General features: G+C 39.1%; 5 protein-coding genes across 9 annotated transcripts; 2 read left to right on the plus strand and 3 right to left on the minus strand.

Moving 5' to 3' along the window:
- Positions 1-223: 223 nt before the first annotated feature.
- LOC121185960 (zinc finger protein 516-like) lies at positions 224-51,625 on the minus strand. Of its 3 annotated transcripts, XR_005894395.1 has the most exons (7): positions 48,666-48,919; positions 22,305-24,656; positions 17,617-18,948; positions 14,019-14,123; positions 11,817-11,887; positions 8,631-9,123; positions 224-235 (listed from the first exon to the last, which is right to left on the minus strand). XR_005894395.1 is itself a non-coding variant. In XM_041044511.1 (6 exons), exons 2-6 carry the CDS (start codon positions 24,064-24,066, stop codon positions 9,064-9,066), a joined length of 3,330 nt encoding a protein of 1,109 aa, XP_040900445.1. In that variant the 5' UTR covers positions 24,067-24,656; positions 51,556-51,625; the 3' UTR covers positions 5,276-9,063. The 3 variants fall into 3 exon arrangements, 2 of the variants coding, with proteins under 2 accessions (XP_040900445.1, XP_040900444.1); XM_041044511.1 differs by lacking the exons at positions 224-235; positions 48,666-48,919 and adding an exon at positions 51,556-51,625 and having other exon boundaries at positions 5,276-9,123; XM_041044510.1 differs by lacking the exon at positions 224-235 and having other exon boundaries at positions 5,276-9,123.
- Positions 51,626-71,743: 20,118 nt separating this feature from the next.
- LOC121186029 (zinc finger protein 236-like) lies at positions 71,744-124,548 on the plus strand. 3 transcript variants are annotated; one of them, XM_041044610.1, is made up of 32 exons: positions 71,744-71,816; positions 73,433-73,572; positions 76,263-76,427; positions 76,538-76,716; positions 78,553-78,683; positions 80,119-80,291; positions 85,604-85,726; positions 87,738-87,911; positions 88,769-88,946; positions 89,421-89,693; positions 90,574-90,777; positions 90,997-91,129; positions 92,794-93,054; positions 93,257-93,489; positions 94,982-95,083; positions 97,368-97,510; positions 98,653-98,753; positions 101,199-101,350; positions 101,988-102,164; positions 102,459-102,759; positions 104,321-104,424; positions 104,775-105,218; positions 107,118-107,263; positions 110,327-110,558; positions 110,639-110,833; positions 111,757-111,915; positions 114,841-114,992; positions 115,178-115,306; positions 115,643-115,837; positions 118,839-118,968; positions 120,932-121,105; positions 123,423-124,548. In XM_041044610.1, the coding sequence occupies exons 1-32, from the start codon at positions 71,765-71,767 to the stop codon at positions 123,542-123,544; spliced, it is 5,577 nt and encodes a 1,858-aa protein (XP_040900544.1). In that variant the 5' UTR covers positions 71,744-71,764; the 3' UTR covers positions 123,545-124,548. The 3 variants fall into 3 exon arrangements, with proteins under 3 accessions (XP_040900544.1, XP_040900546.1, XP_040900545.1); XM_041044612.1 differs by having other exon boundaries at positions 115,724-115,837; XM_041044611.1 differs by having other exon boundaries at positions 110,642-110,833.
- A 975-nt stretch (positions 124,549-125,523) lies between these two features.
- Positions 125,524-214,910, minus strand: LOC121185741 (myelin basic protein-like). Its single transcript, XM_041044125.1, is given in 9 exon segments — positions 125,524-127,128; positions 130,880-130,960; positions 162,812-162,838; positions 163,033-163,137; positions 171,296-171,543; positions 171,546-171,845; positions 192,432-192,510; positions 202,931-202,989; positions 214,700-214,910. Coding segments are annotated over 9 exon segments (1,041 nt in total). The 5' UTR covers positions 214,809-214,910; the 3' UTR covers positions 125,524-127,095.
- A 9,725-nt stretch (positions 214,911-224,635) lies between these two features.
- Positions 224,636-235,221, plus strand: LOC121186569 (galanin receptor type 1-like). The gene is made up of 3 exons (XM_041045340.1): positions 224,636-225,301; positions 225,404-225,469; positions 234,901-235,221. Exons 1-3 carry the CDS (start codon positions 224,636-224,638, stop codon positions 235,219-235,221), a joined length of 1,053 nt encoding a protein of 350 aa, XP_040901274.1.
- An 8,803-nt stretch (positions 235,222-244,024) lies between these two features.
- depdc1b (DEP domain containing 1B) lies at positions 244,025-254,867 on the minus strand. Its single transcript, XM_041045339.1, has 11 exons — positions 254,713-254,867; positions 252,277-252,542; positions 252,006-252,150; positions 251,509-251,636; positions 251,285-251,415; positions 251,140-251,187; positions 250,442-250,582; positions 250,148-250,314; positions 248,491-248,667; positions 246,412-246,594; positions 244,025-245,893 (listed from the first exon to the last, which is right to left on the minus strand). Exons 1-11 carry the CDS (start codon positions 254,758-254,760, stop codon positions 245,729-245,731), a joined length of 1,599 nt encoding a protein of 532 aa, XP_040901273.1. The 5' UTR covers positions 254,761-254,867; the 3' UTR covers positions 244,025-245,728.
- Positions 254,868-288,358: the final 33,491 nt, after the last annotated feature.

Raw genomic sequence — 288,358 nt, forward strand, 5'->3', positions numbered from 1 at the left:
AATAGAGAAGAGAAATGATACTGATACTGAAATGAGTTGTAATGCAAGCTTCTTATTTGAAATGGATCATTTTTTTTATTGAATTAGTAAGTCAGTTTAATCTGATGAGTTTTACTATATTTTATCAAAATATCCCATGAATTTATAAATTAAAAATTATGTTGGCTTCCAAATGTAAGAATGATGTTACATGAGTTTATGATAATTAAACCCTACTGCATTCCTCTATCCCTACCTTTGTTCCATTTCCCTCTAAAAAGAGGTGTTTGCCATTACATTAGCATCATATTATGAAAAATGTGTAACTGGTGAGGCTGATGTTGGACCACCTTTGTCACATGCTTGCGGTAGGATTGGGTGACCTCCCTATAGCACATGGGAAATGCTCAGCGCCCTTGAACAAGGTTGGAGACCATCACTAATTACCAAAGAGGAGGGCGGAGTGACTGGTAGACTCTGTTGTTTGATAGAAACACATTGTTCATTTTTCACGCAATAATCATCTCCAAGTACAGATATAAGCCAAAACAAAAACAAAAAACTAGCATTTCTTCAGGCCATGTTATCCTCTGTGATTTGGCTTTACTGGAAGAAAACCATAGCGGAGTGAGGTTCAAGCCGCTGAAGGAGAAGAGGAAGAGAAGAGATGAAGGGTATCGGACAGCATTTGTTTCAACAAGAAGGGCTGAGGGTGATAGAACAGGCGCTGAGCCAGAAAAGAGATGATCCCCCTTTTTCTTAATCTGCTGTGATGTTCATGTCAATTGGTAAAGAGGGTGTGACCGATAGAATAGATTCCCAACTTAAAGGCTTTATAACACCACCCCTCCCTTTAATTCTCCTTCCTTGTTGTCTTCTTGCAAAGGAGCAGAAAAAAAGAAAAGTGTAAAAAAGGGCGACTGAAAGGTTTCTGCCGTGAGTGTAACGTGAAATTTAAGCCGCAAGAATCAGCCACCAGCATTAGCTGGTTAAGTATCAGCAGCAGAGAAGGGGCAATGAATGTAAAAGGGGAGACATATGAAATGTCATTAATGTTAATTCTAATCACTTTTTGGCTATTAAGCACAAATTAGTGAAGGCGATGTTAAATGTCATGGTCTGTCCTGGGATTCATATAAGAGAGGGTGGGGGCCACAGAATAGGTTCTCATTTACATACTTAAGATCCAACTTAATTCTCACAAGGGGTGATGGAAAATGAAGCCGAGCGGTAAACCGATGACGATGACACGCAGGCTCTGGAAAAACACAAACGTTTTCTGGCGGCCGATTCTTCATTGTTCGCGCTCAAGGTCATTTTCTTGAGCTTCTCGTCGGACGTCATTCCCTTGAATAATTCCGCTCAGGCTTTTCCTCCCTCTGGCTTTAAGGTTTGCGCTATTTAAGACCAATCATGTCAATGTGGAAAAGAATTAATCCTGCTTAAAAATATATTACATGACTAGAATGTATGTTAACATCCCCCCTGATTCTGTCTCTGGATATAGACTTTAGTTTGGTAGAGCAGGAGATAGTTGAAGTAAATAATCATGTGGGCTAGATATCAAGAGGAGTTCATTGTCAAGTTCACTTATATACTTACAAGGGCTTGTTTTCATGTAGGTACTCTGTATCTGTCAAGCACTCAAATCCTGGAAGGAAATCAAGGCAGTGAACAATGCAGCATTTTAAAAGCAAGTCAAGCTCAAGCCCCACAAAAACCATGTCATGTAATTCACTGCGATAGATAGATTAACCTCAGTGCACCGCAGAGGCCTCTGCATTCTTGTCCACATTGTTCTAATGGCAGCCCACGGTCTTTGGGAATATCCTGTGTTTTTTTTTTTTTTGTGCTCCTCTCTCTTTCTATCCTCTGTGGCTACAGTTGACTGTGGGAGAGTAAATAACATTTGATATGCATAAACAGCCCCTTCCTATTCATTACTGTCAGAGCATTGGAGTGCAGGAGGCGGAGGTCAGCATGTGAAGGTCCTCCTCAGGCAGGAGAAACGCCTGTGGTAGCTGTCACTCCTCTACTCCCCCGCCCTCCTTCACCACCACCACCCCCCCACCACCACCCTCCTCCACCACCACCTCCCCCCCACCCCCACGACCACAACTCAACCCACAGCTCTCCCTCCAACACCTCCCCTTCCTCCCCCTCCCTCGCTCCCCTATTAGCACAGGCTCCAGGTCATAACCTTTCCGTGGCATTTTGCGATTCCACCACCCTTTGATTAGTGCAATATTTACATATTTCACAGTGGAGAGGGCGTTCTTGTGTCGCAGACACTTGAAGTGTTGTAAATGCGTTTGGCCTTTTGCCTGGGAAATGCGGAGGAGTCGGACTCTCTGGTGGTAACTGTAGTCAAGGCTGCCATGCTGATTTACGCCGTAGTGTGTTTTAAGTATATTTACCCCTCCATTGCCCACACTGCCGCCGCTATTGTACATATACAAGAGCCATTTGGTCTGTGATGTGGCCCTTGCCTTCCTGAGGAAGACCGTTTAGCAGCCATTAGAGAGGGATAGTGCTCCCTGGTGGCAGATACAGATCGTGCCCTCTGACTCGGACTGTACACAGCAGAGCTACAAAGGGTTACATGCAAAGAGGAAGAGAAGAATCTGCTCCGGAGGGATGACTACAGTTCATTCTTACATGCAGCAAAAATGAGAGAGATACCAGACACACATGGATGAAATGCAAAGCTCAGAAACATGTAACAAAGGTTAGAGCCTGACTCTCAATTCAAGTTACCATGTGTAGGACTGGATGGCTTGAGTTTTTGTTTTAAGATAAATGAAGGAATCCTTGTAAACACAGTCTGTGCAGTATATGTGGTGGGTCTTCTGGTATAGTTGTAGTCGTAGTGTAGTCAATAATCTTACCCAAACATGCTTTAAACTGTTGTAGAATTTGAAAACGTTATACCCAATTATTAGTAATTTATTTGTTTATTAGAAAATGAGAAAGAGTAAAAATCATTTTAATTTTTGTAAAGCTCACCATGTCCTGACAAAACATCTATCTTAAGGCAATGATTTGACATTTTGCAAGATATCATCTTTCTTGCTGAGAGTTTGAGAAGATTGATACCATGCTCATTTATTTGCTGTGAATGAAAGGCTTAGATTAGCATAAAAACTGAGGAGAAAACTTCAAAAAGTAACTGCTCCCTGCCAAGAAATAGTCTCATAACCCACTGAACAACTGCAACTTGTGGTCTTTACACCTTGGTTCCTACAAGTCACGGAACAATCAAGATATATTGTGTTAATTAATGAGCTATAGAGGTGGCTAACCACCTAATGACTACCTTTTTTTTTAAACTGGACAGATATGATAATGATATTGATCTTTTCATCTAACTCTGAGCGAGAAAGCAAATAAGAATATTTCATAAAATGTCAAACAGTTCCAGTGTATGCTTGAAACAAACTAGTTTGAAGTGTTGTCCAACCATGTCTAAAGACAGATTTATAGCAGTTCTGATCTCTGTTTCTGTTCTGGCCAAACTCAAAGGCAGGATCAAAAGCCTGTCATAGAGAGGACCAAGACATGATAATCATTCAAAGGGGGATAACACATTTTTGTACAGTCTCCTTCTTGAAGTTCTTCTTAGTGCAACACTTGTTGTTTCACAACATGAAAAGTGGTGAAAATAGTAGTAAGGAATGAAAAAAGAGAGATAGAGAGTTGGAATTCTGCCATCTTTCTCACTTCACTACTGCATGACATGGGTTTGCTTGTCAGGTTTGGAAAGTTGCAAACATTGTCAGACGTAGCCCCCTGATTTCCAGTATTGAAAAAGTGTAGTTGAAGGGGGTTTCTTACACTCGTTGGGGGTCTAAATGTTGTTTTAGGCTTTCACATTCAGGTCAGAATGTGATTCTGAGTGAAATATGTCAGTTTAAAGTTCAGGGTATCTGAATGGTCACATAATACCAGTTAACGTGTGTCAGTCTAAAAATCCAATCTCTCACACACATTCTATGTGCAATGGGAAAAAGTAATCTGTTGATACCCCTGTGGTTACACCTCTGTAAAAGCAACAACTTCTAAAAAGAACAGTGGCAGCTACCTTTTACGGCACATAAAGATGTGGGGGGGGAAAAAGCACATTATACTCTGTTCTACAACACACCTATCCATCAAATTTGAGTCAGCTTGACATTCAGTGCATTTTCCTCCTCAGTCAGTCATTCAGTCAGTCAGTCTGCTTCTCTGTGCTGTGTGACAGAAAGAAGAGATGTCAGCGAACAGGTTTTTCAGGGAGCTCAGGGCCGTCACGTCTGCCTTCGCAGTGACTGATGAGGTTGGGAAGAGTGACGGGCAGCTGCAGTCTTTTCTCAGCCCGCAGGCCTGCCTGGCATTAACGTTATGTGCCATGTTCTCAGAGGGAACCCGTCATTCAGCCGTCACTCAAACCGACAGACAGATGGTGCACATAGACACCGAACATGAAAGAGACTGGCAAAGTAGCGATGAATCCCTAGGTGGTCCCTCGTAGTTGAAGGGTGAGGGTTTCTCATCACAGTTGCTTGGCAGCTCGACTTCAACCGCATGGCCACACATGGACATCAAGGTGCCAACGGGCACGGACGAACATCAAAGTCACTATCCATCAAATGTGTCACATGCTATGAAAGCGAACAGCTTGCAGGATGGCTCAGGTCTGATCTGTTTTCACCTCGTCCTCATGAATCATGGACAACTTTCACTTTCTTCTGAAAGCAGAGGAGATTATATGTGGAGCATTTTTTTTTACAGAAAGTTGCCCTGTTTGTCATAACAGTCAGGAAGGCAGAAAGTTGTACAGTATGTTAATTCAGTTTATTCTGGAAGAATATTCTATCTTTGTTAAAGTAATTTATGTTGTACTTCATTCGTGCTGGGTGCCAATGTTTTGTCATGATTGTATTGTAGTATTGTTGTATTGTAGCTGTCGTGAGGGAAGACTGACTTCTCTATTCGATATTTAGGGTTGCTATACCAGTATAGCTTGTGTGCACAGTGCTGACAGTAACATCTGATAACTATAGGTGACCCAGGCAAGAATAAGGTGTGTGAGAGAGACACACAGAAAAAAAACAAAATATGTTCAGTTTTTTTTTCCCTGTCAATATTCACAGACAGTTCACTGCATGGTTCTTTGTAAATTTCACACCAGTAGTGTGAGTAAAAGGGAAAAATAATCTCTGAAAACTGTGAATCTGTGAAGCTTTTTCATCTAAACTTGGACGTGTTCAGTCACAACGGCAAAACAAGCAAAACCAGATGAAACACTGCCAACAGGTGCCATTTTGTGTGTCTTTATTGTGGACATGACATTACATCTTTTTGAAATGATGTACAAAAGTGTAACAGAACTGAGAATGGCTCAGACGAGGTAGAGCTTTCACATCGGCTTGCTGGCTTGAAAACGACACGTTATAAAACAAAAACAACCCAGAAAAATCAAATTAAAACAAACGCTCCTGTCTGCCTCTGTCCTCTTATCGTTTTTGAAGTGATAATAAATACAGATATCAACCAAATACATTTGGAATAATAATGTCTTCTAAGGTAAATTAATCATGAAGTTCATAACAAATAAAAAAAGCAATAAGGACACAAATAATACAACTTAAGAGGCATGATAAAAACCCAACCAAAGAGAAAAGAACAACACCTGCCAGCCCCTCTGGGAGGGCAGCCATGACTAGCTACTGAACAAATCCTACAGTTTAGCAAAGAGAAAGACTAAAAACACACTCTTACATCTTTATGAAAAAATAAGCACTGCTGCACCTAGCATTATCAATTCCATGAGGAAACGTAGCTAAAAAGCTGCGCCACACAGCTGTCACACAACAAATCGTTTGTCATTAAAATCTATGGAATCATCCTAAAAAAAGAAAGAAAGAAAGAAAAACAAAAAGAAAAACATCCTCTAAAACAGAAATGACTTTGAAGTGTGTTAGCTGGCACCATTAAAAAGACATTCTCAAAGAAACCTTAGCTAGAATAGGACGAATTGAGAACGGTTAAAGCAGTAACCTAGTCTAAGTGCACTAGTAATGCCATTTGGTTTCTACTGCTGTTTATAAAGGGTTTGGTAAAAGTGGATTACAGATATACAGTTTATATTACATACACTCACTCCCGCTTCATAGTTTTTCTAAGTCACACTTCGGAGTACAAATTCATAACTGAGGAGTTAATCTTAAAGGGAATTCTGTACATTGGTATTAGTACTACACTACCTCGAAGGCTAGAGTATCCGTTTCAAGTATTTTCACTACCCACACCTTCAGTATACACATCTGTGTATTATTAGGCATATTCAAGCACACAATATTGTATGCATATCTAAACAACCCACTGGTATAGCAAACATTTCATCATCATGTAAAAACTACTGAGGTCTCACAATAGATGGGAAGTACAGTACTGTATGCTCCGTAATCTTTAACCGGTGTGAATTTTGATTTTATGCGTACAAAAATGTCTCCGCCAACCGACAGTTCTGCTCTTGCTCTTTAAGCTGGAGCTACTTTGAACTGCCTTTCTTTTCTTCTTCTTTTCCCCAGTGTGTCAAGGCATGGCTTTTTCAATCTCAGAGACCGCTGAGGGGAGAAAACTAAGCACAGGACACCAAAGAAAAAAAAAAAACATTTTGTCCTTGCAAAGAACAGTTCTACCTTTATACCAGCCAACAAACTTAAAACAGGCTTTCATTGCAGAGGAGGAAGGCTGGTATACAAGGCATCTAGAGGGAGGCTGGAGTACACAGAAGTAGGGAGTGGTGGAGAGGTTTGAAAAGAATCAACATACACATGCGTTAAAGCACACTCACACACACACCTGTGTTAAGGCTGTGATGGCTCTACTGTTCAGTATAGGCTTCAAAATGTCTCCCCTCATGTACTTATCCCTGAACTCTCTGGAAGCCTGACCTCCTGACCTCTGGCTGCTCTCGATCTCTCTCTCTCTCTCTCTCTCTCTCTCTGACCTCTTCACTCTGTCCTTCTGGAATGCAAATCTTCCCATCTCAGTTCGAGAAATTAAACTCACAGCATGGGAGTTTGGCTCATTAGTCTGCTTAAAATGTTAACGAAATTAGCTCTGAATCTCTGGTTGTTTGTTTTGAGGCATGTGCACATTAACATACAGTGTATATATGATTTAAACTGCCAAGTTTAAATTAATAGCTGCACATTTTGGGAAATATGCACATTTACTTTCTTGTCAAGACTCATGTCTGTTCGTTAAATATGAGGCTAGAGTTAGCAGCTAACGAGCTTAGCTTAATACAAAGACTGGAGACAGGGAGAAACAGCTCGCCTGGCTTTGATTTTCCCCCTCAAATTATTTAACTTTAAAAATTTTTAGATGATTTCCACTATTTTACAAGAGAAAATTCATTCATTCAATTCAGAGAAAACAGAAACAGTATGTTTCTGATTTTTTCCTATCCCAGTAACTATCCTGTGATCCTCTCAGATTACTTAGGGAACTTAGGGTGGGAGGTAATGTGTTAAGGTATCGTGGGCTGCTGACAGGCTTTCAGCAAAATCTAAGATGTACCAAAGATCCCATCACATTAATTTTAAGGAGATCAACAGGCAATTAGCAATTAGCAATGGGAAATATTAAGATGTATGTTTTCTGGCTAAAACTAGCAGTGCCATATTCTCCTTCGCATTTACATAAGTTTAAGTCCACCAACGTCTTCCCGCCACTCCCACTGTTTTGGAGTCTAATTCAAAGTCAGAAGTGTCGGTGTGGGAAACACTCCCTAATATGAAGGGAAAACTGCCTCCTCGCAGTCCTTTCCTCTTAAATGGACAATAATTGAATGACCATAAAAATGGTACGCTCATTTATATTGGCTATTAAAAACGCACACTCTTTTTAATGAGCACTAAAGCAGACACCCCCATTAGCGTTCTCTCTCTCTTTTTCTCTCCTCTCTCTTTCTCTCTCTCTCTCTTCAATCCTACCTCTCTTCAACACTCTCTCTCTCTCTCCTTCTAATCATCAGCTGTACAGCCTCAAGAGTGGTCACTGCACTCTGGAGTGCACACGGAGATGCAAGTCTTCGTATTCACGACTTAGCCCAGAGGAGACGAACTTGCAGTGTGTCAGCTGACTGCTGATGAAGGGCAGAGCATCTTCTCCTCTCTCATGTCATCTCTTAGATGATTGGTGTCCTGAGGAATGTACAAACTCATACAACAAAGCTAAAAAATAATGGGAGATGGGGGCAACTACAGCAGCCATGCAATGCCACAGTCCTTGATTAGACCGCAACTGCAGTCAAGTTCAGTTTTTCCTCTTCTTTTCATAAAAATTTTGCTTTTCTTGTAAAGCTGTGCCAAGCAACTTTACTTGCTGGTACCTCCAAAAGGGCAGCAAGAGGTAACTCTTTCAATTCTGTGGGGCCTCTAAATTCAGATATCCTTTAAGGTGATGTAAACTGTACACAGCTTGCTCCTTTTTGCCAACCTTCACAGAAAAAAAAGACAAGCAAAATATGAGTCCAGCTTTCGGGCTAAATCTTTATATTTCATTCTTCATTTCTTCTCTGTAGAGAAATATTTCTACTTCTGTGCAGACCTGAATTTCAAACTGCAGAATTTCATTGTGAATTCTTTCCTTTAGGAGACAAGACACTCTTCCTCTGTGGTCCCATTTTGTGATTTTACAATCGTCTACCACAGTTTTAACTAGCTTTTTTACAAGACAAAAACTTTCAAAAACTACAAGAACCTTCACTGAAGCAAATTCTTCTAAGGTCATTAAAGGATGATGGGTGGCGAGGAGAAGCTCAAAAAGTCAGTCGTGAGTCCTGGGTCCTACTTCCAGTCCTCTGATTTTTAGGAATGCTGACGGTGTTTTTGGGTTGTGTGAATCCCTGACTAGTCGTGTCCCAAGTCCAGATCCTGGTCTATCAGGTGGTTTACTGTTATTGTTTTTGTGGTGTTGGTGGGTGTTTGGCAGCCAGCGCTCCTTGCTCCTCCTGGCTCAGTAACAAGCTCCTTGTGTCTGGATACTGGCTGTTGTCAAAAGGCATATGGTGGACACTCTGGACATGCGTCTTTAGGTTCCCTTTCTGAGAGGCTCGGTATGGGCAGAGCTGGCAGCAGAATGGCCTCTCCCCTGAGGAACACACACACACAGTTAATAGGTCAGGTTCGAGGCCACAGGTGCCGTTATACATAGGTTTTGGAGAGGACAAGACTCTTTAGGGAATTGTGAATATACAGGGATTTAACAAGACACAACGATGTAAACCACAGATGAGACTCCCTGCAGTGGAAACAAAAAAAGGGAGAAAAACAAGCAAACACAGACAAACATAAACCAAGACACATGACGGCATTCAACTAGACGTAGGGAAGCATTAAGCAGGTCAAGAGCAGCATTCACATTTAATTTTTTATACCTAATTTCACTTAAAAAGTTAACTTTGCTTCTCTCTCCTGACCCAGATGGACTAACTCTTCCTTTCTGTTTCCTGCCATCTGGAGAGAAGCGCCACACATCTCCTGTCTGAGCAGTCCTACTTTTCTCTCTAAGCATTTCTCTCAATCACCTAAGTTGCCCCCCCGCCCCCACACAGACACAACCCCACACACCCCCCCTACCCAGCCCCATCCCCAACACACACACACATATTCAAACACAATCCACACACACCCTATACTCTCTCTTCTAATTAGACTGACCTACAATGGCACAGACACCTCTGCAAAAAAAAAAGAAATAATAATAGTAAAAAAAAAGCAACAAACACCTGAACAAAACAAATGAGATTGCCATTTAATTGCACCTAATTATCATTTTGATAAATGGAGGAATATCAAAGCGGGAAAACAAATGACTCCCCCTGCCCCTCCCGAACCCCTCTCCCTGAAGAAGAAACTGGGAAATATAGCTGTTATCATACATCATCAGAAACACAACAGAGAGAAAGAAAGAGAGAAAAAGGGGGGAGGGTGAGAAAGAGAGAGATAAAAACAAAAAAGATATAATTAATCACACAAAAATCAAAAAAAAAAAAAAAAGCAGCTGGAAAGACGGTGAGGGTGAGACGTGAAAGGAAAGCGAGAACCTCCACGACATCGTCCTGCGAGGAAACATCGCTGACGGGACCGGTGCACTACATTATACTAAAGGTTATCGTCACCGTAAAGCAGCGTCAACACTACATCTAATTGGACCCCTCTGCCTCGCCTGCTCCCATCATTCATAGTGTGCGGTAAATCTGAGTCCATGCGGGTGTGTGTGTGTGATTAATTAAGATGGAGGCGCAGCGTGTAGAACACAGCTCTCTCCGAATGTCAAAGCAGAACAGATTTACTCCTCTCTTCCCTCTGCCTCAATGCTCGTCTCCATCACTGACTCAAAAAACTCTGAAAGTCATTAAAGGAACTAAGGATTTTTGCAACTTGTTAAATTTCTTAACAGTTTGTGTTAAGTCTCATTTACAGATAATCCTCAAAATTCTTTTGAATTGTCTCCATTATCGTTCCATGTGGAGTCTTTCATTTGTCCAACCAACAATATAAAAACCCAAATATATTCAATTTACTGTCATACAAGACAAAAGAAAGAAACAAATCCTCTCAATTGATGAGCTGGAGCCAGTCGATTTTTGGCATTTCTGCTTGAAAAGCGACCTCACCTGTTACTTTATTATCAAAATAGCTGCCAATATCTCTCCATCTCTGATGCTCGGTGCTAAGAGTCACAATTTTTTTATTGATGAAGTTTGAGTTCTTCTAGGTAGAGCTCTTCTGTACGTCAAACCAAACATCTTTTTTCCCCACCTGTGTTTCCTTGCTGTGATGTGGTAGGAGAATCACAGCCAACACTGAAACAAACATAACTGTCACCAACTGATAAGTTTGCAGCCACCAGCGTCTGCACGTATGATCATTCCTCTTGCTAACTACCAACATGCAGTTCTTCTGATTGAACTGTACTGTTGGACACTGCATTGGAATCAGATCCCACCAGTTTAGCTGTGTGGTCATTAACATGAATTGATTGATTTGCTGATTAGCATTTCAAAGAGTTTTTATAAACTGCTTTGATGAAGGTTTTTATGAAATGAACTACTGTCCACTTGTACCACATTTTTAACATAGAGAAGGAAATATAATGATCAAATGTAACCAAAATGTACTATAGAGCCATTTACCCTAAATTACCTATGGACCTTTAGACATGATTACAGTGCTGATAAGTTGTTTTATAGATATTTAAAACAGTAAATTCAGTGCAGGCAAAGACTAAACACACTGAATTTATAACAGAAGAATCATATATTCCAAAATCAGAAATTTGGTGCAAATAAGAAAAATTTTCATTTCAGTTTTGTCAGTGTTAAGTGAAAAATTAGCAACTAAAGAACTACAAAAAACTGCAGTATGTGGTTCTAATTTTATCCAATAAGATTTGAGGGAAATTTACAAGTGTCGGGTTGCTTCTTCCCCGTTAATTAAAAAAAAAAATCCTTCAGGTGTAATTAAAACATAAAAGTCACCAGAATTGAAAGAAAACAGAATCTTTTCAGTTTTCAGTTGTGATATGTGCACTGGACACACATGCTGATGTCAGGTGTGATCCAGCAAAAAAAAAACTTCAGATGTGAGAATGCCAGGTGTTAATGCCAGGTGCAGACAGTGCCACGTGTGACTGTTACACATGAAAAAAAAAAAAACATTCACAACAAGATGGGGGGTGCAGGATTGACACAGACACGCACATGCGGAGGTGAGACAGTAATAATAAGAAACATGCAGAAGCGATGGGGGAGCCCAGTGATTAGCCATCGTGCCACATACTTGTTTGGGAGCTTCAGAAGCGGTGGTGTGAGCGTCAGTACCTCTGTGGAGTCCGTTAAAATCAAACCCAACTGTGGGGGGAGAAGGAGGGGGAGGGGTGGAGGAAGGGGAGGGGGAGGAGGGCATTTGGTTAAAAGCTCTACCAGATCCACACAAGCATTTTTTTTTGTTTGTTTTGTTTGTTTTTTTTTCTCTTCCACCACCATACGCACACGGTAGCATTTGCCACCAGCACCTTTGCTAATAGAGGGGAGCTGGCAGTGATGATGATGGTGATGATGGTGGTGATGATGGTGATGGAACCTGGTGGAGGCAAGTCAGTGATTTAATATGACGCATGTTAATGGAGGCCTCGGGGTGGCTGGCCTTTCCTGTGTGTGCACGTCCATGCTGAAGACAACCGCTGGTGACACCATTAATTACAGCCTCGGCAAGTGTTTACAGAGCCTATGAGCCTACGCATGGGCGAGTGTGTGTTTGTGTGTTAATGCAGTGTGTGTGTATTTACAGTAGGGCTCAGGGGGAAGCTGAGCACCGCATCACTTACCATTTGGCCTCTGTCACTTAGAATCACTGGCTGTGCCACATATCATTCACACTCTCTATAAAGAAGCTACTTAACTCACTGTCTACTGTCATCACTGCAGGCCCGGCTGATGGACATGACAGGACAGGAGAGGGGAGAGAAGAGGAGGAGGAAGGAAGAAGTGAGGAGGGAGGAAAGCAGGCAGCCAAGAACCGAAGAGGAGAGAGGAAAAGGTGAGAGGAGACGAGAGCAATGGGAAAAAGAGGTGAGGAGAAAATCAGAGAAGAAACTAGAGGAAAACAATGGAATAATTAGAGGAAATATTTAGATGAGATCAAACTGGAGGAAATGGAAGAGTAAGGAGTAAGAGAAAGTAATGAGGAGGAGAATATGGAAAAAGGTGACGTGAAGGAGAAGACAGAAGAGGAAAAGAGGAGAAAAGCTACAATGAGAGGGAAATATAAAGGTAGAAAGGAAAGGAAATTTAAACAAAAAAAGAAAAGCAGAGAAAGGAGGAAATGTAAAGAAAAGAAAAGGGGACAGAGGAAACGGAAAGTAGTGGGGGAAAAGGAGAAAGTAGAGGAAAAGGTAGGATGTCTGAATCAAGCTGTTTAGTGAATAGCATCAGGACGCATGCAAATGGATTCATAAGGCTGGCGTGGACAAATGCTGTTCTGCTTCATTAGAATGCGCAATTCCATCTCTCTAATTGACATGTGATTAATAATGTATACAATTTGTCACAGGTCAGTATCTGGAGCAAATCATGTTTCAGTTTAAAAAATAGAGACAGCTGCCCAGCCCAGGGCGGGGAAGGACTCACAGACTGGCTGTCACACTTAACTGAACAAAAAGATCTGTTTTGATTTATTTTGGAGAAAGCAGGAACACAGCCGACGTATGGAGAGTCAGGCGATGAAATATGGTGGAGAACGTGAATCCCCGTGCATATATTCTCTATATCTCATGCGAGTGTTTCTGCGTGGATAAATAGCTGCGAGGATGATGATGTGTGTGCACAGGTGGCACAGGAATGAGTGACTGTTGAAGGAGTGCCAAAAAAATGGGAAAGTCTAGTAATACATGAATAACAAGTGGCTAATCTGGTTGTTCTACAGGTTAAAGACCTCTCTTATGCACAGTACTGTAAAGTAAATTGTCATTGCTGTTGCTCTTTGCTGAGGTCATTAGTCTATGACTGTCATAGCTTTCCCTTTTTAAATAATTTTACACTCTCGGTGACTGATGGTCTTGCAGCTTGACTACCAACCATTTTTTTCTTTACAACTTCTTTTAGCTGTGGCAAATGGCTTTGAAAACTCCCATTAAAGGACTGGGTGTAAGGACTGGGATCCTTTAATACCTCAAAAACACACTTATTATTGCTGTTATCACCAAGGTTAATTTTCCAATTAGCTACTATTATTCTTTTACACATAGAGCAAGGAGGTCTGTGCAACCCCCAGCAATGAGCAAGTAAAACCAATTACAACAAAATTCAAGGCTTAAAAGCTTCAATACTGATTGTATTGAAAATTGTATTGATTTAAGAATAGTATTGATTTATAAATCAATAGTGGTTTGTCCATTATTTTGTCCAGTCACTAGATCTATGTGTACGTATGTAATCTGTATTCCTTTGAGTGTGTTTTAACGTCCATGTCGGCTGTACTTACCCGTATGGGATCTCATATGAGTGCGCAGGTGGCTAGGCTGACTGAAACTCTTCCCGCACTCGTGACAGAAATACTGCCCCTGTCGCATGAGGGACCTCAGCATCCCTGATCACACAAACACAAACAGAGAGAAAAAAAGAGGAACAATATTAAGCAAAGCACAAAATAGCAAAATCTACAAAGAATCATTGGTTCAACTGAGGTTTTTCATTTGGTCAAAACGTGTAAGAAGTATATCAAAGGTATGGGATAGTTCTACGACTTATTCCGTATAAGTGGACAAGTCTTTATTTAAACGAGGCTCAAAACTTGAACATAGGTTTGATTCTTCTGACCTGTAGGACACAGGTGAGATAAATATACCTTTGGAATATTAATCCATCTTGAACGATTCAAAGTATGTCTCCCTTGCTACACCTGTTTTTCTTTAAGTATGTGATGTTTTGCCAAATTTGGTCGTTATCAGGTGTTTTGTGCTGTTAACAGTTTTGACCTTTCAACAGTGCCAGTCCCTTGAAGACAGGTGAACTGAAAATTACAAAGCGCTTTTTGAAACATGCTTTGAGTTTAAACTTTAAACTTCAATTCGTGGATTGAAACGTCATGCTTAGATTTCACAAAGGAAATCACATGACAGACAATCCATAGGCCAATATGTCCTAAAATCACATATTGAATTTGAATTCCCATGTGGGATTGCACATGTGACTTCCTCTGTGAAGGGCGGTGGAAAAGGTGGACATCAGCATCAGTTTATTCCAAAGCAGAAGACGTTTTCACGTGGCAGTGTTTGCAGAGATTGAATATAGATGTAAAGGTCAGTAATGGGCAGAAAGCGAGTGGGTGTACATAAGCACAGAGCCTGGCTGGAGCGGTGGAGGTAGGTAGCGTCAGTAGTGGACTCGCACAAGCATCATTAGTATGTCTAATGTGTCATTATGAGCAGCTAGCTCCAGGGGCTGGACTGCAGCTGTCACACAGCATCATCTCAGAGGCTGACAGCCAGACACACACAGCACACACACACCGCATAAATTACAGGCAATTAAAACGCCCCGGCTGTGATGTGCCCGCTCCGCTGCCCGTGTGTCACATGTCAGGTGTGTGCGTCTGCATGTGCATGCATTTCAAGAGTTATATATATGTGTATGTGGTCCGAGTAAGGCATGGGCTGTGGCACATGCTGGCTACACACACACACACACACAGTGATGCAGCAACACTCACATTACACACACTAGTCGCCTTTACATACTTAAATACTAAAAAGAAGCAACTTGTTGAATTTTGATGACCCATAAATCCCACAACAGCTTGACTAAATGTAAAATCAGGATTGTTGCTTCTTAGTCATTTTCTTCATGGAGGTGGTGAAGAGTTTTAGTCATTGTTGATGAGTCTAACTTTCCGACTTCCTACTTGTCTGTTTTTACAAGAAACAGGGCAAACCCACGTTATATACATTTTTGTGTCACTTCACAGAAGTTATTCTGCATGAGAAGAACTGGATCATGACTAATATCCAGTCGGGTACTGTAATTCTAAAACCTCCTCGCTTTACCAGTACTTTTTCCAACCTGAGAACGTGCTTTGCACTTATTGTTCCAATGCTATTATAAATACCCTGTAAAGAGCCTAATAGGTTTACTTGCAGGTAAACAAAATTAAATGTAAACCTTTGTAAAGCCTAAAGAAAACACTGGCAAAATCAACCAATTTCCAACTGAACATAGCTAATGAGAATTTTGAAACTATAATGAGGCAGTATAAGAAAAATGCCACCAAGAAATTAATTGTTAGGGGAAGAGAAGCCCAACTGTGTTTGGTAAAGGAGATGGAATGCATACTGAGTGGCTGAAAGAGCAGCCATTCAGCATAAAGAAACCTGTTGTTTAGAAATGCAATGACTGCATTTCAGACGTTAACATTTTTATAATTTAGATAAGTATTTTAAAAAGACCCAGTATATATGTAAAAATACAGGAGCAGGAGCCATGGGGACGGCAGCAGGAAGAAAAAGTATTTAAAGATCGTTGGATCCGTTTGATGACACCGTGACCGCACACACTCACATTCTCATGCACACATACATATGCACTCCTGTGACCTCTCTTGCTGACAGATAACAGGCCCCAGGGTTTGGGGGTGCTTTTAGTGAGGGGCACGCGTACTGCTCAGACCCCTACTAGACACATCAACACCGCAAGCATTGAGGCTGGCATATACCTGGGCAGTGCCCACTAGTTGTGTGTATTTTTGTGTGTGTCTGTGTATGCGTGTGGAAAGTGCTGGGTGTTGGAGGGACACAGCAGGACAAGGAGGACAGGGAGGCGGAGGAGGTGACAGAGAGTGTGTCTGGCAGCCCAACTGCTGGCCTCTGGATACTCTACTTCTACTCTGGGCCGCCAGCCCTTCTCACTGATGCACTAATGAAAGACAAGACAGAGCTGGACGGAAAACACAAGTAGACACACACACACACACACACACACACACTGGTACACATATTACAGAGAGAAAAGGGAGAAAGACTCAGTTGCTCAAAAAAGGTCACTTTATAGCATGTGACTCAAAGGGCTAAGGCGGATCGTGACGATACGCGCCTGGACGGGTGACAGCGATGTCATGCGTCTGCTCTGGGGCTGTTGTCTTTGACCCCTGGCTCCATCCAGCCCCACTTGACCTCAGAGACACAACTGAAAATGGGCAAATAATACGGATGTTCAGTAATGACCATTTCCAAAGCAGCTGGTGGGGTAATTATTCTGTCTCATCTCTCTCTTTGCCTCTTATGTTCCCTCTCTCTCTCTGTTTTGCCTCCCTCCATTCGCATCTGTGCGAGTCTCTCGTCAGGCAGAGCCGTGACCTAAACAGTTTGTGACAGCTTTCTGGGAGAGTGGAGCTGGAGACTAGGCATGCCTCGCAGACCTGAGAGTAGCAAAGGTTCTCTCACGTCTTTCACAGTAAAAAAAAAAAAAAAAAAAGAAAGAAAGAAAAACACACACACACACACTCCTTTTGTATCTAAAAACCTGAGCACATATGGACACACATGCACAGACACACATGCTGCCCTAGATACGACCTTTTATAATACCAAGCAAACATGTGTGTGTTCATTTAATGGATTTCCCCTTCATTATTCAAAACCCTGTCAGAGTGGAGCAGTACATGTGTCTGTCAATCACCTTCTGCCAGATGGTGAGCTAGTGTGAGAGAGAGAGTCTGTGTGTGTTAGAGAGGATAAGTATGTATACCTGATTGAATATGGCTCATATATTAAGTGTGGATCTATGTGACTGTATGTGTTTTTTCCTGGTTTAACTTGTCAAGTCCAGTCAATTTTACTCATAGCAGCTGAAAAACAAGGTGCTCTGTCACTGGAAAACATTTCTCTTCAACTCTTGACATTTGGCATTTTCGCTGAGGCTAAGACTCTGGGAATTTTGAGTGAGAGATGATGATGAGGGGTTTCACAGGGCTCTCCCAGATTATAGTATAACAAAGAGTTAAACTAACAGAAAACACATTTTTTGCACTGAGTTAATGCAAATTTTCACAAATGCGTGTGCAAGACTGAACAAAAATGACTCCCTACCAGTAGGATCCAGCAGGGCATTGGCTGCACCCCAGCGGTGGTAGAGGGCAGCCAGATCATTGGGGCTGTAGTTTTTCAGGAAGCCGAGGATGTCGTTAGGCATCTCCAGTGTCTCTGTGATTGGCTCCTGCTTTACATCTCCACGAGCCTCTGAAGGCAAAGAAGAAGAGGAGGAGGAAAAGGTATTCTGCAGAGTGCCTCCGCGTGCCTGGGAGGCTCCATAATTGTGTCCTGCTGCGGAGCTATGGGTGATGGTGCTGGTCCTCGCAGCGTTAGCCCGGCCCTGGCTATGGGAGTTGGGAAGTGGTTGATGAGGGGAGCCCCTAGCACGGCTGTACTCTGCTAGGCCATGTTTGCTCGACAGCATGAAGCCGAGGCCCTCTTGAGGCATCAAGTAGCGGTCGGCCACCCTGGAAGATGTAGCAGAGCTGGGGCTTGGGCCTGAGGAACGTGAGAGGGCGCCAGTGCTCTTCTCTAAGGAGCTGGAGGATGACAGAGAGCTTTCCCGAGGGTAAATATCCACTTTGGGTCTGAAGCGTGACTGATGACTCTGGTCCTCTGTGTGTTTGACACTACTGCTGGTGCTGCTGCCTGACCGTACAGGGACTCTTCCAGCTTGGGTGCCTGAAGAGGATGAGGAACCCCTGGAGAATGAGGAGGAGGGGGTAGAGGATGATGATGATGATGATGGCGTGGTCGCTTGACTGGCTGATTTACTCTTCTTTAGAACTTCACTTGAGTAGGTTGGGGGGCGAGTACGTTGTGTGCGCATCAGTGGAGGCAGCGGTGGACACTCCTTTCCCTCCAGCACTGGTGGGGGGCCGGTACGTCTCCTGGAGGATAACAAGCTGTCCCTGGAGCCCTTTGAGTTGTTTTTAAAGGCCCATTTAGGAGCCAGATTTGAGCTACTGCTGTTGATGCGGTGAGCCACAGTTTGGTGCATCCAGAGCACCTCAGGGTAGCGGGTGGAGTGAGAGCAGAAGGAGCACTTGTGACTAGGGAGGCTTTTCCTGTCCAAGGTAAAGGAGGCTATCCCCCTGATGCCTTCAGCCCTCACACATAGATCCACAGGAGTCATGTTGGGATCGAGCGGGGATGATCGAGCCGAAAGATAGGCGGGAGGGGATGTAGAGTTGTTCAGTCCTTGGAGAAGAGCTTTCTTCAGCTTGGGATAACCACTGGGGGTGCCTCTGTCTGAGCTGGAGCTGGGGCTGGGAATGGGGCTAGATCGATCTTCAAGGGCAGGTGGGTGTTGGACACGAACATGAGTCAGATAAGCCTGCGACTCCATGGTCACGAAGTCACACAGGCTGCAGATGTAAGGCTTCTCATCTGTAGGGGACAGATATGACAACATAAATGTCAATGACTGCAAAGGAAATTGTTTAGACTATACTCTTCTCTACTACCAGCCAGAAGTCAGAGCTCATTACCTCAGTTCACTGTGCCAGATTCATATTTTTGTAACCTCATGTAGTTTTGGTGAACAGCCACCAGGCTGCAGTATTTCCCATTGTTCCCATATCCTCTGTTTGCATTTTAGATGTGAAAGGAATCTATACAGCCATTACTAAAATTATTACTTCTGCTATTATAAGAAAACTGAACAAATCACTGTATTGAAGTTGTACTGGAATTGCATTGGATCGCACGTGTATTAACTATGTTCAGTGAATATTGATAACTCCTGACATGTACCTTTATAAACTCTCCACAAGGGGGCATCTATGTCCCATCTTTCTAAGGTGAAATATACTGCTGTCACTGGAAAACTTTAAATCTCCCACAATGTCCAGTTTCAAGAATTAGGGGGTGAAAAAGAACATGAGTATGAATTATAGTAATCAAAGTGGTAGTTGTTGTGTTTAGTGGTTTTCATTATGTCATTAAACATACAGTAATGTAAAACATGAAATCCTCAAACTGGAGGTTTTTATCATAAAACCATCATATCAGAGTCAGACCAGGTCATGAAACATATCATCTTACACACAAATACTGTACTAAAGTCTCCCATGGTCCAACGGATCAGATTCTGTAAGTAGCACATTATTGTACTCTCCACTACCCCTCCCCATTTTTACAACAACACCAGTAACCTGCCATCTGTTTTTCATTTGGCTTCCTGTTGGCAACACTGGCCAACACTCACAGCTCAGACTCTGCCAAGGTGAAACCCTAGGGCTGGGCAGTTAAGCAGGCAGGGTGGTGCCCTGTTTATAAGGCCGACACTGGTGTTATATTAATCAGTTACTGACCAGTCAGTGTTGCAGTAATTGAAATACATAATTGGATATTAGCCACAATATTCCCATTACCCTTCCAAAGTATCAGTACAATCCTGAATCAGTCTCACATATTCACATGTGCACAAAATCACAAGCCCACACTAGCACAAACCCTATCCAGCAGGAGTGAGTTAGGCCATTAAGACAAAGGATGCCATAGTGCTGACAGTCTGTTACTGCAGTAATACTTGACTTGTAAAAGGTGGAGAAAACAACATAAGTACATTAGAAGCACACAAAGAATCAATCTAAACGATCCATGAATCTGTGTCACTGAAACCAACAAAAATAACCTCAATTTCACACTTGCATAGGGCTGTTCAAAAGAACGCACAGATGTCAGCTCTCATCAAGAGAGAAACTGAACTGAAAAATGCCCATAGCTTCATAGCTGTGGAAGTGTATGGTGCAATTCTTCAGTAACAACAAAATGTGTATATATTTCTAATTCTATAATGTAAATAATCCACACAATGGCACAATGGCAATCATGGATTTCTCTAATTACCACAGAGGAGACTGTTATCAACCTATAATTTTTACAACTGGTTTGTGAAAAAGCCTATGTGTGTATGTCATTATCTGTGCGTATACACGGCCACTTCTCATTTGCATTTCCAAAAAGTAGCTGAATAGCTGTAAGGGACATCAGAGTACGGGACTGGAGTGTCCTCAGAGTGTCTTTTTCCCCCATTGCCTGCATCCCTCTCCATCAGGAGGTGACTCTATAAATAACCAATCCCTTAGACATCAGCCAGCCAGGCTGGCTCAATGGTAAGAAGAGTGGATGAGTGACAGTGGAAGTGTCACAGAAAGTAACCTTAGAGACTGGGAAAGAATGAGAGGGGACAGGGACAAAGGTAAGGAGAAAAAGGACAGATGCATCGACTAAGGCCATTGTATCTTTACAAGAATATTCTTTTGATAAATGCTGAATTCTTATGATTCTTTAGCTAAGATGGCTGTGTCATAAATATTACATTATTATTACAATTAATTGAATATCTGCAAAAATGCAGACACATTTTACCATGTCTCTAGATGTTGTAAGTGTTGAATCTGATATGAAACACATACAGTACATTTATCTACAGTTGAACTAATAAGAGATTGTAATGTACATTGTACCAATGCAGTTCCTGCAACCAGACAACAGGATGTCCATGGTTTTGAATAGATTGAATTCTCAGCAGTTCATTTACAATTACAAAAGAAACTAACCACACCTTTAACTGCTGCAGGACAGGACTCAAATAATTGTTTGTAATACAATAAACAACATCAGTGAAGAGTAAAAGGAAACATACGGAAAGATTTCCATGGCAAAGACAGAAAAAGGAGAGCAAAAAACATATTCACACACAGATAAGGGGGGTGAGGGGAGTTTCCTGAGACAGGAAGACCTGAAATAGCACACAGCTCGATCAGGCCTGAAGAAATGTTGCTGCTATTTTTGAATCTGTACTAACAGGGAGGAATGGAAACAATCACTACGATTCTTAGCTATCCACCATCCTAACCTGTATCAATAGCGATTTGGGTGTTAAAAGGTAAAAGCCAAAGATGTCAAGAGCTGCGTACACAGAATATTTCACCCATGATTATGGGTGTTTTGCCCTTGCTTGGATAGGTTTTCTTCTTTTTTTTTTTTGCTCTGCAGTGTTTATTGGTTGTGGAGGTGAAAAAATGATAGGCATTCCAAAAATGCCCTCTGCTCCACTGACATGCCACTTACAGGCACAAAGTTTGACTTAACTGTTAGCTTTATTGCTCTGCGATACAAAATCATTGCACTGTTGTAAACAGAATTTTCAGTGGCAGTTAAAGTTTATTGACCATATTTGATAGTATTTGTGTGTAGCACTCTATAAAAGATCTGAAGTCAGATGTAATTTTGACCTTTTGCCACACGGTGGCTCCAGTTCCCACTCCATAGAGAAGGATGAGATGAGGAGCTGCGCCTACACAAAGCACATTTCATCAACAGATGTTTACTACAGAGTGACAGAGCCAGAGGCCTTGAGTGGGAGGCTTGAAAAGGCCTACAGTCATTTCTGCCACTAAAAAACCCTGCAGAGTGTACTTATGCTCATGGCATTCATTTACTTGTACTTACTTGTATATTTTTCTATTGTTTAGTGCAAAGTTAAATCAGTATCTAAAAGACAAAGGTAGTAAAGATGTTCACATCAGTGACTAAAACAAAGCAATCCTCAGCACTATGACATCCAACTTTTATTGTTTAACAGTTAAAAAAACATGATTTAACCTTCATTCATCAGTTATACCGTGAGTGTGACAAAATGATTGAAGCAGTAAAAAAAAGCAAAAATAAACATTTAACAACCACCCATTTTAAAGTACATAAAGACAGAAAAAGACAGGGGTAGTTTAACTAACCTGAAAGCTGTCCAGACTTTGCGGTGCCCATCTCTGAGGCCTGATCTCCGAGGGTGGAGGCTGGTGGAGAGTCTCCATACCCCGGAGTGCAGGGTCGACTAGGGGAGCCTGACTCTGGATCACTGGTGGAGCCCCATCGCTCATCCCTTGCAGTTCTTTCCTTCTCTCCCACAGATGCCCTGCCTCCATCCTTCCTGTGGACTCGCTGGTGGACGATCATCTGATGACGACTACGAAACACCTTCCCACACTCAAAGCACTCATTAGACTTGGAGGACCCTTGTGACTGGGATGGCCGTCGTCGGTCTTGGCGAGATGAAGGCCGGTACTCTGAGTCACTAAGACTCTCTGGTGTCCGGTCCCCCGAAGAGGCATGGCTTCCCAACCCAGAGCTGCTGCGTCTGCCTGAGTTGCGTTTCTCTTGACCTTGCAAGACATAACGACTGCTCTCCTTCTCAAAAACCACAGAGGCTCCAGCAAGGGCCTCCTCCCCCATGCTTCCTCCCCCATTGGAAGCCTTGTAACTAGGCTCCACTGGCTCCACAACTCTTCCTTTAGTGGCTAATTGCCAGGCCTGGTAGCTGCAAACTGGATCTAACTCTGGTATTCTTTGACCCACAATCTTCTCTCTTTTCTCTTCCTTGTCCAGGGTATTTTCTTCAACAGGCTGGAGGTTTAAGTAGTCAAGAAAACATCTCTTAGCAGCTGGTGAGTCCTCATCATCACTGGGTCTGCACTGACTCTGGGATTTCCTGCCATAATTGAGACTATGGACCTTATCATGGGCTCTAAGGCTCTCTTTGCTGTGAAACAGGTTCCCACATTTAGAACACATTTGATAGATAGATGTAACAGACCCAGTAACAATATCAGGATCCTGAGCTACATCGTTGATCGTGGCTGGATGCTCAGCCAGATCTGATTTTGACCGTGACCTAGATTTGGTATTGTGTGTTTTCATGTGAGATTTGAGAAACCATGCTTCGCGGAACCGTCGTCCACAAATACGACAACAGTGGTCCAAGATCCCTGCATGTTTCTTCATGTGTGACTTCAGAAACCAGGCTTGGGTGAAGACCTGGCCACAGGTCTCACAGGGAAAGGTCCCATCATTCTGGGGTTGGATGACATCAGGCTCAGTCACGGCCTCTTCCCTAACAGTTGCCTCTTCCTCTGTGTCTGCTGTGATGTGGACCTTTTCAATGTGGCTGAGGAGCTGGTCTTCTCGCTGGGCCTCGTAGCCACAGAGACGGCAACAATAAGGGCGCTGGTCGGTAACAGACTTCTCTCTTTTCATGCTCCTTGCAGGCAATTTCCTCCGACTCTCCTCTCCACTATCCCCATTGATCATCCGGTTACAGGCAGAGCTACTCTTAGTTGGACTCGTACCTCCATCAAGGCCTTCTGAAACACTCATCTCCTCCTCCTCAGCCCCACCCTCTTCGTCCTCGTTGGAGTGATGGCTAGAGAGCGTGCCCAGTTTATGGCTGCGGATGTGAACTTTCAGGTTGCCCTTCTGAGAGGCCCTGTGGTCACAGTAGGGGCATTTATAAGGACGTGCACCCGTGTGGCGCCTCATATGCTGCGACAAAGAACTGAGGAACGGGAAGCTGCGTCCACAGACACTGCAGTCATAAGTCCCAGGGATTTTGTCATCCTCGCCCTCAATCTCATTTCCAGGTTTGGCCTTGTCTCCAACCAGCTTCTCCTTCTGACCTCCCGCCTGGGTCTCCATCACCTCCACACTGTCTCTAGGGTTCATGGTACAAACTAAACTACCCTGTCTATCCTGGCCTTTCACAAGTTAAAAAAAAAACTTGAAACTACTGCTATCTGCAGTTGCACATCTAGGGGTATCTAGTGTGCTTATGTTGGTCAGTTAAAATGCTATCTACCTTCAGTCATTAAGACATCTAGCTGCTAACACAGCAGCTCATTTAGCACTCTCCGGTTACTGGACACCACACTACCACACTATCCATCTTCATCTAGCACTGTCAGTGAATGAATGACTGAAACTATGCGTGCAACTGGCACCAGCTTTACCATTTGCCTAGACACATGTAGAAAAATCTAAAGTCTTTTTTGGGCTAATGAAGGCCTAGCATTTAATGTAAAACTAAGATTTCCTTCTCAGAATAAAGTGAACGTTCTCCCTCAATTTCAGGTCATCACTGTGTCTGTAGCAGGGAGATTTGAGAGGTTCCAGTGTCAGCGTAGCTAATCCATCAAACTTCTGTTCTTCATTTCACTGGCTTCTCTTTTACATCCTCCGTTTTTATGTGGATCTGCAGCTTTCAGGTCATGTAACAGTGAGCTCTCTATAGCACAGTGTGCATGTATATCATCCACCTGAGAATGAAAAAGATGGAGAGAGATGGAGGGAGAATGTGAGAAAAGAGACAAGGAACATGTTAGTGATACTACAATATTTTAAAAATGCTTGCATCACCATTTGCCATTTTTATGTATAGCCAAGCTAGCTTCAGTAGCCTATGTAGGTGGACTGTATGTCATAAGGCACACCTGTATATGTTTGTCTGGTAATGTAGCAGTGAATTAAAAGGTAGCTAAACCAAGATATCAGGTTGTCGAGCATCATGAGGCAAACCACTAACAGAAATAAAATCCATGACATAGTGAATTTGTGCTTTTCCGGTAAGACCACAAAGACTAACCCACAAGCAACTTATAAGTGAAGTGAAAAAGTGAAAATGTTCTTTTAGATTCCCTTCAAATAGATTGTTCACCCCTCTGTAAACTCCCAAATCCACTGTAATGTTCATGAGTTTGAATTCACCTTCACATATAAATGAATAAATTGAAGTAGGTAGGCTATTATCATGTTTTAAGTCCACTATGTATCTGAGGCTTGCACTGTCCACAACCACTATGCATGTGTATTTGTGTGTTGTGATTGTGCATGAGTTGTGCGGGGCTTGGGGGCTCTGACGCCACACTGGCTGAGTCGACACTTAACACAATCAGGGTGGCGGTGAGGGGGGAGTCATGTTCACATCAGCAAGATCAGCAGTGCCACCATATTCCCTCCCCATACAGGCCTCACACACCCGCCTCAACTGACACTATCACATGACAGGGATCTTAAGTACACAACAGGAAGTGGCTCTTCAGACAGTTTGCTTTGTTCTATTTCTCAAACGGGAGTTGAATGGGGTCGGGGAAAGAGTCAAACAGAAAGAGAAAGAGACAGGGCGATAAGAGAGAGACAAAGATTTTAAACGTGTTGACTAATTTCATACTGCATATATTTCCTCCAAAGGGTGGAATATTTCCATAATTTGCATATTTTCATGAACAGGTTTTGTGTGAGTTGTCAGTGACATCTGCTGTAATTATATACGTAAATTAAGTTGTGTTATGTTATACGTATGTCAAAATTGTCATATGTTTTCACCACATTTCTTTATCATGGCCTGTTGTTAATTCTTGCAAGAAAGTCAAAATATTCTCACAAAATCACTAGGTTAATCACATCTTTTTTTCCTTTCTCCCTGTCAGCTCAGTAAAACATCATTTAATAAAAGCTTTCTGTTGCATTAAACTGACACATTTTTATGTATAATATTAGAAGCAACTTCTAAATTCCTTTCAGATAAGGATCAAAACTTTGAAACATGAAAAGAAATTTCCATGGGAAGATGGAGAATTAATTTCAGCAGATGCTAGAGCCTGAAAGTGTGGACTATATGAAATGTAAGTGACAGCATTATTACAGGCTATTATATAAAGTGCCAGAGCCCATAAGCTGAGTTACTGCCAGGCTCTAATTATAAGTGGATAATTGATCATAATCATAAGAGGATAAGGTGGTGGAGGAGGGAAGTTAGCACAAGAACAATCATATGTCTTAAACTCCTGCACTGAAAATGACTACCCTGCGCTAGAGCCACCTATCTATCTAGAATGATTTATGCTATTGAAATCACTACGGCCTCAATGGTTCACCATGCCTCCTCTTGGAGTGCTAAGTAAGCTAAGGCTTCCTGTGAACAAGTACTCCTCTCGCCAGAAGTGCAGCTGTGGCTGAAACAAACTGATTTATCAGATCCAGATTTCTACCAGTCTACCTATAATCACTGTTAGGACAGAGGCTCACAATTTTTGCTTGCTTTTGAAAACTCTTAACCACTTACATTTTTAGCCATGCTGGGGGTATAGCTCTGTGGATGGCAGTGATGGTCAGGCCGGTCCACCATTTTGGTCCAGACTGAAATATACTTTTTACCCTGTTCCCACCACTTTCAAGTGGTCTCATTTTTGGACCTCACCATACTACAGGAAAATAAGGAAAACAAAGCCGTCCAATTCCATTCATCTATCCACAATAGTTTTTCCATCTGTTCCATCTGCTCTCTGTCTCCACATCCTAATGTTACTCATTATAACTTAGTAGTTTCTTCTAGTCCTGGCGCTAAAAACAGAGGATAATGATCTTATTTCCTATTAAATGGCCTTGCTGATTGGGGGTCAGGAGAGCTGAGGGGGGAGGTTGAGACTATTCAACAGTAAGCCTGTCATCCACCAGACAGTCACATGTGAAAACTGAAATGTAATGAGATTAGCCACCAGATGGGAAACAATGCAGGCTCCTCGCCATACAGGCCAAATAAATAAATAGACAAATTGGCTTAAGGAGGGCGAAACTGTCCAGGAGAGACGGACAAGATTACCAATCATCGAAGTCATCAAAAAAAAAGAAAAAACAAAAAACAAACAGAAGAGGCATCAAAGCTCTATTAAAAGCCAACATATTACAATAAATGAATATTGTGTCTTCCTGAGGCTAGTAGCAACAGTCCAATTTGTAAACCTTGACTGTCATTGACATCCTCCAGCTAATTAATCTCACACAGACACACAGACACACAGATTAATAAAACTGGAGATAGCGGGTAGCTGAAATTGGAACTGAAATTAGAGTTTTATTTCTGAATTTAGTGTGTCTAAATGCTGTATTTTGATGGAAACACTTGGAAACAGTTCTCTTTTTTTCTTGCAGGAAAATTCCTCCTTTTAAATACTGAGGCCCGTCTAACCCTACTTGGCAACGTCACTGCTCTGATATCAGACATGCCATTAATGGACACTTAAAGCTGCCCTTCCATGAGTCACTGGGAGTGAGTACACTCAGCTGATAATGACTGCTGTGTCAAACACTGAGAAAACTATTCTTTTTTTTTTCCTCCTTCCTTGAATGCTCAACGTCCTCTGTTCTGCTTTCTGAACGCTGAACCGTAGCGGTTGAGGTCCAGCAAGAGTAGGAAATCCGCTCTTATTTTCCCATCCAAACACAACCTTTGCAGAGTAGTGTAGCTATTTCTGTATTTCTGAGACTCCTGAGATTCACACCTGGAATGAATCCTGAAACAAACAGTGTCAATCTATGCATGCAGGCCAGCAGAGGACACAGGGCCAGGTTTTCTGTTTGCATCCATTTTCACACTTTAGTACTGTCACAAAGCCAGAAATTTGACTTTAAAGCTAAGTTTAATATAGAAAAATTTAGTACTACCATGATACCATCAGAAACACAAACATTATCGAGCAGTACATTGACTAGGCCAGCTCTGTATAAACTTTTGTTGTTCATTATACATTACTTTAGAGGTCTGTCTTTGCTCTCTAAGTGGAATAGCTCTATACCTCTTGACATGTTTTGGTGGACTACGATCAGCTTTTAAACTAGCTGGTCTCTTTGACTTTCTTCTGTGCCTTTATTGCAATCTGCTCAACTGCCCCCTCCAGAGGCCACAAATTCAGCTTGCAAAACACATTTGGTGCAATACTCTGAAAAAAGGTGTTAAGATTTGGTTATAAACTAGAGCCACTGCGGTTTACTATAAAAACGGCGTTGCAGGGGACAGAGGTTTAGCAGAAGGTGCAAAGCCTCACTCTTTTGCGCTTCTGTGATAGAAAACACTGTCATCCAGCCAGGAAGGGCCTTCATCATAGCAATCATCTCAGAGGCAGCCATGACACAAATCTCCTGCACCCAAGGGTGCGGAGATTGGCTTTCATAACACACTGACTCACTCACACTGTCACCTTATCACTGATAATAACTGTAGGTCGTTCTTATGTGGGACATCCTTCAGCCGTGATGGGATCTGTTTCACTCCCACACAGCAGCATAGAGAGGAGCATTTGAGGTTAAGAAAAAAATACACAGTGGGGAAAAATAAAGAGTGGACCTTCTGTTTAAATACACACACACACACACACACACACACACACACACACACACACACATACATGAAGGGGAACTGTGGAATCATGTAGCAAAACAGAAGGGGCTTTTAATGTTGTCCACACACATCTTTTGAAAGTCTACATGAGCACACTGTGGGCTTGTAACTCTGTTTCATACAGGCTGCATTGAAAGCTTAACGGCCCATACAGAGAGCTGCTCACACACATACGCACACTAACACGCACTAACACATACACTGCTTCACGGAGCATAACATACAAAGAGCACTTTACAAAAAAAAACTTTGCTGTCCACTGTACAGTTGCTCATAAAGTGGAGACATTCAGCACTCAGAGCGCGACAGAGGGGATAGTATGGAGTCTTAAACACACACACACACCCAAAACATACACACAAACACACACAGTGCAGAGCCAGTGTATTCTCAGACCAATCAATAATCCATTATGAACAAACTGCTCTTCACCTCCCACCCTGCTCTAAACTGGCAGACAAAGAGGTCTGCTGTAAGCTCCATGATGGAGAGAGAGAGAGAGGAGTAAGGCACAGCTGGATGCACACACACACACACACACACATACATACCTACAGGCTGTTCGTAAAACACACATGCTGGAGATGTGGGGCATTTTAGGGTGACAAATGTGTCAGCTGTACACCAACATTTAAAAAAAAGAGCTTCTTGCAAACTTTGTGGTTGACAGATGATGTATTTCAACTTCAATTCAGTTTCTCACACGCCGAAATATATACATATATACCTATGTGTGTATTATTATATATTACTCTACATTTTTATTACTTCACTGTAAAAATGTAGGTGTTCATTCTATGATTAACTTACATTACTTAATTACATTGTGGTGCAGCTGTGTGTTTAAGTCAGTTTTGATTCAGTTTTGTTCCGGTTGGTTGCTCTGACTCTGAAGTGACATTAGTTGGAGTAGCTGGGTAGCTCATTATCTTTGACAGGAGTTTTGCTCTTTTTTCACTTTGCTTTGACTCCATTTTTGTCCCAGTTTGTCTCATACAGCATGTGCTCATACAGCAGCCCAGTGCAGGTATCATAAGTCATAAAGAAATTTTGTATTGTTTAACTGTGGCTCGACAGGTTGGCTCTACTCTGACATGTCGAATTCCACTTTTGACTCCAGGTTGACTCCAATTTAGGTCTCATATAGGAGCTTTGGTCTTATCTACAACCAGTTGAAGTCCAGTTTGGGTTGTTATAGTTATGTTATATTTTTCCCTGTTGTCAGGGTCTGTCCCTGGTCTGTCAGAGCAGGTCATGCTCATAAGCAGGAAGAGCAGTGGGGGGCTTTGTGGCATTGTTGGGGTCTCCAATTCCCATCCTATCCCTAGATCCATCCCTGCCCCCCCATCCCTTAAACCCAGCCAGAACAATAGAGGGGGTCCACGCTGTCTGTCCCTTCTCAAACACCCCCCCAACACCCCGCCTGATAAATAGGCTGAGTGGGGATCCTGCCTACTCTATTTGCGTGAGAAGGGGCTTTGGACAGAAAAGAGTCCACTGGGTCTGTGTGTGTGTGTGTGTGTGTGTGTGTGTGTGTAGGAAGTGGCAGGTGTTTGGGTCAATACTGTCATGTTACATTTTGGTGACCAGTCCATGCTAGTGGGATTACTGGGCTGGTCCAGAAGGGAAGGGGACAGTTGTCTGCCCTACAAAGTATACTACAGAGTTCACTACACACCAGCACCAGCTGTTATAAATGATGGAAATATGGTGGAAACGTCCACCTGGTAAGACTGGTTTTCAATATGATTGGTATGCACCTGTAAGTTGCCGTCTGACTGTTGAACCATGTAGGTCTATAACGAAAAAGGAAACAAGGGTCAAAATGAAATTAATAATTTAATGTATTTTTTTCCAGTTTCACAACAGCTTGAGTCACATTTCTAAATTGTGCATTTATCTGCTGGTACCAAATTGTATGAAAATTTAGTTAATTTTCCCCTTTTGTTTTGCCACAAACAGTTTGTTTATTCTGGACAATAAAACTAAACTGATCAACATGGAAAGATACCTGCTGCTATGATTTATCTCAGTTTAAAGCCTACAAGAGCTGCCTGCTCTCAAAGGACCCAACCATCTTCAGCTTCCTATGGGACTCAGTGTGTGTTTGCGTATGTGTGTGTGTGCACGTATGCTTCCTTCCCCCCTCCCTCTCAAAGTCTGCCTGTTTTTCTCACACCGCTCGTTAACCCCTGGGTGCTCCTGCCCATAGAGCCCCTCCTCCTCCTGAACCACAGCAGCATTCCTCTCGCACACACACACACACACTGGGAACTACTGTCACTGTGCAACACAGACTAAACTATCATTACATGGATCTTAATTGCCTTAGAGTTCACAAACAATAGATATGCTCACTGCATAAACTCTTCTTGTACAGGATTGTAGGTTTTAATTGTTCACTCCACGCTTAAACCCAATGTCAACCCTGGCCTAGACCTTAATCTAACCCTAAACCTAAATCCAAATCTTAATCCTAAGCCACTGCAGTAAATGTAAGGATGATCAAAATGTGCTTATGTAACAGCATCTTGCCCATTTTGCTTTGAAAGAGACATTTAAGGACACTCAGACGTTGACGTTCTGTACAGAAATACACACATTACAATAAATACAAGTCATTTAGAGCGTTACATCTGCACTTGATCAAAGATGTTTCAATGTTTTCTGTTCAAATCCATGCAAATAGCTGCGGGATCATTTCCCTTCTATGCTTGCTTCCCTTTGCTGTTAAATAGGCTGAGTGGGGATCCTGCCTACTAGTATAAGCAGTATAAGCAGGAGCGGGCTGGAGCATAAACAGAGCAGGAGCAAAGGTAAAACTGCAAGTTGTTGGTGTAATAGCAGCAAAAGCAGAAGAGGCACTCGTATTACAGAGTTTGATTTAAATCTAAATTGAAACTCGCTCCATCTCTTTTCACTCCCTGCCCCGTCTGTCCACTCGTCTCACAACTCTCCCGGCCATCCCCCCCTCTGCCCCTTCCTTTGCGCTCTCCTCCATCCATCGGCAGAGCAGAACAACCTCTGCAACTGAACCTAAATCAGTCTCTCTGAAGTGTAATTAGACCAGTGACCTCAAAGCTGGCCACCAGTCTTTCACACTGTCACGCTTTCTGATATCACCGTTTTATTTTGCTGTTCAATGTGGCAAGATGGCTTAGCAGTTAGTTACACACACACACACACACACACACACACACACACACACACACACACACACACACACACACACAACATCAAGGAATGGGTTTGATCCAGTGGTGCGGTATTACTTGCCAAAGTGTTCTTCTAGCAACCCACAGCATATATCTCAATCTAATCATGCAGCTGTGTATAAATGTGCATCTTTGGTGTAGCGTAAGTGGCCTGAACAAATAGAGAACAAGACAACAGCCAAGACTTTTAGTTAGTAATTTGGCTGATGCATGGAATTAACATTAATTAGAGCTGATAAAAACTACCATAGACAGTTGTCATTTCACACAGTGAGATTCCTGTGTCCTATACTCACCACACCCGCTGGCTAAAACAAGAAAAAAAAGAGAATTTCAGCATTTGCTGCTTGTTAAAGCACATTGTTTTACAGGAAACTGGCTTATCACTAACCCTAAGAATGCTGATACCAAAATCACCAAGACAGCATTTTAAGAATTATCTGAAATGCAAGTTCCATTCTACTCAACGCAGTATTTAAAATGCGTTAGCATGGAGCTGTCAGGTCAATCTTCTACTGAAAAAATGGATGTTGGCATCCATTTTTTCAGTAGAAGATTGACCTTCATGCTTTAAGAAACATGCATTGAGGTGTTGCATTAGTGCTCTGATTTTCTGTGTATGAATACAGTACGTCTGTTTGAATTTTCAATGCCCACTCATTTACTTGGTTACTTGCTTTGTTACTTGTTGTGTGCCTTGTTTTCAAACCTGTCTCTACCTCGAGGCAAAATCTGAAGAACGCATCCTGTAAGAGTTGTCAAGAGGAGATATAAGAACATAACAGGGCAGCAGATCTGCTTTTGACTCTTCCTTGCCACCTGCACACACACACACACCCACACACACACACACACACACACGCACACACAAATACTGGCAGGCAGGATGGGAGGGTTTCCACAGAAATCTCCTGATGGCTCTACTACAGAACGAGTGTGTGGGCTCAAACAAGCAGTTGTTGTTGTTGCGAGGTGGTTCACACACGGCTCTAAAGTTACAAGCACACACAAACCAAAACAACGCACATACACATTATAAAGAAGCACAATCCAAACAAAGTAACCTGTGGGTAAAATCCAATTTCAACCCCTGGAAAAAGTTTTATTGAGAACAGTACACTGTATTATTGAACCTTCTCTGTATATGCATAGGCATGACTGTCTAAGAAAATAAAAAGCAGTGCCATATAGATTCACTATAAATTACTTTTTTGACACTCCAGAAACACAATAAGTCTCTATAGGATTATAAGAGAAACATTATACGAAACATGGAAAGTTATTGTGATTGTATACATAAGAAAATTAAAATCTACCGAACAAAACCACCAGTGGCATATTGTTAACATACAGTCAGAAATTATAATATAATATCCTAAAACTGGAAAAAAAATATGGTTTATAGACAAGAAGATGATCATTGATGACCTATTATTCTTGATGGAAACAAGACTAAAACTGAAACAGTCAACTGAAAACGAGAACTACAATGAAATGTTTTACGTTTTTCATCAACAAATAAAAAACAATAGGAAAGATGGATAAATGGTCACATTTTAATGGAAAGTCTTATTCAACATGCTGCATCTGTGGAGTCGCACACTGTACCTCCTGATTAGCAAAACAGTTTCCTGAGCTGCCCAAAAATATCTCCTGTTCAGAAGATGATTTAGCTGCTTGACCTGTTGCTCTGTTATTAACAAGAAACACCCTAAAACGTTATGTGATGTTAGTGTTCTTGGAAGAAAGAGATTTATGGACTAAATTCATTTATTCATTCATTCCACTGAGTATTACATTAACATTAATTACTTTCAGTCAGAATTTCAGTGAACAGGTGAGTGAATCTGCAGAGCTCCTGAATGACTCACTGCTCTGCAGTGAACACCGCAGGTGGCTGCAGTAATGCTAGGTTAGCAGGAACAACTGTACTACGTACTACTGCAGAGCACAGTGACATGGACACCTTGCAAGAGACACCTGTAACTATGGCAACTGTACACAAAGATGGCGACAGCTATAGTCTCAAAATGCACTAACAAGACTAAAACCTAATGCACATTTTTGTCCAAAGAGTGAGACTAAAGCTAAATCAAAACCAGCTGCCATTAAGCTTTGATAGGAGGATTTTGTCACCTTTCAACAGAGCTGTTTCCCTCTGTCACCAACCTTTGTGCTAAGCTAAGGTAACCAGTTGTTGGTGTTAGTGTCTGTACAGACATGACAGTGGTACTGATCTTCTCGTTTAATTCTCACCAACAAATCAAATAAGAATATTTCCCAAAATATTTCCTTCAAAAGAGATACAAAAACAGGGTTAGTGTAATGCGGTCCCAATTAATATACTATTTTGTCCTGCAGACATACTTTGAGTCCCTGTGGGCATTTTACAGGCATATGAGAGTGCATTAAGGTCAACATAAACTCATTATTGACCATCATAAGTCCCTAAAGCGATATTTTAGGAGTGTTTTTGTTTGTGTGTCTTTGTGTGCAATCCAGTGTGTGTGTCCTGAAACATCTGTCGGGGATTTTATGGCCAAAAACAATAAGAAAAGAAGCACCACACAGGAACTGAGGCTAGATGAGAATAACAAATGTTGTTAGTCTTTTGTACGGGACACAGAGTTTTTCTAGAGGACGCACTGAAGCTACATGACACATTTCTTTCATACACAGGCTGACAGGCATTACCGTGAGAGAAAGCTTAGGTGGGTACGTGGTCATGATGGATGGCTGTATAAAAAGAGCTGGAGATCCCATCTGGGTCACGTCTTATCAGGCTGACTGATTCACATTGATGAAATCATGCCGGCTTGTTAACCCGCCCAGTGGAAAAACTCTAAACTAATACTGAGGAAAACAAGGCAGCATCTGAAGAGAGATGCATGTCAAGGAGAGTAGAAAAGGCAGAGCAAATAATGAGAGGGAGGGCAACAGAGGGAAGATAAGTGGTAAATAGTGATGTAAAGTCACGGCAGGAGATGGATCGGGATAATAAGAGCTGACTGAGAGGGAGAGAGAGGGAGATGTGAGAGATCGAGGCAGACAGAGAGCAAGAAAGGGAGAGAAATGCAGGCTGTGGGCTGAACGCTGCAGAAAATGTCCATCATACAGGAGTACTCTGACTTCTAAGGAATTTGGACTATTGATCACCACTTTCTAATGAGAAGATTGGTACAAAAACAAATGTGTCTTTCTGGTTATTAGCTCTGTCTGGTGTTTTCTCTCTCAAACTTTCATTATGAAGGCATGACTGAAAGATTCAATTGCAGACTACACAATCTGTTATGACAGATATTCTTTGCAGTGTAACCACAGCACAGAAAACTGGCCAAGATCCACTCTCTCAACATTCATCCAATAGTCCTAGAGAGACAATCTGCTAGTATAGTTACACTATACAGTCAAACGCCCTAAACTAACAGTATGTATGTGTGTGTATTCACCAGGTTTGTGTGAGGGTGGGTGGCTGTGTGTGGGAAATGTTGAGTTCTCATGAAAATCTGCGTTACTTTTTCCTCTGTTTTGACAGATGTTTTAGTTTAAAAACACCAAAAATCAAAGAAATATCCTGTTAAAGAGTTAGTAATTCCAATCTCTGTGCCTAAATAATCTTGGGGGAAAACTAATTCCACCAGTGTCTATAATGCTGGAAAACATCTGTCTCCAGAGGTTTGACAAGAATAGACAATTTCATGAAAGCATCTACTAAAAATGACGTCAGCTGCGGTATGACAGGTTTCCTCGCAAAATGTGACAAAGAACGAAGATAGACAACACCTACATAGATGACATACATAAAGTTCATCATAGGAAAGAATAACTAGATGACTAAGTGAATCTCAGCCAAGGCATATGATAGAAAATCATGTACTGGAGGATATAAATGCAGCAAAACAAGGTGGGGGGGGGGGCTTCGACATGTAGCAGAATCAGCCATTCCTCTGGTTCATTTTCCCTTCAGATGCAGGTGGGCTCAAGAAAACCAGATCACAGCATCCTGTCGATAAACAAGCAGCATTCCTCAACCCGCCTGTTTGCAATAAAGCTCACTGGCACAACCTGATCTGCACCAGTTGCTGTGTTTAGACAGTAGTGGGTTTACCAGATCGACATCTGGAAGCGTGCAGCATCTACACTGGCGTGAATGTCAGGCTGACAACCTGTCTGGTAATGGGCTACATAATGTCAGTGGGATATTAATGGTAACAAATTGCTGTCAAGTAAACAGTGTACAAGTCCTGCTTCTCAGTTTTTATTCTAAATGAAGGAAACATAGGCTTGGAAACAGTGCATGGTAAGGTTTATAAAACTCTTTCACGTGTAGGCTATAGCAGGCCCACTCTTTTTGGTTTTACTTGCTGAAAACAATTTTGGAGACAGGTAAATAGCAATTACACAATAACACAGTATTAGAGTAAACTATAAATTTGGTCTAGTATGCTGACAATAAACTAACACGGTGAATATGATGAAGAGTATACCTGCTAAACACCATCATGTTATCTTTGTCACTGTGGGTATGTTAGCATGCTTACATTAGCACTTAGCTTAAAGTAATACTATGCCTAATTACAGCTTCACAGACACAGCGTATGTGAAGTTCTGTAGTTTCTTGTAGTTATTCTGTGTTTGTGACTATTACACACCAATAATCAATTACTGATGGTTGCTCTGGGACTCATATTAAGGTCAGGCCAAGCTGTATTGACCTTTGGCACTGAGACATCAGCTGGCAGTATCTGACTTTGAATACAGTTTGTATATATGATACGACAATGTTTGTATCTTTTCAAAAATACACTCTTAACATAGAAAGTAGTGTTGTGTGATATGTTTTTACTAATAAATCAGGCCACGATAAGAAATATGTGATACAAAGGTCAAGTAGTAGCACTTGCCATTGTAGTATAGCAGTAGTTGTACCAACAGTAGCATATGTAAGACAATTTTGCACGAAAAAAATGTCATGTCTATGGAGAGGTCTAACTAACTATACATTTTAGATCATTTTTGTAGGATGGGTAGCATTCATTTTCAAAATTGTGCAAAACAGAACAGAATATCAGATCCACTGTGCACTCCACATAATGTTGTGCTATTACTTCAGAGGAGCAAGAGGGAGGAGGTATTACAGGAGAATGCAAAGGTTGCATCAAGCAGTCATGTTTGCGCAGCTTTCCCCAGAGAGAGCAGGCACTTCCAAAGGGAGTTAGGCTACCTGCATCAGTCAGGCAGCAAAACAGCCTTTAAGGCAGCCAGCCAGACAGTCAGCCACCTCAAAAACCAACAGGCCTGTTACACAAGAAATAAGCGACAGAGGATTACGCATAGTGTCATTCTCTCCACATCGCACCAGTGGACAGCTTTACACAACACACTATGCCGAACACAGACTCAAAGACTTCTGGATGGGTTACTAAAAATGGAGACAACTCACTCCTTAAGAGACACGCACATAATGAGAGTGAGAAAGTCTGCTGGTAAACTTGTGTATTTGTATGAATCTGTAATCAGAAAATTACATTGAGCTGTGGCTACTGACTGCCAAACACAAAGATTTAGCTTTCAAAGAAAGAAGCGAGAGATGGTTTGAGATCTACAGACATTAGGATCAGGATCAGATGGTGTTCCACTGTAAATACTTTATCAACAGCAGCCATTAGGAGCTACACTTGTGTTGTGCATTTATATACGATAGATTGCATACATGATAATGACCTTTTATTACAGATGAGAAAAGGACTACTCACTGTTATGTATTACATAAATGCATCTTAACTGATTACATATTCACTGCAGAATTAATCAACACCACACTTGTTGAACTGATTCTAATAAGGTATTTTGAAATACTTGCTCACAATAAGTAGAAGCACTAGTCTTAATATTGTATGATTTAAATACTGTTTTAGGGCTTTTCCACAAGAACTATTTGGAATTCATCGAAAAGGTTTTAGCTTGAAAAATGTCAGTTTAAAAAATACTGAAATTTGGCACAAAATTATTTGATGCTTGAATTAAAGAGCTGGCAGTACCAGCCATCGAAAATTTTAATACATACAAGCATAGCGCACAAAATTCCACCTCAGATCTATCTGGGACAATTATGCCTGTGGAGCCTGCTGTCTAAGCATTTAGACCTAAGCATACCAACTGCTTGTGGGACTCCTGGCTCAAACCTAGTTGTGAAATCAGTATGCATTAATAAGGAGTCATATTAGAGTATGCACAACAGCCAGCTGCAACCTTAAATAACTACATCAGGAGATGGTACACCCATAGCACGTGTAAGCTGGGAGAAATGTACATTTCAGATAAAGAATTTCTCAATCTGGTCAAATGCAACATATCCCTTCTCCTCACATGAAAATGTAGATATGGTGTTTTTTGTCTAGATGAGGAGCCATGGCCATGGTTAGGCTGAACCCTGCATGCCCCCCTGTTGGAGACTAAGTATGAGATTTAGATTCCATAAATGGGTCAGATAAATCTATGTGATTTATTGGGGTTAGTTTTTTTTTGTTTTTTAAGGGAAGGCAGGGTTTTGTGGCCATCCTTAAGACTATTAATTGGGTGATTTTGTGGAGTTGGTCAGGTATAATCTGATGGGATTAACGGCTATGCTCTTTAAATAGAGTTCTGCGGCCAGGGATTAGATGATCACAGCCAGTCGGCCTCAGGAGCAACAGATTTTCATCTCTATGGTTTTAGCTTAAGGGAAAAAAGAAGCAGTGACTATGATGATACAGTGGGCCATGATGCTGTATGTAGATGTTTGTGCCTGTGTGCAAAACTCAAGACATCATGGAATATTCAGATGAAAGTGTAAAGTGTGAATAAAGCGGAATATTCACTGTGCAGGCCTCACTCATTTGTTTCTAGCTCTCAGCTGATTATCCTGGGGAAACTCGTCTTGGGATGGGAAGGTGTTTGGCTGGGATGGTGTGTTTGTGGCTGGGGGTTGGGGAGAGGGGGGTGTGAGGTGTGTGTGTGTGTTGGGGGGGGGGCACTACCAGGGGCCCCTACCTCCTTCTCCTTCCTCCCCTCAACTATCCTCCTCACATCTGGATACAATGTGGGAACAGGGCACTGAGGCCAGGGGGATAGCTTAAGGGAGGGCGTGAGTGTGTGCTGGGGGATTCTTTACAAAACATCAAGAGCCAATGGAAAAAGGTGGTAGTGGTGGTGCTGCTGCTGTTGCTGCTGCTGCTGCTGGTGCATGTGGGGCAGCGGGGTTGTATGTGTTGTGGTGGTGGTGGGAAGGTGGGGAGGTGGAGGAGTACTAAAAAGCTCCCTGTCTTTGGTCTCTTCTTCCCTGTGTAGTTGACTGCAAGGCCCCCGAGCAACAGACAGAGAGGCAGCTGGGAACTGAGCTAAGCAACAAACAACAGCCCAGGAAACACAATGAAAGAACACAAATCCAGACGAGGTAAAAAAAATCTGGTGTTTCTCTTTTTTAACTGGGTAAATACACTGGACACAGCATTCTAATCACTCCAGGTTTAGACTGAGCTCCACTCCTGATTTGAAACACAGCACTTCACCAACTGAGCATTACACTTCTGTAACATTGTCAGATTCACCAACGACACATAAAATGTCTAAAAACTGCAGCAGAACCAAAGATACTGACTTGTTTTTTCCACATATTATTCTTCCTTGGCACCTACATAACCCACAATGCAACCAAACAAACTGACAGTTTGGTTGGAGGTCTGGGCTTGTTATGCTAGAAGCTGCTAATGTAGCCTCAAGCCACCAGCCTCAGGCAGAGATAAGGAGAGGGCTACAGAAGCCTGGTATGCTCACTTTAGCCCCTTACACCGCTGACTCAAGTGACATCATTTGAGGCAATTCATCATCAAACTTTACGCAGACCCCTCTAGAGCCACAAAAGACTTCATACAACTTTTCCACATGGGCAACAGTGGTCCCCCATGACCTGTAAACGGTCAATGATGTGTAAAATCGGCACACTTTCCCTTTAATATTTTGTTCTACATCCATCTTGTCAAACAGAAAGCTGAAATTAATCTCTACAATCTGATTTGCCAACTTGAACAGAGAACAGGTTACAACAAGGTTCTGATGTTTTTCCCCACATACATGAAATGTAGATATAACAAGAAGAGAGGGCTGAAAGAAAAAGAGATGGTTTTTCCTTATTTTCACTTTTTTTTTGCTGAATAGAAACCTTCAGAATAGATGATGGATGCCATGCCTGCTCCTGCATCCAGCTTGCATGCTTGGTGTTCAGCTGCATCTCTGGATTTGGGGGGGGGGGGGGGGGGGGGGTGGCTCATTAGCCCCTGGGGCGACCCACCTTCTCCTCCTCCTCCTCCTCCTCCTCACCTCTGTCCTCAGTGACCCCAAAGCCTGCTTGACCTTGTCAGAGTTGCTCCTATTACTACTTCCTAAAAACTGTTTCCTCACGCCTCTTTATTCCCTTCACTACAAAAATGGAGAGATTCAGACTGGGATAGTGATGGTTCCCCAAGTTGGGTTAAATTTCACTGTACTTTAATTCACAAGGGTCGCAGACTCTCAGAAGCAAATGCCCAAATTTGGATTTTCCAGTGCTTCCATTTGGCCGGTAATAAGGCTTTTATGTTGCATTATTACTATTCCTCATTCTTTTGACTCATTTTGAGACAGCCAACAGTTTCTGGCAGAAAAGGATAAGTCAAACTGCCCTCTGTATTTCCATATGCGTGGGTCTGGCCTTCTAGGCTGGGATTTCTTTTCTTTTTTCCCACAGAAAAAGGACATAACAATAGTGACATGCAGGCAGATTAACAGCAGCATTTGAGCAAAGGTCCTGCTCATTTAAAAAGAAATGTATTCATAACTAATTGTATTTTTTTTCCCCTAATTGACAAGTCTTTGTCTTTTTCCTCTATAATGATCAGAAAAGAAAATATTTTTGACAGGACAATGTCCAAACTTCTATCCATCTGTAGCCCCTTCTCTCCCACACGCATACGTGCATGCACACAAACACACTCACTAAAACCCATCGCGGCAAGGTTAGTCTGACATCAGTGGCTAACGATCAGTTCCTCTGTGGGCTGAATGATTAGCTGCTGTAGCCTGGAGACATTTCCAGCTTGTTTCCCTAAGTTAGTCAGACATGCAACATCACTGGCTTTCAATCTGCGCTAACGACATCCACTCTCTTCCATTCTCTCTGACTCTGTGCAAAAAAGAGCAAAGACTTTTACAGACTGATAGATGATGCTAATAATGTAGTGAATGTGGGGCAGTTGAAATGGAGTGAAAACAGAAGAGAAGCATATACGTTTTCATATTTAACTCATCCATGAAGGTTATGTTTTTGCTTGTTTATGTTTATTTGTTTGTCAACAGGATTACTCAAAAAGTACTGAACCGATGTTCACGAGTTTGTACAGTTTGGAGCAGATCCTGATAGTAATCCAGATCTGGTGGAAGAAAATGCTGAATCCGCATTACACTTGTTGTACTTACTATCTTACATGACAATTCAATCATTTATGTTATCAGACTGCTTCCTTTTTCCTTTTCATTTCTCTATTGTAAAGGCTAGACAGAGATGTGTAGGATTGTTTGGCCTTGGCAGAGGTATGCACTCTGCTGCCATTCTAGTTTAAGTTGTTTTCATAATGGAGCGGCACAGCAACAACAGACGTTCCTTGAGGAAGATAAGACAACACTGTGTGTGTGTGTGGCGGGTGTGTGTGTGTGTGTGTGTGTGTGGGTGGAGTAGGTAGCAGTTTATTTGCATCAAAGTGAAACTAAAGTGAGAAAGAAAGTTTGCAAATATTTGCAAATATTTTTAATGTGATAATCCATGTTTATTATTATTGGGGGTTTTTTGGTTGTTTGTTTCCAACTGAAGTCTTCATGTCTTTCCTACTTCTTCTCCCTACTACCCAGAAATGTCAATCCAATCTTGGATTATTCTGTTTACTTATTCTAGTACTTATTCTCTTCATTCCCAAGAAAAAAGCAGCAAATAAAACAGTGCATTGCTCTTAAGAAAGAACCATAAGAATAACCTAGTTGTATAATTTAAGGCCTTTTTAATTCTTGTTTATTCTCATTTTTGAGTGTGTTTATTAAGTGGAACAGGATGGTGAATGCTAAAAAGGAGCCTCTCTGCTTAGGAAACAGCTTGCCCAACCCCCACCCTTACGGCCCTCTGGGCTGCTGTGAGTTTGGATTAAGTTTGGTTGCCATGTCCCCTCCCTAACATGCCCGACCGTCACCCTTGCAAAACACTCACACACAGACACCTACATGCTAAGTTTGCATATCATCTAGTGGCCTATCAAATTTGAGGAAGGCCTTTAGGAAGGACACAGTCTTGCAGAAAAGATAGACAAGATAGATGAGGCATAAAAAGAATGTAGAGGCAAGAAAAGCTGGTTTAACAAATGATTAGGAAAGAACACAATGTGATGTACTGTGTATGATATACAGAAATGTGCTTTAACTGATCTATTTTACATGTTCTCCATCAACCAGTATGCTTAGTGTAATCTTCAGTGCTAAAGGGTGTTTATGTAACAGAACTGACAGCACCCTTTCTTAAATCCCCATTTTAATGCTATCTAATTAAGATATGAGTGTATGTGTGTGTTTGTGGTGTGCAGGATGTGTGTGTGCAAAGCAGTGGATCAATAATGGTAGTCTACTACAGTGACATCTGGGCTGGACAAAGAGTGCTGTTCCTTCCCCCGCCAGCTCTCCCCTTCTCTCTCTCTCTCAATCCCTGATCACAGCCACGTGGTTCTCTGGGCTATTTCTCCCAGCTAAGCTTATTTCTCTTCTTTAATCCCACAGCAATCACAGCAACAATGCCAAGCGTAGGTTCATAGGCGCAGGCAGAAATCTATTAACTATGATCACTATGTCAGCTCAAACCTGATAAGAAGTGCTAATGAATCCAGCACATTCAGCTCAGTGCTATGTGCTCGTGATTGTTATTTCATTGGATCATCAATAATATGTAGGATGGGAAACCAACATGAGTGACGATGATGGATAATGTGGCTTGTAATGTGGTTAATGTGCTTCCATTTGAACTGAAGTGAGATTCTGTTTTCTGTAAAACTCCAACACATCCTATTCAGTCCAGCTGATGAAATCTATGCACTGACAAGGCGCTGGAAAGCTGCAGGACAATGGCACTGTGAGTGTCCTGAGTTAATACAGGCAGAGTTGCACTGATAAATGGGTTTGATATCCACCCCTGATTATGAGATTAACAGCCACTCAGTGTGGTCCACCTCGGATCTGGTTCTTGTCTTTGCACAGCTCCTGAAATTATTATTTATTAGCAAAACTAGTGGTATCAGGACAGATTGGGCAAATTCTCATTGGGGTTATTCACAGAATGGAAAGGCATTCAAACAGCAAATACTGCAGACTCACACCCACATGTGTGAGATGAAGATGACCAAGACCAAACACAAAAAGCCATGACACACTCGAATTGCTTCCCTATTATTGACTCATTTAGAACAGCTGCATACAGGCATTTCAATAATGGCCACAAATGATGTTTTATTGACTCCAACTTTTAAATAGTTTTACTACACAAACATACAGTTAAAAAAAATCCAATCAGAGGAAAAAAGTTTGTGAAACTACCTGCACTAATTACTACTCGCATTGAATCATAACTGGTTGTCACAACTGTTTTTTTTTCTAGCTGCACATTTCAGCATCTGTAATTACCTTTTTTTCATCACTAAAATATTTAGGAATAGGAATAGGAATTTCACTCATCACTGGGAGGGATATCTGCACTGAATGTTTTCCATAAACGTGTCATATGTCAACTCATTTAATTTAGTGTAGGCTCTATTTAATAATGTAGCTTCGAATTTTAATTGACGTGATTAATTGTTGTGCACTAAGCTGTCAATGTTACACAACTGTGGATGTGAACAATGTGGTGACACCATCTATAATGTAGCCTTTTTTAATATCTATTGCACATTAAAAAATGAATATATGTAACACTAATTTGTGTGGCTTGTTGCCACACCCACATTCAGCTATTGTTATTTTGGGTAATGACAACGTGTAAAAATAACACCGTCCTCTTTTTATTCGTGTGCCTCATGACGACATAATGTGAAAACATCAGTATGCAGTGAAAACATCAAACATTAGATAATTACAGTAAACAAAAATGTGAAAATGGCATTTTGGATTCTGCATCCTAATGAACCATCTTCGAGGTTTAAGATTTGGTTACAGCTTCTTTAAACTCAATGCCCCCTAAAAAGAATGGAGCGAACAGAGAAATAAATTTGCACAATGCGTTATGTTTAGCATATTTCCTATGTGATAAAAGTGTTACTTCTTTGCAAGTCTACATAGACCTCTAATGAAAAAAAATCTACGTGGCATAGCTTCTATTGAGTTCTTGATGGCGTACTGTTTCATTGGGGTTTTCCACCACAGCAACAATGAACTTCTGCAGAAAAACTGAGACCTTTCTCATAGTGATACAGTCTGAAGATAAAAACCTAAACACAAAATATCAGCCATGGGCCTCAACCCTTGAATGAAAAAAGTACCCGTATATGCAACAGTTGAGCCCTATGCAACACCACTGGCACGTTCCCCTCGCCCCTCCCCACCACCATGGGTGAAGGCTAAAATGGCCCTGTGCCTAAATCCCCCCGCCAGCACCTCTTCTACCCCCCACCAACTCTAACCCCTCTCCTATCTTAATCCTCTGATTACTACATCATTTTCTTTAGGTCTAATTTGGACAGCTATCAGGCTTCACAGTTTACTACCTGGATAGTGCTGCTTGGCTTGGCATAGACTCTATTGATCCATATGGGTGGGTAGGGTGCAGGTGTGACCCAAATAAAGATATTAACCACCCACCTGTTACCAAAGTTTTAAAAAAAATGCATCTAAGAATGTTTTAGTTATAAGGAATGGACATATTTATATACTGAGGATGTGTAGGGTGACAGTTGAAAGAAATCTAAATTCCCTCTGATTATCCAAGGCAGTAAGCAATACGTTTCCCATGGAGGGCTCATTTATAATTTAATCCAGAAGCTTGGTGTTTCTAGGCTAACACAGAGAGATTGCCCTTTCAGAGTGGAAACCCCCACCATGCAGCTGAGAATCAATGCCATCAACACAGAATAGACACTAGATCCTGTATTAAAATGATGTGACTGTCTGGACCACCAGCAAAGACACATGCAAATCTTAATCTAATTTTTTTTTCTTTTTTTTTCTTCATGACAAAAAAAAAGGAACAGCTGTTGAAACGGGTTTTGCACTTGCTGTTTGCTGCCTCTCGCCATAATCCAACCTCAATATGCCACAAAGTTATTTAAGCCTATGAAGGCTGATACATCTTTGCTTTCATGTAGAAAAGACTGATACAATCTAAAGCATAACAACGACGAGTTGAGAGGAAAAACAGAGAACAGGCTGCATAAGACTTCAGCATAACAGACTCAGTAGGAAAACATATCTGTCTTGTTAGTTGATGTCTTCACTTTTTTTCAGAGCCATTCTAGTTCAAAGCTGCACAACATTAACATGACCAGTTTGGGCAGAGATGAAGCAGCAGAGTCAAAGCAGGGTAGCAATTACACTCGAAAAAGAACTGAATGGATGCTGTTTATGACATAAGTGTGGACATGTAGAGATCAACTAGCTGGAACTCTTTCAGACATGGATTCAACAAGGTGCTGGAAACCACCCACAGAGACCTTGGTCCATGCTAACATTTGTCAGTGTTACAATAAAAAAAAATTTTCATCACGGAAAAGGTCTCCATGAAGAGATCTACACACTTATGCTACAGCCATTTTAAACAGTACAAAGATACACCTTTTAAAAAGAATGAACTTTGTTGTAAAAATGCCTTGAACTAAGAAATAAGGCTGAAAGATGATTTTCCCAACCAAGATCATGAACCCAGTATACTATTCTTAAATCAGCATTTTTTTTCTTCTTTTTTGGCCACTTGGAGGCGACAAAAACAAAACTGACATATTATCACAGTGTAAAGTTGATATGGCTAGCAGTTAGCAAACTATTGCCTATTTACACATCCAGCTGATACGGTGCAACATGTGAATGTAAGTGCAGTATTCACTGTTTTAGCTCTGTTATGTTCTCCACAAACTCCAAACGGACATTTCTCGCTCTTTAAGCGGCTAAATGCTCCGCTCTGTGGGCTCATCACTGCCAGCAACATCTTAAACATTACACAATTACCATTCTTAGTATCATTTTTGATTGTAGCAGCTTTAATATTAACTGTTGAGTGAGACAAAATTCAGCAGAACCAGTAACTTATCAATTAGCAAAGAAAAAAATAACAAAGGTTACAACTCTGTGATATTACCTCAAAAATCTACTATGACAGAGTCTTTGTGGCGCTGAACCCCCCCCCCCCCCCCCCCCGCATTGGTGAAGGTAAATGACTATGTCCATGGTGAAAAGGCACAAGGCAGTAATGAGTAATGAAAACAGCCGAGTTAGTGCTGCCATTCAGTAAAGGGCCTGCTGCTGTGGAATGTGAGGCGCCATTCATTCACATGGGTTAAAAATGCATTTCTGCCACCACAAAGCCCTGCCTTGTCCTCATTGTTTCTCACCACGCCAATAAAACACTTCCACACTCTGAAGGAAGAAGACAAAAAAAATGAAATTGCTAATTTTACTCCCACAGATACAGGAAAAAAAAGGGGGGGGGGGGGGGGGTGGTAATGGGTGGGGTGAACTTCGCCAAAAAGTCTTTGGAAGAGATAAAGAGTCATGGTAGGGTTGAAAGTTTGATCATGATAAGCACGGGGATGCAAAACCAAGCACACAAGCTGCCTAGAAAAGACAAACCGTCCTATTGACAAAAGCCAAATGCACGCAGCATTTATTCAGTGTATGAAAAGAACCACAATGGTGGAAGGCAATCAAATAGAAAAAGCTTCACTTGAGTCATGTGTGAGCTCTCGAGGGATCACTTTGTGAATATGAGGCATCTGCAAAAGGCTCTCTAAAAAAAATCACATTTTTCTCTGCAAGCTGTCATTTTGAGACTGTGGTAAGAGCTTGAATCAACATGAATCACATTTGTGTTACTCAACTGATAGCCACAACAAGTCACATTTAAACATAGGTCATGTTCCTCTTTCACCTTTCTTTATTATGCTCAACAAGTGACCTCAGAAATGTCAAGTGTTCGGACACTTGCGTATGAGATAACCCTCTAAGAAAAACACTCCCATGCTGAAATCTTCAGGTACAATTGAGCCTGTTTGTGGCTTTCCCTTAAACAGCTACGCAAAAAAAACAAGAATGACGTGCAGTCTGCCAGTAGTGCCATTACGCAGAAATTAATTAAATGTTCAGAATTTACACCTTCCCTAAAGCTTTACTGACTAAGTGTGTTTACCCTCAAATCTATTTCTGGTGTTATTCATGGGTTGGAGAACAGGTGGTGCTCTTAAAGACTATTCATTATCTAACAGTCAGTTTAGGGAAGTTAGATCATTTATTGTTGTTGTGGTGTTGCAGGGCGTCGTAGTCACTAGTACAACCAGAGAGTGAGATCTACAGGCTGTAGAAGAAATGCTTAACATAACATCTGAAATCTGACATGGGGGAGACAATGTAATCCTGTCTGCAAAACAACGCTCTGCCTCTCTTCCTCCCTCCCTCACTCCTCTCTGTCTCTTTTTGTGTGTGTGTGTGTGTGTGTGTGTGACCTTACACAGAAGAAAATGCTGTATCGTTCAACAAGTACAGAGGAAAACAGCACACCACAGAAAGTCAATATCAAAGGAGATGGAAAGAAATGCTGTCAAGCACAGAAACAAAAAAAAAAGACACTGAGGATCCAGTGCACAATGAGAGATTATAACCGGAATGCTTGTCACCAGGGGAAAAGTAAATAAGTTAAAAAAAAAAACATCATACAGTAAAACTCACTCTACTACACACAAGTGACAACAGGAATAATATAGAGATTTGTGTGTGTGTGTGTGTGTGTGTGTGTGTGTGTGTGTGTGTGGGTGTGTGTGTGTGTGTGTGCATGCGCAAACCAGTACAAAGTAAGCCCTATTTGGGCTACAGTTCCAGATAACACAATGCATAGTTTGGCTTTGTTTCGTTTTTCCTTTAATCATTTGCCTTCTTCAAACTACAAACAACATGGATGTGAGCATGTTTTGACACATGTGCGCACGAGCACGTGCACGTGCGCACACTGTCCTCTCTCTCTCTCTCTCTCTCTCTACTCTACAAACTATGCCTTTACATAACGATTTCCTCTGATAACTACTCCAGCCTGCCCCTGAGGGAGAATCACTATGACAGTCCTATATTATACCTATAATAGGTATCCTCAGTGTTTAATAGATTACACAGTGACCTTAACCTTAACTTTATGGATTTTTTTTTCTATTATCACTCATGCTATAGCTATAATTTTCACTTACTGACTCCTGCTGCTAGACAGAAGTTTATAGCTGTCTTGTGCTACTTTATAACATTGTTATATGGCCTGTAATATCACTATAAAATTTCTTTATGATGTCCATTTTTCCTGTTATTTCTACAGTATCTTTCCTCTAACTGTGGCTCTTTCTTTCTTTTTTTCCCCAGTCCCTTATCAGGCAAACATCCCTCAAAATGACCCTTCTGTCCATTGTAGCACATGTACTATTGCTGCCCGTTTCTCACTCAGTCCTCTCTCTACACTCTTCAAGGAAATGACTAGGTTAAACCAAAGAGTCTGTAATAGTCATAGATTGCAGTATGGCAGCAGCAGCAGCAGCCCCGACGAGCACACCCTCAAAATAACAAACAGTAATAATTATATACAGTCACTTCCTTACCAGTTAAAACACCGCTGAGCTCTTAACACTCTCTCACACACACAGAGAAAAAAAAACGGGGGACCGGTGCAGCTCTCCAAAAGCAAATATAAAGAGTCCAGATCCGGCACAGATAAGGAGGAGATACACTCTGCTTTCCAGAGCAGCGACTGACAACAGCGACCCGAGGCTCAACTTTGCTAAAATCGCGTACGATTATTATTATTATCTCTGGCGAATTCCTCTCTCCTTGTGTTGTAGAACAGTACAGGTTCCTCTCTCTCTGTCTCTCTCTCTCTCCCTCTCGCTCGCTCGCTCGCGTCTCTTGTCGTTTCACTGGTGCTGCCTTCAGGTGGTATCGGAAACTTTGTGACTTCAAACGCAGGAATCCCGGGGAATATTTAGTAAAGAGTTAACAGTGGGAACAGTGACAGTCAGTAACATCCAGAGGCCATTCATACACTTTCCTCAGAAAAAACTGGGGGCTTTCCACTACATCGGCCACTGTGCCTAAAAATCATTATGTATACCTAGAATATTTGTCTTTAAATAGGGCGCCAAGACTTGGCAACGTATTGTGGCACACTGAGTGGGTTATTTAAGAAACTTATTTTAAATAGTTGTAGGCCTCCATTATGTTGATGATAATGCAATGTTGATGAGCTGCAATGATGTTGATTAGTCGATTGATTGGCACAAATTGGCAATTATTTTGATGGTGGAATAACTTGAGAAAAAAAGGGAATTTGCTGGTTCCAGTTTCTCACATTGAGGACATGTCACTCAACATGTGACTCTATTTTCTGACATTTTAGAGACCAAAAAAAAAAAAAAAAACATTGCTTAATAGAGAAAATAACTGTTCGTTACAGACCTACTTATTAATATGTTTTATTGATGTAAATATTACAGTTTACAGGTAAATCAACAAGCGTTGCTTCATGAATAATTTGTTTACCAATCACCATATGACAGTGATTGGGACCTATGCCTGCTCAGTTTCGCTTAATTCCCTCATCTATAAAGGAAGTGTGTTGGGTAACCCCACAGTTGATTGATAGTTTCGTGATATCACCAAGCGTTCCCCATGTCACAGCAGAGTCGAGTCAACGTTTCCCCGTCTAATATAACAAAGCAAGTCTATTTCTGATCAAACTTATACGCTCCAATATGGAAATATCGGAGTTTGAGGGTGCACCTGAACGCAGCATAGATGGAAAGAAGCCCTGTCTGTTTGCGAAACACCGAGGACAAGATCGAGGCCGAAAAAAGGAGAAGCAGAAAAAGTTTGTCCCCTACGGTGCCTTTGTCACTAAACCTCAGTCCACAAAGGGGGCGCCCACATTTCTCTGAGTTTTTGTTTCATTCGTGTCTCCATCGCTATCAGGTGGATCAGCTGGTGTATTATTGCATGTGTGTGTGTTTAGTCTCAAGTGTCCAGGGGAGAGCAGAGGAGACGTTGAACAATTGCCCCCAGATCCCCAGCAATCCCACCACCATACATGCGTACATCGGTTCCGAGCGTAAAAAGACAAGTCGGTGCCACAGGCAGATAGCACTATCTGTGATCAGGTTGCATAGGCTACTTACTTTTGCACACAGACACACGCACGTACCCCCTCGTTGATACAGTCGCCTCTATGCGCACGTCAGATAATTGAGTTGGAGTAGAAAACTTCTTTAACACCCCCCCCCGCCCCCACCACCCCCATTCCAAATCAGTCCTTTTACCATAACAGCAGACAGGCTCACGTCCTGTAAGTGCATCATCACACAAAGTTAGATGCGCCCCCCGTACACACACACACACACACACACGAAACACCCGATCGACCCCCCCCCCCCCCCCACACACACACACACACACACACTCCTCCCTCGCCACATGTTTCCGCACCCCCCCACCACTCCAAAACACACACACACACACTGCATGCAGATGAGTTGTGAGAGCTAGAGCTGGCGCAGGGACTCAAAGAAGAAGAAATGCGACACAGCACAGAGCTTCCAGCGCTTTCAGATCCTCATATTAATGACAACAGAGAACCTCCGTTCCGGCCGCTGGCACCTGTGCCTTGCTCAGTGGCAGTCGTGCCATGTCTATTATGTAGGACACGACTTCCTAATATGGATAGCACCCCCCACCTCTTTTACCCCTCCCTAACGTCCACCTCCACCCTGTGTGTCTGTGTCTCCGTGTGAATAAATTGATCTTTAAGAAAAAAAGGAGAGAGAGAGAAAGAGAGAGAGAGGGGGGGGGACAAATTGATCTTCCCTCTCCTGAATGCTTTCTGCGCTGAATTCCTCCTTTTCTTTTCTTCCTACTTACAACTCAGCTGTTACCTCAAATCTGTCTGTTTGATGCTGCGGGGATAAAGTCTGTTGCACCCCCCCCCCCCCCCCCCCCCCCCCCCCAAAAAAAAAAACAATTACTCAAGGAAGAGATGAGTGTGTATGGTGTGCGGGTGGAAAGTTTGCTTAACCTCATGGATGTTGTTGTAGGATATGAGACCGGCCATGTTCACTTCATCCCCACATCTTTTTATTTACATTGGAAAAACTGACTTTAGGCAGCTTTTTAAAGCCTGTCACACGTATTATCACAAGTATCATCAAGATGGTACAAGTTAGGCTACACAGTGTCTATGACAAGTGAGAATCACAAATACTAAAATAAATGTTTTATGCGCTTCTGATTCTGTTGCCATGAGATGATCACCGACAGAAGGTCATACGTGATATATATATATTTTTTCTTTAAATCTTCCACTACACCCTTGTCTGCATGTAACCTATTTAGTAAATCAAGATCAGACAATCGCCTTCCACCTACCGTCCATCCTAAACACATGGAGTGATCCAGTTCACTGTGTGCGTATAAAAGAGAGGGAAAATCGTGAGATCTGCGTACCTGCTTTATCCAAAAGAATAATCCAGGGTGACTTCAAGAAGCACAGACAATCCTATAGGTGAAAGCATGCTCTTTGCAGTGTATGCTGAAGTGCATGATTGAGTAGGTCGAGTCCATTCTGTCCCGTGGGGGCGAGGGGGGGTGACTGGGGAAACCCTCTGCGCGATTACTCACGTGTTGTCCGTGTGTTTCTTTTTTAGAATAAATACCTAAACGAGTGAGTTCCGGCTTTAAGCAGAGCAACAACTGCTGCAAACAAATGACAGTTTGGTGCGTCGGAGGGTGTTTTGACCATTTCCTGACACCCCTATTCCGCGGACGAATGGTTCCTCCCGAATTAAATGGAACTATCTGCTATTGTCTCATCAGCGAAAAGTTGTTGATAGTATCCAGGACTTAAAAAATGCACAAAGACAGCGACAATGTCCACCTTAGCGACTTGCTCGGGGTAATATTGAGAGTTTAAATGATGTCATGTCTCAGCAAAGACACGAAATCATAGCCGGTGATGTAATTTAAATCTTTGCCAATCGAGTGTCATACATTGACAGCTGAGGAGTCCTCCTTGAGCCACCCTGTTGCAACACTCAGACAGCTGTTTCCGAGGAAATAATACTTTTATGTGGACGTGCAGTCAAACTTTGTCTTACTGTAATCCCTACTTGTTCAGAAAAATACGGATGATTAAAATCTAAATAACTTGATTCACTGGTTAAGGCTGGGAAAACCCACTTCCTCTTTTCTTCTCACAAAGATGTGCATTGAAAGACCTTTATTGTTACATTATTCGACAAACTTGTTGTCCCATTCTGTGCTGGCCAAAACTTTTTGTCATGTGGAAATCAAACTTCTGACTTACTCGAATTTCACCTGTTTTCTTTTTTTTTCTTTTGTAAGATTTCAAACTGTAATAATTGATATCAAAATGAATGTCTTCTTCAAAGACTATATTATTCACTTTTCCTTTTGTCTCTTTAATGGTGCTGGAATGCATGACTATAGCCTATTTTCAGTCAAGCAGGTTCTCAATCCTGTTTAACACACGGTCTTGAAAATGGCAAACAGAATAACACGGCACCAATCTAAGTTCAACCTATGCTCAAAAGTAAAATTGCATAATTAATACAAATGACAAAGCTGATAAGAGACACATGTAGCTGCTAGTTGTAGCTCTTATTACTACACTTGTCTGACATTTTTTAAAAATAAGCTCAAAAACACTGACATTAGTTGAGTAATTAGATCATTTTTGACACACCCAAGGGTGACAAAGACAAAAGGGGTTAAAACTGCCTCCCTTGCAGGACTGGAAAGGTGCAGAAACATTTGGACAAATGTGGGTATTCAATTACATATCCTTGTAGATAAGTGTATTTTATAATACCTGTGATACCTGTGTGCACACATTACACTCACCACCACCAAAATGTATATATGTTTTCCTGATGCTGTACAGATCTACTGACGCTGCTGTTAAAATGTTCTCCAGCTCATTGTACGCTGAAGTCATGTGTAATAACTGTCACTCCATGGTGTTGTTGTGGGTGCTGTGCAGAGGTCAGGCTTGTTTGCTCAGCATGCGCACAGTGAGAGGGAGCCATGTTGCTGACTGCTGATGTACCAGTGACTTAAGACACATAGACATCTTTTTAGAATTGGGCCCTTGAATTGTAACGGCAGGTGCAGTGCTTTGAATATGCAGCCAATGGAGCTCCACGGGGGTTCCCTGAGCACTTGCACACATATACTGATACACAAACATCCATACACATTGAGCAATGTGTATCACATAAGCGCTCAAATGCATCGCTTCTTCCTCAAAAATAATGGATAAATGTATCCATGTGTGTGTGTGGACAAGCACATAAAGGGGAACATGCACATCAAGAATAATATGTAAAGCATCATGTACTTCATGAAATATAAGCCACTCAGCTGTACACATGAGAAACACAAGCATGAAAACGCACCAGTAGCCCCTTCAACACAGAAACACACATTTACTAAAATGCAGCGCTGCATTCTTGAATTGTAATCTACGCGCACACATAGTACACATTCACGCCCACATGCATGCCTGAATTTTGGCTTCCTTACGCACACGGGTGATGTTAAACATACATGTAAAAATTACTACTAAAATACTACATAATTACTAAATATACAACCCCCCCCCCCCCCCCCCCCCCCCACACACACACACACACACACACATCACTACTCACATTCCTTATTCCATGCATGGACACAAATATGTATAACACACACATTAGTGATACATAGTTACAACACAATGAACAGAGCCTCCCTGCTCTCTCTCTCCCTGTAGTGTGTGAGTCACTGTTCAGATACTTCCTGTTATAAGACAGCCGTCTTTAAAACAGCCTCCCTCTCTCCATTCCTGCTTTCCAAGTCAGTGGGAATGTCAAGCCAAACACACACCAAGGTGTCCTCTCACCCCCTTCTCTCTCTCTCTCTCTCTCTCTCTCCTCTGTCTCTCTTTCTCTTTTTCTCTCTGAGCCAGTCAGCAGAGAAGTCTCTGTCGTTTGTTGAACGCCCTTCAGTCTGCAGGTCACCCACTCAGCATTTTAAAACATTGAACCTTCACCTTTTAAAAAAAGGGGGGGAGGATGGTTGAAAATCATCTGCTACTTACTGTACCAGCAGAACATGCAGCCAACAATGCAGGCGTGCATTTGCAACACTACTGCATGCATAGCTGCTTGTGCATGCATGGCAGACACAAATGCACACCTCAGGGCAGTTCTTATAATAGCAACCCGCGGTATCCAACACAGTGAGTTCCAGCCACCACTGATTTCCACTATTGTATATGCTCGAGATACCTGAGTTGCAAGAAAAATAAATAAATTATATGGAAATGCTAATTGTCAGCTGGCAAAGGAGTGGAAGGAGAACCCTCAAGGAGATACCTCAGGGACTGTTGGGAGGAGGGAGGGGGCGGGGGTGCATGGTGGCGTGCTTTGTTGCCTAACCAGCCCATGAGCACATACAGTATCTCCGTGGAGCAGGAGGAAGCTATACAACTTGAAATATTTAAGGGATATCACATTACCTCTTTTGAATAAGGCAAATAACACCCTTTTTGGACTTAGGTGCCACGCCTTATTCAGTTCAGCTGAACTGAAGAGTATAAAGCTCAAGTCAAATGTGCTTTGTATGTATGAAATAAACATCTCACTGACTTTTCTTCTTTGACTGCTTTACTTCTTCTTCACTCTTGATTGTGTGAAATAATGGAAGCTTTTTTTTTTGCTTTCTCCTCAGGTGATGTTTCAGTAGTGACAAAGGTTTCCAGAATGACTGTATGTGGTTTTTTAAAACAGGAGGATAGGGTTCGTTTTCTTCTTCATCGTTACAGCAGGAAGTGCTGCTCCCTCCACTCTCACTCTCTCGCTCTCTCTTTCTCTATCTTGTTGACTCGATCTGAAACAGCTTTTGGATCTCATTTATTTCCTGGTTACACTCCTCCCCTCCTCTCCTCTCCTTTTTTAAAAAAATGTCGCATCACCCCCTCTTCTCCTCCTCTCCTTCTCTTTTGACCACCTTTTCCTTTCCATCTTATCAAATTCCATAGGGTGGGGAGGGGAAGTGAGGGTGGATCCACCCACATGAGTGATCATTCATTGCTATTTTAGCAGTGTTGTTCTCAGCTGGCCCGCAACATCCACCTGCAAAAAAAGCTCCCAAAGCAATGCAATTCTTGTTGCGTCACTGGTTCAACATAAAGTCAGAAGACTAAAAAATAGCAATATATCACAGCTCAAACATCATTAAATCATGCTTATAATAGCTAATTCTCTAGCAGCAGCACGGAGGATAAAGATAAAGGTAAATGAGCTGACTCCTGCTGTTGTTAGTTCAGGGTGTGCACAGTGTGTGTCTGTGTGTAAGGCAGAGAGGGAGGGGTTGTTGAAAACTCCTCTCAGTATAAAGGGAAGGTGACTGATTGAGAAGTCCCAGGTTGTGTTCTGTTGCTAATATAGTTATGTGGTGTAATCGTGCAATAATAACATCATAATCCCATCTGGAATGAGAAACTGTGGACTGTGTGCTACAGTGATTGAGGCCATTTCCTGTGTGTGTGTGTGTGTGTGTGTGTGTGTGTGTGTCTCTGGCAGTGCATTTTAAGCAGCGGTGACTGCAGGAGGCAGCCTGATGGATACAGGATCATACTGCAGCGCTGACATTGTCTTCAGTCCTCCTCCTCTTCCTCCTCCTCCTCCTCCTCCTCCTCCTCTTCCTTCACCCTCCCCTACTGTCTGCCTGCCTCTCAGCAGAATTATCACTCTAAAACACACATACACATACACACTAGCCCTGAGCACACACAGATGCAGGAGCAAGAACAGCCACACATTCAATGCATGAACACATATGAAAAACATGACACGCACTAAAAAGGTGCACAGGCTGATCGCAGGATGGGCAAAAGTGCACACATGCAAACGTACACTCAGAAGGTAGCTACATATCCCCTACAGCAAAACTACTGCCTCCCCCCCCTCCCTTGCATACAGTACACACACTCCCCAGCTCATTCAAAGGCAGCCATGCATGTTCAGAGACAAGGTGCCGCGAGAGCAAACAATAAGACAAAAACAGCCATCAGGGATACGCCAAGAATATCACAGCATGGGATTTCATCATCAAATCTTATGTCATTCTGTGAGTGCGTTGCAGGGCTCACACAAAGATCCCATGTCTGACTTACACAAGGCAAACAGGAAGTCGGGCAGGCATCTGTTGTTCTACCTTGCCACTCACACACATGCATGGTTTAGTTTACTGGTGACAGTGACCCATGTGTTCCATGCAGCTTGTTACAGGGGAGGGGAAGTATCCACTCCTGTCATAGCCCTTTAATTCAAACACAGAGGCAGCTCTATCTTTCCCCAGGTTCAAAAGAGATAAAAAGGAGGGAGTGGGTGTTGGTAACATGTGTCTGTGTGTGTGTGTGAGGGTGTGTGTGTGTGTGTGTGTGTGCATAGTAGGGTGACAAGAAAAGGTGCCTAAAGCTTGTATATAAGCATGCATGTATGCTTGAATGTGTATCAGCCTTGTTCTATGCATCACACTGCAATTCGAAGCCACCACTCTTGTGCTGTACATTGTGCAGCTTGTACTCATGCACATGGTGTCCAATGGCAGTATTTAAAAAAAAAAAGGCACAAGTATAACATCCTTTTTACTGACTTCTCATAGTATCGCTTCCACTTTTCTCATTGGGTAAAAGAAGCCTGCCATCATTTCTGTGAAAGTTGTTGTTGCACACTTTCTCTTTTCTAAATATATATAGTGTGTCTTGGGATTAAGAAATGTCTAAATCAGGTGTGAGGTTAATCAGTGCTTTTCAGAATTCTTAAAATTTTATTCCTGTGAAACATCTTCATTTGTAATCCTGCCAGGTTGCTGTTCTAACATCCAAAATGATCTCTTGTGTTGAAAGCTGTCATATTACCACTGTGTTTATTCCTGTGATGATGTTGTAATTAACACGTTGCCCCGGACGTGTTGCCTATTTGACATTGTGTCTGACATTGAATCGGGCGGTAGACAACCGCTCAGAGGCATGTGGTGAGTATGCCGACGAGAGGCTGGTCTAGACTCCAGGCGACACACCATATGATATTGATTATCTTTTGTTTGGCTATCTCTGCAGCTCCTTGCCCTGAAGGACTTAACTCACATTATTGTCTGGCATGAGGCTCTATTACTCCAATTTAGCAAGCTCTCCAAGCAGGGGTAGATGCACTGCTGTTGAAATGTGTCCCATAACAAGGCAGTTAAACATATCACTCTGTTCACTCTAAGGTTTTAGTTCCACAAACTTTTTTTTAGGAGAATTAAACATCATTAGTTGAGTTAAACGTAAATGTGCCAGAGAACTTCAGTTCTCTGGCACATTTACAAGACAAAAGGAAATTTAAATAGCACAGGAGCTCTAACATAAATAATAAAAGTATAAGTGATAACTTTATAGTCTAAAGGGAAATCCATTCTTATTAGCAGTACATTAATCATCTTAGACGGTCAGCTGGCAGGGTAACCAACTTAACTAGAGTAGGTTTTAAAAAGCATGCTGTTTCTTGCTCTTTTGCTTTTCTTCAGTTAATTATGGATCTTTCAAACATGCACTGTTTGGTTTGGCACCTGCTATAAAGTGCAACATTTAAAAACATGTCGAGACAGAGCATAAAAATAGGCAATTTTCTGTAAAGCAGACACAAAAGCTGCATCTTAAACTTGCCGCCTGTCTAGGTTTTCTTTGTCGGACATCACATCATGTGGTGCAAAGGGTCAACTACGCTTGTGCGCAAGTTTGTTGACAACCCATAAATAAGAGCCAAATGAGAGCCAAACATTTGTGTGTATTTCTGTGTGTGTGTGTGTGTTATTGTGTGAGGTTAAAGCTATGAGTGAGACAGAAACATCTCTCAGGCCAGTGGTTTTCAATTTATATATTTATATATTTATATATTTATTTATTTATTTTTCGGGTGACCCAGATATGCTAGTGACCGCTTTTTTAGTGATAACATTAAAGCAGCATTTACAGATGCTATGACACAAGCTACTCATCTTTCCTCAAAAGAAACATTTTTTTCTATAATTACATTTTTTAAACTGAGAGTTAATATCCTCATAACAATGCTTTAAGGTTTTTAATTGCTGACAGCTCAAAATCTATGACCTACTTTAAATTAAAAAACAAACAAACAACCACTTAGACAGTTTTGTCATACTGACAGGCTATTTAAGTGGCTGCAGTTACAGTAAACCTACAGCTACAACATGCAGCTACCAACAGTCACATGTTACTGGGTTCCACAAATTACTATGAGGAACCATTTCCAATGCTAACAATGTATTTTAATGTACTGTATATATTGCATATTAATGTCCTTCTTTGCTGTCCCAGCTGGGTTTCAGTTATTTAGTTAACAGTGCACAGTAATGCCTAGTTTAAAACCTCCCTAAACCCCAAGGCGCAAAAGTCAAAATCACTTTAATTTTACGTTTTATTTACCTCTGGCAGGTCATATAAGGCGTCATTGAATAATCTGATGTCGTCACATATGCTAAACTATTAAACTAAATAACTAAAACTATTTTGTTGACAGCTTCCAAAAGTCTTTAAGCAAACACACAGACATAAGAAAATCTAGGTGACTCCTACTGTCGCCATGTTTCAGTGTATCTCCCAGCTCTACTGACAATGCATGAAACGTGATTTTAGCTGGAGGAGCTATGGAGTTCAGGTCCCAGCAGAGCACATACAAATACCGCTATAGCGAAAACCAGCTTACACAGTCACTCACCTAACCCTCCCGTCAACCACTCTCACTCACTCACAATCACACCTCCACCCACACACACCCTCCCACTGTCGATACTGAAACGTTAAAATCAGTATTAATATTACTATTACTTGTGATTTACAAATTAGTACCATTTTTGTAATGAGGCACCACTTATAAAGGATTTATAAACTAATGGCTTTGTTTATGGTTAGTGAATAATTTACTAATATTTTGTAGATCTGTTATAAGTCATTAATAAGAACGATTTTTAAGTTGGCAAGTTGTGAAAACTACATTTGACTGGATAGGATTTTCTTTCTTTTCTAGAAATGGGATACAGACGATTGAGACCAAAAATCACTGATAAACGTCTATAACTTCCATCTTCATCGATTACTTATTAAAAGCTGTTCTTGATGGCTTTATTTAAAGTCAGAAACTCATGAGCATTTATGAAAGGATATCAGCATCTGCATTATTACCGAATGGAAAGGACAGATACAAGCTAATAGGATTTTTCATACCTGGCAACCCAAATGTTGTTCTTATTAATGTACTATAACTGATCTATAAAGCCTTAGTCAATGATAAAGTTTATCGATAAGTTTATTACACCTCATGAACCCTATATTATAATAGCCTTATGAGAAAGTGGTACCACAAAATCTAAATGAATCAAAAAGAAAGGTGAAAATGACTCAAATCAAATCACCAACCACCACATTGTGAATCAAACTGAAGTGATTCACATGTCTATGAATACGGGAATTTTTTTTTTTTTTTTCCCAGAATACAGACAGTTTTTTTTGACTACTACTGTACAGTAGTGACTGATTAGAAACCTGCTTACGTGGCTTGACTGCCTTGATTTTTTTCATTCTTCATATATAATACATTCATCATCCTCAGGATGAACAGTGTTTACTAATATACAAAATAACTCAGCAGGGTGACAGAGCCTAATGCTACTGTAACTACAATGTTCCTCACTCACATCAACCAGTTGTGGAAAGTAAGTACTTTTACTCAAGTGCTGTATTCAAAAATTTTGTATGAGGTATGAAGTATTTGTATTTATTCTACAAATGTTATGCTGCTTTATACTTTTGCTCTCTTACATTTCAGAGTGGAATTTTGTATTTTATATGCCTTTACATTTATTTGTGTTCCCATTAAAAGAGTACGACACTAACTTAGAATTGCATGTCTATAACACTGACACCTGATGCTTAGAAATTAGAAAAAAAGAAAAGAAAAGAAATATACTGACTCAAGTGACATGACTCAAGGCGATTTATGAGATTTCATGTATACAACTTTTTTTTCACGTATGATTTAGCACTCCCAAAGACCTGTAAACACACTTTTAATATGTAAAATAGTTCACTCATTCAAATAAAAATAAAAAATAAAATATTGTAAAATACAATGTATTGTTGTAAATTATAGGGCCCTAAATGGGAGGCCCCTTGTCACATTTCAGATGTCTATGAGTCAGGAGCAAAGTTTAGAAAAAAATTACAACAAATTTATTTATCAAAACTTTTAATTCTTTTTCTTTCCCTGACATTAGTCATCTCATAACCCCTTTTTATACATGAAGTAAATATTTGCTGATAATACTAATGTACTTTTACTCATGTAAGCTTTTGATAGTAAAACGTTTAATTGTAACAAATTATTTTTACATTGCTAAATCACTACTTTTACTAAAGTAAATGATCTGAATGCTTCTTCCAACACTTCTTCCACACGTGCCAGACTGTCATTCGCCAGACAGCGTACACATTATCTGGGGTAAACACATACATTTGCCACAAAGTTGCAACGCACTTATCTTTAATTGCGCAACTTTACAAATAGTTGTTTTGCAGCACACAAACAACGCATATACAAATACACACACACACACACTGACGTCTTGTGTTGCCCTCCACTTATCTTAATCTAGCTAATTATATCCAAGGCGTGTGTGGGTCTGTGTTCGCAACCGTGTGTTTGTCTTTCCTACTTACGCCACAGACAGCTGTTGTTGGTATTGCCCCGAGTGCTGAAACCGGCTTTGTGATCAGTCCTATCTTTGCTTTACTTTACTGATGAGTATGTATGTGTGAGTGAGTTGGGGGGGGGGCTGACGCCCAATACTACCCCAAAACCACCAGCAACATCCCACTTCACAACTTCACAGCACCCTACCCACCCCCAATCCCTTCTACAAAGTAGAGCCTGGATCACACACACACACACACACACACACACACACACACACACACACACACACACACACACACACACACACACACCAGCCAGTAACAATAGCTCCAACACAGAAGCCATGTTAAAAACAGCTGACATTGAAATGTGTGAGTTTATGACCTCATTCCAAAAGAACTGAGGACATGTCGAGGTGCAGTGTATAAAACACACAGAAACCTGTTGCCTCAAGCAGCAAAGTTGGCAGTAAATTCAGAAACTCACATGTATCAGGATTAATTAGAGTGTTTCACGTTATCTTGAAGACTTAAATATGGAAAGTAAAAGTTATAAAAAACAAAGAAACACAGACCTAATATGGGAAGGTGAAGGAGGAAATCATGACAAGGCATGCATTTTTTTTTTTACCAAGAGGGGGGATGGGTGGCTTTTTAGACTGTCCCTCCTCCCTCTGTTTTTTTCCTCTTCCCTCTCATCTTTGTTCAGGGGCTGCTTGGCTGAGACAAGCCGCCCCTGCACACTGAACTAAAGACATAATACATGAGTCAAAAGTCAGTAAGAAATTGTCACTGACTGGGAGTTGGTGTGTTTACTTGAGATATTGCATTCTATTATTGTGTGGGGGTGGTGGCGGGTGTGTGTGAGAAAGTGAAAGAGTAGGTGTGCATCTGTGTGTATGTATGTGTGTGTGTGGGGGAATGAGTGGGCGGGGTGTCAGGGGAATAAATGAATGAATGAACAAACTTATTTCTCTTATATTACACACATTTTGAATATTAATGCATTTAAATAAATATCAAGATCCAAACTTGTATTGCTTTATTACAACACTTCATCATTTTTACTGTTTCTCTTACTTTCTCTGATGAATAATGAATTAAAAAAAAAAAGACTTTAAAACATTTATCATCTTCATCATGACCATCATCTCATTTTTTCCCTCTCCCCTTCATCACCATGCTGTAAGTGGCTCTGGTGTATCTCCCGGTTTTAATGATCACTGATGACGCACAAACACAATTTCCAGCTCCATCTATATGCTGTGGGCAGGCAGGGTCACACAAAGCTCCTCACTGAAAACTCCTCTCTCTCCGTCTCCCTCACAAAGCCCGCATGCCTCTCATTTGTAAATCACTTAAAAGCATGACAAATGTGCATTGGAAGTTTCAGAGCGTCCCTCTTGCAAGCGTTTGCAAGTCCCTCATTCACACCCCTTTCTCTGATACACAACCGCATTGTACTAACCAAGCATATAGCTTGGCTATAGACGCATAGTTATTGTCGCTTAATTGCTTTCAGCTTGAATATGTGGCAGAAATATTTACTGTAATGAAAAGGCAGTTTGTGCTGCACATTAGTCTTATCTTTGTTTTCTTTTTCGCGTCTAAGAGAACAATGAGATATGTTTAAAATTACAGAGGCAGGTCAGTGTGATTGGGCTGATTACATTCAGCGTTTCTAGTTGCTGAACAGAAAAGCGTTTTGTAGTTGTTAAATAATTTGAGAGCAGAAAGAATGTTAGACTCAAATCCAAAACAAAGGAGTCTTGTCCACAACACTAATCCCACAGGAACGTTTCTGCCGTAGACCAGGAATTACTGTGTATTTCAATCATGTGATGGGCCGTCAAGCACGAGGGTTACAAAATTTTCTTGAGTGTTTGTACGGTGGCCGAGAGAGCTCAGCGCACTGCAGCTTAAGAAAACTCATGCAAACAGACAAAACACAAGCACGTTAAGAAAACATCCGTTTGACAACACGTGCAAAATAGTCACAACACAACTACACAGAAAAACATGCTGCAAGTAGCACAGATGACAACGGATGTTTTTCCAGGGGACACAGAAGAAGTGCAATCCTGTTGAGAAGCCTGTTTGAACAAAGTTTTGTTATAATTATTATTGTTTTGAAGGTTCTTCACAACTGCACCGCAATCGTGCAGTCACAAAAATGTAACATTAAGTGGTGGAAATGTTCTGGAATTAAAGTTTAAAATATGTGTGGGGAACGCGTTTGCACTTTACAACTACATTCTACCTGCACTTTGATCATTTTCCCGGCCGAGGGCCCCATCATTTCCTGTCTTTCTGCAGAATGTTGGGCAAAATGCCAAAAAACTAATTTAAACAAAAAAAGGGTTCCATTATGTTGTGTGTAAAGTATTAAACAATTGGCAACAAAAATATCAAGACAAACACTTGATTGCGATTTGATTCATTACCTATGAAAACTAAATTTCCACTGTTACACTTACAGAAGAACATTAAATATCAACAATGCAAAATGCAAGGCTGTCATGTCAGTGTTTTTACTTCCTAATCCAGTGGTGGAAAGTACATTTACTCAAGTATTGTACTTACTTACTGGGTTTTTCCATTTTATTCTGTTTTATGGTTCACATGCATGCGTCAGTATTTGAAATCTACTAGTATAGTCAGTCATAGGGCAACTTTACTGCAGAGCCAGTTCTTTGACTTTTCATATTTAAAGTACATTTTGCTGATAATACCTATGTACTTTAACTAAAGTAGGATTTTGAATACAGCACTATTACTTGTAATATTTTTGCATTAACATTATGGTACTTTTACTGATGCAAATGATCTGACTACTGACTACTACTTCCACCACTGTCCTAACTAAACAAATTATGCTTGCTTATGGTACATGCCTTGTAGGAAGAGAGATTTGCATTGATGGTGCTTTTGTGTGTCTTAGCACTCTGGCTGGTACACAAGCTGTGCAAATTTAATTATATGATTAAAAATACGTAACCATCCACTTTCAGAACAATGCTAGCTGTCAACAATGACTGAATGTATGACTGTCTGTGCACAGACTAGACAGTTATTACAGACACAGACACAAAGACAAGAGTTTGTCTTTCATTACATACAAAAAGCTGAACTTCCCCTTTAAGGTTAGTCACAGGGGTCCATCTTGTCTAGTGTGTGTTTCAGTGGAATCAAAACACACAGGGCTGTGTGTTCAAGCCCTCAGTGTCTCTCCACAGTACACCGTCAGAGGTCTTTAGAGTTGCTGCTCTTACAGGAAGTTATGGTTGACTTTCAGAAGTGCTGCTTTAAATACTGTCTCTGCCATACTGAAATGATCTCCATGGTTTTTGGTGTTCAGTACTGCTGAGAACAAAAGCTAAGAAGAAAAACTATTTTCAAAATTACACAGCATCTTACCATTATGATTTATTTATATATGCTATATGTTTCTAATCTATTTATTTAAATGTTTCTTCATTACCTGACCTGTCTGTGATCATACTGACACTGTGACTATGGATCAAAAGGATGAAAATCATGTGAAATAAAAATAAAAAGTACTGGTTATCTTACAAACTCTGGTTATCTTGCCCTCCTAACATAGAAAACCTGTCAAAAGTGTAACACATCACCCATCTTTTAGCACCTTTTACTACTGTACGGAATTCCCCAAGCACACTCATTGGTTATGAAGTGTGCTTTTTATTCTCATGAGCCAAATGATATAGTAAGGAAGTGTGTGCTGCTGGTTTCACTTCACCTTTTTACTGTGGCCTCTGTCTTAATGAGACATTTAAACACCTAACGTTAATGGTTTGTGTTCAAAATGAGTCACATTCTCCTTGAGATCAGATTGAAAACTGACACAGAAATAAGAGGCTGGGAGATAATTTGGTCAGATCTGTGCACAGTTTGAAGAGGCGCAGCAGCTCCTACGCCACACACCTGACAATTTAAACTGATACAGCTATCACTTCATGATTCACCCATAAATGTGGTGTAATGAAAAATTAATGAGGTATACTTTGTCAAAGAATAAATTATTTATCTCTGCGCAAGGTTTCAACACCTCCATTAAGCGTCTGGTCACTCCCTGCAGGACCGTGTAGGACTGTTATCTATTCCACTTCACTTTAGCGCACGTAGCATAAAGGATTTCACAACACATCAAAGTTTTCAGCTCTCATCCTCAGCTCCCTTTATTTATGCACTTTGGAGTCTTTGTCCCCCTCAGACGCGCTCACGTAATACACATATGCACACCTCTGCTCCCACCACCATCACCACCACCCCTGTGTCTTTGTATGAGACCCCTGCCTCGTCCCTATTGTCATGTTAATTACCTGTTTGCTCTGTTTTGCTGGAGCCCACCATCCATCAAAGCGTCTCCCAGCTTTTCATCTCACACAGTGCATCTCTACCTGTAATTAGGTTTGGGTGAGGGAGAAGATGGATTTTGTTAGCACCATGCAGAGGGAAAAGGAAGACATTAGGAAGTCTCCATGGCTGTTCTGGGATCAGCCTTTAATGGTGTCTAATTGATCTGAGCTGTCATGGGCCCACGGCTTCATGTGGAAGGAAGCTGATTATCCTTATGTGTCATCCTCAGTGCATAGGCACCAGCTCAGTGCTCTGGCTTTTACAGTCTGATAAGGTGGGCGCATGCGTGTGTGTGTATACAGGTGTGCACATGTGTGTATGTGCTTCTAAGTATGTGCATCTGTATAGGAAAACTACAAATTACAAACTACAAATTTTATACACTCTGTGCATAAAAAAGGTAAAAAGGTGGGGGATGGGATTGTGTTTGTGCTTATGACTATATGAACACTGCATTCAGGCAGTCACAGATGAGTATGTACTGTATTGCTGTGTGTACAAAGAATGTGTGTGGAGGGGGGTATTAGGAGAGTGTGTATGCGTGTTTGTATTTATAGTGGCTGAGGAGAGGCTGTGCCGCGGTCAGAATAATTTAACATCCAGATGTGCGGAAGCCGGGGGGAAATCGATACAGACAATGGCTCTCAAGCAGGTGATGAGCATGCTGTCATAATGCAGTAAGGATGGAGAGGGATTAATATTTAACAATAATCTGGACTGAACAGATGGGCAGTGCTAAAAACGATGAGGAGTGTGAGCATGAGGTCACAGTAAACGATAATATAGTAATCAAATACAGTCATCAAAGCAAGTTAAATCGTTAATTAGGAGGAGATGATAATAACCTGTTCTAGTAACACTTTAAATAACAGCTCACAAATTACTGTGTAATTATTTAGTTTATACAAGGTACCAATAAATTACTTATTAGGTATTGGGAAGAAGACAGAAGGTTAGGGAATAAGAGGATAACAATTTTGTGTTAAAGAGGGACTGTTAAGCATTTTCTAAAGTACTTAATATCAACAAGGTACTGTAGTATTATTACTGTGGTAACTGAAATTATTTATACTATCATTTATAATAATTACTTAATTAAATATTATGATAATTACAAAACTGATTTTGGAATATTGCATGTGTAAAAAGGTTGTTTTATTTGTTTACATGGTGTAATTATTATTAATAATATAGTTTTAATGATCTTAATGGCTTTTCTTTCTACAGTCTTGTTGTTGCTGGGAAACAAAACACTAGGCTTAGTCTGGGAAGAAGAGTGTGCCTTTATAGCTATAAGTATAAAATAGTATAGTATATTCATAGGTTATGTTCATGTGTTTATGTGTTCACCCCCTTTTTCACTGTAATACATGCATTAAATTAAAACCTATTATAAGGGTTTTTTTTTTTTAAATCAAGTTCAAATACCATGTGTAGTTTGGCTCCTTTTCGTGACAAAGCTGCTGTAAAAGAACATATAGGCTCAGAATGCTAGTACGTTGTATGTAATGGGAAACTGAAAAAAGTATTTACAGCATCATTTAGCTCTAAGTGCCCCTCTCGTTACCCCTTGTTTCGTGAACAAAGTATTTCCCTGGTACCTAGTGTATACAAAATATTTACTCTATAACTTAAGGGCTATAATCTACAGTGTTACCCATTTTTCGATCTAAAACTTGTTCGTGAAAATAATAGATTACCTTAGTGATCAGATTAAGTTTGGAACAACCCAGATTATATTACAAACACTTAATCAGAAAACTCTCATCTATTAGCAATGTCCCTGAACTATTTATGAGCAGAGGGAGCAAAGGTAAAAATGCTTTTCTGTATGTGTTTAATTCCTCGTATTATGTACTGTAGGGACGTCCATGCTGCTCTGCTGACCTTCAGCATGAAATGAAGTGTCTGATGCCTCTGGTGTGTTTGGAGGGGCTTTCTCTTTTCCGAAGATGGACAGCCATGCATTATTGATTACAAAACACTCCTGCAATGCTATTTCATCTTTCAAGCACAGCTGACCGTGAATTGGGTTTTATTTTAGAGCAGCTCAGATTTAGTTTGTATTAATGTGTGCACCTTTTCAATTGGCAGTGTGGGCTTGTTTGTATAATGCGGTTTCCCTCGTTCTCCCCCCTTTCCCTCAAACACCCAGTGGGAGGCTAAATGGTAGATATGCAGAAACAACTCCCTTATCTCTGCATCCCTCTGCACAGTATGCTGACAGAGAACTGCACAAGACAAAAGACAAAGGTAGGCAGAGACAAACCAACGTGGAACAATGGGAGGGTGAAATACAATGAAATGGGTATCACACCAACTCTGTCACATCTAACAGCATTTATTAGACTTCATTTTGAGCTCTGTGTGTGTGTGAAAAAATATGTAGTTATTACAGCATGTCTACATACTCAGACACTTTGTGTACATGCACATTTCAAATGCTAACACTGAGAATTTTTTACTGCCTACACTCCATTTACTGGTACATTCTCATACCACACCTTGTTTACTGATTTTTCTAACACTATGCTACACTAGTTTTATTTTGAACAAGTTGTGTGCTGATATTAACATCTCATTATAATTCCACCATTCCAATGAGATGTCACATATACATTTTGCCAAATCTATATTAATATTCTACATTTTCCTATCTTAAGGATAGGAAAATGACATTTTGAATTTTCACAGTAAAACCTAAAAAATCCTTTGCATGTTTGAAAGCTTCTTTACTAAAGCAGAGAGCTAGCGGTCCAGAGAGTGTTGCTGAGCATGGCCTTACCTCCCCGGTCCCCTGTTGAGGATGGTCACAGGGGAGAACGCCCATGGCGACCACGGCTGTCAGATGCTATTTCCATGATGCCGAAGAATGATTGGTTTCATGGATCCGGACAGTGCTCTCTGACAGCGCAGGGGGAGACTCTTCCACACCTGGGAGAAGAAACACTGGCAGGATGTGAAATGCTACTGAACAAGGTCATTCCAAGGGTCATCGTAAGACCTGTCACCCATCTACCCCCCCCCCCCCCCCCCCCCCCCCCCCCCCCCCGGCTGCCATCGAGGAATTTACAGCCTGGCCTCATGCTGCATATGAAGAATATTGGGTCTGAATTTATCCTTTGTTTGAGATGGGGGACTGACTTACTCTTTGTCTGCCTCGGTGCGAGGTGGTGGTGAATCTGCAGACAACAATGTCCTGGTTTGAAGGAGCAAACATACAAGTCAAAATCAGCAACGGCACGTTTCAGTCAATGGATGCTTCTGTTCTGACCATGAATAGTCTGATGTCATTCACTTGCAATTGAAGCTTTTGATTGCTAAGAAATCAAGGAATAAATCTTTAATTGCACAGGAGTTTTTCACTGGATACCTCATTTGCAAAGTGCTGCAAACAAGCACCCCATTTTCAAGTCTGACTCATGTCTAGCCCAGTCTGTGGAAAAGCGCAGCCAGTATCCTTGATGCCAGTGTTGTTGGTGAGGCTTGTTAGCATGAATGACAAGGGTAGAGATAGGACTCAACAACAGCAGCTCTCTCACTCTCTTCCCCATCTCAGCATGTTTTTCACAACATGGGTTTAGCATGTCTCCTAGAGAGGTGGGCTTCCTGACAATCTCACTCCCGGAGCACATGACAATTTTAATGATTGATCACTCTCCTCTGGACTGCGGTGAAAGGAAAGAGAGCACACCACAGTGCAAAAAAAAAAAAGGAGAGGGAGGAAAGAGGGGCGTGGACAATCCCACAAGGTCAGAGTGATGTCCAGTCTTTTGTTTTCAGTGGTGAGATCAGTGGCCTGTGCAGCCGCGAGGGGACAGGCAGAGTAACTGGTGGCCTGGCAGGAACAGATGTTCTTACACAATGAACATGCACTTGGTTGGTTGCTTATTCACTAAAAGTCAAGGGGCTGACTTCCTCTTTTTGGAAACAAAGAAAAACACAGCCAAGAGTCAGAGCTTTCCACCTGTAGGCCTGTCTCAGAGAAAAATGTTGCTGAGGCAATCAGACCTTATATACGGCATGATTTACGTCCTGCTAAGATACTGCCATACAACAGATGGGCATCTATTTTTGGCCACAATAATATGTGAAAGTTGCACATAATCCTACTGTGTGTTTGTGCATATGAGGGATTTTCTAAAATATTTTTAAGAGGTCAAACACTTTTTCTTGATGAAAAATGTCTAGTTTAGGTGGCACCTTATTTCTTCCTTCAGTCAAAGTGACTGTTCCTTGTAGTTCTTTTTTTATTTTTACTGCAAACTAGATGGAAACTGTTTTTATACTGTATCTACACTACTCACCACTGTTAACGCTACATATACATGTGCTATGTTTAGCATACAGAATCTGACTCACAGTGCTCTGAATGGAATACTTGAAGTCATTTATCTACTGGCTCACCACACTATTGTACCAGCACTTTAAATTGTGGAATAATGTGAAAAGGAAAAATGATTTTTCCAGCACAGCTTCTCTGAAAACTGATGATAAGCACGTACAGTAACTTGTGGTATCTCAACTGGAACATACAGGTTTCACACAACTGCATTTCATGGCAATTAGCAAGGGGTGAATGATAATACTGCACTCCATGGTGCATGCAGATGCTATAGCTCATCTGGAAAGAATAAAATTTTAGACATGACACATCTGGGGATAGGCTGGCTGCTGCCTCAAAATAAAAATTCCATGATTTCTCCATTACCTTCTATTCCTATGTCAGACTTCTATTGCTTGCACAGTAAATGATTTTCAGGGCATTTTTCACAACATGAATGCCCTGACTTTCCTTTTCTGAGCATTGACAAGATTTATTGTTTTTGGTCACCAAGATAATGAAATCAATTAATCTAGACAAATAAGTACAATCTGTGTTTCCATACTATCTTGTCCTTCCTTTATTAAGTTAATACACAGCTCTGCTCCCTATTTGTTCAGCGCTGAAACGAATACACCAGTTTGCTGGGAGTCATTAACTGATTCAGATCCAGAGGAGATCTGAGTGAGGCGCACATTCTTTGAGGCAGCCGAGATCAGTAGCACACTCCTAAACTGGACCAATCCCATTTCATCAGCACAGCCAGCTTGTTGGCATCTCCAGGATTATTGGCCCATAAATGACCAAAGCCATTCATAACTCATTGCTTCCCTCTGCTGGTGTTAATGGACAGTAAAAACATTTTACAACGTGCCTCACATCCTGTTGGAAAATCAATATGATATTGTCTATGGCACTGAGTTGTGAGTGCAAAACTAACATATCACACTTTATGATTTTTTAAATGTCTGATACTCCTAAGGGACTTAAACTATGTCACGTATGAGTTTATAGTCACCTTATCATACACTACTTTATGGTATTTTTATTTCATATGGTTCTGGTAATATTCCAGTAATATCTCTACAGGTACTTTATGTGTCACTGGCAATCGATACTGAGTTTCATATACTTTGTTGTGTTTTTTTAATGATAGAACTAGAACTACAATGTTCTTCTGGGAAATTACAATTTAATGTGTTCGTAACACTCAGGATAAGTTACTTTCTCTAAAAATAATTAATTATAATACTTTATTAATCCCACAATATTTTTATATTTTCTACATCTATAGTTTTGTTTTAACATTAATGACATCCCCCTATAGTTCTTTTTCATTAGAGTATCAATGACTCTTTTGAGAAAAGCTTGTCTGATGACCACTAATTCTGGAAAAGGCCAGAACTTTTTATTTAAATGTTTCTTTTATTCTTACTTTATTTCATGTTTACTTTCATTTATTTACTTTTGACAGATTATTTAGTGTTGTATACATGGCCGAATTAAACTGTCAGATGGCTGAAGCCCCCCTTTTAATTTTCTGGTTTCAACAAAAATGTATTCAAGAACATACAGGGTGTTGATTTTGACATGGTAGACAGAGCAGGTAATGTAGCACCTTTACCTGTAGGGCTATAATAAGTTCAGTTATTATAGTGCTTTAGTGGCGAATATTGCCAAACAATATGCTGTAAGTCATATTATCACAAAACCAACAGACACACATGGGGCTTTCAGGGCCCCTGATGATTTACAGTAGGCCTACAGCCAGCAGCTGCAGACTATATAGTTACAGGTGTAATTTAGATGATTTCTCATAAAATAACTAAAAACGTGTATTTGTTCATGTTCCCAACTTATGTTTTAAAAAGCCACATTATTTGAGAACATTAAACAAGCACAAATTTAAGAAATAACTCGGTGCACCCCATGAGGGTGCATGTACTATAAATATTTAATTCATTATTTATTGATACTTATAACGTGGTTCACTCTTATCAGCAGAACAAGAAGTTGTTGTTGTTCTATTGTGTGTACTTGTAGATGTATGTACAATGAACCAAACGGTAGATGTCTCCCTACTCCATGCAGCTGTGTGTCTTCTCGTCTACGCTGCTGTCTACAGATGACCGAGTCGCCATTTTGAAAAGCAAATCGTTCACAGCACACCCGCCCTGAGTACTGGAACTATGCCGCGGGGCCGGCCTCGCAAACTGAGAGTTAAAAGCAGCGACGAAACAGGTAACAAGTACCAAAATGCAACGAATAAAAAATACAGATTATGTGCTATCCAAATAACCTGCTATTAATTGGACAAACAATTCTGTAGCGTATATAATAACACTTCAATGTAGTGTATATAGTCCCCGGATATAGTATTGCGGGTGGGCTTTGCTTTGTGCGGCGAAGGAGTGATTGAGGCGGAATGATATTAATAACATTTCGGTGCCTCTTCTTATTGGCTTCCAGTCTAAATTGGTGTCCGTAAGGGGAAGAACCGCAATGTCATGTAGCGTTAGTTGATATACGCTGTTTACACTTAATATATGTTTAGTAGTAATTCGTCGTTAGCTTGTTGTTGCTAACTAGCTCATTTTGCTACCATTAGCATCGGCGCTAACACGCTAAAATGTTGGCCATTGTTGTTTTGATCCCGTGAAGCACTGTAGCGAGGCTGTCCAGCTGCTGATGGATCAGTTGTGAATGGTCGGAACAAGTGGTCACAATCACGAATGAACACGGTACAAAGAGGTGTTGAGACGTGCTGCCCGGAAGCGTCCAGTTTACTAGCATTTTGATGCCCTCATTGGAGTATAACATTTAGCTTAGTTACGATGCCCCGTTAGTTGGATAACTTCAACGGTGCGTTACTACGTGAGCCGGATGTAACCTAGCTTAGTTGACAACAAAATCAACACAACGTCAAACCATACAGATTTTTTTCTACGTTGGATTCGTGTCCTTTAAATAACACACGCTGCCTTGTGAATGTCTGTAACTGTGACAGTCAAGATGGGCGTGTGATCCAAACTGTTGAATACCAATATCAACAACAACCGCAACAGGTTCACGGGAAAACATGACGTGAAATAATCTCAGTCTAATTCTTGTTTCTTTACCTTAGATTGTAAATTGATTTGTACTGTTTACTTTGTGTAAGCACGAATAGATTCTGCCGTCGTTTTCACTTGCCTTCGGATTTAATTCAGTGTTTTCCTTGCAAAACTGCATCATGTTCACAGAGCCCACTGTCAGAGGTGCTGCTGCTGAATATAGACTAATGTGTTTGTAAGTTACATTAAAGGTTTGATATTCTAGTGGATAGATAGATATGTACTTTGTGAATTATACAAATTCACAGTCTAAGGTGAACTCCCATTCTGATAGGGGGAAAAAGCTGGGGGATAACACATTACTTAAAGTCAGAACAGTCTAATTTAAAATACTTAATATAGGTAAAATACCAGAAAGCTCAGTTGAGCACTATTACTTTCATTATTAGCTTTGATTGTTAGCCTTCCACTGATAATGTATTCCATTTAATTATGAAACTAAGTACCCACTTCAAGAAACACTGAATTAATATGGGTGCATTGCCATAGGATGTGTGTCCTTAATATGCGACAATGTCCGCATCTGCCACTACTTTCTGGTGAAATGATTGTCATATGATGTGTATGAAATACTGCTCAGATGCAAACATTTTCAGATAGTTTTATTTACAGAGTCACTGAACACAGAATCTGTGTAGCTGAAGATGCACCTTATCACATGTACTGCAGCTAATCTTGTCAGGACAAAGCCTCTTAAACCAAGTTAAGATACTGACATGTTTTTTTTATTGTACTTCCCGTCAGATGCAGATCCCGGTGAAACAAAAGTGGAAAGTTTCAGTGATGGAGAGCTCAAGGACAAGAAGTGCACAATATGCTGTCAGATCTTCACCACTGAGAGCCAGCTGCAGAAGCATCTCCGTGAACATGAGATCAATGATAAGGCAAGTACATCACGGAGGTGACAGCAGTCAGCCATGACAAGAAGGTGGATGCGTAACAGTTTTTAACCTTTATTTATCCAGCTGCACATGTATTTTGTATATTCACAATTCTTCACAATTGAATCTCTCTCAGTGGGGCTGCATTCAATTTCTGCTGGTCAAATAGGTGCCCAGCAGAACTGCACTGTTATTATTGGCCTGAAAGCTGCTACATTGGAGCAGTAGAGATTTAAGTGCATTGTATCAGTCCACAGAGGGTAATTCTCATAGTGCTTTAATACAGTAACTAAATGCCAAATGTGAAGCTTTAAGCAAAATATTTATTGAGCAATTGCCAAATGGCATTTCCAGTGCTGTTAACGGTAAGCAGAAAGTTCAGGGAGATGCTGTCACACAAGGCAGGCACCACAGGGCAGCTGGACAACTGAGAGATGTGATGGAGGTATGAGATAATGGTATTTAAGCCCTCACTGGAGCAGTAAAGTTCATCTGTGTGGTTGTTGAACTGTTCATCGCACATTTTTCACCTGAAGAGGATAACTGAATTTCTGTAGTCAAAGCTGTAGTAGATCACAATGTCCCAGCTACAGTTTGGATTTGGGGCAAGCCAGCGGCTTACCGTAAAAGCTGGAGGTGTCCTGGATTTTTTCGGTTCAGATGATGTTTCACAATGTGGAGGTTTAAAGACGCCGTAGATGCCATTGTTTATTTGGCAGCTCCAGCACAGGTCTCAACTCAGTCTGCCAATCACCGGATTTGGTGCCAGCTGCTCCCAAAATTTCTGGAACGTGCTGTATGTTCTCCTGTATGTTCTTCATTCTGGACACACCTGGAGTCATTTACTCACCCTTATTCAAAATTCCATTAAAGCCACACACAGTTTTGTATTATCACGTTTTCATTTAACAAGGGCATTTACTAATATTGAAGATGTAAATGAGCACAGCTTGTTGTGCTGTTTAAGATGAGTCTTATGCATGTCTGAAAAAGCAAAGGGGCACAAAAGCAAATGTTTTTAGCTCCTGAAGTTTAAATAGTGAATGAAAAATCAGCATGGGATATTTTTAAATGTTTAAACTAACCTGATAAGATTAATTACAGTATGTGAATGGCTGCTTTGGTCATAATAGACTGGACTGGATGTGGTTTGAGCCATACCGGGGACACATGCACACGTTCACTGCTGTTACATTGCATTTCTGTTCTTGTTTTGTGTTTAGAGAAGTTACAGCAGAACTAAAACTGAAATCTTGCTGAGAAGGGAAGAAGCTGCTTATCCATCCCCACCTGCCCATGGCTCGGTTTTCTCCCTCTGTGGTGGCCAATAACAGTCTTAAATAACACTGTAAATATTACTAGATGTTGAATCACAGCCGCAGTCTGCTGTAATAAAACTATCTGAAACAGTAAATCAGATTCAGTGGCTATTTGTAAAGAGTTTCCATTCCCTCCTCCCACATTATGTGGCCCTTCATAGGAAAATCCTGAAATACATATTGCACTTACTCACAAATGTTAATACCCCTTGAGTCATCAGATGAGCTTAAAATGCTTATATTTATAATGCTTATAATTTCTTTCATTGTTGAATCCAGTTCACGCTTCATAAGTTTTGATAATTATCATGTGTTGAAACTTTGTGTGACAGTTGTTACTGCAGTGATGATGGTTCAGTGTGATGATGGTGTTTGCACTGTTTTCGGTGGCTTCTCGTGGAGTTGGCAGCATGACTGGACTGATGTGTGGGAACCTATTCTTTCTTTTGTTGATGATGATGATGTTTTCTAATGAATAATGCATGTTTTTAAAAGTACACATACACAATAAATGTGCATTAATTCAAGTGGAGTAATGCAGTTTTTGTAGTTATTAATTCATGTTTGAACATTTGTCTAGTTAACATTTAGTGTTCGTGTACAAGCGCTTCTCTCCATTAACCAGTTGCTTATAGCTTCAGCAACACTCATGTCTTTGCCTTCTCTCCTTTTTAGGTTCACATACACTCACTTACTGTCTCACTGTGTCTCTCTGTCTTGCTCAGATGCAGGGGGCTAGGCTTTTCACTCCATGTTGGTAACAAGAATGTTAGAGTAAGGGAAACCTGTGTCATTTCACTGGTTTGGTCTCCTCCCTTGACCATTTCTTTTGGCGTGAAAACACAGTAGTAGGATGCTACCTCACTTCATTTGCAGCTGTGGACCATTTCAATTTCAAGGCCACTGTCTTCACTTACACTGACATTTTCCCCAGGCTGAAGAGCAGTAGCCTCGGGGTCTGCCACTCTGAGTAAGACTCACAGGTGTCAGTGTTTTGCTCTCGACCTTCAACGGATTCAGACAATACTCTGAAATTAAGTCAGTCATCTCCTCTAGTAGAAATGGAATTTAATATTGGAGCTATTTCAGCCCCATGGGAAGGACTTTTTTTATGGTAGTATTCTGTGCACTGTTGCTTTTCTGTCTTTCTTTCTCTGTCTCCTCCCTTCACAGCAAATGTAGTTGCTTAGGACGTTTTAGGTAGCAGACTGATTGAAGTGCAATAGGGAGGCCTTCTTGTTTTATCTGTCTACACTGTCTCCACCAGGAGTAAGAGCAGCTACAAGGACTGTATTGCAGAGAGTGAGAGAGAGAGATTTGAGATCTTTTAAACTTACATTATTCATTACTTTATTTATATTCTCTTCTTTGCAGCCTCATCGATGTGACCAGTGCTCACAGACATTTAACGTGGAGTTCAACCTCACCCTCCACAAGTCCACACACACCACCTCTGACTTCACCTGCCCCGTTTGCAATAAGAAGTTTTCCCGCATCGCCAGCCTCAAATCTCATATCATGTTGCACGAGAAGGAGGAGGTTAGTCACGTCACCAATCAAACCATCACGATTTGATTTTTTCTGTGTATAAGACAGACCTTTATATCTGTGGCTTGTCTCCTCTCTTTACTTTTTGACAACCCCTGCAGAATCTGATCTGTGCAGAGTGTGGAGATGAGTTCGTTCTCCAGAGCCAGCTCTCTCTGCACTTGGAGGAGCACCGCAAGGAGCTATCGGGCATCAAGGTGTACACCTGCAAGGCCTGTGACAAGGAGTTCAAGACGTCCGCACACCTCAAGGAGCACACAAAGAGTCACATCAAGATGAGGTCAGACAGAGCTTCAGACATTGATTTATTACATTTGACCAAGTCAGCTGGAAAACAGCTCGAAGTTAAAAAGGAAACATGAATCTAACAGCGATTAAAAAGAACTATGAGGATCTTGTTCTAGGCAATTTGCAGTCTGAAGCCTACCACTCTGAGAATTATATTTAGGGACTGTAGCTGCCCACAGTCAGTATTTTCTATTGCATATCATTTTATTATGCCAATTAAATTACAAGGACACAATGTATGTGAGTCGTGGAGGCTGAGGGGTATCTGATCTGCATTTTGACTATCAAGGGACTGTCAAACCTTTCAATTAAAAGCAGCTTTGTGGGGCAGAGTTAAGAAGGTTTCATGACAAATTTTACAGACAGACACCACTGAAAATTTTAGTAAAATCCACCGTGATGCTGGAACTATTTCTCTCAACATTCAGATTTTGAAAAATGTTCAGTAGCTGTGGTCAGGGATGCACCCCCATCCTATTTCAATAATATATGAGTTTTTAAAAACTTCTGTCGGCCTGTGGACACTCACAGTCTTTCATGGCATTCAGAATAAAAACCGGCCTTTTGTACATGCCTATTCATTGTCATGAGTTGAGTGCACATTACCATCACTTTTTCATTACCATAAGTACGTAAATGGTCAGATAATCCCACACAAGGACAACTATTCAGTGCGAACCTTGTATAGACCAAGAACCAAGGTTAAAATATAGCCTTGCAGCAGGAAAAGCTTGGGAGGATGTCTCCACTGCAGTTTATTCTGTTCATGTGGACATTAAAGATATGATTTTATCTAAAACTGGAAAACAAAGTCAGTATTATACATGCAAGGGGATGGAAGATACCAGCTAAGATGTGTGCAAAGGATAGTGTACAAATTTGGTCTGTAAAAGTTTATTGTGGTACATTATTCTGCAATGCAAAAATACTCCTGCATGCACTGTTAAACTGAAAAATTCTTTCAGTGTTTTCAGCAGATGTTCCTTCCCTTCGGCTCAAATCCACAAGAAATAACAGTGTAAATGAACTAAGAGCGGAGAATCTTGAAAGCACTGATTTGCACCTTTTGTTAATTTGTTTATTTATTTAAATGGGACAGTGCACATTAATCAACCCAAGGTTAGCTCGGCAGCTAATTTGCACTTGTAGTCCTGACACAACTAAAAATGATAGAAAGCATTTTCCGATCCTAAACTCACAATGTAGTCAGACAAATATTAAACGCTGCAAACGAGTTACTACAGAAAAACATCAGATTATTAAGAAGGACACATCTGAGTAGATTTTAACCATATTTTACATTTAGTTGTGCGGTTCTACTTCTTTCCCTTTATGCCAAAAGAGGAATAATCAAGAATTGCTTAAGTTTTATGATTTGTTTTCAGTCAGATTTTGTCAGAAATGTTGCACCAAACCATGAGCTTATTGTGTAATAACCTCTTATTGTGTTTACAAATCAAGCGCAATCTCACATCAAAAACACCAGAGGTACAATTTTTTTGGCAGTTGACTTAAATCTGTTTTGTGATAAAAAAAAAACTGATGTGCAGACATGATGCAAAGTCTCTGACCTTTGATTATTTTTAATACTTTGGGCTGTCACAATGTCAGTTGCACCTTCTTGTTTCGTGGTGCAGATGCTGCTGTAAAACATGAAAAGGATATGTGTATTAGAGAGGTTCTGATTAATGGGGAAAACTGTGATGAAATCTACAAAGGTTAAATACAACAAAATGAAAAAAAGTCAGCATTGCTTATATTTGGATAATTATGTGTGATCCTCACTCACAAAACACTGACCATTTTGTTGTGTTTACTCCTTCTACAGGCCGCTCTCCTCTAGTTCCAGAAACTACAAGAAAAATATTGATCGCAGTGGGTTCACAAACAGCTGCCATCACTGTGGAAAGGCTTTCAAAAAGCCCAGCCAGCTTGTCAGACACATACGGATACACACAGGTGAGCGAAAGGCACTGAAAAGGAATGACGTATTCATGTTATCAAGATATAATGCATATTCAGTGATTCATGCTTAGAGGAATTATCATAAAAAACTCCATGTGGATGATGCTGGTTTGCGGGTTCCTCAAAACCTGTAGTGGATCTTGTCTAAGGTGTGGGTGGATGCTGGCAGCAGGTTGTAATAGGTGGGGGCTCAGTAATGGCCTTCTGTTCCAAAGCTGTAGGTTTTAGGTGCAGCAGGAGACTTTGTGGGTGTGTGGGTAGTGCTGGGACAAAAAGTTGCCAGTTTTGTTTCTTGATTTCAGTTTTTAATGGCCCTTAAATTGGATTTGAGGCAGTATTATATAACTGAAGTCTCATATTTTTCTTGCTAAACTGGACTTTCTCTAATGAAGTTTTCTTCAATTATCTGAGTCCAGGACGTAACAGCACCATCTCCTGACTAGTTTGTTATGTTTACTCTCCATCTCTGAGGAAGCGTACAGCCCAGTTCATCACTCAGCCGCCACGCAGGGATGTTGTGTGGATAGAATTTGGATATGCTGCTTAAATTCTAATATTCTTGTGTTTCTCGGCGGTTGTTCACCCGCCTGAGTTCAGGCAATGTATCCAGTGGCTTCCACCCACATGCTGTTTACACATCATCCACATGTTAATTTGTTTGCTTTGCTGGCTGGCTGGATGAGTAATGGTGGATGGAACTGATTTCACTGTGCTTCGAATCTCAAACAGCCCTTAAGCTGATGAGGTGAAGAGTCACTTAGGGAGACTACACACATCGAAACACTCTCTCTCACTCTCTCTCTCTCTCTCTCTCTCTCTCTCTCTCTCTTTCTCTCTCTCTCTCTCTCTCTCTCTCTCTCGCACTCGCAGTTGGTAAGGGTACAAGATTGTATTTGGGTCATCTTTATTCAGGCCTGAAATAACGCCAGAGATGGCCTTACGCAGGTGCCATGGTGACAGATTTACATAGTCATACAAATAGAAAATGTGTGATATTTCAAGATCAATATCAATATAAAAACAGATATACTACAGACTTAATAGTGTAATTATAGTGTATAATTTGTTGTGTATTATAAGTCCTAAAGATGGACACAACCAAGGTGTCATTTTTTTTCAAGCAGTAAAGAAACAGCATCATTTTAGCAAAATAAAAAACTTTGAGTCCTTTTTTTTTAAGTAAATCCTTCTGCTTGAAAAAAGTCAGTCAATAATTTGCTGATTCACTGTTGTACCCAGCCTCAGAGGCTGCTTTGAATTGTGCGATTTCAACAAAAGACAGTTGACAGTGAGTATATCCTAAAGAACCAGCAGTCACTATTTTGATTGTATTTTGAAGTTATTAATTTATATTCTAGGACTTAGAGCTGTTTTTAAGATATCAGATTGTCAGGCCTCTGTTTGACCTGACTTTGACCTTTCCCTTCAGGCGAGAGACCCTATAAGTGCACACATTGCGGCAAGGCTTTCAACCAGAAGGTGGTGCTGCAGACTCACATGGTGAGACACACTGGAGAGAAACCTCATCTCTGCATGTTCTGCCCCGCTTCCTTCTCCCAGAAGGGAAACCTGCACTCCCATGTTCAGAGAGTTCATTCTGAGGTAAGAGCACAGTACTACAGGTACATGTACTAAGATTTACATTCTCAAATACTGTATTGGAAATATGTGTGTGATGTGTTGTGGTGCGATGCTGTGCCATCTGTGGTCGTGTTGTTTGGTATCGTAGCAATAAAATCCAAAAACAAATAGCTGTTTTGTAACAGTATGAAAAAGTTTTGAGTTTGAGATTGAGTTTTCTTTTAGTTTCTTCCAAGTACACTTCCAGCTTGCATGTCAGAAAGTTTCCTTCACTGACTGAAACGGAAAGACAAATACGACAGATCCATCACTTTGTGAATCCTCTCTAAATCCTTTCAGAATTGAGCAACAATCAGAAATAAATCTTACTGATTTGTATTCAGTGTTATGACAACAGAGAGATTATGTTCTGTCTCAGTTGTTTTGATTCCTGTAGCTTTTATTATCCTCGTGAGACAGAGGGAGCAGGAGGAACTGTTTGCACATTTCACACTAAAATGTTGTTTATTTATTTGTTAAACAAGTGACAAATTACCATAAGGGAATGAGAATTGATTTTGTAATGAATGCAGTTTCATTTATTATGGGAGTTTTTTGAAATACCTGTGAGAGACTTGCCATCAGAGAAACAGGGCACATTATGCCATTGCTGTATCTCTTGATGGATTTAAGATAAAGCAGTTGAAAACAATTAGTTATCTAATTGAATGCATTTATAACATTTTAGCAATCTTCCTTCCTCACTTCATTAAGGAAGAATGGGATTTTCAGACCAGATAAAATTGTCCAGTGCTTTTAGATAGAAGTGATTTCTGAAAGCCGAGTGTTTGTTGTTGGGTTGTTAAGAAAGTCCTTATCTTGATAAACCAACAGGAGAGCAGGAAACCAAAAACTGAAAGACCTAAAGTGAGGCAAGTCTGGTGAAATGGTTTCAAGTTATAAACTTGCACATGCATTTGAAATGCCAATATGACTGTTTATCATGCGCATGAAATATCAAATCATTTTCAGTGTGTTTACCGGGTTTTGGTAATTCACCGTCATGCCTTTTGTTGTGGTTGTTGTCCCAGACACTTTGTGCACCTCCGTCATTCACACACTAAATTACCAACCCTCCTGCTCACAGCTCGTTACACTGAATGCAGCCGGACACCTTGCCATATTGTTTGTCTTTTGGAAAGGGAATGAGGTGAAATTGCAGCTCTTTGTTCCTCATGTGGTTCTTCTTCTTTGTAAGCCCCTCACAGCAGCCAATTTTAAAGAGCCCTCCTGATTTATCCATCCTAATTTAGCTTGGACTTTGGTCTCTAATGGTGCTCTGTCACTGAGGTCACTTCCTCTTAGAGCCAAACCGTGGCTGAGAGGTCAAAAGAATTGTGCACATCAAAGTCCTCCCTAGGCGCCCAAGCGTTCATGTTGACAGATAATGAATTTTGCTGTGTCTGGATGTCCATTTGTAGGGTTTGTTAACAAAGCCCATTAAAGGATGGATTGATGGTGGTGGGAGTAGCTCCTGTTTTATGACTGCCTCCAATAATGTGGCTACAGTCTGGAGTGGCTCAGCTTTCTGGCAGCCTGATTGTAAAGCAGCAGTGCAGAGGGGCCTCCATCAGTGGATATGCCACAATGCTCGCTTGTGTATTTTAGCTAGTAGTGTAGCAGCAGTGTAACAAGGCCTTAAAGAAAAAAAAGATTCTTTGTGGTTGCACACTTAGCTCCACACTAATTTGGTTCACAACAAGAGCCAACTGACAAATGAATTTAACTGTTTGTTTCTTTTTAACACATTTTGGCTATAACAGATACATACACCTAACTAAAACTAGTACAATCTAATACAACAGTCCTGCAATAAATCAGTGAAGAAGGCTACATTACAGAGACCTCTGTGTTTGTGTATTAGCATTAGATGTACCTGGATGAAACCGAATCGAGGCACAAAGATGCCTGAGAACAAAAATCTTGATTCTTTGATTTCAGAATGTAATGTGAACTGATGACAGCAAGCATCCCTGAAACACCAAGGTTTCTGGATATAAGGAGGTAGATGCTGTCATCTGATAAGCAGCAGTTCTTCATGGTTAGAAAGCTTATTACAATGAAACAAACCAACAGACTTTAGACAGGATCTTTTCATGTCTATCATGCGCAGGGCTTTGATCAGGGAACCTGAACTGCATATTGTACAAGTCCTGTTTTATTTTTTGTAAAAGGCATTTGAAAAAGTGGACCACGCACATGCCTTTATTAATGGCATTGATGATGAATCCACATACTGGCCTGTTGCTCAAGGGTGTACTAATTGTTAACGCCATATTCAAGAAACATCAGTAAGGCAGTGTAGACCAAGGCAGACCAGATGTATAATAAAACACAGTAACTGAGTTCTCTTAAGTCTATAAATTATTTTCAGCTGCTGATGTCTTGTCTAATGTAGGCTAAATCTTTAGTTGTAGACTGTGAAAGATAAGAGTCGACAGCGTCTCTCATGGGTTATGATACTCAAATTTGCAATTACTTTATAATTACCTTTACATATGTAGTGAACAAAGACACTTTCAAGCTGCTGGCCTAGTTGTACATCTGAGAAAGAAGCACAGGAAATTGGGTCGACCATACAAACATCCACACCTCTATTTTGTTTTTGCAGTGGGAGTTTTAACAGGGTTTCTTTTATAATTAACGGAGTCTGAATAAACAGCCTCACACTTAATTCTCTGTGATGAGGAGTCAGGTTGGATTAATACTTAACATACGTGTTAGATGAATGGTTTTGTCTTGTTAATTGTGTTCCAGTACACCTGGAGTAAAAGTGTTTTTACATTTAAGCCAAATGTTATACAGTCATTTTCTTTGAGTGGTTCAATTGGACAAATGGCCTGCTGAGTTCTTTTCCAACACTTTTTCTTGCACTTTCTCTTTGTCTTTTTAACAAAGTAGGTTTGAACAAATTGAAGTTATGAATGGCTTTTTTTTTTCATACTTGCTAACATGATTGTCTGTTCCATGCTAAAAGCCTGTGATGGGGCCAGATGATTGAGTTACTTCTGGAAAGCCAAACAGCAGGACAATTTGAATAATGCATCTAATTTTAACAAGTGTTCTTCAGCTTTCCTGTTCCAGATAGTAGTCCTTATGATTAACTGACTTTATGAATAAATTATAGCCAGGCATTATTTGCAATAGATTTCATGAGCAGGTGCATACGGCGGAGCCAGGGGAGTAAAATTATCATGGTTAAATCCAGTAAAGTGTTTGTTCATGTAGGGTGTTGGCATGTTGAGACTGTAACACTATCAAGCTAAGTTTAGAACATATCTAAAAACTTTTTCAGGTGCTCTCAGCCGTTACACTTCAACTGATTTCTACAGCTTTCAATTGGATTAACTGCTTGTTGGGTGATCAGGTAGCCTCAGAAACCTCCTACCCCCAAAACCTTTCTGACATTGGATTAAGGGGATCTCTGTCTGATCGTCTCTTTAACTTTGAAAAACCAGTGATCCGACATTCACCCTAACTTCGCACAGCTGTGTGGAGGTCAGAAAGGAGCTGGGATTTGAACTTTACTCTCTAGCATTTAAAAAAATTTATTCTTGACACAGCTATTTCTGTCACTTTTCATGTGTACAACCAAGCATAACAAACTTAAATGTGACTGTGAAATGTGACCAACTTAAATGAAATTGCATTTCCTCCCTCTCTATGATAGCCAGCTTTTCACCACCGGCTCCCCTGGGCTTAGGTTTTTAGTTTCTAAAATGAAAAAAAAAAAAAACACTCTCTAAATTTATTCCCCACCACAATGACCTTTCTATGTCCTTAATGTGTTACCCAACTAAACTTGCTGCCTTTAATTTCCTGAAAAAAATAATGAATGTCGCCCTTTTTTAATATCCCTTATCCCCAAATCTCACTCACTGCATCAACCACTAAATATGTTTCAACCTCTCTCACACAATTAATGATATCACCACGACCTCCAAAAGTCTTCTGCCTATCTATGCTCATGAATTCTATCCTCTCCTGCCTCTTCTTTCTCCGTAGACCAACGTTGTTTCCATCTCTACCTTCGCTCTCTTCACTGCCTCCTCATATGAAATCTTTCCTACCTCTTTGTCTTCTTTCTCAGTTCTTGGCTCTCACATCGTGATTAACACTACAGTGAAAACATACTTCTAGGCCCGCTGAGAAATGACACTCCTCCTGTGCACATCCATCTTTTCCCATATGTTCTACAGTCCTGCTCACTCATGCTTAACCCAGCTGCCACATAACCATCATCATGGTGCTGGGAACACCATACTGGAGCTCTTTCATATGCCCTCACACTCGCACATACACATACTCCAAATTGTTCAGCCATCTTCAGACTCTCTCCACTTCCTGTAAACAATCCCTGTTCATTGACTCTGATCCTCCACTTCACCACTTCACCTGTGGTCTGTCTCTCATTGAAAAGCAGTCAACTTCCCTCATACGCCTTTTTTTTGTTGGCACACTCAACAGCCCCATTTGTCCTTACAGATTTTTTTTATTATATTTTATTTTATTTATTTGTTTTTTACTGCTGTCACATTTCTAAAAACTTTTTGACAATTTTTTTTAACATCACTCAAAACTTTGTTTTCCATCCAACACTTACTGTCATTTAGTTGTGGATGGTCTTTTCAGGGCTTCAATTATCAAACTATTTTTCAGCATCTTACTCATGCTCAATTTGTAGAATTTCTAGGAGGGCGTTAAAACTTCAAAAATCTGCCGAACCCAAACAAATGCCCTTGTGCCTGCTCTGGGCACATTTTCTTCCCCCAGGCTCTCAAGCACTACTGATCACCCAACATCAGACCCATTATGTACGACCTTGAGACTTTTTCTGACCTCTGAAGACAAATGTAGTATCTTTATGTCCTTAAGGTTGATATATGATAATCTTAAACACATTCACTGAATGGAATGGAGATCCCTTATCTGGTTTTAATTGCAGGTAAGCAGACTATAATCTAGCAGGGCTTTTAAATAATATTTTTCATGATAATTTAAAATCTTTAATGGGATAAAAAAAGAAACATCAGCTGAGTTCTGCCAACTAAATTGGGTATGTCTGCATTCCTGTCCAGATAAATTAACAGCTGAACACTCAGACCTCATTTTATTTAGGGCTGTGACAGTTGGAGATAACATCTTAATACATTTCTTTCAGAAACACAATATTTTTGTGAAGATCCGTGACTAGAATAAGTCTTTGGAGGGGAGCTGGAGCAGAAAAACAAGTGTATAGCAGCCAGGGATGATGTCTTGTTTGTGTGTTTTTTTTTTGTTATGTTCTCTTACAGACTAAAGGGGTACCACTGTTCCCATGCATGGACTGCAGCTGTGTATTTAAGAAGCTGGGCAGTCTGAACGCCCACATCAGCAAGATGCACATCTCTGTGATTGAGGTCCCCTCCAGCACTCCGGTAAGAGAGCAGCATGTAGAAAACATAAGCAAAAGGTTTGTCACCCATCTCACTCCATTATTTACTTAGAATATACCGTAGTATATTCAGTCTCTTGGTCCTGCTGGATAAGGTTAATGAGATGTACTAGAGTTCTTGCCACACAGTTAGTTATGATTTATGTTAGTACTAAAGTCAGTGGCTGTGTTTTCAATCACACAGAGAGAGAGAGATTAAGATTCTAGGGCGTCTCAATGTGAATGTTAGTGGCTAACTCCCATATTAAAACGATTACTTTGGCATAGATTTTACTTAGTTTAGTTAATTTTTAATGTCTGCTTAAAGTCAAACAATTTTACAGTCTCATTTTGCAATTATCATTTCTTTTTCCTGTGCCAAGAAGTAAGTCGCTGTCACTCTGAGAATGAGCTAATTACTTTTAATTTTCTTTTTAATGAAAATGACAGGCACAGAGAAACGAGGTAACAAGGGTATATGATATGCCAGCAGCAGAAAAAAGCAAATGACATATAATTGCCAAATAATTGATTCATTGCTTTAGTTACTTCAGACAAGTCTAGATGGTAGCTTTTATCTCACACTCATGATATTATCAGTGCTGGTGTTTGTCAAAATTCAGGCTTTTATTTTCCCACCAACATATTGCTTCTTTTTTGCTTGCTTAGAAAGAACAGGTTTTATTTTTGTCTTTACTGGTAGTTAACAAGGCTAGTTATTTTTTCCCATTGGCATTTCACCATGCCCCAATTGCCAAAAACTCAACAAGCTTCGGCTTCATTCACACTGAAAGAGCCGCACTCTCCTCCAGATTTATGCTGTTAAACAGTTCTCCTCCTGCCATAAAATCAAACAGATCTTTTGCCAAGTTTGGCCTGGCACAGAGTCTAAAATGCAGCCTGCCGGTCTTGTCAGTGATGGTGATGCTCCCTCGTCAACAGTGGTAATATTGCATCAGCATTATTTGGTAATTATTAGGTAATTTATTACAAATTATTATTTGCAGTTGAGTGATGTTTAAATGCTGCCTTTTCATGACCTTATCCAATAAGCCAATCATGTGGCAGCAGATCAATGCATAAAATCAGGCAGACGACAGAAATCTCATGGAAACTGGACAGCTGACGAGTAGAAAACATAGCCTGATCTGATGAATCTGGATTTTTGCAGAGGCTGCAGATGTTAGAGTCAGAATTTGGCATCAACAGCATGAATCTACAAACCCAACCTGCCTTATGTCAACAGTCCCAGCTGGTGGTGGTAGTGTAATAGTGTGGGGAATATTTTCTTGGCTCACGTTGGGCCTTAAAAGCACCAATGCAGTAGCCTATCTAAGTATTATTGCTGACCATGTTCATCCCTTTATGGTCACAGTTTACCATCTTCTAATGGCTACTTCAGACATGATAATGAAGCATGTCACAAAGTCGTCTCAAACTGGTTTCACAAACATGACAATAAGTGCAAGTGAACCTCTCCCCTGTCGCCAGATCTGAATACAGTAGAACACTTTGGGATGTGGTAGAACAGGAAATTGGCTGCATGAATGTTGAGCTGATGATATGCAGACATTACGTAATTCAGTCATGTCAACATGGAGTAGAATCTCAGATGAAAATATCCAACATCTTGTGGAATCCATGCCACAATGAGAACAAAGGAAAGCCCTACCCAGTGCTCGTTAGGTGTTCCTAATGAAGTGCTCAGTGCATGTATGCACACCAAAACAGCTTACACTGCATATGTAGACATAGCCACTCGCTGCACCTAAATTATTGTCTTTGTTGGAATGATGCATGATATATCAAAGGGTTGATGATTCAGACAATGGCAGACACTAATTAACATTTTATTAGGTGACACCCAATCCTTTGCTAATTTTATGCTCTGCAGAGCCCCTACTAAAAATTAGTCATCTTTCGGATGATAACCTGCCCTGGCCTTTTGTCCCATTGGTCCTTGTCTTCTTTCTTCCCTCTTTCTCCTTCCATTCCCCCGCCTTCTTCTCCCATAGGAGGCGGAGACGACAGGTCAGGGTCCAGGAGGGTCAGAGGGTGGCGAGGGGGTGACAGATGTCATCCAGCAACTTTTAGAACTGTCTGAACAGGTCAGCGGGGAGACAGCCCAGCCCCAAGCTCCAGAGCCAGCTATTGCCATGGAAACTGCCATCAACCAGGACATCTTGCAGGTGAGTGAGGGATGTTCAGACAGACTAGGAGTGCACCACTTCAGCTCCAGTCTCTGAATGTGACATCCTCTCTTGAACAATTGTGGATGGACAAAAGCCCCTCATTTGGACAATCCACCTTGTCTTTCTGTCTGTGTGGGTCGCTAGCAATTTGGCACACAAGAGCACACAAACACATATGTATGGATCCACACACACACCAGCAACTCTCACTTTAGAGCTCAAAAAGTCAGTGGAAGCATTTATACGAAAATGATGGAGATGGCGACCCGCAGTGGGATTATATTGGCACACAGAGATAGAGATGAAAAGAAAAAAAAATGTTTTCCATAAACTCACGAAAATGTCCCTGAAATTATGTTTGTTTGAAACCAAATGATACAGTCTGTCAAGCTGCATTTTTTTGGTGACTGAATAGCAGGATTTTTCACAGTGATGGATCCATCCAAGAGAAAAGAGACAGTATAACAATGAATTTTCAGCTGGAAGCTTTATGGAGGTATACCTTTATAGGGTGTGATTATCTCTGAGCTTTGGTTTCAGACCCTGGTTTCATTTTTATGACCAATTTTTATGTCAATATTATTATACGCCATACCGCAAAATGTTCGATCTATACTAATATTGACATTACTTCTACTACTACTACTACCACTACTACTAAGAATAATAATAATAATAGTTTCTTACATGATTAATTTTGACATTTTTATCATCATTATTATTATTCTGATTTTATGTTGAATGATTTGATTGGTATTTCCATACCTGTAGATTATTGTACACCAAGGCATTTTTAATCTGTGGTGTGGCCTGTGAGTAGATTTCTGTTCTGTGTCAATTCTGTATCTTTGCAGCAAGCTCTGGAGAACAGTGGGCTGAGTGTGGTCCAGCCACAGGGTGACACCACATCCAGAGAATCACAGAACCAGACCACTGAGGGAGCTGCTGTGGAAAGCAAGAAAGTACAAGGTCCAGACAAACCAGCCCGGGAGAAGAAAAGGAGCATTTTCAAGAAACCTGTACAAATGCCAGGTAGGGGGTAAATTTCATTGAGTTTTCGACTCCTTATGAGTTTTTCTTGAAGTTCAGCAGGGTTGATGGTGCATTTTAGTGAAAGTGCTGATGAATTTTAGTTTTCTGTTTGTAAAAATCCTTCAATTTAAACCCTGCAGCAGAAATGATTACTCAGTAAATCCATTAGTGGATCAGCAAAAAAATGTCCAATTATAATTCATGAAGCTGATTAATGAGTTCTGTAATATACTAACTAAATATACTAAACATTTGCAGCTTGAAAATACATTAAACAGATTTGCCTGTCTTATCTGCATTCATATGATCATAAATTACTGCCTTTTGTTCACTGACTTCTGTTCAAATTAAATAAACAAATTAACAATTTTTTTCCCCCGTTTTTTTAAAAAAAGGTAGACAAATGAAAACAGCTTTGATTCCGCTGACACAAAAACAATGGGACAGCTGCTTCATTTTACTTTTCTTTTCCAGGCTCCATCAGGGAAGAGAATGGTGTTCGCTGGCATGGCTGCCCGTACTGCTCCAAGGAGTTCAAGAAACCAAGCGACCTTGTTCGCCACATCCGCATCCACACCCACGAGAAGCCTTTCAAGTGCAAACAGTGCTTCAGAGCTTTTGCTGTGAAGAGCACCCTCACAGCACATATGAAAACGCACTCGGGCATCAAGGCCTTTGAGTGTCAGTGCTGTCTGAAGTGCTTCTCCACTTCTGGCAGCATGAAGGTACACATGCGACTGCATACAGGTGAGAAGCAGGTCCACTTCATGAAAGGGTTACACTTAAAGCCAAAATAAAATGAACATTTCAGTGCACTTCTTTCACTTTACCGACTTATTCCTCATGTCACATCGTACACCTGTTACGCCAGCATAATCAGTATTTGCATAAGTTAAATGAGACATAAATGAGCTTTCAGCATAATGTTTTCATTTTCCTGGCAGCCTCTATCATTTAGTATTCAGCTAAATGTTATGATAAATTATACAGCTAGTTACAAAAGCTGGACCTGTGTAAATATATTGGTGCTGCTTCAACTAGAAGCTTCCTTTGCATTCATGTGTTTGCAATCATTCTGTATTTGCTCCTTCTTAGAGAGAGTACCTTAAAGAATCTCCCCCTGGACATGAAATGTCAGCATTAGAGTAACTGTAACAGTTTGATTATTATGTGCATCTTTGCATTAGTTTTTGTCCCCTCTAATTGCTATGTAATAGCACTGTCTATGTTAGGTGTTCATGCTAGCTCTGATTATGTGTTAGCCCCAATCGAAGGCTTTTGAAAAATATGTTGTCAGCTGTATTTATTACGAAGGAGCTTTGTGCTGATACAGTTTCATATCTTTGTCACTTTTCCTTGTGCTGTTATTTGGTTCCTTAGAAATATATATTGTCTCCTGCTAACTAAAAGGCTTTGTAACCTTTTGTAGCCAAAAATTAAATAAAATTATAAGAGCTTACATTTTTGGTTTATGTGTGACTTTCATATTATCTGTTTAGATTGGCTTAGGGATAGTAACTCTAGTAATTCTCATATGTTTTAGGGCTTAATTTTGGAATCTTGAGAATCAGTCTAATTCTCTAAATACTAATTCTCCAAAAGTGCTGTTTTTCCCCATTTTTCCTAGGTGTACGTCCTTTCCCCTGCCCTCACTGTGACAAGATCTTTCGTACATCAGGCCACAGAAAGACACACATTGCTTCGCACTTCAAAAGCCTGCAGCAAAAGAAGCACAAATTTCCACGAAAGACCAACAAAGCCAAAGTGTCGAAGAGTAATCTACCTCTGCCTGATATCCCCCTGCAGGAACCCATCCTTATCACTGACTTTGGTAAGAGCGTGTGTTGGCACATGTTTATACACACAGGGTGGCTTTTTTCCCGATAATAGACATACACACGCTTTTTCTGATGTCCTTGGGATGGAGTCAAATCCATTGTTCGCTGACTTTCTTGCTTATGTCTCTTCAAGTGTGCTGTGTGTTTCTGCACAAAATGAGCTGTCTGTTCTCACAAGTCCAAATGTTGCTTGTTCATGTGTTTCTTAACAGGCCTCATCCCATCCCAGAACCCCCGCCTGGCTTTCCAACAGTACCTGGAGGTGGTGGGCAATGATCGGCCTTATAAATGCCAGTTCTGTAGTAAGGCCTATAAGAAATCAAGTCATCTGAAACAGCATGTCAGGTAAGGCTGCTTTGTAATTCTGCATTTGGCATAATTTAAAGTAGTGTGATTTTTGAGCACCAATACATCTAGTTTAACTCTACTCAAAACCTCTTAAATTTATTTCACCATCAGGCCACAGTTACCACTCATATATATAGAATTAGTATTAACATCAAAATGAAATAATTGAATAAAATACCCATCAGTAAAGTAAGATGAAGAGGATTTATTTTCATTTAGTTTGAGAAAGGCTGTCAACATCCAGCACTTTACTTCTGAGAGGCAAAATAGCACTTGGCAGATGTTGTCTTTTTCTGCATAATATTGGTATATAATGTATCTGTGGATAATGTGACATAGTGGAAGCATTTATACGAAAGGAGAACAAAAAGTGACCAAGGACGGGGCCTGGAATCCTGCTGATTGTGGTGATGCCTTTCTACCACTCTCAGGCCAAAATTTCCATTTGAAGCTTTGCCCAAGAGGAAGAAAGTTTACCTTTTACCATTTTACAGAAAATGGATTGACCCCTACAGCTGGGAGATTGAGGGGGTCTTCGAGAGGGCAGAGCAGCAAATCTCCGAAATCTGTTCTAAATGGTTGTTATAATCTTAGCCTCGTGTCAGACAGCTGCAGAGAATAGTGTTCAGTTCGGTACGTTTACTTTAGCTTAAGACTTATGCTCATTGACACCCAGGAGATAAAGGTGCAGAGAGGGAGAGACAGGAGAGGGTGAAGGGAAAGTATATAGTAGTTAGCAGGTGGATAGAGGAAAGGTAATTGGGTTCTATTCAGCATTTGTCAGAGAAGAAGACTCCCAGTTCCCATTAAACAAGAATCCTCAAAACAACCCAGTAATTAACATACTCTTATCCCCATTAATGCAAAATTAAAACTGTATTTAAAGGACCTTTAGAGACACGTCCCTTTACATCACTGGCTTGTTTTAATACCTTGCACAGATGAACAGTAGAAGGACTTTGTTAAACTAACTTTAAAGTGCCCCTGTCAGCCATGCATTAAATAGCAACATTGAAACAGCAGCACAAAGAATGATAAGTAGCTCAGTCACTGTCTTGCTCTAATCTATGTATCTCGGTTCAACTCTCGAGCATTTGCCTTATGACAGACTTCCAGCATTTGCCTTCATTTCAATATTGAGAGGTTAATCTAAATAATGGTGCTGTCATCCTCGCAGCGCCTTTGGACGGTCAGCGCCTCTCCATTCTTCCCCTTTGTTGGCAGATTTAGATTAATGGCTCGTATCTCAAATACAGGATCCACATCTGCCACTACTGACAGTTCCCTTTAATTCACTGATGAACCTGGAATAGCAACACCTAAAAAGCACCAGGGAGTTTGATTTGAGTTGGCCAAGTCATAAATTGTCGTGACAGCTCACACCAAACCATGCATGCACTGTCCTGAAGCAGTAACAAAATTTTCTGTTTGTTGTGTTTATTCTCAGGAATATTTTAGGTTTTATAATAAATATGATCACATTTTCGATTGTTAGAAAAAGATGCAATCACTTAAATTAAAAATAACAGCACCAGCCTTCAACAAATTCATTTTAAACATTTTTTCACTAATGTCCTACTGCTGTGTACTTTGTGTCCCCCTTACAGCTAAATACGGACACCACAGTTTTATATCTAACTACTGTCCTTAATTCACCACAGGTCTCATACAGGAGAGCGGCCCTACAAGTGTGTGCAGTGCAGTCGGGGTTTTGCCTCCTCTGGAGTGCTCAAAGCTCACATCAGGACACACTCAGGCCTAAAGGCGTACAAGTGCCTGATATGCGACACGACGTTCACCACAAGCGGCAGCCTGCGACGCCACATGACCACCCACAGTGACCTACGACCTTACATGTGCCCCTATTGCCAGAAGACCTTCAAGTCATCTCCTAACTGCAGGAAGCACATGAAGACACACAGGTTTGGGCTTTGACAGTGTTTGTTTGTGGCTGTGTGTTCTTGTTGCACACTTCTTACAATATATTTAGAAGCACTAGACAGGACAAGGAAGTTGAATATGAACCAGAAAGTCTTTGTAAAAATATAGTAATACAATAAAAATGCATCATTATCATCTGTATTTTAAATCTAAGGTTCTGTCTTTTTTGTTCCACCAAACCAGGTATGAACTGGCTCAGCAGATGCAGCCTCAGTCAACAGAAGACCCACTGGGGGCAGGAACAGTGGCCCATGATATGCAGGTGGAAATAGAGGGCGACTCCCTCCAACAACCCCCTGCCACCTCAGCTGAGCAGCAAAGCATGCTGGGCCTGGGCCAGACACAGGTTGTGAATGGAGGTCAACAAGTGACACTGGAGGCACCCCTGAGTGATCAGCCACTGGTACAAGGAGAAGGTAGGAACAGGTTTTGAAGCATTGTTTAACACTTTCGTGTGAAAAAATTCAAAATTGAGAACTTAATTTTTCATCATTCACATTAAAGGAGCAATTTGCAAGAACATCTGCAAATGTTGAATTCATACAAAAATAATATAGGGCAGAATTTTACCAGAAAGTGCGGAGGGGGGGGGCAGGGTCCACCCCAATCATAAGAAACAAGAAAACACACTCTTTGATATCTCCACCCCCTCCCTTCCCCAAGCCATATTTGGAATGGCCACTGGGCAAACCATGACACATCCCCACATCCCGGTGGGCCACCATATCAGTGTGCCAGTGGTTTTTACTGGCCCTTGCTGTGTACCTATCATTCGGGGTGTCCATGAAAGCGTGCTGTATGTGAGGTCTACAACTGGGCTCAGTGACTAATCACAACCAAGTTTCAACCCTCAGCCTCATATTGAGCTAATGTTAGCTTGGATTAATCTAACCTTAGCATAGGGTGGTTGTTGACATGTTGCTAAACGTGCATGGACTGGGGAATAAACTTTACCCTGCAGTCTGATTATGTAACTGGTAGGTTGTTTTCTTCGGTTATTGTTAGACTGGTGATGGCGATTTCACACCCAGTGAGAGAGACAGGGATGATGTAGTGATGACAGGAGTAGAGGAAGAGCCACGAAAGGTTGAGGAACTCGAGGGAGCAGCATCAGTAGCTGAGCTTGAGGAAAGAGTGGAGGACTGTCACACAGAGAAGACAGCTACAGCACAGGTTTATAGCCCACTCACAGTTACTACTTCTTCATCTTCTCACGTTGCACTGAGGGTTAGCTTACAAACTTCAGTCAATATCTCTGCAACACAATAATAATAATAATAATATATACGTGACATCAAAACTGTTTCTGGATGGTTTGTTGATAATCTTAGCTGATTTTTGAATGTTGTAAACTGAAATACTTACATATTGCCTCTTTAAGAAAACTGCCCAGGATGTACAGTATGCCCAGTTTGTAGAAGTATACATTTCTGGCTCGGCCATAGAAACCTCTCAATGGCAGGATCAGCTTCTGCTTTGCCAACCTGTTTCCTCAGTGCACAATGGTTATACTGTAGTTTCACCTAAATATGGCTAAAATGTTACTTTTGCTGGAGCCTCAGCACTTTGTGGATTACAGTGTAAACTATAATCAATATGGGATAGGTCTCCGGTCACTGCACACAATCTCTTTTCTGTAGGTACAAACAGGTCACTTCACTTATCTTTCTTTTCTGCAGAACTGTTTCTTCTGAAAAACTTTTTTATTGCCCCGACAGCATTGGCTTTTATAAAGCAGTAAACTGCCTCAGTTTTAAAATGCACGTCTTGTGGTCAGGTTCAGTAGCCTTGACCTGAGCTATCTATATTTGATGACATTTGGATAATGTGCAGACAGTAGTTTATCGTGCCTACAAAGGAAGTACAGGAGGAGAAATGTCAACATAATCTCTTTCTCTGTGTTGACAGACTCATATGTGACTACTCAGCACGCTTTGCCTCAGAATATGAGCCAGTTTGAGACACCAGCACTTCCTCAGCCCACGTTTGACCAGCAAACTCTAACACAAGGTACAAATGCACACACACACACTCACACACTTTTTGGATTAACTTAACTTTAAGAAGACATCAATCAAACAAAAATATTAATGATGGAATAAACTTTCTGTCTTGTTATTGCACTAACGAGACAGCAGTTGTTGGTGTGACGTTGGTATGAAAAAGTATGATTCAGCACAATTCCCACAACAAATGGAACAGTCAATCTTACATGTACCATCTGAGAAAGTGTCTCCATTCTTCCCTCTCCACTGTGCAACTCTTAAGCCAGTGTATTGCTCTCAGACATATGGTGGCTTCTGTAGTCCCACCAACTAACTCACCAAGTTCCCATCATGCCAGGTGACTGTTGTTGCCAGTCTGAATTCAGTGTTATCAGAACAGTGGACTCTGGGCATCAGCTGCAGGCAGCATAGCAAACTGACAGCAAACATCTGTCAGGCAGATCTACCTTTTCCATTCTCTCAGTAGGCACTGTTTCCGTTTTATCTGACCAGAACAGACCTGGACTTTCATCATTTTAGGGATGAGGCCATATGGCCTTGAGTGTCATCAAATTTTCAAGGGTACAGACCTCATTTGTCTGGGCAAGAGGACTCTTGAGCATCTAATCATGTTTCAGCCCCCAGTGTACTGCTATCGTGGCTAAAGCATTATTATTTAGTTGTAGTCTCAACGTTTTTTGACACTCATCCTTATCTTACACATAAACCAACAAAGCAAAAATCTGAGTACAGTCCAGATGCACACAGGAAAACTAAAAATAAAAAGGCAAATGACCTGGTAGACAAATCCTGTGGATGAACAGAAAATCATTTTCATGTTGAAGAAAAACCCCTTCATGACAGCACAGCAAGTCAGGAATGCTCTCCAGGATGTAGGCAGCACATGTTCCCTGGTCGATAAAGAGAGGGCTTCGTGACCACAGCCTTAGATTCACCACAAGATGCAAACCCTGGGGGAGCTCTGGAACAAAGTTCTATGGACCTGATGGAAAGAGGAAAGTGAGCAGGAAAAAACTGGAGGAAAGAACTGCTCATAAGCCAAAGCCACCATGTCATCTGTCAGATATAGTGGTAGTTCTGTTATGACTTTGGCACACTGGCTTTTGTTGACGATTACACTGCTGACAGAAGCAACAGGATAAATGCAGATGTCTCAACCTACCTTTTAGACACTAAAAACACCAAATGGGACGAGCTTCAAACTGTAGTATTGTCTGAACTCCCCATCTGGGTCTTTCCTTCAGAACTGTCTCTAATTAATCAAGTGTCAATCCATTTATACCTCCAGCCTTTTTGTTTATATTCTAATCCTGTTCCTGTGGCTGGTAGTGATGCCGTTACCCCGAACATACGACAGCATAAATCAAGACACTGTCCAAAACCAGATTTAAAAGCTTTCATTTCCTGAGAATAAAAGCAGGTGTTTGTTTTATTTTTATGTGCTGTTATAGTACACAACAACACAACAAGCAGGTAACTGTTTCATTTTATGCACTTGAAAGGAGCAGATGAAACAATAAATATCCAGATACTCATACTCGCTCCAATAGCTTGCAACTGTTAAATGTAGCACCTGCATTAGCTTCTTTAATAATCATACCAGCAGCAGAGGATTTTCTCATACACTGCTGGTTATCTACACACACAGTGTGAAGGTACAGTAGCACTAAAACAGCAGTCAGTTTTTGTTTCTGTCCATTTACTGATGACATATGGGCCCTTCAGCAGCCATTATGTTCCCATTACATTCCTGTTCTGGTGTTTTTTTTTAAGACAGTTTGCACACACATATTTTGCAGTAAAAGATTCAGGACTGTAGATTATTGGACTTATTTCTGCTGCAGTTCATAATCCCAGTGCTGGTCAGTAACTAGTGTCAGCAGTCAACAGTTGCAATGAAGGATTGTGCTCAAAGTTCAGGTTTTAAAATGAACAAAAGTCACCCTCCCTGCTCGCAGGCCAAGATTCTGCCTGTTATTTTTCTGTGCTGTGCTGAAGTTGGGTAAACACAAACAGTCACCTTGGTTTCACAGTTTTGCAATTATTATTTTTGCTGAGAGAAAGAATTGTGCTTCATTCATTTATCAACTGCATATGTGCTGAGTTGAAGATCTGCTTCAGCTGTTAAATGCTGTGGCATCAGTTAATCTACACCTTTAAGTTCACCTTCGGTTAGAGTTTTTATCCCAATTCCCTCCTTTACTTACAAAACTGCATTATTTGATCCAGTTCAGTTAAATGTGATCAGTAACTTCAGAGACTGATTATTCTCTGCCGGTTCCCTCCAGGCTTCACCATCTCTGAATCGAGCTACAATCAATCCCAGTTCTCCACCGTCCAGCAGCTGCAGGATTCCAGCACCCTGGAGTCTCAGGCCCTGTCCTCCAGCTATCACCCCCCGAATCTGCTCCACGTACCGAGTGCTGAGGTGGTGAGTCCTTGCCTGCTTCGCCTTTACATCCGCTCACCTGGCCTTCACTTCTTAGATCTTCATTTTTTATATATATTCACAGAATAACTTTTGGTAAAAATACTGATTTCATTCCAGTGGATTGTTCTTTATGTCTTGAACCTCCGTTTAACACAGTAGATTAGATTAAATTTAAGAGCCAGCAGCTGCTGGATTTGCATATTGATGGCACAAGAATTGATCTTCTTGAGAATATAATGAAAGTTTAGTGCAGTGGGATATAAATGATATAGAATTCATTTGTAAATCAATGCAAAGATTTGCTTGGTTAATAGACTGGCTTAATCAATGATTATGTAGGACACCGGCTCTGGTTTTGTTTTAATTAGCTCTAATTTCTGTTCACTGAGTCTCAAGTACAGCAATATAAATATTTTAGGGCACATAGGACACATTTAAACATGATACACCTAGTGAGTTAGTTATTTTGGGAAATACAGTATGGTCATTTGTTTTCTTGTTAGAGTTTAATGAAGAGATTGACACCACAATGTGCTGGCCTAGCCTAACAGGGGAAACAGCTAGCCTGGCTCAAACATGTGCCTATTAGCACCTGTGGATAATAAAAGGTTCCATAACATAGCATTACTACTCTCTTAATGTAATGTATTTCCAGTTGAAACAAATCACAGAGGGGTCAATCTGAAGTACAAACCAAAGTGCTATTATTATGGAGACGGAGGTAGTTTAATTTGATAAGACTGGAAGGACGGTGGAATTTAAGAGAAAAATTAGTATTTTTGACATGTAGTTTATGTAAAACCATGAGCTGGTCTTTTTCAACATTTCTGTCTGAGTGTGGATTAAACAAAACGATACAACTTGTTCATTAGTGAGCTTTAGAGGTGCTGGCAGGCGTATTTTTGAACATCTGGAGAGCCAGGCCAGCTGTTTCCCCTAGTTGCACTCCTGAGCTTTTATACTAAGCTCCTGGCTGTAGCTTCATACATATTGTACAGACACAAGAGTGGAATCGATTTCCTTATAACAAAATGTCAAACTATTCCTTTAAAGAGTTATCTGACCACTGTGAATAATTACCTTGTGTGTGTATGTATTTCTGTCTGTACTAAGGTGATATTGATTTGTCTTTGTTTATCTAGACGAATGGGCTTCTTCAGCAGAGCAGTCAGAGTGAGCTTCAGCTGACTGAGACGCAGGATTACCAGGACAACAGTGAGGACAACACCAAGAGAGCCTACAGGTTTGCTTTTGTGTTATTGTGAGTGTGTGTGTGTGTGTGTGTGTGTGTGTGGGGTGGGGGGGGGTTCAGAAATTACTTGCACATTCACCTTTTAAATTCCAACCCTTTGCAAAAGCACCAGTGATGCTAATTACAACTTTAAGTCTCCTGGTTCTTCCTCTTCCATGTTTACACACCTGAATCTCTCAAAACCAATTTCAGCCTTTTGTCTTTACAGATCTCCTCAAAACTCTGTCAGAATAGATGGAGTACATTAGTGAACTGTGATCCCGTTATCGCTTGACCAATTTTCAGTAGTTAAGCCCAGCATTTGGCCGGGCCATTCAAGGACATGCACTGACTTTGCCAAAGCTGCCTCTGCTGTCTTGGCTGAGTGGTTCGAGTTGTACTGAAAAGTGGATCTTTGCCCATTTTGACGTTGTTTACTCTCCGTTTGTGGCCCCCTCAATCCTCACCCCTCATCAAGCTTCCTCCTGGCTGGATGCTGCCACAGCCGCACTCCACTATAGATGCAGTATTAGCCATGAGATGAGCAAAATCAGGTTTGCACCAGAGCCCTTGGGATTGAGACCAAAGAGTTCAATTTTTGCCCCATCAAACCAGAAAATCTGCTCTCAGAGTACTTTTAGAGCAGTTTGGCAAACTCCAGCTAATTCAGGAGTGGCTTCTGTCTGTTCATTCCAACATTTTGGCTTGATTGCACCGCAGCACTCAGACCTGATGAGCCGTGGTGCTACAGGGATGGTTTTCTGCCTGGTGCATTTTCCCATCTCAGGACAGGAACTTCTGTTAATCTCCTCTTTCTCTTTTCTCTTGACCAAACCCCCTCTTTACCTGATTGTTGTGCTTGTCAATTATATCTCAAAGGGCTATTAAGAGTTACTTGGTTTTAATTGGTCAGGATAAAGTGCAGTGTCATAGCAGGTCCAAACAGGATCTGAATGCTGAGACTCACTGGTATGTACTGATGTTTTAATGCACTGATGACTACTACTCTTAGAAACTCTCTAATTTTATTCTTGTTTGTGTGGTTTGCTGGCTTTTAGTTTTCCCACGTTGCACTGTTGGTTTTGTGCTTGTGTGATCTATAATATCCAAACAAATCTTTTTCCGGGCTTAAAGCAGATTAATAATACACACCATCATAAACAGTGACCCTGGAGAAATAGAAGGCATTGTTTACAGCAGTCACAGTGACTGCCTTTCATTACTTTACCCGCCTCTGTTATCAGCATCTTTCATTTCAAACTTTTCCCCAGATAATGCAAACCATTTAGAGACATGCCTTGGAGATACATTCACGTTTGCTCAGGTATCTCAGACATCTCCTCAGTGTGCTGTAATCACTTCTCCATCTGTACATCAGGCCAACCAAGAACTTTTCAACATATTGCGCACCTTGAAAGGTAGAAACAAGCCGTGCACAAATAACAAAATAAGCCACAGACATCTTTTTAATGATTATATTTTAATTCTTTCTGGGGAGTCAACTAGAATCAAAATTTTTTTAAAAAACCTTCAGACCTCTGCATCATCTGTAGTTGGATATTTCCCTGTTAGCCAGGATGTACCACTCTAACAAGACAAGACCTTGGAAAGGAACAGCGAAAACTTTCATATTTTCACAAATTATGTTTCTGCCCCTGACATCAGTTTAATATTAATGCAGGTCTGGTGAGGATAGATGGTAAACATCGAGGTGTTTGTACCTTCCAGAAACTTTTTTTCCGATGAAAGTTCAGCGTAGAAAGAAAAGAAATACATGTACCAACACTCATAAGTACAGAATAGAGTGTGCTTCTTTGATCTGACTCCAGCTGTGAGATCCAGATGATGGTTTCATGGCAGCAGCTTCACCACTCAGCCCGAGCAGCACAGAGCCTGTTCATCTCTGTAAAGACTGAGCTGCCCTTACACAGGAAAACACCAAATAACCAGCTATGTTATTATAAGTGTTAGCTAACTGATTCAGGCCCTGACTTACAGCTTCAAGTCTTTCACCTTATGAGGGGAGAAAAAATTTGTTTGATTTTTGACTCTTGCCTTCTCTTGTGTGTTTTCTCAATATGAAGCTACTGCCAGCAGCTGGTTAGCTTAGAACAAAGACAAGGAGCAGGGGGAGACAATTAGCCTGGTATTGTCCAAAAGTTAAACAATGTGTCTGTAAGTAGCACCTCTAAAGCTCACGAGTGAACACATTTGAAACTGAAGGAAACGCACTGTACTTATATACATGTGAAAAACACATGTATTCATCCTGTGTTCATTTCTAGCCTCCAATATTCAGTTGACAGACTGCCTCTCTGTTTTCATTAAAAAAAACTGTCCATCTTCAAATTTCCTACAATATGTGACATTAAAGAATTATGTGTAGTTGAGCATCAGATCAGTTTTGGCATTTTTGAGTAGTTAACATTAACCACTGAGACACTTTTCCCTCTTCAGGTGCACTTGGTGTAGTAAAGGCTTCAAAAAGTCAAGCCATCTGAAGCAGCATGTGCGCTCACACACTGGGGAGAAACCATACAGATGTCAGCTCTGTGGTCGAGCCTTTGTGTCAGCGGGAGTGCTGAAGTCCCACCAAAACACACATACGGGTGAGTTCGCTTTACACCAGTATCTCCAGGTGCTCAGAAATCTCTGGTGTCTTTTTAAATTAATTAGATTGCCCACAGTCAAAGTCTTTAAAGGTCTTGAACACTATTAAATATGTCATATTCCTTTGTGTTTAAATTGGAATATATATTAAAAAAAAATCAAATTCCAAAAGGTGCATTATGATTAAAAAGAACTGGATAACGTTATCTCCCAAAGCCTGGTCCTGCATTTCATTCACATCACAATTACAAATTAAAAAGTTTTCATTGAAATGTGATGAAATTCACAAGCAGCCATTCCTGTGTTCCTGTGCAATTAAAAGTCTGTGAATGCCTTTAGACCCTATATAGGAAAAAAAAGGTTATCATCAAAACTAAGGTTTTACGAAATGTTTAAATGTCTTAAATACAGTTATTAGGAGTCTTAGTTGTGTAAGTTTTTAAATCTTTGTAAACACTTAAAAATGGAAAGTAATATTAAAGTTCTGTTTTTAGGCATTTAAAGTTCTCTAGTTTCATAATTTTTTTTTTTTTTTTAAGTTGTTCTTAAATTAAATTTCTTGTTGTAAAATTCTCTGAATAGTTTTTCTTTCCATATAAATTCCTGAGACCTGCCTCTCTCATCTCTCACTAACAGGAGTGAAGCCCTTTAAGTGTAATGTTTGCGACGCCTCATTCACCACCAATGGCAGCCTGAACCGCCACATGATTATCCACATCAAATCTTACAAATGCTCCATGTGTGACGAGAGCTTCAGGACCAGCCTGCTGTTTAAAAAGCATATGAAGAAGGAGCACGCTGTGGAGGATCAAAGTAAGGACGTCTAGATACCATTTTACCAAAATTTCTAGGAATATGAGAATGACAGTGAACAGGGGAACTTACAAGCAACCGATCAACATAGAACAGAATAATTTTTGTCAGCTTTGAGTTAAATAATGTTTAAAGTGATGTTGCGAATGTGTGGAAATGATTTCCTGCTTTTGAGATAAGTGTATATTTCTTCTCAAGTTGAAAATGTTTCAGTTTGGATGCATCTTTGCTTCAGTCTGAGCCACCTACCATGAAGTATAAGCCAATAGTAGTAACAGACCTCTACTTTCCCAGTTATAGGTCTGGACAGTCAAGACGTTGAGGAAGAGGAGGAAGAAGAGGAAGGAGAGCAAAAGTTATCAAAGAGGAGGGGTTTGGAAATCATCACTTTCACTGAGGAGCAGGCGGCCGAGCTGGCGAAGGATCCCGGCGAGGAGGCCTCGGTGTCGGAGCGGATTCTCGCCCAGTCAGCGGCTGAGAGGGATCGGATCAGCGAGATTAAAGACAAGGCTGTGGAGCTGGAGACAGAACCTAAGTTTGCAAACTGTTGCAGTTTCTGTCCCAAGAGCTTCAAGAAGCCCAGCGACCTTGTCAGGTAATAATATCAGATATTTCTATTTATATTTATAGTTATGTGTTTTGCTCTGAGGGGCTCCTGCCATTACTGCGGTGCCAGAATTCAATTGAACACAATTAAAATGACAGTGAGAGCAGAGATGTCTGGTTGTTCACAGTCACCAGTCGCCCCTTCTGACATATGAAGGTGCTCTACATGAATTATTCAGTCTGAAAGCACCAGTCTGAAATTAATTATGGCTCAGACTTTAGGGAAAAAAAATAATATTAATGTACTGCTACTGTCTGACAGCCACAGACTGGATGTGTTAATGCAGCGTGGAGTGACATCAGCTGGTTAAGCCCAGCAGGAATTAGCTGATGATTATAAATCTTGAAAAAAAAAATCCGTGATTTCTCATATGGGCAATCAGAATAAATAATAATAAATGGCATAATAAAGATGATAATAAGTGGAATGAAGAAGTGGAACGTGCTGTATTAAACTGTGCAGGGAGGTGCAGTTGTGGGGGCATGTTATTTTATATGCTAGTGAGACAGTGAACTATGGCACAGGAAGTCCAGCTGGAGGAATGGACTCATGTTTAAAAGCTTATTAGACACCAAAAAAACAGAACACTCTCATTCTCACAGTTAAGTTTTCACAACCCTGGAAAGCTGTCACTGCGGCAACAGTTTTATACTTCATCACAACAGTGTACAGAGTGTGACAGTGTTCACGTTATACTGTAATCCACCAGGAATGCTTACTTGCATGAAAGTGTTTGGCCAATGCAGCACTTTGCAGAGATCAGATCAGTTTTCCAAAGAGGTTTTCACAAAGAGTTAATTTGATAAGAGAGGTAAATTAATTAATTTAAATTGATTAAGCATTTTTTTTCCTCCACACCAGTGTAGCTAGAGTTTTTACAATGCTGCATCCATTTTAATAAAACATGTTTACTGAAAACAAATCACGGGTTAGTAGGTCGTCCAATTTCCCCAAACAATTGGCAGAAGCAATTATCTGTCAGACATCCTAATTAAAGATGAAAACTGCGAAAATGACAGAAGTTGGTTAATAATGCAGGAGGTCACATTTCCGGATTATCTCTTTATAACATTCAGAAAACAGCTTTGAAAGAGTGTGAAAACATTCTGGTTCAGGAGAAGCATTGTTTTAGTGGTAGAAATAAATATATACTTAAATCTCTCTAGGAGCTGGTCCATGCTGTTGGTCCTGTAAAGTTCCAGCTACTTCCTTTTGGAACTGAGCTTTGACTTTTCTTCTCCTAAACAACTGAGATACTGACCAGTGAACCACATATATTATATTATTATAAGTTTTCATATTTGCTCTCAGAGTGCATTTGCAATTTTTTGGAAGCTCATGTAACAAACACCATTAGGAACAAAAGGCATGAGATGGAAGAGTGCTCTTTCGGTGATAACCAGTAAACACTGGCGAGGCTGTATCTTGTCCTGTCTGTTTCCATTATTTCACTCATGGCACTTATCTGCTGTCTTTTTTCTTATCCCACCTTAAATCTCTCATCTGTCCTCTTTTAAATGTGCCTGTGTCAATCTACCTCCATGTCTAGGCATGTCAGGATCCACACAGGAGAAAGACCTTACAAGTGTGATGAATGTGGGAAGAGTTTTACCGTGAAATCGACCCTGGACTGCCATGTGAAGACACATACAGGTTAGTGTTTTAGCACCAGAATTCATTGCTTGATTCATTGTGGAATTTAGTCAGTTGTATTTGAAAGAAGACACGGGATACGCCACAATTTGCGTCAATCCGCAGTAAAAGCTTAAAGATTCCTCACCTGATTGGAGACTCCTTGGGGCTGTCCTTGACATTTCAAAGCTGTTTTATATTTTCAACAAGCAGGAAAGTTACATCACCACTTACATAACCCATAAAACACAAAGAAAAGAGAGGACTTCTTAAATTTTAACCACAAAGAGACTTCAAGCAGGTGTGGAGCTTTGATAGAGCTACAAGTCACATTCAGCTGATTGTGCCTAACACTCTATTTATCTTTGCAGGTCAGAAACTGTTCAGCTGTCACATGTGCAACACCTCCTTCTCTACAAAGGGCAGCTTAAAGGTGCACATGCGCCTCCATACCGGCTCCAAGCCCTTCAAATGTCCCTTCTGTGAACTCCGCTTCAGAACGTCAGGCCATCGCAAGACCCACATCCAGTGCCACTTCCGACCTAACGGCGACAGCCGCAAGTCCAAGCGGTCTGCCTCGTCTTCTGGTCAGGCCGGTCAGGGTCAAGACCCAGCGACAGGGCAGGCTGTGGCCGCGGGTCAGGGGCAACAGCCAGCTTCTTCGGAGGCTCTTCAACCTATGGGCCTGCTGCAAACGCCCAACTCTGACCCCAGCATTTACCTTCCAGCCAACCAAGTCCTAACAGGGCAGTTTGACCAGAATCTGCTGCAACCAGGACTGGTTGGACAGGCCATCCTGCCTGCCTCTATGTCAGGTAGGGATTATGTGCGGGTCTACACACGAACACTCAGAGAAACACACGGAGAAATAATAGTTTGTAATTTATCATTCAGAGCAGCAGAAGATTTGCTTTTGTTATGTGTAGAGCAGCGTAGCGACGAGACAGCCAGCAGTGTGTTTGTTACAGAGCTTTGATTTTATTAACTCACAGTTACAGCATTACGGGATCAGCAAGCATAATTTTGAGAGGACGTAATGACCCAAAACAGTAAAACTGAGGCACAACTTTGTTTGTTTGTTTTTTTATTATCCCAAAGAGTTGCTGTGTGCTGTTATGGATGACCCAACAACAACACATTTTATGGTCATTTGGCGCTTACTGTGAGCATAAGGTCAGGCTGATTAATTCGCTGGTGTTTGTGGGTGTAAGTGAAATGCCGCAAGGATCATCGTTTCTAGTGTCAGTTGGTATTCAATTGGCAACATCAACGCCGTTGCTCAGGACAAGATTAATTCCATCACAGTCCCTGATGAGGCCCATGCTGGGAGGAGGAAGGTGCTTTATCACCACAAGACACCTTCTGTGTACTCCCTTTCCTTCATTTGATTGTTTTCAGGACAAATCTTCCTTTATGTCGTACCAAAAATACTCCAGAGCTTCAGGACATTCACTTATGATGTCTGTACTCTGTTTAGCTGCATTTTTGAGGCAGATAAATCCTCCAGGCATCAAAGACGAGTATCTCTTTTAGGCCTCTGTAACAGGCTTTCACTCTTCAACAGCTGAGCATTGAAGGTTTCCCTGTGTGTGCAGATGAAATGAAATGGGCTCCATTCTTGAATAGTATATAAATGGTAAAGGAAATCATACAAATCCTTGACACAGAAGGAGGATTTTTAGAAATGTAGATTTTGTAATGTACACTAACTGTTAAAAGGATGTTTTATGTCGGGATCTGCTCGCTTTCCCCAAATTTGGCCTCGTGAATTGCCTGTTGTATTTTACAAAACTCAAACAGCATTATGGTTTGTAATATGAAACAAACATAAATAGAAACTGCTCTTTTTATTCGGTGTAGGGTGCTATGAAAAATGGCTAATAGAGGTGTTAAGGAGCGGCGTTATGCTCGTACACTATCTAAAACACTCCAATTCATTCGAGGTAAATATGTTGAATGAAGTCGAGCTACCCTATGCAGCCATGAAATTACTTTCTCCTCACCTCTGCTGGAGCATGACAGTTGGAGAGGTGGACAAAAATGTTTTCCCGTTGTTGCTTTCTTCTTCAAGCTCACCACTCCAAATTTTTTACACCTCACTCACTATCTCTGTTTGTGTATTTTTGAGTGAAGTGCTCAGTTCACTGTGAGGAAAAAAAAAAACCTCTCCTTTCATCATCTGGGGAAAAACTGAATACATTGTCTCTTTGTTGTTTCTCAGTCTTTTGAAGGTACTTATTCATGAGATGTCCAGTACTATTACTTCAGGGATATTCTTTCTTCAGTAGAAACCATCAGGGTGTTTTGGTAGCACAGCAGTTCATATAATGTGTTGTATCATCCCTTCATATCTGGCCTTTGGTATGAAATGTATCTGCCACTCGTCTGATTTTTCTTTTCTGTTGTTTCAGTTTCAGGCAAAGCCCTTTGTTAATAAAACCTTGTACTTATTTACCTGCTGTAACCTGCTTATCGAGTAGGTCTGATTTAATCACATCTTTTACTGTCAGATGACAACTTAAAGGTTTTAGGTCATGAACAGCTAATTGAGCTGAACACTAGTTTTTTTTTTAATAAAACGTCAACACACTGACACAGTAAAAAAAAATAATTTCTGTCCCTCTGCTGCTCGGAAGGTTAATTAGTTTAACATTAGCACAAAATATGAAATATTTAAATGTGTGTCTGTGCGTGTGTGTGTGTGTGCATTGCAGCTGCGGGGGACCTGACTGTGTCTCTCCCAGATGGCCTGACCACACTGGATGGCATCCACCTGCAGTTGACGCCTGCCAACCTGGTGTGCCCCAACCTCCAGATCTCTGGCATCGATACCAGCAACATCAACAACATCACACTGCAGGTTATATACACCTCCTTGTGTTATTACCCGTGTGGATGATCACCTTGACCTTAAGTTGTGCAAAAGGTTGATTAATTTGGGCCATTTATGTTAGTCATGAGCCAACTTCTTAGCTTCTTGATAAAAACTGACTCAAGTCTTCTGACCCAGCCCTTCACATACGAGAGAATGAGTCCCAAACAACAGAACTACCAACCAAAAATTAGCACTAATATGTTAAAAACCACAACCGCTGTTGTTTGCATGATGTTGAAAAGCTGATAACACAGACACATAATCTATAGTGTAATGGTGTAAGAGTGTTTCATAGCCTAATATTACCAATATTATTTATAAATAATAATATTGTTTATAATATTTAGGATATTAATAAATGATATGAAAGAACACAGTAGCTTGTTGATCAAATATTTAGTTGTAATTATTTGTCTTAATTATAAGTGTTCTTTAATGGCATGTCTTCCGAGCAATACATTATTTAAAAAAACAAATGCTTTAATGATGTAAAGACTTCCCCAATATTATCACAAGGCTTTACTTCTTGTCTTTTCTTCATTTTTATCATTTAATTGAGCAGAAGACAGCTGAGGCAGTAGACTTTATAATTATTCTTTGGGTGTGTATCACTCCATCCAAACCATTGCACTCAATTACTTAAACAGATTAGTTTGTGCCGAATGGTTTTTGGATGTGTTGAGGCATGATTAGCTTTCATTTTTGGTAGAGTAGGTTTTCAAACGCTCCATAAAGGGCATTTCTCTTGCATGTTTTATTTACACAATTATAAATACATAACAGCCCTCTCAACCTTGCCTTGTAATTAGGAGATTTGCTGCTAAGAGATAAAAGTGTAATTTATTGTGCTAATGCAGTCACTAAATGCACAGAGGATTTCGATAACTATTAATGAGTTATGATTCGTCCAGGGCATTTAGTGGCCATAGATCTACAATGGTAGATCGGTTGTTTTTTTCCATGATGTGACTAATAAATTACCAGAGGCTTTAGAAATAGCAGAGATGGACGTGCAGGTGAGTAATTCATCATTTTAGTTCGGTCTGCACTCCTTGTTCTCTGAGTCATAACTCAGCCTGAACATAGATTCAGACTAACTTGACTTTCCAAGAATATTGTGATCTCCATTGTCCATTGTGAATCCGTTGTGTCCATAAATCTGCTTAGAAATCTTAGAGAAAAAAAAAACTTCCGGAAGAATCATCACATATTGAAGTTTTCTTCAGTATCAAAGTAATCCAGTGATAGCTGTCTGTACATCCATGGGGTATATAGCAAACAGGAAGGGATAATTTGGCACACTTTTAATGCCAGTTTCCCAAAATGTTAACAAATAGTGGCATTATACAGACAGACAGACAGACAGAAAACTTTATTAATCCCCAAAGGGAAATTAGGTTGTTCCAGTAGACCGTGAAGAGTAGATAAAATAGGATAAAACAATATGAGATATACAAACAAGAACTCCAGTACTAAAAATATGTATAGATAAAAATAGAAATAAATAGAAATAACAAGAAATAAAAATGAAAAATAAAAATCTAATACAATAGAAATAACGAGGTGTTAGAACATATGGTATATACATAGGAAGGTGCTGTGAGTAAGGTGCAGTGGAAGGATGGTGTTTAAGGCTGATGGTAGTGTAATGTTACTGAAAATAGCACAATGTAATGACATAATAACAGTATATAGTGCAATAAAATAACATAATATAATAACATAATAACAGTATATAGTGCAAGTAGTATATATATAGTAGGATATAGTAGGAGCAGTAATAATAATAATAATAATAATATAATATACATTACGATAATTATTGTAATAATTATAGTATAGCATTCTATGTCTAGCACACATTGTGGCAATGGTATATTATAATTATGATAATAGATAATAAACACAGTAAGAGTAATAGCAACGATAATTATAATATGTGCATGAGTAGTGCAAACTGATACAAATATTGCATGGTGATACAAATATTTATGATATATAATATCAATATAAAGTGTAGGCACATATCACTCAGTGACAAACGACATTGAGTGAATGTTCCAGGGATAGTTGGTTAGTCTAGAAGTGTTATTGTGGCTCTGGCAGAGGTAGATGAGTTGTATAACCTGATGGCAGAAGGTAGGAATGATTTCCTGTATCGTTCCTTAGAGCAGCGTGGATGGATGAGTCTGTTGCTGAAGCTGCTCTTCAGCTTGTCTAATGTGTACATCCCCCAGGGCATGATGGGAACTGTAATTCCAAAAGTTTGAGCATGATTGTCATATTCAGTAAGGCAAAGAATAAGAAATCCATTAATATGAACTTTTTTCAAGTTGTGCCATGAATAGACTTTTTACATTATGAAAGCTCTGAGTGTCTCACCAGCATAGTTCTCATAATCTGGAACACTCTCCTCTCTCCAATCAGTTGAGGTCCTGTGAGGGGTGAGGGGCGGGAAGCTGTTGTCTTGATTTTGTCTGCGGGGGAGGCCTCACCCCAGTGCAGTCATTTTGTCTGAAAACCCCTGCACTGAACCAAATGAGCAGTCTAGTGAAATACGACAGCCTCACAAGAGCAGCACAATGAAATTCAACAGAACTGTAGCAGGGGAGTTTTGTTCAGTCAGCTGTAAAAGTAAAAATTTAAATTTCCACTTAAAACTTTAAACTTCCAGATTTTTGGGTAAGGATTCGAAGTAGACTGTATGATTTGTATTCATTTTTCTAAGTTATTGTAAGTCTTGAGTACAGAAACCGTTCATTACAGTAAAATACAGGTTTATATGGAGTTCATATTAATGGCACCCATGAACCCATGTGTCATTTGTTGCTTATTTCACCTACATTTTTAAAATGTAGTTTACATCATGGATTTAAGTATCATTGGGTGAGATTTTACTGAAAGATTCTGAATTTCACCCTCATTTTTCAAAAAGCAACTGTCTAGACTTTGGCTGTTGCTTTTTAGCCTCCCACACATGTCTCGCTCTCCCTTTCCTTTTCAACATCAGCCTTCCTCTTTCATCTGAAGTACCACTTTCTCTTCCAGTTTGACCATGCCCTCCTCCAGCAGACGTTGCAGCAGGGCGGTCTCCTCTCTCACCCCCTGAGCGTTGACACCGGCCTCGTCTCCCAGTCAGGCAGCCAGCTCATGTCCACCACCGACCCCTCAGTCTCCGCCAATGTCGTCATCCACCCACTGACCAGCCTGGCCCTGCAGCCCTCCACCATCACACCTGCTCAGGTCACAATGGCCGGTCTCTCTGAGCAGGATGCTGCAGGTATATTTGCTGGGAAAATTTGAACTAGACACCCACTGTTACAAGCTCAACAACTGATGTACACTTTCCTGTGCATCCAGCAGGTTCTCAGGACCTAAGCCATGTCATGAGCAGCTCTGGGCTGGTAACCGGAGGCAGCAGTGGTCAGGAGATCACACTGACCATCAACAACTCCAGTCTGACACAAGCCCTCGCCCAGGTACAGGCCCAGGCCTCAGCTGCTGGTTCTAACACTGCAGCAGGAAACCCTCAAGAAATCACCCTTACCATTTCAGGTATGAACTACTGTAAACACACAACACGCAATTACATGGTTACATATTGTATCATATTGTATACACTGACCTTGTCTTTTCACAAATGCAGACTATCAATAATAAACAGAAACAGATGAAATAAAAATTCCCTCAAGGATCAGTAATACATTTATTGATTTCCTCACTCAGGCCACCACGTGTACAGGCAGAGAAAAAAACAAAAACAAACTCAATCACAGTTCTTTTTTTTTAATTTTATACTTTGAAGCTTAAATCAAGATTAAAAGTCTCAACAGTGTTATAGGTTATGACTGGTACACCTTATTCACAAGCTACGTTTATGTACATCATTATATATCAGCTGGGGAAAGAGGCTATATCCATAGTGTAGAGGAAAATTGTGGCTGTGTCACTTTTTCCGAGCCCCCTTGAGTCAGCATAGATTATTCCTATCTGCATGACTGGAGCAGTCAGAGTATTTCCTCTAGGAATTACTCTGACTTTCTTTCATTCAGCGTTCTGATATATTTATTATTGTATTGTGATTCAAATCCTTTAGACGAAGGCAGTAGCAAACTATTATTATTTATAGCCTTATTTTTTCACTTGAAGCTGCACCACTCTGTGAGGTATTTCTTTTCTTCAATTTACTGATTTTTTTTCTTTAACTAGGGGAAGTGGAAAGAAAGTGAAGATAGCTCACAGTGCATGGGTTCCAAGCAAAAGATCTGAGTTTATCCAAATTTATGTTTCTTTTAGCATCCCTGTACAGAACAGAACCACAACAAAACTTCTTCCTCAAATGGACTAAAATATTCTTCATCATATCCTACACCTGTGGAAGAAAAAACTCAAATAACTTTCATCTAAATCAGTGTAAAAACCAAAACAAATTTTCATGAATTCTGAACTAAAAATGACTTTTCACCGTACTGTTGCAGGTCAGGATCTGCTCCCACAGCATAGCAACCCCAATGGTGCAGAGATGAACGGCAGCATCAGGCTGGCGTCGCCACTCAATAGCCAGCCCACCAGCGCAACCTTAACCATCACCAATGACCACCTCCTACCTCAGAGCCCCGCCAACACTGGAATGGCAGGTGAGGACTGGTATACAAATGTGCGTTTGTATCCGAGTGGGCAGAACAAGCCGTGTAGTATATTCAAATCATTTTCAGTCCCTGAAGCAGCTATTATTTCTTGCAGATCTGCTCTTGAGCTGGAGAGTAAAAGGATGGTAGTTTTGTAACCTTGTTTTTTAAAGAAAACTGAATCAAACACTGCTCACTCTGTGCAGGTCTCATCTTTGACACAGCTGATTTGAAGCCATTATGCCACAGCAAGATCTGAAGTGGCAGGACAAATTTTACTTACAGTGTCGCAAAAAGCAGGTTTCAAAGGTTACATAAGGTACTGGAATTAGTATGACAAGCAGGTTACCAGTATCACTCCACAGGTTGAACATGATACACCTTTTTATAAGATCTTTAATAAAACCAATATGCTTTTTGTTGTTCTGTTCTGCTGCTCGTGTTCTGTTAGCACGCATTTACACACGAAACAGGGTTACACACAACAAAAACTTCCTGAAGGAGAGGTCAGTCCCAATTTGTTTTTCAAATTTGCTTGACATCAGTGAGCCTTCAATCAAATCAGGCTCTAGATAGGATCACTTTGTCACAGTAAACCAATACACCTCACTCCGTTATTCACTGCCATGAATAGGGGGGGAAATGTGCCTGCTAGTATGTGGAGAGTACTTCTACTCACAGGTACTGCAGGAGAATAATCATTATCTAATGGATGTCCCATTAGATAATGATTATTCTCCTGCGGTACCTTCTGTTGGCCTGTTTTGTTTTTTTTTGAAAATGAAACATCTCTTCACGACAAAACAAATTTGAAAAGCCTCCCACAGATTCATGGTTACAGATAAACCAACCCCTTCCCTTCAGTCAGCTTTTTTTGACACAACCCTGCTCATAAGGGGTCTAACAAATGCATACAAACGCCATCTTTGACCTACATCGTGCCAACCTTAGTGACCTGCTTCACTCATAACATCACTTAACTCAAGGCTACCACTTAAAACCAAACAGTAGTACAACAAAAGTGGGACATGCCCAGCCGTCTGTTGTGCAAATATCACCCCAACAACCCACTTGAGCAGAACTGATTAAATTGCCACCCATTTGATTGAATAGACATGCATGTTAAGCGTGAGGTCTTTGTCTTTCTCTGTTGTAAGCCATTGCAATCATTCCCAACATAAAAAGACTCAGACTCTGTGTAGGCTGAGTCTCACCTCTTGTTGGTTTAAACTACAAACACTAGATCACGTTAACAGAAGGGCTGAACTCTCTCTATAAATGTGACGAACACAAAGGCTTTTGTGTTTGTCAGATATGACAGGTGGGGAGTAAAGAGTAGAGATCACCAAAACAGGAGTAATCTGTAGCTACTTCAAACACAAAGGATACATGACAGGTGAATGAGTGTATGTAGTTTGCTCGTATGTTTAGCCAATACAAAGGGGAATAACTAGATGTGAGAGCAACTTTGGCTCAGATTCCTCTAATGGTTCAAAAGGAGCTTCCCTTGCCTCCAGCACCGGTGATAGATCCCGGGATAAAACTAAAGCATTGATAGAGAGGCTCAAACAGTCTCTCGATCAATGCCCCTTTCATGAAATGGCATGCTAAGGTGTGTGCCCCCACTACAGAGTCATCAAAGTGTATGTGGGAAGCTAAAATAGCTGCAAGACAGACTTTCAAGGTTGAATAAGGTTTGCCCTGGCCCAGTGTATCCCACAGAAATGTAAAAATGGCTGCATTGGAAAATTGACACCAAATATCAGATCAGTGAGTGCTTCTCTGGCACCACAGGCTGACTGTTCACTAAACCACATCCTGATTAATGTTACTTTGCATGACAAGCTTTCCTTTCTCAAAAGCAGAGTTCTCATTTCTAGCAGGCAATTCTGTTTTTTTTTTTCTTTGTTGTTTTTTTTTTTTTTTCCTTTTTTTTTGAATAAGTACATCTGTGATCACTGCAAAAAAAGTTATTGCACGTGAGTTCCAGTTAAGGCTAATTTCATGAAGGTTATAAAATAACCTGTGAGCACCACAGCTTTCTGAAGTTTGGCCTGGGTTGTGTCTAATGCCACATTGCTCCACATGGATTTTCAAATGATGGCACTCAGTTTTGTTGTGTTTACGCTTTATTTGTATCATACATACGTCTATCAAGAGGATGTACATTTGATTTTTAAAACTCTATATGTGAATTATTGTCACTTAATAATTGTGCAGAACAATCTGTGATGGGAAACTGAAGGGGTTGTGTGCTCTGAAGTGAGCAAATATGATTTGTTTTGTCAGAAATGGCTTCCTGATTGTTCTGTTGACTGGCTTGCTTGTCACCGAGAAACTTAATCAAATTTCCAGTCTCATCTCTCGCTCTTCATTACCCTCCTCTCTCAACTCAAGTGGAAAACATTCCCACTGCTTCACAGAGAGCGTCTTTGCTTTTGTTGATTAGACTGAAGCATTCCTGTCACTCTGTATGCAAATACAGCTCAACCTGCACTTTGACTGATAAATTGTATGGGGCCCATATTGGCCTTTTTATTAAAATCAAATATTGGCTAGTGTTATTCACTACTAATATAATGGAGAGTCCTCCTTGACCAAACCTAATGAGTATGTCATTACTATTTTTAGTCAGGGAGCAGTAAGCAACAGAAGGGCTTTGGTAGCCAGCTGGTTTGCAGTCACCTCAACAAATACAGGTCCACATTTTGTGGTCATTACGACAATCCTTGCACCACAACCACTGCTCCAGAGTTCAGTTCACACTGTGGCTTGTAACCATAGAAACCCTTCCAGTACAGCATGAGTCCTCCCTTGAATACGGTCTGTACACAACACTGGCCACGAAGGGAATGTAGCCAGTGACTCTGGCAGTTGGCTGAAAACTTTTATCCGCACTGGTCTAACCTCATTTGTTTTTCTTCGACTTCTCAGTAACCAGCCTGCCACCTAGCACCACCCTGTCACATACCGCTGCGTCCCAGAGCCTAGTGATGTCACCGGGAGGCGTGTCCGGCGATGGCAGCGTTACACTAACCCTTGCTGATGGTATGCTGGATGGCGTCACTCTAAACCTAAATGCACAGGTAAAGGATAAAAAAACAAAACGGTGTGAGATTACAGTTCCAGAGTGGCTTAAAATGTGTTACTCAAGACTGTAGAGCACACAAGAGATGATGATTCAGTGATGTAATTAAGAGTGTATGAAGATCAAAGTTAACGTCATGTAGTGTGTCAGCTCCCTCACCAGAGTTTCTTTTGATCCTTCTAGGGTCAGACGTTTCCTGCAGTGCTGAACGACTCTGGTCTGCCAGTGCAGTCAGCCAGCTCAGGCCAGCAGGTCATACTGGTCAGCCACCATTCCCAGTCTGCAAACGGAGCGACTGACAATGGATACAGTGTGAGTGTGTTTGTCCTGTTAGTTTATGTCTAGGAGAGGAGCTGCCAAACAAAGGTGGAAGTGTGTTTTTTTTTTTGCATTGATGAATTGAACAAATACTTAGGATGACAATATTCCACCGCAATTGATTTATATACTGATATGAATCGACATGAGGGGCTGTCTGGAGGACACGTAAATACAGTCATCAATCCAAAACTTTGGATTTCTTTGGAAATATGCACCATGAGGTGTCAGAATTTTTGACTTTTAAGACATTTTGCCTACTCTGAAGCAAAACGAGACTCATGCAGCTACGATTATGTGCTGGGATATGTGTCTTTGTGTGTGATTCAGATTTCTGACGATGGGCATAAAGGTGGGAAAGACGCCCAGATGGAGGGTGATAATCGGAACCAGTGTTTCTACTGTAATCAGGTGTGCCAGAATGCCAACACACTGCGACGCCACTGCAGGCAAGCTCACGGCAAGGACCGCTGTCACGTCTGCAGTCTCTGTAACAAGGCTTTCAAGCGAGCCACGCACCTGAAGGTAAGAACTTGTGTAAACGCGGTAGACTCGGATGAGAAACAGCTTTAAATTTAAGCAATTGAAGCTTATTTAAAGTTTTTTTTTTTAAAGCTTTTTCCATTCAGCTGCTGCTTCCTTTCTATAAACAAAGTGGCCACTTATTTAAAGATTTATTTAGCATTGTATATGAACTAATACTATTGATGAATGAAACTCTCCAGGTTTTATGAAAACAATAAATCAGCTCTCATGACATAAATCTTATTTTTAGTCATCTGTGCCTCCACCTCAGGCTGAAAAACGATCGTTTCAAAGAGTCAGTGAGGAAGGGGGTACCATTAACGAAGTGCCGTCTCTCTGTATGAAGCGAAAATCGGGGTAATTCATGAAGTGGATTTTGGATAGACTCTCACAAACTGTCATTCTAAACAACAAAACAAAACACTTAAACTGAGAAGTGTTTCACAGCTAAATTAGGGAGATGAGCATGTATGCTCCTCTTTTCTTGGTTGGTTGAGACGCTCAAGCACATAAATGCAGAGGCTCTCACATGAGGAGGAAAGAGGAGAGGGGAGATATGACTTTATCCACAAGCCCTTTCCCCACCACATGTCATGTTCCTAATAAAAGGCCATTGTGCCATAGGCTTTTACTTTGGTAAATGTGCCTCAACATGCTGAACAGTAATTGTCTCTCATAAAAGTAATGACACTGAGATTAGGTGGGTGTCACAGCGAGAGTGACCAAGCTCCATCTTCTCCAGGTCCCCAGGCAGCTCATTAGTCTGCAATGAGAACTCGAATGTTGATTTTAGATTTTTAAAAAGGCCCAGTGGTGAGAAAGATAAATTGGTAGCACTGTTATTTTTTTCATTTTCTTGGCCTGTGGATAATAATTTTGCCAATTAATTGTAGCCAGACAACCCAAAACCGTGGCTTTATTATTTGAGAACACAGAAAAATATATAATGATGAAGTTTTAGAATGAATTGCAGGCATCTCTGCTCAACAGGCAGTGCTATATAGGTTAGGCAACATTAGTTGACTCTCACAGGGGGCTGAGTATTTCATGTCACATGATCCTGACAGCCAGATGAATTAAGGGGATGTGGTGTAACAGCCCACTCTGATGAATCGCATCATTTCCAGCCTTTTGCAATTACCTGGATTACCTGAAATTAGATCTAGCCTTTCTTTCTTTTGTTTTTTTGTTTTTTTTTTTTAAATCTGCAACACATGCACATACACATTTGGAACATACATTGTTAAAGTGTATAGGAACGTTTTTAAAGGGATAGTTCAGCCTTTTGCTTTGGAAAGTGAAAAGGCTAAATAGGAAAACACTGACACACTTTTTGTGACCATGGTGAGTAAAGCAGAGGGCAGGGCAACAGGGGGTGTTTTTCACTTTTTGTTGCATCTTTGAAGGTTTTTTTTTGTTTGTTTTTTATCAGAGTTTTAATGTTTTTGCCAAACCAATCGCAAGGCACTTTTAATAAACACTGCCTCCACAATGACCCCAAACACCCTCTAGACTTTATGTCCTTGTAAACTTCATGGAGTTACAGCATAAGCATTTTTGCCCTTTTCCCTATCAACAGTCTTATTTCGGTATTGTTTCCATTCCCTTCCCTGTGGACTCTTTGTACTGCACAGTATTTGGCTTGAATGCAGCTCAGTCCTGCAGGTCCAGGATTACCATCGGTATCCTTGCTACGTTTCACTGCCACTTCAGTCCTCCTTGATTTTAATATTTCTGACGCAATACATGAACCAAATTTATAATCATTTTTATCACTGTTTACAGCATAATTTTGTCATTGAAAATTCTCACTGTAACACCTCTGCGGGTTTGAAGTACCAGCCAGTGCAGTACGTTGCTACCATATTCACATTTTGAGAAGTTAATGGGAAAGAAAGCCACTCATAAAACATTAAAACGTATTTCAAGTGTTCAGCTTCAGAAGGGCAAAGACAGCGCCAGTTTCCTGCTTGAATTTAATAATTGATATATTTGAGATTTCTAGACCCCTCTCTTTCTTTCCACCACCATGTTTGTAACCTGTGTTGTTAGATTTTTGCCATAGCACTAAATCCAGGTTAGTAAAATGAGGCAATATTAGATTATCATTGATGTAATATTGATATCTATATCAGTCTCAAAAATGTAGTATTGGTCAAACTATACATGGTGGGGCAGGAACAACGTTATTTACGTTTTTTGATTAATGTGCTGATTATTTTCTCAATTAATCTTTAGGTTTGTCTATGAAATGGCATAGTCGTGAAAAATGGAAAAAAAAAACAATTGAATAATTGAAGTTTTCATACATGAGAAAGATAAGCATCATATTCTTACATCTGAGTAAAAAATGTATAAATATAGTCACAGATTTATTTTCAGCTGATTGACATATCAGTTTTTAATACATCCATGGTGTGTGGCAGTTTTACCTGTTTGAAACTGATGACACAAAATGTGTAACGTCACCTTTCTGTGGACATAAAAGATTATGGGGAGGCACCACAGGGAAGTTCTTGGCTTCATTTTTCAATTTCCATATATAGTAAATTTGCCTGTCACCAATATAATATAAAATATTCAAGTCAGTCACCAAGAAGGCTGAATAATGGTTTAGGTTATGTAATATCAGAGTCAAAGGGACAAGCACAAAATTAAAGACTTAAACAAGCATTTTTTCAAAGTGACCCATTTCTACTTACACTTTTCATGCCATTTTTGTTTTTCATTTTTCGGCGTATCACTTCAGCAAGGGAGCACATCATTTACCTTAGACACGAAAAAGGAAAGAAGACACAAGAGAGAGAGAAAAGACAGACAAAGTGTCAGATCAAAGTCTCTTTAGGAGTGATTGTTGGGGTGTCCAGATTTGTGGTTCAAACAGTGTCAGTTCCTCCCAGGGCAAAATGACAGACATCTCTAGCTCTCTCCACATTGTGGTAGAGGGACTTCGTGTGCTAGACTGTGACAGTGGAATGTAATTTTTGGCTCTTGTCTACAGGAACATGAACGGGTGCATCAGCCGGGCCCGTCACCCAGCTCCCAGAAACCCCGAGTCTTCAACTGCTCTTCCTGTGTGAAGGCATTCGCCAAGCGCAGCCAGCTGGAGAGACACAACCGAACACACACAGGTAAGAGGATTACAGAAGAAAGTACGCACTGTACGATGTCGTAACAAAAAATGACAGCATTGTGATTCAAAAGAAAATCCACCATTTAAAATTATCATTCACTACCTATGCAGCCCAAAAGTCTCTGGTGAATAATTATGAAATAAACAATGCTATGAGGAAGTTGTAGAAAATATATAAATGAACCAACACTTCCGGAAATGATTTTAAAAAAACATATGTTTATATATTTTATACACTTTATTCATTTGACTCTTCGTTTTTTTAATGTTTTATTTACCTAATATTCAACATTTTGGGGCTTTGTATATTACAGGACAGCATTTCACATGTATGCGTAATATCATAACATCTGTGAGATTTAAGGAAGGTGTGTGACATTTGAGCACCATGGAAACATGTAACATAAATGGGTGTATGCTACCAGTGTAACAGGATAAGTGCTTTATACTGTATGTTAGAAATTCCATATTACAACACTACATCAACATGCTCTCGATAAAATGTTGAACGGACAGGACACACACAAAAAAAAGTTTCGATTCGCTTCCATGTTGTAAACTTCCTTAATTTACTGAGGGACATGTTTCCCACCCAAAATAATTACTGACAAGTAAAAACATGTAAATTGTGTCCAAATTGACAGAGTCCTGACACAGTCCTGAACAAGATGTTGGAGAAAAAAAATCACTGGATGTAAACACAGGATCCTTCTCTGGATGTGATATTTAGCAGCTGTCAGCTTTCCCTTTCACACTCACTAATTCATTCATTCATACAGGCACAGCTACCAAGCATCTAAATGCTTTGAATGTCTCATCTCACTGTGAAATCCCAGGCACCCAGACATGATTATCAGCCCTCAGTGTACATAAAGAAACAATTCTCCCGGCCTATTACCATTTGAATTGACTCATTTGAATACAGTTAAGAACGATTCTGATTGGACCTTTTCTATTCTGGTTCATCTCACAATCTTGTGGTGTCTGTTTTTCTGTCTTTTGTCTCTAAGCAACACTGGGGAGAAAAAAAATAAAAGTTACAAGGATAAAAAAGTTCCACCCCTGTTCTATTCTGACATTTATATCTGCTTGTCTGCTTACATCTGGATCTAAAGCTTAAAGGACGCACATGGAATGACAGAGCTTGTCAGGGAAAAGTGACTCAAAAATCCCTTTTTGAAGTGCAAAGACTGGTGATTTGGGTGGTATGTCCTTGCACTGTAAGTTAGAAAACAGCTGCTTTGCCATTTTTTATGTAACAAGATAGCAACATACCTTTGCTATAAATTCATAATAAAAACTATTATCACAATGACATCCAGAAGCAGAGCCAAAACATTTAATAAATGCATTGATTTGTCATTCAAAAACGTATTTATCTGCAGCAAATCATTCTCATTCAAAACTGCCAAAAATCCATTGGCTCCAGTTTCAAATGTTTGCTGAATATTTGCTGTTTATTTTCTCTTCTGTGTAAATATATTGAATAGTTTGGGGTTTTGGACATCTGAGAAGTTATGATTAATTAACAGATTAATTGATGATGAAAATAATCATTAGTTGCTGCCCTTGTTTGAAGATAAACTAATAGAGTTTGCTTCTGTTGCTACTTTTTTTTTTGTTTGTTTCCCCAGAACATCTTTCAGACATTAACGCCAATTGCAGGATGTACAGCATAGGAATGTGTGAGCATGTGGGAATATGTGGGAGGCCACTGAAGTATTTCCTAAATGGAATAAATAAAAGCATGATATTGAATATTTTATGACCATTTTTGGAGCAAAAGAAATGTATAAGTCCAATAATCTCAACCACGGTGGCACTCGTTTACTAATGATAATTATTATTAAAATAATTCAAAGTAATAATAATGTCAAAGAATGATACCGTAAATTACAATTACTGTGCCGGTGGTTTAATAATGTAGAAAAATGCTAAATGCAGTCTGTGATTCCGTGCAGGCGAGCGTCCGTTCAAGTGCAATCAGTGCGACAAGGCCTTCAACCAGAAGAGCGCTCTGCAGGTCCACATGGTCAAACACACTGGAAAGAAGCCCTTCAAGTGTGAGGTGTGCAGCATCAGGTTCACGCAGAAGAGCAACATGAAACACCACATGAAGAGATCCCACGGCTACGGTGAGCAGACGACTGGCGTCACACCAGTGCGCACACACACACACGCGCACGTGCGTGCTCGAACACTTGGACGTTCATGCATCTGTTTGTGCAGCTGGGCAAAGAAAGACTGTAATCATCTCTCTATTGTCTCTGTCAGCTTAGGTCACTCTCTCTCAGGAACAGTATTTCCAAGAGTATCAGAGTATATGTGCATTTTATAATGTGGTCCCCTGCCTGTGGTCTGTCTCTTTCATGGCCGTCACACAGTGTCCACATAATTTTGTATTTGCTACATAAGAGACACTGTATCCACTGTATTTGTGAGGCACAGCACATCAGAAGGTGTCCCTGAGCGCTGCGAGGGCGTGGGGGAACATAGACTCTCATTCTCAAGTTTTGCATCTGTAGCTCTTAACTCAATGACGCTTCTCATTAACCGTTCAGACCAAGCTCCCCACCCCACCCCACCCCAGCCCCACCTGCATTCACCACTAATGCATATGCATACAAATAGGTTTACTTACACTGATCAGGAAAACTGCAATGACAGGTCCATCGCCTTTGTTCACTTGAGGCTGTCGGCGAAGCTTCTTCTTTGAGATCAACAGATGCATGTCCTGAATGTTAAGTCATTGGTTCCTCCTGACAGCCTCGGTCAGTATTTAGGCTGTGGCTCCCCTTTGCTTAAACTTGGCCAAGAGTGCGACCGACACACGTTCACTTTGTTATTCATTTCATTCAAACATCCCACCTCGGAGCCTGGCGGGCACTTATTGGAGATGATCTAAGGAGGAGAAGAGTTCTGACACATCTGTTCTGCTGTCACTCAGGTCCCCCACGCTGACTTGGTGTAGATTATTTAAAGAGTCATGTCTGAAACAATGGCTTGTAGCTCCATTTTCCACTTTTATGAGGTCTCCTGTCACCAATGGCAAATGATAATGTTTCAGAAATGTTAAAAAAATATTGTTAAACTTCTGGAAAAGTCTTTTGTTTTTAAAAACAGCTTTGACGTGGTTACAAGGTTGCACAGACACTATCCCAGCAATGTCAACACAATTAAAATTTGAACAGTAAGTTTGTTTTTTGATCTGAGAACAGACAGACAGAGCACAGCCCTCACAGTCAAAGCTTTCTGATATGACAGCATACTAAAGTGGGACTGAACAGACAGTTTGTCTTTGTCATGGAAGTCTGGATTCTCACTGATGCTGCCTTGCAAAGATTTTCTTCAGTGTCTTTTTTAGTAGAAAAGCAGTTTGAGGCCTCTATGTGGAAAAAGTGACCGAGGTGAACTAGAAATTAGAAGAAATCTTTACAGGTATTTACCAGTGTTTTTTAGCCACGGTTGCAGAGTGGCTGTAGGACTGTAAAATAATTCAACAGCTATTTTACTAGATGGCCTGGACATTTTGCAGAGACACTCATGGTTCTCTGAGGACGAATCCTACTGGCTTTGGTGATCCTCAGATCGTTTGGATGGATTTCCATTACATTTTACAGAGTTATAAATGTTACCCAGAAGATGCATCCTGATGACTTTGGTGATCCCCTGACTTTTTTTCTATTTCAACACCAACATAACGTTCACATTTTAGGTTTTAGAGAAATGTCTCAACATAGACTGCCGTGAAATTTGGTACACACGTTCACATCCACCTCAGGATGATGATGGGAACATGATGTGGCAAAGAAGAGTTTTTTTCTATTAAAGTTGTTTTGCTGGTGAGAAACATGGTAGGTTTCAAAGCTCACACTCATGTGCTTTCAACTTAATGAATATGTGTTTGAAGGGTTTCAGATATAGAGAGTAAAAATAGAGGGAGATAATTAAATGACTCCCACTGTAAAACTCAATTCAGTGTGTGGCCTGCAGCCTGTAGAAGAAGTGCTTCTGAACCTCTTAGTCTGTGCCAAAGTGAGTTATTGTTGTTTGTGCTCAAGTTATTTTAAGCTGAATGTACTGTGACACATGGCTCATTCCGTATTTACAACTCACAATGAGCGTATTCCACATCTGTCAGGTCTTATTTTATACTTTGTGTAACAGACATAGTGGTTTCAGAAGAAAGAGCAAACAGGGAGAATGTGAGATATTAAAACAAATGTTGGAGGAGTGCGGAGGAGAAGATTGCTTTTTGACGGATGGTCTCATTTGCATGACAGCCACTGGCAAATTGGACACAGAGTCAGAGCTGCTGTGCTGCTCTGTAAATGAGTGTTAATGGGCTTTTCCTCTGGTTTACAGAGCACTGTTATTACCCATCTCCGGGAGTATTTCACTGTACAAGAGTCGTGCTAAGCCGTTCTCACTCTTCGATTTTCCTCCTTCCAGGTCAGATCCAGGAAATGTCCCTGGGCCAGGAGGAGACAGCACCTCAGGTCGAGGTAACTCCTGAACTTGACCTGGAGGTTGTTCCTGAATCATCTGGAGACTGGCAAACTGTCTTCAACTAACCCCAAGTCCTAAGAGTCAAGAAGCACTGTTCAGTCTACTTAGTGTACAGTGTACTAACTGATTGAGTTTTACAACTAAACAACAAAGCTTTGCCAAACATATTCCTCCTCTCAGAAGGGTTATTTGGTTAGAAAAAGATTTAAGATGTTTTAGATTTGCTCCACTGTATATCGAGGGCTTTTACCCCGGTAGCAGTCCCCTGCTGTTTGTCCAAATTAGCAGTGAAGTAAGGGGAGTCTGGTTCCCTCTGATTGGCTTAATGACTTTTATCTGTTTTGCTACTGTCTGATTGTCATCAATATGATAACCTCCGGAGAGGTTTGGCTCAATAAACACAGGCATCCCAGAGAATTCTCCAGTCAGGGAGATGCAGGTCCCTCGGACACTGACCCTGTTGGAAAGAAAGGAAACAGAACACTGCGAAAAAGCTCCCCAGAGACGAGTGTTTTGTCTCTTCATTACTGGTCTGCTCACGGGGGACACACACGGAGCTTAAAAAAAAAACTGTACTGCTGTCATCGCTTCAGAAGCAACTGTGTAACATAGAAATCCTTTTTTCACTGGTTTACAAGAAATCCTTTTTTTAAAACTTTTTTTTTTAACTTATTTATACTGTACATACAGTGTTTTGTCTTGATGTGAAACATCATATGTTTTAGTCAGAAAGCAGCACCGCACATGTTTGTACAGTTTGCCAGCGAGCTGTGAGGATGCTGTTCTGGATTTGATGCTGTTGGAGCTTTGTGACTGAAAGTGTCAGCGTTGTGTTTCCTGTTGTTGTTGTTGCATCATTTAAACTCGCAGCACAGACACCGTCTTTACTGTCGTCCATTTTGTAAATAGTGTAGCTAGATTTGCGTATATTTTCTGATGAACTGCCTCAACATGGATTGGTTGGAAATGCGTAATTTTGGGCATAATGTTGCACTTGTGATGAAGCAAAGCCAATGTACAGACAATAAGCTGTTTTTTTCCCTCTTTTTTGCAGTTGTTTTTTTCTATTGTCCATAATAAATTAAGAAGATTAAAGTAATTTTTCTACTAATTTAAATTCATTTCTTTTTACTGTTTAGTGACTATTACTGATTAATTATTACGGATGAAATCATGTTTAATTTCTCTTCTTCAGGAGTGGTTTGACATTCGCTCTCACTGAGAGTTAGATGAGACGAAATGTCTTTGTGTTGAAGGGACACTGTGAAGTTTTTGACTACCAGTTGAACTGTGGAGCTATGTTTTTCAAGTGGGTCCCAGTGCAGTTTGCATTGTGGGTACACTGGTGATGAAAAACAGATTACTCCCACTGTTTTCACACTGTTTTCCTAAATGACAGCTGGCAAAGGTAGCAAGAAGCATAGAAATGTGGAAGAAAGGGACTGCAAGCGAGCAAACACAGATGAAAACGATGAACAGTTTAAAAAAAAATTTAAAAAGTTTAAATCGCCTGTGCAGTTGTTTTATAATGTGGCCTGTGCATGTCCTTGAGTTATGTAAGACCTCAAGGATACGTACAATACTCTTTGATGAGATAACTGTTTACAAGAAAACTTCACCAGGCACTTTGAGTACGTAAATAAATAAACTTGGTTGTGATTGGCCAGTTAATCCAATCCCAGGAAAGAACATGTGCTTAATTGAAAATAGGAACTGGCTGTCACCACCATCATGCCGCATCTTGCCCTTGTGTGCTTTTGTCATTTGAACATGACATGAAAATGCATATACTCTGTGTGATGGTACTTGAGTCTGAATGGTGCTCCATCTGCTCCAGTCATGAGTAGCTCAGAAAGCTTGGCATGAATAATGATTACCCAATGAGTCATGAATTCTGGCTTTATGAAAGACACTGCCATTCCTTTGTTTGCTGCGGTGCAGTGGCATGACCCAGTAACACCACAGGCTCCAGATTTTTATGACGTGTCTTTCACTTGTTGGTCATTCAGAGGTGGACAAAGTGCACGCTTCACAAGGCAGAAAGTAGAGTTGGTTTTATAATTTTTATTTTTCAGTTAAGTGGCTGGTCATGTTTTATTACACATACAATAATGAGGAGGATCTTTACATTCATTCACAGGATCCATTCAGGAAAAAAAAAAAACACTACACAGCACTCACTAGGCTCAAGCACACACAAACAGTTGGAGAGGTGGACGCTACACATCACACATGCCCGCTTTTTGAAAAATGGATGTTTGGAACAGCACAAATGGTAGTGCTGAGCTTTTCTTCGACTGAACTTGTGTCAGAGAACTTTCAACTTGCACATTCTCAAGTAACACTTTATAATGTGTCAATACAGAGTTAGTTACAGAGCACCTTTTTGAAATTGTGTTTGTGTTGGTGTTTTTTTATTTTATTTTTTATAATCCACAAAAAGGAAACACAGCACATTTGTTTTTTTGGTAGTCAGGAGGAAAAGGCACTTGTTGTTGAGCAAGGGGGTTTATTGTGAATTTCATTTGCAGAATGTGTGCTGTGCATAAGAGAAACGGTGAAGACAAAAAAAAGACTACACTAAAAAGCATAGATGAAAGGTCTGAATCTGGCATCGGGTTTCCGATTCAGAGTCTGAAAGTTTTAAAAGTGGAAAATAGTGCACTACATCATAATTTAGTTATATATGTGGAAAGGAAAATTAGTTTATACCATTATCTCATGGACTGAAAAAGAAAAGATACATTAGAAATGACTAATTTATCTCCTTTTTTCAGTGACTATGGCAGAAAAATTGATTTAGAAAGTTTAGAAATTTAACTTTTTCCACAAAATCCACAAGCCAGCCTTAATGACAAACAGAACAATATCACATTCATGACAGGACACTTAACTACAGCTAAGACACAGGGGTTGAATGAAAACACACAAGACCAAGATGGCTCTCATAATAATGTAAAATGTGTTAAATCTATTACGAAACAAAACGCGAACACAGGTTTACGTTTGGGTGAACAGTTTGAGGGAATGACGAACACGGTGTGACAAGACAGAAAATCACTCTTTACAACAGAAACAACCCGGTCTTTTCATCCAATCAGCATTGTGGCAATGACGGTCAAGTCAGTCGGACTCGCACCGGCCTTAACTTTCGACCTCTCCGGGTGTGTTTCAGTTCAGCCACCTTCTGTTAGAGAAACCATGTGAGACAGTCCACAGAAACTCAAGCACAAGAATACAGAGAGAGAGCGAGAGAGAGCCACGGCAGGGGTCAGGGGGTCATTCAGGCTGCACATGTGAGCGGCTTCAGGATCAACTTCAGCAAAGAGTTCACACCAGAGATGATGACTGCACAGACTCAGCACAACGCATGCAAGGTGGGGTGGGGGGTGGGGGCAACAGATTGTGTCGCTATCTACCAGCCAAAGGGGTGGGACGGTAATAGGAGAGATGAGGGATTTAGCGAACATTAGAGTGTTATCAGAGGAGGTGGGGAAGGTGAGTGTACAGGGGGGGTGACAAGATTTCCTCCTTCCTCTTTTTTGTTTTCCCACTTTAGTCCCGTGTTCTTGAACATCTGCCCTCGTGCTGTTGGAAGGGGTTGTAGAGAGGGACTTCAGCGTTTGGCTGGAGAAGCGCTCCTGCTTCCCTGCATAACAGACAAAACACGTAATGAATATATGGCGTTGTCAGCCCTGCAGGTCTGCTTCAGCATTAAAGGACTGCTCTGATGTTTTTTGTTTCCTGTGCGTGGCCAACTGGTCATTTTACTCAGTATGTGATGAGAGTATTCGCCTCAGCAGACAGCTCTGTCTGAGGGGCCTTGCCAGCACTTAAGTAAAAAGTGTGTTAAGTTAGAAGTAATTGTAGCCAATAACTTTTGTCAGGCAAAATTTTAGTCTTCAGCATTGATGACGGTCATTATGAGTCATCAGTAATTTAAAAGCATTAGCTGTCTGGCAAACTTGTCACTTCCTGTGTGAAAAAAAATAAAAAGCTTTTCGGAAGAAGAACAGGCAAGATATTTCATCAGGCTTTACAGGCTCTTTCATCAAATCTGAGAGTTGTAGTCACACGCCATTAAATTAACTAACTCTCCAGCTTTTTAGCTGTAACAAGTTCTTCAAAAGAGTAATGAGACCAGGGCTTAACACTGAAACATCAGAGTGGTCCTGTAACATGAGAAACAAGCAGGTTAGTAAGCTGTGCTTCGGTGCAAATTTTCAGGCCTGTAATGACGCACAAGTACAGAAGATGATTTCTACCAGGAAAACAAAAAAATAAATGAAATGTTCGGGATTTATAAAGGTAAAATTAAGAGATACTAAATCATATTTGTGAGATAAAAAGTCAAAATATGGAGAAAATTCTGAGGCAACAGTCAAAACTATGAAATTCTAAGTCAGAATTCTACACAGTGCATCAGATGATGGGACAGCAAGTCAAATTTTGTGAAAAGTCAGTGTGCGCAGTGGTAGGTCAAAATTATCAGAAAGTAAAACAATATGAGAAAATAAGTGAAAAATGTAACATGCTAAGGAAAAAGGAGATGTCCTACTATGTCATTACTCTGACTCAAAGTCAAACTTGACTTACTATCACATCGTTATTGAGTTGTACTTAAAATTTTTGACTAAAAAGTCTGTTTTCACTTTTTTATATATCTACAAAAGATTTTCTTTGTAAGAGGAAGTTCCCAGTTTATTTGTACTTGAAGAGAAAAGAGAGTTTGAGCGTTGGATTGGAAATGAGGCTGCAGCTTATTGACCAGAGGTTGTTACATACTGCTTCACAGATCTTGCAAATGTGTTTTTCAGGAAGTTCATCCTTTCAGGGGAAAACCTCCCAGTTTTCCATTTGTTTATTTATTCCCAAAGCTGTCTCTGAAACTATATTGCACTTTTTTCCTTCCCCCTTTCTTATTCAGATCAGAAAGTAGGGAGAGTAGAGCGCTCTGAAAGGGAGAAAGATTATACAAATGAGACAAATCTTTATGGATTGCTTAAGAAGATAATCCATATTGAGAGAAGCTCTTCACTCCTCCTCATAAAGCGAAGACTGAGGACTGAGCTTTTGTTCTAAGCCGTTCTTATAGCCGCTTCAGATGAAATTCATTATCTGTCATGAAAGAGAAAAACTCAATATACAGCAACCGTGCTCAGATTGAAATCTGAGGCTGAAAGCAGAAAATGAATCGAAACTAAGCGTGAGACATTAATTAAAAGTGAATGTGGCTTTATGCTCATTTCCATTCGTGCAACGATGCCGTTCATGTGCAGAAGCAATGGAAGTGATGGTGTGATGGCACCGAGTCGATGCTAATTAGCCGTATCAGAGAGATTTGAAACGAGGGTCCCAGAAGTTCTTCATCTCCAGAGCTGTTTACTGTCTTGTAGCTTAGAGACAACAATTTAGCCACTACAGATGAGGATGCAGCCCCAGGGAAATTTGGATTTCTCTCCACCTTCAGTAATTGCTAAACTAACTAATCCGAGGTACAGTGCGAGTGGCTGGCTAATTAAAACCTGACAGACTTGAAAAAAAACTGACAGAGCATGAAAGCCGCCACTCCCTTTCATGACATATGAAAACAAATCAACTAATAAGGACCTTCTCTGTAAATTGGAAAGTCAAGCAGTTGTGAATACCGCAGTCTAAAGTAAGTGCTAATGAGCCAAAGCTGAAAAGCTGGGCAAGTGTTACAAGCAGGATCACATTGAATGTCCTGAAACTTTCAGTGTGGGAGTTTGAAAACCTCAGTTCACTTAGTCATAATAGAACGGAGTCATAACTTCCATCTGTGCTCTGAGCTGTTTTGACATTTCATATTTTGGAGGCTTTTCAGCAATTAAAATGAGGTTAACAACTTCAGCTTTGACCTGTTAGAGTTACTTGAATACAGATTTGATTCTTTTTTTTTTCAAACTATGTTCTGTAATTCATTTTTGACCAAAAACTCAGGGTAGTTTCCTCAGTACAGACAAATTACATATTATTTCACCGCTGATGTCTAACTTTCTGCATTCTGCTGTTATCAGTCATCATGCTAATGGAAGGTGCATGTCAGGTTGCAGACTATAGACAGTAAAGACCTAGTAGAAGGCAGCATTAGTAGTGGCTGTGATGCTAATATATAGCTATCAATAGGTAGTTCATGTGAAGTTTATTTTAAACCTATTTAGCATTTTTAAGCACTTGAATAAATGATAAAAAAAAAGAAACTGTTTATACCTGTATAGTATAGTGTGACAGCTGTCTTTTTAGACATTAGGAATAAGTCTAATAGATATTTGACTTATTCCTACTTTTAACTTTGTTTTGGTCTCCACCAACTCCGCTCTCTGGTGGAAGTATTTGACCATTGTTATTGTACAATTACTGATTATAACAGCTTCAAATATCATGTGATGGTTATTCATAATTTTGTGAACAGGATGTTATCAACATTTTTTGTAACCTGGTTACAAATGATGTAAATGAATTGACTGTGAGAACAATTATACCGATCCTATTCATCCTTTAACAAGTTAAACCACTAATGAAAAATGTGAGCCTTAATGGCCTTCTCTTGTTGGTTGTTCTATGACTTTTATTTTAACTTGAAAAAAAAAGGCAGCTAAACTAATTTAGTTATTTCATCATGTGCAAGTGACACAATGACTTTTTATATTTATGTTTGGAAAAAATGTTTAACAAAGTAGCTTTTAGCTGTCATTTGTCATCCCTGCTATTGCTGTCATGTCTAGTAAGTAATTAAAAAAAATCTTTAGGAGATCTTTAATATCAGCACAACGTGAGTGTGTGTGTTAAGTGATCAGTTTTTGTTCTACCTACATTTGTGTGCAGTGAGTCCACAGAAGCACCTGAAGGAACTAGTGGTGCTTGGCAGGAGATTGATGATATTGCCTGATAATGTTATAATATATATATTGTGCATAAGCAACCACTTCCCTGTAAAGCAGTTACAGCATGTTAGCTATAGCCTTACTGGACCCCTATCAGAACTGGAAATACTATCTACAGCGTGATTATGTCAGTGCTGGCACAGAGCTTGTAGCATGCACGATGATCAATCTTGTCTCTAAAAGCCTCTTATTATTCTGCTGCTGCTGCTGTAGTAATGAGATTAGGATGTCTTCTAAGCATATCAATGTTGAACAAATGTGGAGCAAGTTAAACTCAACTACCCCTCCATCAGGTATCAGTTACTCACTCTGCTGCTGATATCATCACTGAGGCAGAAAAGAAAATGGGCAAGAAAGTGATTAGAGAAATATTCCATTTTATATGCAATTTCATTTCCAGGAAAGAGATGAAGTGTAGAGATGCCACTGGGAAATAACTTGGAGTGTCTGACAAGCAGTTTTGGGTTTTTTTTGTTTTTGTTTTTTTCTTTTTACCATTTTGAAGATCCTAGTCAGGGTGCCTTTGCCGTCCCCACTGGCCTTCTTGGCTTTAGCAGACTGTGACTTCTGGTCGCCCTGGCAGAGGAAGAAAAGGAGTCAGTGTGTTAAAAGAGTCACAGAGATGTTTGGCAGGGTAGTGAGATGTGGCAGAAAGTCCTGGATTCATTTTCAATTCTGGGTAGTGGGGGGGGGGGATTCTGAGAGTAAGGAGAGCAGAGAATATAATACATGAGACCTTCTCCAGGGTGTGCTCGGGAGTGATGGATCGGTACGCTGTAAAAAAACTTACAATATCGGAGAACACTAGGTATCGATTCTGATGCAATCCAATTCTGCCCTACTTTTACAGTATAATTGCGTTTCATTTCTGGCTAGGTTTTCAACCAAGAAACCTGTGTGAATTATTCATGATCTAGAAAAGCTACAAAGCAGCAAAGTTTGGTATGAAAAAGAAAAGTTTCCTGCTTGCATATTTTGTTGATAATTTCAAACCACCAATGACAATTCTTCCTTTAGTTCAAAAAAAGAAGAGAATGTTTAACTTTCTGAAAACCTGGAGGTCTCTCTCCTGAACATTTGACAGTCATCTGGTATCTGCAAGTTTCAGCAGTGTGACCGTGGGCTGACACTTAAATGCACAATGAGCAAATGCAAAACCCAATGCTAATCAGTTCTTATAGAGTCTGTTTTCTGTTGTGTCTTTATGACATTCAGGAAGCTCATTTGTTTATTTCCTCACCGCAGATGCAACAGAGCAAATGTATTTTATTTTGGTAACGCTTCAGAATGTCACTGCTGTCTAAAAGTGGAAAAAAAAAAGTCAGTCACACGTGCACAAGGTTTCATTCCCTTAGAAAAGCACTTAGGGACTGTATGAAAATTATGTTGTCTCTGAACCCATAAAACTCCATTTTGGGGGAGAAAAAAACTCCATTTCAGTGGACAAGAAGTGGACGAGAGAAAAAAAATGCATTTATCAATTTAACCGTGTTACACTGGTATGTTAATCATGTACACCAATTTAAACCTTAATACTGTAATGGAACTTCTACAGTAGCATACCAGTGCACTCATTAATAAAACCCTCACACAAAATTGTTGTTGTTGTTCCAGACAGTGCAAATTTATCACGGCACAAGGGAAAGTTGTCTTCTTAAAATAACTATTTATGTAACTAACTATATTGCAAAGGACGAGTGAACTGTAAGTTAAATTCAAGACAAGAAAAAATGAAGAAAAGAAAAAAATCCTCCTCTGTCCTCTAAAAAATGTCCCATGCCTTCAGCCAAAAGGAAAATTACAAGTCCCTCACCTTTGTTGACCCCCTCCAGTTATTTTCATACAGTCCCTTAACAGAGTCTCTTTTGTCCACACCATTTCAACCTTTTACCATTTCAACCCCCGCACCACCCTTCTGCTGCTTCATGACTCAGAATAAGCAAACACACACACACACTCTCACACACACATGCATGCACATTCACCAGGACCTTAAATTAAGAGCTGATAACATCGCCAAATGAAGCAGCCAGCCACAGAGGAATTTTTGAAATGAAATGGGGATAGTGAAGAGGAGTATAATGCCTGTGTTATCATGAATGTACAATATATGCACATGATATGGATAAGTCAGGCTGAAAGGCTACAAAGTGGGGATGAACTATTTGAAAATGGACTTAAGACGGAAGGAAATGAGGGCGTTATCGCTGATGTATGGACAGATTACAGCGGCTAAAGTGGTTGATGGAGATGAAATGGAAATAGAGCCACAGGCGTCATGCTCAAAGGCAGCTTGAGAGGATGGCCTCACTTGCCCATGCTTGAGTTTAATTAGGCATGATACCTCTGTGCGTTTGCAATTTCAAACCACCTACCAGGCCTATCTTGGCTGCTAGTCCTCTCCACTGGATGTGTAGAGACAAGGACAAGAGGTAAAAGAGAGAGGGGACAAATAGAAATGTGTATCTTACTCAGTGTAAAGGCAGGATGGGAAGGAGAGGAGGCAGGTAGGAGGGTCCGTCCAAGAGGGGGAAGAAGTCACAGGGTCACAGGGGGGCAGGAGCACATGAGGAACAGAGGGAAGGGATTCAGATATTTGGGGGAAAGGAGAGAGGAGCGAGGCAGGTGCTCACATTGAAAAGAACACAAATTTAGTGACATTCAGCAGCAACAAAGCCAGAGACCTATACTAAAGACAAATACTATATAAAATACACAATACACTGTAACATCTTATATGGCTAGCTCCAGCTACATATATGGCATAGAGATATTAAAGAGGTATTTTCTAATCTAACTCTTGGCATGAAAAAGAAAAAACATTACTCCCAGAATGTTTTTTTTTTTAAAGATACATCCGATTAAAACATTTTGATCTGATCTGTGTGTGCATTTGTCGTATTTCGGGAAAAGAACGGCATTGCAATAGCCAATTAATGGGCAGGCCCTCGCACCCCTTGCGAGCGGCGGAAGTCGCAACCAGCGCAGCCACGCACAAAATTCTTTCTATGTCCTCTCCTCCCTCCTGCTCTTCTCCCCAGAGAAGCACAAAGACATGGCCCCCTCCCAGGAGAGGCGCTATGAGTGTATTATCATATGAGCATATAAATGTCATAAAGGCGTAAAAATCAGCCAAAAGAAGTCATACTTTAGTATGGCCTCAAAATGTTGTAAAAAACATCATAGTGTAGTAAGGCGTCAAAATCGGCCAAAAAAAGTTATAATTTAGCATGGCCTCAAAATGTGCCAAAAAACGTCATGCTATAGTAAAGCGTCAAAATGTGCCAAAAAAAAGTCATATTTTAGTATGGCCTCAAAATGTACCAAAAAACGTCATAGTATAGTAAGGCGTCAAAATCGGCCAAAAAAAGTCAAATTTTTTTTTGACCTCAAAATGTCATAAAAAACGTCATAGTATAGTATGGCGTTTTTTTTTTTTCGGGCAAAAAAAGTCAAAAAATTTTTCGGCCTCAAAATGTCATAAAAAACGTCATAGTATAGTATGGCGTCAAAATCAGCCAAAAAAAGTCAAAAAATTTTTTGACGTCAAAATGTCATAAAAAACGTCATAGTGTAGTATGCCGTTTTTTTCGGGCAAAAAAAGTCAAAATTTTTTTTCAGCCTCAAAATGTCATAAAAAACGTCATAGTATACTATGGCGTTTTTTTTTTCGGGCAAAAAAAGTCAAAAAATTTTTCGGCCTCAAAATGTCATAAAAAACGTCATAGTATAGTATGGCGTCAAAATCGGACAAAAAAAGTCAAAAATTTTTTGACCTCAAAATGTCATAAAAAACGTCATAGTATAGTATGGTGTTTTTTTCGGGCAAAAAAAGTCCAAAATTTTTTCGGCCTCAAAATGTCATAAAAAACATCATAGTATAGTATGGCCTTTTTTGGGGGCAAAAAAAGTCAAAAAAAATTTCGGCCTCAAAATGTCATAAAAAAATCATAGTATAGTATGGCGTTTTTTTCGGGCAAAAAAAGTCAACATTTTTTTCGGCCTCAAAATGTGATAAAAAATGTCATAGTATAGTATGGCGTCAAAATCGGACAAAAAAAGTCAAAAATTTTTTCGGCCTCAAAATGTCATAAAAAACGTCATAGTATAGTAAGGCGTCAAAATCGGACTAAAAAAGTCAAAAAAAAATTTCGGCCTCAAATGTCATAAAAAACGTCATAGTATATTAAGGCGTCAAAATCGGACTAAAAAGGTCAAAAAATTTTTAGACCTCAAAATGTCATAAAAGACGTCATAGTATAGTAAGGCGTCAAAATCGGCCAAAAAATGTGAAAAAAATTTTTGACCTCAAAATGTCATAAAAAACGTCATAGTATAGTATGGCGTCAAAATCGACAAAAAAAGTCAAAAAATTTTTCGGCCTCAGAATGTCATAAAAAACGTCATAGTATAGTATGGTGTTTTTTTCGGGCAAAAACAGTCAAATTTTTTTCGACCTCAAAATGTCATAAAAGACGTCATAGTATAGTAAGGTGTCAAAATCGGACAAAAAAAGTCAAAATTTTTTTCGGCCTCAAAATGTCATAAAAAACGTCATAGTATAGTATGGCGTTTTTTTTCGGGCAAAAAAAGTCAACATTTTTTTCGGCCTCAAAATGTCATAAAAAACGTCATAGTATAGTATGGCGTTTTTTTCGGGCAAAAAAAGTCAAAAAATTTTTCGGCCTCAAAATGTCATAAAAAACGTCATAGTATAGTATGGCGTTTTTTTCGGGCAAAAAAAGTCAAAATTTTTTTCGGCCTCAAAATGTCATAAAAAACGTCATAGTATAGTATGGCGTCAAAATCGGACAAAAAAACTCAAAAATTTTTTTGACCTCAAAATGTCATAATAAACGTCATAGTATAGTATGGCGTCAAAATCGGACAAAAAAACTCAAAATTTTTTTAGACCTCAAAATGTCATAAAAAACGTCATAGTATAGTATGGCGTCAAAATCGGCCAAAAAAAGTCAAAATTTTTTTCGGCCTCAAAATGTCATAAAAAACGTCATAGTATAGTATGGCGTTTTTTTCAGGCAAAAAAAGTCAAAAATTTTTTCGGCCTCAAAATGTCATAAAAAACGTCATAGTATAGTATGGCGTTTTTTTCGGGCAAAAAAAGTCAACATTTTTTTCGGCCTCAAAATGTCATAAAAAACGTCATAGTATAGTATGGCGTCAAAATCGGACAAAAAAAGTCAAAAATTTTTTTGACTTCAAAATGTCATAAAAAACGTCATAGTATAGTATGGCGTCAAAATCGGACAAAAAAAGTCAAACTTTTTTCGACCTCAAAATGTCATAAAAAACGTCATGGTATAGTATGGCGTCAAAATCGGACAAAAAAAGTCAAAATTTTTTTGACCTCAAAATGTCATAAAAAACGTCATAGTATAGTATGGTGTTTTTTTCGGGCAAAAAAAGTCCAAAATTTTTTCGGCCTCAAAATGTCATAAAAAACATCATAGTATAGTATGGCCTTTTTTGGGGGCAAAAAAAGTCAAAAAAAATTTCGGCCTCAAAATGTCATAAAAAAATCATAGTATAGTATGGCGTTTTTTTCGGGCAAAAAAAGTCAACATTTTTTTCGGCCTCAAAATGTGATAAAAAATGTCATAGTATAGTATGGCGTCAAAATCGGACAAAAAAAGTCAAAAATTTTTTCGGCCTCAAAATGTCATAAAAAACGTCATAGTATAGTAAGGCGTCAAAATCGGACTAAAAAAGTCAAAAAAAAATTTCGGCCTCAAATGTCATAAAAAACGTCATAGTATATTAAGGCGTCAAAATCGGACTAAAAAGGTCAAAAAATTTTTAGACCTCAAAATGTCATAAAAGACGTCATAGTATAGTAAGGCGTCAAAATCGGCCAAAAAATGTGAAAAAAATTTTTGACCTCAAAATGTCATAAAAAACGTCATAGTATAGTATGGCGTCAAAATCGACAAAAAAAGTCAAAAAAATTTTCGGCCTCAGAATGTCATAAAAAACGTCATAGTATAGTATGGTGTTTTTTTCGGGCAAAAACAGTCAAATTTTTTTCGACCTCAAAATGTCATAAAAGACGTCATAGTATAGTAAGGTGTCAAAATCGGACAAAAAAAGTCAAAAATTTTTTCGGCCTCAAAATGTCATAAAAAACGTCATAGTATAGTATGGCGTCAAAATCGGACAAAAAAAGTCAACATTTTTTTTGACCTCAAAATGTCATAAAAAACGTCATAGTATAGTATGGTGTTTTTTTTCGGGCAAAAAAAGTCCAAAATTTTTTCGGCCTCAAAATGTCATAAAAAACATCATAGTATAGTATGGCGTTTCTTTGGGGCAAAAAAAAGTCAAAAAATTTTTCGGCCTCAAAATGTCATAAAAAAATCATAGTATAGTATGGCGTTTTTTTCGGGCAAAAAAAGTCAACATTTTTTTCGGCCTCAAAATGTGATAAAAAATGTCATAGTATAGTATGGCGTAAAAATCGGACAAAAAAAGTCAACATTTTTTTCGGCCTCAAAATGTCATAAAAAACGTCATAGTATAGTAAGGCGTCAAAATCGGACTAAAAAAGTCAAGTTTTTTTCGACCTCAAAATGTCATAAAAAACGTCATAGTATAGTATGGCGTTTTTTTCGGGCAAAAAAAGTCAAAATTTTTTTCGGCCTCAAAATGTCATAAAAAACGTCATAGTATAGTATGGCGTCAAAATCGGACAAAAAAAGTCATAATTTTTTTCGGCCTCAAAATGTCATAAAAAACATCATAGTATGGCGTCAAAATCGGACAAAAAAAGTCAAAATTTTTTTCGACCTCAAAATGTCATAAAAAACGTCATAGTATAGTATGGCGTCAAAATCGACAAAATAAGTCAAAAAATTTTTCGGCCTCAGAATGTCATAAAAAACGTCATAGTATAGTATGGTGTTTTTTTCGGGCAAAAACAGTCAAATTTTTTTCGACCTCAAAATGTCATAAAAGACGTCATAGTATAGTAAGGTGTCAAAATCGGACAAAAAAAGTCAAAATTTTTTTCGGCCTCAAAATGTCATAAAAAACGTCATAGTATAGTATGGCGTCAAAATCGGACAAAAAAAGTCAAAATTTTTTTTGACCTCAAAATGTCATAAAAAACGTCATAGTATAGTATGGTGTTTTTTTCGGGCAAAAAAAGTCCAAAATTTTTTCGGCCTCAAAATGTCATAAAAAACATCATAGTATAGTATGGCATTTCTTTGGGGCAAAAAAAAGTCAAAAAATTTTTCGGCCTCAAAATGTCATAAAAAAATCATAGTATAGTATGGCGTTTTTTTCGGGCAAAAAAAGTCAACATTTTTTTCGGCCTCAAAATGTGATAAAAAATGTCATAGTATAGTATGGCGTAAAAATCGGACAAAAAAAGTCAACATTTTTTTCGGCCTCAAAATGTCATAAAAAACGTCATAGTATAGTAAGGCGTCAAAATCGGACTAAAAAAGTCAAGTTTTTTTCGACCTCAAAATGTCATAAAAAACGTCATAGTATAGTATGGCGTTTTTTTCGGGCAAAAAAAGTCAAAATTTTTTTCGGCCTCAAAATGTCATAAAAAACGTCATAGTATAGTATGGCGTCAAAATCGGACAAAAAAAGTCATAATTTTTTTCGGCCTCAAAATGTCATAAAAAACATCATAGTATAGTATGGCGTTTTTTTCGGGCAAAAAAAGACAATTTTTTTTTCGGCCTCAAAATGTCATAAAAAACGTCATAGTATAGTATGGCGTTTTTTTCGGGCAAAAAAAGACAAATTTTTTTTCGGCCTCAAAATGTCATAAAAAACGTCATAGTATAGTATGGCGTTTTTTTCGGGCAAAAAAAGTAAAACTTTTTTCGGCCTCAAAATGTCATAAAAAACGTCATAGTATAGTATGGCGTCAAAATCGGACAAAAAAAGTCAAAAAAGTTTTTGACCTCAAAATGTCATAAAAAACGTCATAGTATGGCGTCAAAATCGGACAAAAAAAGTCAAAATTTTTTTCGACCTCAAAATGTCATAAAAAACGTCATAGTATAGTATGGCGTTTTTTTTCGGGCAAAAAAAGTCAAAATTTTTTTCGGCCTCAAAATGTCATAAAAAACGTCATAGTATAGTATGGCGTCAAAATCGGACAAAAAAAGTCAAAAAATTTTTCGACCTCAAAATGTCATAAAAAACGTCATAGTATAGTAAGGCGTCAAAATCGGACAAAAAAAGTCAAAATTTTTTTCGGCCTCAAAATGTCATAAAAAACGTCATAGTATAGTATGGCGTTTTTTTCGGGCAAAAAAAGTCAAAATTTTTTTCGGCCTCAAAATGTCATAAAAAACGTCATAATATAGTATGGCGTTTTTTTCGGGCAAAAAAAGCCAAAATTTTTTTCGGCCTCAAAATGTCATAAAAAACATCATAGTATAGTATGGCGTCAAAATCGGACAAAAAAAGTCAAAATTTTTTCGACCTCCAAAAGTCATAAAAAACGTCATAGTATAGTAAGGCGTTTTTTTCGGCCAAAAAAAGTCAAAATTTTTTTCGACCTCAAAATGTCATAAAAAGTCATAAAAAACGTCATAGTATAGTATGGCGTTATTTTCGGCCAAAAAAAGTCAAAATTTTTTATGACCCCAAAAGTCATAAAAAACGTCATAGTATAGTATGCCGTTTTTTTCGGCCAAAAAAAGTCAAATTTTTTTCGACCTCAAAATGTCATAAAAAGTCATAAAAAACATCATAGTATAGTATGGCGTTTTTTTCGGCCAAAAAAAATCAAAATTTTTTTTGACCTCCAAAAGTCATAAAAAACATCATAGTATAGTAAGGCGTTTTTTTCGGCCAAAAAAAGTCAAAATTTTTTTCGACCTCAAAATGTCATAAAAACTCATAAAAAACGTCATAGTATAGTATGGCGTTTTTTTCGGACAAAAAAAGTCAAAGTTTTTTTCGACCTCAAAATGTCATAAAAACTCATAAAAAACGTCATAGTATAGTATGGCGTTATTTTCGGCCAAAAAAAGTCAAAATTTTTTTTGACCTCCAAAAGTCATAAAAAACGTCATAGTATAGTATGGCGTTTTTTTCGGCCAAAAAAAGTCAAATTTTTTTTCGACCTCAAAATGTCATAAAAAGTCATAAAAAACGTCATAGTATAGTATGGCGTTTTTTTCGGCCAAAAAAAATCAAAATTTTTTTTGACCTCCAAAAGTCATAAAAAACATCATAGTATAGTAAGGCGTTTTTTTCGGCCAAAAAAAGTCAAAATTTTTTTCGACCTCAAAATGTCATAAAAACTCATAAAAAACGTCATAGTATAGTATAGCGTTTTTTTTCGGCCAAAAAGAGTCAAAATTTTTTTCGACCTCAAAATATCATAAAAAACGTCATAGTATAATAAGGCGTTTTTTTCGGCCAAAAAAAGTCAAAATTTTTTACGACCTCCAAAAGTCATAAAAAACGTCATAGTATAGTATGGCGTTTTTTTCGGACAAAAAAAGTCAAAATTTTTTTTCGACCTCAAAATGTCATAAAAAGTCATAAAAAACGTCATAGTATAGTAAGGCGTTTTTTTTCGGCCAAAAAAAGTCAAAATTTTTTTCGACCTCCAAAAGTCATAAAAAACGTCATAGTATAGTAAGGCGTTTTTTTCGGCCAAAAAAAGTCAAAATTTTTTCGACCTCCAAAAGTCATAAAAAACGTCATAGTATAGTAAGGCGTTTTTTTCGGCCAAAAAAAGTCAAAATTTTTTTCGACCTCAAAATGTCATAAAAACTCATAAAAAACGTCATAGTATAGTATGGCGTTTTTTTTGGGCAAAAAAAGTCAACATTTTTTTCGACCTCCAAAAGTCATAAAAAACGTCATAGTATAGTATGGCGTTTTTTTCGGCCAAAAAAAGTCAAAATTTTTTTCGACCTCAAAATGTCATAAAAAGTCATAAAAAACGTCATAGTATAGTATGGCGTTATTTTCGGCCAAAAAAAGTCAAAAATTTTTTTGACCTCCAAAAGTCATAAAAAACGTCATAGTATAGTATGGCGTTTTTTTCGGCCAAAAAAAGTCAAAATTTTTGTCGACCTCAAAATGTCATAAAAAGTCATAAAAAACGTCATAGTATAGTATGGCGTTTTTTTCGGCCAAAAAAAGTCAAAAATTTTTTCGACCTCAAAATGTCATAAAAAGTCATAAAAAACGTCATAGTATAGTATGGCGTTATTTTCGGCCAAAAAAAGTCAAAATTTTTTTTGACCTCCAAAAGTCATAAAAAACGTCATAGTATAGTATGGCGTTTTTTTCGGCCAAAAAAAGTCAAAAATTTTTTCGACCTCAAAATGTCATAAAAAGTCATAAAAAACGTCATAGTATAGTATGGCGTTATTTTCGGCCAAAAAAAGTCAAAATTTTTTTTGACCTCCAAAAGTCATAAAAAACGTCATAGTATAGTATGGCGTTTTTTTCGGCCAAAAAAAGTCAAAAATTTTTTCAACCTCAAAATGTCATAAAAAGTCATAGAAAACGTCATAGTATAGTATGGCGTTTTTTTCGGGCAAAAAAAGTCAAATTTTTTTTCAACCTCAAAATGTCATAAAAAGTCATAGAAAACGTCATAGTATAGTATGGCGTTTTTTTCGGCCAAAAAAAGTCAAAATTTTTTTCGACCTCAAAATATCATAAAAAACGTCATAGTATAGTAAGGCGTTTTTTTCGGCCAAAAAAAGTCAAAATTTTTTTCGACCTCAAAATGTCATAAAAACTCATAAAAAACATCATAGTATAGTATGGCATTTCTTTGGGGCAAAAAAAAGTCAAAAAATTTTTCGGCCTCAAAATGTCATAAAAAAATCATAGTATAGTATGGCGTTTTTTTCGGGCAAAAAAAGTCAACATTTTTTTCGGCCTCAAAATGTGATAAAAAATGTCATAGTATAGTATGGCGTAAAAATCGGACAAAAAAAGTCAACATTTTTTTCGGCCTCAAAATGTCATAAAAAACGTCATAGTATAGTATGGCGTCAAAATCGGACAAAAAAAGTCATAATTTTTTTCGGCCTCAAAATGTCATAAAAAACATCATAGTATAGTATGGCGTTTTTTTCGGGCAAAAAAAGACAATTTTTTTTTCGGCCTCAAAATGTCATAAAAAACGTCATAGTATAGTATGGCGTCAAAATCGGACAAAAAAAGTCAAATTTTTTTCGGCCTCAAAATGTCATAAAAAACGTCATAGTATAGTATGGCGTTTTTTTCGGGCAAAAAAAGACAAATTTTTTTTCGGCCTCAAAATGTCATAAAAAACGTCATAGTATAGTATGGCGTTTTTTTCGGGCAAAAAAAGTAAAACTTTTTTTCGGCCTCAAAATGTCATAAAAAACGTCATAGTATAGTATGGCGTCAAAATCGGACAAAAAAAGTCAAAAAAGTTTTTGACCTCAAAATGTCATAAAAAACGTCATAGTATGGCGTCAAAATCGGACAAAAAAAGTCAAAATTTTTTTCGACCTCAAAATGTCATAAAAAACGTCATAGTATAGTATGGCGTTTTTTTTCGGGCAAAAAAAGTCAAAATTTTTTTCGGCCTCAAAATGTCATAAAAAATGTCATAGTATAGTATGGCGTCAAAATCGGACAAAAAAAGTCAAAAAATTTTTCGACCTCAAAATGTCATAAAAAACGTCATAGTATACTAAGGCGTCAAAATCGGACAAAAAAAGCCAAAATTTTTTTGGACCTCAAAATGTCATGAAAAAACGTCATAGTATAGTATGGCGTCAAAATCGGACAAAAAAAGTCAAAATTTTTTTCGGCCTCAAAGTGTCATAAAAAACGTCATAGTATAGTATGGCGTTTTTTTCGGGCAAAAAAAGCCAAAATTTTTTTCGGCCTCAAAATGTCATAAAAAACGTCATAATATAGTATGGCGTTTTTTTCGGGCAAAAAAAGCCAAAATTTTTTTCGGCCTCAAAATGTCATAAAAAACATCATAGTATAGTATGGCGTCAAAATCGGACAAAAAAAGTCAAAATTTTTTCGACCTCCAAAAGTCATAAAAAACGTCATAGTATAGTAAGGCGTTTTTTTCGGCCAAAAAAAGTCAAAATTTTTTTCGACCTCAAAATGTCATAAAAAGTCATAAAAAACGTCATAGTATAGTATGGCGTTATTTTCGGCCAAAAAAAGTCAAAATTTTTTATGACCCCAAAAGTCATAAAAAACGTCATAGTATAGTATACCGTTTTTTTTCGGCCAAAAAAAGTCAAAATTTTTTTCGACCTCAAAATGTCATAAAAACTCATAAAAAACGTCATAGTATAGTATGGCGTTTTTTTCGGACAAAAAAAGTCAAAGTTTTTTTCGACCTCAAAATGTCATAAAAACTCATAAAAAACGTCATAGTATAGTATGGCGTTTTTTTCGGACAAAAAAAAATCAAAATTTTTTTTGACCTCCAAAAGTCATAAAAAACATCATAGTATAGTAAGGCGTTTTTTTCGGCCAAAAAAAGTCAAAATTTTTTTCGACCTCAAAATGTCATAAAAAGTCATAAAAAACGTCATAGTATAGTATGGCGTTATTTTCGGCCAAAAAAAGTCAAAAATTTTTTTGACCTCCAAAAGTCATAAAAAACGTCATAGTATAGTATGGCGTTTTTTTCGGCCAAAAAAAGTCAAACTTTTTGTCGACCTCAAAATGTCATAAAAAGTCATAAAAAACGTCATAGTATAGTATGGCGTTTTTTTCGGCCAAAAAAGTCAAAAATTTTTTCGACCTCAAAATGTCATAAAAACTCATAAAAAACGTCATAGTATAGTATGGCGTTTTTTTCGGGCAAAAAAAGTCAAAATTTTTTTCGGCCTCAAAATGTCATAAAAAACGTCATAGTATAGTATGGCGTCAAAATCGGCCAAAAAAAGTCAAAAAATTTTTCGGCCTCAAAATGTCATAAAAAACGTCATAGTATAGTATGTCGTCAAAATCGGACAAAAAAAGTCAAAAATTTTTTCGGCCTCAAAATGTCATAAAAAACATCATAGTATAGTATGGCGTTTTTTTCGGGCAAAAAAAGACAATTTTTTTTCCGGCCTCAAAATGTCATAAAAAACGTCATAGTATAGTATGGCATTTTTTTCGGCCAAAAAAAGTCAAAAATTTTTTCGACCTCAAAATGTCATAAAAAGTCATAAAAAACGTCATAGTATAGTATGGCGTTATTTTCGGCCAAAAAAAGTCAAAATTTTTTTTGACCTCCAAAAGTCATAAAAAACGTCATAGTATAGTATGGCGTTTTTTTCGGCCAAAAAAAGTCAAACATTTTTTCGACCTCAAAATGTCATAAAAAGTCATAAAAAACGTCATAGTATAGTATGGCGTTTTTTTCGGGCAAAAAAAGCCAAAATTTTTTTCGGCCTCAAAATGTCATAAAAAACGTCATAGTATAGTATAGTATGGCGTCAAAATCGGACAAAAAAAGTCAAAATTTTTTTCGACCTCAAAATGTCATAAAAAACGTCATAGTATAGTATGGCGTCAAAATCGGCCCAAAAAAGTCAAAAATTTTATTGACCTCAAAATGTCATAAAAAACGTCATAGTATAGTATGGCGATTTTTTCGGGCAAAAAAAGACCATTTTTTTTTCGGCCTCAAAATGTCATAAAAAACGTCATAGTATAGTATGGCGTCAAAATCGGACAAAAAAAGTCACATTTTTTTCGGCCTCAAAATGTCATAAAAAACGTCATAGTATAGTATGGCGTTTTTTTCGGGCAAAAAAAGACAAATTTTTTTTCGGCCTCAAAATGTCATAAAAAACGTCATAGTATAGTATGGCGTTTTTTTCGGGCAAAAAAAGTCAAAATTTTTTTCGGCCTCAAAATGTCATAAAAAACGTCATAGTATAGTATGGCGTCAAAATCGGCCAAAAAAAGTCAAAAAAATTTTCGGCCTCAAAATGTCATAAAAAACGTCATAGTATAGTATGTCGTCAAAATCGGACAAAAAAAGTCAAAATTTTTTTCGGCCTCAAAATGTCATAAAAAACATCATAGTATAGTATGGCGTTTTTTTCGGGCAAAAAAAGACAATTTTTTTTCCGGCCTCAAAATGTCATAAAAAACGTCATAGTATAGTATGGCGTTTTTTTCGGCCAAAAAAAGTCAAAAATTTTTTCGACCTCAAAATGTCATAAAAAGTCATAAAAAACGTCATAGTATAGTATGGCGTTATTTTCGGCCAAAAAAAGTCAAAATTTTTTTTGACCTCCAAAAGTCATAAAAAACGTCATAGTATAGTATGGCGTTTTTTTCGGCCCAAAAAAGTCAAAAATTTTATTGACCTCAAAATGTCATAAAAAACGTCATAGTATAGTATGGCGATTTTTTCGGGCAAAAAAAGACCATTTTTTTTTCGGCCTCAAAATGTCATAAAAAACGTCATAGTATAGTATGGCGTCAAAATCGGACAAAAAAAGTCACATTTTTTTCGGCCTCAAAATGTCATAAAAAACGTCATAGTATAGTATGGCGTTTTTTTCGGGCAAAAAAAGTCAAAATTTTTTTCGGCCTCAAAATGTCATAAAAAACATCATAGTATAGTATGCCGTCAAAATCGGACAAAAAAAGTCAAAATTTTTTTGGACCTCCAAAAGTCATAAAAAACGTCATAGTATAGTATGGCGTTTTTTTCGGCCAAAAAAAGTCAAAAATTTTTTCGACCTCAAAATGTCATAAAAAGTCATAAAAAACGTCATAGTATAGTATGGCGTTATTTTCGGCCAAAAAAAGTCAAAATTTTTTTTGACCTTCAAAAGTCATAAAAAAAACGTCATAGTATAGTAAGGCGTTTTTTTTTGGGCAAAAAAAGTCAACATTTTTTTCGACCTCCAAAAGTCATAAAAAACGTCATAGTATAGTATGGCGTTTTTTTTTCGGGCAAAAAAAGTCAATTTTTTTTTCGGCCTCAAAATGTCATAAAAAACGTCATAGTATAGTATGGCGTCAAAATCGGACAAAAAAAGTCAAAATTTTTTTGGACCTCAAAATGTCATAAAAAACGTCATAGTATAGTATGGCGTTTTTTTCGGGCAAAAAAAGTCAAAATTTTTTTCGGCCTCAAAATGTCATAAAAAACGTCATAGTATAGTATGCTGTTTTTTTCGGGCAAAAAAAGTCAAAATTTTTTTCGGCCTCAAAATGTCATAAAAAACGTCATAGTATAGTAAGGCGTCAAAATCGGACAAAAAAAGTCAAAATTTTTTTGACCTCAAAATGTCATAGAAAACGTCATAGTATAGTATGGCATTTTTTTCGGGCAAAAAAAGTCAAAAAATTTTTTGACCTCCAAAAGTCATAAAAAACGTCATAGTATAGTAAGGCGTCAAAATCGGACAAAAAAAGTCAAAATTTTTTTGACCTCAAAATGTCATAGAAAACGTCATAGTATAGTATGGCATTTTTTTCGGGCAAAAAAAGTCAAAAAATTTTTTGACCTCCAAAAGTCATAAAAAACGTCATAGTATAGTAAGGCGTTTTTTTCGGCCAAAAAAAGTCAACATTTTTTTCGACCTCAAAATGTCATAAAAACTCATAAAAAACGTCATAGTATAGTATGGCGTTTTTTTTTCGGCCAAAAAAAGTCAAAATTTTTTTCGACCTCAAAATATCATAAAAAACGTCATAGTATAGTAAGGCGTTTTTTTCGGCCAAAAAAAGTCAAAATTTTTTTCGACCTCAAAATGTCATAAAAAGTCATAAAAAACGTCATAGTATAGTATGGCGTTTTTTTTGGGCAAAAAAAGTCAACATTTTTTTCGACCTCCAAAAGTCATAAAAAACGTCATAGTATAGTATGGCGTTTTTTTCGGCCAAAAAAAGTCAAAATTTTTTTCGACCTCAAAATGTCATAAAAAGTCATAAAAAACGTCATAGTATAGTATGGCGTTATTTTCGGCCAAAAAAAGTCAAAAAATTTTTTGACCTCCAAAAGTCATAAAAAACGTCATAGTATAGTATGGCGTTTTTTTCGGCCAAAAAAAGTCAAACTTTTTGTCGACCTCAAAATGTCATAAAAAGTCATAAAAAACGTCATAGTATAGTATGGCGTTTTTTTCGGCCAAAAAAGTCAAAATTTTTTTCGACCTCAAAATGTCATAAAAACTCATAAAAAACGTCATAGTATAGTATGGCGTTTTTTTCGGGCAAAAAAAGTCAACATTTTTTTCGACCTCCAAAAGTCATAAAAAACGTCATAGTATAGTATGGCGTTTTTTTCGGCCAAAAAAAGTCAAAATTTTTTTCGACCTCAAAATGTCATAAAAAGTCATAAAAAACGTCATAGTATAGTATGGCGTTATTTTCGGCCAAAAAAAGTCAAAATTTTTTTCGGCCTCAAAATGTCATAAAAAACGTCATAGTATAGTATGGCGTCAAAATCGGCCAAAAAAAGTCAAAAAATTTTTCGGCCTCAAAATGTCATAAAAAACGTCATAGTATAGTATGTCGTCAAAATCGGACAAAAAAAGTCAAAATTTTTTTCGGCCTCAAAATGTCATAAAAAACGTCATAGTATAGTATGGCGTTTTTTTCGGCCAAAAAAAGTCAAACTTTTTGTCGACCTCAAAATGTCATAAAAAGTCATAAAAAACGTCATAGTATAGTATGGCGTTTTTTTCGGCCAAAAAAGTCAAAATTTTTTTCGACCTCAAAATGTCATAAAAACTCATAAAAAACGTCATAGTATAGTATGGCGTCAAAATCGGCCAAAAAAAGTCAAAAAATTTTTCGGCCTCAAAATGTCATAAAAAACGTCATAGTATAGTATGGCGTCAAAATCGGACAAAAAAAGTCAAAATTTTTTTCGGCCTCAAAATGTCATAAAAAACATCATAGTATAGTATGGCGTTTTTTTCGGGCAAAAAAAGACAATTTTTTTTCGACCTCAAAATGTCATAAAAAGTCATAAAAAACGTCATAGTATAGTATGGCGTTATTTTCGGCCAAAAAAAGTCAAAATTTTTTTTGACCTCCAAAAGTCATAAAAAACGTCATAGTATAGTATGGCGTTTTTTTCGGCCAAAAAAAGTCAAAAATTTTTTCGACCTCAAAATGTCATAAAAAGTCATAAAAAACGTCATAGTATAGTATGGCGTTATTTTCGGCCAAAAAAAGTCAAAATTTTTTTTGACCTCCAAAAGTCATAAAAAACGTCATAGTATAGTATGGCGTTTTTTTCGGCCAAAAAAAGTCAAAATTTTTTTGGACCTCAAAATATCATAAAAAACGTCATAGTATAGTAAGGCGTTTTTTTCGGCCAAAAAAAGTCAAAAATTTTTTCGACCTCAAAATGTCATAAAAACTCATAAAAAACGTCATAGTATAGTATGGCGTTTTTTTTGGGCAAAAAAAGTCAACATTTTTTTCGACCTCCAAAAGTCATAAAAAACGTCATAGTATAGTATGGCGTTTTTTTCGGCCAAAAAAAGTCAAAATTTTTGTCGACCTCAAAATGTCATAAAAAGTCATAAAAAACGTCATAGTATAGTATGGCGTTTTTTTCGGCCAAAAAAGTCAAAAATTTTTTCGACCTCAAAATGTCATAAAAACTCATAAAAAACGTCATAGTATAGTATGGCGTTTTTTTCGGGCAAAAAAAGTCAACATTTTTTTCGACCTCCAAAAGTCATAAAAAACGTCATAGTATAGTATGGCGTTTTTTTCGGCCAAAAAAAGTCAAAATTTTTTTGACCTCCAAAAGTCATAAAAAACGTCATAGTATAGTATGGCGTTTTTTTCGGCCAAAAAAAGTCAAAAATTTTTTCGACCTCAAAATGTCATAAAAAGTCATAAAAAACGTCATAGTATAGTATGGCGTTATTTTCGGCCAAAAAAAGTCAAAATTTTTTTTGACCTCCAAAAGTCATAAAAAAACGTCATAGTATAGTAAGGCGTTTTTTTTTGGGCAAAAAAAGTCAACATTTTTTTCGACCTCCAAAAGTCATAAAAAACGTCATAGTATAGTATGGCGTTTTTTTTCGGGCAAAAAAAGTCAATTTTTTTTTCGGCCTCAAAATGTCATAAAAAACGTCATAGTATAGTATGGCGTCAAAATCGGACAAAAAAAGTCAAAATTTTTTTGGACCTCAAAATGTCATAAAAAACGTCATAGTATAGTATGGCGTTTTTTTCGGGCAAAAAAAGTCAAAATTTTTTTCGGCCTCAAAATGTCATAAAAAACGTCATAGTATAGTATGCTGTTTTTTTCGGGCAAAAAAAGTCAAAATTTTTTTCGGCCTCAAAATGTCATAAAAAACATCATAGTATAGTATGCCGTCAAAATCGGACAAAAAAAGTCAAAATTTTTTTGGACCTCCAAAAGTCATAAAAAACGTCATAGTATAGTATGGCGTTTTTTTCGGCCAAAAAAAGTCAAAAATTTTTTCGACCTCAAAATGTCATAAAAAGTCATAAAAAACGTCATAGTATAGTATGGCGTTATTTTCGGCCAAAAAAAGTCAAAATTTTTTTTGACCTCCAAAAGTCATAAAAAAAACGTCATAGTATAGTAAGGCGTTTTTTTTGGGCAAAAAAAGTCAAATTTTTTTTCGACCTCAAAATGTCATAAAAAGTCATAAAAAACGTCATAGTATAGTATGGCGTTATTTTCGGCCAAAAAAAGTCAAAATTTTTTTTGACCTCCAAAAGTCATAAAAAACGTCATAGTATAGTATGGCGTTTTTTTCGGCCAAAAAAAGTCAAAAATTTTTTCGACCTCAAAATGTCATAAAAAGTCATAAAAAACGTCATAGTATAGTATGGCGTTATTTTCGGCCAAAAAAAGTCAAAATTTTTTTTGACCTCCAAAAGTCATAAAAAACGTCATAGTATAGTATGGCGTTTTTTTCGGCCAAAAAAAGTCAAAATTTTTTTCGACCTCAAAATATCATAAAAAACGTCATAGTATAGTAAGGCGTTTTTTTCGGCCAAAAAAAGTCAAAAATTTTTTCGACCTCAAAATGTCATAAAAACTCATAAAAAACGTCATAGTATAGTATGGCGTTTTTTTTGGGCAAAAAAAGTCAACATTTTTTTCGACCTCCAAAAGTCATAAAAAACGTCATAGTATAGTATGGCGTTTTTTTCGGCCAAAAAAAGTCAAAATTTTTGTCGACCTCAAAATGTCATAAAAAGTCATAAAAAACGTCATAGTATAGTATGGCGTTTTTTTCGGCCAAAAAAGTCAAAAATTTTTTCGACCTCAAAATGTCATAAAAACTCATAAAAAACGTCATAGTATAGTATGGCGTTTTTTTCGGGCAAAAAAAGTCAACATTTTTTTCGACCTCCAAAAGTCATAAAAAACGTCATAGTATAGTATGGCGTTTTTTTCGGCCAAAAAAAGTCAAAATTTTTTTGACCTCCAAAAGTCATAAAAAACGTCATAGTATAGTATGGCGTTTTTTTCGGCCAAAAAAAGTCAAAAATTTTTTCGACCTCAAAATGTCATAAAAAGTCATAAAAAACGTCATAGTAGAGTATGGCGTTATTTTCGGCCAAAAAAAGTCAAAATTTTTTTTGACCTCCAAAAGTCATAAAAAAACGTCATAGTATAGTAAGGCGTTTTTTTTGGGCAAAAAAAGTCAACATTTTTTTCGACCTCCAAAAGTCATAAAAAACGTCATAGTATAGTATGGCGTTTTTTTTCGGGCAAAAAAAGTCAATTTTTTTTCGGCCTCAAAATGTCATAAAAAACGTCATAGTATAGTATGGCGTCAAAATCGGACAAAAAAAGTCAAAATTTTTTTGGACCTCAAAATGTCATAAAAAACGTCATAGTATAGTATGGCGTTTTTTTCGGGCAAAAAAAGTCAAAATTTTTTTCGGCCTCAAAATGTCATAAAAAACGTCATAGTATAGTATGCTGTTTTTTTCGGGCAAAAAAAGTCAAAATTTTTTTGGGCCTCAAAATGTCATAAAAAACATCATAGTATAGTATGCCGTCAAAATCGGACAAAAAAAGTCAAAATTTTTTTGGACCTCCAAAAGTCATAAAAAACGTCATAGTATAGTATGGCGTTTTTTTCGGCCAAAAAAAGTCAAAAATTTTTTCGACCTCAAAATGTCATAAAAAGTCATAAAAAACGTCATAGTATAGTATGGCGTTATTTTCGGCCAAAAAAAGTCAAAATTTTTTTTGACCTCCAAAAGTCATAAAAAAAACGTCATAGTATAGTAAGGCATTTTTTTTGGGCAAAAAAAGTCAAATTTTTTTTCGACCTCAAAATGTCATAAAAAGTCATAAAAAACGTCATAGTATAGTATGGCGTTATTTTCGGCCAAAAAAAGTCAAAATTTTTTTTGACCTCCAAAAGTCATAAAAAACGTCATAGTATAGTATGGCGTTTTTTTCGGCCAAAAAAAGTCAAAAATTTTTTCGACCTCAAAATGTCATAAAAAGTCATAAAAAACGTCATAGTATAGTATGGCGTTATTTTCGGCCAAAAAAAGTCAAAATTTTTTTTGACCTCCAAAAGTCATAAAAAACGTCATAGTATAGTATGGCGTTTTTTTCGGCCAAAAAAAGTCAAAATTTTTTTCGACCTCAAAATATCATAAAAAACGTCATAGTATAGTAAGGCGTTTTTTTCGGCCAAAAAAAGTCAAAAATTTTTTCGACCTCAAAATGTCATAAAAACTCATAAAAAACGTCATAGTATAGTATGGCGTTTTTTTTGGGCAAAAAAAGTCAACATTTTTTTCGACCTCCAAAAGTCATAAAAAACGTCATAGTATAGTATGGCGTTTTTTTCGGCCAAAAAAAGTCAAAATTTTTGTCGACCTCAAAATGTCATAAAAAGTCATAAAAAACGTCATAGTATAGTATGGCGTTTTTTTCGGCCAAAAAAGTCAAAAATTTTTTCGACCTCAAAATGTCATAAAAACTCATAAAAAACGTCATAGTATAGTATGGCGTTTTTTTCGGGCAAAAAAAGTCAACATTTTTTTCGACCTCCAAAAGTCATAAAAAACGTCATAGTATAGTATGGCGTTTTTTTCGGCCAAAAAAAGTCAAAATTTTTTTGACCTCCAAAAGTCATAAAAAACGTCATAGTATAGTATGGCGTTTTTTTCGGCCAAAAAAAGTCAAAAATTTTTTCGACCTCAAAATGTCATAAAAAGTCATAAAAAACGTCATAGTATAGTATGGCGTTATTTTCGGCCAAAAAAAGTCAAAAATTTTTTTGACCTCCAAAAGTCATAAAAAAACGTCATAGTATAGTAAGGCGTTTTTTTTGGGCAAAAAAAGTCAACATTTTTTTCGACCTCCAAAAGTCATAAAAAACGTCATAGTATAGTATGGCGTTTTTTTTCGGGCAAAAAAAGTCAATTTTTTTTTCGGCCTCAAAATGTCATAAAAAACGTCATAGTATAGTATGGCGTCAAAATCGGACAAAAAAAGTCAAAATTTTTTTGGACCTCAAAATGTCATAAAAAACGTCATAGTATAGTATGGCGTTTTTTTCGGGCAAAAAAAGTCAAAATTTTTTTCGGCCTCAAAATGTCATAAAAAACGTCATAGTATAGTATGCTGTTTTTTTCGGGCAAAAAAAGTCAAAATTTTTTTCGGCCTCAAAATGTCATAAAAAACATCATAGTATAGTATGCCGTCAAAATCGGACAAAAAAAGTCAAAATTTTTTTGGACCTCCAAAAGTCATAAAAAACGTCATAGTATAGTATGGCGTTTTTTTCGGCCAAAAAAAGTCAAAAATTTTTTCGACCTCAAAATGTCATAAAAAGTCATAAAAAACGTCATAGTATAGTATGGCGTTATTTTCGGCCAAAAAAAGTCAAAATTTTTTTTGACCTCCAAAAGTCATAAAAAACGTCATAGTATAGTATGGCGTTTTTTTCGGCCCAAAAAAGTCAAAAATTTTATTGACCTCAAAATGTCATAAAAAACGTCATAGTATAGTATGGCGATTTTTTCGGGCAAAAAAAGACCATTTTTTTTTCGGCCTCAAAATGTCATAAAAAACGTCATAGTATAGTATGGCGTCAAAATCGGACAAAAAAAGTCACATTTTTTTCGGCCTCAAAATGTCATAAAAAACGTCATAGTATAGTATGGCGTTTTTTTCGGGCAAAAAAAGTCAAAATTTTTTTCGGCCTCAAAATGTCATAAAAAACATCATAGTATAGTATGCCGTCAAAATCGGACAAAAAAAGTCAAAATTTTTTTGGACCTCCAAAAGTCATAAAAAACGTCATAGTATAGTATGGCGTTTTTTTTCGGCCAAAAAAAGTCAAAAATTTTTTCGACCTCAAAATGTCATAAAAAGTCATAAAAAACGTCATAGTATAGTATGGCGTTATTTTCGGCCAAAAAAAGTCAAAATTTTTTTTGACCTCCAAAAGTCATAAAAAAAACGTCATAGTATAGTAAGGCGTTTTTTTTGGGCAAAAAAAGTCAACATTTTTTTCGACCTCCAAAAGTCATAAAAAACGTCATAGTATAGTATGGCGTTTTTTTTCGGGCAAAAAAAGTCAATTTTTTTTTCGGCCTCAAAATGTCATAAAAAACGTCATAGTATAGTATGGCGTCAAAATCGGACAAAAAAAGTCAAAATTTTTTTGGACCTCAAAATGTCATAAAAAACGTCATAGTATAGTATGGCGTTTTTTTCGGGCAAAAAAAGTCAAAATTTTTTTCGGCCTCAAAATGTCATAAAAAACGTCATAGTATAGTATGCTGTTTTTTTCGGGCAAAAAAAGTCAAAATTTTTTTCGGCCTCAAAATGTCATAAAAAACGTCATAGTATAGTAAGGCGTCAAAATCGGACAAAAAAAGTCAAAATTTTTTTGACCTCAAAATGTCATAGAAAACGTCATAGTATAGTATGGCATTTTTTTCGGGCAAAAAAAGTCAAAAAATTTTTTGACCTCCAAAAGTCATAAAAAACGTCATAGTATAGTAAGGCGTTTTTTTCGGCCAAAAAAAGTCAACATTTTTTTCGACCTCAAAATGTCATAAAAACTCATAAAAAACGTCATAGTATAGTATGGCGTTTTTTTTCGGCCAAAAAAAGTCAAAATTTTTTTCGACCTCAAAATATCATAAAAAACGTCATAGTATAGTAAGGCGTTTTTTTCGGCCAAAAAAAGTCAAAATTTTTTTCGACCTCAAAATGTCATAAAAAGTCATAAAAAACGTCATAGTATAGTATGGCGTTTTTTTTGGGCAAAAAAAGTCAACATTTTTTTCGACCTCCAAAAGTCATAAAAAACGTCATAGTATAGTATGGCGTTTTTTTCGGCCAAAAAAAGTCAAAATTTTTTTCGACCTCAAAATGTCATAAAAAGTCATAAAAAACGTCATAGTATAGTATGGCGTTATTTTCGGCCAAAAAAAGTCAAAAAATTTTTTGACCTCCAAAAGTCATAAAAAACGTCATAGTATAGTATGGCGTTTTTTTCGGCCAAAAAAAGTCAAACTTTTTGTCGACCTCAAAATGTCATAAAAAGTCATAAAAAACGTCATAGTATAGTATGGCGTTTTTTTCGGCCAAAAAAGTCAAAATTTTTTTCGACCTCAAAATGTCATAAAAACTCATAAAAAACGTCATAGTATAGTATGGCGTTTTTTTCGGGCAAAAAAAGTCAACATTTTTTTCGACCTCCAAAAGTCATAAAAAACGTCATAGTATAGTATGGCGTTTTTTTCGGCCAAAAAAAGTCAAAATTTTTTTCGACCTCAAAATGTCATAAAAAGTCATAAAAAACGTCATAGTATAGTATGGCGTTATTTTCGGCCAAAAAAAGTCAAAATTTTTTTCGGCCTCAAAATGTCATAAAAAACGTCATAGTATAGTATGGCGTCAAAATCGGCCAAAAAAAGTCAAAAAATTTTTCGGCCTCAAAATGTCATAAAAAACGTCATAGTATAGTATGTCGTCAAAATCGGACAAAAAAAGTCAAAATTTTTTTCGGCCTCAAAATGTCATAAAAAACGTCATAGTATAGTATGGCGTTTTTTTCGGCCAAAAAAAGTCAAACTTTTTGTCGACCTCAAAATGTCATAAAAAGTCATAAAAAACGTCATAGTATAGTATGGCGTTTTTTTCGGCCAAAAAAGTCAAAATTTTTTTCGACCTCAAAATGTCATAAAAACTCATAAAAAACGTCATAGTATAGTATGGCGTTTTTTTCGGGCAAAAAAAGTCAAAATTTTTTTCGACATCCAAAAGTCATAAAAAACGTCATAGTATAGTATGGCGTTTTTTTCGGCCAAAAAAAGTCAAAATTTTTTTCGACCTCAAAATGTCATAAAAAGTCATAAAAAACGTCATAGTATAGTATGGCGTTATTTTCGGCCAAAAAAAGTCAAAAATTTTTTTGACCTCCAAAAGTCATAAAAAACGTCATAGTATAGTATGGCGTTTTTTTCGGCCAAAAAAAGTCAAATTTTTTTTCAACCTCAAAATGTCATAAAAAGTCATAGAAAACGTCATAGTATAGTATGGCGTTTTTTTCGGGCAAAAAAAGTCAAAAATTTTTTTGACCTCCAAAAGTCATAAAAAACGTCATAGTATAGTAAGGCGTTTTTTTCGGCCAAAAAAAGTCAACATTTTTTTCGACCTCAAAATGTCATAAAAACTCATAAAAAACGTCATAGTATAGTATGGCGTTTTTTTCGGCCAAAAAAAGTCAAAATTTTTTTCGACCTCAAAATATCATAAAAAACGTCATAGTATAGTAAGGCGTTTTTTTCGGCCAAAAAAAGTCAAAAATTTTTTCGACCTCAAAATGTCATAAAAAGTCATAAAAAACGTCATAGTATAGTATGGCGTTATTTTCGGCCAAAAAAATTCAACATTTTTTTCGACCTCCAAAAGTCATAAAAAACGTCATAGTATAGTATGGCGTTTTTTTCGGCCAAAAAAAGTCAAAATTTTTTTCGACCTCAAAATGTCATAAAAAGTCATAAAAAACGTCATAGTATAGTATGGCGTTATTTTCGGCCAAAAAAAGTCAAAAATTTTTTTGACCTCCAAAAGTCATAAAAAACGTCATAGTATAGTAAGGCGTTTTTTTCGGCCAAAAAAAGTCAACATTTTTTTCGACCTCAAAATGTCATAAAAACTCATAAAAAACGTCATAGTATAGTATGGCGTTTTTTTCGGCCAAAAAAAGTCAAAATTTTTTTCGACCTCAAAATATCATAAAAAACGTCATAGTATAGTATGGCGTTTTTTTCGGCCAAAAAAAGTCAAAATTTTTTTCGACCTCAAAATGTCATAAAAAGTCATAAAAAACGTCATAGTATAGTATGGCGTTATTTTCGGCCAAAAAAAGTCAAAAATTTTTTTGACCTCCAAAAGTCATAAAAAACGTCATAGTATAGTATGGCGTTTTTTTCGGCCAAAAAAAGTCAAACTTTTTGTCGACCTCAAAATGTCATAAAAAGTCATAAAAAACGTCATAGTATAGTATGGCGTTTTTTTCGGCCAAAAAAGTCAAAAATTTTTTCGACCTCAAAATGTCATAAAAACTCATAAAAAACGTCATAGTATAGTATGGCGTTTTTTTCGGGCAAAAAAAGTCAACATTTTTTTCGACCTCCAAAAGTCATAAAAAACGTCATAGTATAGTATGGCGTTTTTTTCGGCCAAAAAAAGTCAAAATTTTTTTCGACCTCAAAATGTCATAAAAAGTCATAAAAAACGTCATAGTATAGTATGGCGTTATTTTCGGCCAAAAAAAGTCAAAAATTTTTTTGACCTCCAAAAGTCATAAAAAACGTCATAGTATAGTATGGCGTTTTTTTCGGCCAAAAAAAGTCAAACTTTTTGTCGACCTCAAAATGTCATAAAAAGTCATAAAAAACGTCATAGTATAGTATGGCGTTTTTTTCGGCCAAAAAAGTCAAAAATTTTTTCGACCTCAAAATGTCATAAAAACTCATAAAAAACGTCATAGTATAGTATGGCGTTTTTTTCGGGCAAAAAAAGTCAAAATTTTTTTCGGCCTCAAAATGTCATAAAAAACGTCATAGTATAGTATGGCGTCAAAATCGGCCAAAAAAAGTCAAAAAATTTTTCGGCCTCAAAATGTCATAAAAAACGTCATAGTATAGTATGTCGTCAAAATCGGACAAAAAAAGTCAAAAATTTTTTCGGCCTCAAAATGTCATAAAAAACATCATAGTATAGTATGGCGTTTTTTTCGGGCAAAAAAAGACAATTTTTTTTCCGGCCTCAAAATGTCATAAAAAACGTCATAGTATAGTATGGCATTTTTTTCGGCCAAAAAAAGTCAAAAATTTTTTCGACCTCAAAATGTCATAAAAAGTCATAAAAAACGTCATAGTATAGTATGGCGTTATTTTCGGCCAAAAAAAGTCAAAATTTTTTTTGACCTCCAAAAGTCATAAAAAACGTCATAGTATAGTATGGCGTTTTTTTCGGCCAAAAAAAGTCAAACATTTTTTCGACCTCAAAATGTCATAAAAAGTCATAAAAAACGTCATAGTATAGTATGGCGTTTTTTTCGGGCAAAAAAAGCCAAAATTTTTTTCGGCCTCAAAATGTCATAAAAAACGTCATAGTATAGTATAGTATGGCGTCAAAATCGGACAAAAAAAATCAAAATTTTTTTCGACCTCAAAATGTCATAAAAAACGTCATAGTATAGTATGGCGTCAAAATCGGCCCAAAAAAGTCAAAAATTTTATTGACCTCAAAATGTCATAAAAAACGTCATAGTATAGTATGGCGATTTTTTTCGGGCAAAAAAAGTCAAATTTTTTTTCGGCCTCAAAATGTCATAAAAAACGTCATAGTATAGTATGGCGTCAAAATCGGACAAAAAAAGTCAAATTTTTTTTCGGCCTCAAAATGTCATAAAAAACGTCATAGTATAGTATGGCGTCAAAATCGGACAAAAGAAGTCAAATTTTTTTTCGGCCTCAAAATGTCATAAAAAACGTCATAGTATAGTATGGCGTCAAAATCGGACAAAAAAAGTCAAAATTTTTTTCGGCCTCAAAATGTCATAAAAAACATCATAGTATAGTATGGCGTTTTTTTCGGGCAAAAAAAGACCTTTTTTTTTTCGGCCTCAAAATGTCATAAAAAACGTCATAGTATAGTATGGCGTCAAAATCGGACAAAAAAAGTCACATTTTTTTCGGCCTCAAAATGTCATAAAAAACGTCATAGTATAGTATGGCGTTTTTTTCGGGCAAAAAAAGACAAATTTTTTTTCGGCCTCAAAATGTCATAAAAAACGTCATAGTATAGTATGGCGTTTTTTTCGGGCAAAAAATGTCAAAATTTTTTTCGGCCTCAAAATGTCATAAAAAACGTCATAGTATAGTATGGCGTTTTTTTTCGGGCAAAAAAAGTCAAAATTTTTTTCGGCCTCAAAATGTCATAAAAAACGTCATAGTATAGTATATCGTTTTTTTCGGGCAAAAAAAGTCAAAATTTTTTTCGACCTCAAAATGTCATAAAAAACGTCATAGTATAGTATGGCGTTTTTTTTTCGGACACAAAAAGTCAAATTTTTTATCGACCTCAAAATGTCATAAAAAACGTCATAGTATAGTATGGCGTTTTTTTCGGGCAAAAAAAGCCAAAATTTTTTTCGGCCTCAAAATGTCATAAAAAACGTCATAGTATAGTATAGTATGGCGTCAAAATCGGACAAAAAAAGTCAAAATTTTTTTCGACCTCAAAATGTCATAAAAAACGTCATAGTATAGTATGGCGTCAAAATCGGCCCAAAAAAGTCAAAAAATTTTTTTCGGCCTCAAAATGTCATAAAAAACGTCATAGTATAGTATGGCGATTTTTTTCGGGCAAAAAAAGTCAAATTTTTTTTCGGCCTCAAAATGTCATAAAAAACGTCATAGTATAGTATGGCGTCAAAATCGGACAAAAAAAGTCAAAAATTTTTTCGACCTCAAAATGTCATGAAAAACATCATAGTATAGTAAGGCGTCAAAATCGGACAAAAAAAGTCAAAAATTTTTTCGGCCTCAAAATGTCATAAAAACGTCATAGTATAGTATGCCGTTTTTTTCGGGCAAAAAAAGTCAAAATTTTTTTCGGCCTCAAAATGTCATAAAAAACGTCATAGTATAGTATGGCGTTTTTTTCGGGCAAAAAAAGCCAAAATTTGTTTCGGCCTCAAAATGTCATAAAAAACGTCATAGTATAGTATAGTATGGCGTCAAAATCGGACAAAAAAAGTCAAATTTTTTTCGACCTCAAAATGTCATAAAAAACGTCATAGTATAGTAAGGCGTCAAAATCGGACAAAAAAAGTCAAAATTTTTTTCGACCTCAAAATGTCATAAAAAACGTCATAGTATAGTATGGCGTTTTTTTCGGGCAAAAAAAGTCAAAATTTTTTTCGGCCTCAAAATGTCATAAAAAACGTCATAATATAGTATGGCGTTTTTTTCGGGCAAAAAAAGCCAAAATTTTTTTCGGCCTCAAAATGTCATAAAAAACGTCATAGTATAGTATGGCGTCAAAATCGGACAAAAAAAGTCAAAATTTTTTCGACCTCCAAAAGTCATAAAAAACGTCATAGTATAGTATGGCGTTTTTTTCGGCCAAAAAAAGTCAAAATTTTTTTCGACCTCAAAATGTCATAAAAAGTCATAAAAAACGTCATAGTATAGTATGGCGTTATTTTCGGCCAAAAAAAGTCAAAATTTTTTATGACCCCAAAAGTCATAAAAAACGTCATAGTATAGTATGGCGTTTTTTTCGGCCAAAAAAAGTCAAAATTTTTTTCGACCTCAAAATGTCATAAAAACTCATAAAGAATGTCATAGTATAGTATGGCGTTTTTTTCGGACAAAAAAAGTCAAAGTTTTTTTCGACCTCAAAATGTCATAAAAAACGTCATAGTATAGTAAGGCGTCAAAATCGGACAAAATAGTCAAAAATTTTTTCGACCTCAAAATGTCATAAAAAACGTCATAGTATAGTATGGCGTTTTTTTTCGGGCAAAAAAAGTCAAAATTTTTTTCGGCCTCAAAATGTCATAAAAAATGTCATAGTATAGTATGGCGTCAAAATCGGACAAAAAAAGTCAAAATTTTTTCGGCCTCAAAATGTCATAAAAAACGTCATAGTATAGTAAGGCGTCAAAATCGGACAAAAAAAGTCAAAATTTTTTTCGACCTCAAAATGTCATAAAAAACGTCATAGTATAGTAAGGCGTCAAAATCGGACAAAAAAAGCCAAAATTTTTTTGGACCTCAAAATGTCATGAAAAAACGTCATAGTATAGTATGGCGTTTTTTTCAGCCAAAAAAAGTCAAAATTTTTTTCGGCCTCAAAATGTCATAAAAAACGTCATAGTATACTAAGGCGTCAAAATCGGACAAAAAAAGCCAAAATTTTTTTGGACCTCAAAATGTCATGAAAAAACGTCATAGTATAGTATGGCGTCAAAATCGGACAAAATAAGTCAAAATTTTTTTCGGCCTCAAAATGTCATAAAAAACGTCATAGTATAGTATGGCGTTTTTTTCGGGCAAAAAAAGTCAAAATTTTTTTCGGCCTCAAAATGTCATAAAAAACGTCATAATATAGTATGGCGTTTTTTTCGGGCAAAAAAAGCCAAAATTTTTTTCGGCCTCAAAATGTCATAAAAAACATCATAGTATAGTATGGCGTCAAAATCGGACAAAAAAAGTCAAAAAATTTTTTGACCTCAAAATGTCATAAAAAACGTCATAGTATAGTATGGCGTTTTTTTTCGGGCAAAAAAAGTAAAAATTTTTTTCGGCCTCAAAATGTCATAAAAAATGTCATAGTATAGTATGGCGTCAAAATCGGACAAAAAAAGTCAAAATTTTTTTCGGCCTCAAAATGTCATAAAAAACATCATAGTATAGTATGGCGTCAAAATCGGCCAAAAAAAGTCAAAATTTTTTTCGACCTCAAAATGTCATAAAAAACGTCATAGTATAGTATGGCGTCAAAATCGGCCAAAAAAAGTCAAAAAATTTTTCGGCCTCAAAATGTCATAAAAAACGTCATAGTATAGTATGGCGTTTTTTTCGGGCAAAAAAAGTCAAAATTTTTTTCGGCCTCAAAATGTCATAAAAAACGTCATAGTATAGTATGGCGTTTTTTTCGGGCAAAAAAAGTCAAAATTTTTTTGGACCTCAAAATGTCATAAAAAACGTCATAGTATAGTATGGCGTTTTTTTCGGGCAAAAAAAGTCAAATTCTTTTTCGGCCTCAAAATGTCATAAAAAACGTCATAGTATAGTATGGCGTTTTTTTCGGGCAAAAAAAGTCAAAATTTTTTTCGGCCTCAAAATGTCATAAAAAACGTCATAGTATAGTATGGCGTCAAAATCGGACAAAAAAAGTCAAAATTTTTTTGACATCAAAATGTCATAAAAAACGTCATAGTATAGTATGGCGTTTTTTTTCGGGCAAAAAAAGTCAAATTTTTTTTCGGCCTCAAAATGTCATAAAAAACGTCATAGTATAGTATGGCGTCAAAATCGGCCAAAAAAAGTCAAAATTTTTTTCGGCCTCAAAATGTCATAAAAAACGTCATAGTATAGTATGGCGTCAAAATCGGCCAAAAAAAGTCAAAAAAATTTTTGGCCTCAAAATGTCATAAAAAACGTCATAGTATAGTATGGCGTTTTTTTCGGGCAAAAAAAGCCAAAATTTTTTTCGGCCTCAAAATGTCATAAAAAACGTCATAGTATAGTATGGCGTCAAAATCGGACAAAAAAAGTCAAAAAAATTTTTCGGCCTCAAAATGTTATAAAAAACGTCATAGTATAGTATGGCGTTTTTTTCGGGCAAAAAAAGTCAAAATTTTTTTCGGCCTCAAAATGTCATAAAAAACGTCATAGTATAGTATGGCGTTTTTTTCGGCCAAAAAAAGTCAAAATTTTTTTCGGCCTCAAAATGTCATAAAAAACGTCATAGTATAGTATGGCGTCAAAATCGGACAAAAAAAGTCAAAATTTTTTTTACCTCAAAATGTCATAAAAAACGTCATAGTATAGTATGGCGTTTTTTTTTGGGCAAAAAAAGTCAAATTTTTTTTCGGCCTCAAAATGTCATAAAAAACGTCATAGTATAGTATGGCGTTTTTTTCGGGCAAAAAAAGCCAAAATTTTTTTCGGCCTCAAAATGTCATAAAAAACGTCATAGTATAGTATGGCGTCAAAATCGGACAAAAAAAGTCAAAATTTTTTTTGACCTCAAAATGTCATAAAAAACGTCATAGTATAGTATGGCGTTTTTTTTCGGGCAAAAAAAGTCAATTTTTTTTTCGGCCTCAAAATGTCATAAAAAACGTCATAGTATAGTATGGCGTCAAAATCGGACAAAAAAAGTCAAAATTTTTTTGGACCTCAAAATGTCATAAAAAACGTCATAGTATAGTATGGCGTTTTTTTCGGGCAAAAAAAGTCAAAATTTTTTTCGGCCTCAAAATGTCATAAAAAACGTCATAGTATAGTATGGCGTCAAAATCGGACAAAAAAAGTCAAAATTTTTTTGACCTCAAAATGTCATAAAAAACGTCATAGTATAGTATGGCGTCAAAATCGGCCAAAAAAAGTCAAAATTTTTTTGGCCTCAAAATGTTTTAAAAAACGTCATAGTATAGTATGGCGTCAAAATCGGCCAGAAAAAGTCACAATTTTTTTCGGCCTCAAAATGTCATAAAAAACGTCATAGTATAGTAAGGCGTCAAAATCGGCCAAAAAAAGTCATACTTTAGTATGACCTCAAAATGTCATAAAAAAACGTCATAGTATAGTAAGGCTTCAAAATCGGCCAAAAAAAGTCATACTTTAGTATGACCTCAAAATGTCATAAAAAACGTCATAGTATAGTAAGGCGTCAAAATCGGCCAAAAGAAGTCATACTTTAGTATGACCTCAAAATGTCATAAAAAAAATGTCATAGTATAGTAAGGCTTCAAAATCGGTCAATAAAAGTCATACTTTAGTCTGGCGAAGGGTCAATTTGGTCAAGGGTCAAGCTTTTGATAACTTTTACTCATCAATGTCTTCATCAATGTCTTCTTCAGTTACAATAGGGCTTCGCACAAATTTCGTGCTCGGGCCCTAATAAGACAATAAGGGAGCATAGCAGTGCACAGACTTTGCCATGCCAGATATAAACGGACCACTACTCAAAATTTACATATAATGTCTAGTTCGTATGATTCACCTTTAGTGTGCGGCAATATCTCATATTTAATGGTCTATCTACTGTATTTACTGTCTTCATAGCAATCTGACAGTAAAAAAAACAATCATTTACATGTTTATTTCTGTATTATTTTCATTACATCTTTAATAATCATATATTATTATGTAGATGTGAGTATAAATTTTAACTTATACAAAAGTAGCAATGTAAAGCAGACTCACCCTGGACTTAGGAGGGGCAGGGGACACCTGAAGAGGAGTTAATGGCAGAAAGTAAAAGAGGTTTGACAGAGTTAGTAAAAGACCAGGAGAAGAAAAGAGAAGCAAAGAGACAAACATTCAGGAATACCGGAAGGGCAGGGCACTGATAATGTACTTTGAAAAGTGTGACCTCAGATACTGTGAGTGCTTAAGAGATACAGCTCATTTTGAGAGTTACTCACGATCGTGCGGAAGAAATGGACCACAGCGTTCTCTGCTCCACGCTTACGTGGGGAAGTTGCAGAAGCTTTCTGAGGGGCTGGAGAGAGAGCACCTCGGAAAGATCCCTGGAGAGGAAAAGAAAGGAAAAGGAAGGAACAATAAACACACGTTAAATGTCCGCTCATGCATAAAACAAAAGTTAAGTGGGTTTAAACTCTTGAGGGTTAAATACAGTTTCACTGGGATTTACTTAAAATCTTTAACAGTAAATGTAAAGATTAACAGCTTAACTGAAATGTTAAGAGATAATCCTGCTGCTACTTCAGTCAAGAAATTAGAGAAAATTATTTAGAAAAAAAGGTGAAACTTCTCCTTGGGATTAAATACATGAAAAACTGAAATGATACTCACATTGAAGGATGAAAGAAATACACAAAGTGATTCACTTTTTAATGGAACTGCTATATATACTGTTGTATTTACAACCATTCATTTAAGTGAATTTTTAATTAATTTGTAGGTTATTGTAGGTTATGTAAGACCTCCATGATCATATATCATATATCAAGTTTTTCCATCAGCAGTTTTCACATCTGTTCATCTGTTCCCACACCTGTACAGGCTTTTACAGAAGGCAGTTCCTTCAATTTATTAAGGAGAGAACTTCTTTACCCTTTAAAACTCATGCCATAGACAGAAGTGGCTGCATCTCCAGCCACTTCTGTCTATGGCGTGAGTTATGAGTTATGAATATCTTTTCATGTTTAGTGCTGCTGACTCTACTTATTGAAAAATTTCCCCTTAACTTCCATCCACCCACATTCAGTCTGCAACTTTAAAAGCAGCCTCACATCACAGACGTCACCCACCTCGTTAACCCGCATCCCAGACCGACAAAAACCTTGGGTCATGAATCATTACAGACAAATTAAAATGGAACAACTGAGAAGTTAAAATTGTCGGTATTTTCTTGTCAAGTCTTTATCTTAACAAAGAGTAATTATCATCCCCAAGTACAAATCAATGCAGTCAAGTGCTTCAAAGTCAGACTTTGCAAAGGCTGTGTCAAGATGAGTGCTTAGTAAGGTCAATATCCTCTGTCTTTTAGGCCTGAGAATAAAAACTCTGGTGCAGTCAAAAAAAAAAATCTTCTATTAACCAAAGCAAACAGCACAGAGAGATAAAAGGTGAAAAGATGATTCCTCTAATAGCTAACGCCATCAACAACCTGCAGCCCACGGGAGAAAAAACTCATTTCCACCCACTCAGCATGTTCAGTCTTTTTAGTTAATGTTACCTCATTCATCCCTTTCTCTGACCCCATTAATGCAACAGGAAAATGTGTGCGCGAGTGTGTGTGTGTGTGTGTGTGTGTGTGTGTGTGTGTGTGTGTGTGTATTTGAGCGTGTGTGTGGGGGATGGAGGTAGAGGGCGTGTTGTTGATGATTCACATCCATTATCTCATATCAAAGAACCTTAAGGTAACCAAAAGGGAGGAAACTTTCACCTCCACCACCATTTATACGATATAATAGCTATGCCGTATTACATTATATACCACCTTTACTGTCTTCTGGGGATTTTGTGAAAATGGACCAACAAACAATTGGATCAATATAGTGAAGGAAACAAAGAAAAAAGAGATTTCCACCAGGAGCACAATCCACCAAATGGATATCTGGATGGACAGTCACGGCTTATATAAAGGAGGTTATTGTTCCATTTGGGTAAAAGAAAGAAATATCCACTAAATTTACATGTATGAAATGACTTTCAACTGTTGAGTAGGAGTGAATCTGTCCTTTCTGTTGTTGATGTCAGTATGAATATTCCAGCTCTGTATAGCCTCCCCCGTGCTTCAGTAGTGACCTCTTAATGATGTCCTCTTGCATAAGAGTATGCGTCTGTGTGTGTTACATGTCTGTTTCTGACATGATGTAAATGATGGGAAATGGAGACAGAAATGAAAGGGAGGGGAGAAAATAGAGCAGCCTTGGAGGCCACTACCGTGCCTTTGTTTGGGGGGAGAAAGTAGAAGAGAAAAGGCAGCGATGGGCAAAGAAACAGGAGATCAAATAATGCTGTATAAAATCTGGCCGGCACAGTCTCAATTTCAGCCAAGTTGTCGCTTTGATGTGAATGAGTTTCTGCTCCGTATTTGCTCTCTCCTCTTCTCCTGCTTTAAAACACTTTTTTGTCCGTCTTTATTTTTCCATTTTAAAAAAGAAAAAAAAAAACATAAAATAAAATGACACCAACAAACTTGCATCCAAGTGTCAAGTGAATATTAAATATACATTTTGGGTGGGGGAAAAAATCCATTAGTTCCTGGCATGCTCTTAATGATAATGGAGACTGCTGAGTCTGAGCTGCTATTAAAATAAGTTTCTGCTGCTAAATTAAAAGCCGTTGTGGTAAGTGTTTGGGATATTTTGCTGCTGCCGTTGAACTTTTCATACTTCTTCTCAAACTTCGTCTTCAAGTCGCGTTTTTGACAAAAAAAGGGGAGGTCGCAATCACTGATCTCCCCGTTTGATGTCTGAAGAGAAGCGTTCAGGTGTGTTTGTGTGAGAGAGAAAAGGAGGCAAGAAAAAGCTGACTTTCATCTGCCTGTAACACACATACATTGTGTGCACTTTGTATAGATTGCATAGAATTACTTCCTGGCTTTTCAAGTGGCTATAGTTTGAATTGGTTTACTTTAGGATGCAGATCAGACAAAAGGACAATTATGAAAATAATCTGATGTAAAAACTACAAAACATACTTATTTGCTATCTTGAAAATAAATTATCTTTTTCAAATTAAACAAAAAAAGATAATCTTAAATTTTAATGCAAGTCAAAAAATACATGAAAACAAATTTTACTTTGATCATTGAGTGAAAAAATAAAACCAAATAAAAATAGAAAATTCCTTGCCGAGGATTAAGCTAGCAGCCAGAAACACAACTTCACACGAACGCTAATATTACTGCATATCTGCTTGATTTGTAAAAAAACAGTTTGCGAACAAGTTCACCATACTAGCCTAAAAGGTGATCATAACTCAGTGTTGTGTTTATGTGTTTCTGCTGCCCCCAGGTGGCCAAAAAAATTTGTTACTGCAGGTTTGATGGACAGAAACAAGTGTGGTATCAATCTTCTCCTCCAATTCTCGGCAAGAAAACAAATAAGTGCGTTTCTCAAACTGTTGAATTATTTTCGTAATCAGACGTTTCTGTACAATTTTTTTCAGATGGTCACATATTATGAGCTGGAAGAAATGATCAAGGCGAAGGGAGAAATCAGGATTCAGGACAGATCGAGTTCCAAGGTGCTCGTGCACAGTAGCTTATCACAAGGTTAAGGTTAATGATTGCAACTGCCTCTCTTGAGGTCAGAGGTCACTACCTGGGCAAGAGTCTTCTTCATTATGGATGATGCTTAATAATTAATCCTGAACAGGGGTGAAGACTTAAAGATTCATGATTGAGAATTGCTATCTTAATCATTAGTGAATACCTTCCTGGATCAAAATCGATAAATCGCACTTCATGCTTAATGTCTCCGAGACTTACGAATTGAGTTGAGATCCCTGATTTCTGGAACATGAGCTGCAGATCTGCGCTCTTTAACATTCATTTACTCACAATTGTCTGTCCTCCAGTGGTTGTTAGGAAGCAGAGTAATATATGCAGCTGACCTGTGAAGGGCGCTTCACATCTATCAACCTGTGTACCCTTGCTCAGCCAGAAGAAAGGAGCAGTGATCACTTTCAACTCTGTGGACTATCTTTCTGTTTTGTTTTTTTTTTATATTTGCACTCTTTCAGATTCATGACCTGAGGGAATGCAGGGCCAATCGATCTAGCTGACAAACATCGCAGTTTGTCTGGCAGTGGAGATCCACTGACATGGCAGCCGCTGCTCGATGTTTCCCTTTGGAAGACAATCAGATCTTACGCCTTGCAAGATCAAATATCAAGTAAAAATAGGCTAATTAATGCATTATCTATGCTGCCATTTAGGACTGATGAAGAAAAAAAAAACAGGAATGGTTGCATATTTCTTCTTTATCCTGAAATTAAAAGTGTTTAGGTTTGCTGTAACAATAATGCAATAATTCTGTTTCCATTGTTTTTATCAAGTTGGGGTTTAAAGTGGAGTATATCTTACATTTTTTGTACAATTTTATTTCATAATGGCAAAATTACAACACAAACCAATCAAAGTTATATTACTTTGGATTGTTTAAAGAAAGAAACACTATGCCCCCCCCCAATCCTAATAATTTCCATATAGTCCCTTAAGACTCATTTGGTTAAAAATATTTGCTAAGTGGCATATAACCTGATCCCACAAATGAAATGCTTACATTAAATTTCTCCAACTCAGAGGCTACACACAGGTTGCACTGTCTTCTTTGGTGACAGATAAAGCAGGCCTGTTAATTTGGCAGTATCAATCATTTGCAGCCTGAATTTAAATTACATTAAAATGCATGTCCGACTTCTAGACAGTGTTTGTTTTCATTACGTAATAATCTCCTGTGCCAGGGTGCCTGGGTACTTGTTTCTAACCCAGAGATAAATATAATCGCACATTTTTGCATCTAAAACAGAAATTTAAATGAGCCCGCACTTACTGAGTCTCTGAGCTGAATTCACTAGAGAATTAATCCTCACGAACATGCTGCTGTTCACGTTAATGCAAAGTCTTCAGACAGGTTTTAAATGACTCAAATGTGGCAAATACTTCTCTCCAATCCGAGTCCAAATGAATGAGTTTAAATTTGCACGTGCCTCCAGGAAACGAGAACAATCAACAAACATTCTGACCTTTTACTCATCGCACTGTGAAGAAAAGAGTCAAAGATGTTTTATTCTCTCTTCTTGCCATTTTGTCTTTAGGCTCACACAAACAAGTCAAGCCAGTCAGCTATTACTCAGTACTATCAGAGTGGAGATAGACAGTAGCTCCACTTTCCATTAAACCGTCTCTGATAACTCCCGTTGTTTTGTAGCATACTGAACTGTGAAATACATTTATTTGTCTTAAACTTTATAATCTTAAAGTCTGAGTCTGAAAGTGAAGTGCTCTACATCTGGTTGCTTTTCTTTGTCTCTTGGGCCCAAAAGATACACAGCCTCAACAAAACAGAGTGGCTGGCTGTTACCAGGTATTAGCAAAGCAGTTAAAACAATTTATCACACTTTTACAACACAAGAACAAAAACAAACAAACAAAAAAAACAACAAAAAACAGAGAGATGTCAAGCCAAAGACGAATTAAAACTAAACAAAGAGAGTGCTGAGAGTGTTGTTAAAGAGTTTTAATCAAGCAATAATCCAAAAAAGCTTAGAACAGGATAAGGTTAGGAACAGGTCACCGGTCACAACAGTTCACAACAGATACGAATGGTTACAAGTATCCACTGCAAAAGTTGAAGGCGTTACAACACAGGGATCAGTACTGATCCACTGTTGGTTCAAAGACGTTCTCTGACTGGGTCAAAGACATGTGAACCTGAGGCGAGCTAACTGATAGGGAGGGGTGGGGGGTGGTGTTGTCCTGGCGACAGACACCCTCTCTCCATCCAAGACACTCGGGTTAGAGTACAGTATCACACAAGTTTTGGTTTTGACTGTGAGCTGTTCTGTTCCATTCAACAAATTAACATGCAAATTATGACTTAAAAATATTCTTTATTCTTTATGAGTCTTTGTTTTTGCTTGAATAGCTAATGTTAATGCAAACTTAATTTCCCCTCCAATTAGCACGTCATTATCCCTGCAATTTGAAATGATCAAAAACCCGTTAGCATTCAAATGCAGATTTCCTGCAGTCGTTTCATGTCCTGAGACTGGAGTTTGTCGTTTTTGGTGTCATCTCTCAATACCACTTGTGCATATACTGTCTTAACATTTTCAATCAAAGCCTCTGACTCTGAGGCTTAGATTGACAATGGTGTAAATAAACCAGAGAAAAGACATAAAAAAAGCACAAGGAATCAGGTGGTAAATGGCGCAAACATCTACCAAATAATTAAACAATTCAGGTTTATAGAAATAAGCATGCATATCATAATTCATAACAGATAACAAAGAGACAACCTTTCCCATTAATACTGTAGCCTAGAAGTCAAAGGATGCATTGAGACTGTCTGTGGAAAATCTGTGCACACAGACAGGCCGGGTAGATCAGAAATTATGCAAAAAAATATCTGTCTTCATTATGAATTCTTTCTGGAAAAATAAGTGTTTGCAGCAGAAAGTTAGTGCAGGTTGTTTTTTTTTCCTGTTTTTTTGCAAGAGGCAACAGAGGTGGGGCAAACCTGTCTGTTATTTACTTGAGATGTGAACACTCATCATTTGAAGGCAAACCCTTGGTGAATACATATATAAATATATTTGTACAATTTAGTTTTTTAGCATCATTAGCGTGGAGAGCAATGTACACTTTGTTGGCATAAGAGAACGAGAAGGTCAAACAAACACTAGTCTAATGTTAAATGAAAGCTTCACAACTTGCTCTGTTGACATTTTCCCTGAACATTTGAAGAGTAACATTTTACAAAAGCAAAACAATATCTGATCAGCAGAACAGGCTAAAGCGACGATTTGTAGCAAAATATATATATATTTTTTAATCCTGAATCCTGAATCTAACACCTTTTCATAGTTGACATAAGGCATGGGGGAGATGCATAATTTCATGCTGTTCAGTGATTTCTTAGCTAATACCTCACTGTAGCACTCTGATTCGTGCTCTGCAGGGTTAGGAAAGGAAAAAAAGAAGAAGCTTATAATAAGAGAGGATAGTTTTGTCCACAGGATTTAGTTTGCTGTACTATAGCTTTCATTTCACCATCATCTGTAATGTCCATGTTTTACAACAGCTGTCAAAATGAACAGATGTGACTCATGGTGGGACATACAGAGCAACACTGCCATGCTGCCATGTCTTCTTTCTACAAGAGACTTTGGAATTTAGTTTCAGCTAGTGTGGCCCTGGATAACAGTTCATGTTCAATGCTGCTGTGAACTCCACCTGCAGATGGCATCACTGAGTGAATGGCCCCTGGACTGAAAACAAGTGGAACCAACAGAGCTGCTGTCTGGCTCTTAATAGCCATAGCAACAGTGCCAAGCAGTCCATCATGACTGGAAGTGGATCCCAGTCTCTTTAAAGTGGTGGACAAACTGGTGCCAGGAATTTTTTTTTTTCTTTGACAAAGAAATCTGATCAGTTGGGTTTCATATTTACTAATGGTCACAATTCTGGTATCCTGACAACACTAGAGTACAGGCTAATTTAAAAGCAATGCAGGCTCAAATGACTCTTAATCACTTGTCTGCAAGGAGCTTGTTCTTACTTTATAGGATACAGCGGCTTGTATATATTCCCAAACGGGCATGATAATATGGTCCTTCTCTAATATATATCATTATATGTTAATCTACATCTTCTAGCTCTTTGATCATTTATAGTATAATATAATCATTAACTCTGAAAGTGACTTAGCAGACTGCTGTACCGTGCAAACTGTAGTGAAGTACCTCCCTGTGGCTCACTTATCACAGATGCTTAAAAATTAGCCCAAAGACAAAGAAATCAAAGAGACTAACTTTCCAAGAAGCAGTGCTGACTCTCTGTAGAGCACCCAATGCCTCTAAAACAAAATGCAAAAAAATGTACCAGTATTATGTCCTAATGATACGGGCATCAGTTCCCATCTCTCATATCCTGCTCAGCATCATCATCATCATCATTTAGGGAAGTACCTGAACTGAAACACAGCTCTTTTAACTCCAGTTTGTCAAACGTTCAAATCAGCAAACTGTATTATGGCAGCAACATTTGAACAACTCCACCATTTCACATCTACAACATATATATGCTATTTAACGAGAAGAGAAAAATGCTACTAAGGTCAGTACCATTCAAACAAAAGAAAAACAGAACGATATAGAAATTTATCCTTAAATGATTAAAAATCACAGCCTCTTGTAATATATATATATAAAAAAATTATAATATAACCAACTCCACCCACAGTCATTATCCAGTGTCGATTCATTATCAGTCAGTTACTGTGAATCATAGGACAATGTCAGACTCCGGTTAAATAAAAAACAGGAGTAAAACCAACACATTTCCACATGACAAATAAGATGCAACAAATTCTTACATGATCTAAAGAATCAGAAGTAAAAAGTGGTTCTGGGAGTGAATAAGCAGAATGAACTGAGATACGTGAGAAGAGTCGGGTTTTTTCACCTCGACTCTCCCTGCTTCCTCACCTTGCTCTTCCTCTTCTTGTCCCCTCCAAAGAACTTTCCGATTTGATCCAGGAGGCCCGGGTTCTTCTTCCTGCGGCCCAGCCCAAAGGCAGCCTGTGCAGAGCTGCTTGCAGATGCCATGGCGGTTGTAGTAGTTGGTAGTATATTTGTATTTGTCAAATGTGGGATTCTTGTCTCTCTCTTAAATGAGAGATTGAAGGACAGATGAGGGAAAAGAGAAAAGAGAGGAGAGGGAGGGAAAAAAAGCTAGCCTATTCTAAGTCCTGTTCGGGGCTCTCCGACCCGCACTCTGAAGCCGCTCCGCTGTGCTCCCGGATGGTCTGCAGCTCGTCCGATTCGGAGGGTCGGTCTTTGAAGGTGTTGTCCTCTCTGCCCGGGGCATCTCGGGAGAAGAGGCGGGCCAGGTGGGGGCGTGGTGTGGCAGCGTCAGGGTCAGCTGTGCTGGCGGGGATCCAGGGCTGGCGGGGGCCCTCAGCGCCCGTGGAGTCAGTCACCGCCGGCTTCTCCGAGACGCAGCCATTGTTCTGGTTCGCATCTGCATCACCCAGGCCTGCGCAGAAACAACAAGGGTCATCTATGGGCTTGGGCCTGCATGGCACACAACAAACTAAAGCAGCACAAAGGGCCCTTTTGACGTGACCGTGCCCTTCCTCCTGCAGCAGAGACCAGCAGAGCTAACGTTTCACATTTTAACTCGAGTAACCCTTACCTGCTGAACTGGAACAGGTGGAAAAGTGGGTTTAGAGACATGAGCAAGTGTAAAAGAATTCACTAACTTCTTAGGTATTATTTTGTCTCTGAGGTCACTTTCACTACTTTCTATTTTCAGAGAAACTTTTGAGTCAAAACAACGCTGGAAGCAGGTGTGCTCATGAATCCCTGCTTAATTTCATTGGAGTACAATGCATTGGAGTTGTAGCACACAACATGATTTATTACAGTGCACTATTAATAGCGGGTTCACACATTTTAAGAGGGGAAGCTTCTACAAAAATTATATATATACATCTTTAGGTTGCAGTACCTTTGTAACACAGACAAGCACTAGATTTCACCTCTCTACAATATCATGGTTCACTCTTAACTTCAATCATGCAAAAACAATGCATGCTCCAGTGTATGAGTTCCAGTGAGATGGAAATACAGCTGTTCCTGTAAAGTCCACTTTGACAGCTATCCATTAAGCTAGCCCGCTCCCACAGCAAAGGACATCCAGTGCATTCCTGCCTCCAAAACAATATACACACTGTACTGGCAGAAATGGTGTAGCACTACACCAGAGAATCTGCATGCTAATATTGGTTGAACAGTGGGCCGTTGTCCGAGCTGCATAGTTATTACAGAGAAACAAAAGGCCCAGTGTCACTAAAATAACTCCTATAAGTATGGATTTTCAACCCAATGCACGGTGGCACTTATCTGATTTGGGACCCGAGAGCTACGAGGCCACTGTCTCTGGGTGCAGAGCAAGTACTGATTCTGTGGCGTATGCTATGTAGAGGTTTATACTATGGTTTGCTGCAATTTTAAATGGAATTACTGCTAAAACAATGCATGTGTAGCAGCAACATCAGCATAATAATCTCTCATTATTTGGTCCAATGAGCTCCTCATCTTGTTTTCCTTCTGGCAGATTTGCAAGTCATGTATCAAATGTGAATATAGATGAACAGTAGATGCAAATATGACTCGGTTTGTAGAGAATGAAACCAACTTTGGTCCTTTGAGGAGGGGAGCCCTGAGGAGCCACTCTCTGTCATACACGCATCACTGCTCCAAATATAAGGTTTTGTCAAAATACTTTTGGAATGGAAGAAGTTCAACTTAGTTGTTCCTAAGTTGCCGCTTATCCAGAAGCTAAGCCGGGGGTTGATAATATGTACCTGTCGCCCACCAGTTGGGTATCTGCAGCACTTTTTTTTTCTGAGTCATTAAGTTTTGAAAAGAGCAAAAGAACAGAAATTCTAAATGTACATTTAAAACTGTTGCAGAGGGACATGTCAGCAAAGAAGAGAAAGGAAGAAATCTACACTGCTTTTGATTTTGAGGAAAGCGTGAGAACAGAAGAGTGAGAGCTCTTTTTTTTTCCATTGGTTAGTTCTCTGACAAAGGCCTAATAGGTCCAGACACCAAAAATTGTTCATAAAACGAATTGGAAGCCCATCTTTTTCAGCACCTTGTGTAATAAGACATGACAGCAAAAAGGCATTAATAATAATCATCAGATAATGCCTCCATCTACCAGGGCTGTTTCTTCATTATAATCCCATGACCCAGATGGTTACGGCAGCCTGTGCCACATGCACTGCACTGCTGCGTGAAGAAGAAGAATTTTATTCAAAGTCCCCATTGTCAACTTATGAGATTCTCTCATGGTTAACAGCTGCTTTAAAGCAGATGTTTAGTAGAAGCGGGGGTCCTTAGAAGAAGCTAATATTAAAGCCACTATGTGTAAAATATTTTTACACAATTACAGCAAATGACTCTGATGGCAAAAATGAAACAATCCAAAGCAATCGGTATAGTCTGTGTGTTGCTTTTAGCCCACTTACTTACCCCGCTGTCCCTGAGTCAGATCCTTGGGGGAAAGGGACCTGGACATAATGGCTTTAAATAAAAGTTCTGATACTGAATTCCTACTACATCATTAATCAAACAAGTTGGGTGAAAGCTATTTAGCATAACATTAGACCTCTGTGCAAGATGATGAGCTATGTATTAACAACTGGTCTGCATGCTCTCCCCAGGGCACTGAAAACTCTTAAAAGTTGGGACAGTGACTGGTTCTATACTGCTTAGCTGGATTCTCAATAATACATTTTCTTTTGAGAAGTTTATGCACACTGTCAGCAGAGTTGCTGTTTTTTTTTTTTACTTCATTGGCTTAAAAACTTTTTTAAAACAAAGTATTAAAAAAAAAAAAAAAAAAGACCTCCAAAAGACTTACTGATGTGTTTTCAAGTTTCTCCGAGGTGTTTGTTAGCAGACAGCATGACCCGCCAGTCACTGGAGAAAAAGCTAGCTCGTGATCTAAGCAACCAACAGCGAGGCTCATTAGAGTCAATCTGTGTGTTTAATGTGTTTTATGGATCTGTGACATTTCTGGAGGTATTGCTGCTGAGTAAGCAAATCAGTCCAGCTCATTTGTGAATGTCTAGCATTTTATAAGAAACACCTGCACACCTGCTTATTCATGGTCATATCAAACATCAGAATGGGGGAAAGAAATGTGAGCTCAGTGACTTTGACCGTGGCGTGATTGTTGACGAGCTGGTTCGAGTATTTTCTGAAACTTCTGCTCTCCTGGGATTTTCACACACAAGAGGCTCTAGAGTTTAGTCAGGAGGGTGAGAAAAAAAAAAGAACTTTCAGTGAGCAGCAGCTCTGTGGGCGGAAACACCTTTTTGATGAGAAAGGTCAGAGGAGAATGGACAGACCTGGTCAGAGCTGACAGAAAGGCTCTTTACAATGGATCTGAGTAGAAAAGCATCTCAGAATGCACAACACGTCCAGCCTTACGGCGGATGGACTGCAACAGGAGAAAATCATGTCGGGTTCCACTCCTGTCAGCCAACAAGAGAAATCTGAGGCTGCAGTGGGCACAGCTTCATGAAAACTGGACAGCTGAAAACTGGAAAACATAGCCTGGTCTGATGAATTTGGATTTCTGCTGAGGCTGCAGATGGTAGGGTCCTGCCTTAGGACAACTTATATGGTGGTAGTGTAATGGTGTGGTGAACTTTTCTTGGCTCACTTTGGGCCTGTTAAAACAAATCACTTGTCACCTGAATGCCTCAGCCTGTCTAAGTATTGCTGCTGACCATGTTCATGCCTATATGGCCACAGTTTACCATCTTCTGAACATGATAATGCAACATGTCACAAAGCAAAAGTCGTCTCAAACTGGTTTCGTGAACATGACAATGAGTTCAGTGAACTTCATCCTCTACTCTTCACCAGACCTGAATCCATCAGAACACCTCTGGGATGACAAATCTGCAGAAAGTATGTGATGTGGTCATGGAGCAAAACCTCAGGTAAGTTTCCAACATCTTGTGGAATCAATGGGAGCAAAGAACTGAATCTGTTAAGACAGCAAAGGGAGGCTCTACCCAATATTACTATGGTGTTCATAATAAAGTGATCAGTGAGCGTTCATGGAGCTTTATCCTCACCCACAGTGGCACAGTTTCATAAAATCGGGGCAACGTATTCTAATTAATTTTTAATCTGCTGAAGTAAATGAAATATGACTCATTGTGAATGATTCATTCTTTGTTAGGCAGAGCAAATATGTTACTTTACAGTGTTGTTGGTTTTCTGGAGGACCTCTGGGGCTGTTACTTTACAGTAAAGATTAGAATAAGAAAGCTGTACTGTATTTCAGTGGCCTACCCATGAGTCCTCTTCAATCATTTCCATCATCCATCACCTGTTGCCCCCTTTTCTAATCCCAGTGGTGCTACCCACCCGCTACTACAATACCAATAAAATACAAATTACAGAGAGAAAAACATCCTGACATGGCTGAACTAGCTGCATGTTCACCATGTTTGGCCATAAAAAGGTTACGTGATGATGAGTCACTTATTGATCAGCCGACTCCCTGTGTGCTCTTATTAAAGATGCATTAAGTCGAGGTTTTAGCGTCCCAACACACAAACAAACCACAATACATGTGTGGAGGATTGATAGGATTGTTGATTACTGCCAATGAGTCAGTGACTGGGACAGGTGCTGACATTTCTGGCTAATCAGAACTCTCCAGCCCATGATCTTCTGTGGAAATACAAAAATCTTCCCCTGAACAGCAGAAGACCAAGTAACTTAAACCCAGATGTTTTCAAGACTCAAACACATATGACACAGCTGTATTATTATTGTTCTGGGATTGATTATTGTGTTATTTACCTTTTAGTGATAGCATGTGATCTCTGCTCAGATTGATAAGTTCGTGGCAAATGTGTTTTTGTGAAAGATTATTAAATTGCTTCAGAGAAGCGTTTTAGCTACATAAGCAAAATGTTAAGCTGAGAGGACATGCTGTTCTCGTTGTTGGATATCTACATGCCCTTACAGTTCTGCCTGTTTTCCACAGAGATTACAACAATTTCCTATGATATATTCACTGAAAATCCCTACTCCTCTTATATGTATTTCTTCCAGCCAAGTTCAGCTCCCACAGTATGACCTATAAGAAAAACCTGACAAAACTGAGGCTACGCTAAATCCTTTGAAGCCACCTAGTTTCAGTGGCTGGGTCGCTGACAGCTGTGTGACAACCTGTGCTCCTCAGCGTGCTGACTTTTTAATTAGGCCGAGGCTCAATGTCTAAATTACAGTCAATCAGAGACTGACTTGTTTCCTCCATGACTCAATCTTCCTTTTAGTTTAATAACAACCGCCACGAGTCAGGCAATCAGTCAGTAACTAATCAGAGCTTTATAAAACCCTCAGCACACCTAACCAATTTTTCATTAATTGCAATTGTCCATGCTGCTCAGCTTGACAACTTCGACTAATCTCGTAAACGTTTTCGGTGTAATTTGAAGTCACTCCTCAGCTATAAATTGTCAGTTACACCGTGACAGCCTACGGCTGAAAGCCAGTGCAATTCCCTTGGAAATATTGGAAGGAGAAGGGAAATAAGCTTTTCACGTGGTACTTCAATTTTTTCACTGTTCGTTAAGATGCAGCTAAACAGACAAAGAGGAGGCAGGAGGGATGAAGAGCCAAATACGGTGCTGCATGTTTCTTTTTCCTGAGTATAATCTTTCACTACATTAGAAATAGCTCTCCTTCCTCCAGCTACATGGCCATCACTGCTTGGATACTGGTTATGCAAAACAACTTGTAAACAACACTAAGGGCCAATTATCCAGCAGTCTGACACATAACACTGCAGAGAGAAGCAGGGGTCTGCTGAGAGCACGCTGCCTTCACTTTTCTGGCTCCTTTCATAAATATCAGATTTATTCATGTGTTGAAATCCCAAGATAATGATAGTTTCTCAGGCCTATCCATCACTGATTTAGCAGTGGGGTCCTTAAGTCACCAGAGGAGAAGACACTAAGGTCAGGATCTGCTGCACATGCTCTGTCAAATATATCGCTCTGGACTCCTGCATTTTTTTTTTTTTAAGCAGATAATAACAGATACTGGCCTCATTTAAAATATGTTTTCAGCCTCTAATAATGTAGACAAGACACTGTAGGAGTATGAGGGTGACCAGATAATCATCTTGATTAATTCACCATGACAACTCCAAGATGTCCCTATGACAACTAAAGCACCAGGGTGGCCTGATAATTCTGGTGAAATTATAGGAGACTATTGATTTGATCTGCCGCCTCTGAGTCTCCGATTTTATTATGCCCAGAACAATTACCATCACCACCTCTGTGCCCTGCACGATGTAGGTTAAACAGGTGGAGACACCAAAAATGTGCCTGTCGGATCTGTTCAGTGGAGAAATTCAGCGCCCTGGAAGAGGGGAAAGATCAGCACCAAGAAGGGAAGAGGTATGCAGGGAGTGGGCCTCAATCTCCTCATTTTTCCTCCTCTTCTTTGCTGTGAAGAGGATGTGTAGCTTAGCATCTAGGACAACAACAAGGACTGTGGTGGGACTGAGGCACGGGAAGCATTTTTCTGAAAAAACACCCATCGCTATGTGGCCCTGGACCAAACCTCCCACCCATGGGTGAAAAATCCTTCTGCCGCTGCATTCATGGTGCATCTGAAGCACCCACAAGCCCTGAGAAAAAAGGCGCTCTCTGTCTCTGAAACCCCATCTGGCATTCAGGACGTTAGTCCTCCAGAGATTTTTCTGGACGAGATAAGAGCTAGAGAAGCAGAACCACTCCCTTCTTATGACCCAAGCCATGTTCATGACCTTTGAACTTCACTTTGAGCAGTGTCTTTAAATGGGGAAAGAAGTGATTGAGTTTTAAAGGAAAAAAAGCTGTACTGCTGTAAAGACACGATAGAGCTAAACATTTTTTTGGCATGTCAAACCAAAAAAAAACTCTTTAGTTTCCCAAACTGCAAACATGAGATGAGGCATTAGCCACCTTTAGGTTGATCTTTGTTTGCCGTAAGTGTTGCAAGCTCCATTATATACACAGCAGTGTCTGTGCTGCAGTATCTATCCAAACAGCTGTGAGGCTAACCTTGCAGCACTTCCAAATATAATGAGAAAGCTCTGGCTTGTCATCACCAACAGCTCCTCACATCGATTTGTTTACTGACAAACAGCAGCTATTTTCTCTTTCTATTTTTACACCTCTTTCTATATTACTCTTGTCTTGACAGGAGTGGATTTTCTTGTGGAGTGTTTGTCTCATTTGAAAGTGCTAAGTTACAGACATATTGTGCTTTTTGTAAATTGTCACTCTGCTACTGTTTGTTAAGGTAATAACAGTTAAACAGTGATGCTGATTTAGACTGTCTGATGGCTGCAACTAATGATTCTTTTTATTATTTGTTTATCACTCCATCACTTCTTGGTCTTTAAAGAGTCATATTATAGATAAATTAAAGAATCATAAAATGGTGAAAAATGGCCATTACAATTCCTCAGAGCCTAAACTGACATCTTCAGTTTGCTTGTTGTGTTTGACCAGATGCCTAAAATCCAAAGATATTTCATTTACAATGACATAAAACAGAGAAAAGCGGCAAATTTGCACATTTTAAAGTCAAAATTGTTGTTGATCATTTTTTCCTTGACTTTATATATGTATATATGTATAAATGTATATATGTATATATAAGTAGTTTTGAACACATGAGCTATTCTTACAACTCTCTGGCACTTCACTGTGAGCTCTGGTTTAAGTTCAGTATCACATCATACTGTGATTTGAGGTTAATTATATTTCTCAAATTTTGAATCTGTGCAATTCAGTCTGGTGTATTAAAACAGTACAATATCTCTGTCGTGACAGACGTGTTTGTGGAGGATGAGGTTTTCATTGGCAGCTGGTATGAATGGGTGTCTCAAGCAGGACAGTGGGACAGCACAAGAAGAAGAAGAATAGCCCTCAGCATAGGTTGATGCCATCAGAATAGTGCCCGGGGACGTTTTCTCACCCATGGAGACATGAGAGGTCAAAACACATTTATACATACACACACTTCAACATGGCAGTGGACATGACTAATGTCCTGAAGTTGTAAGCCAGCTGGTTGCTTGTGTCAGCGGTTTCAACTGAGACAATACACTTTGATTTCTTCTGCATGACCCCGGGCACAAGAAACTTGTCATCCCTAGAGCTTTAGGTCTCAACACACTGTGAAACATTCTGCTGTCTCACCCAGGACCTCAAAACCTTTCAAATGTTACAGCAAATGTCACTAAACCAAGATGGTAAACACTGTATGTGTAAGTACACCACAGGCAATTCTCATATTCTCATGTACCAGAAATTTTTATAACAATCATCCATCAAAAAAGATTTTATTCAGAATTTGTTAATAAATCTACCAATCAATAAAACACAATGCTATCAAGTCTACACAGCGGTCACCACTGGTCTGACCGAGAGGTAAAAGTTATTCAATGTTTTCACACACCAGGAGACATCAAGTTTTCTACTGAACCAGAGCACATGTCAATAAAGCAGTGATATGGGACAGCTTTATTTGCTGGTGCAGGAAGGATTGAGGTGTATCCTGATACTCCAGGGTCAGTTCACACTGGCACTGATATGAATCTTGGGCAATCTCATCTGAAGATGACAGCCTTATAAATAGGTGCACCCAAAAAGCACAGAGGAAGCACTGGTCCTATTTACACTTGTCATTTGAAGTATCACATTTCAAATGTCACATTCAGTTGCATCTGGAGTTTATCCCGACAGAATATACTTGAATATACTTTTATTTATTCTGAAGGCATCAGAATGCTTTAACTGATGTGCTTGTCTGACGGTCAAACAGTATCTGAAACCCCACCCACCACTTGATCTGGGGGGGGCCTGGGTCCAATAATTCCAGTAGCTTTCTCAAACTCACAAACTCAAAACAAGCACCCCGGCATCATGCAGAGATGTCGAGTGGAGCTGAGAAAGTTGGCTTGGTTTAAACTTTGCTGTCAAGCTCTCCTTGTTAATTCTTTGCACACTTTTTGCGTGCACAAGTGCAACACTATGGATGCCTTAAAGCAAAGACTGTCTCAAAGTGAGCCCAGTTATCTGTATTTGAATGATTGTGTCTTGACCTCCTATTTACTGGTTTATTTCAAGATTTGATTCAGCCATTTCCCAAGTTGTGACACTATCAGCAGGACTTAAGTTTTGCTCGATATCTTCATCGGTCATTTACACCAATTACCTAATGGCTGTGCTGCTTGGAGATGAGAGAAAAACAACAACAGCACTGCTACTGCTGTTTCTAATTCAGAGTCACTACTATTGTCACGGACTGGATACTTACACAGTCAGTTTACTGATGTAGTTACACTTTGGAAGAAAAACAATTAAACAGATGTTTTGAAGAGACATGCATTTATATATTTTCAACATCTGGCTACAATCTATAGCAGTCATCCAACTGTATTTCTTATTAGCTGCATTTAAACTTGGGTTTTTTAAATATCTGCCCAAGATGCATGAAGTGCTGAAATGTTAATGGTACATAGAGTATTTGACATCCAGTTGCTCAGGCAACATTTGGCAGTGGTCACAAACATGACTGAAAATATGTCCCTAACCACGCTGAAGAACCTCTTAGTCAACTGTGCATGTAAATGTGACAAACCTTCCTGTCACAGATGACAATTCTGCCGATGTCCTGACAACTCAGACAAGAATTTTTAATTTGGACCCATGACGAGCTGCTACATAGTCACGAAATGTGGATCTTTCTCTGTTTGGCATCTGTCAGAGTGGTCCCACAGATAAAAATCAAAGTGAGCACTGAGGAAAAATCCGATGACAAGCAGTCAAGGCACACTTGAGACACAATCTGCTTCCAGGTGTGAGCTATAATCTATCGCAGCTGGATCTAGACACAGTCGGGATGTTTCTGGACAAAACACATGGTGTCTAAACACGGTTACAGATTCTTGCTCATCCACAGCTGCACTTCCACTTTAAGTTCAGTTTGTTGTGTTCCTCTGAGGGGAAAGGACTCCACTTCATCTTGTCTGACATATGGGATGGCGTAGCTAGGGTAGTACTTTTGTACTCTCTTGGTTACCCATCATACCCTCCCCTTGGACTCTTGTAACCACAGACCCAGCTGCTAACACACACACACACACACTCAGTGATTGTCCTGCCAGATGGTCGAGGCCAGATGACGTGGTCTCCTGAACTCATGGCCACACTGAGGCACAATCTCTTACAACATGGCACACAAACACACAGACGCAGAATGCACAGAGAGATGGTGTGTGTCTACATGAAATCAGTCAGGAAAGAACTGCAGACACGAGGGAATGAACATGCCTGTAAAAACAGGGTTGCATCTGGCGGATGATAAGATAACAGGTGCATACAGCACATACTGTAACTTCTGCATGTTTGAGCGATCTTATTTATTTCATCCATCTGATAGAGAAGGACAAAACCTGAAAGGAATGGGAGGAGATCAGAGGCGCGAATGCGAGGTGAGAGCGGACAGAAAGGGAGAATCTGAACAATGGTGTCAAACCAAAGAACACTGGTTCAGTGATGGATGCTGCCCTTTAACAATCAGAGCTTTTGAGGGGGAAGGAGAGGAGGTGCTTCATGTTGGCAGTGCCAGGGCCGGTACCAACTTGCACCAGCCTCCGCCACAGAGGCAAATGACTGAGCCACTGCACTTTTATATGTGTACAACTGACAAATGTACAGCAGAGGACCGAACTCATACATATTCACAATAATGTGTTGGTATGCACAGTCAGCATTGCTTACACATACATTACATACGGAGAGATGTGAACCAGCAAAAACCCACAAGCAAATAAAGAACTGTTTTATTGTAGATGCTAAAATTAGCCAATGGGGTCGAGAAGAAGGCAAACACAGCAGGCGGAGAGAATATACAATAAGCAGCAATTCTCTGTGTGATGTTGACAGTCTACACACTGACATTTCATTTCTACAGCTAATAAGGCCTAGTCAATTTAAATAAAAAAAAATAGCAATGGAGGCTAACTCAGAGTTAACTTTGTACTTATGGACCACTGGAATAATTTACATATCTGCTGTTTAAAGATGCCTTAAACAATGCTCTTATATTAGCGCTGGATCAAATGACAATATGTAATGTCAGAGGTGTGGCTTGTAGTAATTAACTCAAAGAGAATTATCTCCCGGCTCAGAAGTTCGCCTCAGCTCTACTGAGCTGAGCTCAGCATCTTTTAGCTCGTTGTTTTGTTTTTCCTGCTCGCAACGTTACTGCTTTGATTTACAGTCGCTGCTCTCATCAGCGTTGTTTTCAGCAGCAGCAGGCAGATGTTCTCTGTCCTTGTTATCCAGGGATAAGTCATTATTGGATTGTGTACTGTTGTTACACGATTTAGATGAGAGAGGAGGTGTGAGGCAGTTTGGGAGCTGTAACATTAAGGCTTTATGGAGACAACAGTGATGAGTAAAAAAAAAAGTATCATTAGTGATGAAGTGCAATGCACCATCATAAATAGGGTACAGCTGGTGGAGTAATGATGGAGCAGAATGACAGTACATAAAAGATCACTGAACCATGGTTTTACCATTTTGAAAGCACAGAAAACCTTAAACGGTTTAATATAATTTTTTAATTGAGTCAAATGTTGAATATGAAATGTCAGTCAAGCAAAATACAAAAGTGTTTATGTGACTCAACAAGAGATAGTGTATAAGGGTTCCATTTAAAGTATTAATGTTGGCAACACTAGATGTGGATGTGGAGAATACCATGTACTCTGTTTTATCTGTGATCAAGAAGTGCCAATTGGGAGGCATCAAAGGGAGTCTGGAGACAAGTTAGAGCCTGGACTGAAGTGGAGCCCGAGGCAAATAAAATTGTGCCATTGGCATAAAAATGTTCATTGAAGTATTGATCAGGAGAAATTATCTAGAATTTATAAAAAAAAAAAAAAACACATCAAGGACAAGGTTCTCTGGAGTTGGTAAAGACCAGATCAGAGCTATGTGTAAATAAACTTGTGTTTGCTAACATTCACCTTATCAAGTTTTAAAAGGTTATAAAAGGCTTAATGATCGACTACTTAGGTCTGAATATCAATCAATCAATTTTCAATTTTTAATGTATTTAATGCACTATTTAAAGCACTTTTATTTGCCTTTATACAACATGTTCTACAAATAAACTGGCCTTGCCTGAACAACTACCTCTTGTGAAGAATCCAGTGTGTGTGTGAGCTATGAGCCAGTCCTATAAGATTATTCTAAAAAGAACAATTTGGTTTTATGAAGTGAGCTGTATGTGATGAAGCAAAACAAACACACAAACAAACAACGAAAAAAAGTGTTTACAGCAAACAGCGAAGCCAGAAGAATGAGGGGAAAAAAAATACAGTCACACAGACAAAAGCTGAGGGAGCTGTGGGGGCCAGATGAAGGGCACGACAGTAAATGAAAACCCGGCACATCACACACAATGCTGCACTAATGCCATCATCATCCAGCTCTCCGTCCTCAGAAACTACAGCAGATACTGAAATAAATATTCACAAGACTTCTCAGGGGAAAATATAATTTCCAAAAAGCATATTCTGACTTTGTTTTCATTATGGGCTGAGCTGTGTTTTCAGAAGCTTCTCCACAGAGTTAGTAATGAGACAACGGTGCAGTTGGTGAGTCTTAGATCCTTCCCCTGCTCCCTCTCAGCCAGTAGTAAAGAAGAGCACTCTGACTAACCCTGCCCGCCTTGGACCAAATCACTGAAATGTGAGGCAGCCTGCACCACCCTCAAGATTTCAAGAATAGCCAGTAGGTCCCAAATGCAATTAGAGGGCAAGCACGTAGTGTATGAAGTAAGTGATAACTGGCTCACACCAATATCATTCAATTTCCTTGACAGAAGCTCAAGTGTGACCTTGAGAGGGGATAAATCCAAAATGAAAACTGATCTTCAGAGGACAGCCTCTTATCATGTTACAGCCACAGCTTCAGCAGCTGCTTGCATTTACACTTTTTCCATCAAATGATGTTATGCTTTTAAATGTTACGCCTCCTTTAACGATCCAACTCTATCGGTTTATTTGCGGGTTGTGATTCTCATAATATCAAAGTCCATTTTAAAAGCTGTTAAGGAAGGTTTTTTTCTTCTTTCTTCCCAGCAATAGCCTTTCAATGTATTTTCATTATTTAACTGTGTCTGTATAATGCCTTTACCTTTCCTGTGCAAGATTCAAACTGTGTTGCATGTCCTGGATGAGCATGAGAGAAGCTGATGTGTGGACTTTGGGTACTGCAGAAGATAATGTTCTTTATCAAATTTAAAGTTTTGGGGGGTGAGCTGTAAAACAGATACGCCACCTCCACCTTCCTCTGTTGCATTAGGCATTAAAGGCACATCTGCTGACGTCAGTGGTTGATGAGTGTCTTAAAACAAACTCTGATGTGTCTCTGGTGTGTCATTTTGAATAGATATCAACCAGGACTAAAATCTCAAAGGTGCCCTGTGTGGTTTTCTTGTAAAGAAACAGCAGCTATGTTTGGATTGGAGTGTTAAAGCCCAAAGCTCACTGTGTGTATCCTTGAACTCTTACAAATGATTCGAATGCATTTCTTTCCTCATGAAACACTGCAAAGCCAATTTCTGAAGTAATTTAAATCCAGCATTGTTTACATCCTTGTTTAATAGCTTGTAATCTCCTCCTTCCTAATCCTCCTAAAAGAAAAACCGCTCAGTTCTACTACTAGAGGTCAGAAACTCCACAGGGAACCTTTAAGGATTATAACTTCAAATAAGAAAAATACAGCTTGAGTTTTTACTGTTTTTTTTCTGTTTATTATTTATTCTAATTCTTACTCTAATTACTTAACAAAAAGTGTCTTCTTATTGCAGCACTGTCTACAATTGTGTTTTCATGTTGTGTCTCTTCATCTTGTCTGTGATACATGGACTGGAATTATCTGGGGTTTACTGTTGAATTAAATCAAATTAAATGGTGTTGAAATGGTTTGAAGAATTTTATATTTTAGTTCACACAGAGTTTAATGACAACAACACAGAGTGTACAGTGCATTGTATTACATACAATATTGGCTTTTCTGATGAATTCCTTTTATTTCTGGGCTCTTTTCAAGATATAATAAAAATTTTAACTTTTATGAATCCAAGGAGAGAACAAAGAGAGTCCTACACACACTAGTAATGATTTTTTCAGACGCTTGTGAAGAAAAGAAAGATGAACAGAGATTGTTAAAGTATCTTTTGAAACAGTATTGAAACAGTATTTGGTCATTAGCCTGTGAAGCAAAGTAAATAAACTGTACCCATCTGTCATAAAAGAGCATATAAATGCAGTCTATTCAGCCTGTGTGATTCTGTTGTGTATTTTCTTTTCTGTTCATTTTTTGTGTCTGAATAACCCCAGTTGTACACATGTACTTCGTCCTTTAGTTATTAAATCTGAGGTGGAGGACTTCTGCTTCGAGCTGCTGTTACAGTCAGGGAGTATTACTGTATCAACTTTCCCAGTTGATACAGTAATACTCCCTTATAGTCTTATCACACAGACTTTCCAAAACAAAGTCTTCAGCAGAAAGCAGGATTAGATCTTCACAGACAGTGTGCAGGTTCTTTGCGCGGACACTGTGATATGAGGCTAAAAAAGATGCCCTCAGGGCTCACTCTGGAGTGGTCTCTTGCTGACTGAATGCAGCTGACTCTCTGGCTCTCCTCTCTCTTTCTTGTGGTGAAACTGTAGTTGATATTATCGGGACTTAACTTGCTTTAAAAGCCTTTGTGTACTTAGATGCATTCTTATGAATAAATACAGGCATGATTAAAAATACATTTCTAAGTTGCTTCTATATTGCTGCAGCTCCCTAAAGCTCTGATGTCAGTGTGAAAACATTATTTTCTGTATAACCGAGTCTTTTGCATGAGAACAAACTGACCTACAATGTAAGAGGTTAGGTAACCTGTATTGATCCATCTCATTAAAGTCTTCTTCGTGAGTGTGGGTGTAGGGGGAGACAAAAGAACAAAAACAAACTAATTACAAAGAAAAGCCAGTCTTTTCAAGTCAATTGCTTCAGAGGAAGAGCCAAAACCCTCTTACCCCCTTGTTTTCACTCAGTGTGAACCTGACAGCCTTACAGCTTAAAGATGGTGAGCCTCTGTCCTTGAATGCACTCAGTTTAACAGGACCATACCAGAGTTTTTACAAATGCATCTACATTTCATTTGCAAGCTTCACATTCCTGCCAACCATTTTCTAACACATCCTCCAGCATCTGAAGCTCCATTAAACAATAACTGAATTTTGACTAGCTGCACAGTGTTGTTAATGTTTTTTTTGTTTTTTCCATGAATTATGTGAATTTTAAGAAACCTTTGCAGGGCTCACACGCACAAGTTCGACATACATTTAACAGAGCAGGCTTTGTGGCCAAAGTTCAATACACTGAACTCCTCAAGTGCAAAGGGATTCTGGCATTAGTTTAAGAGGAGGTGGACGTCACAGTGGAACAAATCGTACTGTAGAGAAAAATGGCTGAATGCTTTTCTGAATTACTGGGAATTTCTAACTCTTCTATCCAATCCAACTGGATTTTGGGTGAAAATATCAAATATGCATCAGAGAGGACACCAGGAAAAATGAAAACCGTGAATGTTTCTACTCTAAACTTAGGTAGCTGATGTGTAGGATTATGTGCTGCACTTCAATCTAAGCCCTACTGAAAGCAATCACCTCCTGGGCATTTGGTGTGAAACTAGCACTAACGATTTTATTCCAAAGAAGTGTCTAGAAGCGTCTTTTTTTTTTTTGCCTTGAGTTGTTCTAAAAGAGAATAATTAATCCCCGCTGTCTGCCCTGAAACATTCGTGATCTATTTCACTTTGTATTACTTCACTTAATGTTTAATTTTTATCTACAGTGTACTGATCGACAAGGAGTAGTCTTTATAGGGTCAGGAAAAAAGCAAACTTGCTAACAGGGCATCTTACATATGTGTATGTCCCTTTTAGCTACCTTGCCTGAAGATGTCTGGTCAGGCAACTGTTGATAAGTCCATCCCACTTTTCTCTGGCTCTCCTGAGTTTTTATCCACAACTGCTGTTCATTTCTCCTCAGTTCACCTTGTGATGATGAAGAAACAGTGACCCAGACAAAGTCAGGATGGAACAGGCAGGCAGACAGATAGAGGGGGTCTGTTTTGCCGAGTGGGGGCCTGCTGCAGGCTGGGCCAGGTAATGGAGCCGTAATGGGCTTTTAACAGCTGCACAGCTGATGGTGGTGTTTGCCCTTTAGTGGAAAAGCACTGCAAACAGGAAGTGCTGCATGGAGACATCCCCAGACACTGGACAGGCCGGGATGAGTCATGACGCCTGCTGATGACAACCACGCCAAAACAGGCTCCAATAAAGCACAGCTAACCTGCCCATCATAAACCACTCACACCGTGTCAATTTGGTGGAAATTCCCTTTATTTTCTTTCGCCCGCACCCTGAATCAACCTAATGGTGCTAAATTAGTTCAGCCTTGGTGCACAGGTGAAAGGAGGGATTTAAATGTATCCTAACAACAATGTTCCCTCAGTATGAGTGAGCAACTGGGATGTTTTACACACTGAGAGCGGACTGAGCAAAGAACCAGTTAAAGATTAAACATCAAAGTGGAATCTGCACATGAATACCGGAAAGGGTCTGAAGCAGCTTTTTGACCAATAACTATCAGACAAAATACACACTATGATAGAGCTTTCATTTCCACTTAGCCAACTAGAAAACCTTAATCAAGACAAACTGCTCTTTAAGCACAGCTTCTCACCTGTTCTTCATTTATCAGATTAACCAGTCTAAATACCAAAATCATTATCTCTCTTCATGGTGTGGAATCAGTTCAGTAATGTTCATTTTGAAGCTAATTTCTTAGAAAACCTGAATGATGAGAACTGCAGTCGGACCACGTTTTTAGGCTGCTGCTTACCTCACATTTTAAAGCGTTTGCCACTTAAGCCTGCATCCTAATTCATTTGTGTTTTCATCACGAGCTGCCAGAAGCAGTTATGTGAGGAAGCTGAGGTTTCCTTACGGGTGATTTAAAGGTCGAGCCAAAAAAAAAAAAAAAAAAAAATACTGAAGCAATAAACAACCCAGGATACTAGTAGCGTAAGCTACTCTGTGTCAGATAATTTCATGTCTCAGCCTGGATACTACATCGTCCCCAAAGGCTACAAGTGATGAAACTGCGTGCTGTGTGGGTGGCTGTTTTGAAGTATCACTTGTGTCAGTGGTGGATCCTCTAAGTCTGCTCCATGCTGATCAATGACAAGTGTTTAACACAAGGGACATTAATTAGCTGTAGGAGAAGGAGCATATCGAGCGGCTAACAGATCAATCTGACGACGTCCCTGCAAGGTATGACTGTGCTGCTGATAGTACAGACTCAGTGCGAACAGCAAGAGAGAGCCGTGGCCCTCTAGTACTGTATATTTCCCTCTGCACAGGGAGGCATGATTACATACTCAAACAAGCTGCCATGACATAACATCAATATGGAAATACACAAATTCAATCATGCGTACACGCACCTACACACACACAGAGAAACACAGCAAAGTTAGGTAAGGTGATAAATTGGTTTTGCATAATATTCGATCAATGTTGACCTTTCTTTGTAAATCAGTTGGTTAGTGCCTGTCACCGTCTGATGCAGTTTGAATGATTTCATATTTGTTGTATAATCAATCGATACTGCTCTGTGTGTCAGAAGACCTGGACCAATCAGATCAGAATCCTCCATATCATTATTATCATTATTATCATCATTATTATTATTATTATTTTAGTTGTTGGTAGTAGTAGTATCAGTGGCTCTTCCACTGTTTATGTAGTAGTGTAGCATGGCCGAATAATTTGAGGAAAATATCAAAGTGCAATTTTTCTGACCAATATCCAATTTATATTCTGATTACTTACTCTCTCTCTTACTCACTCTGAGTATTTTTGTCAGAAATTAAACCTCAGGCCTGTATTGGTGCTTTACATACTATATTACTGAATAACCTTTGTAAGTTCACAAACTTATCTTGTTTCTACAGGATAATAACCTGAGAAAAACTAATGCAGCGGCTGGTTATTGAACTCCTAATGTCCACGCTTCTTTTTTACTTCAACTTTTAATGTGGCTTGTTTTTCTTGAGCAATATAGTAATTTAGGATGAAATGTGATATTTCCTTCAAAATTAAATTAAAATGTGACATTCAAAAGTGGTTGAAAACTACTGAAAACAGCCACATAAATAATAATAGTTTATGATAATAAAGATAAATTGCTGGTAAGTCATAATTTGACAGTGTAGAAGTTTTTATATTGTACTGACCAGCCTCAAACATGCTGTTGACAGCTTTTCATTTTAGCTGCTGAACCTCACATCAACATAACAGATTGACAGGCCTAGCAAGATGCTTTAGAGCTGTGAATCCTGAAGCTCCTGAATAAGAAAGTTTTTAAGGTTTTACGCGATGCAGTCAGCTAAGACATTTATCTGGAAAAGAACTTACCACTCCACTTTTGGACCAGCACAAAAGACACAGTCCATTCGCTATCTTTTCAAACCTCAAAAATGTCTCCATAAAACAATCTCTTTGGCTTAGTTAAATAATGCAAATACCAGCATGTGGAGAGCATACTGTAACCAGACAGAGATCCATTCTGTAGTTTAGCCAGCTCACAAAATCAGCCTTAATTAGCTACACCTGAGTAAATTTGCTCCGGATAATACTGTCAACAAAATCGACAGTTGCTGAATATTTCTTTCATCTCTTTTAGCTTGTTTAGACATTGTTAATAATTTGAATTATCGCCCAAATAAAACTGCGGCTCTTGCAATGTAAAAATTGCACTTTTTTGAAACATAGTTTTAGTTTTCAAATTATTCAGTGTTTATCCCATGTAGAACTAGCACTCATATCCATAATGTAACAGCTGTAGTAGTGGTGGTGATAGTGGGAGAAAAAGGACAGAGAGAAGGTGGAGCTGTTATTTGTGTCTCATGGACAATGAATCAGCCTAATATTTTTATCACCTCTGGGGTTTCAGGGAAGACATTTTATCTGCCTGTGAGGTTCAGGAGTGGCTTAGAAGAAGTGGATCCTTGTAATGCTCTGGATCTTTTAACATTCAAAACTGCAAAAATGTTTTGGCAACAGCCGTTTACAACTCATTCTGTTCCAGCCCTTTAATAAACACACACTCAAAGGAACAAACACAAGCAAACTATTATCTCTTGTGCTACTGTAGTCAGTTCACGTGGCCAAATGCTTCCCCTCTCTTGCATTTCACCTCAGCTCACACAGAAAACAATCGAGACTGACGCAGAGGCGAGAAAACAGGCTGCACTTGTCTTCCCTCCCCTATCTTTTCAACATTCGGTGCCCCTCTTAGACAAATGTGGTCCATGTCTTGAGGACCTTATACTCTTTCAGTATGAACAACCAACTTTCCTTCCCCCAAACTTCTGTCTCTCCTCATTACGTGCTTTGATTACATTTTTTGGCATTGCCACCAAGTCCAAACAGGCAGCTATGAGAAGCCAACACACTTTAAGTCTGCGGGCGATGTTTGGATCTGGGTGTTTGGCCACAGCATGTATTGTGTACGAGGGAAAAAAAATAATTTCCCTCACCCTGGGAAGCGCCTGAGGCTACATCTTCACTCAGCTCCTATCATCAAAGTTGACAAGATCCAACGGAAGCCTCAGAGACACTAATGGTTTCACTCACAGGAGAAAAAAAATGCCACTGGGGATGTTGATTTCATAGGAAAGGTCTTGCAAACTTGTAATTCAAGCTAAATTTTCAAAGAGCTTTTAGCTTGGTCTACTATGACCAAGCCATTTAAAATAATGTGCTATATAAAATAGTGTGCTTAACTTACAGTACATAGTATATCCCATCATGAAGTCCAGTCTGATTTGCTGCTGATTTTAATTGAATCAGAGCCTCAGTTAAAAAAAAGAATTCAGTAAATTTGCACTTTGCAATTTTCTTCTGGCCTCAGGGATAATCCCCTCCATCCCATTATGTAAAAAAAGAAAATCTTGCGTTGAAATCAATCAGCTTAGTGCCAACCTACAAATGCCCTCTGTTGTGCATCAGACTCTGCCCTCATCTGCTGAGCTGCAGTATTACAAAGGAACTTTTTAACCCCGGTCCTAAAACAGCAAACACGTCACTATGAATGTGACTGAGAGGCTCTAAAACTAAACCAAAAGTTGCCGGAGAGGAAAACTGTGAGAAATGAAACTTTGGGCTGCACCGAACGCTGGCTTCTGAGATTTTCTCATTAAGAGGAATAGTCGGCTTCAACAAACCACAAAGTTTCATTCATCACTGAAAAGTGCTAACTCTTCACCAGCCAGACTCCTCAGTCCAAACAAATGTCACACCGCAGGATTAGCAGCTTCTGAGCCCAGTGTTGTGAGGCAGAAGCCTTTTATTGTTGCCAGAAAAAAAAAACAGATATTAAGTCAAGATAGCAGAGTTAAAGAAGCTTCCGTGTCGATGTGGATTTAAGGCTGTCATTTCAGGTTCCACTGATTTCCTGGTTACACATTTCAGTGCTCTCCACTGTGCTTTATGACTAAGACCTCAGCAAGAGCTGCTGTAGAAACTACCAAAAAACTTTTTCACTTACACTATTTCATTATACTCTTTTTTTGATAAAAACTTTATATTTTTATATCTCAAAATGAGGAATGATACTTTTAAACAATCAATAATTATGATCAGTCCATTCTGACAACTATTAAGTTTGTTTTTCTTTTATTATTGGTGTTAGAGTTTCAGAGGCTGGACTCGTTCTTTAGTCTGCTCAGTAGTGGCGGATTTGCCTTATTGTGCTCACTACTAACTGTGTTTGATTCATTATATAAGCAGCTCAAAGTATAAAGACATGTATGTACGTGTAACAAATGTAAATATGCCTGTGAATTCAAATGCGAGGCGTGTTTTGACCTCTTACCAAAGACTTCATCTTGTGATTCAGGTTCTGCCGCCGCCGCTGCTGCTGTCTGCACTGCTTCGGGTTCAGGTGACGAAGCCTTTAATAGGAGCACAAAAACAGATTAAAGAGGTGAGGCGCTGAGGTACCATGGCAACAGAGCAAAGACAGAGACCAATACAGAGAGAAAGACAGGATGAGAGAAAGAGATAGTTAAACCCATTTAGGCCTTTGGGCTTTATAATTACAGCAGAATTATACTCAGACCTATTTATTTAACATTCAAAAAAGGCTGCTACAGATTTTGAATCATGGACTGTACATACTGAGATCTGCCCAATTCTAAGCTGTGTCTGTGTCATCAGTTGTTTTCATGAGGATTTTAGACACGATTCATTCTGTAATGTAAGTGATAGATTCAGATTATACTGATTTCTCTGATTTAGAAGGACGTTAATTGTTCCTGCTCTTTTATAGTATCTTACCCTTAATACAACAATTGTTTGAAAGATAAAGCAGATAATGCCAAATATGTATGTTTAACAAATAAATATTCCTTGCCACTTAAAACTAGCAATCTGTCATATTTATTTCTTTTACAGCTAGTCAAATAACACAAGTAAAGTTACACTGTGTTACTTGTTTTGATTAAGTGGCTCCATGTGATTGAAATATCTGCATTTACTAATCTTCAAGTTTTATAAAATCCTCTTACTGTTTCCCTCCTCTTCCCCGATGACAGCGTACACTTATACAGTTTCCACTTCCGAGTGGGTTTGCCAGCGTGGGGAATTAACACAGGCATTCAAAAACAGCAGACACATTGCTCACCATTAAATGGGCACACAGAGAAGTACAAATGTCACAAAGTCCTGTCAGCCAAGGGTAGGTGGACAAGGGTGGTGAGAAAGCACTTACCAATGCAAATCATGCAGAGGTCAACAAGTGTCATGATTTTGAGACTTTCTTTATCCTTTCAGTTATGTAAATAAACCATGTACATAGCTTTAATATGAAGAGATAAGTGACTCGGTACGTGATTCAGATTTAATTATAAATTAACAAATTTGTATCTTCAAAGAGCCTGATAGTTAATCCACAGTAAAGTAATAGCCCTACTACAGATAGAGAGTGACTGCTGTCTGAACAGTATGGCAACACCGGCCTCATGTCTTAGTTTTACTCCTCCTCACAAACTTAAGAACAAAAACATGTTCATCAAATTTCTTTGATTCAAAGATGCTCCCAAATTTAAGAGACTTTAAAGGCCCTGAAGACCTTTGTTTTCTTACTATGAACATATATGAAGAGGCAAACTTTTTGCCAAAGTTTTGGTTATTTCACTGAAGATATTTACTGTATTTTTTTCTGATGACATTTGCTGGAGATGTTTGACCACTGTCAGTCAAACTGTATTCACATTTGATGGTGATGAAATGATTAATCACATGTATGTTCATAGCAGAAATAGCCAATAAGAGACAAGTATTTACCCTACATCTGCCATGTTTTTAAACTTGTTTTTTTAAACAATGACAAGGAAAACTTGATTTGAAAAATGTACATTTTAAAATAGGTTAGTTTTACTTATATAAAATCTTTCATATCCCTAGTGGAAATGAAAATGTTAGTTGAAAAAATAAACTTTTAGAATGCAGGAATTGAAGGAAACTGGCTGAAATGGCAACAAAAAGAAAAGACTAAAAGTTAATCCAAAGCTTACATTATCAGTGTGTTCCTACCATCTGGCACATTAACAGTTTTTTTTTTACCATCACTGAAGCTCTCAGCACTGAACCTTTGTTGGATTTTGTCCACGCACACCCACATGCGTAGACACAACTGTCTTATCTCTCTTTTCAGCCTTGTGGCTTTTTAAGTGTAGAAAATTAGCAATACAAACAACAAATCCATATTCCAGGAGCTGAGCCGATGATGATTGGGTTGAACTGATCTGATCTGAGGCGACTCATGGGACTGGATGTGCACGAAATGGGGCTTTTTGATATTTAAACAAACTATATGTACATTGATGTAAGTGAAACAGTTCAAATATGAACAGTATTTTGGAGACATACTAAACAAAAGTAAGAACAAATAACAATTTGTACCCATGTACTGTATCATACATCCACCTTTCAAAACACCATTAGCTTGTTTCAACCAAAATTGTTACACTATTCTACTCCACTATATCTGGCCTTCATTATTAGCAAATGGGGCAACAGGAGAAATGTATGAGAAAAAAATAAGTAGGCAATTTTTCCTAAGTGGACCAGAGCAGCAACTTGATGCTGCCCCCAGGCAGCAGCTGTCAGCATGACTTCACACCTACTTGCAACTGATGGCTTATTAAATATTGCTCTTGTTGAGCAGAGCTTCCATTGAGGTGGTTGGTGCTGGAGACAGGGAAACCTTGCTTGACCCTGGACCATGTAAAAGAGTTCGGGAAAGCAACTCAATTAGGATCACACTTGCCAATTACTCATGTGTTCCTGAGAGGTTGCTCACCTGGTGGCGTTTTAGGTTTCTAAATTATGCCATATTTCTGTGAATTATGGAACAAAATCACAAAACTGTATATATTGTCCACCATTTCCAAGTTCCATCCAGGTGACAATAAGGAGTAAATTAGCTCTTATCAGTCCTGTAACCACCTCAAGAAAATGTTGAAGCCAGTGTATCTTAAGATGCAGTTCTTCTAACGGCTGCTAGATGTTGTCGCTGTGAAAAATCCACATGTACTGGTGTGACCAGTGTTGCAAATTATGTCCAGTGTAAATCAGTTAAAGCCTGCTAAAAAAAAAGTCATCAAATGTCGCTAGCTGACGTCATGAACTTTTTAACATATTCGTGATTCGTCGACACATCATATTTGCATTCTGGGTAATGTCAGGTGGTGTCAGCCCTTTACATCTGTTTGCTTCCCTCCTATTCCCTGTGCTCACATATACAGTAATTTAAAACAGCCAAATTCCCTATAAAGCTGTTTTCATTTACATGTTTTTCTGTTTCTGTTGTCAGACAACAGGGTATGAAATAGTGACTAAAATGCAGCCCATTAAGAACACATGTTAACCAGCAGTCACTTACAAGCCAGTTCCAAGCTGCAGCACTGCACTGCTTAAATCTTGATTTTATAACCACACCATCTAACATCGTCTAACAGGAGTGTTACCTAACACATTAGTTTTCACCCTGAAACCCTTTTCTCTTGCAACTCTAAAAGAGAAAAGATACTTTTCTTAAAAAATGTGTATATATAAGCCAAACAGCCAATTAGGTTTTTTTTCTTATAGTTATTTATATATTTCTCTTTGTAATACTAAGATTAATGAAGATTAATGAGCTATATACTTCAAGATTATCTTTTGACAAGATTCTCATTTTAAACTGGGTTGTCTATGAACATTAAACATTTTCAGCCAACTCATGGATACATTAGCTTAATAAGATAATTTAATTAGATAAAATCTACTGGTGATAACACCACTAGATCTGGTGATAGATCATCATTAGAGCAAAAAATGAAAAATGAGAAGCCTGCATTTTTACCTCTGTCTGAAATCAAGACCCTGCTGGTTCTAAAAACTAGTATGAATTTTGAGTGATAAATCTGCCACCTTTATCTTTATACATGTGCCATGAGCGAATGGAAAGCTTGACCAGTATATGACCCATAACTAAGAAGGGCAGGGCCTAGAAATCAATCATTTATAATAGCATTAAAAAAAAAAAAAAACTTTATTGCCTCTGAAGCTGCTTGAATGTTTCAGGTGTTTCAAATTATATGGCTTAAAAGATATTAAAGCTAATGTTTGTAAGTGTGTTTGACAGGTGTCTCAGGTTGGCACACTCAGCCTAGGCGGTTGCCACTTCAGTTCCACTCAGCTGTCTGATCCCTATTCAGTACTAGGATACTGGATGGGGTTCAATGTGCCTAAGTACTCCTTGCAGTGATGTGCAGTGATTTCAGCACCTTTCAGGGCTTGGCTGATTTGATACTTTCAAAGGAATCCAAGTTCCTCTTCCTATCTGTGGTTCAGTGATAGTTGTGCCCTTCAGTGTCTCATCCTGTCCACACTTCAGAGATGGAAGACAAATGGAGCATACACATTTCATCTCACCTTTTCACTAAGATATAAAAAGCACTAGACAGAGCGGAGCCTCTACCTTCAAAAAGGCCATGCTTATATTGTAATAATGTTCATCAAATGTCAAGAGGACAATCAAGTATCTCTAACATTCATCTGTTATTTAGAGCTGTAAGAAAGTAATTCAATTTAATTAATAGGGACCAAACTGCCACGGGGCAGAAAGATAACACTCAAAAATTGAGCAGTGCTTTTGTTTAAGCCTGTCTAAGGCTCATATTTTGTGTCTGCAAGTACAAGGTCCCTGAGAGAGGAGAACATCATGATATCAAGGAGATTCAGGTGACTTAAAGAACATTATCACAAAAAAACGCATAAACACTGAGGAAAAAGCTGATGTGTTACATCTTCACTTGAAAGAAATGTAACTGATCCAAACACCAACAGAATCTCAGGTTCTGCTTTGTGCTTGTGTGTAGTTGTGGTAACCTGCAGAAAATCCAACTGTGCAAAATCATATTGGTAATGACTTGAGATAAGATGGGAAGAATGTAGTAGTGATCCAGATGTGACTGTGTCTACGGACAGATCTCACACAGAGGATGCTGCTAACACAATGCATAGAGTGCTTTAATTGGGCACAATGGAAGAGGTGATAGCTTCTGAGGGCTGCTGGGCTTTAAGCTGAGCCTCAAGCTCCCTCATCTGGAGGCTTGAGTCTTCATTTCAGAAGACAAAGCAACATCTTATTGTGAACCTACACAGCACACTTAATCTCTCTACGATTTTTGGTTTTGTAACCACCAACAGAGACTCTTTGCAGCCTCCAGAACTTTTAAAAACTAAAGCCAGGGATTTAAATAAACAGGTAAGTCAAAGTACAACTTGAGCTACTTATTGGTTTCAATTTCATCCAGTGTAACCATGTCTGTGACTCAGTGTTCAGTATTTTTTGTTTTACTTTTCTGCGTAGCCAGGGGTCCTCTGATAATACTAGTGCTTCCACCCATATGTGATTTGGGCCTTAGTGGCACTTCTTCCCAACTGCACATTTTTATTTTGCTTGACAAAGTGGAAAGGGAACCAGCATAAATGTGTCCTGAGAGGCTGGTACTCAATTAAATAAAAACACCTATACTTTCACTCCTTCTTGTCAGAGAGTAAGCGCTGTTGATTTAATTTTATTTTACTTGATTTGAATTTCAAGAGAGGTTGGTAATTTTTTTAAAGTCCTTTCCAAATCCAAATACACACGAGCAAAAATGTAAGGAATAGATCTAACAGGGTGTTTATCTGCTCTAACATAAGCAGCAATCTTTAGCACGTCTACAACTAACTTCTTACGTAAGCAAGCATTACTTCATTACTTCCAAAGCCAAAGAGCACATCTTCAATTGACTAACTAGGTTACATTAATACCGACAACTACCAAAACCACTGCTTTTCTCACTGTGTGGGAGCCAGACCAGCCTGTGGACGTGCGCTCCCAACTTTGAGAAATGTATAATAATGTGTGAAGCCCTCAGAACCATGACTTTGACTTGTACTAACCATAGTTGGCAAAAGCAAACTGGTATTTAAAAATCAAAACCAGAAATGGAACAAATGAATGGGCGGGCAACATTAGATTCATAGTTGAGATAACTATTCTGCTATCAGACACCACCAGTTATTCATTAATGAATTCTAGTATGTAATCTGTATTAATTCCTAGTAACACACTGAAACAACACACTGTTTTTGTTGTTGTGCACCCACTTTACACAATCCTTTACGTACCTAATCTAATTCTCCTTCACTTACTCACTTCCTGTATTTCACAAAGTGAAACACAAACTAATTTTTATACAAATTTTTCTTTCTGCATTTCCCCAAATGACTTGCATCACCATCTTAGAATGTGAACTGTACTGTGGGTATTATATGTATGTAGACGGAGTACTGGAGATAGTTATAGCAATAGCAGTTATGTGGCAGGGGCCAGAGAGAGTCACCTTTTTCAAATTGTTTTTCAAGCCAAGTTGAGAAGAGCGAAAGTTACTGTATGCCCTTTACTCAAAGTGCAGTATGTCTCTGGCTGCACTGCAATCTGCTCTTTTTATGTTATTGTCAGTGGAGAAATTGGTATTTCTGTCTTTGAGGTGATAGATTTCTCTCTGATTGTTCAGCATCTGTAGAAAATGGTAGGTCTAGATAAAAAAAAAAGTATGCACTATGACTCTTAGGCATTGATACCACATCCTGATATTCACTGCTGATGTCTGAGATAGCCAAAAAATCTATTCCTTTCACTGTGGTTCATGGTGGTTGGCCAGAAACTTGCACAAACAACCTTTGGGGTCAGAAATAAAAGGTGAGTTTTTTTTTTTTTGGTTTGTTTGTTTTTTACACAGTGGGTGCATTATTTGTTGGTTTTCTCCCTTTACTATATCATAAAAATGTAAAATGTCTGTATTTGTAGAATCAGACAAGACGACTAAGTCAGTAAGTGTCTACCTTTGGTTTATTTATTGAAGAATTTGTAGGCTTTGCATGCTGTGATGGGTAAATCTGGCAAGATCTGAGAATACTACACTACGTGCCTCTGTCTGTAATTCAGTGTTGACAACCCACCATCCAGAGAAAAAGGTAATATCAGGACCAGGGACAATATTACCTTGTTATCCTGTCCCCTACAGTTAGGGGTATACTTTTGTCCTGACTTTAAATCCATCAAATTCTAGTTCTTCCAAAATCTCACTGTGTGCATGAAGCAGCGCAGACACACAACAAATGCCTGAGCTGTTTCTACTCTGGCAAAAACACAAAACTGAGGAGCAGGGCCAGCGTTATTATCCTGTAATTCCAAGTGGGATTTAAGGCTCGAAAATATCAGCAGAGTGAACATTTCAGAAGAATGAAAGAGAAACATTTTGTCAGAGCCTCCGCTGAGTTGCGACAGAAGAGGTATAGGTACATTTCACCCTTCCTGAAATGATAAGGGATTGGGAAAGGGATCATGACTCAGACAACAGCATCTAAACACAACCCACCTTTACTCTGTCATGCTCTGTTCCTGCTTCACTGTCACTATGACAACTAGCTGTTTTGCCAGACCTTTAAATTGACTTTGATGTCACGATAATCAAGCTAAAAATTGCAGTGGAGGGGGGGGGCACAAAGAGATATACAACATAATTATAAAGCTAAATAAACAAAGCTGCTTTAGTGTGACATGCTGCCCTAACACCTGTCCTGTCAGCTTCACACTTGACAAATTAATCCACTCCTCTGGCTCCTGCTCTTCTCTCTCCTGAGTGTGCTTTGAAGGCAAAGGAAACAAATCATCTGTGGGCTGAGCCATCAGCCCCCCTGCTGGCTGGGGCTCCCTTCTTCCCCAGCACACCAACATTACACTCCGCCCATTACAGGCACCAGCCAGGTCAATCAGAGACCGTACAGGCAGACTGCGGGTTTATGCCTCAAATGCTGACATTTTTTTCTTTCGTTCTTTCTACACCTCCTTGCTCACAGTCTGGCGTAAGGTCTGCTTACAACAAGCTTGCATCCTCTTCAAACCTGATTGCAGCCTCAGCCATAATGGGCCAAACTCATTACATTCACAGTGATTTTGAAAAGCTGTGACAAAAAGGACTTACACAAGGCTGGGGTTAATTACATGATGTCATGAAATTACATTACTGTCCCAGTTTAAGCCTGATCCTCCTCCATGCTCTGCTCATGGAGCAGAAAGATGAGGCAAAAAATCTCTCAAACATATTTGCTCTATTTAATTACAGCACTCTTACAGGCAGACATTTTTTGTCCAGTACTAGCTCGGGGGCACAGCAGAGCACCTTGCTTCCTAGCTAATTAAAAAAAAGCCTATTGTGAGGTGCTTGATGACTTTGTTTGTTATGAAAGAAAAAGAGAAAAATTACACTTAATTTGCTACTAGATCTTCAAGCTTATTTCATATCTGATCATACCTTCTGTTTACAATAATAATAATAATAATGATGATGAACTGCTATAAAGGGTTTATTTTTCTGAACTTCAGAGTATAAACTCACTGATCCATCTTGATGCTTTCAAGTGCAATAATTGCTCTTGTTCCAACTGTTCTGCCCACTTACTGACAGAGGAAACTCCCTCAACAGCAGCAAACACAATCCATCACCTGGCATAACATCTCTCTGTCTGAGATTTTAATCCACTTAGCTGTTTTAACCATATGATCCCACTCAACAGCAATACAAGATGCGCTTGCACTGAAACATCAAAGTTTCACACCTTTAACTTCTGTCCAGATAAAATAAAAAAATTAATTTAAAAAATGAAATGTTTTCTAAATGGACTCCCAGGGTAACAAAATGTTGCTGCTGTGAAATAATGATCTGGAGGTATATAGATGCTCAATTATCAGTGTCAGACAGCTGAACTTTCTGGGCAGAATCCTGATGATCAGTGGGCCAGAGCTAATGGTTAAATGAGATGTGTACCTGGAGAGGGTTTAGTGTCAGCCTTGATGCACACAATCATCTATTTATTCTCCACTCTCCATTTCGAATGGGTTCTCTCGTGGATCGCTGCTGCGGCGAGGCTTGCGGTTTCGAGGGGTTATTATAGGGCGACGCACAAGAGCCATGGAGACTCACTGTGCATTGGATGTTGCCATGACAACGAGGCTTAATTAAGAGTGGGATGCTGAGGGTTACAGAAAAGCAATCGTTTAAAATGCAGTGTGCAAAATAATACCCCTGAAAAGTTTTCCACGCAAAAGCACTTTAAACGAGAAGTACCACATGGCGGTGGTATGCCTGTTTGTAGCAGATGTAGAGGTAGAGGTTTTATGTGTCTTGTAGTGATAATGGCACTGTTTGGGAAGGTTAGTGTTGGGTGTTCACAAGCAAAACTTACACAAGATCACAGTGGCCTTGACCTTTGACCTCCAATACATATTCACTGCATCTTTGACAAGCAGTGATAATATGTGCAAAGTTTGAAGAACATCAAAGACCTTGCCACATCCGCCCGGAGTCAGCAGTAGAGTCGAAGCCGTCCAGCTTCTCTCTATACTGCCTCTTTGCTGCTGTAATGGCTTTCCTCAGTCCATACTTTGCAGCTTTGTGCTCTGTCTCATTGCCTGATCTAAATGCAAGGGACCGAGCACGCAGCATGTGGCGTCCTGACTGTTTATCCGGGGCTTCTGGTTGGGGAACTTCCTGACTTGTATGATAGGCACGATGTTGTTAACACAAGTGCTAAAGTACCCAGTCACATACTCAGCATAATCCTGATGGAAGAGTCCTCCAGAGTGGCTGCCACTTTAAACCCATCCCAGTCTGTCTGAGCAAAACAGTCCTGCAGGGTGCTCTGTCTCTGAGGTCCAGAGTTTAACTTGTTTGGTGACAGGGTTTGTTTGTTTCAGTCTTTGTCTGTAGCCCGGGTACAGTAACAATGAGATGTGGTCTGAGTGTCTAAAGTGGGGGCGGGGTGCAGCCCTGTATGCACCGTGTATGTTGCTGTAGACATGATCCAGTGTGTTTCTTTCATGGGTGGGAGTGTCCACATGTTGAAAATATTTAGGGATAATAATAATTTACTGTAATGTGCAAAATAAAATCACGTAATTTTAGTCAACCTTTCCACATTTATTGAAATAAAGACTTTAATAACAGTCTAAGAAGCAGACAGTATGTAGATTTGGTTCTTCCTCCGGTCCAGTGACCCTGAGGTCATTATAACAAACCCAGGTGAAAGCAACTTGTAGGCAACGCCATCCACCCAATTTCTGCAAAGTCATCTCCACCTCATCCCAGCTCTACTCTCCACAACAAAAATGATCATATAAAGTCATGAGATGGTGCGATATTTGTAGGTGACTCCTCCTCGATATGTTTGAGAGGTGAGTATAAAGTGTTGCCTGTGGCACTGTGACGACCGCAAAACTTTCATGGTTTTGTTTATGATCCGAGCGCCAAATGTGAGAGAGTAAACAGTTGTAACCACAAACACGTAGGTGGCTCAGAAATAAATCAAATCACTCGTAAACATAAAATAACATTCTGTACGTAGACCTTCAGAAATAAATAAACTCCCTGTGAAGAACTTAGTATTTTTTACCTTTGTGCTATATTAAATAAACTCTGACTTTTTCAAAAGAGGTTTAAGACACGCCAACCGTAAAGTGGTTTAATAGTCTGACTGAAAGCTCAGTGAAGGTAATAAATCAGTTTGAGTGAAGGAGCCTGAGCTTGTCTGAAACACAGTGCAGAGTCCTGCTGATAAAGGCCAGTGTTCACACTGATAAGGTTGCAAGAAAATTCTCAAACACATGCTTCATTCCTAGATCACAGTGGACAAAACGCTTACACGTCTCGATTTTATTATTATGCCTCATGCACCAAACAAGACATTAAAGTGGCTACAGCACAGGACTCTTACCTTGCTGTCCATGGGTGACTCGTTCTTTCCTAGATGCTGGCCCATGCTGCCGACAGAGACTGTAAGAGAAACAGAGGCTGAGTTTACACCGGGAGAAGACTGTAAACAGCATATTATGTGAAGATTATGCACTCCTCCTTATCTAAGCAAGAGAGGTTACCTCTTCAGCCAGTGTGAGAAAGTGTATCATCACACCCAGAGATAAAAACAGTGGGGTATCCCATGGTCACTCTGAAGCATTTTATACTGAATGATACTGAATGATAACATGTCAAACAGGAAATCAAACAAGACTAAGATCATGACTCTTGAAAATATTTGTGTTGGATTTAGCCTTAAAGCCTCTCTCAGCTCAAAATGTGCAGCAATAAAAGTTATTTCACTTGTGTGTTACAACTGTGCAGAATGATGCATGTGCAGATTATGAAACTGAAAGGATGTTTATTATGATGATTATTCTCGTCACAGAAGGGGGGAGGGGGGGTGCTCACCTCACACCTGAATTTAAGACATGTATGCACAGGATGATTTTGTGACAGCGATTCCAGAGAAGTGTACAGTCAGCAGATGGATGTAATAGTAGTTTAGCTTTTGAAATTGTGCTAAGTCACACTACTACTACATACAACACATCTACTATCAGAGTATCACGCAGTCCTGAGGTTGGTGTGCTTTGCTTTCACATCACAAACAAAGTGCACCACTTAGAAGCAGGCCGGTTGTTTAGTTCTCAAACAGTAGGTGTGGGCTCACCCTAAGTGTGAAGTCAGTCCCCCAAAGTGCTTAGACCAGCCCTGATTTTAAAAGCAGTGCCTGTCCTGATCAATAACACATCTAAGCCAATACTCCCTGCCTGTATGTGTTATAGTTTTCTGAGCCATCATCCATTCATTAGAATATTTTCTGCTGATGGTCTGTTTTGCCCTGCAGTGCTATCGCTGGTGTAAAACACAGTCTGTCAGTGATTAGTAGCGACTTCATTAGTGTCATCATGTCTGAATCTGATACAGTTCTCCACAGCTGATGATGCACCTTTTTAACACCAATTTATTATTTTACTGCAGGGTGCCGCAAATTAGTCTAATCCTCACCATCGACTGCTGCTCTGCCATCTGACTAAACGTGTGCTGGTCATGGGAAAAAAAAGCAACAGCAGTTTTTCTTTAGCAAACAAAATGCTGCTCAGTTAAAGGCTTTAATGATTAGAAACGTCCGTTACAATATCCTCGGCAAACGTGCAGCACTTAAAGGTGTCGGCCACATTTTAGACAGCGTCAGTGTGTTTCCTGTGTCATCTTCAGACAGCAGTATGCATCAGACTCACATGCTGCTGCAATAACTGCAGAAAACAGACAGCAGACCGACTGACTCCAGCCAACAGAAGGACAGCCAAGTCTCTTGAGAGTACCAACATGTCCAGAAAGGTACACTACCCTAAAGGGAAAAGCATAGAGTAAGGAAGGCTCCATATGGAAGCAATAAGAAATGTCTGTGAAGCAAAGAGAGGTCTCAGGTGTGTGAGCTCAAAGATCACAAACAACATAAAACCATCTGGCCAACAATTTCTATATTGCAATCAATGCAACAAATCAAATATTTTATTTATTTTATTTACTTGGTGCAAGTGAGAAAAAGTGTAAAACTAAAAGTGTTTATCCGACAGAACCCCTGAATATTGCATGAATCAAAATGTCAGCCTGCACCCACCACTCAAGAAAAAGCCTTCTTTCCTCTGAAGGACCATTCTCCTTCACTTTCAAATAATCACAGAATGCATTTTTGCCTTTTAGGCAGCCATCAAAAAACCCTTTCATCATCCTTGACGCCTCGACTACTTTCTTTTCTGGGTTTTCCTCATTTTATAACAATACTTAAACACTGTGTGGTAGTATCCCCTCACCAAGCCTCTCACATTCCCTATTCACAGTTCAATCAGTGCAACGGATTAAAAAAATGTTAATAAAGCCTTTGAACGCTCACTATAAAAAATAAATAACATGAAATTACTATGGCACTTTCATATTCACACACGATTTAACACCTTATTTTCCTTATGTAACAGCCAAGTAAGGTTAATTAAATATCATACTGTGCCCACAGTGCACACAGTGAATAACGATTAACCACCGAGAGGCGTTATTACGTCTATTGTCCTCTGAACAGGGAGCACAGGGGAGCACTGTTTACCACAAGCAGCACTTTTAGGCAGTGTGCTTCAGCATCTCAGGGCAGAACCAGCGTGATTAAAATGCAAGCCGCTTGGAAAGTACAAGATTTTGTATCACAGCAGTTTTGCTTGAGGTAAACAGCTCTACACCCAGAGGAGCAGAATTTGCAACAAAAAAACATTAAAACCAACTTTAACAATTAGAACTCTCCCAGGAATTAAAAACAGCCACGAAACTCATATAACAAGAGTGAGTTTCTCTTCTGAAAATCTGTCTCATTATAACATGATGTACTGATGCCTCTCTAAAGAGAAGAGCAGCCATATCTAATAATAAGTTTGTTAATGAGGGAAAACTAACTGCCCAGAGCATAATCCAGCTCACTTTTAAGTTGTATTAATTTATTCATCTGGCTTACTTGCGAGCAGAACTACCCATAAACATGTATCACTGTATAAAGTTGTCATGGTGGACGTTAACTGTTGGATAATTAACACAACCACTTGATATGGAGCACCATTAAAATTCATTTGGAATCATGTTTCTGGCAACCGAACGAATGTAAATCCAATTTTCACTCTCCTTTTTGCTCTGCTTTGGTCTTCACCTACTCCTTAGGGGTAGTATCTGGCTCTTTGGCAGTTGAATTCATAATGTTCACATGTTCACTGGCTAGTTGCTAACCTTATTTGTCTGCTCTTAGGTACAATACATTGGGGTTTTAGAGGTCTTTGGTTGAAAATAGCTGTCTGTTGAGGCTGGTAACAAGTTTGGTGTAAAAACCGAGTTTTTGTTTGGAGGCTGTCTAGTTTAGCTATGCCAAACTACCATCTTCAACAAACTTCGGTAAGTCACTCAATCGGGCAGGGGGGCTGCATGTCAGGCAGCTACGAGCAGTCCTGCTGTAGTTATATTGCTAATGCTAAGGAAATATTACACTTTCCAGCAACAGTAAAACAAAAACTATTAACTTTCCCCTTCTTTGGTTATAAATTCACTTGAGTGGTGGAATTGATGTGTTATAAGAAATTCCAACTGTGTAGCTGAGGTTTGTCCATTATCTTAAATATAAGCAGTAAGACTGAAGTGTGTTGTCAGTGTAACCTATTTTATGTGTACTTGGTAACATGCTGGGTGCCAAGAAAACATTCCTCACACCATTACTCCACCACCACCACCACCAGCTTCTACTGTTGACCCAAGGCAGGATGGGTCCATGTATTTGTGACTTGTTACTTTTAGAGGTCAGTGAGGATTCACCAAACAAATTTTCAAGGGTTCCAAATTGCTGTGCCCTATAGAGAAATACTGGTGTGGAAAACCTCAAAACTTTATTTTAAATAGCATTTGTGACCTCAGGAGGGTGAGTTCAACCATGGCTGTTTGTGGTTGAGCCGAAACAGTTACAGAAAGCACAAACAAGTAACTAGAGAAATAAGCTGAAACAAATTCCCCGCTGATTAAACAAATGAACGCAATTATATTGCAAGCGTCTGCGCAGTTAGTGTACAACTGATTATTTGTTGGACGTGGGGAGGTGGTGCGGCCATTCTGTGTGACTGAATGTGAGGCCTTGCAGGCAGTTTCACTCTCGAGTGTTACACAATCGAAGCTGAGATCCTGCAAGGACTTGCAAGAAAAGACTATTGCATAATAGAGTAAGAGAGAAGGAGAGGCAGAGAGAAGGGAGGGGGTGCATTTGTGATACAAGGCTGCAATTACAACTCAGCAGCAGCACTTTTTAACTAAAAAAAAAACATTTGCTTGCCTGGCCTTTATGTTTTTTTTATTCTCACACTTCGCCCTGTAATTTAGAAAGAGATAGGAAGGTGTTAGAAAACACTCAGTGAGAGAAAAAGTCAAGTCCACTCACTCCTTCCCAATTTAACCCATATAAGCTGCTGTTAATTGCCACATGTGGCTGAGTAATCTTTTGAAACATTTGTGTTTGCCTTTTAAATAAATCATTAGGATGGAAAAAGCTCTTATTATGGGGTGGCTACATCCAGGGTAGCACCTGGAAGAATCCATTACCACTCAAAGCAGAGTCTGTGGTACATATGCACAATTATATCTGTCTGAGCTGTCCATTACCCGAGGCTATTTCAAACCAACATCCTCATAAGCCGCTAATGTTTTAACACGGCGTCAACGTGGATAAGAAATGGGGCTCATTATCTTGGAAAACCATGGATGTTGACATTTAAACAAACTTCCTACCATATGTCATCTGCAGCACATACTGGATTACTTTAGGTCTATTTTCTCTTCTCTGTTCAGGTTATCCGCTTTCACACCTGAACGATGGAATAGAGATCATCAAAAAAAAAAAAGAAAGTAGGTCTTTCTGAGAGGATTACCAGTGCTTTTACACTTTGCAGAAAAAAAAGAGCGATAGCAGCAGAGAACAGGAAATCTTTTCTGGGCCGTCTGCTGCAAATTTGGTTCAGGTAACATTTTATCAACCGATAAAAAGACAATCCTCCTTTTTTCCAGTGAGAATAGAGGTGGTACAGCTATTTATTTCACTGACTGTAGGCCTGAGAAGATTAAAGGGATATTACCTTGCTGCAGCATAAATCTTCCTGCCAGGATCAGATGAGCTTTTTTTTATAATGCTGACAAAAGGGAGGATGGATTACTCTACAACAACCCCAGCAATAAAACTCTTGGGAACAATTAGGTATGGAAACAATATCATTCGCCACAATAAGGATTTGCTTTATCAACCTTTAGGAAGTATGCTTGTGTTTACATTTTGGAGAATCAATTATGAACAAAGCCAAAACAATACTGTGCAGATGGATTTCACACTACCAGGATTGCTCTGAGACTTCCTCAAACAAAGGGTCAGCAGGCATGAAACCGACTTTTATGGGACTGTGACTCACAGAAAAGATGGATGTGAAAAGCCAAGTAAACAATGTGGTGCATTTTTGTTCTGTGCAGCATGTTAATACATCAAAATGTTCTCACGCACTACAGTGCAAGCATTAAATATTCCCACAAAAGCAAAAAAATCTTTTGGGAACGTGAACTTCATGGTGGTAAGATTTAGTCATTTCAAGATTTAAGAGGATTTTAGGTCAGAGATTCACTAAAGTGCTTAACAGAAGATATGAAGCAGAAAAACGCTGTGGACAGTCAGAGCTGCATTATATTACTATAGATTCAGGCATCCTGTCTGGTGATCAACCCACATATTAGGAAGGTCAAATACAGGTCAGTGCCACGTGGTGTTTGGTAGTCTAAACAGCTTCTTTCTAGATCTGTTCAACTGCCATATAGGGACAAATCCATAACACCAAGGTACCAGATTTTATATTTAAGGTTGTTTTTGGTGTTTTACTGTTTGGTTAGCTTCCACTGACTGTGCTATCATAGCATGGGTGCAACAGATTCTCAAGAAAATATAGGAAATTCCTACCTGGAATGGGAACACAACATTTGATAGAAAACCACAACATTTGGATGTTGTGTGCTGTAACCATTTCTCGGTGAACAAAAGCTAAGAGCAGTGACTTACCAGAACCTTATCATCTTTGTAAGGTTGCCAGGCAACCAGGGAAGCCGCTGCACAACAGTGCCAGGCGGATGGATAAAATGTTAGTCGCTGAGAAATAGTTCCAGCACATAACTCCTCCTAAAACCAAAAATGCCCGTCTTTATATTTTTGTTTGTTTACAAAAAAAAAACAAAAACATACAATGTCATACATTTCTAGGGCTTTAAACTGATGCCCACTGATTTGCAGATGAATTATTACAGCTAAGCTATATGTTCTAACATTTTTTTTATTGTTAACACTACTTGGCTGTATTTAAAAAAAAAAAAAAAATTCGAAATCAGTCAGTTTTTATTTGAATCATCTAATATCAATACTTTCAGTCTCAAGATCGACCTCTGCATTTGCACATTTTCTCAGTAGACATGTACATCTGCTCAAAATATTATGTGTATGCAGTGGTAATTTGTGAGCGGTTTACACGCATGATGTGTAAAATCCTCCTTTGAGGAAACTGATTTATTACAATGTGACAAAAAAAAGCTTAAGTAAAAAATGTTGACGACAGCTGGCTATGTCAGCCACCTTCAATCACAACAGTTCTGTAAACTGTGATGTAAATAGTTACAGTCTACGTTGACCCGCAGTAGTTTACAGGACTGTCATGACTCTGGACGTTTCGTAGCAAATCCAGAGATCGCACGTATGAGAAGCTAAGACTCTGCACACTGATCTCAGCTCTCAGTTTGTTGTTCTGTGGCTACCATGTAAGTCAGGTGAACAGCGTGAGGACTCTATAGACTTTTTTCAGTCTGTCCCTGCTGGGGAGCTAACACAAGCTAGCGGCTGTCTGCCGATATCATGCTGATGTCCTGTCAATACAAACAGTGCAGATAAATTAGTGAGCAGACTTTGAGTCTCTGCCCTGTCTGAGCACAGTGATCACTAAAGTTGACACCTGTATACCTGTTACTGACTGTCCATGTGTAAAAAATGTAGGTTCCTATGATAAATTCTGAGAAGTGCTTCATGCAACTTTGGTATTTATCTGGTGTAACTGAATCATCAAGAATTGAATCTAATCAAATTAAACTGAACTGAACTGATAGTAATCAATTCTGGACTTCGTCAGTCAAAATCGAATTGGGAAATCTGTGCCAGTTATCCACCCCTAGCAATAATGTAACTAAACAGTTACTCCACTATTTTATAAAACCTGCCCATTGGCTGTGTAGAAAAGCTTAGTCTTAGGCAACAAAGTTATGACATTTGCCTACTTGCCTACTAGTGGAGGCTTTGGGCAGGTCAGTGACGTCAAATTACAGACAGCAAAGATGGTGTCAGAGATATGACAGTATGTAGGAAAATTATCAGAAAGCAACCCTCACGCATATGATCGGTTTATCTGCTGCAGCAGACTGCTTGCGCCCACTTTGGTGCAGCTATTGTACATACATTCAGTACCATGTCCGCACTGTGTCCATGTCATATCTCCCTGGCTCTCTCCACTGAATCTCGCTGTGTGGACAAACAGATTATACCTCTCTCTCTCCTCTGGAGCAGAGTGTACACAAAAGGTTTATGCACATTTTGTGCCACCATCTCTATTTAGCCATGTCCTCACATACAGTTCTCACACACAAACCTATGATAATTATTCTATAACCACTGCCTGCATATTTGGTTTGAGGAAAAGCCTGCATGGTGTAACATTGTACAACATGCTGACAAACACATTTCTCAGGCTACAACTGAAGCTGGAAGCAACTGGAACACGTGCTTATCTGTCTGCCGTTGCCTGGTTCCTTTGTTTCTCTTTAAGTTTGCTCTTATGCAAACGAGACGACTTCTTTTAACCCTCCAGCTGCCCTCAGTGCCTGCACTATTTTAATGTGAGAGTCAATTACGTAATGAATACAGAGCATGTGTGTGTGTGTGTGTGTGTGCACATGTGATGTTAGTTGAGTTGGGGGGTGGGGGGTGGGGGGGCACAGAGATGAGAAATAGTTACACGCTGCCTATATAACAGTGAAAGTGCTCTACTCTTAACAAGGGATTTGAGGTCAAAGGTCAACATCTGTCCCAGAGGGAGGACATCTGCTTGCATATTGATAAGCGCACACTGTAGGAAACCTGACATCCAACCTGGTTGGTTTCAGTCTTCTCACTTCCTCTCACTTCCTCTCTCTCTCTCTCTCTCTCTCTCTCTCTCTCTCTCTCTCTCTCTCTCTCCTCTAGCCCTGACTTGTTCTTTTCTGTGAGGTTGCCAGAATAAGTTTATGTAATGTTTGAAGGTGAAAGCGTAACACAACATGTGCTCAGAGTCTGCCATGTAATTCTAATAACTGAATAAACAAGCAGCTATGCCAGCGGAACAACACTGCTCCTCCTCAACAAACGTGAAAATGTAGTTGTGACGGGTGGCATTACATTTTTATTTAGAGGGAATCTGCTGACTATGGTTATGATTACATCCAGCGTTTCCTCGTGGGATTTGCTGTTAGTGAGTGAGCATTTATGTGACCAGTTGTTTGTCTGCTTTCCCCGCCCAATGAAGGGCAAAGTTCTGCAGTCGTACATACACATACTGACTCCACAGAAAAGACAAAAATACAAAGCTGCATTACCAAACTGATGCCCAAGAATTTAGTGTGACTTTACACAGATTCTCAGGAATCATATCTGCAATTTTAGGCAGATCACCTGACCACAGGAATGCTATGGTGGTTGGCAACAGCTGTTGTGTCACAATCAAATGGCAAAATGTTAACAAAAAGATAAAGCCCTGTATTTACACTCATCATGCCATTCTCACATAGTCATCATGACCATCACCACTCCCAGATAACAAAGCAAAGTCTGGTGTGAGCTCCACGCTGTGAATAAGAGACGACAGTCGTACATGGAACCGCGCTAGAAGGGAAGTCAGAGTTTTGACAGTTCAGTGACCAGTCAGCTGTGACTGTCTGGCTGAACTCCAGCAGCTCCATCACAGACAGAGGCAGGCAGTGTTTGCATGTGGGTTCCAGCAGCCAGACTGAAACATCAGGGCCACTGATTTCTGAGATCCTTTTTTCACTTAACATGAGATCATTTTGGGGAAGGGGGCGTGGGGGTCTGTTCTGCACTTCTTTTTTTTAATTTCTAACAAGACTCCTCTTGAAAGAGCACATGGTTCTAAGAGGATATGAGACACTAGTGAGGAAACAATACTCCCAGGGGTCCAGTGCTGTGCATAGCTATTGCTTTGTTAATTCAAGCACATATTTGTTTTGCTGTGTTATGCATGGGCACCTCCTGTCACTCCCTGGGGTTCTCTAGTGATACAGCCTCGGGCCTGCTGAAGCGCTAGCTCAACGCTCCTCAATGGAGATACACAACCACTACCATTTGGGGTTTGCTATATAATAATAAGCCCAGCTACAACCTCTCGTCTTGGATCTGGAGGCAAAATATTCAACTCTACCATCTGCTGCGATTGCTGTGAGGAGCTGATACATTACAGGCTGTGACACAACAGCAAATGACAGGTTATGCTGTAAGCGCAGTACCCTAAGCTGACTAGCAGGACCACGCCTTGGGCAAAAACAACACAAAAGTCCTGCTGTGTCGCATAGGAGCTGTTCATATAGCAGGTAATGTGACTCAACCTGTCTGCTAAGAACAGGCAGAGACGGGAGGGGAAATGAGAAAAGAGAGGAAGTTTGTGAGTCTGAGAGGACGGAAGTTGACTAACCTCAGTGCATCACCTGCAAAACAGTGAGGATGTTGTGCATGTGCAGTCACACACATTTAGCGAGTGGAAAGAAAAACTTCCCTTGGTATGGAAAACTGTGACAGACCAACTAACATCTCACGAAACTGTCTGCAAAACTACACTCTGGGCTTCCTGGTGTAAGCCCAACCTGTTCATAAAGACAAAGGAATGCCAAGTGAGACACGTGAGAGCTGAGCAAACCTCTTGGCATTTTTTCTCCTGGTTGAGCTGAGGCAAATCCTGTGAAATGCAAAGGAATGCAGGTAGTCACAGACAAACAGAGCTTTCTCCTAAAACTATGTGAAGGTTAAGCTACAACTGCTGGCATCTTTCTACTGCATGCACATGTCACTCGAAGCATAATCCCTGACATTCCACAAAATCCATTAGATCATACCAAAGAGATTTCTATCGCTGCAGCTCCAATCTGTACCACAAATGCAACATTAGCACAATCATGTTATTTAACAATGCTGTGACCTTGTCGCCGTGACAGCCAAGTTTCACACTGCAGCTGAAATGACGAATCAAACATGAGATTCCTCAGTTTATCAGCAAACATGATTTTGCTTTGTGTTCTGTCTTTATCGTCTGAAGCAAGGCTGAAATAGGTGTGGATTAAACATACGTGTGATTTCAATCAAACGGAGCCAGAGGTTACATTGCAGAGTGTTCCCTGACTAGAGGACATTTAGGGCTGCAGGCTTTAATAAATCAGTGCAGTGCAGACATAAGCAGCCATAAGCAGTACTTTATTTATAGACCATGCACAGCATGTACAGCGAAGTACAGTAACAGTAAGTTAGCATGTTGCTATAGCTTTGAGTCCCAATCTCTCATTTGATATCAAAGAAAGAAACAATGTGTAAAAAATACAGCTCAGAGCTTATTGTAGCATCTACTGCTGTTGTTACACGCTGTTGCTCTTTCCAACAACAGTGCAGTGGTGGACAGATGTTTTCTACTTTTAAGCCTGTAAAGCCTCTGTGGTTTCTGTTACAAGCCTTCACTGTCTTAGTGTAAAGTCAAGTAACACGTGGAGCTTGCTGCTGACCGGTCCTTGCTTAAGATGCAGAGTGATGTAATATTTAATTTACCCCAGGCTTTAAAGTGTATGGTTCAGCCTCCTGAAATCCAGCGGACCAGTCTATCCACTGGTCAAGATGAAAATATACAGTGTCTGAAAACCATAAAACTGAAACTAATATGCATTTCTAATACACAGATAAAGTTGATGCAGTTGTATGTGAAGTACATTTCAAATTTAAATGTCACATGAAAACAAATTTGTATCTGTGTATAACTGTGGTCACAGATAAGATTGATTTCTATGTGTTACAATATCGTGCAAATGACTTGATATGCTTAGCAGAACTAATACATTTTAACAAACAACATTATATCAAAACACTGCAGACAGTCTTGTTCTGTAGGAGCTAACACTGGCATGTTTCCCTCTCATACAGCCTTAAAGTATCGGCGCAAAACTCAATTTAAAATCTTCCAATTTAAAGATGACGAGCTTTGATGCATGCTGCCATGTTGCTCGTGTAAAAGACTTATAGCATCAGAAGAATCGACGTGACTTACTGTTAAATTCGGCATATATATGACCCGCCTATCAATGCGTACATTTGATATAGTTTGAACTAAATTACGGATTTCCCTGTTGGTCCACCAGCCCTCTGCTACCAAAACACTGCCGTGTTTCCGGTATCATGTAGTTTGTAGTAATTACAAAACTCGGAATGTTATGGGGTTTAAAGTCCTGCTTGGCTTGCAACACATATGCCGATTTGAAGACAACCACCTAATGACTGCCACCGGGACTCGACTCTCATTCAACACTGTGCGTTATATTTCCACAAAGCAAATAAGCGTTTAATTGCTAGAAAGGCTTGCTGTGATTGGTTCAGCGAGAGAGAAGGCAGCGGGGAGGGTGGCAGTTGTAGTAGTAGTGATGGGGGCGACGCTGCCAAAGCACATGACAAAGCAGTGACACTGTCTGGTGGCGGTGATGTTTATTAAACAACACTTCTTACTACTTATGTTACACTGGCTGTCTCAGGCAGACTTGAAGCAGGGCGAAAGTGACATTACGAGCATATTGCCCCTGCAGGTTATAAAAACATATGGAGGCTGTTTCCCCACTGTAAACAAGTCGACGTGGATAACATGTTTACTATCGTTACACCGAGAATCCTGCAGGTCTACCAAAAAAAAAAAAAGAAGGCAGTAAAGTAGATGCGTATCCACCACATGTGTGTAACTGTATTTACACTGGCTTTCACGCCTTGTATTTGTTTCCGTGAATTTTACCAGTTCGACTGTGCACATACCCTTCTCCGGTTGGTCTGTGTCAAATGCATCCACAGCTGAGCCTTGTACTGGATGTAACCAACTGTCAGTCTTCTCTCGGCAGCGGTCGACGGTGGTCGTCAATAGCATCAACAATAACGCCTTTTTCCCCTTTATGGTTCGCCGCTGCTGTAATCACCAAAGTGTCTCCTTTAAAAAAAAAAAAAAGGAGAAAGAAACGTGTCTCCGTGCTTCCTGATTTAGGTACAGTGGTGATGATGATGGTTGTAAGGGGTGGGGCGGAATGCGGCTTTAGTCTGCCAAGAAATGTGGGCTAAAAAGGCACGTTGGTGCACGTCTGTGCATGATTAGGAGCTCGTGCTTCTCGGCGGGGAGGGTTAAATAAACGCACCAAATCTGTGGCATATGATTCTGAGGGATGACAGAAAACTGAGTCAGCAGCTCAGCTCTCTCGGATTCAGTGGGATAAAGATCATTCTCACCTCCAGCACCACTCCTTTTCAGCGCTGGCAGTGGCGCAACACCGACAAACAATACGTAGTTTCAGTGCCTTGCACAAGGGCACTGGAACTGAGGAGGAGTGAAATAGGCTTATTGACATTATTCAGGTAAAAGAAAAATAACCAGACTGGTTTGGCTTTTTTTTCAGCATGACAGAAGTATTTCATATTCCAGGTACTGGAGTTTAAAATTTAGCCCCCATTGAAAGTTTTTATTGACCTCTTTTTTACAAGAAACAGGAAGTTTTTCTGAAGTGGTAAATGTTTCTTTCTTACTTTTAAAATGTGATCAAACAAATACAAATATTAAACACCTATTGTGTAGATATGTTCAAGTAACTGCCTTGTGGAAAAATATTGTGATAGATATTTATTATTAACCAAAACAATTGATTCTAATGCAATTTCTGACCCACGTGGACGAGTGTAGGCTCCTAGACCTGTGCATCTAATGGTGAAGTGAAACTCTTTGCACACAAATGAGACAGTATTTCATCATATTCTGCCCCATATGATCAGTGGCTGAATGTAAACAAGATTACATTCAGCAACCTACAACCTACTTTATACTGTACCTGCTCTACTAAAGAAAGAAGAAGATGCATGGGTTTAACTAGCCAGAAGTATACTGTATATAGTCACTGAAATTAGCTATCTCTTGCTCAGCTAAAACTTTAAAATTCTGCCCACATACTAACGCCTGAGTAAAAATAAGACAGGAAATATACAGGAATTATTCTGCGGCATAATACCTTGATACTGTAAGTACATTTTGCTGGCAATGCCTCTGTACCTTCACTTAAGTACTATTTTAAATGCAGGATTTTTATTACTTATGGAATATTTTTACATTATGGTACAGGCCTTTTTCACAAAAGACACTCTGACATGTCACAAAAGCACAGGTGTAAATAATACAATGACTAATGGCTGAATTCCATTTAACTGCTTCAATTTCAGGGTCCTAGTATTGTACATGCTGGCTCACTGTCACGCTGTCACAGAACAGAACAGAGCCATGCTTAATGTTATTAGTTACACCTGTGCTTATCCGGCCTGTCATATGCCTTTTACTCAAAGTGGTTTCCATCTAGCCACTCTACCATAAAGGTCTGCAGGAAGCTTTGTAAGAGTGGCTGGTTCTAGGTCACCTCCCTGACCAAAAACCCTTCAAACCTGGTGACTCAGTTTGGCTGAATGGTTAAATCAAGGAGGTGTCCAGGTCTTCCATTTCACACTTAATGAGGCCACTGTGCTCCTGGAAACACTCAAAGCTATAGAAAGGATTTTACACCCTGGCCTATACCTTGCCACGTTTTATAACAGAGGTCTACAGAGAGTTCCTTGGACTTTGTAGCTTGACTTTTGTCCTGACATACAGTGTGTGAGTTGTGAGACCTTATATTAATGTATTTGCCTTTCTAAACTATGACCAATCACTTCAATTGGCCACAAGTGGACTCCAGTCAAGTTTCACCCATCTGAAAGCCACTGTATAAGCCAGAGATTTAAACTTTGTAAATGTCAAAGCATGGCTCTTCATTATGATGACATTACATTTATTGAAATCTATACTGTCTCCTCAGAAATATTAAACTTATCTTAAATTTTGAGAAAAATGAAGAAAAAATGATTTTATAACATAAATTACATCGGCCCTGGAGGCAAGAGACAACTTTTTTTTAAGTGCTATGATATTATATTGATATTTACTACTGATACTATCAGCAAGTATTGCCCAAATGTCTTTGAAAGTGAAGTTTAACTAAAAGCAGACCTCAGTGATTAACTTAAAGTAACCCCAATTCCTCTATAAAATAAAAGTTTTCATTTATTTATTTATAATACTAACTACTATTATCAAACCTTGCAGCTCAAGAAGCTGAAACACAACAATAGATGAAGTCTAGATAAAGTCCGTCAGTTTATATTCCTTTAAATCTAAAAGAAACAATGGTTCTTCATGTTGGCCATGAGTGCATCTCCCTTTTTTTTAAAGGAAAATTGCATCTCTTTAAACAATTGGACAAAAGCAATAAGCCATGTTCTCAAAGAAAATCTGTCAAATCTGTAACACAAATATTAACCAAGATTAGACAACAATAACTTTGCTATTAATCATAAGGACTGCAATCAATAACACTCTAAACAAGAGTCTGCAACCACTTGGCTCTGTGAGGGTGTAGAATTACAATATCAACATGCTAGTATTTAGCACATACTGTTTACTATGTTCACCATCTTAGTTTCGATGTTAACATGCTAACAGTTTCTAATTAGCTTTATATACAAAGTAGCCTACAGCTGAGGATGATGGGAATGTCATTAACTTGGAAGCTATTAGGTCATAAACCAAATTGCAAGTCATCCTGAGGGGGGCATGCTGTTTTACAGGTCATTTAACACAAATATTTCAGAGAGATATGGAGTAGTGTAAGTTTGACATCCATAGAGAGGTGAATAGTAATAAAGTCATAGTCTGTCACGTGACAATTTATCGAGCCTCGGCAATCCTGCTTAAAGATGATCAGATTTGCTGTAACACGATGATGCAGCGATAACCAGAGAAATCAAATCGCCTATGAAAATGTATCCGGAAGGATTGTGTTTGTGACTGCAGGGTAGGGGGTTGCTGGCAGAATCAACAATCTGATTGCTTATCAGGGAGATCAGCCCGAGGCAGAGAAAATGACTCAACATTGTCAGTCATATAATAATAACCCATTAGCTTAGAGCCTGGACCGATTCCGACAGAGATACAGTAACTTGTTGTCATGGAAATGTCCAGGTCTCAGTCAAGGTAATGGGCCTAAAACAGCATGGATTATCCATCACGGTAACTCAGGGGAAGGGGGAGTTGTTTGTTGTCTCTGTATCTGTGTTGAGGGAAACGTATGCTTATTGCTTAGCAAGATGTATGGGGTCATATTTCCCTTCCTCAGAACTAGAAGTCACAATATCCCCAGTTACTGATTGAAAACAACACTCCCCAAGAATCCCAGAGTGTTTGTTTTCACCAGTTTCAGACAAGGACAGATGGTGAATTAAAGGCCTGAAACAGACACATCCTCATGATTTCATGTTTTTATGTATCGCTGGATGTTTTGCTTGATTACTTGGTGGAAATAAATCCAGGTGTCTTGCTCTCGTCTGTATTTGTCTGGAATGTAATTAGTCTGATTGGAAGTCCTCATGCATACAGAAGCAAGATGGATTTTCTTTCATCCTTAACTAAAAGGTTTGTTTAGATGTAGTTCGAAGATCTCCCAGCTATATGTTTGCACAGTGTACTCTCTCATACTGTTTTCTGATTTGTTCATAGCAACAGAACAACAAATGGGCCATCTAGAGATCAGGAAGTAGGTCTTATTGGGTGATGTTATATTGACCGAAGAAGAACGAATATACGAGAACTTACAAATTAACTTTAACGATTTCTGTATAATTAGCATCCAAATGAGTAAACAAACCGTCACTTTTAATTAAGTGAGAATTGTTTCAAATGTCTTGATTAACTTAACCTCAGCAACTTCACAAATACTTCAGTGTTGTTTGGCAATTGCTGTCGGGTGATATGATTTCTGAAACTGACAAACAGATTAAAAGATGTGAAATTGCTCTCATATACACAGAGGTCTTGAAGTCTTCCGTAATGAATTCATTGTCCCAATCTGGCTGTGGATCTGCATATGCTAACATCACAGCTGCGTCAGAATAATCTGGATTTTATGACACATGGCCTTTGATGCATTGAGATTACGTGAAAAAGGATTTTAGTACAAACAAGCAAAAAGTGCTTTGGCTAGCTGTAAACTGTTGTTATTGTTAACTATGTTATTAGCATAATGTTAGAGCTCATGCTAACATTATTAAGATTTTGTTTTTTGAGCCATAACTTTTTAAACTGTAATTTTATCTTCCCAGTTTAAGTCATTATTAAAGGGATTTCTGATTAAATGTAGTCAACTGTACTCAATGACTTAATTTTACTCTTCACTCTATTCGGAAGTCATTGGTTGCAAATATTTAGTAAGAACTAACCCATTACAATTGTGTAAATTTCTACTTAAACACTTAAAGTTATAACAAGGCTGAGTTTGAGTGGTGGTTAAAATATTGCTACCTTAAGCCACCACCTGTAGGTAATTAGTATATATATATACCCTATACACCTGTAAATACTCCGGCTTACTTAAGAGTATGGTTTGTGTGTAAGCAGATAAATAAAAATTATATAATGCAATACAAAGTTAAAAAACAATTAATATTTAACTGAGAAATTCCTCAGATGTTTCTGTACAAAACAGACTTGATAAAACACCCACAGGCAGCAGTGACATTGGCCAACCGTGAAGCCACAGCAAGTGTAAAATTGGCAAAGTAATTGAAGCAGCAAACTCATCACGCAAGAGATATCAGTACCTTTAATTTAAAGATGAGATGTCTCTCGCTTTTCTAATGCTGACATAAATTCATTCTGAATGTTCAGAGGTACTGAAAATGTGGTTTTAAAAAACAGATTTCCACCCAAAGGGCACTTTGAAGCGTTTTACAAGCAGTTGCTCCTTATCTCTACACATTTGGCTAATGACCTCAGAGAAACCTGATGGATATTAAACATCACCCAGTTTCACCTTCTTAGGTTAAATCATGTCGAAGGGGGGAAAAAAAGCTCAGATAACATCTCACACGGAGCAAAGCCACGACTACTGCCAGGGCTGGCAATAAATACAAATCATTAACACAAAGACTCTCATCTCACACAGGCTCTGAATGATAAGGCTGATAGCTACGGTTGAATGGCTTGGATATAAAGAACGTGTGGTGCAGATACAGAGAATAGCCACAAAAGTTCACCACAAAATATAAAGATTTAGCTTTTCTGGAGAAAACAAACACAGGGATTTAGTTTCCTCTCAATGTGTTTCTTTACGTGGTGCAAAGGACTCTTAAATAGCATTCAGCCTGTTAAAATGCCAGTATCAGTTACGCACATAAATTCAAGGTTTGCCTGAAGTTGTGGTGTGACCGCTTTTTCTGTTGTCTGTACTATTTATGATAACAGATCTAAAACAGAATCTGTCTGCTGAAAGAAACTCACTCACTCACTCTGCTTCTCTGTTGTGCTGCACAACTGGCAAAAAAACCCCCCAAAAAACCAAAAAGCCTATGTTTACAGCATGAGTTTTTGTGGAACTGACAGTAGGGCGGACATTCCCAGTGTGATTATGCGTCCCCAGATGTTGGAGCTGTATATGGAATTTGCTGTTTGAAACCACAGAGATTAACCTGCACGACTCTCCTAAATCAAATTGGCTGGTACAGTGTTCTCATTATTTCCACTGATGACTACCCACCAAACACACAGAGGGGGAATTAGTGCCAGAGACAGCAGCAAACAGTAATTCGGCAGAGCCTAAGCACTCAAACACACATTAAACTACCAACAATAGGTTTCCATCACTGCTAGAGTTTTAAAAAGTCTTAAATGCATCTCTTCAACATAAAATAGCCCCATCTAGTGGAAGTCATCTATAAAATATCCTTAAAAATGTCCAACAAGAAAATAAGGCTGCTGTATGTCCTTGTTTTTCTCTTATTATTGAGACAAATTAGATTTGCTGTCATCATTTTATTTTATTTATTTACACATTAGAAACAAAACAAAAAGTGGAGTTTACTTCTTGTGAGGGGTACTACTCAGCCTGTGAAAACACTTGAATGATGTGTTTTGTGGCTCTGGAGGGAGGTTTCTGCAGTCTGAGAAAATTACCCGGATGATGTCATCAGAGTTTCAATTCAGGATTCAGTGCTGACACCTTCAGTACGAGGGACCAAAAGTCAGGAAATCCTTGCACTGACTTCCACCATTCTTTTCTCAAGTCTGCCTCTTTCAAGCCTCAAAACCTTTGTGGAAGTCCATTACTAAATTGGAAAGGTATTCTGTGTGTCCTTCAAGTCCAACAAATAAATGTGTTCTTCTCAGCTAAGCTAAGCTTCTAAGCTAATTTTTGAAATTTTGAAACCTGCATTGTCGAAATCAATGTTTACCTGTGATTAGTTGTCTTCTTCTTCTCTGCCTTTGCTGGTGCACTGTTGTGTTTCTTAGCGCCACCTGTAGATGAGTGGAAAAGAGTATTTTAGTAAACAAAATGGGTGTCCACTCATCAAAACATTCCTCCATTATTCTACCAACAGTCAAAAAATCTACAGGATACTTTGGTTTGTTCCACCAATAAATAATGTAATACTAATATAAGTATAGACTGCAGCATCATGAAAACATGCAGATTTACTTTAACAGGAAATATTATTAAATATAAACACCCATATATACTGAATACAATGGAAGCAAATGACAGTAGAAATATAGAAATGTGTATAGTATACTACATATAGGCTGTACAAAATGTCAATAAAATACAGAATATTATATTATATTATATTACAGCAGAAAAACCTTTTTATCTATTTGTTTTGTATTGGTTGTTGTTATATGTCTGACCTTTGAATAACAATTATACTGAACATTTAGAGGTTACGTGCAATCTAATCATGTCCAAATGGATGGAAGGCTGCTGTGATGTGTGTGCTCTCCATTCTGCTGGCTGCCTCGCCTCTTGTCAATACTGTTTCTGTTTGCTGGGATGCATGGCCAGCACAGCGCTACACTTGCGGTCTCTGAAAGTCCGACAGGAGCAGAAACCACTGAATTATTTTATGCTGACCCATCTCCACATAAGGCTTTCAGCTCAGTTGCCATCGCTGCCGACAGAGCTCGATGAACCTGCGCCCGTTTCATTTTCTAGCACAGCTGAGTCTAATGGGACTCAAACCAATACAAAAGATGTCAGCAGAGGAGGAGAAAGGCAAACAATGGACAGTGAAAAGGAGCATGCCTCCTGACATGGATGCAATCTCTAGCTGCAAGGAAAGCTACACTACAAGTACATCTCATTGGTACAAGATGAATAAAAAAAAAAATCTGTCAGTGATATGAAATATGTTACAAGATGGCCACGAGACAACATACCTTACATCTTTTGGGTTTGTTGAGTTAGATGGACCTAAGCAAACTCATAAATTGTTCAATGCACATTGCATTTGACAGAATGAAAGCAATTGCCTGTGGCATTGAAAAGTATTCACTGTGCTTTTTTCTATCATGGACTGATACAACACAACATTATAGCCAATTCATGAAGCTTTCATATTTGCTGTTCTAAACCCCTCAAAGGTATTTTCTGAGAAAGCCCTTGGATACAGCGAGTATTGTATTTGCCATTTCAAGTTTGTTCAGAAAAAGATAAAAATAAATAAATCAGGAGGAGAAGTGGGCAATAGCGCAATTATAGTGATTGAAAAGAAAAAAAAATAGCACCTACAGAAACACAACCTTCATCAATAGAAAATCAAAGTGGGTATAATAAATAATTTCATAGCAATGTGTAAATGACTATATGCAAACAACGTGACAATGTGAAATGGTCGCTCGAGATTTCAAGAGTAAGGTTGCCGGATATTCAAACACAATTTCATTATGCCACTGCAGAAGTTGACAGTAATGAATGTTTACAGAAAATTAAAGCTTAAATGATTAGTCAATTAATTGATTAGTCGACTGAAAAAAAAAAGAGAATCAATGAGTATTTTGATAATTGATTAATCATTTAAGAAAATTTTAAGCCAGAATACCAAATGTGATCAGATTCCACCCTCTCACTTGTGAGAAATTGCTTGATTTCTGTGATTCTTGTCAACGGCAAACTGCGTATCTTTGACTTTTGGACTGTTGCTTATGCTTTGGGAAAATGTGATCATCATTTTTGCACTATTTTCTGACAGTTTATAGAGCAAATGATTGAGCAATAATTTACCAAATAAATAAATAAATAATCCACAGATTAATCAATAATGAAAATAATTTTACACAGTGTCACTGACTGACCAGATGAGATATGGTCAGCTTGTCTATTCAATTGAACTCGAGTTATGGCAGCAGCAGAGACAGGTCTTTATCTTTTGATTACGGAGATAAATGTTATTACTCTGATATTTCAATATTGTGTTTTCAGTGAAGCACTGCATGATAAGCTCAGCTCAGAGGATTTTCCATAACAGTGAACAATAAGCCAACGGCTCACATGAAATTTTCATCAGCAGCTCTTCGACTTGGACTTCAACATGACCCTTCAGTCTTCTGGGGAATCTGCACAGCTTGAGAGAGAGCGCAGTAAGTATGGCCTTTGGTAAAAAGCTGCTGAAGAATTTTCCGCTTTTGAATCTTATCCTACCAGTGCCTCTTAGAAATGCAGTTCTGTCATCTCTATAACACATGATTTTTTTTTTTTTTTTTTGTGGATTTCAAATAAAATATAAAAATAGATTGTAAATGTCAATTTCACCTCTATTTGACTGACAGATGGGTCTATATTTGGAATCAATAATTTTCAGACATACTCACTGGTCACTAAAGAGAAATTAAAGCTGCTAAGACTTTGGATCCCTTTTTACTATTTATTTATTTATTGTATTTTATAGTTTGACTGAGTGGCCAACACTTCAACTTTGCAGTACCTTGTTTGTTCAGCTCTCACTGGATCTGGAACATCCTTACACTACCATAAGTCCTTGCTTAATATCCATTTTTCACTCATGCATATAAGTTGCTGAAATAAGGTGGACAGGAAGCCCCGAAATCACAACACGGAGAAAGCTTATTTCCTCTTTATGATAAAAGAGAATGAAACTCAAATAAGGCAATCATAGCAAGACTGCTGAACGAGATTGTTTTGTGGCACAGCCTATAGCAATTTTGGCAGCCCAGGCGGATAATCACAATAATATTTGCACCCAACCGATACTGTGTCAAAAACTAAATGAGTGTGACTAAGAAAATGGCATTGGCCTCTGGCATCTAAACTGTACAGGGATGGTTTCAGAAACCACGCAGAGGAGAGGAAAATGTATCCAGATAAATATTTCTTTTTTTCTCAGGATTTCTTTGGAGGAGGTATACTGGGTGCTGACGTGAATGGCACAGCCCAGCCCCCGCTATAATGTGAGGGAAGGAGTCCAGACGCAGAGAAATAGGCTGCAGAGTGGATGAGCGCGGTCGGTGCGCGGACGCATCAGGTGCGCACAAGGAGCGAGAGACTCCAAGACGCACAGCGGCATGACTGATGAAAGGCGTATGGAAAACTAGGTAGCTTTGAGAGAGTTGTTTTCTCGTGTTACTGGTGTGAATTATAATAATAAAGCGGACGATTTGCCGAAACATTGAGATAAAGATACAGGAGAGCAAAAACAATATGTGAAGGAGCGCTAATGGAGGCGTACCGGACCATGAAGCTCTGCTCTGAAAACTCCGTGTTATGAAGCAGCAGTGGCGCACAGACCTCCCATAGGTCAATCTGGCAACGTTTCAAGTTCATCTAAAGGGGGCAAAAAGAAATCATGAACCTATCAGAGTCTGTTTGGCTCTTGGAAGAGCCGTGGAACATGAGCAGCGCGGAGGAAGAGGACCAGAAACTTTTATTCGGGATCGGCACGGATAATTTCATCACGCTGCTGGTTTTCGGGCTCATCTTTACGCTCGGTGTTCTGGGCAACTCCATGGTGATCACCGTGCTGGCCCGGAGCAAACCGGGGAAACCGCGGAGCACCACCAACATATTCATCCTCAATCTGAGCATAGCAGACCTCTCCTACTTGCTCTTCTGCATCCCCTTTCAGTCCACTATCTACATGATGCCGACGTGGGTGCTGGGCGCATTCATCTGCAAATTCATCCACTATTTCTTCACTGTGTCCATGCTGGTGAGCATCTTCACCCTGTCTGCCATGTCCGTGGACCGATACATTGCCATCGTCCACTCCAGAAAGTCCTCCTCTATCCGGGTGGCGAAGCATGCTTTGATCGGAGTGGTAGTGATTTGGATACTCTCTCTGGCCATGGCAGCGCCTGTCATGTATTACCAGAACATTTTTCACAGAGGGGAAAATCACACCTTTTGCTGGGAAGTGTGGCCAGATCAAAACCAGAAGAAAGTCTATGTCGTTTGCACGTTTGTGTTTGGTTATGTGTTGCCTCTGCTTCTGATTTCCTTCTGTTATGCAAAGGTAAGGAAAGCTAATCACATGGGTCATGTGTCATTTTATAATTATGCTTTTTTGACTATTACAAATCTATCTTTTTTTCTACCTTTATTTCCTTACTTACAGGTTTTAAATCACTTGCACAAAAAACTAAGAAATATGTCCAAAAAGTCAGAGGCATCGAAGAAAAAGGTATGTATAAAGCCAGGCTTTTTTTGGGGGGGGGCTGGGGCTGGGGTATATATCATGGCTTACAGTCATATGTTTGCAAACTTGTTTGAATGTAATCAGTTAAAAAACCCTGGATAAATTCTGGATGGATGAAAGTGGATGGGTTTTTCAGCCACTTGTTGAATAACATAAAATTAAATAACATAATGAGAAATATGAATGTGAAATGGCACAGATTTTAGTTCCAAGTCCGACAAAGAAAGAAATCCAGTGATAATAACACTTAATACACTGAAAACACTCATTGTGTAATAAATGTTCCCTGAAAAGTGACAATATTCACACTATTATCTGCCATGATGATTATGGTAATTCTACAGTTAATGATGATGAATGGTGTCAGCCTTTATGTGAAATTTAAGAAAAGGCACATACAAGTCATACCTTTACTGAAATAGCCCTCATCTCTCTGGATCAGTGCGTTTCACAGTTCACTAGGCTACAGCCCTTTTCTTCTGTTGACATATGGTTTGATTCAAAGCACAGGTCAGTGTTCTTAGCCCCTAGGAGGATATATATCACAGCTACACTGACCTACGCTCCTGCACACATTATTCAGCCAGGGAGTAGTCTGTCTGTGCCATATGCCGCACCATTACCTCCGATTCAACAGGCAGCCAGAGGAAACTATTCCCATCCTCTTTGTTTTTCCTTGGGTTTAAAATAATGAATATTAATGCTGTAATGCTTAATGTTAACTGGCACACTCAAGCAAAGTGGCCAAAAGCAATGTGCAATCAAACTGCCATCTAGTCTTCATTATTCTTGGTGGAGGTAATTTAGCTTCCCAGAGAGCCAGTTATCTGCTGTCGCCCGCTTGATTGCCGATCTGTCTGTCTGTCTGTCTGTCTGTCTGACCATTATTCTTCACAGCTGGTCAGTTTAGCAGCACGATCTGATAACTGCCGTGTGCCATGAAGCCAGGAGTTAAGACTCCTGGTCAGCCAAGAGATGTGGAGGTTGATGAGAATACAAATGTGCTTTGATGTACACTTACATATACATGCCTGATTGCGTTAAAACAACAGTGGATAATGAAACTAGAATCTCAGAAATACTGATGATCAGCTGTGCTCACTGTGCAGAGTATTGATGGAGTAATTCACAAAGGGAATGTTACACTGACAGCTTTGTAAAAAAAGGTTGGCAAACAGTGCATTAAATCCAGACTATAATATATAAATTACTAGCTACTGTTTAACTATAATGAAAGTCAGAACGTCAGACAGCCTGCACACATGTTAAATACGAGTTAGGTGTCAGCTCCGTTAACAATGAGAAACATAAACACTGGTGCAAAAATGAGCAATTTTACATTGAAAAACTTCAACATTCACAAATACACAAGTATGCTTGTGCTTGTGCCAGAACTGGTGTTTCCTTGGCAGTGTGTATCTGTTTTGTCCAATAGGCTATGTGTCAAGGAAGGTGTTTAATAAAAATGAATTATTTATATTATTTAACATGCAATAGTAATAGACAGAAAACAGAATTAGTTTAAATAACTTAAAAACTTTATAGACTTATAGAGTGCTCTAAAAAAAAAGTCAGGAAAAAAAAAAGAAAACAGCAGCATGAAAGCCCACAAAGCTGTTTTCACTTCATTCCATGGTGTGAATTCAAGGTAGAGGTGCTGTCAGGCAAAACACATTTTTAAGGGGAAACAAATTTTGGCACAACACCTGTCATGTGGCAGGTCCCATGATGACTCAACTCCCTGGCTGCTTTCTCCTCACTCTGAGTTGCTGTAAAAACATAACCTGGCTGTTCAGTTGCAGTCTGTGTGTCCTGTGGTAAAGTCAGCGCACCGTAGCTTTCCTGCTGGTCAGTGTTACCTAATGGTGCTAATGTCACCCAGCTGTTATCAGTGTCAACAATTAAGCCAACAATGACTAAATTACGTGAAATTACGTGAATAACTGTAGCTCAGCACTGAGAATTACGCTTTCCTGCTGAGAGTTAGACAAGAAGATCAATACCGCTCATATAACTAGCTGTTCAATATGTCCCTAATGCCAGGGGCTGTTAGCTTAGCATAAATACCAGAAGCAGAGGGAAACAGCTAGCATGCCTCTGTCCAAAGGTAGCAGAAATCATCACCTGCCAGCATCTCTAAAGCACAATGATAACCTACCATTATTCTGACCTAGGACAGTTTATGTATTGTTCCAACATAGTTACCCTCACTACTATCCTTGTAGTCACATCATTTAAACTGCCTAAATTAGAAACCATATAACATAAGAGGACCTTGATTATAAGACAACCCCCCTTTTTCAACATGTGTTTAGGAGAAAATGACTTTTTGAGGCGAGGAAACACTTTGTCATCCGTCCTGTTGGGAAAGTTTCCCTGAGATAACATGAATCCAAGGTGAAAAGAGTCCTTATCACTGAAGCCTTTTCTCTTGGAAGTGGTCAGAATCACTTCTCTATTTTTCGGGCTGTCTTTCTGAGCTCATCATCAGGGACAATGGTAAATCTTGGCTGTTTGAAAATCTGTTTAAAAACAGATTTTCTCTGCGGTTCCTTTCTACATGAAAGACGTCGAGAGATGCAGTGAACTTCGTTTTTTTTTTTTAGTCTTCATGAATTTATTCCTTTTGTGGCAGCAAAACATGTTACAAAAGCTTTTAAGCTCTTATGTGACACTTCTGCTGTGTTGATGTATTTGGAGCCATTTGTTAAAAAATGAAATCAGATACAAACAAATTGTGTTTAATTTCTTTTAAATTACCTGAATCACACATATTAGTGTTAACATCAGGGTTTTATTATGACATAGCTGCCAGCTACAGAGGCTTTGCAGCAATTTTGCCACAGGTTTGTTTGACACATCTGTAGTTCTTTGCACTAAGTGGGAGATCTTGCAGCTGGCAGAAATTCCCAATATCAAACAGACTGAAATCAATGTTTTTTTCAACCTGTTTGCCAGTAATTATGGTCTAGGTGATATTATGTAAATGTGGCATAAGTGCAGCACTGTTTCTTGTCCAGCTGCAGTGACTGTCAGGCGTCTCCGCCGTAGTATCGACTTTATTGTCTTTATCATTTATATCTCTGCAAGAAGGGAAAAAGCATATCTTCCAAAATGTTGAGCTGTTCCTTTAACCATAAACTAGTTTATCTCAAAGGAAAACCATGATCTATACTGATGTAGAGTGTCGTTATCAATTAACTACGAGGTTGGTGTTGTGTTTGCAAGCAAATGAGACAAATAAATAATTTGCAGTGGGCCACACAATGTCCTTGGTGGAAAGCTGTGAGACTTTGTTCAAATAAGTGTTTAGTCAGTGGTTTGTGTGGTTCACTTGGGGCTCACTACCAGGCCTGTGAAATATAATGTCAGTGACAGCTGGGAAGAGCAAGGTTACTCCCGCTGCTGTTGTGAAATACATGTAGACAAACTTCTTATCAGCCTCACACACCCACAGTAGGAATCAGACTGTCTCGAACAGTCAAATGAGACACTGTCAAAAGCCAAATCACCAAGATAAATGAATAAAAATAGTAAATCTTCCTTAAACTTTCTGGAAGGTCTGTGTGCCAAAATGTGACAAATTTTATGATCATGTGATCAGATAAAGAAAATCTGACATATTGTTGCTTTTTGGATAAAAAAATAAATTGAAAGACTCGAAGAATGGCTCCTGGTTAATGTTCTTGGGAATACCAGAGTCATTGGAGTTCATTTTACTTGGCAAACAATTATGTTTTTAATGGATTCTCTGTGCTGAACCAGAGGTTAAAAAGGCAGTAATTAGTACTGTAGATTTAGAAGTTTCCGCTCAATGAAGTGAGCCAGGCATCTAGACAGAGCAAACAGATGGTTCTGGATAATTATGAAAATGAACATTTTGTGGTCTTGAAATTGTTTAACAGCATCTGTAATGTGAAACGGGGACAGCTGAAACGTTAGAGACCAAATTACTTATTGACAGTGTGGTGTTATTATCACTTGAGTGTTACTATTGTAAAGTATGTGTTATCCTAACTGAAAGAATTAATAGTGTCACTCAGCAGCTCCCAGTGATTTCCCAGTGAGTTCCAGAGAAATTTAAAGTAACATTTATGGACCCTGTCAAAGGAGTTGAAAAGCTGCATTAATTGTGCTGTGCTTTAAGTTTATCAAACTTTGAAGTGCTTCAAGATTTATAAGTGCAACTGAAATCCATAAGATTGACTAACCTCAGACTTCACCTTTTTTTAAATGAGCATTTTCAACTTGAAATACTGGAAATTTAAAAAAGAAAAGTCCAAATATCACAAGAAAGGTTTTACTTAGTAAATATAAAGTTAATACTGAAGAACGTCATAATTTATTTACTTAGCAAATAAATCATGACATTCCTTTAATTGTTACGTGGCACAAACATAAATGTCATATTTCAGTCATGTTTTCCAAATGAGTTTCCACATTTCAAGGTTTAAGTTCATATCATATACATCTCATTGCACCCTCTTCTTCTGTAATGTTATAATGGCACATGACTGGGCAATTAGTGGCAACAGCTGTTGATCTCAATGAACTCAACTTCCAATATTCACATAATAGTAGTGAATGGAAACCAGTGCTGTCCCCTGATAGTCGGATGGACAGACATCGTTAACATGGTTTATTAGGGTCATTTCAAGAGGGTAAAGGACGATCCCAGAAAGGTGGCACGCAAACTCTGCAGGCAAACATTTACCCATCATTCCTCAACCTCAAATATGGCTAATCCCTAGAAACGTCTTAGTAGCCTTATGTTAGTCACTTAGCATGTAAATGTTCAGACAGTCTCCTTGCTGTTTTTTAGCAACACATTCAGAATTACTATCGCTTTTGCCAGTGTGGCTGCGGCTCCAGTTGTGTGTGTGCGCTTGTGAAATTTATATCCTAAAGACCCATTATATGTTCCTGTGTTGGTGTTACAAGTTCATAAGTTGAGTGAGGTTTTGAAATACATCAAAAAGTTCAGTCTCAGAGAAGGAAGTGATGCACATCCGGGGACACTAAACCAGAACTATAGTGGGGCGACTTAACAGCAGAGTGGTTAGGGAGCATACCACATGACCGTAAATACCCTGAGCAAGTCCCCGATCCAACTCCCAGCCGGACCATTTGCTGCATGTCATTCCCTTACTCTGTTTTCCCACATTTCCTGTTTGTCTTCACTATCCAATAAAGGCAGTACAAAAAAAAAAAAAGAAAAAGCAAGCAATGTAGTAGTGTAGTTAGTTCTGTCTGAACCCGCCAACAAACCCAGCCTGTCTTACAGCTGCTATGTATTCTGGTCTATTTCTGTCAGAAGCACACTCACCCAGGTGTATCTTAATCTTAATCTTAATCTTAATCTTAATCTTACTCTTAAACCCACTGAAGAATCTGACATGTTGATGGATTTCTCCCTGTATGATATGATTATTAAGTGTTGGTGCAGAACCCCTCTTTGATTCTAACAAACTGATGCCAAAACCTGATAATTATCACTGGTGTTTTACGTGGCTGAACATTTTCCTGCAAACAAATTCAAACTGGTAACTGAAAAGGAAACATTATTTTCATGTAACCATTTTATGGGGAAAAAAACACTAATGCAGGAAAACAACACAATGAACCCAGGACTGCAGAGCACATCACATTGCAATAACTGTTAATGGTTTTTATGGCATGTTTTTTTTTCCATTAAGGAGAAAAATCTATCTTGTGTCCTGATCTCCAGCTTTGACTTTCAGTCCTTCAGTACAGTAAAATATTCACATTAATGAACTGTGACACTGTAAAAGAAGAAGATGGATCATTGTAAGGTCAATATCTCAAAGTCAAAAATAAATCTTGACAGCTTTTAATCAAATATTTAAAACATTTTAGTGAGGAGCTAACAGCTTTTGACAAGAGAAGGTTACAAGGAGAGACAGTGTGGCTGGAGAAAATGGATTGTATTAGATTTGTCTTCCTGTGGTGATGTTGCTGTTTATATTAGCCTAACTGATGGCTCTCTGGGGGCTGAGGTGAAGATATGAATGTGTGATGGAGGCTATCCAAACAAAGCACTGCTATTAACATATTGCTGCACTAAAACTGTGGGAACCTGTCCCTGGCTACTGTGTGTATGTGTGCTGGTGTGTGTTATGTGCATACTTGTGAATAAGGGTTGGGCTGATATGGCAGGCCAATATTGACCTTCCATTCAAAATTGGATAACGTCCAGTCAGTGATATTTATCTCAGACATGACTGATGTGCTGCAGTTTCATTACACATTTATTGTAAAAAAAAAAAAAAAAAAAGATCAATACTGCACTCGGCTGTGAGAAAATTTTAAATTGAAATGATGATCATGAAGCATTTCATCAGACTGCACAAACATTTGCACTGACTGTTATCATTATTGCACTACTCCTCATCTGAGAGAGACTTGAAGAAAATGTGAGTTTTAGTCTACAACCTTCTCAAGTCGAGTCAATTTGATTTATAGAGCACCAAATCATAACAGAAGTTATCTCAGGGCACTTTTCATAAAGAGCAGGTCAAGAATTTACTCCATACAATATATTTTAGAGAGAACATTGCCCCATGAGCAAGCACTCTGTGACACTGGAAAGGAAAAACTACCTTTTAACAGGAGGAAACCTTGAGCCAGAACCAGGCACGTCTGCCTCGACTGGCTGGGTTGAGAGACAGAGAAACAGGGGTGGAGAGGGTGGGAGAGAACGAGTGAGAGAGCAGGAGGAAAGAGAATATAGCACAATGCAGGTTCCTCATGGCAAGGTATAATAATAATAATAATAATAATAATGATGAAAATTTTAGCAGTCCAGACTCTACAGTTCCAGAGGCAGAAATACCTAAAAAAAGTGACAGGAGAAGAGAAGAGAGTGCACAAAACTACAGGAGAGAGAAGATGGCGAGTTGGTAAAACCCATTAATGGGATATGAATGTGAACTTACGGTTAATTTATTTTGGTCTGAGTTGAAAAGTTCACTATCTGTGTTTCGGAAAAAACAACAACAACAAAAAAAAAATCTAATTAAAAAAAAAAAAAAATCTAATTAAAACCCTATTAACCTGCTTGTGCTTTTGCCATACTGACTTTCTTCAGTGTTCGTTCCATTTAAATCTTGAGGTTTTGTTTTGTTTTTTTCTTTTTGGCTACTTTGGTGTAGTGCAACAAGTTGTGAAGACAACACGGACTAATATTTACAGTTAATGCGAACATGCTAGCAATCAGTTGCCTATTTACACGTCCAGTGAACATGAAGCAACATTAGAATTCATTTAGAGTTGGGTTATTACACAGTTATTATTCACTGAAAACAGCTGCCTGCTGCTGCTTAAAACCACACCGATGAGAGCTGTGAGACTGAACCCAACAGTAAAGTTACAGGGCCAGAAAACAGTTTGCCAAAAAAGCTTTGCAGAGCCACATGATAACTGACCCTCTTGACACTGATATTGTCATTTGATCAGTTGTTAATATAAATTATGATTAGCACAACATTAATAATACAAAACCAAGAGCAAAACCACGTAAAAAAAAAAAGCAGCATTTCAAATTAATTTCAGTCTTCTCTGTATTTTTATGTTAAATGATGGGATCTAATTAGTTCTGGAATAAATCCACTTGCTACCAAGAAATGCAGTGGAGGGGCCCGGCAGCATGTAATTAGTTCTTTTTTTTTTATGATGACACTTTCCAGCTGTAGCCTTTGGCTTTACTGATAGCCCTGCCCAAAGTAATAACATCCACCTCTTAGACACTGCATGAAATCAGTTTGGCATAACAGTCACATTAAGTTATCACATTTTCTTAAAATATATCTAGTCAATAATCTTATGTTTTGGGTCTTTAGAGGGGGAAACGTGTGACTAAATACTTTTCTGTTAAACTGTATGATCAACTGGAGGTAATCACCACTACACTGCCAGATGTTACTCACTTTATGACTCAAACTAAACACATTACAGAAATGCTGTCTATGGATATTCCTGTAGATTAAGTGGCCATCAGTTGCTCATTAAATTAATTACCCGTGAAGTTATTAAGTGAATACGCATGTGCGTGGTTATCAAGGGTTGTCTGATCTTTCTCAGAAATAGGTACCAAGTGTAAATCATAACATGTGACCTGTAATTTATGTTCATAGCTTCAGAATAGAATAATCTTAGTTTTGACAAGTGCAGTGAGCTCTGCTCTTCTGCTGTTGTTCTTCTTGTTCAGCCAATTTACTGCATGTTGTAGTTTTTATTTTTTATTTTTTTACATGCTTGTCATTATTACACACATAAATCTTCACGGCCATAATAGCCTTATGGATGAGAAGCTTCAATATCGAGCTAGAGAGTGATTGTAAGTCTGATACGAAGCTCTGTAGACATGTTCAGGAGTGAAATTAGATGTATGGATTAGACAGATTTTCCATTATATTCTTTCCCCCCTCAAGTTCAACACATCACCTATGTCCTGTCCGACCAAATAAACAATACGAATGAGCATTTGTATCACAGTCAATTCTGATATGAGGGTCATCTGAACATTTACGGGATTGCAGCTGGACCTGCTGAGTGAAATGTCAATAGGATAATGTGATTTATGCGGTGCCAGTCAGTTTAATGTAATACAATTAAGGGTTTTACAAGGCCCTGAGTGAGTACGGAATTGCATGCAGATTGGTCCGCTGTATCTACTGGTTTCAGCAGGAACTGCAGTACAGCTAATATTCATATTATCTTCACTGTATGTTTGACTTACATTCACCATAAACTCCAAAGGGCAGACTCCAAATGGGTCCTGATGTTGTTCTTTGTCTGCAGGATGTATAAATAAGCCACTTTTTTACTTTTTCAGGATATGCCAATTATATATAAAGACTGGCCTCTTGTTGATTGTACCATTGCACCATGCTAACAAAATCTGCACACTAGGCTTTATAATCACACCTATGAGTACCATTTTCTCACTGTAGTTGATGAACTGAACCCAGGTTCATTTCAGTATTTCACATAAACAACTGTGTATTTTAAGTGAGTATAAACCTTACCTTCTCACTTTGCCCAGGATGTTCAATCTGTATGAAAACATAAAAAGGGCATATTAAAAGATTTAGTCAGTAACATAAAAATAAAATTATTAACTTCATAAAGATGTAACAAAGTACATTTCTAGGTGTGGTATATCACAGGACAAGAGGGAATAATAATAAAGAATAATAGCAGAGAAGCAGAAGAATATCAACAAAGGAAAGTTCTCCAAGGCCCAAACCTCATAAAACCTTACTTTATTCTTTTGTCCTGACTAACAGTTAAACCTGAGTACAGCATATAAATGTTGTCACTGTTATCCCTGAAGGCACTGACTAAATCTCTCTCCTGTTCCCTTCTGTTCTCTGTTACTCATTTGTGGATCCCAGACGGCCCAGACAGTGCTGGTGGTGGTGGTGGTGTTCTGCCTCTCTTGGCTCCCCCATCATGTCGTTCACCTCTGGGTGGAGTTTGGGACCTTCCCCCTGAACCAGGCCTCCTTTGTGTTACGAGTGGCCGCCCACTGCCTGGCATACAGCAACTCATCTGTCAACCCGGTCATCTACGCCTTCCTGTCTGAGAACTTCAGAAAGGCTTACAAGCAGGTATTCAAATGCCAGATCGGTACCAGTGACTCCCCGCTGAACGACATAAAGGAGATCCGCAGCAAAGCGGACACGCCGCCCTCGACCAACTGCACCAATGTTTGACTGAAAAGGTTGCAGATGGTGACATGAAAATGAATTAAGGCAACTGTCAGACTGAAAGTCAGTGTAAAGTCATAGTGACAGAGCCATCAGATGTTTTTTTTTCGATGTAGGTAAGTGTAGTTGCCTGGATATTGCCACAGCTCTACTGTTCCACATAAGCGCTGTTCATTATGCCTGAACTAGAGGAGATAAAGCCACTGTGGCTGCAGGACATGATTACTCGCTCTTTGATCAGCCTCCTGCATCTCTTCATTTCATGAAAACCCGTGGAGTCTGAAACTCAGGAAAATGACCCCCCACCCTCTGAAGTGAGACTCATTTTGATTGCAGATGATATTTACATGTCACTTCATGGTATATCTACATACCAGTACATTAAAAATATGGGGCACCTTCAGACTTCAAAAGTATGAAAAATCTATGTTTTTTTCCATGGAAATTATGGAGTGCAGTTGGATGGTGGGCTCATATCAGTTCATATCTGTGCATTCAGTGGAGAAACTCATCTTGAACGTGTTAGCTTGGTTAACTTAACTAGCTTGATGCATGGATGGGGTTGTCTACTAAATTTACATTTTGTGATTTTTTAAAATACATTAAAATAGCTAAGTCTGATTTACATGCTGTGAATTACACTTAAGCAAGGCTGGCTTGCTAAAGTTATCCACTTCAGAGTTGGAGAGTGTGTGAACGGGACTGCAGTGGACAGATAGACCTTGACTGTGACTAACTCAAGAGTCAAACTTCAGACAGATGTCTAAATTCATCTGCTTCACAAAGCTGTTTAGCTGTTGACCACCTGAAATAGAACTAATTTGATATAAAGTCTGGGCAAATAAAGACGATCTACAAAGAGAAAAACATGGGGACCATGTTAAACCGTTAAGCCCTGTTCAGTCTCTTTGCTTTGTGCAGGAAAAATTCAACTGTTTACTGTTTTTACTGGGCGCATTCAGCAAAGATCGACAGATCCAACAGATTATTGTGGTCTTTGAAAAACTGTTCATTACACAACCACAAATAATGAACCATATATCCTGCTTTTTTTTTGTCCTTTAACCCATAGTTGGGGGTTAACCTAAGTGTAATTTGGTTGTAAATACTGTGGACACTGAAGCTGATATTAACATTTGCCTATGAAAGCCTCACTCTGGATCAGGCTGTTATACTATTTTAGCGGTTTTTGGACTATGCTGTGCCGTATGACTGAGCCATGTTGTTGGACACATAAAGCCTCATACTTGGTTTGCACCCTTTGTGGTAGCCCTCTATTTCTAACCACAAAAAAAAAAAAAAAAAAAAAAACCAACAACAACAACAAAAACAATCTAACAGGACATCCTGTGGAAATGAAGAATTCTGATGTTGTATTGCCATATGTATGTGATGTGCCAAGCCTCCACACAGCAGCTTTACCTCAGTATATTCAAACAAAATCATTGAAATGAAACAATATGAGCTCTTTAACTTGGACCTTCAGTATTCAATAGTATTTTATGTACATCTTCAAAGTTGTGGACTTTAGGGAATGTGTCGCATCTATTATTCAAAAATGAGATTACGCAACCATGTGCCATGGAGGGGAGCAAGTCTGCAGCAAGTTTTTTTTTGCAGCAGCAGCAGCAGCAGCATCTGATATGACTGATTAACACCAACTTCATCCAGGGAGGAGGAACTAATCAGTGTAATCAGCAGACTCTCATCCTCCCTGCCAGTGAGCATTTCAGATGTGAGTCAAGGATTATTCCCACAGGGCAGAGGAGGTGCAGTTGATGACTTTGGTCACCAGAACACTGACTGTACAGATGGTGATGCTCCATGCCCACACAGGACTTGGGGGATTTTTTTTTTTTTTTAATGGGACGTGCATGGAAACCTAATCCAGGAGATGCGTGGAAGGACGTGGCTCTGTGTTGGTGAGATACAGACATGGATGTCAGCAGTGTTGTTTCCTTCAAAACACCAATATAAAGAGCACATGAACAAAAGAAAACTTTATCAGCAGAACATGCATTGTTTTTGTAACACTTTAGATTACAGCCCACAAATTGAAGTGTAATTATTCAGTGTGTGTGTGTGTGTGAGAGAGAGAGAGAAAGAGAAAGAGAGAGAGCATAAATACATGTATATAGGGATACTTCTTCTGTTGTACCTACCAGGATGTAGGTGTGTATGAACAAAATGTTTACACTGTAATTTACCGGCTGTCTTCTAAAGTGTTAGCTTTAATTCTGCAAAGACACCTTTCAATACACTTTTTCAGATTTAAGCGCTAAAACTGCACGATCTCTCCTTTAACAGCATTTAAAAGAGTATGTGAAAGCAAACACGTCGCACATACTGCTGAGTGAGGACTTGCAATAAAGGTGCTGTTTCTTAGTGTAGGTTTCTTGCGGGATCCACGTGTTTGTCCATTTTTATTTATTCATTCACTTAGACAATACTGTCTGCACAGCTTTTCAGTGCTTTATGTGTTTTATTGAGGTTGTCTTAATGTGTCTTTTCAGCATTGTTTCCTGTATTAATTCAACAGTGAAATCAAGTAATTTACCAGAATAGGAAAAAAAAAAAAGATTATTTTCTTGTCTGTTTAATCTTTCTGTGCTTGAAATGCAGCAAGTAAGAAACAGTTAAGGCTCTCTGAAGTATTCAATATCTGGATGGCATTTTAAAATATATCCAGGCTTTTGATTGTGTCTTTATGCAGTGCTTATATAATTATATTAAACTCTGTGGCATTTCCTTGATTTTTTTTTTATTTATTTCACCAATACCTGCTTTGCATTTTTGAACTTACTCAGTCTTTTCTCACAAATGAAATCACAAAAAAAAAAAAAAAAGTGTTCTCACGTCTCATCACCTCCCTCACAGTCACAGCGGGCTGTGGCCAAAAAGAGTGAAAATAGCAGTGTAGGTTCCACCAGTTGGGTTCCCCTCAGAGTTAGGTTTTGTTGATTATACACCGGTAGAGTACATTTCCTGGCATCAGATCAACTCAGTGGTCCCTAAGAGGTCTGAGGAAATGGTCTGTCTTCCCATGATGCCTTGTGCTGTAAATATCTAGCAAGAAGGGGCCTCTTTCAGGGCAACACTATTAACCAAGATGCTAATAGACATGAACAAAACAGACAAAATAACACTTTACTCACATTTGATTTTGCACATGGGATGAAAACTCAATCAAAGTATATCAGATACAGTTGGAGCTAGAAACAGAAACAAGCTTATGTTACACAAAGGACATTTGGTTGTTATTGTGAAAATCAGGTCCAGGGGAAACAAGGGACATGGCTGCTTTTACCATTAACATTTGACCTAAATTATAGAGGATGAAACCACATGGAATCAAACTGGGTTTTATTTATTTATTTTCTCTGTGAGGTCGTATTGTATTAGCATTATGACTGATACTAGCTATAGTGTTTCTAAGCTCACGTTAAAGACTAGTAAAAATGTTCTAGGTCCTTCTGAGGGCAGTTATAAAGCATTAGAGTCACAGCAGTAGCCATGCCAGCAGAGTGGTCAGTCCATCACTTGGGTCCAGAGTGAAATATCTCAACATCACTTACATAGATGTGTGATTCTCTGACCAAACTGTTGGCAGCTGAAATGCATTGTGGGTAATGTGGGGTCTAGACTTTGACAAGGAAGAACTGTTGATAGTGACTCTGGCCATATTCTAGAAATGCACTTTTAAATCAGTGGAGTGCTCTTTTAAATGCAGCCTCACAGAGCTGCTAGTGTGGCTTTAAACTTTCAGTACTGTTAATAAAATATAATAGGATCATGTGCTATAGCAGCTAATAATTATGTAATTGTGCTTGCCTTCAGGTACACTGTGAAGGCAGTAGTAGAAAAAAATGTTAAAAATGTCACAGAGGGCAAGTTGTACTGGAAGCAAAAAATAATCTTGTCGGGTGGCTTAATAAAAGCTGCAGGAGGACACACATACAAAGAAAAAGAAAAAAGTATATAATCACTTGCTAACTTGGACAAATTTACTCTTGTGCCAGTTTACATTTTGATTTACTTATGTAGATGTGTGTTTTCTAGCAGTTTGCAGATTTCTGAGTGATTATGACAGACTTAATGGACGCCTCCTCTTGTCCTAAGCCCGGCCTGAGTCACACACTGTGATGGTGGAGTACTCCCACAGATGCTCTTTCTAAGACTGCTATCAGTTATTCTTTGATGGCTGTTTACGTAATAATCCCTTCTGAGCCATACACCTCCACAGGAGCAAAGGGCCACGGAAGGCTGGCCTAAAGTAAAACTAGTTCCTGCTTGCTGTCCGAAATCATTAATACATAAGTGCGACTGAAACAGACGTCAGCGCCATTTATAGTATTCTTTTTTGTTTTCCCCCATAATTTCTTTTCTGCCATTCAAGTTTGCCTGTTATATCACTCAGGTAGCTGCAGCAACAGAGGGACTGTGGCTCTTGTTGACGTCAAAGTGATCTCATTCCTGCCTTAAGAGCAGACAGAGCATCTCTGCCTCTGATGAACTCGTGCAAAACAAAAATTTCAAAGTGTATGAGAGTAAAATTACCTCCACAGCTTGGGATCAATGTTGTCCCCTTGCATATTTTATATCCCTGGTTGTATTTCATAGTAGAGCTACACAAAGATAATGAGTCATAACTGTCCTTTTATTAAGAACTAATAGAAACACAAACAGGAAGAATAGGGCAGTAACACATCATCTCATCTCATGCTTTTTATCCATGTTTTTCAGCCATCTGTTATATAATGCTTCTTTATTTCTTTCTTCTTAAGAATAGACATATTATTGCTAATCTTACAATCACATGCACACTGAGATTGGCACAAACACTCACTTTTTTTTTCCATTACCACAAGAGGATAAGAGACAGAAAGCCTTCTCACTGCAAGCGGCAGGAAAACACTCGACCAAAGCAGTGATCAACATTTAGACTTAAAGATCACTCACTCATTCATAAACAAGCATGTTGCTCACTCTGCCCACGTCCAGATCGTGCCGCCTCACTTCTTCTGAACTGGCCGTTATCTAATTGGCGCTGATGGAGCGAGAATGGGTTCAAGTTTGGCTTCACTGAGCTGCGGTGCAGACCAGTGATACTATCAAAATAGACTGAAAAGGTCACCCATTACCAAGTGTTGCAGTATTTAACCGTTAAAATTATTCATTAAAATGCATGTAAGCTGCTATTAATTCCCTGAAATGTTCCTAGTTTACTGCATTTTTTGTGTCTATTAAATGAAAGGCTTCCTTTTCAGTTGTTTTTATCTCAAAAATGGCAGAAAACGAGTTTATTCTCTTCCTGTCCTCCCTTTCCACAAAATCACGTGAACTGAATTTTTCCTTACTTTAATTTTTACCTTTGTATTTGCATGATTCTCTGCTAACATATGATGTTAAATAGTCTCTGCAGAGCAGATGAGCGTCATGCTGTGAACGTTTTAACCCTTGTAATTATGAGCGAGCCATGATTGGTTATTACTCAACATGTAAAAGTGAGAATCAATTACTTCTTTTACTTAATTTAGGATAATAAGGGATTTTAAACTTAAAGTATAATGCATCTGCTGTTGGCAGGAACAAACCACACTCTAGGAGCAGCAGTGAAGTTAATCTAACAAATTAGTGTCGACAGCGGTTGGAAAACTGTCAAGTGATATTTCAATTTTTTCTTTTCTTTTCTTCTTTTTTTCTTAAACATACTCCTGCACTTGATAGTGGTAAAACATCATACATACAGCGAGATATTATTTCTCCCTGTGTTGCATTGCTTTCAGGTCGCTGTGATCGTGTGATACATGGGCACTGCAAAAACCCTTCCAGAGTGAAAAACCAATTACCACAGCTACATGTCTATTCCCAGAAAAGCATTAGGGAAACAGCATGGGCTTTGGCAACTGAAGAGCACGGGCTGACTCACTAACACATAATGCTAAAAAATGTTATATGAGCACATGTGACCTTGACAGCCACAGAACTAAAAGGAAAGAACGTGAAAAGTAAACGTTTAGTTTAATTTCCTCTTAGAATCCAGAGTAATTGCTCTGTCAGCAATCCAGCCTGCATCAGTGAGTCAAAATGTAGCGCGCGCACACACACGCACACGCACACACACAAACTGCATGGACACGGACAGAACATTCAAACTGCACATGGTGAGGACCAGAGCCAAACTATGAACCCAATACCAACATGTTAGCCATGGTAGGGACACAATACAAAAAAAGTCAGTGTTAATAACAGTGATTAGGAAAATGTCATTTTTGTAACTGATGTCAGAGGCCTGGAAAATAAAATCTGAATTCTCAGCACTCAGAGTTGTCTCTCAAGTATGTTTTAGTCAATTTGCAAAAGCGATCCCATCAGCAACACTTAAAGATCAGTTACGTCGAGTGACCATAAACAGGATTCAAGGCAGCGTGGAACGCCAGTAATATCATCTTGATGCATGACAGCAAATTGGCTGCTTTGAATTCAGGTCAGGTTTTTGCCTCCGTGGCTACAAAGGCTGAAGAGGTCCCTGATGATAGAGTTAATTCCCTCACCTTCACTCCACTGCTGAGACATCAGCAATTCCCAATCACCCTGAATGGAGCACTTACTGTACTATCTGCAGGCACACAGGCTGGAATATTAATTCACCAATAGTACCTTATGCATAATGACCGCAGACCTCTCCACACCACCGTTCATTAGAGCTATGTAATAATTTCACAGGTTTTTCATATTTCCACATCATTAACTCCAGATGATGACTTCCAGAGTCATTAGGCTGCTACTAACTGACACGTCTTTAACTGAGATCTCTAATCATTAAGTGATCTTTAAAACATCTTCCTCCAGGCTGTCAGAGGCATGTTTCAATTTGGTCTTTGGGTCACTGAGTGATCTCCTAAACCTCTGATTCCGTTCAAATGCACAGACTGGTGCATTTGGACATAAACAGAAATGGAGGAGTGTGTTTTTTTGGTCTGTTGTGAACTTTGAGCAAGAATCCGGTGCATCTGTCACTAAAAGTATGTTTCAAATAAATATGACTTGAATGCTTCACATTACTCAGCAGTAAATTTTGCTTGTGATTTCCTGGACCTAGCCCACACACAGACCACATTTTTTAAAGATCAACAAGTAAACCTAAGGGTATGTTCTCACTGAACAAAGTAAATTTTATAGGCAGCCTGATTACATGTAAGGTAATGCTAGCCAGAAAGGAACAAACTAATCTTTTCTACTGGTATTATGCAAGTTCGATACAAATCAAATTTACACTGGAATTACACTGTTATGTACTCCCCCCAGGAAATAGCCGTATGCCTGCACTCTAAGTCAGATGCTGACAAAAGCTCGCCTTTTATATCCTGACACTAATATAAGGCCACTGAAAAGACATGAGTGGACATGAATGGATGCAAATTGAGTTGAAAAAGCATCCATGCGAGTTGAAAATGCTTCAGATTGAACAAAAAAAAAAAAGAGTGCTTAGCCTGAGGCTTTATGATTCCAAATCATGAATGTATGCAGAGGCAAATAAACACAGACTGCAAAAACACCCAGCTGTCAGAGTTCAGGCAAACAGTGCCGGGTGAAAACCTGCTCTGCAGCTAGTCTTAATACACCTTGGTTTACTGAACATGAGCGCTGGGTATGGGTAACTGTCCCCCCAACAACTATTGGATGGATTGTCATGAAACTTTTTCCATTCATGGTCACCAGAGGATGAGTCCCTCTTACTTTGTCAAACTCCTGATTTTTACTCTAGCACCACTATGTGGTTGACACATTTATTTTTAATGAAATGCCTCTACAACTATTTGATGCATTGCCACTCTAAAGCATTTTAACAAGCTGTTGTTAGCATTGAGTTCAAAGCAAAGTATAGCCTCACAGAGCTGCAGACTCAACTGTTCAATACTCAGATACATTCATGGGGTGGTTTCATTTACAACTGTACATAGTAGGTTTGTTTTCGTCTCTATTTCGGAGCTGTCTCTCAACAAGAGTCGAATCAGCCAGTCAACCTTATTGATGCACAGATCTGCACAGTGCATGATTCCACCTTAGTCTTGTTTCATTGTTGCACTGCTTTGACACGTTAAAGCCACTGCATGTAGTAACTGAAAATTTCAAACTCGCCCCTAAGTGGTAGCAACAAAAAGACACTGTGGAAAGTGACAATGAACGCCTGAGGAAGCTGTGGTGAATGCCACAGGCTTGCACCAATGTTCCACTGTACTGTCTTTGTTCTAAAAACATAAACTCATCATCAGAATAACTTGAAAGATGCCACACTGCATAAAAAAATTGTGCACAGTGGCTCCAACACCATGAATCATCACACTGGTGGTGATGACTTATGTGGGATAGTGAAGTTGAAGTTTTCTCTCCTCCCCCGTGCTCGAAGCAAAGTGTTTACCACGTGGGCTGTTTCCTTGTGAAATCATGCAGGTGTCAGCTGCTGACTTGAAACTCTTCTGCTGTGTCATACAAAGACATTTCTCCTCCCAAAATGCAACTAAACATTTCACTGTCTCTCCACATCCTTGTAGCTTCATATAATCTACATTATAAAGTATAATTACCATCAATTGAAAGCTTTTTGTGTGTGCATACAGCAAGGAAGAAGAGAAGACAACTTTAGGTCCTCTATAAAACTGAGATTGTGTCTCACTCTTTCATTCTCTAGAACTCGTCTGAGAAAACCTGCAAGTGTACATTGCCTAATAAACTGTGGTATTTCATATAAAAAGAAAAATCTTGTCCATTAAATGTTGTATAAAAGACGACAAAGAGTTAGTTACATTTGCCAATTACAGTTTAGTCTTTTTATAGAAAAATCAGCCTCAACATGAATTCACTTTTATCCTGCTGATTTTTTTTCCAGCACAGAGCAGCAATTCAAGTGTAACAGTTATTCCAGCATTGTTGAATTTGTTCAAAAGCATTTATGAAAACCCAAACAAAACTCATTATTATTATAAAATCATTATAAAAAATAAAACTATTTAAGTCTCAAATTAAGTGAAAAACAACCTGATTGACGTGACAGAACAGCAGATGACAGAAAACGAATACACTGAAAATAGTGAAAGACAAGTATCTGAGACATTGAAATATGTACCAATCAAGAAAATAGTTCCTATATACAGAATATTACCGACAAGTAAGAACATGAAATGAGTTAAGAGTGCACTTATAGTAATCAAGTAAGGTATAGGGAGGGTTTATAGAGAAAGGGCTGTGACAGTTTACAGCACATCATTATTATCACTTGCTTCTTCCTTCTGAGATTTGAGGATATTAGCATTATAAAAGCTATTAAACGTAACTACAATGTAGTTATTTTAACTCATGCCTTTTGGATCTTCCCTCATTTGTTATGATTTCTGTCATGGTTACAGATACAATTATCAGCTAAAAAGCGATTAAAGCTTCTCAAGTATGTAACACGTCACATACACTCAGTTTCTGGGAAAGCCCTTGATATGTTCATTGACATTAAGTAACTGTTTTGCACACAAACATATATTTATGTATCCAGCATCATAATGATCACTCCACTTTGAAAAGTGATCATGAAATGAATATTTGCTCTACAAGAGTCAAGCTCATGAAATTACATGTCTGAAGGCCAATTAATACCAACACTGCACCTGCAGTAGAGTATTAAGTACTACAATATAAAAGTGTATATCAATATTCATCTTTTAAGAGCATGGTGCACTTTGATCATTAATATTTCACAAACTAATGTCAACATCTAATGATTCATTAACATTTTTGAAATGCATTTAATTCAAATTAGCTACTTTAAATTCTGCTTTTTAGAACAGTCGTCCTGAGAGCTCAACACACTGCAGCTTAAGAAAACACATGCAAATGCCTAAAACACACACAGCTGTTTTCTAATTTTCTTTTAGCATTTTTCCTATATTCTGTGCATGTGTTGTCAGATAGCTGAAGATGTTTTTGTAATTTTTGTCTGTTTGCCTGTGTTTTCTTAGGCTGCAGTGTGTCGAGTTCTCAGAGCCACCCTACATTAGACCTTTCTAACATACAGTATTTTAGAAGTAGAAAAATGTACCATACGTCCATAGTTTTAGGACTATTAGAAGTTTGTTTTAAGAAACATCAGTGGTTCTTTTACTCTTAGTGAATGTTTCCTGTATTTTGTTCAAGTTTTCTGGCAGTAGTGAGCAGAAATGTATTCCTTAAAGGGTCACTTCACCCATCCCCATTCACTGTATGCAGTTATTAGTTCGCTTAGTTACAACTACAACCAAACTATCTGCATGACCCTTTAAATGTCTTTATCAGTGCTACAAAGTTGAATTCATTATTTCTAAATACAAACCTTGGTGGTTAACGAGGAGTACCTAAACTGTGGCCACTGCACTATTACAGCTACATTTCTCTTTGTCTTAAGACACTGAGGTTGAGATGTGTTTACAGCCTGAAGTGTAGATATGCTAGCTGTGGACATAGATCTGCCATAGATCATGACAGATCATGCCCTAAAACTCCAGCTTCTCTGAAAAGGCTGAAAGGGTTTCTTGAGGTTGAAAAACATGAGATGAGGTTTGAGCCGAGGGGTTTTCTCAGGTATAACAGCAGCTTTGCTTTCCTCAGTGGGAAATCGATTGTGGTAGACCTCTGGGTATGACCTCTGGAACTGAAAAGGGAAGTTCATGCATCTTTACTGTGTAGTGTAATTACGCCAAAGACAGAGACACTCTTTCAGGATTTCTCCACCTAATTCTTTCTTCAGACCTTTACTATTTCCATTACACAAAATAGAAATAGTAGTTTTTTTTCCTGGCTATTCTTTCATTTGTGATTTTTATACTGCATACTTTCACCTCTTTAGGCTTCTAAAAACCTTTCACATAAAGCATTTTTGGAGGAGAAAAAACTCTGGTTAAACTTGATTATGTGACTTTAATCCTGTGAGGGTTCACAAGTAGACACTTTAAGTGTCCACAAAAAAAAAAAAAGTTAGCAGCCTTTGCTTTAAATGAAGAGTGACGTCCGACTGAGTGTATAAATAAAAGCTTGTGGTCTATATCCCAAAGCAGTATAATTTTGGTGTATTCCCAGGCCTTTCTAGACCTTAAACAGACACCTTCTATTGACTCTACATTTAATAAATTCTATTTTAACATGTATCCTTTCCAAATACCGTAGGCATACCTGTTTAAGCCTTTTTCTCTTGTCCTTGGCAGGGAGTTCTTTGTCTGCAATCAGGCCCTCCAGCAGCTCCTGCAGCGGGGTCTGGGTACCTATCACCTTCTGCTCCTCACACTCCACCCTGCTGATCTGCTTGCAAAAAGCTGGAGATGCGCTGAAGTCCGTATCTGAACCCGCATATTTGATCTGATTGAAGACACATAGGAAATGGATTTCCATTAGAATTAATGGATTTCAAGTTGCCAACCGGCTCTCTGAATGTAAATGTGGGAAAACAGAAAACAGTGGCACACTGGTGTAGCACAAACTATGTATGCTGTCCTATATTTATTTACTTTTTTTTTTTTTTTTAATAAATAAAGAAGGAAAAGAAGGTACATTCCGAACAGATTATGTACAACATCATCATAATAAATCATCTGCTAATCAGGAAATAAGCCCACAATTCAATTCTGCACAGACGATGCAAAAATATACGGCCAGTGACTTAAAGCTACTGACTTAGCTGGTTACATGTTAAAAAATATTTAAAAAGTCATATCAATCTGCGACATGAACTCCAGGTTGTCCACTACTGTACATGTTCACTGTGGTGTTGTGGGACATACAGTCTTGTTTTGAAACTGTAACCTCGGTGGGTGGCTGGTTATGCTTACATGCTCTCAAGAACAGTTTAATGAGGATAATTAATGATAACAAATATGAATAATGTGTTCAGTGTGCAAGGCGATTATAGTTTTGAAATCCCATTTATAGCATTAAATTAAGACAGAAGCTCATTTGTTTTCCTTTCGCTGCGTGGGATGTGTTAGCTTATGCATCAACCGTTGGACTCAAAGATAAAATCAATCAATCTTCGTTTGTAGGCCAAACAATGTAGAACGCAGACTGTCAATAGAGGCTGTGTTCTACATTTTCTAACGTGTCGGGCCAAAACTAAACACATGCACACGTCAACATGAACCAACTGTGCACAGAAGAATAAAACAAAAGCCCTCAGAGGCAACTGTTTTTGTTGAACTTCTGGGGCTGCACTAACTAAATATCCTGAGTGTAGCTAAATGTAGCTTCTAAGTGGCTGAGTTAGGAGAAAAACTTCTAAAAATAAGGTACGTGTCAATCCTAACTTTAAAACTCCAGAGTACTTGGTCTGAGAGTAATTCACAAAACCTTTTAGCACTAAAGTAGAAAGTCTGAAGTCACTAAGACCAACTGACAGATGACAGATTGACAGTAAAGTCCATCCATCCACCACCCCCCTTTAATGTAAAATGTTTCTCATGCTCCTGTGTACCAGTGGCTATTTTCCCATTCACTAACACTAGCACTAATGTCCTGTCAATGAACAAGTAGAACTTATGACTTCTTTTTGTTTCTTACTGAAAGTTGCTCTTGCCAGTTTTGTGAGCAGCTCTTAAGTGGAAACTCTTAATTAGGAAATTTTAGTGTCTCCTAATGGTGAGATAAGCTCCTTTGTGAACACGACCAGATGCTGAAATCTAACAAGAGACTCTTTTTGCCCACAGATAAGCGTTTTCTGCTGAAAATTTGTATACCCAAGGCTGGGGGGGAATAAATCATATGCCCATTTTTATCTAAAGAAATGCTACTACAGTAATAGTGTAGGGATGCAATGAGAAAACAGAACAGGTTTACCCTGAAGCAGTGGAAATGAAAAATGGATAAAAATCCTATAGACTGTGGCCCTGTTTCTGTCATTTTCAGTGTTTCCCATAGCAACAGATACAAAACAGATCCTGGAAATCGGCCTTCAGCGCAGCAGAGACAGTCCTACTGTTAAAAAACAGAACTGGATTTTCATACAATATTATTGTTGTTGAAACTAGAATGTAAGTAATTGCCTCCCTGATTAGAGCCTCTCATCTTTTCATATGGTAAATAAAATTTCATGTCATGATTAACCCACAATGATGCTGCTGATCAGCTGCTCTCACCTCCATTCTTGTTGCAGCTCTCTGTCACAGATCTCAGTTTACCAAAGAAGCAAATCCCATGAGGTAATTTTTGCCACACTTAATTACTTAGCAGACTGTAACGTTAAGGAAATGTCAGCGTACTGACCTGGACTCTCTTGAGATGGGACAGGTGTTCCTCAACCTGGCAACGCAGCTTGGAGGGCGCTTGGAAGATGGTGTTGTGGCGCTCCATCATGAAGGTCACCAGTTTGGTGGACAGCAGCTCGTCCAAGTCCATCTCATCTCCTGAGCCCAGGACGCAGGGAGAGAACATCTGCACCATCTGGACAGAGACCACAACAAGAGATGGATTAGAAACCAACTTCCAGCTACAGTTTAAATTAACTATACTCATTACATGACACGGATGCTGTGGGTGTGGACAGTATGTTGAGAAGAAACAGCTCTGGACCAAAAAACCACCTTTGTGAAACGTACAATATTTGAATTTTGTATGCGCATAGTGTTACAGACTGGGATTGTTCAGACCCTGGTAATATTATCTAGACAGAAAAATGCATACTTAATATAGTCTGAGCTGCCAATAAAATAGATTAGCTGCAAGAAATGCTTTTTTTTTTTTTTGCTTAAGCTTAAGAATATAATGTTCAGAGATAAAAATTCTAAATGCAAGATTCATTTAATTACTGTAGCTGTTCTCAAAGCTTTCTGCTGTGTCCCACAGCCTTCCTCAGTGAGAGCAACTTGTTCTGTTAGCACCTGACCTAAGTACAGGACTTGGGTCACATGATAACAGGTGGAAGTATCATATAGCTAAGTAAGCTAAGCTAAGTGTATAGCTAAGTAAGTGAGCCTTGAACTTAAAAACAGATATTACAGATATCCGTTCCCAAGGTCAAGAAAGAACCTCCAAGCTCAAACATAATATTCAGTTTTTGCTGGACCGCAGCCTTGCTTCCAATCAAGGACGGCCTTGAAGACCAAGTATCCTTGATGTGCGCAAAATACATTTTAATGGTATGCCTTCTCTGATTTCAAGGTTTTTAGTCAGCAATTATCTTGCAAAGTTTAGGTTTTCAGTGACTTTACTTGTAGCACCCTCTGTTCAAGTGGTGTAATGACTGTTATAAAGTATCCTCGTTCCACTGAAGGAGTGTGCCCTATAGTACTGCCTGGGATCATCTAGTGTGTCGTAATTCTGTGGAGAGACGAGTGTGAGCCTGGTACTTTTGTGGCCGGAAAGTGTGCAGTGAATATGAACTGTATCCCTGAATACATCATACTTTTTTTAATGAACAATATTCACTTTATCCATAGTATACCAAATGTGTTGAGACGGGCAGAGTAGAAAGAGAGTCTTTGTAAGACATCTCTGTCTATAAAAGTCACATCACAGAAGTACATTCCTGTGTTTTGCTATGTCCACCACATACGCAGATTCGGATCCACCCCATTTTCCAAACCACTTTTTGTTTTTTGTCTTGAGGGATTGAGGATTGTCCTCACCCTGAAAATGTTGCCAAGCGTCCCACTGACTTTTAATAGCTAGTAAGGATTTTGGACAAATATTTCCCACAGCTTCTCTCTGCCCCAAGGCCTGCATGTTTTTTTTTCTTGCCCCCCCCTCCCTTGGAGACTGTCAGAGAACTGTGCACCTTACATAATGCATAATACAACCATACAACAAACTATTACCTCAAAACTTCTCTTACAGAATAATAATGTTTAATCTTACAAGCTTTATAAAGGTAGTATTAATTGCAACAATGTCATATTAGCATTATATTGTTAGGAACTTGTACCAGTGTGCGAGTAGCAATGGTGTCATTGAGTGGAGGCAGGTGGGGATTCTGGCAAACCCGCGCCATGAGACGCAGTAAAAGCTGGAGGCGTCTTCGGTTGGGTGGTGGCAGTAAGAGACAACTGACTTGAAGAGCCTCAGTGGCAACCTCCTCCTCCTGCAGCAGACCTGTAGAGACATGGAGAGGCTTGCTCCTGAGGGCAAACTTACAGCCTGGACAAAATGAACACCAGCAAATGTTCATCTGTGGCAGTGAACAAATATTACTCTCAGGTGCACGGGGTCAAGTACTCACTGAGAATGTTGACAAAGACTTCATATAGACGGAATGTCAGCAGGGGTTCTTTGAGTCTCTGAAAATAATCTGCTACTGTTCTCAGAACATCCCTCTCAAATCCCTGGTATACTGGCTGTTTGGTTTCATTACCGTTAGGCCCTGAGAAAGAAGACAAATACATTTCTTCTTCGTGCTCCTCACAAGGAATGAAAAACAACAACAAATATACAGCAAACCTCAGACATTCATGGTACATGTGCGCACACTAGGGCTGCAACTTATGATTAATCTGACAATCATTTTCTCAATTAATTAATAAAATGTCAGAAAACAGTGAAAAACAACCGTCACAGTTACCTAAAGCCAAAGGTGATGCCATAAACTTGCTTGAAAATGACTTGAAAAATTAATGATTTCTCAGAAGAGTTGCAGATTATTTTTCTAACCGTTAGTAAATCAATTTAATGACACACATACAAGATAGGCGAAACATTTATAGATTTGGATGTAAACAAATCATCCCAGAGTGAAATGTGGGGCTCAAGTTTGTAAAGTGGATTTGTGTCATTTTATAAGTTTTACTTTTGTCCTTCAGATAATTGTATCCATTGCAGCCCCAGTCCCCAAAGCAGATGATGAACCAATCCCAAAGCAGATGGTGATTTTCATTTTTAACTTTAATGTTTAGAGTTGTTAAAAAAAAAATGTATACTCACAGTTGGCGAGGCATTTCATTGCCGATACTACCCAATAAGGCATGTCCTCTGAGGATGCAAAAGGAAATGAGTGAGTCTTAATGTTGTTTTAAGTTTCAACAAAGAAAGAAAGTTGTTCTTACAGCAGTGGATCAATGGATCGTACCAGCTTTGTTCTCCAATACGACTATGCCCGCCTTATTAACACTGAACACATTGTGAATGATATGCTTGCCATTCACATGTGTAGGATTCAACACTCCATCCAGTGACTTTAGGCCCAGCACTCTCTGTAAACTAAAACAGCAGAGTTGGAATCAAACAGATTGAAAAACTACAAACAGCATGAACAGTGGTAGATTTTCATAAGCAATCCAAAGCGTTACATACTGTGCAATTGTCATTGATTTCCAGATGTGGTCCACTTGTTTGGGAGTGATCTCCTTCCTGCGAATGAGCTTGCATTCGTGCACATCCCCGATAGCTACACTGTGCCTTTTATTCCACAAATCTGAAGTCTGACCGAAGAAGCAATGGAAGAAAAAGTTGCTTTTAAATTTACACTAGATGAGCAGAAACATAATAATTATAATAATCAATGTAATAATATAACAGAACAGAACAGTCTTGTAATGTATTTTTGGGATCTTCTACTGCTTTACATAACATTGAACATTTGTTGTAATTTTTCAGACTACCTCTGAGTGAAGGATGATGTAAATGACAGTTCACTTTAGTAACTGAAACAGTGGGGATGCTTGAAATTATCTCATATTGCCATTGGCTTTATGCTAAGATTGCATATCCCTACACACCACAAGTATTGCATCAAAAGCAGGTAAAGCAAATACGGAGGGGTGGCTGAAACATCTTTGTCTCTTTCTCACCATGAAGGCTGACTTCAGGGGTGCAACGTTTTCCCGCTGAGGCAATTCTTCATAGTCATCCCAGCGGATGAGTCTGGGCAGGTCACATCTGTCTTTCAACAGAGGCCTTGTTGGAAAAGACTTCAGAGGAGACAGGGTGGGGAACCTGGAGAGACAAAGAGAGAGCACTGAGCTCAGATGAAGGGGGAAAAGGGCATAGTGAATATGCAGCAACATCGCCTTGCAGTGGTTCAAGTGACAAGAATAACAGCACAGGACGGGAGAGAATTACCTGTACAGATGGCCGTTGTCTTCAAAGTCCTCTGTCCCGTGTCGTCCTTTGATATCTTCAATGACATGGGCCTTGAGGAACTTCCTGAGCAGCTGCAGAGTCTGGTACCGAGTCACCTCAGGCCCAAAGTTGTAGTTGCGCCTCAGTAGCTCATGCAGGTAATCAACAGCCTCCGTTCCTGTGAAACTGCAATCATAGTAGCGGAAGTGTGCCCAGTGCCTTCTCAGCGGCATGCCTCCACGAAAGAGTTTAATGGTTTCATTCCACTGCATAAGAGGGACAAATACAAGAGCAAAGAAAAGATTGAATACAGTTGTTTCCATGGCATTCTGTAAACCAGCATATTTAGTGAGTGTTGCAATCAATCTGTTGTAATTAGATATGATGGCATTTCAATATTCCACTAACAGCATAGATAACAACAGTTCCTGCATTCACCAAGTTCTTGTTTCCAGTGTTATGAAGACTGCTTAGGGCATTTTGTGGTTAAGGTCAAAAAGGTATAGATACAACATAAGGTGAGAGACTGACAAAACTATCCAGCCCTCAGGAGTTAAAAAAAGAAAAGAAAATGCACAGCATGTTCTTCATTTTAATGAATGTAATCAGTTTGCAGCATAATGTCTGCAAACATAAGTGACCTGTTATAACCTGGTGTCTCACACAGAGGATCAAGGCCAGACTCAGTTTCATTTGTATATATACATTATTTCATTCTAATAGCAAGTCCAAGACAGACATCATTATGTACAACTGTACTACTCAGGTCACAAAATTAGGCAAAATGTATTAACAGCAAATAGAACATTATATCCTAATAGTGCTTTGGATGCTACATAGGTTGTGGATTAACAGATATCACAAAGTATCCAAATGGGTAGGAGAAAAATGAAGGAAAAGGATAAAAGCAGAGAGCGAAAGAGAGAGAAAATAAAATTAGGATACACAAGGTCATTACGACTCAGGAGAGCATCAAATGCTGTAATCTGCTCACCGGCTGGTCTGAATCTTGACAAGAGCTCAACTTGTGATGGGATTAAAAACTGACACAAGTAAAAGCCTAGAGGCTGGCCTTGAGGTGGAATGCTTTCTGAGAGTTTGTTTTTGGAGAAAAACATTGCTGGCTTTAGGGATTTTGATACCAGAAATTGTGTGTTTACTGTTGTGTACTTGTAACCTTTGTTGAGAATAAACTCTAAGTTTGACACTTCTGTTCAATATAGTGTGGCACAAATGCAATATAAAAAGCTATCACAGAAGGAATAAATAACAGGACTGGCTCATAAGGAAGTCCATCTACTGTGTCATGTCTTTTTGACTGATGGTGTGTGATAAACTGATTCAGCACAGGTCTTTGCAGTTCTGATTCCCTTGACACTAAGTATTAGGCCTTTGTCACTCCAGTTGGAAAAGCACAGGCGTAAATAATAAAATGAACAATGGCTGAATTCCATTTAGCTGCTTCAGTTTTAGGCTCCTGGTACTGTGCATTGTGGCTCACATCTTAATAGGGCACTTAAAAAGAACAGAGCACATCCTTACTGTTATTAGCAACATCTGTGCTTTTCCTCAAGTCAGATTGCTTCCTGCGAAAAGGGCCTACAGGAAAAACTCAAATCACCCATGATGTGTTCATTAACTCGCTAGCGTTCAAGATTTGGCTTCGAAAAATACAATTGCAGCCTGATACACACTCACTGTATTTTGATATTTCATGTTACAACCTAAATATAAAGGGACTGGAAAAGGGGCTGAAGATTAAAAGTCACAGACAGTGAGCTGCACATGGAAAAAGCTCACAGTATCAGTATGTTTGTGATGCTTTCACATGAAATAATAAAAAAGGACCTGTTATTGTAAAGTACATAAACTATGATGCATTAACACAGAGAAGTTGTGAGTTGGTAAAAAGCAATACTTTTAATGTTAACATTTAGGTATATGTTTGTAAATGGGGTTATAAGAAATACCTAATAACACTGCTAACATTACATAGTTCTGAAAACAGCATGGTACTTTAAAGTCTACCCACTGCAGAGGCAGAGCCACATCTTCTCTACAATAAAGGTCGCTTTTGTTGATGAGTGAGTCAATGATTCTTCTAAAAGGTTAACGTTAATATACTTTTGTGCAATTCGGGCCTTCCTTATTTTGGTGAAAAGAAGACTTAAAACGCTTTAGCTCCCTGTCGGAGTAAAAAAAGACACAAGTCTAACGGTTAGCTAATTCACTTTATTACAATTTGAAAGCACGTTATCGCCTTCTCTTGTCTGTTTGGACAAAATAAAATAAAATGCTTTAAAAATATCGCAGTATAACCTACAGTAAATCTGCGGCGGTACAGCGCTATATGAACGAAACTTTACAATTAAAAGTTAGCATAAAGCCTTTAACTTCACATTAACTGTGCTTTGCTAACACTACCAACGAACTCACCAGCTTTGTCGCCCGGTATGGACCCGGTCCGATGACTTTACCTTCCATTCTGACAGTGAAAACCCACTTCACTCGTGTGAAAACATTTAGATATCTAACTTTTGAACGCTTGTCAGAAGCTTAAGCCGCAGATGAAAACAGCAACAGAGCCTCTGAACAGAAACGTTGCTGCGAACTTTGAATCTCCTGCGTCACATCAGCGGAACAACGTGATTAGACGGAGCGTTGACCACGTGACCAGCAAGAATGCAGCGTTTGTGAATGGATGTAGTGGCAACCACGCACGCGCACCAACATTCAACTGCTAGTAGTAGTTGTAACAACAGTAATGATATATTCTTATATATTTACAACAACAATTAAACTATTTAAATAGCACCTTTTCATTTACTCCCATTTACCTTCATTTAATACTGTTAAACAGTAATAAATACAGTTTATGTGTAGGTTTTGTCACATTTGTCTCTATCTTTCAGGATAGACTTAATATTAATTTAATCAAGCCCTAAATAGGTTATCTATACACATAGACACTCGTATTCTTTCTAAAAGCTGGTGTGTAACATCAAAGTGACTAGTGTTTCGTATCAAATTTTGCCAGCACAATTTAAATTCATACTGAAACAAACTGATCAAATTCTTTTAGAGAAACTATTGGTATGTCAGTATTAGCTCTTACTCAAGACATCCTGTGAGTTAGTCAACCCCAAATGATTTCTCTTGACCTATATAGAAATATCTCAGTTGTTATAGGTTACATGTGTATTGTGAAGGGCTCTAAGAGGTTAAGGCAGCCTTGTCACTGCAGTGTTAAAAATAAAAAATATACTGAACTGACAAGCAGACAGTGACATGATATTTCAAGAGAATCCTTGCTGCAGGTTTCTGAATGGACTGCAACCATGACAGGAGGGTGTAAAGGGAATTCTAGTAGACTAAGAAAAAGCAAATAATTGCAGACATGACCTTCTCCAAATCTGAGGAGGATCGGTGTGGTTCATAATTGAAGCAGTTCATAGCTGCAGAGAGGATGACTGCACCACCACTTTAACCTGCTATCCAAAACTTAAATTTTAATTTGAATAAATCAAGAAACACCTGGGGCACAGTTGCAGGTTTTACAGTTTTTCAGATAAATGTCATCCTGTTTCTTTAAACATGCACTGTTACGCACAAGGAAAATACCCTAAACACACTCAAAAAGTAAAGAATATTTGATTTAGTGTGGGTCAAAATTGAGAGTCTGTGGGGACAGGAAAGAATGAGACCTATTTATTTGTGCATTCATTTATTTATTTTTCACTTTTATTGCATTGTAGAAATAAGCAATTTTGGACATCTAGCTCTGACTACCAACAGGGCAGCCATCACAGTGGAAGGAATACTCTGCACGGATAATAATGGCTGAGGGAGGGCACGCACAGGGAGCTGGAGAGTCTACAAATCACAAACCTAATGTACACACTGGACACCCATGCTCTTTCAAGGTACATACCACAATCCACAGTGTGAAAAACTTTCCCAAGTCAGATCTAACTACAAGTGGAGCACTGTCTGTCTGTCTGTCCGTCCGTCCGTCCGTCTGTCTGTGGTTCAATTTTCTCGACAACCGGTCATCAACTTGCTGAGGACCCAAGGAAGTGCAGTGTTGAGTGTGAATTTGTTTGGATGATGCTCTCAAGAAATCTGCAAGCTGGATCAACTCAGGGCAAGAAATCATCCCTACTGACAGGCATATGTTCAGCAGGCACTGGTTTTTACAATGCTATGGCCCTGCAGTGATGATAAAAAATTCAGAGGTAATCCATCGGAGCTGAGGTTTTGCCAGGAGATTCTTGATGCACCTCTAAAACATCTGCTGAAATACCCAGAGCACCTCAAAATTTTCCATTTAGTATGATGACGTCTATAGGGAATAACAGGCAATAATAGGTGTTCTTCTTTCTTCCATTCTGTGGGCTGCAGCAATGGGCCAGAGACAGATGTCTGATCAGTAGGGTCAAGACAGAGCAGCTTATACACCCACACTTCAGACTGACTGAGGGAGAGCTGAGTGGCACCTTGAAATGAACTCTGACAGTGAAAGTGCTCTATTAAAATTTATGAGAAACACCACAGTGATGATCTCTGACTCCTAAAGAATTTTAACTACTGCAGGATAACTTAAAAAGCTTAGAAAATGGTGCAATGAGCCCATAATAATTCCGATTATACCACTTAGACTAAGGTATTATATATTGTAATTTAAATTGTTTACTTTACTCCTGTTATACAGTGTTGCTCAATCAAGCCATGGCTGAAATATACAAGTAAAATAAACACAAAAGTCTGGATACACTTGGCATTTAAAAGGTCAACAAACACCAATGAGCTGAGTTAAAAGCTGTTTTGGAAGCTGACCTCATTGGCAACTACATAATGGTACTGATATAACAGTTTTGGCTATCTGCAGTGTTAAATGAGAAGGGTTTTGGTTGCCTGAAATCACAATTTAGCCTTCTGAAGGAGTCATGAACCTAATTAAATGAAACATGTCACCTAAAGGGTGCCCACTTCATTAAAGTGACAATTCCATTTTCCTCATTCAAACCTGGTTGCAATCCGTTTCACAAATATGTCTCCTTCCTTCATCTCACATCTCTTCCTTGACTTCCCAGTGAAAGGTCACGATGTTAACGAGGAAATGACAAAGGTAAAGGTTAATGAGATGGTGGAACAAGGCAGCTATCAGCTATCATGGAAGCACAGAGGCTGGCCATCATATCAGCATTTGGAGAGGAGATGGAGAAAATGTGTCTGAGAGAGCCCACAAGGACACCGACAACATTCATGACCACAAAGTGACAGGCGCACTGTGATTCATACATCATAATATAATGATTTATGCCAGGATTACAATATGTGATGCTTATCATACTTTTCACCAGCTTGTACTGTTTACTGCTACAACACATATCTGGCCCGGTTGATAAGAGCTTTGCAGTTTGTGCAAGAAAAATATGGTACCCACAAAAGGTATTTGCCGGCCTTTTGTATTTGATTCAATGTTGTAAGACAATCAAAACAGATTTATCTTGGTTTTTGGGTACCTTCATCAACAGAACAAGATCTCTACAAACTGACCTTTACCATTTACCATTTCATTATGCGTAGATGCAGTTTTGTTTATGATGTAGAGTTTATGATGATGAGGAGGCGTTTAGTCTGATGACCAAAAAGCTTAATTTTAGTCTCATCAGACTATTAAACCTTCTGTCAGCTAACTTCATGGTCAGAGATTGCAGCTGAGTTGTTGTGTGAGTTTTATCAAAAAGTGTTTTTCTCTCCACTTTTCCATAAAAGGCTGTAATTGGTGAAACACCTTGCCAACTACTGCTCTCACAGTCTCTCCAGTTTGTGCCTCTGAAGCTTGGAACTCCTTCAGAGTGGTTGAGGAGCTCTAGGTGCCCTCCTCACTGGTCTTTCAGTTACTTGTAAATGTTCTTGGGCCCATCGCCTGACTTGCTCGGACTGGATATGAATGGAGTTCCTCCATCTCCATGGTGAATGTTTTACCACAATACTGGCTCAGTTCGAATTGGACCATCCATGTAAATGTGTATTTATACATTTATATTGATATTAATGTTGATATTAAAGGGTATTTGATCAGTTGATGAACATAAAAAAGCTGCATTTAATCCTCTTTGATTCATTGTTGTATAAAAAAAAAACATGACAACAATTTTATTGTGACTGCATGAGAACAGCTGGGGATACATATTTAGATTTTCTGGAAACTTTTTTCCTTTTGGGTCTGGGACTGGCAATTACAGTGCAGGCTATTTGTCATCTTACTTATATTGGTCCAAAAGTTTCATTTTAATATCCATAAAGCACCACTTAGTCTGAGCTGTCAGTATTTGTTGCAAACATTAAACAATACAATAAACTGAAAACTTAAGTTTGGAGGCAAAGAGATATAAAATTGCTCTATCAGAAACTTGTCAGAGAAGCATTTTTTTAAACAAATAATCATACACTTTTACTTTGTAGAACAGTCTCTGTTCTTTGTGGTGCTCCCCATTTAATCTAAGTAGAAATAAGAGATTAAGCAGGGAGTGCTGAGAATCCCCAGAGGACTGCACAGAACCACCAGGCACATATTGCAGAGGTATGGATAATGCACAATTTAAGAGATGGCCTCACCATGCATTGTAATAAGATCTAGAAGAACAAGTTAGTGGGCTGGACACACACACACAAAAAAAAAAAAATCTAATCAACACAACCCATGACAGCAATCTGTGGCAGTTTGGAGCAGACAGCCTACCCAAAAGTGTGGGTGAGAGGAAAGACAGCTTCATTGTGTTGAGAGAATGTGACTTAGTTGAATGTAAGTCGCAGCCTGTGATTATCAGAGTCAGCTGATACTGATCATTTTCACCATTGAGGGGACACACGGTATCCTGTTGTTATGTCTCATTAAAAGACAGAGATGAGGAAGTATGAAGGTTCCTTTGTACGTCTTCTAGCCATCTGGAGCAGCTGGGGTGTACTATAATGCCCCTGCCATTTGTTTTGCATGTATAGGTATTGAACAATAGAATTTGTTGCTGCAATTATTTGTGCTATAATTCAATGTGTGCATTCTTTAATGCAGAGGTACTCTAACTTTTAACTCTAACTACTAACTTTTTCTGGCAAGCCTCAAAGGACGAATCATTAACATTGATAAGCAGCTATTAAAAAAGGATCTAAGTTGAGAGATAAAGCTCAGAATGGTAGCATCAGAAAACTATTGTTTATCTTCCCTACTTAAATCACTTAAATCATATTCATTCAATCAACTCAGTTTCACTCTACACACCCACATCCACTGCAGTGGATCTGTGCCCACTCAGACAGACCCAACCCCACTTTGCGAACACTGTAGGTACACAGGGAAACACGAGGGAAAAGAAGAAGAAATATAAGCAGGTGATTTGACAAAGAACTAGTGAAAATGGCATTTTTAAATAGTGGCTTGGGTGGTGAGAGAACTGGGTTCAGGTGTGTGTGTGGGGAGAGAAGCTCAGGTGGTAGGAGACGGGAACAGGTGAGCAAATGGAACTGGAGAAAAAGTGCAGGGACATCTGGTGGGCATATGAAGAATGGCAGTTCTGAAAGGGAGAACATAAAGTGAGCAAGGGCTGGGGACATTCACCAGTGCATACACAAGATGTACAGCCTTGTGTTTGGCAGGTAAACCTATGATTTCTATTGTGCAAAAGACACTGACACTAGATTACCTTGCTCTCAGACCCGTCAGTTTTCAGTGTGATGGACAGCTTGACTTGTAGGAGGCTGTACTACCATGAGATCAGGGAAAACAGAGGTGTGCCTTTGTGGCACAGCATCTACTTGCTCTGAGTGCTCCTGTGGGGAGACATGACATCCAGGAGGTAGGGAGAGGCATGGTATGAGAGCAGCAAGGGAACTATTTGACATGAACACGTAATGAAAAACAGTGTTCTTTTGCCTCCAGCCAGCTGCTGCTCTGAGAGACTACTTGTGATGTTAAACTGTGAGGTCATGATATTGTTATCAGTCTATTTAAAATTCTACAGATTGATCAGAAACATCATTACAAAGGCTGCACGCTGAGATGTGAATAAAATACCACCATTTGATCTCTTGCTGTGTTATGATAGCAGTGTCACTGGGGAACTTATTTGGCTTTGGCTTTGTCTTGTCTGACTATTTTAAACATGCAGTGCACATAAAGACAGGTGGTGCAAGAGTCGACTGCAAAGTTGGTAGCTCATGTACAAAAAGAAACCTATGATGAAACAAAGGAGTGTGGGAACTATATGAAATGAATGAACAAATGAATGGATGGATGGATGGATGAATGAATAAATAAATAAATAAATAAAACTGAACTCCTCCTGTTTCAAGTTGGTGTGCATGTCAGCCAGCAACACTGAACATAACAGTGGTGTGTGCAAAGTTTTTGGTCGCTGTGTATCCTCTGCGTGCCAGGCACAGGTCTCTGATACACCAGTTTATCACTCACAGATCTACAAAAGAAAAACACAGTGTGTTTGCACATGTTAAACATAAACCAGTGAGTAATTGCTCTTGTTGATCAACACATCTAGTTGGGTGTTTTTCAGTGTGACAGGGTGGAGGATAATCCATGTTTCACTCAGTCACTTGCCTTTTGAAAACTGGGTTTGTATTTGATTTGTCAATACACAGTCACTATGGACTGACTGGGATTTCACTATGTTGTTGGTCCAATTGCAAACATTCTTACAGGTAGCAGTTCAATACACATTGTCTCTGGTGCATGGTCCTTATAAGTCTGTTCAGCCTTCTGTGCCTCCTAACATCCAACATGTGGTTACTGGTTAAACAGTTAATACTGAGAATACAGAGAAATACTTTTTACACAACAAGCTCTTATGCAGGCTTTGTGCCAGATGTGTGTACATTCAGATACAAATAAAGGTGTGACTGACTGGTGAGGTAACTGCTTACTTCCAGATGGGATCAGACTGTCTATATAAGGAGCCAAACCGTCAAGCTGGACCTGCACCACTGAGGTTGTGCAGGTCCAGCAGCAAAAACAAAATTAACAAGACCAAAATTGGTCGGATCATACAGGAGACCAGCTGTTGCTTGTGCGTGACTGTGGACCAGGCCTTGTTGTTGTCAAAGTGCTATAACACTTCCCCAAACTATGAACAACTTAATGAGCTTCTGGTGTACTTCATCATTTAGATTTGTTACAGATTAGTTCTTCAAATACATTTTTTTTTCAAACTCCCCAAAATATTTGCTGAGATCTTGCACGGTCACACAAGTACAGCACTAGTACAAGCAGCCTACAAAACTGAAGTGACAGTGTGGAATACATGGCTGGCTCTGTGTTTACACAATGCCACTATCTTGCTTTTAAAACCACCAATTATCTGTGGGAGGACCTTTTGACTTAGCCACCCTCCCCAGAGTGTGAGACGCACTATTTTAGTTTTGCACTGTGGTCATTTGTCATTTGGTGGGTTCTAAGAAAAGCCAGGTACCCTGGGAGAGTGATCATACTGAGCTTTCATTTCATTTATTTTCGAGTGTCCTTGTTATCTTTGAGTAAAGGGAGAGAACTAGACTAAGTTCAACAGTCAATTTAACACAACTCATTCAATATCTGCACAAAGACTGATATGATTATGATCTGCCTCATAACTCACGTACTGTGATACCATGTTCAATACATTACCCCCCTCCCCTTCATATTACTTCACTGTGAAAACAAATGATTTCATTGACCTATCTGTTAGATAGTAAATCACTGCAACCACAGAACAAGCTCTTATTTTTGAAACCATGGTGCTTATTGCCTCCACTACTGTGCTGTGTGCAGCCACAGCAACAGCACAGAGCACAGAGATGAAACCTGAACATGCTCAAAGGTCACTGCTCCACATATGCATTCATTTTAATCAGGCCCGTTAATTAAATATTGATGATTACTCTTTGGCAAATCAGAAAGTCTAGGATCTACTTGAATAGCAGTGTGCTACTTGATGAGGTTAATTACTGTTGCTGTAGATCTGTAGTAAAAATATTATTCTTTATAGTCTAACTCTGGCGGCGAGCAGCAGACTCTCACTCACTTTCTCACTTTATTTTGTTTTCTCACCTGAGACCTACAAATCATGCTTCCTGTCTAAAGAACTTTCTCTGGCAACATTGTATTTCAGATTCAGTTTAACCATTTCAACTCAATCAAAACCATCAAAACACCAGAAACTCTATGGAGTTTTGCCACAACAACGGAGGTGTGGTATGCCTGCTGCTGGTATGGTGCTACAGGTCATGTTACTGTTACCATGACGATGAAGACCCTGCACGCTTGCCACTGCTATGCTCCCATGGGTTGTACCCGAGGGTAGGCACGAGCGACCTGAATGTTCATTTAAGCTGGAGGACTTCTTGTACAAAGAACACATTAAGATGGGTGCGAAACATTTTAAGTTAAAAAAAATAAAAGACAACCAAAAGCTAAGATAAAATGAGGAAAAGCAATGAGACATATTATAAAAACACAAGCTCATTACTTCAGCAGTTCTCCTTCATGCCCCCTTGGAATAAACCTGTGAGATTAAAAAAAAAATCCTAAATGCTTCTCTTTTTTTTCTGAGAAAACTGACATAACTACCTCTTTGGCTGCTTTATCACTTCTGTGCCTTTGAAAACTGTTAATGACGTGATGTTAATGTTAATGGCATACCACTGAAATGTAGTTAGGGGACAAGTTAAATCATTCCTCTATGTGGAGCACCTACCTACGTTGTGTGATATGCTCTTTAAAGGGACTGGGATGTCTCACCTATGTATATTTTACCACATGGCTACTGTGCAATGTAAATCACATTTTTATTTAGAAGAAAATAAAATTCTCAATGAGTTGTGAATCATAGACAAACTAGTGAAGCAATGCATTTTGGGCAGTAAGCCAATGTCTCAGAATGTCTGCAGGTAACCTTACTAAAAACCAGGCACTTTTCGTGTACACATATACATATATGGCAGTGGAAACATATGTAAGACTCCAAATGCCTGTATAAAACAAATTAAACAAAGAAACACAGTGAAACACTATGCACATTTCTAGATGCATTTCCTCTTCAGATACATACACAGCTTATGGGTATATGACCACGGGCAAGGCTTAGTGTCACTGATAGCAGCCACGACAGCCAGCTTTTCACATTAAAGCAGTTTCCTGTGGAATCAGCTTTGGTCAGTGCTGATAAGCTGTGATTGGACAATTGATATTTATATATTTTTTCCTTTTGGCATGGCTGCACCTCCTCGTGAAAGCTGATGTGCAGCTTACAGAGCATTGTATTTGGCATTGGCTGGTTTCTGTGGAACAACACTGAAATACAAATACACCTGCTGATGTTTTTTTTCTTTTTTTTTGTGTTGTGATTTGATTTCAATGGGGCATGACAAAGTCACGTGACAGTGAAAAGCAATTGGATCTGTTATTAAAGAAAAAAAGCTAAATGAATATCCTTTTAATGTATTTTTTTGCTTACTACTTTACTGACACAGTAAGTGCATACATGCAAATGAAATACCTAAAAAAATGTGCAGTGAATTTTACTTTCTTTCTTTCTTTCTTTCTTTGGTGTGTATTTGTTTATGCTGTTCAAACCTTCCATGAAGAAACATAGACTTTTATTTCTATCCTAAAGCCACTATAGGATTTCAAACGCTGGTGCTGCCCAGTTGCAGCATCAAAAAAGGCGGGAAGCAAGAAGTGATTCAACCTGGGCACACTGAGATGAAAACACATAGACGGCACCAATTTTCTGTTAGAATAATTTTAAAATCACACAAATATTATATACAGAGTGGCTCTAATATATGGAAAAGGAGTTTCCTCCACATTATTCAGGTATTTCATCTGTTTATTGGATTTCCACATAAACACTAGAACTTGAAAGATGATTTATTCATTCCACTCAGCAAATTTGTTGAGAGATTTGCCGTTTTATTGCAGCATTATTAACCACAATCGCAAACTCTTCATGAAGTTGGAACTCACTTACCAAAACACAATCCCAGGAACTGACACATGCACTCTATACTGACAGTGATTTTCACAGCAATTTGAAAATGCCAATAGGCTATCAGATGTGAGATGTGGTTTATAGGGTGTTGAAATCCACAGTTCATTTCCTGTCGACACACTCCACTAGTTCAAAAATGTAACAAAATGGACTTGGAGAGCAAGAGGAGGTGGAGAGGGAGTGAGAGGAGCCCCCCCAGTTTCTGTTGGCTTTCACCACTTCAGTACGTACTAGCTTAATTCTCGTCACTGGAAAAAGAGGGCTTTGATTTTTTTTTTTTTTTAAATGGCAGGGAGCTAATAATAACATCTCAGCTCATCATCTCATCTCATCCTTCGATGAAAATGTCACTGCCAACCGGATAGTGATGGATACTGACTTTTACAAGATTCAGTTAGGTGATCTACAGTGACTTGCAATAACTGCCTTTATCTCAGCATTCAGTCCTTCATGCTTGCATGGGGTGTTTTAACGTCAGATTATGGGAGCAAAAGAATAACCTCTGAGGCTTGTTTTCAAACTTTTGCCAGTAATTCAAGAAAATCAGGGACTCAAACCAAAGGGAATACATTGATGCAACAATTACATCTGCTTACAGCTACACCAGGGAAAACAAAGGTTTCTGTACTGCTAAGTAGAGGGAGACATGTAAAATGTTACCAACAATACTTATGCATTAAAAATAGCCAAAACCTGGGACTCCACAGGCTTCTGTTTTAGGTGGAAATCTTATATTATATTACAGAATTTCAAATTGCAACACATTTTCATTTGTAATCAAGGAAAAGGTTTGGTCAAATCATCTAATTCTAGTGATGGTAAGGCTGTGAATCAGTCCACTCAACTAGGATTTTCTAATGAGCTATTACAGGGGGGGCAAATATCCAGTTGGAACAGGAGGGAAATTTCATCAGCTTTAATTCTTCCTGTCCACATGGTACATCATGGAGACTAATTCCCCTTCGCTCTCCGGACTGGCTGATAGAAAGCTCATCGCTGGCACTGGCATACTGATGAATGGAGTGACAAACTGGCGTATTCTGTGAATGATTAAACCATGAGTATCATCTGTGATGCTCATACGAAAAGCTGTCTTTTCCATGGTTTGTTGTTCAATGTGGCCAATAGTTTGCACTTAAAAATATGGTTCAAACAAGATCATAAGATGCCTCATTTGGATTTTATGGGGAAAGACGACGTGGTCGTATCGAATGATCAAGCCCATATTGCAGAATGTTAATTGTTTTTTGCTGGTGTAGTCATTTCCACTATTACGCACGGAATCGTTTTATTGCTCTCTAAATTCCCATGAAACTTTCTTTCATGCATTTTACCCAGCAAGATGTCCCTGCAGTCTAGAGGATCTGAACCACATTATGCACAAAGCACTTTTAGCTTCCTCTCCAGATTTTTTAGGCAGCAAAAAAAAGCAGTAAAAGCCTGGTACTTTACATAAAACTGCGACACTCTTCTGTCAGCCACTCTTAACCATGTTGCTCACCATTAGACTTCATGTGACGTCATAGATATGAAGCCTCATTACAGAATGACCAGCACGGTCTTGGTGGTCTTTGTTGCTTTGTAATGTAAATGAATCCATTTTCTCATTTTCGGGTTTCATGCATAAATAAATCAAGTATGTGTGTGGTGTGATGGCTTCAAATACAGCTCCGCAGCACATCACTGAGAAAAAAAAAATGACAATAGGATGTGTGTGATGTGAATGGAAAATTTATTGAGACATTTCATGCTACAATAACCCAAAGCGGCCTGTCTCTGAAGAAAAAAAACCCCTCTCCTCTTCTTTCTCTCTTTTCAAATTTTTATTTTTCAAATTTACAACTGTCATCATCCTGACAGATTCAAATCTCATTTAAGGAGACCAGGAGTTGTCTGACAGGTGTTTGACAGGAGTCTGACGAGGCTTTCTACTGGTACTGTTGCCCATGACAAGCTGCGATTGCAGATCTGTGTTGATTGTCAGAATGACTTAGAGTTTAGGTCATTTGGTTCAAATGAATGGGGCACACGTGATGTTAAACAAAACATCAGAATGGTCAAAGAAACCACATCCAATGCCCTCCCTTGGGTGCTGACAAAGAAAGCATTTACCGTCAAATATGCTGGCATAGACAAGAAAGAGTTCCAACTAATAACTGCTTGTGAGTGGCAGTAATTGCATCTGGGCAAGGAGGTGGGTCACCTGTCCTGACAAAGATTCCACCTTTACTGACATACAAACAGTCTCGATTAACTTCTCACAATACTGTTCACAGTCCAAGGTTTTGGCTTCCTTAAGTCTTTGCAGATTCATCCTGCCATAGTGATTGGTGAGCGTGTTCCTCTGTGCGTCACCATGTGGAAGAGATTAAGGAGGGTTGATAATAATTATTATGCTGCAGCTGTGTTTGGTAAGACAGCAGAGCCAGCTCTGGCTCTGCAGACCCAGAAAACACAAAAAACTCTCACCATTTCTACACAGCAGCTCAGAAATTCTCAGAGTAATCCCAAAGTTTTACATAAAGTTGAACTTCTTTTCCAGTGACACCAAGCCCCTTGGAACAGCACTTTGCTGTACAGAGATTTTTGGTGCGGTGGCTACGGCTGGTGGTTAGAAAGAAGGTCTGGGGAAAATTCATGTTATAGTAGCACAGAGAAGACACACAGCAGCACAGTATATGTGGGAAAATATGTAGGTATAGGTAGAAATTATAAAATAAAGTCTATAGGGTTATATACAATATATGTGTACCAAATATATTTTATACACACACTATGCAGTAATGCTGTGAAGCATGCGTAATAGATATGGAAGAGAATACCACGATATAGCACATGATAGTATAAACACACAAAGGCAACAACATGATAGTGATTGTAATAGTAGTACAAGTAATATTATGCAGAGTTATAAGTAATATAGTGTAACATAAAATCAAGTTGAGTTAGTATTAATGATACTGTAGTAGTAATAATTCTGATGATATATAAAGGTGTTATGTTGTACCTAGGGACATTTATAATTACGGAAGAACAGGGAAAAAAAAGAAGACATTTTCCTAAGTATTCAAAAAATACTCTCAATTTGAAACATTAATCTATACACTCAGTGGCCACTTCATTATGTAGACCTGTTCATTAATGCAAATATCTAAACAGTCAAACTTGTGGCTGCATGAAAAATGCAGACATGGTCAAGAGGTTCAGTTGCTGTTTAGACCAAACAGAAGTATGGAGAGGAAATGTGATCTGAGTGACTTTGAGTGTGGAATAATTGCTGGTGCCAGATGAGATGCTTTGATATCACACAAAGTGCTGATCTCCTGGGATTTTCTGCCATGGCTCAGGTTAGGAGGACTCAGAGACACCAGTAAAGGCTCAAAACAGTTCATCTTTATTAAGGCTTGGCAGGCAGAAGCCGGCAAGGGCAAACAGTAGGCGAAGTCAGGGCGTGGGCAGTGATTGCTAACAGGCAGGCAAACCAGGTAAAAGGCAAAATTCAAAAATGGGCAGGCAGTCAAAGACAGGCAGGTAGAAACAGGCATAACAGGTTAGAAAATGCTGGAAAGCTATGGCATGGAAAGGACAATCTGGCAGGGAAGGAGTGGAAAAGGTCTGGTATAAATACTAAGAGCTGATTAGGGAATAAGGCACAGGTGGGTGGATGTGTGGGGAAGAGTCAGGTGGCTGAGAGGCAGGAAAACTGGGGTTGCTGCAGGTCAGGATGGCTTTGCAGGGTCTGGCATGACTCAAATAAGCATGTTACAACAGTGCAATGCAGAACAGCATCTCTGAAAGCATAAAACAGGAAACCTTGAAGTGGATGGGCTACAGTGGCCAAAAAAACACGGCAGATTCCACTCCTGTCACCTAAGAAAAGGAAACTGAGGCTACAGTCGGCACAGGCTCACTAACACTGGACAGTATACAATTGGAAAAACATCGTCTGATCTGATGAATCTCATTTTCTGCTGACATATGCAGATGGTAGGGTCAGAATTTGGCATAAAAAACATGGACCCATCCTGCCTTGTGTTAATGGTTCAGACTGCTGATGGGGGTGTAATTGTGGTGTAATGGTGCAGGCCCCTAAATACCAGTTGAACATCATTTAAATGCCACAGCCTACCTCAGTGATGTTTTTGACCATGTGTGTCCCTTTGTTGCCACAGTTTACCCATCATCTAATAATTTCTTCCAGCAGACACACACATCATCTCAAACTGGTTCCACTCTCATGACTTTCACAGTCACCAGATCTCAATCCAAACAGACAATAGACTCAGTGCCATCCTATCATCATGGACCAGATGTTGGAGGCAAATAACGGTCCACCCCATGTCAAAGTGGCATACCTAATAAGGCGGCTGAAGCATATGTTACAATGATTATGCATGGAAGGCACTGCATTAAGAAGCTGGAGAAACTCTTTTTGGCATATGAGATTTGTGAGAAGTTCCCATTGCAGTGAATGGGCTGCCATGTTTGGATGTACCATCCAGTTTAATACATGAATGGCTGACAAGCTGAATTAAAGCAAATAAACCACTGATTCATTTTGTCAGTGTTAATTATTTTCTGTCACTAATCAACGCTTCTTCCCCAAGACTTCATTGAATGTGATGCTGCAATCATGAGTTTATTTGAGTGCTCAGAGGGGTGAGTCACAGGCTACAGTGTCTATCCAATATGTAAATAAAAAAAAATCATTGTTCAGTGTCTCTTATTAAATCCAACTCTTTCTTCAAATATGAATTTGAACTAATTACACCAGAACTTTGGGGCAAACAAGATAATAACAAGTCATTTCTGTGATGACTTTATGTTTAAAACGACTTTGCTTTCAGGGTGGGCTCTTGGGAATTAAAGCTTCAAAGTGAAGTATGTCTCTATTTTCTTTCTGAACATTACTTAGAATAAATGAGCCGTTGATTTGATGTACATTGTGTTGAGTTTTGTAGGTCAAAGTCACCCGAGTTTTGATGCTGTAGTATCAGCTACTCGGTTTTGAAGAGAAAGATGTGCTGAAAAATTGGCCCATTTTATGGGAACATTTTAGCTATTCAGAATAAATTAGGTCACCTAACACTGGGAGGAGAGATGCAGCTGTGCAAACCTTTTGCAAAACAGGATTTTATGTCAAATTTTGGTGATAATGGGCTGCAACTGCAGAACTCCAAATGAACAGTAAACCCACCCTCTGCTGCTCTGAGATGTACATTTTCACTGTCGAGTTTCCAGCCACACTAGCAGCATAGCTCTAGGGGTGGCAATGTCTGTCTGTTCATCTGTTGCTTAATCCGGCACTTTGGTCCAGACTGAAACTATCCGATGGGTTGCCATGAAGTTTGGTACAGACATTCAAACCCCCCCCTCAGGATGACTCGTAATAACTTTTGTGCTTCCTTAAATCTGTAGTAGCATATTTTTATGCTATCTGGGGGCAGGAAAACAATGTTGACACATCATTACCTTTAAATGGTGAAAGTATTTGCTGAAGGTGGGGCAAAGACAGCAACACAACACTGGGCTAAAGACAAATATGGAGGACTATTAAGTTAGCCTCCACACACACCTCCCTCACACATGCTGTTAGGAGGAACTTTTTAAAGTTAGGCCTCAACTGCATGCTTAATTTTCACAGGTCTACCGGCTGAAATTCTTGGAAAATCATTTCACAGTGTCTTTGAAGCCTCACAGAGCTGCTGGCATGGCTGTAGACGCTTAGTCTTATTTCTGTTTGTTAGTTTGAGATTAAACCGTGTAACTGGACTCTGTAGCTACAGGCATGGGCTCTTTACTAAAACCTGTTCACATTTGTATACTTAGATGATAGCTTACTGAAACACTTTCTTCATCAACAAAATTCATATTCACTACAGTAGCTGACAATGACAAACCATTAAGGAGGTTATTGAAGCAATTAAAGAGAGTTCTCTTGTAAACAAGCACATTTATGTTTACATTCAGTGTTTCTTACCAAAACCCAATTTTTTTTTATCCTTGAGGCCCAATAAACAAGTTCATTGTACAGTATCCTCACTTGCAATGCTGATTCTTTGAATATTTTGAGGTCTGCATTGTGCACATCAGTGGTGATGACAGCAATAATCTTTTTCTTCTTTGCCTTTTTTTTGTGGTGCAGTGCTACTCACTGTCAGAATGCATTATTATTATTACCCTCTTGTTTGCGTCCTTGTGTGACCTTGTATCTTGTTCTAGAGTGCAAGGTTCTCGACAGTTTAAGTCCAGTCTTAATGCAACTAGTTGCAAACTATTGTGAGGCTGTGTCCATGTGTCATCTTCCCCATCTCTGCTCTATTAAAACCATTAAGTAGAATTAGGCCAATCTTAATTGAACTCCCTTCTTCTTTCTTGAGGATACTTGTTGTCATGGAGACAGAGCAGATTTACCTGATCAACATCTGGTTTAGAGTCAAATTGGGTCTCAGGTTGACTGTCTCTTTATAAGTCCATTTCTGTAGCTCTCTGCTGCATAAAAGCTTTTATTCATCCCTCTTCAGTCCATGGAGTGAGATACAAATGATACAAAGCTACAGGTACAGTAGAGTTTGACTCTATAGGTACTTTTATCTTTTCACTGCAGTTCAGATTGGTTTTAAGTTTTTTTTTTTTTTTTTTAAATCATTAAATACTTAAATTCATACTTATCTCTTGGCCTTTTGGTTTTTATGTGACTTGCCCGTAAGCTTTATCATACATTAAATCTAAAGTGCTTTGAATCTCTCAAATACAGATACAGAGACAGGGAGGTCCATCATTTTGTTGTGTTCACTGAGAAAGATTTGTCATTAATCCTATATGATACGGTATAATTTTTCTTCAAATGAAGGACTGGGTCAAATCCCAGTGGGCCTCTGCATCGGTGAACTGATGGACCATCAAAACTGGTGTACTGTACTGGTGTACCTGTCATTTAGAGTGTGCATGGGAGCATGCAACGTGTGAGCCCCAAGGCTGGACTCACTGGTAAATCACAACCAAGTTTCAGCTCTTACCTTCATGTTGAGCTAACATTAGCTTGACTAAAACTAACCACAGCGTACGGCAATTGTCGACATGTTGCTAAACCAGTATGGATTGGGGAATAATGTTTTCCACACAGATTTTCCTTACAATCTGATCATGTAATTGGTAGGTTGCTTTCTTTGGTTATTGTTAGACTGACGACAACAATTTCACACCCAGTCTGTCCATTCAAAGAGACAGGGAGGGTGTAGTGGTGGCAGGAGTAAAGGGTTATTGTTCTACAACCCTTTTGATTAGATTTATAACCTGATGTTCTTTGAAAAGTAAACAGAACAATATCCATGTTTTCCTTGTGGTGAGAAGCAGTGGGCCTGTCACTGTGGGATGCTGAAGGGACGATACTCTGGAGATTTTATACACTGTGTTTTGGTGACCTCTGCAGGTTGAACTCTTATTCCTTATTATGTGGGTAAATGATGCCGTGCAGGATGTTCTTCTGTGGCACGATGTGACAGGAATTCCAATATACACCATTGCTGAGCTGAGGGGGTAAATTAGGACACAGAAGTTTCCATTTCAATGAGCACCCTCAAGCCCATACCTCAAGACTTGGCCATGAATGTCTACTTTACTAGGAAGGCAAGGAAGAAAGATATTCTGATGTAACCTTTGTTTTAATTGCCAATAGGGAGCCATAGAAAAGAGAATTATTCAACAAAAACGAAAAAGTTTCATGCCATGGAAGTTTTCTTAAAGTAGAATAATGAAAAAAACTCTTTACACTTTGGAAATCTCAATGGAGAATGAAAAAAAAACAGTTCTTATCATGAGATGCCAGGACAAATAAAACATACACACACATGCGCACATGCACACACACACAATATGCCATAGCATATTTTAGTATGTAGGATTATGATAAAATAATCAGCATATCACCAGCATCTTTGTCCAAATGCCTTAGCTGTTCTTTGTGTTTAGTGCTAACTAGAGAATGTTAGCATGTAAACATGACAAAGCAACACAGTGAACGTGATACCTAGAAAACATCGACATGGTAGAATTTTCGTTAGCATTGCAATGTGGGATTTTAGCTAAATTACAGCATCACAGAGGCATTGTACATCTGTAGACTTTCAGTCTGGTTAATTACAAAGTCTCCACAAACTTCACACTCACTAAATGGAGATATGAAGTAAGAAATTGAAGTGTTCTGATCACCTTATGACAAACAAACAAACAAACAAACAAACAAACAAACAAACAAACAAGCAAATCAGTCAGACCAGACCAGTAACAAAACACAATACCTACACTATGGTCATACCTGTCTGGAAATGAATTCAGAACAGCTGTAATGTTTTGAGTCTCCCACTTGATGGCAGCATTGTGACTTCAGAAACACAGTCAATGTTTGAACATTAGTATAAACTACAGTTTCAAGACCATAGTGAGAAATCTAGACTATGTGTAGAGTGTACTACATTACTGAATGATTATCACTGTTAAAGGTGATGTTGAACAGCCTTAGATTTAAAACAAAATGCTTTACTGGCATCAATATTAACTTGTCCATCATTTATTTATATATAAACTCATCAATTTCTGTTCATGAATTTGTTTGCTTGTCTGCCTGTAAATCTATTCAATCTATTTGTGTATGCGTGTGTATTTTTATGTTCAGTGAATATAATTCTTTCCTGAGCTGTAGCTCTGTGACTGAATATATTTATTACACAAACTTGTTTGGCCTGACCGTTTTTAGTATTTTCCCTGCCAAGGAAAAAAAATGTCTTGATGAATTGTGTAATTTCCATTTGCTTTTACCTAGCAGAACAAAAAACCACTGGGGAAATGAACACAAAGGAATATAGTTTCTTACAGCCTCAGTAAAAACACTGTCACAACTTCTATTCAGACAATCAGACAATAATGCAAAACCTATAAAGAAAGTTCCCAGACTGTTTTTAATCCTTGAGGAGTGCTCATTTAGTTATTTCCTGTTGACTTGTTTTTGAAGAGTGGTCTTTGTTTCTCCAAGATTAAAATTCAATGAGGAAAAAACCCAATGGAGTGTAATAAGAAAAACAAAAAAATTGCCCTGCGTAGCCAGCCAGGAGGTATAGAACGCCATTTGTGTTTCATTATTTATGGTGAAGCCATACACTTTTTCCTTTTTTTTTGAAAGAAATGTCCTTTCCCTGCATCGCTGGGAATTATGCACTGCCTGTAGTGGAGTTGCTATGCTTCACTGCTTACTAAATCGACAATTCCCCCCTAGCCGGGCATCGTTCTCAAGCCCATCATGCCAGGGCCCATTTTGATGACATCATCATTGCTGTCACTCTCGGCAGACCCCTCCGTGGATGGATCCCTCTGGGTAAAAGGGTGTCACGGACTGCTGCACACCCATATCTGCTCGTCCATTGCCCAACACAGCAGTATCCCCTATCAGAAGTCCCTGCAGTGTTGCTTTGCAGCAGAAGATTATTCTTGATGACTTCATCTTAATCACATTCAGTTTCATTTTCTTTTATCTCCACGCCGCCATGCCACACTGGCCGCGAAACATTCCACAAGTGGCTGCACACAAGCCTCTTTGAGCATATGCATTTACACACAGGGACTCAGGAGCACACACGTCAACACATGCTAAACATCTGCCTTTTGTTCAGTTAGGAAGAAAAAACTTCCTGCCTTAATGCCACACAGTTAATATGACTTTTAAATGTGAAAGACTTGTAATCTAAGAGGTAACTACACAGTGGATTTGCCATTTAATCTATGCACTCTCACTATGACATTAAACAAAAACATTTTAACACTTTTTATGAATAATACATGTATATAATGTAATGCATTACAATGAATCATAAATTACATTGTAAAACTTTATAAATATGTACGATCAGGTGTTAAAGTGGATGGATTTGGATGGATTTTTTGACTGTCTACTGGCCCACACTAGTATGTATGAAACTGCCAGATTCAGATCACATTTATTTACATATTTATTGACTTTAATTCCCTTCCACACTGAAACTGGGTTTATATGTAGTATAAGTTGGTGCTCTATGTCTGACACTAGTCGTAGTAAAGTGCAAAAGTGCAAGAAAGTGCATTTTTCATGTAAGTACAGCTCATATGTATTACAGTTGTCTTTTGTTAGATTTTAATATAGAAAAGTACAGATTGTTAAATCTTGTACTCCTACAGTAAACTGACATTTCTACCATGTGGTAGAAGCTCAAAAGTGAAACAAAAACACAAAAGCCTGTTTCTTTTGTTGTCGGTAACTAAATGAACAAAAATATTACTTTTACACTATTTTCTATTATGATATAACCTAACCTAAAGTAACCTTATTCTAAGATGACTTAGAATAATATCTAGACTTTGATATTGACATCAATAATATATTTTACACATAATGGATAAAGTATCATGAGCAGAAGCAATTAAAATAAAATAAAATAAAATAAAATAAAATAAAATAAAAACGATCTCAAATTGCACCTGCAATACTGACACTCACAAGTTTGCACTTATCACAATGTTCATGAATGAACACTCAGATGAGTAATGTACACTGTAGAAGACAAAGACAGACACAGTAAAATAATTTGTAATTGTTGAACCACAGTGGTGAACAAAGCAGTTCGATGTACAGCAGCCTGTTCTCTGTTAGAGTGAGCTCTCTGGGTCTCTTCACTGGTCTTTGAACACTTTTGACCTTGCTCTGTGACTCCAGACACACACTCAGAGAAACATGGTTTTCTCAGACATGGCAGCGGGCCAAAATAAATAACCTGCCCTCAGAGTGTCGGCAGAACCGCAAGAAATCCAAAACCAGGACCCGGCCCAGCGGCACTCACTCACAGGGCTATCAGCGAATGACTTGCTGAAATTTTAATTGTCCGAATGCATCATGTGGTTTGGAAACAAAATCAAATCAGGACGGATCATCCTTCCTCTTTGACACCCATCCAAAGGAGAGTAGCATTTTTGATTAGGGTTTCATTTATTTATTTTAGGTGGCTCTGATTTCAAGGTCAGGTTACACCAACTTGGGGGACAAACAGATGACATTGTATGGATAGGTAATTCAAGAGTCTGCATGCTTCGATCCTCACAGATAAGAGGGAGATAAGAGACAGGTGTCTTGTAGAATAGAGGACATCCATCTAGAAATTCAATCGCCAAAGCTCAGTCAAAAATGGTTTCCATGAAATAAAGGTATTGATTTCAATACCTCCCTTCAATTAAGGAGAGCAGAATTTCATATGTGCTGATACATTTTCAATAAAAGCTTTTCTTTTTTTGTCACCACATCTTATTTCAACTCTTTCATGTGATGCAGTTAGTGACAACAGCTTTCTGATGAGATGCAGGCAACTGTCATGCTTTTTCATTTGGAAGCAAACGTGTTTGAGCAAGTGTTTCACTGTCCTCACTACACGGCGGCAGGCGTTTCCACTCCTGCCCACTCACACCATCGTATCACTTGTCTGATGTCACCACACCAGTCAGGTTATTACAGCTGTAAATGTGATTAAAGAAATGCTAGAAGTAGACAGTGGACAGGACAGATCTTGTAGGATGAAACACTGTGTATCGTGTTTGTGTCAGTGCTTGGGTACATACTATAGGTTACAGGCAGTGACAACTTAGATTAGACAGTAAGTAAATTATGCATGGAAGCCTCAATTCTTTGGCCTTAAATCCACCAAAATTTGCTTCATACTGCAGAATAAAGTGAATTAAGGATGAACCTAGCAGGCAGATGCGATGCTTAAAATTTTAACTTTGCAACACAGTGGGCCCCTTCTTTTCCTTTTCCTCTCTCAAAAGTAAAGCCGCAGGCTATCTTCGAGTTGCTGAGGGTGCATTTTTAAATGCACTGGAAGTCTGTGTGAGTGATGGGACGGCAAGATGGTGAGCAAATATGGGAAAAAGGGGTGATGAACATCTCTGACATTCAAGGTAAGGACATATGGTCAGGAAAAAAAAAAAAATCAATAATATTCTACTCAGCAACCAATGAGGGACAAATGGAGTGAGACCATATGCAGAGTCACTTGATCTTTTTAGAGCACATGCAGAACAAGCTGGTTTCCTTACAGTAGTTTTTATGACAAGAGATGAAAAAGAAAGTTCTTAAACGAAGGTCAAAGAAAAAAGAATGAACCCAATGATTAAAATGATCCTCAACATTTTGATCATTAAAATTTAAGTAATCAATTTATAATACAAGCCCTCTGGAAATGAACAGTGTGGTGGAATTTAATGTGCTATCCTTTCAGGTTATTATTAATCGTCAAGGCCATCAATAATTGGACAGTAAATATTCATTACAAGCCTCCATATCATGACATAAAGGCTATGTCTGACCAATTAAAAATGCATAAGGAGTAATGGGGCTTTATGAATAACTTAGCAGATGCCTCTCAAATGCTGGAGCACTGGAAAAGCAACAGAGACTTATACAATATGACAGTCTTCTATGGACAAAATATACAGAATGTTCCTACAGACAAAACTAAGAATTAAAATTTTGAGGCTTCAAGAAAACATTGCTCATGAATTAAGGTGCTATTTACAACATTTTAGACACTTCCATTAGGTGAACTACATTCTAAATATAAGTATCATGCACTGAGACACTGTATTACATAGAGTTCATAATTATCAGACTGTGTTGTATTTAATTGTACAGCATTTATTTTTTAAGGTTTAAATTATTTTTCATACCTTCTGATTGTTAATCCATGTGTACTGTAGTTGCCCAGTAGATGTCAGGTTTGTATAAGAAAAGGTGTTATCTACCTTACTGATCCTTCCACAGTCATGCTCATTCTATTTGCACATGGGAAAAGCCTGTTCTGTAACGTCCACAGTGCAAATCCAAATGACACGGATCTTCACACTGCATATGAAAAGTAAGGTGTTAATTCACAACAGCAGATCATTATTTACATATAATAATCTCATACATAGACTTTGAGGTTCAGTTTCAGAGCATCACCCCAGGAGTTGGTATAGATTCATTATTGTTGCACAATTGCACAACAAAAGTACTGTCCATGGCATGCAGAGTGCTTTCTGCTAGCAATCCCACAATGCAATATACCAAATTTTATCAATGCAAAATTTACTGTTGTGCGACTCGATAACTGTTGATTATAACACAAAATGATTTTTGGGTGTTAATGTGTTAATAAAACTACATTTGTCCTATATTCAGTACCATATGTTTTTGGGGATTGTTGCTTTTTGGTACGTCCTCTTAGTAGCTGTGATTCTGAAGCTAAGGTGACTTTTAGGTACATGAGTGGCTACAGACTGGGCTTCGCTGCCTTGATACTACACAACTGAGGGTGATGCTCCTCAGTCTACCACATGCACTAATTATCCAAAGCATAATATAATTTAAAACAATGGATTAGACTCAATCCGTGTGTTTAACTTTTGCAAAATCTGCAAAGGTTGTGGGATCACATTGTTTGTGTCTGGCAGCAGTATATATAAACTTAACTAACATCACTGATCGCCTTAGAGAGTTATGTGTGTATAAAAAACATATTCCTGTTACCGGGTTTGTTATTCTTTTCTAAAGTGGAGCTTAAGTTAAGTCTGTGTGTTCAGGTTTTAATTTGGATGTGACAATTGCCAAATTATATTTGTCACATTTATCTCTGGAATGTGGTGAATTTATCTCAGAAAGTCTTTTGACAAAACATGTTTTTTTGGCAGTGATTTGTTTTATTTTCAGAACACTCAGCTGTCATGTACACATGCTCCACAGCCAACACCCCTTTGTCAAGACTACGGGAGGCAAAGACTAGGACCCAAATGCACGACCCCTCAGACATAGTCAAAAATAATAATTTTAATTCTAACAAAGTAGGAAACAAAGATCACCCATAAAGGGGAAAAAGGCACTAAAACAAAAGTTACAAAACATGAACACAAAATCACTCTTACGAGGAGAACGACTAAGCAATGAACAAAACCTAACAAGAAACAAAGCAACAAATTAATACAAAATCTGACCTGGGACACGATGACTTGGGAAAACAAGATCTCTGGACTAGAAACGAGACAAGAGACAAAGGCATGAGACAGAACATGGGACACGGCGTGAGACAAAAACGAACTGACAAGGACACAGGGAAAATGCAGACTATATATACACAACAGGTAAGGGGAAACAGGTGGAAACAATTAGGGCGGGGAAAACAATTGCAAAGGCGGGAAACAAGACAAAGACAGGAAGTAAAACAAGACAAGATACACAAGGGCAATGACTCCAAAATAAAACCGGAACCCACAAGACAACATAGACACCAGACAAAAACATAACATAATTTACAGACTATGACAGTAAGTAAAATGAGACATGATACACAAGAAATATACTTTCCAAAATAAAACTAAAGTGAAACTGAAAATGTCCAAAAGTCCACCAAAGAGTTCAAAACAAAACCAAAGAGATCCAAAAACAGCCCCCTTAGGGCTAGTCATGACACCCTTCACATTATTTTGAAAAGGCATTGCTATGGCCACCTTGATTCAAGTACTAACCCTGATGACTGTGATTGGATCAAGAAACAACTCGCTGTGTTTTTATCTTTATCTACAACTTTTATCTTCAACTGAAATGCTAATGAGCACGCCCTGATCTGTCTGTTGAGCTTGCAAAGTACTGAAATTACACAGAGAACTGGTTTGATCTCTATTTTTCCCAGTCCTTCCATCCTCATTTCTTCCACTTCCCCATGTTTCATCTCTGACCCGGAATTCTACCACTACATGCAGGCACTATTTCCTCAGCTACCAGAGTACCTAGTGGTATCTGTGTGAACTTCCCCCTATTTAAGCAAAAGCCAAATGCCAGAACTAAAAGAGAGGCAGAAAGAGAGTCCACGAGGTGTGGCATGCTGGCTCATTTGCTTGCTCACAAGAAGAAGATCCTTGTTTTTAGTACTGTTCTTTTCTGGCATTTCAGAAGTCATATTTATCTGGAGCGTCACTGGTGCATGTTGGAGACTCTGGTCTATGAATTCAAGTTAATGCCTCTGCAAAGTGTTTCCCAGCATTCTGCCCAGTGCATACTGGAATATACTCAAGCAGCGCAGACATAAGATCATTTTTTTTGAGGACTATCTCAAGGTGTATGAAGTGTAGTTTAGTTCAGTCATTTCAGCACATTAAACAGTGTTGGAACTAAGCCACTTGTCGCTCATTTGCATGCAGTTGTTGTACTTTTCCATCACATTCCAACAGAAGAGCAGTTTTCTGTACATTCACAGATTCATTGTTATCATGGATCTGTTGTAGTGAATTACATTATGGCATACAGTGATTACTACAAACACCTTCTTCTCTTCTTAATCTAGTGCAAACACACAACACAAACTACTGTCTCAAAAAAAGGACCATAAACTTGTATATGCATCTCTCTGATGAAAGAATGTGACTGTGTCAACCACCTGTATGCAGGTCTGCATTTGAGAGCAGTCAATTGACAGGCACTGGCTTACACTCATCTCCAAACCATGCAGTGTTATTCTTCGAACAGGTGGTGCATCTACTTAGATGAACAGCTTGTTTTGCGCAGTTGCTGAAAATAAACATCGACTGATCCAGAAACTTATTACCAGTATCCGTCCATTCTTAGACTGTTTTGTTGCAACAATGGCCAATTGAACATAACTTGTCTATAATTGCTTTTTTTTTTTCATTCTCTTCTGGCTCTGAGCTTTTTTTCAGTTGCCAAGTGTTACCAGGACTCAACAGATATGTTATAGCTGCTCTGCACACTGCGGACAGTCGTGGAGCCCCGGAGCAAACGAGCCGACATATATATCACTTGACTGTGTGTCAGGACGATTACTGGATAAAGATCACAATATGACACTTTTCCTTTTCTGTGCTGGCTCAGTGAACAGTAGGAAAGCTCCTGCAGCTCAGCATGCCCCTGTCCAGGATATTGATCACAGATCTCAGACCTAAGACCTCTCAAGCCTGTCAGGGAAAATCATTCTGCTTTATTTTATTTTCAGGAGATCACATTCATTCTCACTTTGGGCAACACAAATTGTACATGATGATCTTCATCTGATAATCTGATTTTTCTTCATCTCGTTTTTTTTTCACAGGAAATCAAGACCTGTCCTGCATTTGGCCCCAAGCCCATTTGTTTCCAATAAAACTGTAAATCTTTAAAATTTAGGTCACAAATAAATGCATTCTGTTTAAAATAAAAAGAGCTGGGTGCTGTAGTTTTTTAACAAACATCACTCAGACAAGAGTAAAGGGGGACTATTAGCTTACACACGTAGTCCTCTTGTGAGTATTTTCAGCAGCAGAATGGTGTCTGTGGTGATCGACTCAAAATAAACTGCAGTGCCCACTTTCATTGTAATGAAGGAACATGTCACCCAGTTTAAAGGTGTGGCTCACTCTTTTGTTTTTAACAATTTTTGGACCAATTCATTTTTGGTGTTGGTCTTTGGGATTTGGTGTCATTGAGAAAAATGCAGCTGTATTCTTTAAGCTGTGTTACATTGTCTCTGCAAAGTTGCACACTCTATTTTGTATATTTTGAAAAAAAAAATCACTTTGCTTTTGGCCAAAATGTGACCTTTTCACTTTGCTGTAAGTTTTCACCAGCATAGATTTACATGGCAGTTGTAGCTAATTAATTTACTCCTTGTGTGTGTTACCTAAAGTAAACACATATACTATGATTCTGTTTTGGTAATATATGGAAACATATAGCACACCATACAGAGGTTTACCATTATTCTTTTTCTTTGGAGTGCTGAAGGGGGGAGCGGGGCGCTATGACCCTTAATCTTCTCTATTCTTTTCTAGATTGGCCAGAAACAAATCAATATTGTAAGAAAAGGCATTTTTATATATTCAGTTATTAGGTCATAAGCTACAGTATGTCACACTTCATTTTAGCAACAGCTGAGGCCTCCAGTGGGGCCGGCTCTCCCCCAGCCCTGTCCCTGCAGGGACATTATGAGAATCATAAATAATACGTGCTAATGAGATATGAATTGATTACGTGGGGAAAAGCTTGACGCTCTCAATCCATCACCCTAAATGATGTTTAACAATAGATTACCAGCCAATAATTCCTCCAATATGAGATTAAATAAAATAGCAGGGCAGTTTTCAGCAGACTACTGCTGCCTCCCTCTCCTTCCATTTTCCGACGGGTGGAAATAAATCTGCTCAATTACTGTACCACCAATCCGTTTTTCACTGCTAAAGACATTATTATTTCATTTAGAGCTTGTTCATGCATCATAGATTATTTCATTTTATTCAGTCAATACGGAGAAGTGCAGTATTTTATTTTATCCACTGGGGCTTATGGTGAAGTGGGGTTTTAATGGAGTATACTTGGCTCATGAAGAGGGAGGCTGCTGTAAACGGAGAGAAACATGGTTATCACCTGAGAGCAGTTAGAAAAACCCAGATGTGTATCTATATTCATGCTCACATATTCAGTTTTCTGGGAGATATATACATTTGCTCAATGCTATCCTCAGGCACCTGACAGACAATGAGAAAATGGTTCTCCTTCAAACCTGTGATCAATTGAAACCACATTAGCTGTGCGTATAAGATGATTTGGAACATCACTTCAATCCCAAAGAACAATGAAAATTGGATAACACACATGCTCACTGGGCTCTAACTTAGCTGCAAATCATGTTAAGGTTTTCAGTGAAGCCAAAGTTGTGATTGGTTATTTCTCCTTTAACTGCATCAAGTTGTACCTCTGAGGGTTTACTTGTGATGATCTGTGTTAATGTGTGTTCTTATCGCTTTTCTATGGCTCAAAGACACACAAGCCTGGAAATAAACAAACGCAGAGAGCGGGAGTACTTGGAATGAAATTCCAAATAAAGGTTTTGATCCTTGAATGGCGTCTTGACATAAGCTCCAAAACGCGGTGGTCTGAGTTATATCTGATGCTTTTAGGTCACTGTAGAGTTGCCATGTTTAAAATGCAGAAATTTCAAACACAAGTTTTAGTGAGAATTTCATTAGCTACATCTTTATCTTAGGAGTGTAGCTAGAGCTGGAGAATGATCTGCTGATCCAGTGACTTTTCCTCTCTTTGGTGACCTGTCTCTGTAACTGCTCCTGTCCCATCATGCAACACACGACTGAGCTGCTGTGTAACTCTGAAATTGGCTTTTAGAAGTTCTGCATTATAAAATGTGTCCCAATGAGTTAAATCAAAGACTTTGGTTCTAATCACAGATCTTAATAAGCTCAGATGGTAGAGTCGGTCTGCTGGCTCATTGGTCAGTCCCTGATTCAGACTAAAATAATTCAACAGAAACCAGATGGGTTACCTTTTGTACAGATGCAGATAGTTCCCTGAGGATGAATCCCGCTGATTTTGAGGATCCCCTGACCAGTGCCACTAGCAGGTTGAAATTTAACAGCAACATTAAAATTTGTGGTTTTATGTGAATTGACTTGCCACAACTGAATGGATACCATCATCCATCCAAAGATTGAATTACCATGGAATTTGGTACAGGTGTTCATATTCCCCTGAGCATGAATTGTAATAATTTTGTTATTCCGCGTTTTCAGTATCCAGTACTTTGGTTTGTGAACAGAGACATTCAGAACTAAAAACAATCCCTGCAGCTACTCCTCTGCTGGTGTGTCTCTGCAACAATTATTTCAGATTTTGTCAGATCTACCACAAACACACAGAAGACTTTACTGTCTTTATAAATATGTTGTCCATCTGATCATCAGTGTGATTTATAATAAGCCAACAGAGGAAGTGCCTGGATCGCAGGTACCACACATCAACGAGCCAATCAGTGTCAGACACAGACCGCAATGTTTCGGATTTTAAGAGGTGCGCGTTTGGTCAGTGTGCTGGCCTCACTTCCATAATTGCGGTGGTTTGTGAGTGCATGCACATGTTTGCGGAGCCCGGTGCAAGAAGTGTTAAGCTGACCTTAGTCTTGTTAAAATATGGCTCAAAAGCTGGATTTGTTTCACACTTCAGTGGGTACACATGTCATAAACATCAGTTTAAGATACATCTGCGATGATCTTTAGAAAATAATCCCCCTTCCCCACAGGTAACACAGTACTGCTCATCTCAAGCACCAACTCTTCTCTGATTCTCACACCTCTTATCTCCTTAAGTCCTACCCATCATCCCTGAGTCCCTTGTACTTTGGCTTTGTAGCATCCCTCCTCATCCCTTTCTATCCTGTCTTCCCGGTGCCCATTCAATCCTCTTCTCCCTCTGTCTCTTTGCTCCTTGCGTGGCCTCCTGTGGGTAAGGAGTTGAGTGGGCTTGTCTAGGGGCTGAAGTCGGGGCTGGATTGGGAAGAGGTGGCTGTCACAGTGTCTGATTAATGACCCGTCGGTGGCGTGTCCAGCCACATTAGGGCTCCATGTATCTACCAGCGTCCACACGGGGCGAGGGGCTTTGTTCTGGGAGGAAATGGTGTCAGCGGCCCACAGCCGTTTGTCTATAAAAAGATAAAGATTTACTGTCATCAAAGGGCAGATTAAAGCCCACAATGGCGACATTGATTTTTTTTTTTTTTTAAACCAAAAAATTCACATTTTGGTAAAACCCATTCCAGGACTAGAGAGAGATATGATCAGCTTATTTGGAAAGGATAATATGGAATCTTCTCCCAGAATGAACTTTGAAAGAAGTAAATTGTAAATATTGATTTCTGAAATGAAGTGTCAATCTTGGTTGGGCCGAGATTATTCCTATCATCTGGCTCAACCCCCAGCAAACGATGAATTCAAAACTGCTGACAAAGTGGAGTGTATAGGATTTCTGTTAGGAGCAGTCTGCAGAGCTTGGCCGGCCTGAGCCCCCGCCGGTAATGGCTGTTCAATTTTATCAGATAACGGAGGAGATCTCATCACAGGCGAAAAATGAAATGAACTGTGACTCCGAATCAGGATCCCTGCTCTTATCCCAGCAAAAATCATCCGTGCGGGGCCCAGGGCTTTCCATTATTTCAGGTCACTTCATTACGGCCCTGCACACAGGACCCAATTGCTACAAACAAAGCAGGCCCTTCCTGTCTCACCCAGGGGTCGAATGTGAGGGGCAGTTTGATAGGCTCTTGACGTGTCCAGGGTTATCCCATTACCACTTAAGAGGGTTGCTGAAAGGGAGCAAATCTCGCCCACTTGTTTGTTATCCTTTCTTACCCTTTTGTATCATGAGAGGTTTTATTGCTCACCTTATTTCTCATGGTGGAAAATAATTCATCTTTTCCAGTTGGGATTCAAAATGGATTTTTTTTTTTTTACCTCACGATTTGCTCTTTGTCCTATTTATTGTCATATGGATGATGAAGATAAGGTGAAGTGAGCACCACAAATTTACCAATGCATTAGGAAATATAAAGTTATACTTTAGGATATAATGACACAGCATGTATTATAACACATTTTGCTGTTGTAGCCTGACATTAACAAGGGTAGAAGTTTCCTTACTACCTCTTCCTGCAGCCCTGACCCCAATCAGACTCGAGGTTTGCATAAATAAACAGGAAAATAACGACTGCACAATTTTCACTTGCTGCTTTCTCATGTGTGCGTGTGTATATGTGTGCATGTGTGTATTTTTCTTACTTGCAATAATGAATGAAATAAGCTGTTATCGCAAAGGAATTTGTAGCTTTGTGAGTAATTACAGTTTTTGTTCCAGCCTCCATAGGCTCAGTATTGATCTCCAGGAGGAAGGTGGTCGATACACATGGGGGCAGGGGCATTTGATAGCTACATGGGAGAAAAATGACGTTGGTCCAAGCGGGGAGATTTGTAATAGAGCGATAAGACGAGCTAAAGGTAGGGAAACAAAGACTGAGGGTTTTCTGTGTTCCTTGACTTCTTTGATAACATTCTTCAGTCTGAAAAGTGACTGTTTGTGCTACTATTGCGGGCTGTTCTTTGGATTAGCATTTGGCTTAAAATGGGGCACAGTAAAAGAGTAGAAAATCAATGTAAAAAAACAGAGCCACCTATAACTGCAAATTAATAATTCAGTGATGTGATGACACACTGAAGTATCTACGGCCACACTTTTTTTTTTCAAACCTTTCAAAAGGTTTCTTTCTCTCAAGGATGTATTTCTGTTTTCATCTCTTCAAATATACTTAGAGCAAGCATTCAACCAAATGAGACTTATCTGATCTGGTATGAGCACCATAGACCACTGGATCCATACATTGGCCCATGCAGGCTTGAGTTACATTGTCCCAGTACAGGCTGCTTTTTATTAGCCGGATACTGTACCTAACATCTTTTCTCACTGTCACCCTCTGTGACACCGAGAAAGTGATTAACACAGTTTGAGAAAATGAACAATGCAATTTTTGTTCCACTTCAGATTCATTATTAAGTGACTTGGTTCCATGAAGAAAAGACATTAAATCCATCACAAGCGAGTGTGAAATATGTCATCATCAAACCTTTCTCAGGCAAAATGGTAAACTGGAATTGATTTATATCAAAGTTTGAATTATGTTGTTAAACGGGGTCTGTTTTTTGTTTGTTTGTTTGTTTACTGTTATTTTCTTCTTGTTTTGTTTTTTTAGGTATGAGGCTCAAATGTTATTCAGCAGCAGCCACAGTTCTGTGTTGGACAAAATGTCCACATGTGATTTTATCTCTTTCTGCTACAGAGACATGGGTGACATTTACATAACACTGCTACTGCTGGACACATGTTTTACTTTGCTTAGCTGTGGTGGAAGCAGTGGAAAGTAAGTACAATTACTCAGCTGCTGTGCTTTGAGTTACAGTGCCTGTACATGAGTGTTTCCATTTGTTTTTATTTCACCACATTAATCTCCCAACTGCAGTTAAGATTTTACACTTACAGAAAACATGATGCACTGTGATTAAAACATTGTAAGACTTTTCCCTGTCACCTGTTATCTTGAAGTATTGCTCCTTTTACTTAAGATCTGAAGAATGACAATATTTCAAACTCGTATTTTGGTCATTGCTGTCTGGCTTATTTAAACACTCAAACAAGAGTTAAAAAGCAAGTGTCTATAGTTATTAAAGTCACACCAGATCCTGTCTATTCAGCTGAGGTTTCTAAAATGAGACAGATTGTTGTACTGTCCATGTGGTCCAGAGTTGTCCCACCTGAAGAACAAAGCCCTAAGAGATTCTTCTGCTTGAGAGATACATGCCATTGTGGAAGTCCCTGAAGAGGTCAGCTTTCACTTCCTAAAATTGGCCTGTGCTGAAAATCCTCAGGTCTGCTATCTCCTTGGATGCTCCTGTGTGACTGCACAGAGGACATTTACAACAAAAAGAAAATGGCCTTATTCCCTCTCTTATCTCATCCTCTCAGAGTAACACAAAGTTGACATTAATAGAAAATAAAAAGGAAAAAGTCTTGAAACAAAGTTGAAGCCTTTGGTTACGTTTCAGAGCACAGGGCAATTTAAAAGACTGAAATGTGGAATTAGAGAGGATTTGATGCGTTTCGAATTGAACGGAGGGGGACACCGTCAGTGGCGTTTGCACCTTCAGGCATTATTTAAGTAATGTCTTGTGGCACGTTTGAGGCATTGGAAGGCAAGGGCATAGAAATGAGGGATTTATGCAGACGCCACTGCGGTTTTATCTCTCTTATTCAGTCTGAGTGCAAGCTCCACTGAGTAAAAAAACAAGCAGACATACAAGTAGATTCAGATCATACCGAGTATGTGTTTGAGCTATCTGGATATTCACTTTAAACAACATCTAAATCAAGCTGTTCTCAACGGACCTCATCCACTCCTTATCGAAACACAGGCAGTGCCAGATAACTTGATTTGCTTAAGGAATGGAGGAGATATTAACAGCACTTGACTACGGCAGTGGCCCCTTCTGTTGTTCGTATTAAACCTATCCAGCACTTCATTATACCTTCACTCTCTGGAGAGTCTCTGCGTACAGTCTCTCTTTATCTCCTCTTTTCTCCTGTGTTTTGCTCCTTCCTTTTCTCTCTCTCTCTCTCTCTCTCTCTCTCTTTCTACCTCATGATACAAGCATCCTGGTAGCAGACAAGAGCATCATCAACATGCGCAGTGTGCCGGTGTCATGCAGATAGCCTCTGTGTTGGTAATGGAGGGAACAGCGATCGATAGGGAGCAGGAGATGGCTGCGGCCGAGGAGCCTCTGTTTGGCTAGCCCTAATCCTGATGAGTAATGTTGCTGTCATAATAGCAGGGATAATTTAATGCTGACACTTAACTCTGTGATGAATGGCCTGTCGCTGACATGGGGCCAAGTCACGCAGCCCATCACGTCAAGTTTTGAAATATTAATTTCATTCTGAAGTCAAAGACTGTGTTGTAGAGGAGACATTAGGAAAGTCTGAAATGACCAGCCAAACCAATCAGGGATGGAGACTCACTTGTTGTTTTCTTTGGACTTTGGTCTTTTCAGAGAAGGCAATGAAAACGTCTGCTACTGCAGCTAAAAACCAGACAATTTAGCAAACTTTTGTGAGTTGCTCAGCTTTTTTTTTTTCTTTTGTGATTGGGAAGTTTGAACATGTGACCAGGTGCAGTTTAGTGGCCATAAAAATGAATTTCAATCTCTCTTAAAGTTTTAAACCATGGCTGTAACACCAATAACACAATCAAATAGTGACAAAGAGGTTGTAATTGATTAGCATGTAGAAATAAAAGTCTTGATGAGTGATGCGATTGTATTGTTTTTTCTTTTCAAAAAGCTGATTAAAAGCCCCAAATTTTTTCTCAGCCAACCACCATCAAACTGCTTCCTTCAGTCTGATGTCAGAATCAACCAGTGGTCACAGTTTTCAGATCTTCCAAAGTCAGAGTCTCATTTTCATATTATTTCTTGTAAATAAATTATCCTTGATAACTTTCCCGTTTCTTTTCATCCCTGAGGCATCCAGTGTGAGGCACTTTGTTTCTTTTTTGCATTCAAATGCACAGGAACAACTACAGGACAAAGATATTGTTTTACAGCACAGAGGCCTG

Source organism: Toxotes jaculatrix, chromosome 8 (genome assembly GCF_017976425.1).
Source record: "Toxotes jaculatrix isolate fToxJac2 chromosome 8, fToxJac2.pri, whole genome shotgun sequence".
Taxonomy (NCBI): Eukaryota; Metazoa; Chordata; class Actinopteri; family Toxotidae; genus Toxotes; species Toxotes jaculatrix.

Coding starts and splice junctions, on each gene's coding strand:
- LOC121185960 (XM_041044511.1), bottom strand. CDS start 24,066: ATGAACCCTAGAGACAGTGTGGAGGTGATGGAGACCCAGGCGGGAGGT. Junction 14,124..17,616: donor TGCCCTGCTGGATCCTACTG/GTAGGGAGTCAT, acceptor TTGTGTGATCAG/GGATGCTGAGGTCCCTCATG. Junction 11,888..14,018: donor TCATATGAGATCCCATACGG/GTAAGTACAGCC, acceptor CTCCCCCCACAG/TTGGGTTTGATTTTAACGGA.
- LOC121186029 (XM_041044610.1), top strand. CDS start 71,765: ATGCCGCGGGGCCGGCCTCGCAAACTGAGAGTTAAAAGCAGCGACGAA. Junction 110,559..110,638: donor CTCTGAGCAGGATGCTGCAG/GTATATTTGCTG, acceptor CTGTGCATCCAG/CAGGTTCTCAGGACCTAAGC. Junction 115,838..118,838: donor AGCGAGCCACGCACCTGAAG/GTAAGAACTTGT, acceptor TCTTGTCTACAG/GAACATGAACGGGTGCATCA.
- LOC121186569 (XM_041045340.1), top strand. CDS start 224,636: ATGAACCTATCAGAGTCTGTTTGGCTCTTGGAAGAGCCGTGGAACATG. Junction 225,302..225,403: donor TTTCCTTCTGTTATGCAAAG/GTAAGGAAAGCT, acceptor CCTTACTTACAG/GTTTTAAATCACTTGCACAA. Junction 225,470..234,900: donor CAGAGGCATCGAAGAAAAAG/GTATGTATAAAG, acceptor TGTGGATCCCAG/ACGGCCCAGACAGTGCTGGT.
- depdc1b (XM_041045339.1), bottom strand. CDS start 254,760: ATGGAAGGTAAAGTCATCGGACCGGGTCCATACCGGGCGACAAAGCTG. Junction 252,543..254,712: donor CATACCGGGCGACAAAGCTG/GTGAGTTCGTTG, acceptor CCTCTTATGCAG/TGGAATGAAACCATTAAACT. Junction 251,416..251,508: donor AAATCAATGACAATTGCACA/GTATGTAACGCT, acceptor CTGCTGTTTTAG/TTTACAGAGAGTGCTGGGCC.